At 39.7% G+C, this 274,365-nt stretch overlaps 16 protein-coding genes, 1 long non-coding RNA gene and 1 other non-coding gene across 34 annotated transcripts in view; 8 read left to right on the top strand and 10 right to left on the bottom strand.

Annotated features, from left to right (window-relative positions):
• Positions 1-48,635, bottom strand: part of insc (INSC spindle orientation adaptor protein) — a 62,034-nt gene extending 13,399 nt beyond the window's left edge. Inside the window, exons 1-7 of one of the 4 annotated variants that reach the window (XM_026175087.1) lie at positions 48,353-48,407; positions 27,628-27,719; positions 15,551-15,917; positions 15,256-15,308; positions 15,040-15,163; positions 13,697-13,810; positions 1,407-1,532 (exon numbers count right to left, since the gene is read on the bottom strand). In XM_026175087.1, the coding sequence (XP_026030872.1) occupies positions 1,407-1,532; positions 13,697-13,810; positions 15,040-15,163; positions 15,256-15,308; positions 15,551-15,917; positions 27,628-27,701 (858 nt within the window). In that variant the 5' untranslated portion in view covers positions 27,702-27,719; positions 48,353-48,407. Of the gene's footprint in view, positions 1-1,406; positions 1,533-13,696; positions 13,811-15,039; positions 15,164-15,255; positions 15,309-15,550; positions 15,918-27,627; positions 27,720-38,843; positions 39,336-40,529; positions 40,550-48,352 lie in introns of those variants that run through there. The other 3 variants (XM_026175090.1, XM_026175089.1, XM_026175086.1) reach the window with 3 other exon arrangements.
• Positions 48,636-53,865: 5,230 nt separating this feature from the next.
• Positions 53,866-58,484, bottom strand: LOC113026376 (calcitonin gene-related peptide). Of its 5 annotated transcripts, none has more exons than XM_026175084.1 (5): positions 58,365-58,484; positions 57,233-57,324; positions 56,229-56,363; positions 54,296-54,478; positions 53,866-54,090 (listed from the first exon to the last, which is right to left on the bottom strand). In XM_026175084.1, the coding sequence occupies exons 2-4, from the start codon at positions 57,316-57,318 to the stop codon at positions 54,316-54,318; spliced, it is 384 nt and encodes a 127-aa protein (XP_026030869.1). In that variant the 5' UTR covers positions 57,319-57,324; positions 58,365-58,484; the 3' UTR covers positions 53,866-54,090; positions 54,296-54,315. The 5 variants fall into 5 exon arrangements, with proteins under 5 accessions (XP_026030869.1, XP_026030870.1, XP_026030866.1 ...); XM_026175085.1 differs by having other exon boundaries at positions 54,296-54,475; XM_026175081.1 differs by lacking the exons at positions 53,866-54,090; positions 54,296-54,478 and adding an exon at positions 54,793-55,426.
• Positions 58,485-86,502: 28,018 nt separating this feature from the next.
• On the top strand, positions 86,503-90,165 carry psma1 (proteasome 20S subunit alpha 1). Its single transcript, XM_026175080.1, has 10 exons — positions 86,503-86,594; positions 87,809-87,853; positions 87,938-88,039; positions 88,451-88,554; positions 88,650-88,738; positions 88,897-88,967; positions 89,103-89,232; positions 89,455-89,534; positions 89,671-89,775; positions 89,880-90,165. Exons 1-10 carry the CDS (start codon positions 86,592-86,594, stop codon positions 89,940-89,942), a joined length of 792 nt encoding a protein of 263 aa, XP_026030865.1. The 5' UTR covers positions 86,503-86,591; the 3' UTR covers positions 89,943-90,165.
• Positions 90,166-90,558: 393 nt separating this feature from the next.
• On the bottom strand, positions 90,559-107,195 carry ric3b (RIC3 acetylcholine receptor chaperone b). 2 transcript variants are annotated; one of them, XM_026175077.1, is made up of 6 exons: positions 106,964-107,195; positions 106,228-106,454; positions 105,832-105,910; positions 105,231-105,324; positions 104,432-104,562; positions 90,559-91,639 (listed from the first exon to the last, which is right to left on the bottom strand). In XM_026175077.1, exons 1-6 carry the CDS (start codon positions 107,082-107,084, stop codon positions 91,155-91,157), a joined length of 1,137 nt encoding a protein of 378 aa, XP_026030862.1. In that variant the 5' UTR covers positions 107,085-107,195; the 3' UTR covers positions 90,559-91,154. The 2 variants fall into 2 exon arrangements, with proteins under 2 accessions (XP_026030862.1, XP_026030863.1); XM_026175078.1 differs by lacking the exon at positions 90,559-91,639 and adding an exon at positions 103,300-104,299.
• LOC113026373 (uncharacterized) lies at positions 93,461-103,536 on the bottom strand. 2 transcript variants are annotated; one of them, XM_026175076.1, is made up of 11 exons: positions 103,029-103,536; positions 102,215-102,335; positions 101,969-102,131; positions 101,657-101,849; positions 100,234-100,335; positions 98,692-98,797; positions 96,932-97,002; positions 94,866-96,831; positions 94,409-94,567; positions 94,274-94,327; positions 93,461-93,844 (listed from the first exon to the last, which is right to left on the bottom strand). In XM_026175076.1, exons 1-11 carry the CDS (start codon positions 103,065-103,067, stop codon positions 93,597-93,599), a joined length of 3,222 nt encoding a protein of 1,073 aa, XP_026030861.1. In that variant the 5' UTR covers positions 103,068-103,536; the 3' UTR covers positions 93,461-93,596. The 2 variants fall into 2 exon arrangements, with proteins under 2 accessions (XP_026030861.1, XP_026030860.1); XM_026175075.1 differs by having other exon boundaries at positions 93,462-93,844; positions 94,274-94,330; positions 103,029-103,535.
• Positions 107,196-108,665: 1,470 nt separating the features above from the next.
• LOC113026372 (rhombotin-1-like) lies at positions 108,666-122,285 on the bottom strand. Its single transcript, XM_026175074.1, has 5 exons — positions 121,881-122,285; positions 120,159-120,372; positions 116,375-116,500; positions 115,928-116,036; positions 108,666-109,364 (listed from the first exon to the last, which is right to left on the bottom strand). Exons 1-4 carry the CDS (start codon positions 121,900-121,902, stop codon positions 115,931-115,933), a joined length of 468 nt encoding a protein of 155 aa, XP_026030859.1. The 5' UTR covers positions 121,903-122,285; the 3' UTR covers positions 108,666-109,364; positions 115,928-115,930.
• A 15,547-nt stretch (positions 122,286-137,832) lies between these two features.
• Positions 137,833-147,588, bottom strand: rerglb (RERG/RAS-like b). The gene is made up of 5 exons (XM_026175073.1): positions 147,320-147,588; positions 144,051-144,107; positions 143,233-143,306; positions 141,674-141,822; positions 137,833-140,831 (listed from the first exon to the last, which is right to left on the bottom strand). The coding sequence occupies exons 1-5, from the start codon at positions 147,369-147,371 to the stop codon at positions 140,546-140,548; spliced, it is 618 nt and encodes a 205-aa protein (XP_026030858.1). The 5' UTR covers positions 147,372-147,588; the 3' UTR covers positions 137,833-140,545.
• Positions 147,589-160,308: 12,720 nt separating this feature from the next.
• Positions 160,309-168,361, bottom strand: LOC113026370 (tripartite motif-containing protein 66-like). Its single transcript, XM_026175072.1, has 10 exons — positions 166,891-168,361; positions 165,528-165,607; positions 165,062-165,259; positions 164,794-164,933; positions 163,930-164,110; positions 163,263-163,843; positions 163,050-163,173; positions 162,097-162,171; positions 161,745-161,897; positions 160,309-161,212 (listed from the first exon to the last, which is right to left on the bottom strand). The coding sequence occupies exons 3-10, from the start codon at positions 165,239-165,241 to the stop codon at positions 161,009-161,011; spliced, it is 1,638 nt and encodes a 545-aa protein (XP_026030857.1). The 5' UTR covers positions 165,242-165,259; positions 165,528-165,607; positions 166,891-168,361; the 3' UTR covers positions 160,309-161,008.
• Positions 168,362-170,538: 2,177 nt separating this feature from the next.
• rpl27a (ribosomal protein L27a) lies at positions 170,539-175,173 on the top strand. Its single transcript, XM_026175070.1, has 5 exons — positions 170,539-170,659; positions 171,274-171,337; positions 171,427-171,502; positions 173,935-174,109; positions 174,998-175,173. The coding sequence occupies exons 1-5, from the start codon at positions 170,657-170,659 to the stop codon at positions 175,124-175,126; spliced, it is 447 nt and encodes a 148-aa protein (XP_026030855.1). The 5' UTR covers positions 170,539-170,656; the 3' UTR covers positions 175,127-175,173.
• Positions 173,622-173,752, top strand: LOC113027534 (small nucleolar RNA SNORA3/SNORA45 family). The gene has a single exon (XR_003273094.1). It is a non-coding gene; the product is annotated as a small nucleolar RNA SNORA3/SNORA45 family (small nucleolar RNA).
• A 1,058-nt stretch (positions 175,174-176,231) lies between the features above and the next one.
• On the top strand, positions 176,232-178,389 carry akip1 (A kinase (PRKA) interacting protein 1). 5 transcript variants are annotated; one of them, XM_026175067.1, is made up of 6 exons: positions 176,233-176,344; positions 176,413-176,591; positions 177,033-177,257; positions 177,401-177,475; positions 177,562-177,693; positions 178,050-178,389. In XM_026175067.1, exons 3-6 carry the CDS (start codon positions 177,102-177,104, stop codon positions 178,197-178,199), a joined length of 513 nt encoding a protein of 170 aa, XP_026030852.1. In that variant the 5' UTR covers positions 176,233-176,344; positions 176,413-176,591; positions 177,033-177,101; the 3' UTR covers positions 178,200-178,389. The 5 variants fall into 5 exon arrangements, with proteins under 5 accessions (XP_026030853.1, XP_026030852.1, XP_026030854.1 ...); XM_026175068.1 differs by having other exon boundaries at positions 176,232-176,591; positions 177,073-177,257; XM_026175069.1 differs by lacking the exon at positions 176,413-176,591.
• On the bottom strand, positions 178,291-179,645 carry LOC113026369 (uncharacterized). Its single transcript, XR_003272909.1, has 2 exons — positions 179,434-179,645; positions 178,291-178,660 (listed from the first exon to the last, which is right to left on the bottom strand). It is a non-coding gene; the product is annotated as an uncharacterized LOC113026369 (long non-coding RNA).
• A 62-nt stretch (positions 179,646-179,707) lies between these two features.
• On the bottom strand, positions 179,708-182,387 carry c7h11orf16 (chromosome 7 C11orf16 homolog; the record flags this gene model as incomplete). The annotated part of the gene is made up of 6 exons (XM_026172244.1): positions 182,181-182,387; positions 181,435-181,797; positions 181,220-181,344; positions 180,998-181,151; positions 180,140-180,371; positions 179,708-179,916 (listed from the first exon to the last, which is right to left on the bottom strand). Coding segments are annotated over exons 1-6 (1,290 nt in total), but the record flags the coding sequence as incomplete, so codon positions are not given.
• A 980-nt stretch (positions 182,388-183,367) lies between these two features.
• LOC113027431 (nuclear receptor-interacting protein 3) lies at positions 183,368-186,904 on the bottom strand. The gene is made up of 7 exons (XM_026177045.1): positions 186,584-186,904; positions 185,822-185,986; positions 185,615-185,697; positions 185,347-185,486; positions 185,193-185,245; positions 184,839-184,927; positions 183,368-184,400 (listed from the first exon to the last, which is right to left on the bottom strand). Exons 1-7 carry the CDS (start codon positions 186,797-186,799, stop codon positions 184,370-184,372), a joined length of 777 nt encoding a protein of 258 aa, XP_026032830.1. The 5' UTR covers positions 186,800-186,904; the 3' UTR covers positions 183,368-184,369.
• Positions 186,905-189,538: 2,634 nt separating this feature from the next.
• znf143b (zinc finger protein 143b) lies at positions 189,539-200,551 on the top strand. Of its 3 annotated transcripts, none has more exons than XM_026175063.1 (15): positions 189,539-189,966; positions 191,889-192,001; positions 192,247-192,435; positions 192,629-192,709; positions 193,204-193,400; positions 194,135-194,203; positions 194,292-194,408; positions 194,546-194,621; positions 195,193-195,318; positions 195,916-196,095; positions 196,633-196,860; positions 197,296-197,444; positions 198,268-198,420; positions 198,749-198,877; positions 200,198-200,551. In XM_026175063.1, the coding sequence occupies exons 2-15, from the start codon at positions 191,896-191,898 to the stop codon at positions 200,279-200,281; spliced, it is 1,884 nt and encodes a 627-aa protein (XP_026030848.1). In that variant the 5' UTR covers positions 189,539-189,966; positions 191,889-191,895; the 3' UTR covers positions 200,282-200,551. The 3 variants fall into 3 exon arrangements, with proteins under 3 accessions (XP_026030848.1, XP_026030847.1, XP_026030849.1); XM_026175062.1 differs by having other exon boundaries at positions 189,540-189,966; positions 191,886-192,001; XM_026175064.1 differs by lacking the exon at positions 189,539-189,966 and adding an exon at positions 191,559-191,773 and having other exon boundaries at positions 191,886-192,001.
• A 1,063-nt stretch (positions 200,552-201,614) lies between these two features.
• On the top strand, positions 201,615-209,440 carry wee1 (WEE1 G2 checkpoint kinase). Its single transcript, XM_026175061.1, has 11 exons — positions 201,615-201,940; positions 202,034-202,611; positions 203,062-203,276; positions 203,676-203,742; positions 204,601-204,773; positions 205,069-205,337; positions 206,545-206,634; positions 206,728-206,813; positions 206,907-207,077; positions 207,628-207,773; positions 208,192-209,440. The coding sequence occupies exons 2-11, from the start codon at positions 202,123-202,125 to the stop codon at positions 208,343-208,345; spliced, it is 1,860 nt and encodes a 619-aa protein (XP_026030846.1). The 5' UTR covers positions 201,615-201,940; positions 202,034-202,122; the 3' UTR covers positions 208,346-209,440.
• A 5,395-nt stretch (positions 209,441-214,835) lies between these two features.
• Positions 214,836-250,842, top strand: swap70b (switching B cell complex subunit SWAP70b). Its single transcript, XM_026175058.1, has 12 exons — positions 214,836-215,103; positions 217,703-217,843; positions 225,499-225,672; positions 226,962-227,189; positions 227,713-227,859; positions 228,078-228,186; positions 230,977-231,158; positions 239,113-239,220; positions 242,273-242,439; positions 244,907-245,105; positions 245,753-245,849; positions 247,480-250,842. Exons 1-12 carry the CDS (start codon positions 215,008-215,010, stop codon positions 247,587-247,589), a joined length of 1,758 nt encoding a protein of 585 aa, XP_026030843.1. The 5' UTR covers positions 214,836-215,007; the 3' UTR covers positions 247,590-250,842.
• Positions 250,843-267,032: 16,190 nt separating this feature from the next.
• On the top strand, positions 267,033-270,056 carry admb (adrenomedullin b). Of its 2 annotated transcripts, XM_026175060.1 has the most exons (4): positions 267,033-267,392; positions 267,636-267,751; positions 268,194-268,319; positions 268,646-270,056. In XM_026175060.1, exons 2-4 carry the CDS (start codon positions 267,648-267,650, stop codon positions 268,929-268,931), a joined length of 516 nt encoding a protein of 171 aa, XP_026030845.1. In that variant the 5' UTR covers positions 267,033-267,392; positions 267,636-267,647; the 3' UTR covers positions 268,932-270,056. The 2 variants fall into 2 exon arrangements, with proteins under 2 accessions (XP_026030845.1, XP_026030844.1); XM_026175059.1 differs by lacking the exon at positions 267,033-267,392 and having other exon boundaries at positions 267,524-267,751.
• Positions 270,057-274,365: the final 4,309 nt, after the last annotated feature.

Here is a 274,365-nt window from a genome sequence, read left to right as displayed (position 1 = left end):
CACCGATGCCAATGACATAATTACCCAGCTACATTTCTGAAAGAATGCAAAAGCATTGACATATATTTTTCCTTTCTACAATAGCGCAAATTCAAGGGAAGAGATAGATTTTGGTAGCCCGACTGGAAAAATCGCTAGCCCCGGGACGTCGGGCTAGCGATATTGCAAGCCCTGTATCTGATTGAGGAATCACTCATCTTTGGAAAAAGAGAGTTTATTACAGAGAAATGTCTCTTTCCAAAATAAAAGCTATACTATCCGCTTCTTCTGGGCTATATTCTCAGCAGCATATTAAACATATAAGGAGAATCATGTGCTAACAGCTGTCTAAATGACTCGGCTAAAGTTAGTAGCATGCTTGCTTGTTTTTTTTCTGCTTCCACTTGTCTTTGCACTAGGATGATGTCGGCGTAAATGTGCAGTCATATTCGTTGTGTTCCCACTAGTGCTTTCAGGTTAATCTCGTTGAAATGACCTTAACGCCACAACACGGCAAATCTCCGTTAACGAGCTACCGCCGATCGCTCCGTGCATGGGGCTAGACGGCCAACACGTTAACGAGCTAACTGCGCTAACACACTAGCTCCCACCCATGTAATTGAGCATTGCATGGCACATCCAACATACTGTTTTACTTTAGTGCATGACTCGCTTACCTTCAGGGTCATACGTCACATGAAAACCAAAATAATTCCAAACGCCAGACCTGAATGAGGGTGCGGGAGGTCCATGTTGTAAGGAGAGCTTAACTTCTGTCTCGCTAGCTTGCCCGGCGCTCTCTGCGTTCAACTACTCCGCCTAGGCTGCACTGTCGAGCCTAGGCGGAGTAGTCGAACGCAGATTCACTGAGCGCTCAACACAGACAGCATCGTCAGAAGGAAAGTTGATAAAATAAATTAAAAATTTTGTATTGTTCGATACATATGCGTACCGAACCGAAAGCACTGTATCGAACGGTTCAATATCGATACGAATATCGTTGCACCCCTAATATATATATATATATATATACATACACATATAACCTTGCAGTCATATCTTACTGCTGACTTACAACTTCAGCCAAACATCATCTGGCTGGACTGGAGCTACTCACGGTTTTTACTGGATTTATTTTATTGACTTACTTTTACTCCAGACTGATGTAATCTCTCACTCCCCTTATATCTTAAATACGTGCGTGTACCCATTTTTGTTTATTACTTGAAAGTCTGGAAATAGTGCCTCATGCATGTGAGGTACATGTGCTATTCTTCCCCACTTTATTTGATTTGTTCATTCTAACCACAAACTAATGACAAATTTCCTTTGGGGCCACCTTTACTTATTCACAGTTTATCTGTAAATCGCTGCACACCCTTATACACATACATGTGTACCTGAGTGTGTAAGGCGGAGAATTTTACCTTTTCCAGTTGGTTAATGCCTTCCTCCACACAGCAGATGGAGGCCACTGTTCTTAAAGCGTGTGCGTAGAGATCTCTGAAGCGGTCCTGTCTGCAGATCTTAAACAGGGCTACCACAGCTCCTTCCTGTAGGAAAAGAAAACGTGTTATTTTAATATTTAAGTCTAAGGAGAAAAGTGCACGCTTGTATGTGCACTCATGTTATTCAGTGCCACATTCAGGTCCCACAATAGCATCATCTGTTCGGTGAGTCTTGATCAGGGGAACAAGCTAAAGCTACTAAGTCACTGTAAAAAAGAACTTTAAAAATGTAATACATTTACGAAACCAATGTTTCACAAATGCTTTGTGAAAGTTGCAAAACAAGAATATATAAACAATAAAAACTGTTTATCTAGACTCATGTGAGACTGGATGATCATTATGATTATTAATCATTATCATCCATCCATCCATTCTCTTCCGCTTGGGGGGGCTGAAGCCTATCCCAGCTGTCTCAGGGCGAAAGGCAGGGTAGACCATGGACAGGTTGGCAGTCTGACACAGGGCTTAATCATTATCACTTGGTTTATTTCTGCTAAGTGTAAATGCAGAAGCTGTTCACATGACGGCTGGTATAAACTTTATATTTCAACAAGACAATCCTAATTCAGTTGATTCAAAACAAGGACCTTCTTGCCGTGAGGCAACAGTCCTTTTTTTGCTTAAAGTCTATCCTGAGTTTCTAAATTTGTCAGTGGGACACTTTACTATTTTTCAAAGCATTAGTGAATGTGGGACAAAAATTGGTAAAACATTCAGAGTCCAACTTGCAACTTTCACAGGCCTGACATTAGATTGCTCAACGCCAAATTATTCAGGATGCATCATTGTCAGCTCTTGCCTTGAAGCGCACATTACTGTGCAAAACAATGGATCCAATTACTTCTTGCTAGACTGTGTTATGAGAGCCAACTATCCCTACACATTTAAGCCAATAGCAGCATACTGGTTTTAAAGAGTCCAAGAGACCCGGAATGACCGATAGACTTGGCCAGCTTCATTCAGTGAGCCTGCCAACCACAGAACCTATCAAATAGCTCACACAATCTATCATGTCAGGTTAAAACAGCCAAAATATATATATTTCATGAATAGAAAACACTGAGAAGGGGGAAAAAAGATGATTTGCTAGCCATAATAACTGTGCATTTTCTGTTGCGTATGCTTGGTGTAAACAAACAAAAACAGATCCTCCTGTATTGGCTGCATGTCCACTTTAAAGCACCCCTTTGACAAAAAACACTTGCAGGTATTGAATTCTATTCACTGTGCAGATAGCTAGAATTACCTGGAGGAAGATGAAGCCTGTAACTACCACCATTATCCTAATAAGGCAATTATACTGGGCTGGCATGTCTCATATGCTGCTAAGGCCATGCTGCCAGGGCTTGGAGTGGTTAATCATCCTGCCCTCCAGCCTGACCGCTACTTCCCCGCTTGCTGCCTACGCTGTATCGGACCACCATACCTGGAAGAACTACCAACACTGATGGACAGTTTTCAGTAAACCCTCTAAAACACTGAGAGGCTTACATGCTGATTCCAAATGCCTGGGTGGCGCTGGAGAGCCTGTTGATCCTGTTACTTCACTCTGATGCAAATCTCACTTAAAGTTGATGTTCAAAACGAGTCTGTGGCACCGAGCATTAGTTCTTTGGTTTAAATTATTTAAAGCTAGCTTTATTATTATTTTTTAAAATATTTAGTGTCCAGAAGTATTTAACCAACCGAATTATGTCTTCAGTGACATTTTGTATTTATACACATATTTCACTCAAGGCCATTGCAGTCAAAAAATATGATTTAATCTGCAGTCATTTATATTTGGCAGTATGGTCCAGGAACTTCCTGCATTTCTATTTGCACACAAAGCCTTAGGATGGAAGAGCAATATCAAGACTCGCAGTGCCACAGCCAGCATCAGAAATACATTTTATTAAGTATTAAGGGTTTTTTACACATTATCATGTACAATATAAAGCACCTTGAGGTGACTGTTGTGTGTTGGATTTGCTGCTATATTAATAAAACTGAACTCAGTTGAAGTCAGATGCAGCTTGGAAAGGAGGAGCTGGGGTGCAGGTGGGTTGCAAAACGACTTACAGAGACAGTAGCAACTGTAGTTAAACTAAATCGATATCGTGCCCTTTATGACATTTTCCCATAGGATGTGTGCCATTGGCTGACACCAAGATCAGCTGTTATAAATGCACCGTTTGTTTAAGCTTCAGATACATTTAAACTGTATCTCCTGCATCCATCCATTCGCTTCCGCTTATCCTTTTCAGGGTTGCGGGGGGCACCGGAGCCTATCCCAGCTCTCATGGGGCGAGAGGCGGGGTACACCCTGGACAGGTCGCCAGTCTGTCGCAGGGCTAACACACAGGGACAGACAACCATTCGCACTCACATTCACTTGCACATTCACACCTAGGCTACGTTCACACTGCAGGTCTTAATGCTCAATTCCGATTTTTTGATCAAATCCGATTTTTTTGTCTCCTCGTTCACACTACAAATAAAATGCGACAGCAAACACGCTCTAGTGTGAACGCTCAAAGCGGCCCGCATGCGCAAAAGAAGATGTCACACACAACGCGCTCTGTTTAGACCAAGAACAAACAGTATTGTTTGACTGATGGCCGTTAATATAAAGACTTCGGACTTTACGTTTCCCAATTTTTGCTTTAAGTTATTTTGTTATTTACATAATAATGTAGATGACCTAATAATGATCCTTATTGCTGTTTAAGAGAGGAGCGGTGCTTCAAAGGATAGCTGCAGATTTCTGTCAGAATCTGCAGATTATACAGTACAAATAAAATGTTTACGTTGTCTTCCCAACAGTTTCACTGACATCTACACTGGATGGCTAGGAAGCGTTCGCGATGTCTTCTCGGGCGCTGATAATTGGCTTCAGTCTTGTGTCGGTGACGTAAAAGGCGGATTTAATGCGACTTGACCGTTCAAACAGCAGTCGCTTTCTAAAACATCGGATATGTATCGGATTCAGTACCACATACGAAAGTGACCCAGATCGGATTTGAAAATATCGGATTTGCGCCGTTCACACTGTCATAGCATGATCGGATATGGGTCGCATAGGGTCAAAAAAATCGGATTTGATGCGCTTTCGCCTGCAGTGTGAACGTAGCCCTAGTGGCAATTTGGATTATCCAATTAACCTATCCCCACAAGCTGCATGTCTTTGGACGGTGGGAGGAAGCCGGAGTACCCGGAGAGAACCCACGCAAACACGGGGAGAAGATGCAAACTCCACACAGAAAGGATGGTGGAATTGAACTCAGGACCTTCTTGCTGTGCGGCAACAGTGCTAACCACCTTGCCACCGTGCTGCCACCATCCTGCATAATCTTCCCAAAATATAATCTACCTTAAATTAACTGAATGTAATATGTGTATTGTTGGCAGCAGGTTTAATAAAACTGAAAACTATATTGCTTCAGTTTTTTAATACTAGCACCTACTAACAAAAAGACACAAAACTGTAGGCCTTAGTCTTGTTTCAAGCAAAGTACCATAACTGGATGAAGATTCATAGATCTTCTGTGATCTTTCTTAATATACTGTAAAAAAAAAAAAAAAAAAGTAAATAAATAGAAATGGCTCAGAGGAACAGACTACAGAGATTTGTTCAGACAATCGTCACTCTCTGGTGGAAGCACCTTTCTATTATTTCATCCCCACAGACTTTTCTTTTACAGATTATTAGACTTGTTGGCTTGTTTCTTTTCTCTGACAAACAACTTGCACTTGTTGCTTCCACTGACTTCATCCCCATCTCTTAAATTAAGCCCACAGAACACATTTGTTCTCACACTCACGCATTTTGGTTCTTGTTGCAATAACATCAAGTGAAACTTGACTACTCACTGGAAAATGCTTCTTTATCTGCGTGTTTGCATGTATAACCCTACACGGTGTATAATCTGTTTCCATCTTATAACTTCCTGAGTCGTGCTCTCTGGGCTTGTTTCGCTTGTAAACACCAAACATGCAACTACAGGCAGTTTTCAGCAGGGTTTGTAAAAAAAGAAAGAAAGAAAGAAAGAAAGAAAGAAAGAAAGAAAGACTTTGTGCTTTAAGGGATGAGAAAGATGAAAATGAAGGGAGACTGGCAGGTATCTTTCATCTGATCCTAAAAGGGACGTCAAATTAGAGAGCTTCATGGGATTTACAGTATTTCTAAGCCCCCTTTCTACCCACAGAGCTTTGATGACACACTGGCTCTCACCAGGCCTGAGTTATTGCCATTTCATGCTCTACACGCCTTGCAGTTTACAGCTATCAGAGCAAGGACACACATATGACAAGTCTGCCAACATGGACAAATTTAGATTGAGATCTATCATGACAGTAGGCAAACACTGAGGATGCAAATTCGCGTGCACATCATGACACAGTCACTCTCCAGCGTTCCAGCTGCTATTTGATTTATGGTGTGGCACATGGCTCAGTATTAAAGCTGACATGAAACACCACATTTATAATGGCTAACTTACAAACCTCCAGGTTCATTATGACATTTATAAAGAGAAACTTCACAATTATAATTTACAACTGAGGAATGCAAGGAGGTCCTACTTCTCTGACATCATCACTAAAAACAGCCATAATGCTCGGGTCTTATTTTCTACAGTTGACAGGCTAACAAACCCTCCTGTGTCAGTGGCAGCTGAACTTCATTCGACCATGGCCTGCAATGACTTTGCCAAATTCTTCACTGAAAAAATCCAAAAAATTAGACAAGCAATTGGTACATCAACAGCAGATCCAGGATATGTACTGTGTCCACCAAAAAACTGTTTAAACACCATGAAACAGTTTCAACCTATTAACAGCAAAGACCTGGAGGACATCTTAGGTCAACTGAACTCCTCCTTCTGCTGTTTAGATGTCCTGCCAACAAGTTTTTTCAAAAAGGTCTCAAAGACTTTAGAGTCAGACCTGTTACAGATCGTCAGCTTTTCTTTATTATCAGGTGTGTTTCCAGAATCACTAAAAACTGCTGTAATCAAACCTATACTGAAAAAGGACAATCTTGACAAGACACAAATGAACAACTACAGGCCGATCTCAAATCTCCCGTTTTTAAGTAAGATCATTGAAAAAGCAGTTTCTCAACAGCTCAGTTACTTCTTAAAACAGAATAATTGCTACGATGCCTTCCAGTCAGGTTTTAGACAGAACCACAGCACTGAAACCGCTCTGACCAAAGTGTTTAATGACATATGTCTGAATACAGACAGTGGAAAAATGTCAGTCCTAGTTTTACTGGATCTCAGTGCAGCATTTGATACAGTTGACCACAACATATTACTCAAACGACTGGAGAACTGGACAGGTCTTTCAGGAACTGTACTAAACTGGTTCAAAACATACGTAGAAAACAGGAAATACTTTGTATCAATAGGTAACTTCACATCTGAGCAGACAAGTATCACATGTGGAGTTCCCCAAGGTTCCATCTTGGGACCCCTTCTGTTTAACATCTACATGCTCCCACTGGCACAGATTATAAACAACAACAAAATAAACTATCACAGCTATGCAGATGACACACAAATATATATCACAATGTCACCAGGAGACCGAGGCCCTGTACAGGCTCTTGGTAAATGCATTGAGGAAATCAATGACTGGTTGTGCCACAATTTTCTCCAGCTAAACAAAAACAAAACTGAGGTAATAGTCTTTGGCGCCAAAGAAAAACGATTACAGGTCACCAGAGAACTTCAATCTATACATCTAAAAACCACAAACCAGGCGAGAAATTTGGGTGTAGTGATGGATGCAGACCTAAACTTAGAAAAACACATTAAGACAATAACAAAGTCAGCTTACTATCACCTCAAGAATATATCAAGGATAAAAGATCTGATGTCTCAACAGGACCTGGAAAAACTAGTCCATGCATTCATCTTTAGTAGGCTTGATTACTGTAACAGCATCTTTACAGGTCTACCTAAAAAATCAGTCAGACAACTACAGCTCATTCAGAACTCTGCTGCTCGAGTCCTCACTAAGACCAAAAAAGTGGACCACATCAGTCCAGCTCTGAGGTCCTTACACTGGCTGCCTGTCCGTCAGAGGATAGACTTTAAAGTTCTGATGCTGGCCTATAAAGCTCTGAATGGTTTAGGACCAAAATACATCAATGACCTCCTGACCCAGTATGAACCATCCAGATCCCTCAGGTCATCTGGATCCGGTCTTTTATCAGTTCCCAGAGTCAGAACCAGACACGGAGAAGCTGCATTCAGCTTTTATGCTCCTTATATCTGGAACAAACTCCCAGAAAGCCTCAGATCAGCTGAAACACTCAGTTTATTTAAATCCAGGTTGAAGACTCACCTGTTCTCAGCTGCATTTGAATAAAGCACCAAATCCACACTTTAAGCTTAAATTTCAAAACTTACATTTAACTACTGATTTTATCTACTGTTCTGATTTTATCTGTTTTGATTTTATATACTGTTGTTTGTTTGTTTGTTTGTTTGTTAATTAGTTAGTTAGTTTATTTGCTTGTTTTATTCAATTTTAAATCATGCTTTTTATTTGTTCTTGTTTCTAATGTCTCTGTAAAGCACTTTGAATCACCTTGTTGTTGAATTGTGCTATACAAATAAACTTGCCTTGCCTTGCCTTACACCATGGAGTCTAATACAGCGCACCTGACTCAAACAGGTTCTCCTCCATACAGTCCTCATTTGTAAAGTGCTCTAGAAACCCAAACATTACAGCAAACAGGTGGATTTTCCAGTTTGAGTGCAGCTAGTAAAGAATGAAAAACGTGTTGCTTTAAAGACAGAAAGTAAAAGTGGACGGTATATCCTCTTCTTTTTTTTTTAACATAAAAGCCATTGTTGTAGCCACAAGCAGTACAAAACTGACCTCTTTAGGCTTCTTTTCAGTTTTAATTGCCTTGTTTTCCACTGAGTTATCGGTCCTATCAGTTAGCTAACATAAACTAATGTGAGTCCATCCGGTCTTTAAGTCTGACGTCATTAGCCGTTTCAGGGTCCAACTCTGCTTCGGGTCCCAAAGTCAAACAAATACTGCGGCATCACTGAGAGTTACAAACTGATTCAATTTTTTCATCTTTAATAAAATGACAATTGACAATTGTGATCCATGAAAACAGAATTTATTAAATTTAACAGAGTTAGAAGTTAGCAGGAAGTTAGCTCACTAGTTTCCACCTAAGCATGATATACCATGTTCTGACTGAGAGATTTCTGAAAAAATTAAAACGTACAGCTCTGCTATCACTTCCAACATAAATGAAGACAGAAAACTAAACAGCAGTGACGTTTGTAGGGTTACTGAAGTTGGACTAGCTGGTATATAATGATGTGCTATGTGATGGCTAGCAAGACAGCTATGTTAGCATAACGTAAACACATTGAAGCTGGAGGATGAATGCTAACTTTTTCCACTCAATAAAAGTTAATATCATTGCATGGCAGGATGGTGTAAACGGACCAAGTTAGGAGAACAACTGAGATAATCTATCCACAATATAAGGTTAGTCATTAATATACTGCTGCATGGGCTGGGCTGTACAGGGAGTGCAGAATTATTAGGCAAATGAGTATTTTGTCCACATCATCCTCTTCATGCATGTTGTCTTACTCCAAGCTGTATCGAAAGCCTACTACCAATTAAGCATATTAGGTGATGTGCATCTCTGTAATGAGAAGGGGTGTGGTCTAATGACATCAACACCCTATATCAGGTGTGCATAATTATTAGGCAACTTCCTTTCCTTTGGCAAAATGGGTCAAAAGAAGGACTTGACAGGCTCAGAAAAGTCAAAAATAGTGAGATATCTTGCAGAGGGATGCAGCAGTCTCAAAATTGCAAAGCTTCTGAAGCGTGATCATTGAACAATCAAGAGTTTCATTCAAAATAGTCAACAGGGTCGCAAGAAGCGTGTGGAAAAACCAAGGCGCAAAATAACTGCCCATGAACTGAGAAAAGTCAAGCGTGCAGCTGCCAAGATGCCACTTGCCACCAGTTTGGCCATATTTCAGAGCTGCAACATCACTGGAGTGCCCAAAAGCACAAGGTGTGCAATACTCAGAGACATGGCCAAGGTAAGAAAGGCTGAAAGACGACCGCCACTGAACAAGACACACAAGCTGAAACGTCAAGACTGGGCCAAGAAATATCTCAAGACTGGTTTTTCTAAGGTTTTATGGACTGATGAAATGAGAGTGAGTCTTGATGGGCCAGATGGATGGGCCCGTGGCTGGATTGGTAAAGGGCAGAGAGCTCCAGTCCGACTCAGACGCCAGCAAGGTGGAGGTGGAGTAGTGGTTTGGGCTGGTATCATCAAAGATGAGCTTGTGGGGCCTTTTTGGGTTGAGGATGGAGTCAAGCTCAACTCCCAGTCCTACTGCCAGTTTCTGGAAGACACCTTCTTCAAGCAGTGGTACAGGAAGAAGTCTGCATCCTTCAAGAAAAACATGATTTTCATGCAGGACAATGCTCCATCACACGCGTCCAAGTACTCCACAGCCTGGCTGGCAAGAAAGGGTATAAAAGAAGAAAAACTAATGACATGGCCACCTCGTTCACCTGATCTGAACCCCATTGAGAACCTGTGGTCCATCATCAAATGTGAGATTTACAAGGAGAGAAAACAGTACACCTCTCTGAACAGTGTCTGGGAGGCTGTGGTTGCTGCTGCACGCAATGTTGATGGTGAACAGATCAAAACACTGACAGAATCCATGGATGGCAGGCTTTTGAGTGTCCTTGCAAAGAAAGGTGGCTATATTGGTCGCTGATTTGTTTTTGTTTTGTTTTTGAATGTCAGAAATGTATATTTGTGAATGTGGAGATGTTATATTGGTTTCACTGGTAAAAATAAATAATTGAAATGGGTATATATTTGTTTTTTGTTAAGTTGCCTAATAATTATGCACAGTAATAGTCACCTGCACACACAGATATCCCCCTAAAATAGCTAAAACTAAAAACAAACTAAAAACTACTTCCAAAAACATTCAGCTTTGATATTAATGAGTTTTTTGGGTTCATTGAGAACATGGTTGTTGTTCAATAATAAAATTATTCCTCAAAAATACAACTTGCCTAATAATTCTGCACTCCCTGTAGTTACATCAGAAGGTTTTAAAAACTGAGCTTTAAAATGAATAGTGGTAATAAAAACCGAGCGAGGCCAACAATTATCACTGCCTTTTTTAGGGGCTTGTTCAGATTAAATAGAACAAGATACAAAGCATTAAAACGTGTTAAAAACACAAGAACCTTATTAAACGCAGAGTAGTTTGGACCTGGAAGCAGGGTTCATATGTCATCACTTAAAGACCAGTGGCAAACCAACCAAACAACCTAGTGATGTCACGTTCTATACTTGCACAAGATGGTGCTTTAAATGCTCTAAAAACGTTAACTTTAAACACTTCTTGAATCCAGCTTTGCAGACACTGCTAAATCCGTGACAACTGCTCTTTCTGCCTGGCTGCTGAATTTTGCTACTGTATTGGTTGATGTGTTTTATTCCTAAGACATGCAGAAAATATAAATATAAAAAATGTAAATGACTATAAAAAGGTAGGTATGTATAATTATGGTTCATCTCTAAAACACCAAAGAAAATAAAATAGTTTGAATTTGATGGATTAAAGAATAAATAATGCTTTTAGATGAATATGGTGGGCATTTATTTTGTTTGTTTTGTCATTTTGAGTGGGTCATGAGCTAAAGGCAGGCATGAATAGTGTTCAGCGATAATTTGTATGATTTGTTCTGATCTGTTTGGTATGACAGATGTGTGCAGTCAACCGTCCCAAATCAGCCTTGATGGCGTGAATACTCAGGGTCTGATAAGCTGTCAATTACTGAGAAGTGCTTTGGAAAAACATCACCTACAAGGGTTTGAAATCACAAGAGAGAAAAAAAATACTTAATATGTTTTGAAATAATGGCTTATTAAAATCAGGGCATGAGAGTTGATAGACTTGACAATAATTTGTTGACACATATTTTTTAATATTTTCAATTTAAATCATTTGTGCAGCGCTTTTTAAAAAATCCTCCTCAGGTGTAGGTTCAATAAAATATCTGCAAGTTGAGGAAACGCACAGTTTTAATACATGTGATTTACTTACTGTACTGAACACTGTACATTTTATTTACAGCTTCTATAATCAACTTAAAATATTACAATTGATCAAATGACTTTCTGTGTGTCAAAGGAGTAACTCATAGTGAAAAACCCACAGTGATTTACTGGTTGGCTGTGCTGACCCTGTAGGTTCAGCACTTTACCTACTGGTACTTATAAAGTGGTTTTTTTTTTACTGTAACTGCACTCAAAGCACTTTTGACTACAAATGACATTCGCCCAGTCACACGTTCATGCAGGCGCTTTTTCTGTACCTAAGTGCTTTGTCTAATATTTGCACACACACTCACGCTCCGATGGACACATCAGAGGCAACTCGGGTTCATTGTCTTGCCCAAGGATACTTCAACATGCAGACTGGATCCACCAACCTTCTGATTATTAGATGGCCTGCTCTAAGTCCTGAGCCACAACTGCTCCCACTGTGTAGTCAAGTCATTTGTGTAATCATGGGTTGGGTCACAGGACCTGCATTAAAGGCTAGACTCCACCCCTGCACCACATGGATTACATCAGATTTTACAAACCGATTATTTACTTTATATTATGTGTGATGTGATGATTCCACGACAAATCTTAGAGTACGACACTTGACATAACAACAACAACCATCAACAACCAATAACTAAGCAAAAGCAGCAAATCTTTACTCCTGTTGTCATGCAAATTACAAGTTATCATTATCACACTATTTCCTCTTTTAAGGTACCTCACTGGCTCAAGCTGTATGATAGCTACAATGATTTTTAACATCATGGGAGTCCACCCATCTGATTTTTTAACCTTTTTATCTTTTTATCTAACACTAAAATCAGCCCATCAACAAAGACACTGGCATAGAGATGGAGAGGGTGGAAATGTCAGGTCCCCACCCAGACATTTAAATGGCTAATTGCTGTTCTTCAGTGCACGAGTGAAGTCAGCAGCAGTGGAAAATTTGTAATGAGCAAAATGTTCAAATATGAGCTGATGTTATGCATCAAAGGGGTGTGTGAGAAAGTGTAATAGACATATAGCTGAAAGCAAATTATTTGCTATGGTGGGTTTCAGGATTCCTCTGAGATGGTTCGTCCAGCTCTGCTACACACCAAGTTAAGAACATAGACTGTATTTTAAGGATGGATGTAGGCACTGTGACATTATCCTTTGGTTTGTAAAGCCCAGTTTTGAAGCCTTGAGATTGGTGTTTGGAGGGGAGTGGAGTGCTAAGTTATTATCTAATGATCACAAAGCTTAATTAGCAAATTGCATAAATAGACTACATGCAATCAAATATGTGCCATACTGCAAAAATGACATACTGAAAAAATAATACTGGGTCCTGGAGCACTGAAACAGGAGCAAAGACTTCCTTGACAGGCTGTTGGTATAATTAAGCAGTATGCCACATATTCAGATAATTTATGTGGAGGTGAAGTGAAGATGACCTGTAACCTGTCACTTAAGGCGACCTCATCTTTAAACTAGATATAAATGGTTGAAAATGTACCCTTGTATGATTGCTATGAAGCCTTTGTTAGCTTTTAAGAGTACCACACTGTAAACATTAATTTGTTTCTGCAAAGCTCAACGATATCCATGGGGACTGACTTGCTTTGCAGAAACAGCCTCATTTTTACATGGCTTTACTTTCTTAGCCCTGGAGCTTGGTTAAAAAAGCGAGAGTGGATTAAAAGGTAAAGACACCTGAGCAACCTGAATGTGTAATCAATACTTACGACTAATGAGAGCTGACAGTATTGATCTGACAATTTGGCTGCAAAGAGCGTGTATGTGTGTGTATGAGTGGGCCAGGAAGTGTCTTATCAAAAGCATCCTGAAAGCGGTCAGCTAACTAATGGCCAATACAGACTTGCTGTCCAGTCTGTCGTTTCTTATCTCACAGTGAAATAGCTTTATAGAGGCATGTATAATAAGATAGCTGGCAATCCCAGGTCTGCTGGTTAGAATGACAAACATCGGTATAGGTGGACTTTCCACAGGAGTGAATAAAATGAAGCAAGGTCCCAGTTGCTCTCTAAATGTAGTAAGAAGGATAGCATAGAGTCTATTTTTATGTCCCGAGTACCTTGGCAATGATGCTGCAGAGCTGAGGTCCATCCTGGGTTAGGGACAGCAGGTTGCTAATGGCACTACCAATGGTATGAAGGCTGTCCGATGATTCAATCTGCTTGATCAGAACCTGCAAGGAAATTGACATCTTTATCATTTTATTCACAACTCAACACATTTCAAATCATCACTTTTAACGACATGATGCATAAATCTGTTTCTAGTGGCTCATTAATACTGTTATGGTGTCAGCTGTGTCATCTTATTTCGATACAACCACTGGATAGCACAAACATGACAGGCATTTCTAAGTCTATTTCTATAAGTGTGCAACAATCAAGGGACAATTTCTCTCCTTCTTATCTGACCCAAACATGGAGTGTAACTATATATATACATATATATGTGTGTGTGTGTGTGCTTGGATCCAAAATATTACTATACACAGTATCTGTTTTAACGGCATCACAGTCAGTGTTGCTTAAAGTGGGACAGAGAACAATAGACTGCATTTATAGGATTGACTGATTGGTTGATTGACATAATATTACTGGCAACTTTTCGTGTTGCCCCTAACTCTCTGTCTAGAAAAAAAAAAGAACTAAGAGTAGCCAGCAGTATCTGCAGGACTGTACACCATGATTAAAGGCACTTGTTGCAATTACCCGCCACAAAATTTAAATGATAGCCTTCACCACCAGGTGGAAGCATTTTACCAGTAGGTAGGTATGTGTAGGTACTTTAATTACAATTTCTTTCCATTTATATTTTAAATTGTCTGAAATGAGCCTGTTAGTTCTCATTGATTCTTTTAGTTATACAAAAATTATTTATCTACATGACACTGTAACGATGATCTATTAATCGGGAGGCTATTTAGGGTTTTGTTTTGCTTTGGTTCTTTTCCTCTCAGCCTACTCTTAGGTGGAGATGGGCAGGTTCTGCTGTGGGACTCCACACTTCAGCGAACACACCTTTTAGGATTCACTCATTTCCATCCAGTACTTAAGGACCAGCTGAAGCTCACATTCTTCTCCAGATTGTTGTTGAAAGTAGCCGTGGTGATCAGGCTCCTCGTGCTAACTGTAAGTCACAAACTATGTATGGTCCTTATGGAAATCTTGGTCTTCCCCATCGCCAAAACTCTCTTCTTTCTTTTGATCACTCCATAACAACAAACTTTGCTAAATTCAACCCTGAGATTGTTTGGCTCTTACTTCAGAGTTGAATTATTTACACCACTGATTACAACACTATTATAAATTAGGCAAAGCAACACCTCAACCTATAAGGAAAATTATAAACACATGACACTGCAGAGCACACAACGGAATATGCGCAAATACAGAAACTACATACCCGGATCTCATTGGCTAAAGCCATGTCAATCATGTTGCTGAACGAGTCACTGACATCTGTAAGGATCTCATGGATGGCCTCCCTCATGGATTTCAGGAAGAATTCATCGTCAGTGTGAAGGCACCTGTGGGTGCAAATCAAATGTTTGATTTAGAAAAACAAAGTATTTGTTTGGGAGTTTTTTAAATTACTGCATATTAACGTTGTAGATTTTACCTCTCTGTAATATTAGTCAGCTCCATACACTTTTCCAGCAAAGACTTCTCATACTACAACAAAACATGCACATTTAAGTGGTCAGACCTCCACAGTTCTAAACACAAATGGCCTGTCAGTGGGGTATAACTGCAGGTATTTGTAGATAACAGATGAGCAAATAATGTTCAGTAATGTAAGCTCAGCTTATGTCAAACAGCTCCAGTTAAAAAGAAACATTGTTCAGTTTTTTTCATTACTGTAAAATGGGCACATTTTTATGTATGCAAACCTAATTTTCAAAGTCAACCATCACCTTCTGCATCTCCGGCGGTGTGTTTCGAGCTGCACTGTACTCATGTACCAGTGAGCGAACATGGCAGTTTGCCCGTACAGCCGTGCTGTGGACCCTCTGCCAGCGTCCCTTCTCCAGCCGCTGAAACATCTTTCCTAGCTCTGTGCTGACCACCAAAGCTCGGCGAAGGAGCGTCTGCAAGTTGTTTCTAGCCACGTGGTCCCCTGCACTAACCCCAGAGCCCACAATCAGCTCTCCCTGCTGAGAGTCCTCCTCTACCCCGATGGGTTTGGCCTGGAGGACACACATGCACTCTACTTCCGTCATGTGACGGAGGTCTTCCATCCACCGCTGGACCGAGTCAACCTGAAGAGACTGCGCACGGGTACTGTGGGTGAAACAAACAGAATAATAGATTAAAAAATGTAATCTAATGTAAAAGTCTCAGTGTGAACAGGACTTTTTCTTAAACCAGAGGCAAAAGAACTAAGAGCAGGGATGTAGATTTAACACAATTTCAAGGAATCCCCTGTTTTCCCCATGTTTACATGCTGCATGTTCTCATTTATAACTCCAGCTTCGACCAAAAGTGAGTCAGCAATCCTGAAGACAACGGTGTCCCAATTTTTTGATTTTTGTTAGTGATACAACAGCGTTATTCAGCTTGTTGTGTATATCTGGTCCATTGCAAACAAAATGAAGGAAGATGGCACAGACTATTTTTCTATTGCCATCTATTGATTGCGGTATGCGAAGAAAACTTCTTTCCCTCCTTCTTGTTTGCTCAGACTAAATCGACAGCAACTGGCTCTTTGGTTTCTCATTATTAATTAGAATATCGAATACATATTGCTAAACAAACACTGCTACATACATGAAATGAATGTGCACTGGTTACTATGTACTGAGGGCAGTGTCATGTTAGAGAGAACATCATTAATGCTGACTGTCCTGCCTGCTATTCTGTAGCTTAAGCACATTTACATGAAAAAAGTCTGATCATCTTTGCCTCCTCCACAAGAAATAACATGGGTAATCAGTGGAAAATTAAGGAAATTCAAATTGGTTGTTAGGAAGCTTACTTGTCTGTGCCACCCTTGTCATCTCTATATAATTTTCCTGTTGTTTTTTCCTTTTTTCTTTGGAAAAAGTACATGATATATCATTAATCTCTTATGCCAAAACAAACACTGCTAATCCCTCACACAAACATCAATTGTCTTTATCCCATCATGGCCGGTGTATCTGCTCTGATGCAGGCTACTCATTATTGGATAAAAGAGAGGACAGTGTTTGAGTCAAAGATGGAACCTGCTCACTTCAATATTGAGCACCTGGCTTGTGAGTCAGAAAATGATCTAGCTAACAAACACAAACTGTACACCACCACTGGACATGGGTTGGAGTTCTTGCTCCTGTTGGCAAATCTTGCTGCAATAAATATAAGGTGAGCTGATATAAGGTGACAGCTTAAATTTTAGTTAGCTAAAACTGACCTCCAGCAAAGAGTTTTTCTTTTGTGTTTTTGGTAGTACTTGCATGTGTGTATTTCATTCTTTGTGAAACATGACAGATTGAAAACTTTTGAAGAATTCCTTGCTCATAGGGGGTGATTGTTGAGTTTTTCTCTGTATGTATTAGGGTCTACCTTACAATATAAAGCGCCTTTAGGCGACTGTTGTTGTGATTTGGCACTATATCAAAACAAAACAAAAAAACGGAATTGAAATGAATTAATTGGAAATAAATTTTAAAAAAACATGAAAAATAATGATGCTCAAAATTATGTCAAGTATAATAAAATGGGTTTCAACAGAGCAAATAACTTACATATGTAAGTACGTACGTATGTTTAAAAAGAAAAATCTAACCCAAAATTACAAAATTTCTTAAGGAACCAGCGATTGGGAACCATCCATATACCATATAGGTTATACATGTAAACTCCAGTATCATGATAATCAGTCACTGGAGACTACAGTATTCAGTTCTAAAATACCCAAATCAATAATGTGTTGTCAAGGTCAGTTATTCACAGATGATAGCCATCTTCTGTCCTCATTAGTCTAATCCCTCGTTTCCCCTCAGGATTGTGATGGCTTTAAGAAGCAGCTTTACTGAGCAAACACTCTCCCCACTTCAATCTCTCCCAGCAATGACCCTAATGAAGGGAGGCTTAAGGGGGCAATCCAGAGGCCAGCATCCCGCGAGGCAAAGCTCCCCGAAAGAGGATGGGTCGATGGCTACAACAGCCACCTTTGCTTTGAGGGAACACAGAGGAAAGGGTCTGAAGATGAATATTTTCCTCTTGGCTCTTGACTTGACTGCAGTTTGAAATGGCAACTGGCGACACATGTTGGGATATTGCACTGGTATTGAGTATTGGCTGACATCATCTGAATGAAGCACTGTTGTGTTTACATTTAGAACAAAGATTTGTCATTGAACAGCAGCAGCCATCATTATTAAGTGATGTCTTCGAGCTATGCAATGACCTTTATATTTTAGCAATAGCGGGTTACACAAGAATAAATCCTTAGCAAGCCACAAATCTAATTATAGCTAATCTTATATTAAACATGATTGGAGGGCAGATGTGTGCTAGGGAATGGAACAGCAGATTTATATCACATTCATTTAAATTTTGAGTCGGCTACGAAAGACAAAGCATGTATGTTCTGATAAATATACATTCAGTGAGTCATCTGCCAACTGGGGATGGGGAGCATCGCGGCGAAAGATGTAAAATGTGCAGGCTGTAGAGAGAGGCAGCTCAGTGGTTCGAAACTCTGAAGCAGAGATAAATCTCATTCATTGTAAGAGAATGGAGATGTAATTAGCTATAAATTTAAACTGGAATAAGTAACTGCACAGAATAGTAAGCATTAATATGCCGCTTACTCTGCTAAGTGGGGTAAAAAGCTTCAGAGTGATCATCAGATGAGATGAGTTTTAGTTTAACTCTACCTAGGCGATTAAAGATATTAATATCTTTAAAATACTACTGAATCCTGTTTCCTGTTTTTTTCCTGCTTATCTGAAAGCCTCTTAAAAACCACTCTAGTTCTTGAAAGGTCCTTTGTTGGAGATTTGTCACGCAGCGGTGAATAACACAGTGATTCAACCTAAGTGGCAGATTAGTCACAAAGCTAAAGGTTTGATAATTATTAATTCTTTTTTTGGGGTGGGGGAGGTTTATTGGATGACAAAGAAACATAAAAAAAAAGCCTAATGGTAAAATGTGAACATTTGAAACTGTTTCCAGAATCTCCTGGTTTCTATCAGTCCAAAAATGTCATTTTAAAACCATTTGCTCGGTTATATCATAGCATCACACCAGGATGAACCCATCTGGATTTACACAACCAATAAAGCCCCGAAACACTCCCGTCATCATATGTTTAAAAAAAAAAAAGCAGATAATAATAGGTTTGTTTTCCAAAGGAGGGGAAGCGGTGCACTTCAGCTTGCAGGGCATGACAAATATTTACATGTGGGGCCAAAAGAGGGTCAGGCGACAGCAACTCTATTATCCCAGACAGGATGTCTCTGCAGTGATGAAGCATCAGTACTTCTCATCTGCTGGCAGCTGGCTGGCAGAAAACTGAGCAATGGTGGCAACGAAAGAGACAGGAGCTGGTTAAAAGGAGATAGCTGCGTTTTTGTTGCACGATTCTGCTCTTGTCGGTTTTTCATTTTAGTGTTCATTCTGCGTGATGATGAGGTAGGCGGGAGATGGGCTACTGTCCGATGGTGCTAATTCCATTTTTCAACCTATGCATCTTTAAGGATAGAAAAACACGCAGTAGTAAAAAATGGTAAACTTGGAGAATGCATAATCTGTTTTTAAAAAATATAAAGTGTAGATGGTAAAAAAAAAAAAGAGTGGGACAATCTCTGAATGTTAAGATGAGTAGCTGAGCTTCATCAAAAAAAGGGCAAATCCTCTATGGATTTGTGAAGGAGTTCGGGCTGGTGTGCTGAGCTGGTGCGCCACAGTGAACTCACTCTTCCTGTAACACATCAGGTGAGAATTATAACCGGAGCTTTTAGATTATTCCCTCTTAAACTTTTTATGTACTTGAGGCACATGGAGTTCTGCTGCATGAGTCACTGTCAGGCTGCTGCTGTATGTTGAGCCCCTAAACGATCTATCCCTTAGCTCCACTGCAGATTTATGAAACAGAGAAGCTTGTGACCGCAGAGTCAGTTTGCGAGTGTGTGTTCTTGTGCTTTTCTTATTTGAAGAGTTATGTTGGCTTTAGGTTAAGATAAGGGTAAGAGTTGGGCTATGCTCAGTCACAAACAGTCTGTTTGATGTTTTCTCACAGGGAAATCGTCATGGATGTTCCAAACTGCCATGCTCAAAGGCGAATGAAAAGCCAGCCGCCGTGGTACTCGGTTGTTGAAATAAAAAGCGACAGAAACAGAAAGTTAGAGACAAAAAAAAGTATCAAACCCCACATATCCACTTCACATGAAAGTGAGTGTGAATGTCATAGTGTTGGTTTTGAAAAGTGGGGTTGTGTTGAGGCAAGAAGATGCATTATGTATGTACTGTTTTTTAGGAAGGTTTTTTGCATGTTTTTATTTTAAAGGCACTTTTTTTTTTCTCTCCATGCAAACGCGATGCCAGTGATAGAGGCTGCCATCTTTTTCTGATCATCTGCACGATAACTTTATAAAAATAAAACAAAGTAACTGCATATTAGTTTACAGGCTTGCTTGCTAGACATCAAGGATACTTCTCAACAAGTTGAAAATTATATGAATATTTGACCTATATTAGCAGCCTCATAGCCAATTTTCATTGTACATCGACCTAAACTAGAAAAACTGTTTTACAGCAGTGTCACACACCATTAACTATTGATTACAGGCCAGAGCTAATTATAGGAAAAGCTAGGTCTTTATCGTCATGAATAGAGACCTAGCTTCTTCTAGCTTGTCATTCTATTGACACCATGGCATTTGCAAGGAAACCAAACAGGAAGTTGACTGAGGAAGCTAAGAAGACAAAAGAAAAGTGAATAAGCAAGAAGTCAGGTAAGAGCAAATCTTGCACGAGCAAGATTTTTCAAACCAAAGATGGCAGGACACAAGCTGAGTCAATCTTCCTGCTGACAGCAGTTAACACAATACAGTGGGTGTTCACAGTAGGGGGCACCCAGAAGCAAAAATATCAGTTTCATAGTGTTGCTCAAACTATATTAGCCTTTGAAAGTTGAGTTCTGGTGGCAAACTTTTATGCCAAATTCTCATACAAAGGTCAGTGCCTATACAACTTTAGTCAAAGCAGCTGCCAATCACATATGCCATAACATGTCAAAACATTTAAAATACGCTCACTCTGTGTGCTCTACCATCCCAGCAGAAGGAATGTTCTGCTGACAGCTTCGCTTTGCTGAGGTACATCATTACCCACCACAGTGAAAAATGACAAAAGCATCACTTACACGTATGGACTCTCGCCTCATTAGAGGCTGTGAGTCATTTTGTTTGAGGCTAAAAATAGCCATGTCCACATGAAAGCACTTTGTAAACTTTAAACTCTTTGCACCCAGTCTGTGGGTCTTTCACTTGCATCTTGTAGATGGTTACAATAAAAGATAATATAAATGTGCTCCAAATCACAGAGAGTCACAATTCCCACCCTTAATGCTGTATCAGTTCACAGAGAGCTTGCTAGTTAGTGAGAAGCAGACGGGCAGGTGTGAACTCAAGCACGGGAGCACCTGTTGTCACTCAAGTATAGCAGTTATTGTACAGCAGGAGCTAATTTGTTCTTCAGGGCTGGAAGCCTATTAAAAGGCTTGTTCCACATATCGCTAGAGGCTTCAAGTGATTCAGGTACTATGTACAACACTTCACAGATCATGACCGCAGGTTGAGTAATGTCTGCTTCTCTTTGCTTGATGAATGGTCTTCCTACACGTAGAGTAACCCTGCTGTCAGATGCAAAAGGATCCCACACAGATGGTTTGAATTAAAGGGTAGATGTCCTCTGTGGCTCAGGAACATTTAAAGGCAGTGTATTACATCAACATGTCTTAAAATACAGACAAATAAGTCTCCTCTGCTTTTACGGGTAAAATCACAAGACACTGAATGAAGCTATACGAACACACAAACAGACACTGACAACTGATTAGTCAAATGACAAAACTGGCATCTCCATTTCCTTTGATGTGTCATTCATCTTTCGAATACGTAAAAATGCTATGAAAGCCCTGGTTCCAGGCCGTGACTTCTTGTGGTGTCGGAATAAAAATAAAAACAAAGTTCCAATTGCAAGTTGGCAATATCAACTTAACTTTGAGAGTTTGTTTAATTTGTACTGTTGTATTAGAGGGTAACTAATAGTTGCTGTTCATATAGTGACCTAATTAGAAATGTTAGCACTTACCAACAACCACAGTTATAAACTTACCTATACCAGGCTATATTTGCTAGCAGTAACTAGCAAGTTGTTAGCTAGCAGCTAACACAAAGCTCAGTATAAGTTATGATTGTGTTCTTTGAACTTCTATTTAATGTAATAAATGCTCATACAAAAATCTTTACTCACTTTGTATCATCCTCAGAAGCTGCTTTACTTGCCAAAATCAGCTTTTTGTGTCTTAGACTTCTCCAAAAAATCATCTAAAACAAAATAATTTGTACCTGATAACACACAGACTGCTTTCTCTATAAAAAAAAAAACAAAAAAACATGTTATGAATTTACACTCTCATGGTACAAGGAGGAATTTAGGATTAACCAACATCTGGAACTGTCCATTAACTCCAGGCAGTATTCCTGGCATCCTCAGTGTTTCTTGCTTGGAAAATAAACAGCAACATGTGTTGGTTTGTGTCATTATGTCTGTCTGGGATCTGACTGCATTCAATTCAGATTATTTGCTGCATATTCTTCTGATATGGTAGTCATTTAAGACAGTATAAGCAGGAAGGAGGTCTTCACTGTCGTCCAGTGTTTGGGGTGCATGGATATCACAATCTGATGACTGATGTAATGGAACTAAATGGAAATCTTTCTTAAATACCACAACAGAACCACAGTCCAACTAGGCAGAGGGAATGGAAATGTGGGCAGAGTGAGCTGTTAGATTTTGAGGACCCAGCCATTGTGGCTTTGGCTTCAGCTGAAGGAGGAAACAAGGACACTCTTGTCCCAAACAGAATTAAATATGGAGGCATATAATCAAGTAGGATGTTAATGCATTCCTCTTTAGCTCAGAAACCAGAATATTGCTTAATGGAATCATCTTTTACACAGAAACAGCTTCACTGGGAGGTTTCTATATAATATAGTTTCACTGTGGCAAGAGGTGACAGATGAGCAAAGAAAATGGTTAAGGCATCTGGCTAATGGCATATTTAAATGTACAAGTCACGCCTTGATTTTCTGGGTGAAGGTGGAGCATGTGCTCCTCCTGAAGTAGTACATGGAAAGGGGATATTGTGGCCTCTGACTGGTACAGCTGAATCCTGGCTAGAGAAGCAGACATCTGACTCCCAGATGCTTCAGACAGCCTCTTATGTGTAGCCAAGACTAGATTCTCCTAAGACAAAAAACACAGCCCGTTTTTTCTCTTTTCTTTTCTCTCTCTTTGTCTCAGCCGACTTCTAACCTCAAATTTAATTATCTCAGGCTTCTTAGCACGCCGTGTTAAATGCGCACAACGCATACAAATACAGACATATGTAAAAGGCATTAGAATATGATCCATCTCTCTCTCTGTCTCAAACCATCTCCAGTCCATTCATCTTACACTTTGGTTTGCTTCCTCATTTTTCTTAGTCTCACACACACTTTCCCCCACATTACTAAAGCCACACTTTTTGACAACTTTTCCAATTTTCCTAAGTGAGCGGCCACAACTCACTTTAGAAATATACACACACAAACAAATATAAAGAGACAGACACTTGGCTAACCTGTTTGCAGTGTAATGACTCGCCAACCACTTTCAGACTGCGCCCCGAGGCTTTGAATGTGCAGACAAGCCGATCTGGGAAAAGGTTCTGCTGTGGAGATGTTTGTTAGCTGAGTTCATGTACGTGTCCCATCTGTGTTTGCAATTTATTTTAATGCAGTTCAGCCACTTGGCTCGTTTCATCAGCTGATTTACTGACTGTTAGTGCACCGTGCGCAGCACAAATCCAATTTATATTTGAGTCTGTACATGAGACACAGACAGAGATAAGTATGAGACCGGTTTGTCCTTTATTTATGTGCGTGTGTGTGTGTGCCTATGGCGTGTGAGTTCCCCTGATTCAATATCCAAGTGCATTCACTGTGCATCTTCTGAGACGCTTTGCGAACATTAGTAAACACCGAACTGTCAGAAGATATATATTCAAATTTATTTTCAGTGACTGAAATATTCTAAACCACAGATGCTGACAAAGCAGCTTCTGTAATTGTTAAAAGAAAGAAGGGTCAGCATGTGTGACTGTCAGTCGACTGTGAGACAAAACTGTGTGTGATAAGAGCTGATTTGCATTTGAGACCAAAAAGTGGTGTTTTTTTGGGGGGGGGGGGGGGGGGGGGAATCTAGGACAGCAGTTCACTTAGAGTTTCATAGTCGTAAAGGTTTGAAAACCTTGATGTTTTCTTTGGAGTTCAGTTAATAAAACATGAAAAAAGAGAAGACGCTAAAAAAAAACTGACAGTTGCCAATTTCACATTTAAAAAGACCAGATCTCCAGCTGAATGCTGTGTTGTTGGTGTCTCAACAGTGAGAAGTGATCAGCTGAGAACAGCTAGTGGGTTTGTGCTCCCTGTCAGTTCAGTTTCTCACTGCTTGTTACATGTGGACGTCTCTTTTAGCATCTTGGCCACATGTGTCTTACAGATTTTTCAGGATTTTAGATTTTGAGCTCTGGCTTTTTGCGTTTATCAGTAAAGTTTGTAAAGTTTATTTTTTATGTAGCCTCAGTATTATGGATGGGCAGGAAAGCTGAACCCATCCAAACATGGGATTGCATCGTTGGGAAGGTTTTTGACCTTTGCATTACCTGTAATAATAAGGTGCAATAATAATTAATGTGCAATAATAACAGTGTGCAATACAAATACACTTATTCTTCTTTTTTATACTAAGTTAATATACTGTGTTGTGTTGTTTGTTGCATTGTGATGTGTCATATTGTGTCGTGTTGTGTTATATGTAGTGCCGATGTAGGACAGTTTTCCAATTTCCTTGTACTACTGTACTATGTATGACTGTGCAATGACAATAAAGAGTTATCTTATCTTATCTATCTTATCTTAATTGAGTACCTCAAATATATTGATCTGGGATCTTCACTGAGGTGCAAATATTAGTATGATCAAACATCAAGTTGAAGATATATCCTAAGGCAGATATGAAGGCTTAATTCAGCAACTCAGGGGTCTGATATAACAACAACAACAATAATAATAATAATAATGTCACCAAACATCTCCTCATGCATTCATCTACTGGGAATGACAAATGACACAACTGCACCCTGTCACTACTGCAAACCTTAATCCCTGCTTCCATGAGAGGTGGCACGCATCTCTCACACCACCTCCATTACACTGCATTACCCGCAGAAGATAAGGGGCCAAAGTATGCTGCTTTTTTGGAGGTTCCATTTGCAGATGAAACAGGAGGGTAGTTTCTTGCTATCAGGTTGGTGTTTAGCTGTGTTTTTGTGCATGAAGGTGAACAGTGCTCTCCACATCTTCACCAGTGGCCGCAATATTAACATGAGTAGTCCTGAGAGACAATAAACTACTGCGTATGATTGCTAATAACAAACCATTTGCTTGGGAAATTGTTCTCTCTGATCTCTGGAAATTGTCTAGTGGAACTATCACATTGTCAAAGTTCCTTTAATTTCAGTTCAGTTCATTTTTATTTCAAACATTTCAAACATGTGCCTTCACAATCATTCCAAAATATCATTCCATTATTTGTTTGAAAAGGAGTAGGCTGAAGTATTTACTTATTTGTCCCTACCCCCTCAAGTTTTAACTCTTGATTAATTAATTTTTTTTGGTCTTAAATTAAACAAACAACATATGAAACATATGAAGTAAAGCAAAACAAAACAAAACATACATAAATCAAAAACAAGAAATTAGCAAGCCCCACCACAGTATAGTTTCTTTCATATGAAAAATACAGAATGTGTATATTTGCAGATACACAAGTTATGGAAAAACAAACAAACAAACAAACAAACAAACAATTTGTCTTTTTTTCTGCAATGATCTTTAAACAGCTGGTCCAGATAACATGCAGAATTCAAGGCCTGCATTGAACACTGAGGTCATTTCCGCTTCTCATATAACATCCGCTGTCTTGTATAATCAGTCATTTGAACGATATGTTCACATTGGTGGTGTAGCCTACAAACCGTGTTATTAATATTATTATTCATTGAACATTTGGTCAGTTAAAGAGATGCATTGTATTTTTAAGTAGCAATAACAAAAAGAAAAGAATGTCTTTCTTACAACTTATTTTCCCAATATTCACATTTTTCCACATTTTATTTTTTGCTTTCAGCATGAAATTGGGAGAAAAAGTAAAAACCACTCAAGGAAGCACAGCTAATATTGATGAGTGTATTTTTTATTCTTATTATGACAAAGAAGTGACACATGGAGTGGGTATATTACTGGTGTCATTGTAGCCTTTGTTCAAAGTCCAAACATCAGTGCCTAACCTGCATAAACCAAGTGTATCTGTGCTTTCAACGACCAGACCTGTTGTTAGTACACATGAGAACATTACTTGTTAAAACATGAGGTAGGGGAGACCGGGGATAGTTGTAACGTGGGTCAATTGTAACACTTCCAATTTCTCCAATCAGGGCTAAGTTTCAAATGATGTGACTCATCCTGTGCATGCCCAATTCAGTTCTGCTATCACATGTGAAAAATCAGCACATTTTGTCAAACAGAGACAATTTAACATGAAAAAAAGTAATTTGTATGCCAAAAAGTAAGTTTTTCTACTTTATTTCAATTTCTAATAGCATTATCTGCTTTGCAGTTAAACTCATCAAACTTAAATTATGTTATTTGTATGTCTATGGGGATATATTCTGTGTAGGTCTTTAGTGCTAATGTTTTAGCCGTTGCCTGTAATGTTAGCGAGTTCATGGCTATAGGAGTCTGGGTCAGTTGTAACAGCAACAGTCTGGGTTAGTTGTAACAATGCAAATGTTACAAGTTGCCACACTATTACTTTAACTTATATTAAACAAGTTGGGGCAACGACATCAGCAGAGAGAGGTTCACTGGTCGCATTTGTATATGCGGTAATGCCATTGGCAACACAATTCCTCCACTGTTTGTGTTCCCACACATACATTATGCAGACCACTGTGTCAGAGATGGACCAGTAGGAAGTACTGGTAGTGGAAATAAGTCAGGATGGGTGCAAGAAACAGATTTCCTCATCTTTCTGAAGCACTTTGCAAACCACACCAAGGTAAGCCATGATAAAAAGTAATGGAATTGCGATGCTAGTGAACAACTACATTTTTTCAGCTTCATTGTTATGTTCAAAATTGGTGCAAGAGCTGTAGGTTATAATGCCCACTGAGCCAATGAGGCCAAACTCAAGGAAGACCAACCAAAATTAAGGAAATATTCAGTTGCAGAAAATTCCATAATTTGTCTTTTTTGGGGGGTTGGAATATGTTCAAAAGCTAGATTTCTGCATTCTGTCACACACACACAGAGCTACATAAATGGATGTAAGTGCATTCATGTGTTGAATAAACAAAGATTACATGTTAATGTTTTGTTAGTACCCTTATTTCATTGTGTTACATTTCACCCCAGGATATGTTACAACTAACCCAGACTATGGGGTTAATTGTAACATTTCACTCTTCGTGTTTGAGACCATACCATGCAATGGGTAATTGTGCTGCAGAGAAAATAACTGCACTATTTAATAGCAGAGACATGTAAATACTTTGCATTACATTTTGAATCCACTACCTTAAAAGAGCTTCAATTTACAGACAGAAATGTCAAAAATGTTACAACTATCCCCGGTCTCCCCTACAGACCCAAAGTGTGCACACTGGGTTGTTACTTGCCTCATTGGAGATGAAGAGAGTGAGCTGCTCTGTCTGGAGCTGCTCTGAGGACTTGCCATCCTGCCTGAGGCCATCTTACTTCAGCTCAGCACCTGAAATACAGCATGTGCACTGTAAACACCAAGTGATGAATGAATACGAATTTGGACGTCTGCCTTTATCAATATGTCCCGTGTTGGGGAGTAACGGAATACATGTTCTGCCGTTATGTATTTAAAATACGAAATATGAGTAACTGTATTCTGTTACAGTTACTGTTTAAAAAGGTGGCAATTAGAATAGAGTTTGTTGAAATAAATGGATGCACAGCGGTCTTTTCCTGTTTCATATGTTAGGCTATCCCCTCTCTAATTTAATTACACGCATTGCCGGAACCCCCCAAAAAAAACATGCAATAAGAGGCTCTAATGTAAGTATCCTATTAATGTTGGTGGCATCACTTACACAACGGACCCGAGGCCAGCACAGCAGAGACAGCAGTACACGGGCAGGAATGCATTTTTTACTTGGAAAATCCAACACCACTTCACATTTAAAGAAGAAAGGGAGAAATCTGACCGTGCAATGCAAACTCTGCCAGCAAAACAGACTCCAAAAGACTTGGACCTAAAGAAATATCTGGAAGTAAGTTCTTTTTTAAAAACTAACGTTAGCCTACTGCAACTACCTTGTTTTACTTGTGGTAGCTACCTGGGATATGTGCCACTTCAGTATCTTCGATGTACTATTGCTATGTGATTTATGACTATCAATGAAGGCTACTTGCCACCGAGCTAGCATTGCTAGCTGGCCTTAGCTGAGGTTATTTCATAGACTGCAGACTGTTAGGCTTGATAGCATTAATGACCTGCTAGCTGCAAATGATCATGTGCAGTTCTGAAAGCAGTCTGTGAACTAACCTCAGCTAACGCCAGTTTAGCAATGTTAGCTCGGTGGCGAGTAGCCTTCAGTAATAGTAACAATTCTCACAGCAATAGTACATTCATGCAGTTGTAAAAAGCATTACGATATATTAAGTTATCCAAAGTAATCAGAATATGTTACTCACATTGAGTAACTTAACGGAATACGCTACAAACTACATTTTGGGGCATTTATTCTGTAATCTGTAGTGACATACATTTTAAAAGTAACCTTCCCAATACTGAATATGTCACCATCAAATTGAATATCAAGTTTAATCAAATGTAGCACTGGAAATGGAAACTTTGCACCACTACACAACATCTTTCAACACACACACTGTAAATATGCTATCACATGATGACACACACGTTACATCCCCCTAGCTGTACTGCTGACCACCGCACTGTCATCCACTACAGTAGCTCCTTATTGATCTACCTCTAAGCTTTCTATTCTTGTCCCCCTCTCCAAGTAATTCAATTATCAATAAACCTCACTGTTTTAAATAGCTTCAAGCTGATGGTGTGCCATGGAATAATATTTCTTATCTTCTAATCTGTTGGCTGGCTGCCAGCCAGTGACTGTCTTCCCTTCTTTGAGCCCAAGCAAGAGGGCTTAAGTGCCCGGAACTTTATTCTGCTGTTTTATTGATGTATCCCATTTAGATTAGTCCATTTTCAATCGGGAGAAGCCACAGATGCCCTCCCGCCTGAACCACACTCTAATCCTTTTAGTTAATGATATCCTGCAGTTGTGTGGTTACAAATTTCGTGTTTACTGCGGAGATATAATTAGCAGGTAGTTACAATGTGAGACGAGCTCTCTCACGCACACAAATACACAACTACCCCGTGTTGTGGAGCAGATTTCAACTGTTTTGCTCTGCCTTTTATTAATTGCTTACAGAGAGCGACGGGATCGATAGACATAAGCTTACAATAAAGTAATTGAGGCTAGAGGGATGTACAATGTGTGTGAAGCGTCTCTTATTGAATCCCACGTCAACCTGCTTCATGAGGGCCACACTGCCACAATTACAGAATATCTGCTGCTTTTAGTCAGGTTTGAAGATCGAGCGGCTGCACATTAACGGGGTCACCAACTCTGTTTGACTGTTTGCTTCAGTTGCTTCGAAAACTGAGAAATATTTGATTACCGTTGAGTACTTTTTCTTTTTTGGGTGTCAGTAACCTAGTCAGATAAAGAGACGGATGAATGGGTGGAGGGATAGACTTGTAATACAGACACAAAGCAAAAGTAGAGGAAAAAAACCCGCACAAAGAGTAAGATGCAGGAGAGGGGGGGAAAGTGGTAGGAGGGTTGGGGTGGGGAGTATTTTAACTGCAGTCTTGGCATGGCTTCTCTAGGCCCATTTTCAGAGAAAGCATCACAGTGAATCAGAAATTATACCAATACTGTGCCAGGACCATGGAAATCTACTGACAGTAAGCACCCTGTGCTGGGGAAAAGCCCACATCTATTACACTTGGTGCAGTGAGTCATGGAAGTAGAATATCATAGAATGAGTGCTGATATAATTGAACCGTTGGACTATTACAATAGAGGTGCAGATGAATTTTATTGACCCAATAATTGAGCACAGGGTCATAGCCATTAAGTCACAGTTCCAGCAAATTCCATTACATGTGCTTGCGGCTTGTTACAGTGCTCTTCAGTGGATTACCCTACAAATGGAGATGAGTTGTCCAATCAAGCAATTGTCCTGAGCAATTGGAGTGTGCCGCTAAGTGCTGTGTTAAGGACCATTGCACTGAAAGTGATTGCTGTCTCCTGTGAGTGCCCACTGGCTGTTTTTAGACAATCTCCCTTTCAGCCTTGTGGACTGATGTCATTTTGTTATTAGCATTTCCCTGTTAATTTACATAATCTTGTAATAAACGCTAGAAATTTACAGTGAGGTGAAAAAAAAAACCCATTGGCTCCTTTGTTTTTGCTTATTTGTCAGAGTTCACAGTCATCATCAAACACATTTGAATGATAGACAAAGATAACCTGAATAGATATAATATGCAGTTTTTAAATGATGATTTCATGATTAATTGTTTTTTGTGTTTGTCTGAGCTATTCAGCGGTGAAGTTGCTGTGTGTTTTGGATTACAAAGCAAAGCAGTTCCCGACCATCACACCTCCACCACCATGTTTGACTGTTGGTATGATGTTGTTTTGATGAAATGCTGTGTTAATTTTACAGGACTCAGACATTTCAAAAGGTGGACTGAGAGCGATAAGATATGGACTAATCTAAATGGGATCGATAAAACTTTCCGTGCACTGTCTAGTTTTGGTGATCATCAAGCCTCTGTGTCCTTTGTTGTCAGCAGTGGTTTTTACTTTGGAACTCTCTCATGGATGCCATTTTGGTCCAGTCGCTTTTTCATTTTTCATTTTATGAACACCGACTATAACTGAGGTAAGTTAGACCTGTTCTTTAGATTTTGTCCTGGGTTCTTTTATGAACTCCTGGATGTCTCTCCAGGTTTTCTCCATTTGTGGATAATGGCTCTCACTGTGGTTCGCTAGAGCTATAAGATGGCTTTTCTGGACTGACAGATGTTGGTGACTTTGTTTCTTATTTGTTCTTGAGTGTAAATCAGAGCATGATGTGTTGCTTTTTCAGATCTTTTAACCTACTTCACTTTGTCAAACACGCTCTCTTTAGGCAATTTCTTTATTGAACAGGTCTGGCAGTAATCAGGCCTGGTTGTAGCTAATAAAATTGAACTCGGGTTTCCCACAAATGTGTTTAGTCACAATTAATTCATGATTTTACAAAGGGAATAATTACTTTTTCACATAGCGGCAGGTCAGGTTGCATAGTCGTTTCCTCTTAATAAATAAAAATGATTATTTAAAAACTGCATTTTGTATTTACACCAAATTTATCTTTGTTAAATGTCTTTTTTGAAAATAAAATAAATAAGATTTATATCTCTGTGCTGCATTGTGCACAGATGCTGCAAGTGCTACAGAAACTTGAGTTCTGTGAGCAGATGGTCAGGTTTGACTGTATCCTGGCTAATTTTTTCTTGCTAGGGTGGACATTTCTTTTCATGTCTGAGCTGAAACCTGAGTGGCCCAACAGGTTTCCCCATTCAGCTGCAGTTTTAGGTAAGCCAAACAAAGGACAGCTCTGTCTCAGCCTCATGTCACATGCCGGGTAAAATAACAACCACTTAGTGACTTGTGCGTGTCAGAGAATTCACTAGGGTGTGCCTTTCAGATTTACTGCAGCATTCGTATTTATTCTTTGCATGTGTGGGAATTTAGAGGACTTTTAAATGTGGTTTGTGCTTGTGTGCATGTTTCTGTCACTTGCAGTTTTCCAGTCCTGTATCTGTTTCAAGTTAATGTCATGCCAAACCTGTACTAGCGAGGGCAATCTTGATTCTTTGTTACTGGCACACTGGAGCCGTTATAAATTCTGTTTGTGAATATAAAACCAGTTAAAAAGGACAAAAGTAATTTTCCAAAGTGTAAAGACTTGCAACCTGAGTTTCAAAGTCAGTACTGGTTCCTCCCATTTGTCTAGACCAATGTAATGTAATTGTTTGATAGTTGCTGACCTAGGTAGGAAGAACAAACCCCCCCCCCCCCCCCCCCCCTATCAACCATGCCTTTTTCTTTCGTAGCCCCTGTGCTATTTCAGTTTGTGTGCAGGAAAATGGTGGAGCACGTAAAACCTTTGAGGAGTGGGGATACAGACGTCAGTTTTACTTTTAAAAGGATAAGAGCGTGATGGTAAAGCGCAAACTTGACCCAGGACAGAAAATAAAACTGAAGCTCTTTGCACAAACACACAACGCTAGCAAAGAATCCAAGGTGGTGTTAGAGCTGAGGGTTTGCTGACACCAGACCAGTCAGAGCAGTGTTAATTTCTACAACCAATAATCTCCCAAACTACTTTTTATTTGGATGAAAGCAAAATGATAACTAAATGAAAAAAAGATAAATGATAACTACATGGACAAAGAAATGTACCGACACTAAAAATGGGAAAAAAAAAAAAATTTTATTAGTTCTGATTGATCCAGTCAAAGCTAATCGCCTTGTGGAGCAGTACAACTAGCTCCTACCCTCATTTCTCATGGATACTCGATACAATGCCAACGCTTAGGAGGAAGAGAAGAGTAGCCATACAGATACATTTACCATATGATGTCAGGAAATTAAAGCGCTTTGTAAACCGTTATATGTACTTGTTTCTAAAGCCAAGTCATTGTGGTGATCACGTTCATGTCTCTTTGGGTTGGTTGTCAACTTGACTGTGTGTTGTCAGTTTTGTGTTCATACGTGAACGTTAAAAGAAATATCATCCGTGTGCCGGATTAGGGATATGTGTCCGTGTTCAGATCATGTTACTGACTGACGTGAAAGTAATGTAACGTATTGCATTACTTTTAAGAACAGCAATGCTGCATAGTTTATTTTTTAAAACTACAGCTACGATGAACTCAGCATATGTGCAGAGTAATATATCACTGTATACCAACTTCTCCCTGTGTGCTCTCTATAACTTCTACATCACTGACTAAAAATACGTTTCCAGTCTTTCTAGAATATACTGTGGTAAAGCAGAATGCCTGTTGCCAGATTCTTGGCAAAACCACTAAATGAATACAAAAACTGCTCTGCAGAAAACAAAATACCACAGCACTGCGGTTTAGCTTCGGTGTTGTGCCAACAACAATGAATTTCTGTTCGACGCAAATACAAGAAACTGAACTCTGAGGAGAAACAGAAGAAACGAGCAAAGCCACTCACCATCTTGAGAGGCCAAGATCAGCTTGACTCAATGTGATTGTGTTCAGGACAAACTGAGTCATGCTGCGTAATCCAAATTTAATGTCCATGATGTTTCAGGGATCCATCATTGTGCAGCCCGTTCCTTATGGCTTGGCTTTGTTTTGAAATTGCCAGTGATTAAACACTCTGGCTTCTTCTCCCACTGCTCTCTGAAACTCACAGACTGAAGAAAGCATATAATATGTGAGTTTCTTTTGGACGCTGGTCTTTAAATACAGTGGACATGCTCTGTATCAGCAAGTCAGCCATGCCGTCCTGCTCACGTCCTATCATTGAGCTGAAGACTGGGTTCACAGGAGGAGACAGCGGTTACAGTCTCACCACAGAGCTGTCATGTGGAGAAGAAAACTGAGCAGGATGGGTACTGTATGAGTGGCTGGGTGGGAACAAACTGGAAGCTGGCTGTGCTCAGCCATGGGCCCAGCATTCCTATCCCACACACACTGGGCAGGCTTAAAGTGCACCTTGTTTTTAGACAGAGAGAAATCCATAAAGGGTGACGGAGAAGGTCTGATGCGAACTAAGCATTTGGTGAGTTAGCAAGTGTATTGCAAAGTTTAACTACATTAGACTATTTTGTTATCAATAATTTAATATTTTCTAATGTATATATGTATATTGCTGTATTTTCTTTTTCTTTTTACACATATTTTAAATCTTACAGTAAGATTTAAGGTTCATTAAGAAACCCCCCACCTCATTATCCATGTAGTGATAATGCCATGCTCAAACTCTTGAGCTAATCAGACAGAGATTTATGCCAGAATAATCTGGCTGCAGTTGACTTAAACTGATCCAACAGAGTAGAGTAAAACTTTTTGGAACAATTATGGAGCTAGAGAACAGCAATAGCTTGTTTAACACAACTGGAACTGTATGTTTGTATACCGAAAATGGTGCCGATTGCTTCAGTCATGACTTCCTGTGCTGCTCTGTTCTGTGAAAATGATCTTTACAAACTGGAATCACAACAGTCACAAAACCAGAATTTCCTGCGTGATCTATTAAGTAATTTAAGCTTGTCTAAATAATTTGACAGGATTTCACAGCTCATAAATTGCAAATTATCCTCCAGTTTGTCCTCTTTGGGGTAAAGTATGTAAGAAAACTTGTATATTTGTTTTGCACAGCATTCTATAAATAATGATTATTAGTATTACTATTGTTTCTTTTACATGAAGCAGATTTTGAAACTGCATACTTTACTCTCCAGACACAACCCTCTTGTCCGCTATCTCAGTCTGAGTCTAAATGCAGGGCATTCCACAGATAACATTAGCATGACATAGCCGCCTATTTTTAATGTGGATTCTGTAAAAATCCACGTGTGAAGCATGTTCTTCTGGGACAGCGTGGGAAACCTTACTAATGCTGAAATTTTTCATGTCCAACTTAAAAATAAAAATACACCAAACTGTGCACATTACCAAATTTGCATTCAAGATGTTAATGGCCAAAGTAATATTAGTTGAATTAACTTTTCCAGCTCTCTTGTGATAAAGGAAAGTTTGTTCTCATGGTCTCATGTTTATTAGTCTTTATATACTCCTATATTTTTATTTATGTCACTGTTATTTCTGCTGTTGCTCTGTCTGGTTAGATTTAAGTAGGAATACATTCAAAAATCATCTTTTTGAGCCGTAACTGACAATTAACTAACTGAAAAAAAGGGCACATCTTGCACTTGCCAGTCCAAATGTGGAACAAGGGATAAAAATGCTGTTCATACAGAGGGACACCTGGTCACGCTATTCATAAGTGAGCCATAAAGTCCAGCTTTGGTCTTTACCTTGAAGGATTTATTTTTGTGAAAGCCTGAGTGATTCTAGTGGTATGCTTACACTGAGCTTTGTGTGTGTGTGTTCCATCTCGTAGGGATTTGTTTATTTGGTTTGACTTGTTATGATGTGAGGTGTCATTTGAATTGCACCAAGAGAAGAAAAATTTACTTTATCTCTTTTCTAAAGTTAACTGGATGCCAGATTTTAAGATCTATTCATCGTACAAGCAACTTTAGAGCTTTTCTGTTTATGAGTACTTGATTTACTTATGTGGTTTTACCTTACCAAAATAAACTAGGGTTTCCACTGTCATTAATATCAAGTAGATAAAACTTTAATCCATCCCCTTTGATATCATCCCGCATCATTCACTACAAAGCTTCCACTGACACCTGAGAGTTGTTTAGCACAATGAGCATTAAAGCCATTCCTTGACAGTGCTAACTGCGGGTAAGAGATCTGAATGACCTTCTCAGCAAGCATTCTGGCCTAAAGCCCAACCTTGCTGCGACCATTCCTCCATTCAGCACTGTTCAAAGAAAAGCTCACAGCCAGAACCAAGAGGAATGTCTCTTCTGAAACATACAGAGATGGATGACAAACCAAAGTCCTACATTTACCACCATGGAAACATTTTGTGTTTAGAAGCCATAGCGTTTCGAAACTGCAAACACAGCAAGAGTGGTCACTTGGAGGCAACTTCCTAGCAATAATGTGGGAGTAATGTGTCATGAGATAAATCTGATATTAACAGATTTTTCTAATCATTTTGTTCTCGGCCAGCAATGAGAATATGTGTAGGTCTTACACTGCTAACTGCTGCAGATTAGCTATATGTTTACCAATTAGCTCCAGTCTCTGTTCTAACTTTGATTAGCTGCTAGTGTACAGAGGGATCTTAGAGCTTTTTTTCTGAAAAAGATTTGTATTGCTGTGCATAAAACATATAAACAACAAGCAGAAACTGTATACAGCTCTATGAACTCAAAGAGAGCTGCAGGTTTTTCTGATCTTTGACTTCACTGGAAAAGCAGCTGCACCATCTTTAGGCATTGTCGGCCCCGTACTCTGTCAATATGAAACGGCTTTACTGATTTCACCATCAGTCAAATCTCACGCAGAGGGAGGCACGTTTGAAAACTTCAGCAGCTACCGCATCTAACTCCATGACCCCCAACAACTGTGTTCTTGGCATGTAACAACACATGCAACACACAGCATCGGTGTGAGACGGCTAGCAGAGAAATTTGCCTTTAAAGACGCAAGACCCCATTCTGCAGCAGAGCTATTGTTGCTGTGCTAATGATAGAAAAACAGTGTCAACATCCTGACATGTTTCAGGGGACGGTGACAGGGCTTCATGAGCATCACAAGTTTGAGTGTGACACACCGTGATGTCAGAAATAAATGTGTAGGAGGACAGAGTGGAAGCACCGTTCCACTTTCCATATATTTTTATAACAAAAAATGGCTATTCAGTGTGAAGAGTGAAGAGAGTTGAGAAAGTGGTGGGGATGGTGAAAAATGGGTGATAGGTTGTGGGCAATACAGGTGCTGCCACAGAGCTGTAAAAACACTTCTGCTACAACCCTCCTCACCAAAGAGAGTTTGTCTGCTTCAATACTTCTTTAATCAGACAAACTCAAATTATTCAGACGTGATGTACTGACACTGTTTTGAACTTGTATGTGATTTGCTTCATTAAATTTCACCAAAGTGAACATAACATATTTTGTCATAGTGGTTTCATCTTTGGACAGTGCAACAGCATTTAGCATTAAGGTAATCAAGGTAATCAACTAATCACATGACTGTAGGAATAAACAAGCCGATGTACTAATACAACAAGAAGTCAATAGGAGTTATCTTTAAGGTTTCCAACAGTTAACTGGGTATGTTAAGCAGATTCTTTCTAAATGATATGTAAAGAAAAGATGGGAGAATTAGAAGCAATAGAAAGGTTACATAGCAGACATATAAACTGCAGTTCCACTACTGATAGTTACACACAATACAAGTATTAGAAAGTTGACACCAATTGGAAGGTGTTAGAGTGTCATTCAAGCCTTTGTAACTTAAAAATCCGTTGTGGAGCAGGAACGATTGGGATATCATTTAGCGTCTGTCACCAGCCTCTACAGACAAGATCAGTTTAGATTGTCACGGACCCGGCTCTGGGGACTCGGGGTCCGTGGGCAGTGGGGACGATGACTGTTGTTGTTGTTGTTGTTGTTGTTATTATTATTTGGTGTGTTGTCTGCACTGCCCCTGTGCACATCTGTATGTAGGCAGGTATGTGTGTGTGTGTGTGTATCGCCTTTCTGCTGTGGCCAAGTTACAGGCACCTTCAGCCCCGGGGGGCGTGGCCTAACTTGAGGGCTGGCCACACCCGAAGTCCTGGCCGCACACCTGCTCCTCATCTGGGCTCGTCGGGGGAGCTATTTAGATGAGCGATGGAGCTTCCACCGACGCTGGAGTATTGCGTTTGACTACATGTCAGTCTTCAAGCAAGTCAAGTCAAGTGTGAGTGTATGCCTACCTGCTGGGATAAGTTGTAACGGCTGCCTCTATTGTCTTCCCCTCAGGAGGAGTGTGGGACGAGAAGGAGCAGTAAGCACGGGGAGTGCAGGGACACTGGGGCAGAGAGCACTACACGGGGACTTTTGGGAAGAAGACACTACACTGGGAAACTGGGGATTTATTGTTGTTTACTTCACCACCTTGTAAATAAACACTGTTGCACTGAAGAGTCCGGCGTTTGGGTCCTATTTCCCCATCTCCCCACGGTCTGCCAGCCAGACCGTGACATAGCATGTGATATTCTCCCTCAACGGCGTACCTTGACAGGAGAACCACAGTTTTGCTCCATTGTACTTCCGTCACTCATACTGTACCCAGACCCGGAAAAAAGAGTTTTCCTACTTTTTTAAGAAACTATCAGTTGAGCAAAAAACTTAAAGGATATTCAGAAAAGAAGTGGAAAAATCCTTTTGTATTATTTGCAGAGAACAGTGTGGCTCTTTCCCACTTAAACCTCAGTTACCATTAAAGCTACTGTTAGCAGTTGATATAGTAAAAACATTCGATAAAAAGTTCACTGGAAATTAGGTCAATTTTTTTGTCTAGTAAATCATAATTATCCTCAGGAGTGTCTGCATACATGAGTATGAGATATGAAAACTTCCTTCCCCAAGGACATACTTCTGACTGGAATAATGTGAAGATGCCCTTGTAAGGCCAAAAAAAGGAACAGTATGTTTGGGCCTGAGGTCATTCTTTCCTTTGGCATAATATTATGGAAGTTAAATTTGCTGCCCTCCTGATGTTTCTAGGCAACCGTGTGGCTTATGGAGAATTCAGATGGGGTCAAGTTGCACACGCACATTTGCACAGACCTGTAGCCAGAGTTGTGGTCTAAGATCAGCCACCCCATTAGATATCATGCTAATAAATGTAGACAGATGACAGAGACTGATAGCTCCTACACGTCACAGCAGCAGTAATCACAGCAGCTTCCTCAGGCACCAAAGGAGCTATTTGCCTCCCAAAAAGATTACATTCGGCTGGATAAATAACTACACTGCTTCACCACAAGTCTGCTAAAGTGAACACACCATCTTCTTGGTTGGACACTTTATGGTAAGCTATAAAAGTACCCATAATTCTCATTTTCAGAGGGGAAAAAAGATGACAGCAGCACCATACCTCCCGAGAGATGAAATGGCCTCAAGATCACGCCAAGAGAAATATCCAAATGCATTTTAAGCTTCCCAGTTCCATTGACAGCTAGTCGAAGAAATAACAAGGGGGAATCAGCCAGAGAAAAGCCAACATCCAGAGCTAACAAAAGGCTTTAGAGTAGAGCTCAGCAGCTCTGGGAGCAGCTCCAACAGGCCAGAGACTGGAACTGGATCCCTAGTCAGGCTGGTTCAGTAAAGAGGATCGTGTGGGTACCTGACACCGGAGCAGTGACGGCCAGCAAAACATCAGGAGCTTCTTAATAATGAATGAGCAAAGCCTGTAGAGAGGCACCACACTCACATACACAGCACATGGCTAATAGAGAGTCACACTGAGATAATTGATGACAGACTTACAGCGTGGTCAGGTAAAAGCAGGGTATGTGACTATAATCAGTCGAAGCAACTTGACACATGTTACTAACAAAGTAGCCTGTCATAACTCGGCAGCAGCCACTTTACGCAGAAAGGACCACAAATGTGCCTATAAGATAAGTTTAAGCACAAGAGAAACTTACACACCTCTCTACTTAGTTTTAGTGCATAATAAAAAAAAATTAAATGACAAAAGCGGGAGAAAGGAAAACTGGAAGATCACTCAGTTACAGGCCAGTGTGGTGTTCAAAATAACAAGATTGATGGGTGTTGTCATGTATGACTTAACCCCAACCACACCCACCTCAGAAACAACCTTTGATTGGCTGAGATGCATTTCTTGTGGCAAAGGAGAGGGGAAAACCGAATCAGAGCTGCAGACTGCTTCAAGAAACAAAAGTGGAAAGCTGTTTTTTTTTCAGTGAAACATCAGCTGAGTCACCTCAGAGCCAAGAAGACTGACAAACACTGAGGTTAAAGGCAGGAGACAGAAGTGAATCCATTTGAAAAGTGTGGTCAGACTGGCTGGGTCCTGAAAACCCAGATTAAGTGGGCACAGAACACCTAACCAGAACTAAAACCCAAAAGCAACATCAAATGGAACCACATTGTCATTAGATATGTGCCTTTTGTTTTTATAAAACAAAACTTGGCAGCAGTTAACTCGATTAACTTGCGGAGAACTGCATACCTTAACATCATCAGTGCTATGCTGCTCACTCAGCGAAGCTATAAATCTGATGTACACAGTGCAAGACAGCAAGCCCACCAACTCAGGACATGCTAGTTTTTACATCCTGGTCATAACTTTCTTATTTGTCACTGGCTTGGAAAATCCCTGTAGTAACAAGTACACCTTCTAGGTTTCACCACCTTTTTACAAATCGCTTTTACAGCTCCTAGTGATTATATGATTTTATTCAAATATGCTTTGAATGTACCTCTTTCCTCTTAAGTGTGTCTTTAACTATTGCTATGACTTAACTGTATTCAGCTGTATGTCCAGCTTTTACGGTTATCTCCCATCACGGGTATGCAGTTAACTGAACAAATTTTCATCAGGATTAGGAACCATAGCACTGTAACACAGAGTCTGCTATCATGAGAGTGAATTGTATTTAAATTAGAGATGGACCGATCCGATATTACGTATCGGTATCGGTCCGATACTGACCTAAATTACTGGATCGGATATCGGAGAAAAATAAAAAATGTAATCCGATCCATTAAATATCACGAAAGCAGCTCACAAAACTTGCAACGCGCCGTAACTCACCTCAGAACGTTAGCATGTCGGAGCAGTATGCATCACGTGATAGAGCGGCTGTGGCATGCGGGACCTGTGGTGGTCTGGATAGCATGTGGAGCTTCGCTAGCAACCCGGCATTTCATCTCCGATAAAGTTATCCCCGAGAGAAGTAAAGCAAGTGTGTAAGTCCATCTCTGAATGTTTGTAAAGCATTCCTGCGTTAAGCTTAACAAACGACTGCCTCTCCTGCTGCTACTTCAATCATGAAACTGCTTAATGATCAGCTGATCGGCTTTTCTGTCGCGAGTCCGTGACTCTAGTTTGCTTTTGGCCCACTTTGCACCAGAAAGAGGAAACCAGCGGCTGAACAACAGCAGCACGTTTAAGCTTGATCAGCTATTGTTAGAATGTATTTAATATTACTTTCTACTCCAGGATCTTTTTCTACGTAGCTGACGCTGGTAACTGTGCAGGGGCGGATCTAGCAAAGTTTAGCCAGGGGGGCCGATAGGGCATTAACAGGGAAAAGGGGGCACAAAGACATACTTTTCTTTCTTATTCTCATTTAAAATGTCTAGCTTTTAATAAATAATTATCTGACACCCAAAGTTTTAATTTGATGTAAAATGAATAGAAGTCAATTACTGTATATAGTAACTATTAAGTCTAATATATATACCCTAGTAAGCTATAGTACTTTTTCCTTTGGGAAGGTACCATCTGTGCAGTCTGCAATTTTGTTGAAGAAAGATGTTGAATCTATTTAATATTTCTTGAAAAATAATTGATTTCTGTGCATTTTTTTTTCACACTGCATCAAATTAAGGTTGATTACGTCGATTAAGCATCATGAGGTGGAGCGTGAGGGGTGGTTCCCTATTTTTTATTTATTTATTTTTATTGTTGCTGGGAGTTGGAACTCTATTAGTTAGGTTGCTTAATATATATGCTAAGTACTCTTTAAAATACCAGAATAGGGAGGATGGTGTAGGTTTAAGTTTATTAGATTGATCAGTATTGCTGAACTATGAAATATTTTTTTTTGCATACAGGTATAACAGAATAGCTTTAGTGTAGTTGTTGTTTTAAACTTGAGTATGAACTTATACAAAATGCAGCAAGATATTTAAAAAACAGTTTTGTTGATTAAAAAACACTATATCGGATTCATATCGGTATCGGCAGATATCCAAATTTATGATATCGGTATCGGTATCGGACATAAAAAAGTGGTATCGTGCCATCTCTAATTTAAATTATGGAAAATTCCTACTTTCAGCTCTTTGTTGCCTCAGACAGTGCCAGTAATTCCATTCTCATAGACCTCCTCAAGCATGTTGTCAGCATTCATGGGAGGACGTTTCATTCTTTCCACTACTTCCAGAGACAGATCATCAATGCCAGAGATGCCAACAGAATCATACAAGGCTGGAACCACTTTTACTTCAACTTATTTATTGTAGATTGTACTATTTTTATTCTTTGCCCTGCTGCTGTTTATATTTCCTTGTGGGAAATATAAAGTATCTATCTATCTATCTATCTATCTATCTATCTATCTATCTATCTATCTATCTATCTATCTATCTATCTATCTATCTCCTTGCTTTTTACACAAGCAGATATTTGTGAAAGAAGAAGCGCTTAATGTTAGCGTCTGGCATACAAAAAATGAAATTGAACATAACCTGGTGGTTTTCTGCCAAATAATCCTTAACCATCCATTTCTGATTAACTGTGTGCAGAACATCACATAGCAACTCAAAGAGTGTGCATGTGGAACCGTGAGGGTTCACTGAACTCTCAGCTGCCTCTGTGGAGCCACTCAAACTCAGCACGAGATCTTAGTAAAGCCACAAGCCGAAGGAGAAAACTCTATAAAACAATAAGTGAACAAGTTACCATGGGGGTGTAGCAGTTTAAAGAAAAAAAATATACAGGTGCATCGAGCTACAGATTTTAAGACCAACAAAATCCCTGAAAATCAGCTGCCACGTTTGACTTCTGACATGTGGCCAAAACATTCCTTTGAAGCAGATTCCCAACCACAGCAAGAGCTTTCAAGCCTCAGCATCATTTCCTAGTCTCCTGCTATCAATCACAAACAAAGTGACCTCATGACAGTTATGTCACACAGCTCCTTCAGTTAGATGGAGTGCCGTGGAAATGGCATTGGACCAGTTATGACTTTGCATTACATGTCAGGGAGACCACGCGGCTGCAAGAATGTATGAGTGAAGCACACTGTATGAAGAATTTATCATCACCTGTCAGCTCAGCTATCTCCACCCACAGCCACCTGCAATGTAAATTCATGCCCTATATATCCAGTGCCCAGACCATAAATAAACCGGTGAAAGGAAGGCTGAGTTACACACCTTATTTGGGTATGTGAGTGATGTGATATTAGGGACCACACGCAAAATGGCTGAGAAAAAGAATAGACACATGAATGGGAGTAGGGCTGCAATAGCAGTAATTCCATGCTACTCAAGGCTACAGCTGTTTGACATTAGGAGGTGGGAGTAAATTAGGTGGGCTGGGTCCATGTGTGGGTTTAGGGAGAAAGGAAGAGAAGACTAGGAATCCTGGGTGGAGGATAGGTCTGCTGCCCAGACCTAAGCAAAGGAACACAAGAACCACTTGAGGGTAGGGTGGAACTTTTCAAGACTGTTTTTCCTCTAACTGTTATTCCGCTGCTGCATTAAAAGTGCAGGGTGAACGGCACAAGTGGTCATGTTGATAAGTAAATATCGGCTGCAAAAATCTCAAGGTATGCAGGAAAGGCTCCATGTGTACCCACCGTGCACACATGTGGCACCTCTAAAAGACATTTCAGTGCTGTTTTTTGTACTTTGGGCATGAAAAGTAAACATGCAGCAGTTTTATGCAGTTTTCTGCGTAATTAGAGCTGAAAAACAGTTAGAGCTGCTAACTCTCATTTAAGATATAAAGAATATTCTCATGCTTTAAAAAAGTGTGATTTTAAAATGAGATATGCATCATTTAGAAAGGTGTAACACCACCGCTGGTAGAATTGTTGTGGACATTTAACCTCACCCTCTTTTTTCTTTCTTTCTTTCTTTTTTGGACATAATAATGGCCTTTCTTTCTAAATTCGAATCTGAAAGCTGCTGAGTGTCTGTCTCCGATGTATAAATCAATGCAAGCCACAAGCTGACAAAAGCAGAGTGGGTGCAGAGGTTATCTAAACAGAAAATGACACTGCTAGACCGAAGGAGTAGCAGGCTGTCAAGACTCCCCAAGGTTTTCCCAAACACCACCAAGGCTTGTTCACAAAGAGGAGTGAGCGGTAACCTTTCAGAATCCTACAACAAACACGGACGTACTGAAGCCGCCACTTCCTTTCATGATCTCCCCAGTGGACCAAAACAGTGGGCCAGAGAGCAGATATAGCACATGTCAATTGAACTAAAGACAGAAAAAGCAGCCTAAAGCTCAGCAAGCCATGACCTTCCTCCAATTAGTAGATGGAGATGAGGGGAGAAAAACGGACGGAGCAAAGAAAAAGAGGTTAACTCAAGGGAAGCTTCATACTGATGCTCTAATTCAACCAGTCTCATATTGATTTATCTCTCAGTCTTGGGCCCCCATGTGTCTGCCATATTGGGCCCACCTACACAAAAATTTATACCTGCACTCTTCTAATTGAGTCCATACTTTGAAGAGAGGGCCTCCACTGAGTCATGAACATTGTTGCAGTGATGTGTCAACAGTTAGCATTACCCACAATAAAGTAACGTCAAAGAGGTACATGTGCCACATGTGGATTTTCAACAGCACAAAGTCAGTGACAATGGTGTGGGTTCAAATTTGTTACAAATGTTCATACTTATTGCAGAAGTTGCATAAAATGTGCAAAATATGTATAATCTCAAGAAGTGATTTCTGTGTTTAAATTAAATAATGAGGTTTTGCAGAGAATTTCTTCCTTTCTACTTTTTTTTAACAGTTTTCATTGACGAAGCCGAGATAGACACAAAAGGAGCTCCTTGCTGGGATGCACTAACATGCTATTAGTGCATTTCGTCAGAATAGTCTGTTTTGCTAGTGATGTATGAATGGCTCTACCTAGCTAAGAAGCAAAGCAAATTCTGATTTTCGTGCTTTTCCAACTTTACTACCAGAACTCACTATTGTTGTCCCTCCTGAGTTCCAACATCCAACTTCCGAGGTAACAGGAAGGCGGCATATACCACATTATCGGTGTTGCCAGAAATGTAGTACTGCAATTATCACAATTTACAGATAGCTTTCTTTCTCCATGGTCGAACGCTGACTCTGAACAAAGTAGGCACTCTGTCATGTTCGATTTATACATTACATTTCAGTAATTTAGCTTAGCTTGAGACAATCTACTATGAGAAATATCTTCATATCTTCACTTTCCACCCCATTCCTGGAGCTTATATTCTTCCTCCTGCTCCTACTGCCTGAGCAGCTGTCACCCAGCTGCTCCAGAGACATCAACCTTTTTTCCCCACAAAGTTATAGTCTTCTGCAAAATGCAGTATTGTCATAATTCTTCCTGCTTTCCTCCTTTGTTCCATTTATTTTCATAAATATCAGCAAAAAATTGTAGTAATTCCCGAAAACTCTATTCCTTAATAGTGTGAGCCATAGTTTCTGCAAAGTATACGTTAAAATGTGTTTTATAACAACAAGCATTAACCATCCAGATGCTGTCTAACAGACGGTTCATTATGTTTTCCTATTAACTGAAGAATAGTAGGAATGAATTAAAAATATGAGCCAAAAAATACAAGACTGTTGCAACCAATGAATTGTACTACTTCTGTTTTCTCTGAAGAAAACCCTGAGCTCCTGAGCCATGAGTGAGAAAGCAGTCCTGGCTCTATGAGAAATAGCTTCTGGGGAAGCACCAGACTAGTGGGAGGAGAACAAAAAATGACCGGTTCTTGACTCCAGCAAGGCCACACAGAAGCATGAATGAGGGTCTGGAAAATGGAAATAAATTACAAAGAAAGAAACTAGTTTATCCAGAGGAAAGAGGCTGATCGTAGAGAATGACTGGACCAAGTCCACTTTCAGGCATGTAATATAGTCTTGAAAGAGAATGACTTTGTTGTCAGCAACTTTAAGGAGCCTTTAATTATAGGAGCAAATATACTGAAAGGGTTTGACAGTTTTTGATAGATGAAAGAAGTTCTCATGTTCAGTATAAAACCACTTCAGCATCACAGACACGGTTCTGACTGCATAATGCTTTGGCAATGAGCTCTCAAAAGCCAGACTTCCGTGGAGTCAAGTGCAGCTTCATGCTTCCAGATTTAGTAGCAGCCACACCCTCAGTGACAGTAACTGTTCATCTAGAGTGGCACTCTTTTAATGTGACAGGACAATGTGTGGGGGTGAGACCGTAGAGAGACGAGATTTTTTACAGCGGAAACCCTGATGTTCCACACCCGAAAACCTAATTAAACAGCGTGGCAGCACAGTGAGGGCCACACCTGCATGCGCGGTTCATGCTGACCACAACACGCCCTCCTAAGCTGTTCATCAGACAGCCAAGAGGAGAATGCATGGCAGATTTATCCCTAAGCAACCATGTACTGTATTATTAGAAGAAGTGCTAAACAGATATTTAAGGGAAACAGCAGTCATAACCATCTGAGAATAAACGTTTGATAATGTTCTGCTTAAATATAAAAGGAGGAAGAGGAAGGTCTGAACTCTGTTTAGACTGCTGCCTCTCTGGATAGATACATTTTACATGTAAAAATGGCTGTCAACTTAAATTAATATAATTAAATTCATCTCCAGTAAGAGAATTTATGTGGCCCAAACCACAGGAAAGAATTGTTGCACATTTTGTCTACTTGTATTTAGATACTTTAAGTACACAATGTACACCATGCACTTATTTAATTTAACATGGGGGGAATGATGCTACTAGCTAGCTAGTGAGACCTGGCATTGCCATTTTTCTGAAAACTGATTAGCAATCTCTTCCTTTCTGTTACAATTACAGATTGGCAACCAACTTTTTGACTTTTTTCATTTAGGTACTTGTGCACTGCAGTAGAGTACTTATTAGCATGAGCGCAGTTAAGCTTAGCAATGAAAATGAGGTGGGAGCCAAGCTAGTCATAAACATTAGCTAAAAAAGACACGTGCTTAGTATGTTCATCAGGCTGTAACCTGATGAGAACTTCTTTCATTCTGTTAAATTTAAATATGAGTTTTTCAGTACTTTTTGATCCTTAACATCGTGACAGCCCTAACGAACACATTGGGTTATAGCCTACATTAACGAAGTTGAAATCATTCTTTAAAATGAATAATCATGTAGCTGTCTCAGCCTATAGTCTGTGGATAAGAACTTATTGAAAAATCTGCACCTCAGCTTTAACTTCATATTAATGTTTACTCTCCAATGACAAACAGCTTAGGTTCGATCATCATCCACAAATACTGCTGGCCTATTTTCAGGTGAATAGTCAACTTTCAGATCATGGTTTATAACACTGGGTGTTTATCGTTTGCTGGAAAAAGTTTGGAGCATAAATTAAGAGTGCACCACTACAACACTGCATTATTATAATGTTCTGAATCTACAAGATTCACCGTTAGGTCCTGTGTGCTGTTGTTTTTCACATAATTACACAGTCCATGAAATGCTTCTGATTCAGATTGAATGTTGCTGATCAGTGGTCTTTTTTTCTCCTCGTACATTTCCACTGAGAACACAGGTAACATCTCCTAAAGTGGATATGGTGAATAGACCAGCGTGGTGATAGACCACACTGTTCGCCTATAAAATCTCTGGGTTCATATGAAAAAACATGACACAGCTCTCATGTAGTCACTAATTGCCTTTGTCATGCATACACACATTGCCCAAAACCACATCACAAACAGACAGAAGCCTGTAGTAAAGGCATGTGTCCTCATCATTACCACCGGCCTCACTGTAATCTTTGTTGTTTTGCAGAGTCTGAGCTTCCATCATTCCCACACAAACCAGGTCAGCCTATTCCAAACAGTTATAGCAGAAAGTTGGAGTTGAACACGGTGGAGTTTAACTCCAACGTGACTCAAACACAAATGCAGCTATGATGATGGTTTTAACTGTTATTTGAAAGCGAGGAGTTGTTTTTCTTAGGTTATGTTGATGATTCATTCGGTAGCGCCTGTATGAAGGCTGATTCAGCAAAAAAGTTCTATCCTGTAGATTCTTTTCATGACTTTAAGTAGCACTATTCAATAATCTGATGTTAAAACTGAAGAAAAGTGCAGAATTTAGCAGCTAAAGCTATCAGGTTGGTAGAGACCAAAAAAAGAGCAAAAGGGGAGCAAACACTGGACTTACCAAAATTCCAAGAACATTAATTTTAAGTTCCAAGGTGGTGAAAAACCTGCACAGGAAGCACATATGCTGACGACTTGTGAGTATTATGTATTGATCATTAATATCCCCATTCAAAAGTATTTACAGTTTTGTAGAACTTCTAGAGATCTAAACTTAATTTTGTGTCCTTTTCCTATCTGACACTTTGAGCTTGGTTGCTTTTCACGTCTCCTGTGTTTATGAGATTTAAATAATTCACAACACTAATCAGTTTCCAGCTGCACCTTGCTCAACACAGCAACAGCATCGCCAACTGGAAAAGTCTGTGAACGCTTGGAAAAAACAGATGATCTGCCACGGATGCCCTGCATTCTCTTTTAAGTTTTGTATTTGAATGCTTCACAGCTAAGTCATGCAAGCCAAAGTTTTCCACAGTTTAAAGGCTCAAAGTTCCTTGACAGAAGCCTTTCACTATTCCCAGAATTTGAGATCAGACTGAACTCTTTGCAAAACTTACCCATTCTCTTTGTCAGCAACTGAAAGCTTTAAGCGTGTCCAGTCGGGTTCATAGTTACAGCTCGTAGTACTTCTCAGCACACTCTCCGTGTGTGTCTTCGCTTTCATTCACGCTGACTTAGTCTCTGTCTTCCTTCTCGGTGCCCAGCTGGACCAACCGCCTCTGAAGCCTGCTGCAGTAAGACTGCTCAGAGTGTAAACGTGACTGGCCTTAAAGGTTTTTCTTGAGGAGAACAAACCCACATCCCACTGTCAGTCAAGCAGCTGAGCATAGTTTCAGCTGGGCTGCCATCCAAACAGACATGAAACTAGTCTATTTTGGTCTGCCATATGAGCAGTGGTGCTTTTCAGAGACAGGAGGTGGGGATGCAGGAGGGGGATTCTGTGGTGGAGCATGTAATTGCAGAGTGACCAGTTATGGTGGGATGTAATTGCAGACCTCATCAGATATAGCGAAACTGCCAACAAGACAAGGTAAAGGACTTTAAAATAAGGCTCTTGGAAAAAAAAGAAGAGAGAAACACAACAGACCACATAAATAAATGAGGAGCTGGGTTCCAGATGTGGCAGCACAGGGAGGGAGGGGAGGAGAAGTACAAGGGGGAGAAAGAAAGCACGGCAGTTGAAGGAACTGCCATTGCAGCAGAAAGAAATCTCATTTCTGACAGAGTGAAAGGGTGTTTACCTCCTCAGGAACAGTCGCACAAGACGGAATGGGGGGATTGGGGAAGGTGAAAGGATGTTGGGCCCACCCTTATGTTGTTTCTGGACCTTTACCATGAGTACTCATGGGTGTCTGGTTTCACGTCAGCCTTGGAAATGACTACCTTATGGAAAAACTCGGGGCTTTAAAAATGAGGAAGGAAAATGAAAATATAAACGGCGGTCGGGTGGTTCCCATTACAACCGAGACTCAGCTGGTCTGGGTTGCTGCCGCTAGTGTTGCTACGTACTCTTGAGTGAATAATTATTATGTGACTTTATGAAGCGGGTCCCACTACACACGCACTCCCATGCACACAACACAGGCCTGTTATACTTTAGGGTGTTGATAAATATTAGCTTTAGTTGAAATCTGAACATAAACGCCTTATTTCCTCCGAAATCTTACCTCATTTCCTGGCAAAACCAACAGGAGAGTCAAAAGCAGACCGAGAGTCACATTGCCATATGTGAAGGTAATCCTCAGCCAGACACAGTTTAATAGTTTGTAAATATAGTCAATATCACATCAGAGCCATTATTTTAAACTTCCTTAATTTTCTTCTGCAATATGTAGTGAATACTTTTGATGTTATGATGCTATTGCTACATAAGTGCAGGAAATCACATTAATATAAATAAAAAGACAACAATGATCATACTAAAAAAAGAATTCAATGTGACAAAAATTAAACAGTAAGTTAGGAAATATTTAGCTTGGCATCAAGCATACTGATGCATAGGTTGCTGTATTTTTTGATGATGAAGAAGGATTACTGTAAATGTCATAAACAGGATCTCAAACACACGTCCATTTGGTTTGAGAGTGAATATATGTGAATTTCTAGTCCTGGACAGCTTTTATTGAGTTTGTTGAGTTTAAATGACTGGCCAAAGACGGCTTTGTTTGTTTATTGGATTTTTGAGTAGATAAGTCAATATAATATTTCTGGAACAAGCAGTTTACATGCTTCACCAAATACTACAGGTAAACTGTTGAAAATGTCTCATTATATGTCTTATTTGGTGAACACTGTGGATATAGATTAAAACAATATCAAGAAAATGAGCATGCAAAGAGCGCAAACCTCTATCAAGGCAGCTCACTCTCTTGGCAATACTTTTCACTGAACAGTGTTGTGTTTTCTTTATAGTTAGGGGGGGGGGGTTTTTTGTTCTTTTTAAATATTGCGAAGTTTGTGATGCAGTCAGAAAATGTGTGTCTTTTGTTATTTGCCTTGTTGAAACTCATTTTAAAATACTTCACATAATTTTGAGTACAATCTTTTTGTTTTGTTATTATTTCACTAGCTGGGACCACATCCTTGGTAACGATGGGCGATGACGGATGAGGAAATGTGAACTGGTGCTGCGGTTTGGGTAAGGCCTCAAAGGGGACCGGCGACGGCTCCCGGGCCGGGCAGATCCCCATGTACTAACGAGAAGTGAATGAAGGAAAGGAAGAGAGGAGAAGAGAGGGAAAATGGGGGGGAAGGGTGGGGCATGAAAATGAGAACAGCAGGTATTGGTGAAGGGGGGCCTGAGGCCGGAGGGGGCATGAAGGAGGAGTGGTCCCGCTCCTGAAATTCAGACGGTATCTCCACTTGTATGTGGGAGAGGTCAAAGGTCAAATTTAATATGATTTTTTTTAAAATTCTTATACAGTACTTTCTATATGTTGACAGTACACGGGAATCATAGTTTCTCATTTCTAAGACTTTTTGTCAATTTTTTAACCGATAAATCATCGAAGACCTTGGTTCGATGTAAGGCAAATTATGATGAACTGTTAACATGACCCCACTCTGCACTCTCACTCTGCACCCGTACTTAGTTTTCATTCAAAACTTTTTAAGATATCTTGTTTACAGAGAGAATCCTACCAAAAACCTTGGCGGAGGAAATATAGTTCTGCCAGGCAGCTACATTTTTCTGGTGGCTTGTATGTGCTGACAAAGTTTTATTAAACATTGTTAAGAAATAACAAGGATTAAAAGTTACGTGGAAATACGACTCATTTTCCACAAATTTCAAACTATTCTAGGGAAGCATCGTCCAAAACCCCAGGTTTTGAAATTGGATTGTGGTGTAGATTTCTGGGAACTGGACGAGCAGTGCATCTTCTCTTTGGAGTAGAGGGCCAAATGATTGGTTTTCTTATATGAACTGTCTAATTTCCAATTGCAAGGGCCCCATTAAAAAGCAGCTGCATACCATTATGACTGTTATTCTCATTGGCATAGTGAGATTGTGAGATTATTGCTGAGAAAAAAGCCCCAAAACCAAACCCACAAATCAACCCTCAACCTGTCACCATCCCTCAATTATCAGAATCTAGGGTTTATTCTTTTCCTTATCTGTCATGCAGGAAAAGTGTCCATGTGGATTCCAGCATGGATTTAGCAGCGATTTCCTCAGGCATATAAGCAGACAGATACTGAAAGCAAGAGAGAATAAGTGGAAAGACTGTAAAAACAACTGACAGACGAGGGTTTGAAGGCTCGAGAAGGAATGAAGCACAAATCTCCTTTTCTGTTTATACTCCCATAGCATAAGTTCACATATTAGTCAGACATATCCTGTCATCGGGGAAATAATAAGTCATCCAGTTGAGCGGCTAGAATCAAGACCAAACATTTATTTCTCTAAATGTCTGCAGCGCTGATCTAGCGTGTCTGATGTTGATCGGTTGCCATTTTTCCACGTGGATTCAATGTAATTCATAGAAACTAGATACGATGTTTGACAAAAGTACATTTGCTTCCATGGTACTGACAACTCTTGCGTGCACGATGCACTCAAATATCTTGCATTTGCTCTGGTGCACACTTGGCATTCATCCGTGCAGCCAAATAGGATCAACCATATCCTGTTTTTCACTTTCACCCTTATTGAACGGGCTCATTATCCTCTCAGTTTCCCGACTTGCAATCCCGTATGTGCTATCCACAACTGAGGGGCCTTTATTTATCCCTCCTTCAAGTATTTGTTTTTAGTTCTGTCTGTGATTTTGCTTGGAAAGCCTTCACATCAAATGGTTTGAAACTACTGGCAGTACACTCAAAGCGTGCTATTCCTGGGAAAATACAACATAAAATGGTAATAATGTATTTGTATGATATTTATCTTTTCCAGGTTGTGCAATTAATGTGATTAAATATTTGATTTCCTGTTACATAATTTTCCAAATACAGCTAGAGTCTCTTTTTTGTTGCTTACTAATGATGTGCACTTTTCTTTGAGCCTTTTGTTTATGTATTTTTTGAGTTTGTACTTTTCTCAGTCTTACAAATGACCACTCAAGAATTAAATAATCTTCGATTTACTCTTGGATTATATGTTTCTCTTCATCATAGACCTACGTGAGAGTTCAGCAGGTTTTTTATCTTCGTAACAAAACAAGCAGGAGTTCAAACACAAAACCCATACAATCATTTTATTACTTGTGCCTTTTCATTTTGCTTTTCACTCTTTTTTAGGCTCAGATATTCTTCCTCATTTGTTTAATTGTTTGGGAAAATGAAAGAGAAAATAGCTTATGACTATGACTATTTCAGTGTTTCCATCATTTGAGGCAGATCTGTGAGACTCACTGAAACTTTGGTAATTATGTTGCCATCTATTGGAGTTCTGCTGCAAAAACAAGTGAGCCCCAAAATGTTCAATCACGCAGCCATTAATGTTTCACAATTAAAAACAAACCTTGTGTGCAAAGGTGCAAGTGAATCTCTTACATGCTATTTATGGCCAAGCCTTTCTTGTAGAAAAAAAAAAAAAGACTTGGCTTCTGTGTGCTGAAATAAGTGGTGAACATTTACCTTCACTGGAGCTAAAGAACAACTCTGACTGCAGGTTTGACTGCATTTTATTAAGCAATTCCCCATGCACTGTTTTTTTTTTTCTTGTATCAACATGTATTGTAACATATCCATGCCACTGTGGTGTCATCAGAAATATTTCCAATGAAACTGATGTGTTCACACATTCATCTGTGCAACAGGAGTGTGTATGACTGTGCATTCCATTTTTTCCCCCAATACTTCGCCAAATTATAAACGTGTGCTACATGTTTTCACGACGTGATTGTGCATTCGTCAGTGGGAAATAGTGTTAGATTTCTAATCAGCAACTTACAAAGAGCTCTCTGCCTGTGAGATTCCATCATTCGTAATTTGTGGACAGTATTTATCAGTATTAATAATACAAATATAAACTTCTCCTTATATAATCAACTTCACAGTCACTCAGCGTCCTTCTACACTTGCTTAAAAACCTTTGAAGAACAACACAAGTACCCCATACCCGAGTGTATCTAAAATACATTTTAATCTTGCTGAAACTTGTTTTCACAATATTGTTTACAATATTAATTGGTCTTCATTTTCTGCATCCTCGCTCGGGTCTTCTTTATTGTCTCTAAACAGAAACTGTACAATCATGTTCATGTAAATTGTTCTACATCAAGGCACAAGACAACAGCCGTTGTGGGGGGGGCCTTGGGTATGCTGATCTTTAATGGCGTCCCTCTGGCACACAGGAAAAAAGGATACCCTCGGGAGGGAAGGGAATTATAAGCAATGTAGAAGTATGTATCTTAAATCGGGAGGTGAGGGAGTGGGGAGTGGGTCTGGGGTTGGGTTGGCATGGAAGAAATGTGCTCTGACGAGGTGATAAGCGGAAAAGAATAAAGTGATACCACTGCTGCTTTCATTTTATTTTCCAATGATACGGAAATATAAAAAAGAGGAATGATTAGGACTTTTTTTTCTTTCTTCAGGAGTTCATTTGTTCATGTACATAAAGTAAAGTGCCTTTTTTTTTTCTTTTTTTTTTTCTTATTTGCCAAAAGCAAAAGGCTTCACTAACAGGATGAAAATTAGGAGATGTCCCGTGGGGTCTTTTTTTTCCCCCTGTTCCTGGAGGAATGTGAAAGAGTGGATAAAGGGCCAGTTCAGTGTTAATTTTCTGGTCAATTTTGTTTTTCTTGATTTATCTTCTCAGGTTATTTCTGATGTTTTCTCGTCAGGTTCTCAACCCCTGAAAGACAGAAATGAACGAGACAGAAAAAAGAAAAAGGATGTAAATCTAAGCTGGCTCTTTGCGTCCGCGTGTAAGTTGGACAGTCGGAAATTTTTATCAATTTGTGAAATCAAAAATAAAATAAAATGTTGTTGTAAGTCTGAAATTCTTGAAGCCAAAGGAAATCTATAAAGAAAGTCATGATTGAAAAGGTGTTATTCACCATTTCCCAGATGGGAACGCTCACATCTGGATGCTTCTCCTCCGCCTGCCGAAAGCCTTGGCGCCGACATTGGTGGGGACGAAGTTGCTGTTACCCATTCCCCCCGACCGGCTGAGGAAGTCTGCCAGACGGTGAGTCACACAGGTTGCCGTGTTGCAGCCTCGCTTCTGTGCTGTTACGCTGCTTCAGGAGAACAGAAAGGGGCTTAACGAAAAGATTGGGCCACTGCCATCCATACAATAATGTAAGACACAGCTATACACATTAACGCTAACATCAAAGAACTGAAAGTACATCAAGTTTGGATTTACAGCTTAAAAACAGAATGCATCTGAGTGTTTGTCTTACCTTTGGACTCGGTGACAGCTTCAGACAAAATTTTAAAGGCTCTAAAACTCTTATTTAGGCCCATCATTTAAAATGGCCATTGACTGTCTGCATGGGTGGCTACATGTCTGTTTTAGAGTCCTTAAGAATGAAAATGACCTAAGCCTTCCTGGTAGAAAAATACGTTTATTGAACAACAAACATGGTGTCGCATGAGTGGATCATTTATTAACGTTTAGATTAAGTGATCGCTCTCAACTCTTGAGTTTCAGGGGCTTTGAAATGCCATCAAATTACTCCACATACAGTACACAGAGATGGATGTATGAATTGGCTCCTGAATTACACTTGTGAAAATCGTCTGAGATTACAGGGACAAATCATTCTCTGCCAAAAGAAATATGGGGGGGAGAAAAAGAACTGAAAAACTGCAGTTCAAAGTCATAATCTTCATGTCAATCAAGCAGGTAATATCAGCATGCACGTCCCATTCCAGAAAGAAACTGGGATGAGGAGAGGAAGATGACAGAAGAGAAGGACGGGGGAAAGAATGACAAAGGAAGAGGAGATGCGGGAAAAGTAAAAGCGGGTTTAATGGATGAGGAGGAAGGGGTTTAGATGCTTTCAAACGTCTCGCCGTAGCTTGCATAGCTGTCGCTCTCAGGCGCACTGCGCTTCTTGCCGGGCGTTCCTGCTCCCACGTTCGTGCGAGGGAAAGTCTGCAACTTGTGCAGCTCCTGAGACAGTTTACCCAACACACAGGTGCTGAGGTTGGAGCAGCGCTTGGTTAAGGGCCTGTCCATGCTGTCGAGGAGGGGACACACAAAACACATGCATAGAACAGGCTCATAGATACGGGGAAAACATGCGCTCTGTATCTCTTAAGCTTTTTTTCTCTCTTTCCATTCACGCATCATTTCACTCACATGCATTTCTTTCTCATGCCATTGCAGGTATAAACAAAGTAAAACATCCCAGGTCCTTACAGCATCATGCCACTCCCCCTGCCCTTCCCAACATTCAAAAACTTGTCATCCATCCCCTCATGCATCAGAACCTCCACCCCCACCCCAGTCAGCCTTTTACCCATAGAACAAACAGAAACCAGTTGCTTCCCACTGTCATGCAGCTCCACTTAATTGACATCATGCACACTTATTTGTTTTGTTAAGCATACAATGTTCACATGCCCGGCAGGCTGGTTCAAAATAGTAGTCTATCCACGCAAGTCAAAATCAAATGCATCCATGCGGGGGCAGGCTCATGACAGAGAATCGGGTTTTGTTTTTTGGGCTTTTTTTGGAGTCACATGTTAAAACTAAGATGTTATTCTTTGATCTGCCGAGAAGTACATACCTCCTGGCCTGACTGAACCCAAGTGGGGAACTAAAGAAATGTATTTCCAGCACATTAAAGTAAAAACAGGATTTGTTTCCCAATAACATCCCTAAAAAATAGCTTTTTTTAATTTTACCTTTTTATTTAGTCCAAAACCAGTTTCACTTTCCAGTTTCTCATTAGTCAAATCCTTGGCTGGTGGTTTCTGTGCAGGGTGGAAATGTTAAACTAATTTTCAAAGGTTAAACTAAATAAGATTCATCTGTACCTGTTTCCCTCAGTTGCCTGCTGCTCCAGCTCCTCCGCCGTCATCTGCACAAACTCCTTCACAATGGCGTTGAGTAACCTTCGCGCTTCGTAGTCCGTGAGCGTGACTCGGTCTGACATGGACTCTAAACCCGGTCTGTGGTTAGAAGTGGAGTGGGGGGGAATTTAGGGGTCAGAGTGGTTGAGGGGAGGGAAACGGCAATGAGATCAGCATTAATGGAAATGCTCCGCTAGGGTTACACCTGCAGTGAAAAAGGAGGGGTGGTGGGTTGAGTGGGGATGTTGGGGTGGGGTAAGGGACTGGTGGGGACTGGGGGGGTAACAGAGACGTCACCACCTCCGTGAGGAATGACGTCTGAGTCGGAGGGCCCCTGGCCAAAGCTGGGGGAAACAATCTGCAGAAAGTGCCCCTTGTGAGAAAGAAGCTGATGTATAACCAGCTTTAGAGTTATTACAAAATCAATAGCTTCATTGGAAAGGGGGGGCAGGAGGGGGAACTTGAGTGGGGACTCAAATTAATATATATATCTCTCTCTATATATAGAAAGATATATGCATATATAGAGATAAAAACTGAATTACATTTGTTGTGTTTCCTGTGCTTTTAATTTAAGTACAACTTTATCCACTTATATTGGAAGTATTACAAGCAATACATATATTTAAATAATATATGTATTTCATTTAAAGCTACCATAGATTAAGACTAAACAGAACAACTACAATGTTCTTTTCTGCATACACACATTTATTTAACCTATGTTGTTACTATGGCGTTACTATACAACTTTCACATCTTACTCTATTTCTCCTGTTTAATAAAAAACATTTTATGTTTAAGTAAAAAAAAAAAAATTTAACCTGCAGAGTCTAAGTTCCAACATACTGTTTTTGCATAAACCCTGCCCATCTTTTCTACTGGTTGTTTGCAGTAAGTCTGTTGAGTTGCAGAGAAAAAGCAACTTAACAGTGAGAAGTGTAAAAGGCAATTTCCGTGTGTCTCACCTGGCAGGCGCGGCTTGTGAGCAGTACATCTGGCAAATGACCAGGGCGTACGCAACGAGGAAAGCAGAGATCTTCAACATAACCATGGTCCCCTACACGGCAAGAAAAAAAAACAAAAAACTCCACATCAGCTTCTTGTGCTTCCATTCACACTCACACACCACTGATACAAGAGCTCAAATCTCCTAAAAGTATAGCTACAAACCAGCATGCAACTAGAAACTGCCCTTGTCTAGTCTTCTTGTGTTGTCAGGAAGAAGGTGCAAAAAGTGTCATTCCCTGTGAGGCGAGCTTTAGTTCGCCTTACATCTGAGCTTACTGCTCTCAGCTCTTGTCCCCTGCTGAACAATGCTCCCCTGGCTCACACGCGCCTCCAAAACGGACCGTTCCTCCAAAATATCCAGCTGAGAGCAAAGAACAGGTAGTTCTCTCATGTCGTATGCTGCTGCTCCTGGTGTGTGTCATGCCTGTGTGGAGTGTATGCATGTGTGTGTGTGTGTGTGTGTGTGTGTGTGTGTGTGTGTGTGTGTGTGTGTGTGTGTGTGTGTAATGGTAGGAAGGGGTCCTACATTGTGCGATGCATGTATCACTTGCTAATGCTGGAGGAGGAGAAGTGAAGGGGGGGGGACTCCATGCTTGCCAGCTCCCTTGGGGACCAGTGCATTAGTGTAATGAGCTGCCAGCTCTCTCTCGCTCACTCACACACACACACACACACACACACACACACACACACACACACACACACACACACACACACACACACACACACACACACTACCTTAAAACAACACACACTCACTCAACCCTGATTTCTCCTGCCCATTTTCCTCTGTCACTTGCTCTTCTTTACTTAAGCTTCTTCTCATTTTCGAGTGCCTGCCTTCTCATTCACGCTTTCCTTCTGTTGAAGCAGCGCACTGGACCTTCACAAAATGAGCAGGGGTAACCCGGTGGCCACACTCCATGCCCATAACCACCACTGTCACATCACCGTCTTACATAATGACTCTGGCTGCACATTGCATCTGACACACACACACACACACACACACACATGCCACCACCCTATAAGTAACAATTTCAGTCTAGTTGTAAAACTTCTAACACAACATCAAAAGTTGTCACTTACCTTCAGCGATAATCACCCAGCAAAATAAAAAATAAATATATATCTCTATGAAGCTCTATGCAAACCACAATAAAGTTGACTTTCTCTCAACTTAGTGAACAACTCTTGATTCTGTTGCGTGCAGTGCCAACGCACCAGCCTATATACCCCACCACTTGGATTTGTGCATTGACTGTGTAGGTGTTTAATTATCTGATGCCAGCCAATCGCATTGCTCTGATGCTAAAGCGAGCCAATGGGATTCCTCCTCTCAGTCCTGGCTCACTAATAAGAGATATGGCTTTGCGTTTACGTCATTCCTCAGTCACTAAGTGCTCCATTCACAAAATCCACCAGTCATTTGGACCATTTGCTATCCCCAATTTGCATTGATGTCATTAATTAAATAGGAGGCAAAGCAAACTGGTGTCCGTGGAGAAGCAACACCAGCAATAAATATTTTAAGAACTTTCAAAAAAATGTTACAATTCATGCTATATCCCAAATGCCAAATCAATAAGCCCCCCCACATTCCCCCACAACTCCACCCAACCGTGTAAGCACTTGCAGGCGGGGCCATCTGCTGGGGATGGATGTATACTACAGTGATGCACTCTTAGGTTCTTCATTCATAATGCTGCTCAGATAACAACAGCTTCAGCACTACACCCAGCCCAGTGTAGACTATCTACAGTCAGCTTATGTAATCGAATCATCTTCTTATTGATTTGATTTGAGGCCATATCATCTGCTTCGCTAGAACTTATAGAGTCATGGCACTTTGCATATCAAAGTTTCTGTTTAAGTACTTTCAGTCTACAAAGCAACTGTGCAATTGTTATCTTATCCAATTCAATCTGTTATCAGTATGATTCACTTTAAACATGGTCCCACTCTCACAAAAGCTTCTGCTTGTGCTCTGTTTGCAGTACAACTCGAGCTAAGTATGACAACTTCCCTTCCCACAACAGTGAAACATCAAAGTGTATTGAGTTAATAAAAGTGATACCACAGTCACTTAATGATCGCTGCTGCCCGGGCCTCCTCCCACACACTGAGCAAACGAGTTGTCCTCTGTAAAGACCAAATCGATGACAGACTCCGACAAGAGCCGTTTCTCAAAAGCAATTACACAACTGTTTGCCGTGGACCATCCTCTCTATTCCCTTCCTTTTCATTAGTGCACAGGCTGTGTGTTTTTGTGTGTTGTGTTCACTCCTATTTTACTGCGCATACCAAAACCTTTTTTATTTATGTGTCTGTTTGAAATGAATGCATATCTGTCTGTGTGCACTCACAAGCACTGCATAGTGGACAAAATGAATGGGCGTCCAGTAGGGGTGTGTGTGTGTGTGTGTGTGTAAGATTATCTGTCGGACTAAAAGAAGGGGAGGGTTTGCCTCTCCATGTCTGCGTCATAGAGGAACCCCATTAGGCAGGATGAGCCTTTTAGTGCTATTGAGCCACAAGACTCAGCCATGTCAGACGTTAAATCAGAGCTGAATAGACAGCTGCCTGGTCTCAAGCCACATCCGTGCACCTGCATTGCTACCTGCATAACTCATGCGGTGATGGAAGAATACTGGGAGTCAGCAGGCACTCTCAGATCAGCGTCACTTATTTTACCTTCCTTTGAGTGTTTATTTCTGATGTACACTGGGTCACGGAAAAGTTTAAATGAGTTCCTATTGAGGTGAGTAAAAACAAAATCTTTAACCATCCCTTAGTAAGACTGCTTCTGACCCCACCACCACCCCCACCCCGAGCTATACACATATTTCAACTGCTGCTTTTAAAGGGAGCCATGTAAAATGGAGCATTATAACATTCATGGAGCTAGAATTTGTTGCAAGATAAATGAATTTTCCCACTTCCCCACTCGAGTGCACAGACATTAAAAGAAAGCTCCAAATGGACTCAGGGAGGACGAGAAAAAGGATTGTCTGAGGTGTCCACAGGTGTGGGACAGAACGGGTCTACAAGGGAGTATAATCACAGCCTTACTTTAGTTATTTAATGCTTTTGGATAACTGAGGAGCTTAAATATGTCAATAAACATATGAGTGTGTGAAAGTGTGCATAGAAAACACACACACACACACACACACACACAAACAGAGAGAGAAAACAAATGATTAGGAAAAAATCTGTTTATTAAGATGAGTATTTGTCCACTGTAAGCACTTGTGTGTTTGTACGTCTCTCTGCCCTTTAAAAATGGACTCGACAAAGAGAGCATGGAGCAGCTGTGTCATGGTTAAAAATAAAGGTTTTTATAGGTGCCCTTTTTTAGTTTTCACCTGACATCATATGGTTTTAACACTCAGTGGCCAAGTACATCTGTTTAACTGCTACTGACAACAACTGACTGTCTTTATTCAAGTAGACATGGTCAAGATTGCCTGATGTTCAAATTGTGCTTGGAATGGAAATAAATGTAAAGTACTTTGAATGTGTGATGGTTGCTTGAGGAACCAAATGCAGACTGCAGCAGATGAAGGTGAAGCTGAGTGTTTATTGCTGAGCTTATGAAAGCATTTAAGTCCAAAAACAGAAAGAAATAACTGGAAAACATTAGTGAGAGCACAACTACATGGGGCAACTAGACAAAGGACAGGAGGAGACTTAGACACAAGAGGTAATAAGGGAAGAGGAGATAAAGATACTATCAAAATAAAACAGGAAGTAATTGCACATAGATACAAGGCTTATATACAACTTTGAGGAAAAAAACAAGACATGGGGGGATTCTAGGTTCAAACTTTTAGAGGGGCTCATTTTCACTTTTTCAAACCTCATTTCACTTTACAGTGTTGCCTTCAAAAGAAACTTAATTAGTCGGATGACCTATTGCAGTGTCTAAGAATAATTCAGGATGAATAATCACAGATTTCAATATGATGAACTAGTTTTAAAGTGGACGCTTAAGTTATCAATGATCAAAAGCTCAGTCATGCTGACCACAACTTTCTTAAGTAAGTTAACCAATGATTTGCAGCAAAGCAGATAAGAGGAGAAACATGCACAGTGTTGTTTCAGTGTCTTAACGACCCAGAGGCCATTCACACAGACATCAAGTGCTTAAAGTAGCATTATTCAGTACAGAAACTATAAAATCACCATGCTACTTCATGCACCTTGACAAGAAGCAAACTGGAAATAAAGCTGCTTTCAAATTAAGGTTTTTTGAATTCATACAAAACCCTCTGATTAATGTACAAAGTCAGCACAGAGCATCATGTACCCCAGCTCCAAGAGTAGATAGTGTGATAGTGATAGATACCGTACAATATAAAGCGCCTTGAGGTGACTGTTGTTGTGATTTGGCGCTATATAAATAAAATTTATTTGAAATTAATTGAATTGAATTAGATAGATTTTCTGTCACATGAATGTAGTGGCAAGCATGTTGAAGCCATGCTTAGTGATATGAATCCTGTAAAATACCACTATTCATATGAATGGATATGTTCTAGAATGCCCAAGTTTGCTACTGTAAAGCACACAAAACATGTAAAATTGCTCTTCTACAACCTCTCTGTCCTCCTTCTCTCCCTCCAGGCTTTTCATTTCTTCTTTGCACTGACAGTCACACACAAATATATTGTATTCAACTAGAAAATAACAAAAAGATAATCATATAATAATTATTATGAGAGCAGGTTAAGAGTTTCACATTTCATAACATTATAACACACTGCTTAGTTATGTGAAATCAATGAATGTGGAAATAAAAACAGAAGCTACGTCGACTTTATAATTTTTTATTGACTTTTTGCTCCTTGGTCTCTCCCTTTCTCTCCCTCTCGCTCCTCCTCTCTCAGTGTTTGTGCTGTCACCCAAAAATGAAACGTAACAGTGAAAGAGAATTTACAACTCAATAAAAGGCATAAACGGATCCATATCAATTTACTGCAATATACAGCTGCTGGCCATTGACTTACTTTCGCCTGGAACTGGAGTTGTACTGTAAACATACAATGAATCCTAATTTGCCCAGAATAGGAATAGAAATCGTAACCAAACTAAAATGATAAAATCAGTCGGCTGATTGGCTGATCACAAGCAACATAACACTAGACTAATAGCTCTAACAGCTACAATGAGCTAATTAGGTCTGGTGATCTAGCTTACTTTAACTTTTTTATGCTCTTTAGGGAACAAATAAAAATAAGGAGACACTTTGTAAGTCACAGCAGCTTCCCTGTATGATCAGAACAGTTTACATTTCAGGTAAAGTGTGTTTTAAATCTGCACTACTCATTTGTGTCATGAAATTACCTCTTCATCTTTCTGCCACAGCAATGCAAACCTGATATATTAATGATGAGCCACTCTGTTGATGCAGTGCCTCTATTTGGGTGCACTGTAACATCATGACATCAAGAACAGTGGGGATTAAAACCTTTTTCATTATAACCTGTAACATCTTCAATAGACAAGTTGGGAAAATACAGTGTTTGAAGACAATGTGAAAAAAACAGGGAGGTTATGGGTTACCCTGAAATCTAGGGGCGCTTGAACACCCTTGAACACCCTTGAATACCCTTTAAAATTTCTACAGTAAACTTAGGTGTGAATGAAACTATACCAAATAACCCTGAAGCAGAATACTAATGGAAATAATCATTTAGGAAAAACAAATAAATGAGACTCAAAATTGTAAAAAGCTACTAATCAAACCAAATGGGCATTAAACAATAAGCAAGAATTCAACAGTTCACAGCTGAAAACCCTGGCTCCAAACCCCAGGACCACAACAGGTCTCTGGGCAAAAATGCCTTGTTAATGTCAGAGGTCGGAGGACCAGATTGCTTTAAGCTGTTAAGAGGGGAATGTTAACTCAAACAACTACTCATTACAACCAAGGAATGAAGAAGGACTTGAAGGCACAACACAAACCTCATGGCAGATGGGCTACAAGACTGCACCAGCTGCCACCCGGTCAGCAGGACAGTTTAAACAGACTCACCAAAATGAAACAAATGAGAATTGGAAAAGACACGGGCTGGTCTGCAGCAATATTTGAATGGTAGGGACAGAATTTGGTATAAACAACATGACAGCTTGGATTGATCCAGCTAAATATCAACGGTTCAGGTTGGTGGTCAAAAAATGGCACGTGATAAAGCTCAGATCATGTCAAACTGGTTTCTTGGACATGATACTGAGCTCACCGTACTCAAATAGCCTTCGGGTCCAGCAGTTCTCAATCCCCCGGAGCACCTTTGAGAGGTGGTGGAAGGAGAGTCACATCATGGATGTGCAGCAAACAAATCTGCAGCAATTGTGCGATGCCATTATATTAATACAAACCAAAATCTCAGATAAATGTTTTGTAATCGATGACAGGCAAAGATTCAACTTGTCAACTTGTCCCACAAAGAATTAAAGCACTTCTGAAAACAAAAGGGAATTCAACCCAATACTAACAAGGTGTACCTAATAAAGTGAGCAGTGAGTGAATGTCACGTGAGCAAATACAGACAGACTCACAAACACAAACACACACACGTCTTTGGAGGCCAAACATCCAGTGAATCCTCTGCGTGCACTCGGCATGCTTACGTACACGTGCTCATGTTTTTTAGCATTGGTTTTCCTTCTGGGTCATCTGTATCACACTTCACCCGGGGGAGCTTTCAGCACAGACCACCCTGTCCCTTTAAAGTTTCCCTTCAATTCTTGAAAAACTTTGAAGCACTGAGTCAATACAGTAACCTTTGAAGAACCCTCAGCTTAGATCAACACACTCACCCTAGTGTAAGTTATCACTGGGAACACAACTGCTCCTGAGGTAATGTTAGATGTTGCCAAACGTGCTACATTTACACACAGAGAAATGAATGGTGTCATTGCTGAACATGTGAGGCTCCCCGTAATGTCTCAGTGTAAGTTTGAGTTAGTTAAAAGTGTGATGTAGAGGTGTTCGGTTTGCTGCACACTAATGAATCACAGCATGAATTTAAATACACACAAGAGACACGTGTAGAACTTTCTGCTGGATATATCGTGATTTTGTATCTGACTGGGCAAAGCACCTATTTCCCGTCTACAACTGCCTTCCATGACGGTTGTGTAGAACGTATTTTTTTCAAAAAGGGTGATTTTGTGAATTCACAAATGTCATCTTCCCACTGAAATCTGAAAATGTTGAAATTTCCCAAAATCTGGTGATAAGTGGTTTTGACTGTACTTTACCTGTCAGCAGGTGATGTATAAGTGTCCCTACAGCTGCAGTAGCTAGTCAGTTAAATGAATCATTCTAGTTATAGTTTAAACAGTGCTCTCATCTAACTATATAGTAAGTACTCTTAATGCAGCTCATAGAAAATTGGACAAAAGCCACGAAGCTCATATTTTGGGCTGTGCAAACTAAGCTATTTAACTATGTTTCCTTGGGGTTGATTGTGATTACTTTTTTGCATTTCATAACCTTAATTATAATCACTGAAAATAAACAAGTTTATTGAAACTGAAAACAGAAATTGTTGCCATATTTACAATTTCAAATGGGAAATGCTCTTATTGTGTTGGTCTTTTCTGTTCTTAGATACTCACCTACCAAACAGCCTTAATCATTATAAGTTGAGCTGAGTTGAGTTGAGAAGTACTTTTATTTGTCAGTTGCAGTTCCCCGCAACTGAGATGACAGACCTTGCTGACCGTACATACAATACACAGACATCACATTGGGGAGACGGGTCAGGCTAAGTAGCAAAAAGGAAAAACAATGAAATATGTAACACATAAGGGCAGTTCAGGAGAAAATGATCCCCAAAAGGGAGTCAGCATGATGAGAAAACAAAAACTCCATAGCACATAAGAAGCACAGATATCATCACACAGTAAGACTAAAGCATAAAGTCTATGACATCTTTTTTAGTTTTCTGTTTTCTCCACCCATCGTGTTACGTGGAGATGCCACAAATTTCCTGTAACAGAGCCATATTTACACTGTGATGGCTGCAAATCCCTACTTTTTCCCTCCTTTAGACGCAGATTTTTCTTTCAGTCTGTGTACTGTATATGCCTCTCCCAGGACTGTAACACTGTACCTGTACACTAGAGCCATGCACTGAGTTTTCTCCAGTAACCTGCAGGGCTAAAGATGAAGCAAGGTGCTCAAAAGCCTTCTTGAGGATGACTCTAAAACCAAGTCAGTCTCCATAGATCCCACTTTAGAGTAAATATATTGGGATTCTGAAAACATGTAAAAATCCTTCCCAACAGGTTTTTAATGGGACATTATGATATATTAGTTGCTAGTTTTCTCTGTTGCTCAATATAGAAATTTGCCTACTGCCAACCACTAGTATCAGTATAAACTAACTATTTTCAGGCCTTTTCGGGTTTATTTTTAAGCACATAGCTTCCAGTTGAGTTTATTTCCATTACTGCTTGGTGTCCTTATTTTACAACTCTGGATGCCGGCAGGCTGACCCACATTATGCCTCCAAGCTTTGCTCTGGCTCAGAACATAGCTACTACATAAACCAAATAAACATCATTCCGTGGTTTTAAAATGACCAATCAAATAAAGAATGATGTCATGCTCCCGTAATGGAATATCAAGGTGGCCAGCAGTTGCCTCGATACTCCATTATGAGGCTAAACCACAAGACATTGTGTTTGTTCAAGGGGCACAGCTCTCTGCTGACAGCTGTTGCTCCTGCTGTCTCCACCTACATAAAACAATTAGGGTGAACTTAGCTTGATATTGGATATTGGATCTTCACCGGATATTTGTTTTTTCACTTTCAATAACTTAACGAAAGCAAACAATTAAAACTAGAGTAATGATTGCATCTTGTTTCTTAGAAAAGAGAGAACAATTTACAACCACTGGTTTTAATACTTAAAGTGCCGTCCACGAATAAATGGAAGCACACTGGTTCACACCAGTTCTCTGGAGCTTGATGAAGGACATTCTGAGAAAAGGAGGAAATAACTACATAGCCAATGGATACAGATGACTGACTTTTTAATACTCTTGAGGATGCTTTCTCTTGTCGCCCAGCAATTATTCTGCATCACGCTTGAGCATATTGTCAGTCACTGAAGGCTATTATTACATTTTAACGTTGCTACAACATCTCAAAGTTAAAAATATCCTGAAGTCCTAATGTCACTTTCATTACTTATAAGATGGTAGTATCATTTATGTTGTACACAGGTCAGATTAAAATTCTTTGTATTAATTGCATTTCTGTTGTGATATTTCTGAACAGAATCCATGTCAAAAGTTGTTTCTGAAGGTGCATTATTTTATTGCATAGCCATGAAAAGTTTAAACTTGCTGTGCATACATCTGACTAATATGAGTACAGCATATGAATACAGACAGGTTCATACATAATGCTTTTCTACTCTATTTGAGCACTCAAAGCACTTTATACAACAGGCATCTTTCACTCAAGTACTTCTTTCCAGCTTCCAAGTGCTTTCTATCAAACACTCACACTCCAGCTACTTAGTGCAACTGAAGTTCAGTGTTTTGCCCAAGTACCGTTTCTCAGAGTGGAGCAACCAGGGAATGAACCACCAACACTTGGATTAGTACATGACCTGCGCCCTATCTCCTCCTTAACAGGTTTGCCAATCTCAACTCAAACTTTGCACCAACATCATCACACATACAGAGATTATTAAAATTAACGTTTTCAGAAAAGACTTATTATAAATCCCAATTCATTGGATTCTTTTGGTCATTATCGCCCTGCCAATAAGATTTTACGTTCTCCATTTGTATTTGTTTCATGTTCAATGTGTTGCCTGTACATAACTTTACTGTCACCAACATTTGTTTTCCTGATGGGGTTTTGTTTGAGTCACCACTCAATATGGAATAAAGAAAGTGCAGGAGACTAGTTACTTGAAATGTACATTCAGGTTCTTAGGAGACCGTTAAATCACTCTCCAACAAAAAATAAAAAAATAAAAAAATCTAGAGGTAAGAGACTAAATGTGAATTTTCTCTATTAACTGTGACACCATTAGACACAACAAAAACACAAGGATCATGTCAAGGATACGAGAAAGATCAAAGCAACGATATTTCCCATTTTCAATATTTACCTTTTATTTTTACATCCAACGTTTGCAAATTACCTGACATTAGTGGACAATTACCATTGCACAAAAGCTAGACACTGATGCAGACATCAAGGACATGCCATAATATACTGATAGAGAAGGTCCACATCTACACCTATGGCACTACAGCATATAAATGTGAGGAGTGATCTGCATTCATCTATAACTAAATAACTTCTAATTATAGACAAACTCAATTTGACTAATCATTCATAGTCACATCTGTGATAATGACTTAAGTAATGTGTTCCACCTAAGGAGATGGGACTGATATTATAGGTTGCAGAGTGTGATATAGTGAGCACACTAGGTTACTTTGGTTTATTGCTGTTGTTACTTTCTTGGCTAATGTAAACCTGAAACATGTGGAGTTATGGATTTGACTATACATGGAGAAAATGAAGATAAAGGTGGGACTGTTTGTAGAAATGCCAGAACCAGCAATAACCATCTTTAAGTTGTCTGATGGCTTTTAACTAGAGGGAGGAGAATGCATCAGTTTTGTAGCATGTAAATTAGTGCTTGCTTGGATACTTAAAGCAATCACATTGTTATTATTGATTAATCTTATTAATTTTAAAACCAATCATTATTTCAAAAAATGTCTGAAATTTTTAAAAACACCTGGTCATCACTTTGCCTTTTTTTTATTCACTCAATAAATGTAGAAAAAATAAAGAAGATGCTCTTTGTGTCAAAAACTAACAACTTCAACGTTCCCTCAGGACCTCGAACTAATGATCATAACATTCACTCATTTAGTCATACTGCTTGAAATGACCCTACGATAAGTGTTCCAGAAGTACATATTACAAGTTAGGTGGGGGCATGGGTAGTGGCACAATTCCTCCTACTTTCAACCAGGAAACTGTAATTTAAGTTATGTCTGTAACCACTTCAAAGTGTTACTCATGGTTGTATAAGGATTACTTGAGTATTGCTAGCTTAAAGCAAGATGTAAACATGGGGTACGATAACTGCATAAGGACAAACAGCCTATCTGTACAGTCTCAAATGTTGCAGCACAACGGGCATAATTGGTAACCAAGAAGAAGGTTTAAGAAGACTCCAAAAAGTCTTAGGGGTGTTTCTTTGAGATCAATAGTTTTGCTGACGCACAGAAAAAGACTGATCTTCTACAAGGACCTTTGGTAGCTCCGTAAAAAACAAAAAAAAACAAAACAAATAAATACAAAGTTAACAAGAGCCAACTTAACAAGCTGTGAATATAACCAGTATTCCAATGTCATACTTCTCCAAGTACAGAAACTATAAATAATCATTAAAAGGATGGAGTGTTGATTGGGTCAAAGCTGGGTGATATGATCTATACAGCACTGCTCACCGCTGGGCACATCCCAGTCAGTTAAGGGCAGGTCCATCCAGATAAATCACTTCCTGGGGAGAAAGAAAGACGAAACAGCACTTAAGTCATTATCCAACTGCAGCCTCCTGTAATGGCTCTCAATCTCCAAATCTAATCAGTGGCTTGCCACCACAAAGAAAGCTAGCCACCTGATTAAATGAGAGTTCAAATGAAGGAACTGGTGTCACTTTGTGGTTTTACATCAGGACGAACAGGGATGGTGTTTAAACACCTGGGGCGACGTGTCCATCAGGATTAACAAGAACGGTCTTTAGTAAAGGATGTGTACCTTCTAGCAGGTGTTAACACTCCCAGAGCACGCTGTCTTGTTTGTTCAACCGGAAGAACAAGAGTGACTGAGCAGAAGGTCGTGCTAGTACTCTGGGATAGGTCATCAGTAAAAGAAACATGTTAAATGTCAAGGATGCGAGCAGGGCAGCCGACGTTTCCAGGCGTTTGCTTTTGTTCATCCCCAAGACATTAAGGAGATTACATTCAATTGTTAAAACCTCAAAGCATCAATCAGGGGCCTTTTGCATTGCAGCGTAGGAGGGATGTTGGCACTCTGACTGACTCACTGTCTGAACCCCCTGGGCTTGCTTGTATCTACTCCACATTCATTCAAGAAAAAGAAGCAAACAAGAAAAAGAGACCTCTCAGCAATCAATAGCTAGACACTTACAAATGCTGTGGACGTATAAAGCAACACTGAGGAGACTTTGTGCTTCCGAAAAGTGCCTGTTGTGGCTCCTATTTATCATGATTACACAAGAATGAATGAAGTGACTTGACTTGTAGAAATATGGTAGCAAGAATTTGAGTTGTGTGAAGATTTTGCTTGCCAGCCAGACTATATAAAACATTAGGATTCTGTTTCCCAGACATGGATTAGGCCTAGTGTAGGCTTTTTTCCCCCCAGTGGAGATCTTGATTTAATTATTATTTTAGTCATTTAATAATTTATTTCATGCACAAATATTTTCATATAAAAGAAAGCTAGCAGACTTAGATGCTTACGCACATGCAGCTTAGCTTTGGTTTGGATTCATTCCATTTCTGGGACTTTCTAGATGAAGACTGAAGGCAGCACTGGGCCAATCAATGGTATTGTGGAAAGTCTAATAAGGCAGTTAGATGAGAACACTGTTTAAACCTCACCTATGCTGAAACGATTAAATTATTTGTAGTTTAGCAAATCCTTTTCAGTCTAAAACCACAGAATTTCAACCAGAAAGAGCAAGTGCTGTGAAAACATTGAAGTGATGAAGGACCAGCAGTCATCTTGCAATCCCTTTTGCCAGAAACTATATATAGAATCGAGCTAAATTTAAAACCTAGTTGACACACTTGATATAACTGGTAAACAATCAGGGCGGCTATCAGTCACCTATACTTATTAAAGCAGAGCACAATTGTGCCCTTTTAACTTATCGATACCAATGAGATCTTGTGTAGTGCAACCATTATAGCTGCTTGAATACTCTGTATCTTAGGAAAGAGCAGAGTGACTCAGGCTGGTACCCTGTCAAAAGCTGGGCAGAGGCAAGCAGTTCCTCTGAAGTATCTTAAGGAAACTTGGCTCTCATCTTTGGAGTCATTTCAGATTCAATCACACTTGATCAACTTGGACTGCATCCCGTGGTATTTATAGAAAGTTAAACGTTATGCGGTTATAAAGCCTGGCCGAAACCCAAGAATCTGCCATCGTTTCTGCCTCTGCAGCAAAGCTGAGAGTTGGAAATTTCCGGCTTTTAGTGTGGCTCAGAGATGCTTAAATTACAATGAAACTGAGGAAGAAAATCTTCATGAAGAGGAAACATAATATACATTTAAAATGTGCTATTCTTTTGCAAGTTCAACTTGTATATCATTTCCAGGAAAGGTCTAAGCTATTACCTCTGTCTTGAATGTTTCTTTTGCCTGTTTTGCATTATTTTGTGCATTCTGTAGTCATCATCCCTTTAAAAAACTTGCTCTCATTTCCAGAGAAAAATACTGCAATTGTGGACCATTAAATTCCCGATCCACGAACTTGATCTTTCGCTTGTTATGTCACTCTTGTTGAGTTAAAAGAGTCTACCAGTTAATGGTTCAGTCGGCCTGGCAATGAAATTAATATAGTGTGTTCAGCCCTTGCATTTTTTCCCTCTGCCACCAGAAATGGGACAGTTTTTCCAATCAGTCAAATGCAGTTAAAAGCACCCTTCACTCGTAAAAGCCATTATTGTGACATGATGGATCCTGAAGCACAAGAGGCCATTAAGGGAGTTTAATGAATAGATTAGTAAGAGCAGCCAGGTGTCTCTAGAACAACACTTGATCACACGCCCACCGAAGTTCAAATTGTGGCATTGCCAGCTGGTGTGTGTATAAATACAAAATCTGATTTTATTTTTTTTTAGAAAAACTGTGATTTTTTTTTATTACAGCCTATTAAAATCTGGCACAGAAAGGCTTCACTGAAGATATAAACTACTGCTTAAAGATTTGGGATCATCCAGTAAATGTCATATTTTTGATCAAAGCTACTACTGCTTTCATTCACCAAATGAGTTGCAAAGTGAATAGTGAATATATCCAAGACATTGACAAGGTTGTAAGTAAGGATTTTATTTTTATCTGTCACCCTGTCAATTTGTTGAACTAATCTAAAAAAAAAACTTTCCCTGATGCTCAATCAAGCACTTTTCACAAGTTGGATTAGCTTGATGGGCCTTTCTCATCACAGCCAATAATACAACAATTCTCTGTGGAGTTTAGGTAACTGTGCTGGCCATTTCACTGTAGACAAAAACAAGCTGCTTGCTTCTTTTCTCAGTGGTTATTGTATAGTTTGGAGCTGAGATTTGGGTCATTTTACAAAGGTCAGAGTAAATTAGCTCCATGGGATATGGCATTGTAAAATCAAGTGACTTCCTTGCTCAAGATCCCATTTCTCATGTCAAAGTAACCTCAAACCATCACATGTCTTTAACATGCTTTACAGGTGGAAGTGACTCATCCTCCTCCATGTTTTTATGAGTCATTCATCTCACAAATGACCCCAAACCCTAGAACTTGGGTTCATTTGTCCACAATATAAACCTTTAAAGACTGAACCATGAAATAATTGACAGAAATCTGCATATCAAAGTTTAAATTTGTATCTTATGTTTATTTAGTTTTGTTTTGTTTTTTGGGGGGGGGTTGGCAATTTATTGCTTAAAAATATATTGCGCAATTTATTTCTTTTTGGCTGGGGATCATACTGATGATCACAAAACTCCTGTTTGAACTACGATACACTTGGTTTTATTTATTATAATTTAAATTTTAGGAGCCAAACCAATGCTCAAGACTCGAGCAAAAAAAATTAATTCTTATAAAAGCAGAAGAATTTTTAGCTGTACTAACAGCTTTATGATTGTCTAATGATCAGTTAGCCTTTTAACATGATAAACCTGCATTAAGTAACAGAATACAGCATGAACGCCTGTTGAACAATTCATTTGTAATCAGAAAATTTGATTTCTAGATTTTGAAAAATCTCCTGTCAAATCTTGGCATGTTGGGAAAAAATATTCTAACTATGATATTTCAAACATTACTTTTTTCTTCATTTTCTCTAAAATGGTCCTGCAGTTTTCTCCAAAACATTGAGTATAGGGTAAGGGTAGTTGCTTTCTATCTATCTATCTATCTATCTATCTATCTATCTATCTATCTATCTATCTATCTATCTATCTATCTATCTATCTATCTATCTATCTATCTATCTATCTAGATATGTATGTATAAATTTTACTATTTGTTTACTTATAATATTATAACAAATGTCTCTTTTTCTAAAAACATGAGCTTATTTCTAAGTGACCTTCTGAGTGGTCTTGTATAAATATGTCTAGACTTTAGTGGCTATTTCATTGGATTTCCAAAACAGGCAAGTCTAAAAGTCAAAAAGCATAAATATCAAACTGAGGTAGCCTTTCTCTGTGACCTGGAATTCCTCTGCATCTAGCTTCCTTCATATCTGGGAGTATTGATTGGCACGTCCCGCTGTCCTAATTTAACATCATGCTTTCTTCGCTGTAACCATACAACCATTACGTAATGCCAGGATTAATTCCAGCATCCGAGCTGATGACATGATCAAATACCAATGGTTCTCGAAGCACAGTTGATGCCTTTTTAGAGCAGCCTGTAATAACTTAAACTAGACACACGTGCCCACGCTAAACCAGAAGCTCTGACAGAAATTCCATGATAAGCACACAAATGTCACATCACATGAAATTTAAAGCTGGTGGATATTTCAATTAGTTTGACAGAACGATCTGATGGCTTGCCGTCTTCAGTTGTCAGTTACATTGCACATTATTTCTCTAACTCCACACTCTATTATTGTTGTGTAACAACCCATTCTTATTGACACCACCATCATTACTGATCACCATTACTTTCAATGATAAAGACATATTGCATTCTTTTAGACCAGTGAAAAGGGAAATATATTTAGCAGCATACCTCTATGTTTCTTTTCTTGCCTGTTTTTTAATATTTTTTGTCACATCTGTGCTGCTTTTCATAGTCAACATAGAGCAAACCTGCACCAAGGTAGTCCACCCTCTGCGCAGTATTTACTTTTAAGGGAATAGCTTTGTATTTTCCAAAAAGTTGATTCTTCAGTGTTGTTTTTTGAGTTCTTTTTTAATCTACTTTATCACTTTTTTTTAGTGCAGTAAAAACAACTGCAAAATGCAAGCTTTTTTTAAATTAAATTTTATTTAAAAGCAAGCTCCTCAACAGAGGTAATAATTAATTAAATTTACAAGACTGTGTAAAAATTCAAGTTTTGGATAAGCCTATCTGAGGAAAGTGTGAGCATTATACCAGTTTCTCCTTGCAATGTTTAAAATTAAATAAAATATATTTTAAATGGTAATAAGAACCCCAAAGTTAGGTCACATGCGATAGCTACTAGAAACCCTCCCCACTGGAGTATTATTTTGCTTTAGTGGTAAATATATATTTAATAATCATTAATCATTTATTGCCACATAATTTTCACCTTCTGGGGCCCCTTGGTTTACAATCTGGAAGTACGTTTCTTAATGAGTAGTGGATATAATTTAATCATTCAACAAAGGCTGAGCAAATAACAAGGAACAGGAAGACATGCATGACGCCAGCGTGAAACACTGCACTGAACTTTACATGAGTCAGAAATCAGACTGTTGTATCACACAGCAGAGTGGCTTTCATGTCAAGCCTTCGTCTACAGTGAAGTACATCATTGTCTTGATAAAATCTGGTCACTTGTGACAACAAAATGAAAAGTGTGACTCATGGTAAAGCTGAGTTGAAGGCTCATCCCAACTTCCTCCTGTTCATACTAATATCAAATTATGTGTCATCAGGAAAAAAGACTGACAGCCTGTGCAATTCAGATAAATCAATTAGATTTCAACTGATTGATATCAGCTTTCTTTTTCGTTTTATCCGCTTTCAAAAATAATTTGTGCATATGAAATAAATCAGCGTTGAGTTAATCAACACAAGACAATGTTCTCATCTCCAAAAGTGACTGCTCACATTGCCTTTATTCCAAAGCTGGAGTGCTAGATGAGCAAATGCAATTAATGCTTAAATGTTTTCTGGAGAGCCAAAAGCAATGATTGGATGTCTCAGTTTTGTAGGCTTGGCATCATCAGATGTTTCCGCTTTGACACTGACACGAGGTGACAAAGGAACAAATGGTTCTGCTGTGTTCATTTTCAAGTTAACTCAGATGCTGACATCATCAAAAGTCCAACATCTTTACAGTAAATGACTGCATTTCCTTAGACATGTAACGTGATGACGAGAGACAGCGATGACAGCAAATCTTATAATTCTGCATACATGACAAACAATTTCTGTAATGTTTTATTTTTGGTTCAGTTAAATCAAAAGTTAGACTGAAATCCAAAGAGAAAGCATTAAGTTAGAGGGTGGCAATCAAGAGTTTATAGAGTCTGATCCAAAGCTGACTATTTTGGATCAGTCCGAGTTCTTCAAGTTTAGCTTCATATAACAGAGAAGCCTTTTTAAGTATCCATGGACTATGCTCAATTGAACCATACGGCTGGTAGCCCGGTTACCTTGTGGGTAAAGTTGAGACCATGGCTTTGACAAGTACTACGAAAAGGTAGTAAGATTATTTGGAACTAACTTTTAAACTGCAATCAGCTGTGTGCTACCAGGATTCATGACGTATCCATACTGCAAGATGGGTGGGTTCTGAAGTTTTACAAGCATTGATCGCCATCACTTGTAATCATGAAATCCGGTCATTAAGTGATGACGTGACGAATCCTACTTCCGGGCCTAAAGTAGTCTGCGTTTAATATGGCTTTTGTGTTGTTAACATGTTTAATGTTTTGTATTTTCTTCTATTTAATCTCAAAAAGCTCCTAAAACAGTCAGTGATCACTGTTGACCTCCCTCGGCTTTTATTACCACTAATCATTTATTTAAGCTCAGTTTTTAAAACCTTAGGATGTTACTACAGCCCAGCCCATGCAGCAGTATATGAATGACTAACCTCGTATTGTGGATGGATTATCTCAGTTGTTCTCCTGGCTGAAGTTTGGTCCTTTTACAGCATCCTGCCATGCGATTACATTTGTTCCTGACCACTGAGAACACTCACGTTAACTTTTATCGAGTGGAAAAAAAGTTAGCTTGTTTATATTATGCTAACATAGCTGTGTCGCTAGCGGTCATGTAGCACATCATTATATACCAGCTAGCCAAACTTCAGTAACCCTACAAACGTCACTGCTGTTTAGTTTTCTGTCTTCATTTATGCTGGAAGTGATAACAGAGCTGTATGTTTTAATTTGTTTCCAAAACCCCGCAGTCAGGACATGCTATATTGTATTTAGATAGAAGCTAGCGAGCTAACTTCCTGCTAACTTCTAACTCTGTTAAATGTCATAAATTCCGTTTTCATGGATGCCTGGATGTCAAACTCAATTGTTACACCTGATAGAGCAGAACGCTGATCATTTTATTAAAGATGAAAGACTTTAGACAGTTTTTCAACTCTCAGTAATGCCACAGTGATCGTTTGATATATGGACCTGCAGCGGAGTTTAGACCCAGACACGGCTAGTGACGTCAGACTTAACGACCGGATAGCAGGGTTCCTGTCTCATCTGTAAATGAAAATTAAAAAATCAAAGCTCAACCAGCAGGTACTGTGGAAGTATTACAGTTTTTCTCAGTCGCTTTGGTGCGTTCCTCAGAACACCATTAACATTTGCACAGCAGTTAGTGCATTTCCCAAAACAATTAGTGCAAACTGCAAAACCTAGTGGATAGCCTGCAAAAGCACGTCACATGCACAGAATTGATTATCCATACCTCAAAAGCAAGTATCCATGTCAATGAAACTGTCAGTGCCATCAAAATGAAAAGTCTTGACACCATCTTTATGAACAAGATAGTCAAATGGCATTGTCATGTTTCCACTATGACAGTTTATAATTTCAGTGTTTCCCATTGCAAAAACAATTGGTGACACCTGAAAATGCTGATGACAGCACTATGGCCTACCTGTACAGCCATCTGAAATGTGCAGTAAAGTCACTGTAGATGTTATGGGAGTCTTGGGAGTAACTGAGACACTGAATACGTACGTTTCACATTTCCATTGTGTAGAAATGTTTGTAATCCTACAGAATTGTGCAAAAGAAAAATATGCTACAGTCACTTGTTCACTGTAGAATACATGTAAACATAAAATCACCCATTTGGTAGAGCTGTGCACTAATGTGAACAATAAACAGCACATGTAACAGTACAGTAAATCATTCTGGCACATCCAGACGTTCCTGTCTGTCTGGCCACATATTTTCATCTACATCACAACAGATGTTATCCCTCGCAATGCAGCGAGGAAAGTATCTCCTGGAGTGGCGAATCCATCCTCTGCAGGACCCTGCTGTGATGTCGTCACATGCTGCATCCATGGCTGCTAGCAGGGCCATTTGCTCATGTGGATGCCGGTCATAAACTTTCCACCTCCAGGCAGAGAAAAACTCCTCTATTGGATTAAGGAATGGGGAATATGGAGGGAGATATTCAACCAGAATTCTGTCATGTGCTGCAAACCACTCTGACCTGATGGGATTGGTGAAAACGGACATTATCCCAGACAACAACATACTTGCTGGGTTGGCCTCCACCTCTCTCATTCTCAGGGACTAGGTCCCTGTAAAGAGTGTCTAAAAATGTCAGGAGATGTTGGGTATTGTATGGACCAAGAAGGGGGATATGGGTGAGGACGCCGTTGTCTGAGATGGCTGCACACATGGTAATATTCCCTCCGCGCTGACCAGGGACTTCAGTGGTTGCCCTCTGTCCAATGCGATTTCTTCCACGCCTTCTGCCTTTGGCCAGATTGAAACCTGCCTCATCAACATATATGAATGTGTGCAGTGTTTCCCTGGCTTCCAGCTCCAGTACACGCTTTAGAGAGAGACAGAAATGCAATGTCACAATATGCCTGTGTACAGTAACAAACAGTAATGCATGCATTCGGTGAAACACATTGTAGAGTATGTGCTGTGGAATTGCAAGTGTACTGCATGAAACTACGAAGTACTGTAAAACAGTTTGCAGTGCAGAACATAGAAGACCAGCTTTACTTGCACATACTGGTGACGGATCTCCTTCACCCTGTCACTGTTTCGTTCAAATGGCACTTTATACAATTGCTTCATGTGGATTTCATTTTTCTTGAGTACTCTGTCAATTGTTGAAATTGGAACAGATTCAATATTGCCAAATACCGTGTAATTCTCTATGACAGCGCTTTGTATTTCTCTCAGCTTTATTGCATTGTTTGCAATGACCATTGCACAAATGGCTTCTTCTTGCTGTGGGGTAAAAAGGGGCCCTCTTCCGTCTCCGCGAGGTTGTCTTACAATCCTATGTGGTGCAGAGTGAACTTTTTGTGAAATTGCAAATACAGTACAGTAACATGTGATGTGTCTGAGATGGCACAGTACAGTACAGTGTATTACTGTTTGCATACCTGTTTTCCCTACGGAATGTTTGAATGATTGAACTGACAGTAGTTCTTCCAATATTGGGTTGCACCCTTCGACCAGCCTCCTCAATGGTGAGGCCGTGATTGACAACATGGTCCACAATTGTAGCCCTTATTTCATTAGGAATCCGCCTATATCTGCCTCTTCTCCCTCTTCCCCTTCCCCTTCCTCCCCGCATCCTCACCCCTCTTCCACGGTGCTGACCTTCCATTTTGTGTCACAGAAGTATAGAAATGGTACACACTAGCTCCTGCGCAGTTTATATATGCTTGCCAATTGGGGATTCACAGGATTCATCCATAATTGACAGTGAACAAGTTGTTTGTCATTGGTTACAACTAAACTTTCACACGCCTCCTCATGAGTGACAGCTGTAATTCACCTGAGATCAATTGTTCAATTTCGGAGACATTTCCAGGAAAAATGATACAGAAAGGTATAGGATTTGCTTGATAGATGGCCAATATTTGGCATGTGATAACTTGTTCAACAATTTTGTGTGTGATGACTCAATCAATGGATGTATGACTATTAGTTTTATTGGGAACAACTATTCAGCATCCATAGGTATGATTACTTTTGACTGACATGACATAAGCAAATGGAAATGTCAGAAAGCAGCAGGGAAATGTATGGAAGCAACTGATTCATGTCCAAAATCATTTGCAGTTTGTTCAGAGAGAGGAGAAATTGCTACTATGATGTGAACAAATGACTGAGTGTTGTGGAGGTTGAACTAATAGTTATGAGAATTTCAATTGTGATCTGAGAAACGCACCAAAGCGACTGAGAAAAACTGTAATCCAGGTCTGCATCTATCTACTCTATCATGCTATAATAATGTGATCATTTATCCCACAATCACAAACATTTATACATTTAACAGTTCAAGTGAGCACCACTTTAAACCTCAAAACCAACCTTAAAATTATATTCACCCTGCACACTTTTGTTGGCGTTTAGTGTGGATATGCTACGGTAGTTCAGTTTGTGTGTGTTCTATGCTTGGTATGCTACGAATTTTAACAGTCAGCACAAAAAAAATCTATAAAGTAATTTTCAGATGGTGCAGATGATTATTTAATAGAGTCGTCGAAATAAGCAACTGTAAAAATGATTAAAGTCTAGAAAATAGCAGAGCAGATGCAAAAATCAAGGGATGAAAAGACAAAGTTCTGGTTAATGTACCTTCATTAAAATATTAGTATTATATGTGCTTAGTATAATGTAACTGTAATATATTTAAGGACATAAATTTAAAACATTTAGATTAGTCAGAGTTAACCTAGCCTCACTGTATACGTAATTTATTTTACATAAATATATTTGGAAAGATTAGATGATAACAGTTCGTGTAAGTATCTCATGTCATTGTGTAACAGAAGCTCAGCATCACATTGGCGGCATTTCCTGATAATTATTGTTTGTTGAGCTAACACTAAAACGAAGACCTGTTTATAGTGCAGCGGTTTGCTTGGCCAGTACTTTTTTAATACTGTTTAGTTTAGTATTTTAACATGAGATACTGGCTTATTTCTTTAACCTCCCAAGACCGAAACTCTTTCGTGGAATGTATTTTTATTTTCTCTTTGCTATTTGGCTTTATAGCGTTCGATAGAAACTGAGTAATGATGTGCAAAACTCTTTAATTGCTGTCTGAACAGAGCAGCATTTTTCCTGAATACAAAAACAAAATGAGAAACAACATTTGTGCCCCTTTGAGCAATATGGCTCATTGGAAAGCCATTTGAAAGAGCAAAATTTAGTATTGTGGTCTAGACAACCAAAAATGTGACGTCGCCGTATGTGGACACCAGGTCCTGGGAGGCTAAGGGAGCTTCAATTAGCTGATCTACATTTTTTGGCAGTTTTACTTTAGTGGTTAATTTTTCAGTCCTGGAGTCTTTGAGTCTTGATTGAGAGAGCTTCAGTACACAGCAGCATGTCAAATTGTTTCATTAGTTACAAGATAAATGTATTTTTATTGCAATCAATTTTTTCTCTAAGCCTAAAAAGCATGTTTCCCAGGCGCCTCTTTAAAAAAAAAAAAAACTACTTACACCTCTCATTATCTATTTTTTTTTTATTTTTTACGTTTTTTAACCTGTCATCTTATACCTCCAACATCTATGAACATTAACACATTAGCATCCTAGCTTGGTCTATTCCCATAAAGGAAGTTTATGAATTGCTGCCCATTTGTCTGCATATCTGTCTGTCTCCCATGTACCAAGAGAATTTTAACTTCCAGAAACAAAACCCCGCTCAGTTTTAGAAAAGATCTGGGAAAGCATGTGGATCCTGCACATTTACTTTATAATCCATTTATACAAGTAGTTTGTAGACAGACATGCAAGGCAACAATTATAGGGGCTCCCTATCCCCAAGGAAATCTCTTTAAGGGGGATGTCTTTCTGGTAATCCATCAAATATTCGTAAAGCTATTTCTCTTAAAACAAAAGTTTCTGACCAGCAGACTGATCGCCTTAACAAAAATCAAAAGAAACACAAGTTTGATGGAAATTCAATAGTCATCACAAAAAGCCTGTGTTTCTATGCTGCACTGTAACCAGCATAATCTAAAGCCTAATGTTACAGACATGTCTAGGTTTCTAAGAGGTTGTTGCTAAGTGAACTGTACAATCACTGAACAGGGAGCAAGTACATCAACTCCTAAAATTAAACAACTAGTTAGACCACTCTGTGGCACTGTTTATATTTTATCATGGTGTAGACTACTTTTAAACAATAAACTCTTTATAAGAAGTTTTAAAACGTCTAATTGGTGAGCTGCTCAGACACAATCAGAACATTAAAATGATGGATTCTGGTACTTGAGGACTGGTGTGGCTGCATTTCCTGGCATTAAAACAATAAAAAAGATGAATAGGAAAATCCTAATCACTGTATCCGTAATGGCAGAAATCAGCTTCTTCCAAGACTGCATTTCCTTCTTACAATGAGCAGTATTAATTACTATTTGAATTAAGCCAGTATATGTTTATGTAAGCCATAATGGCATCATGTTGCAATCTTGTCTGTATCCTCATTATATTTTTTTTCTGTGTGTGTTTCATGTTGGTCCCCTGTATGTTCTCACTATTTGGTTGTGTCTGCCTGGGTGAGGCGTACCGCTCCTGCTCTGACTGCAATTCACTCTGTTCACCAGAGGCTTGTCACTAGCAGTGACACTGGCTCCACTTTCAGCCAGATTGTCCCGTCTGTGCCACTAAAAATCTTTTTTTTTTTCATTTGCAGTTGGTTAAGATGAAGACAGACTTAAAAATGACTAGTAATAACTAGCTCCACTGGGTAAAATTCACACCTATATACATTGTGTGGTCAGTTACATGCTGTTAATTTTGCAAACGTAGCAATATCTTTTGTCTGCTATGAAACATGATAGGCTTGTGTAGTAAGTGGACTTAAGAAGGGATATGACTGAGATATGAATGTAAATCAGGCTAGACTTTTTCCAGGTCCAAAGAGTACTGGGATTCAAAACTGCTTACAGTGCTGATCGCAAGGTCCTTTTTTTATAACTGTTGGATTTTGTGCCTTATGTGTTTCTATTTTTACTTGCCTTATATGTTCCTCTCTGACTTTGTGTTTCTCAGTTGTTGTTTATGTGGTTTCTTTCTTTTTTTATTTTGAATTTTTGTGTGTGTGTCTTGTGGATTTTACTTCCTGTTTTTGTTCATTTTCACCCTTTTGTAATTGTCTCTCATCCTCTTTCACCTGTGTCTTGTTGCCAGTCACCACTGTATAAATATAGTTTTGTCTTCGTCAGGGAATGTGTTTTTTTTCTCTATTCCTAAAATGAAAAAGCTTTTACCTTGACAGCAGGTTAATTTTGCCCTGTTGGAGGTTTTAGATGTACGGTAATCCTTGCTGGCACTACTATTGGATCTTCATGATTCTTAGATTCCTGGCTAACCACAAGTGTCTTTGTAGTTTTGTCTGTGTGTGTGTGTGTGTGTGTGTGTGTGTGTGTGTGTGTGTGTGTGTGTGTGTGTGTGTGTGTGTGTGTGTGTGTGTGTGTGCCCACCCTATACACCTAAGAACAGATAGTGCTCCACAGCATGCTGGTCACGACTCTCTCCACCCAGCTTTTCAGCTCCACCTCAGCCACCAGTCTGCTCATCCTCTATTCAACAGTCATGTTCCATCACTCAAACCCTCGCACTATTCTCCTAAATCTACGCTAAACTGAGTTGAACCTTTGCTAATCCGAATCGAGTCCGAAAATAGCTCAGCATGATATCAGGTGGCTTATAGCTAACCTGCCGCTGTCATATTTATTATTATATTAGAGACACACGATGTGTGGCTTTACTTCATCACGTCTATTCTTAGGCACATAGAGTGAGCAAAGAGTCAGTCTGTGTAACTGCTGATATTATTAAGTGCCCATAACGTACAGCTTTTTTTTTTTAGGCAGAAAAAAACGACTTCAGCCGTTTGCCACTGAAATGCTGCATAAGTGCTTTCGTCAACACCAGGAAACTGACAGCACTGAGAAGGATCTCTGCAAGACTCCCTCCTCACCTCTTCTCACACACACGCTCTACTGGAACTCTTAAAGCCTATGACGACATGCAGATGAGAGCCATAAAACTTATCAGCAGGATAGGCTGCTGTGGCTTCTCTCTGCTCTGTGGCTGCAGACCCCTGACCTGTCTTGTCATTGGATAGCTGCCAGCTTAATGCAACATTGGCAGAGCTGCCACCTTTCCTACCAGTTAGTCCATCCATTTTCCGAGCTAAAACACATCGCTGACCTATTTTTAGCAACACAGGTTGGGAATTTGCGGAATTTTGCACCAGTCAGGATACAAATTATTACTATATATTATGTTTATGTGTTTTATTATACGTTATAGAAGTAATGTAAAATCCTCGGTGTGTCCTGCCAACAAAAGAAAAGACACAACATAGTTTAAAAAAATCACTGAGTGCTAAAGTGATGATATAAACTAGAGATAAACAGTGTTCTAGTAATTAACCATCACTAAAAATGTAGATAGATAGATAGATAGATAGATAGATAGATAGATAGATAGATAGATAGATAGATAGATAGATAGATAGATAGATAGATAGATAGATAGATAGATAGATAGATAGATAGATAGATAGATAGATATGAATGAGTAGAAGAATGGGTGTGCTTACACTTACCACCATGTGTGGGTCCACAGTGTGGCTTGGACCCATCACACAGTGACTCAGGCTGCTCTCCATTTGAAAAATTAAATTGGGGGGGGGGGGGGGGGGGGGGCACTTGGCAAAATAAAATGAGGCCCCCAGGAAAAAAAGAAAAAAACATGCTGAGCTAAGCACAGCTCCTACAGTCTCAATCACAAAGGAGGAGGTTGGCGCACTGATGTAATGGCTGCCGCCATGCTGCTGCTGCCTTGGCAGGGGAGGAGAGCTCGTCAGCACAGTCCTACTAATTCAAACCCCCACTCCCCACCCACCCCCATTCTGGATCAAGGGTACATCAGATATCATTAACAGAGAGAAAGAGAAAGAAAGAAATGGGGGAACGGTGGCCAAGAATACAGCGAGACGCAGGGTATTGGACATGAGAGAGGATGAGGCGTTCAGTGGGCATTTCTCTGGCTGCAGAGACACACATCATGGAAAGCGACAGAATCCCTGAGGGAAGAAAAGATGTCCATGAGAGTTTCTGGAGCTGTGTAGAATGCATGTGTATCACTGTGTCTATGCTAAACCCCACAAACCTGTCAGCATCTGTCCACCTGTAGAGCTGCTGCACAACTCTGTGATATACATTTGAAAAAAGGGAAAAAGCTATTGAAAGCACTGCTTTTCTCCCATATCTTCTATAGGATTTGATTTTAATAAGTTAAAAAAAATGCTTGAAAAGCTCATGAAATGAGTTAAGAAAAGTAAAACCATTCCTGCAAAGCTAAGTTGTGGTAGATGTTTTCTTTTATTTAAGATAATCCTGTAAATCCTTGTCCAATGACCTAATGATGCTCCCACATAAAACAGGATAATTTTTTCATTTTCTTTTCTTTGACCTTCATGGGCTGTTAGGTTTTAAGGCACAAGAACTATTTGGTTAACGGTTAACTTTTAGGAAACAAAACTGGCGTTTATGTATTTTCTGGTCAGGATGCTGAGCTCCACTGCAGCTAAAGGTGACAACGCTTGTGAACGCTTTACATACGCTTTATGTACCCTCACCTAAATTTTAAACACAATATTTTCTGTCTCGCTGCTTTTGGGGCGAAAGACAGTCTCGAACCTTTTTTCTCGTGAATTAGCCATAATCTTTTTCTTTATTGGAAAGCAGCTGAAGTGGTGACATATATAACTTTTAAACTAACAATCAGTAATAAAAGTTAACTAACTTAATTAATTAATTAATTAACTAACCTTTAACAGATATTTATACTGTTAAAAAACATGGTCTCTGAATCCTCAGTTTCCTTTGGCTTCAAACTCTGACCCATGTGCCGTACCAGTGAGATGGGTCTCAGTTGTAATTTGGCAATTTGTAATTTAATCTAGACCATTTAACCAAGAGGTCTTGGTGCCTAAACCTTAAAAAACAACTAGAGAAACCGAAATTGAACAGATAAAAAAAAAAAAAAAAAAAAACAGGACACAAAGGTTAAACAGTCCTGTGAATTGTGCCACTTCATCTGCCTGCTTGCACATGGTTAAACATTGTGTGGCTGATTATGCTATGCAGTAAATATTATTAATTGTAACTTTATTCCTTATTAACAGTAATGAACTATTAACTTGAGCCTAATAAATATCAATACCGTTCACTCATGATAGCTGTTACAAAGTATTTCCATTTTGGAAAATGGGCGGTTTGTGTTTTACAGCAAAACAACACAAAGTATGAAATACCCTCAGAGAAAAAGCCCAATACAAACAGTGGATGCGTGAGGATTTCTCTGAACACCACATTTATTGACCAGCAATTTCTGGCTTTCACCCGTCTAATGGAACAAAAGCTGGGACTGTTTCTGTGGTGCTCAACAGAAAGCACACAGGATACAACCTCATTACCTGTTACCACTACACCACAGCAAAGGGACATTTTACTGGGCTCTAATAAGCAGTAGCAAAATGATTATATTATTACAGTTTTTTTAAAGATATGCCATCCTAGGGATATACAATTCAAAAATGGTGTGAGTGCCATTTTTTCAAGTTCTAGCTGCTAAAATAGTGCTGAAAATTATGTTCATTCACATGTTTAAAGGATTAAAGGGGAATCCTGCTAGTTTTAAGAATTTTCCTTAAAGTACTCCAGTCTTTTCTGAACATGGTGGTGCTTCTGTAAAGACAGAAATCAACAAGAAAGGTACTGAGCTGGGGAGTAGCATCAGCAACTTCATCATAGATAATAAATAGGCTGCTGACTTAGTCAAACTGGGACTTGTCACATAAAATGTGTATTCTAGGACAGTGTAGTGGATATATAATCTGCTTTACTTTCTACTTTGGTTTAGTCCTGTTTATTATTGTCTGTAAGGAAAGACAACTCATGCACTGCAGATGAAAAGTCATGGGTTATTATGGTTTCAGGAAACAGACAGGTATTGACTGAAGTGCTCTGTGACACAGAAATAATATATGTGAATAATTGAGATGGATGGCCTTCACTAACACATGGACTTCTTCTGTCTTTGTAAAAAAAATATTTTCAATGTTCACAAATGTTGCATTACTACCTGTACTGTTTTGACCTTATGGTAAATAGTAAATGGAATCACACACATCTGGGAAAACTATAAATGTAGGCAAAAAACAACAACAAAAAAAAAACTTCAAATCTAGCTGGTAAGGGGTTTTCATCATTAAAGTTATTGCGCCATTAGCGAAGAAAAAGAAACGAAAGTAAAGATATCAAACAAGCACCGACTATTATGTCTATAGGACAATTTTATATTTTCTTTTGGATTGTATGGAGAAACAAGTCTACGACAGCAGTAAGACAGCGTCCCCGGTGACGCCTCGGTTTCTTCTTCTAATTTACTGCTGCCGCCTAGTGTTCATGCTCAATCACTGCAACCAAGAGCTCGCTCCGTAGAAAAGAATATAGAAAGACGGATTTCGTTAGTAAACTAATGCACACTCCAAGATGGTTAATTAATTCACAGAGATCAGTTCATTCCAAAAAGAGCTCTTGTGGGTTTTTTTTTTTTTTTTCATAGTTTCAGTTTCTGCTTTCAGTTCACTTTTTCCTATCCAAATGGGTTGATCCTTCTTATTATTTAAGTTAAAAAAAAAAAACAACAACAACATTGCAATTGATTAGTTTTGGATTTATCTTAACAAATTAAAACGGTTGTTTTATTTTGTCTTATTTGATTTTATAATATTTGCATTTGTAGAGGCAAGATTTAAAATACACTTCCATTTTATTAATTTTGTTTTTTAGATATTTTGTGAGTGTTCCGGGGGGGTTGTCGGTTAATTTATATTTTGCACTTATTATTTTTGTTATTGTGATTGCTTGTTTTTTGTTTTTGTTTTTTAATAAGATATTGGACTGGTTTGTCTTGGGGGGGGTTTACATCACCAACCAAAAGTTCACTCAGTGATCACTGATTTGAAATCGGGGTTCTGTTGGTTTCCCTGACGTCCTGTCAGGAAAATAAATCAAGTGAGGATCACTGCGCAGGCGGCGGGGACGAGGCACTTTCTTAAGCAGAGATGGTGCGTATGAATTAAATGTATCATTTTTTGGTCCGTTTCATATTATACATCAGTTCCAAAGACTGAATAAATGATACGGTATATTTTTACGTATAATATTTACTCACGAAATCCTGAAAGCGGGTCCACTTACTCCCACAATGCTAACGTTAGCTGGCTAACTTTTGACTGCACTGTGAGTAAGCAAAACACTGCACTGCTAGCGTTAGCCGCACAGTGTTCAAAGAAACAGCCTTCGTGTAGCTTATACTCGGCGTAGTCTGCCTAACTAAATATTCATTTAGCTCCTATTAAATGTTGTTAAAACATGATGAGTTAAATATTTGTTAGATGAATCAAGAATTGGAAGGCTAACGCTCAGCAGCTAGGCTGAGTTAGCATCATTGAAACTAGCGATGGAAGTAGAATGTCTTACTTTCGTTTTCCCTTAATCCACTTCACCGGCCTTTAGGCTTTAAAAGCTAGAAAAAGAGAAATAATTATTTTGTGCAGAAATGTATCACTGCGAAGGCTGTGATGGTTCCGCAAGTCTCCTATAGTAAATGTTAGTGATGTTCTGTAAAGGTTACTTAGCTAATGACAGTTAGCCGTCATTAAATTCTAACTGGTCAAATTTTGTATGATGGGAGCGTTGCAGTGCGACATGGTGTATGAAAATGACTGCATAGCAATTGTAAATCATTCTTGTCCCCACACGTTAATAATAATAATTTTAAAAAAAAAACGACAGATACAAAAACACAGTGAAATAACACAAAATCCAACGTTTTAATTGTGACGCTGATGAGGCGATAAAAGCAGAAATCCCCATAACCTTTTTTTTAACCTGCTTTTCGTGTCTGTTGTTATTTGGCTTGACGGACAGTTGAAATCCATTTAGTATTTTATGATTGCCATTTACCATGTTCCAGTATTTATGCTGCTGTCTGATCTTAATCCAGTATTAAAGTCAGTTTGGTGTTTTGTGTTTCGAGCCAGTAAAGAGATGCGTGTTTATAAATAATTTAATCACGATGGTAATTTAAAACCTGGCTCTGGAAAAGTCCAACCTGCAGACAGTCTCGTTTGTAGTTGCCGTCTTCAGTCCTTGAGAAACAGTAGCTAACCAAGAGAACTGCTGATAATGCAAGACAACTATGTAAGTTCAGCTCCTGTGTGTGATGTTTTAATACTAGTGTTTTTAAGTGACTGCTTGGTTTTTGTTTTTATTTTAGTTCCGCAACCAGTACGACAACGATGTGACCGTATGGAGCCCACAGGTAAGTCATGTCTTTCACTGACTAAGTGCATCATTGACACTTGGTAGCATGATGAGTGAAATAAGCCTGTCCATCTGTGAACAGGGGCGTATTCATCAAATTGAGTATGCCATGGAGGCTGTGAAACAAGGGTCTGCAACTGTAGGGCTGAAATCCAGAACGCATGCAGTCCTGGTGGCGCTAAAGGTACAGTCATGCAGTGTTTGGTGGTGATCTTATGACATTGCAGTTTTTTTTATGCCTTGGATAAATTCCAGAAAATTGGTCACTATACAGGCGTTGTTCCTGATGCAGAAAAACAAGTCTGTAGGATTGTATTTTTTAACACACTGTCACCAAGTATCTACACAATTATACTTCTTTCCTGAATATTTTGTGGGTCAGTAGTATGTTTTTGAGTGTCTCTAAACATATTAAAAGGATTTCATTTGTGTCATCCTGCCTACTTGTCTTATTTATAGAAAAGGGGGGAAAAGCCTATTTCTTATAATAGGAAGTATATTAAAGTGCAACAGCCAAGAAAATCTGCAGCAGGTTATTGGTGTCAAAGCACAATAACTGAAAATGCACAACTGATGTGTCATGTTTCTCTTGCAGAGAGCCCAGTCTGAACTGGCGGCCCACCAGAAGAAGATCCTCCATGTCGACAACCACATTGGTATCTCCATTGCTGGACTGACTGCTGATGCCAGGCTGCTCTGGTAGGTAACAGTGACACTGATGGTGCAGAGTAAGTCGCTCATGATTATAGTACATAATATTCTTAAATACAATTCCTACACCTTCTCTCCCACAGTAACTTCATGCGTCAGGAGTGCTTGGACTCCAGATTTGTCTTCGACAGGCCCCTCCCAACGTCACGTCTTGTTGCTCTTGTTGGCAGCAGTATCCTCTCTACTGTTATCAATCATACTAATATGTTATAGCATGTGTTTCCTGTGTGAGTGAGAGAAACTAGACTGTTTTCTGGTTGTCTTCATGAAAGGATTTAAAAAAAAGAAAGGAAAAAAAGTGAATCGTACGATTCTTGACTTAAACTGCAGAAACCCAAATCCCAACACAGAGATATGGAAGAAGGCCCTACGGCGTTGGACTCCTTATTGCTGGTTATGATGTGAGTTTGTTTCACGCCTGCTGTTTGTTAAATATCTGCCTGGATTTATGCATGTATAGCTTTATCTGCAGCTGAAAGACTATAAAGGTGTCAGTAGTCAGTGCAGTTGATATTTATTTGTTTTGTGTCAAACAGGACATGGGACCTCACATCTTCCAGACCTGCCCGTCAGCAAACTACTTTGACTGTAAAGCCATGTCCATCGGAGCGCGTTCCCAGTCTGCACGCACCTACCTGGAGAGATGCATGGATAAATTCTCCGACTGTAAGATCCAGTTTTTAATTTTTAACCTTTTCACAAACATTTACATTTAAAGCAGTTTAAACAGCAAATGAATGCTTATCCTGTTGTTTTGTTAAATAACTAATGTAATTTGGCCATGAGCATCTTGAGGCATTTTGGGACATGTTGAAATATTTTAGTCATCAATGAAGTTTTACAATATAAACGTGGATAGTCACACTGATATGTTGGTTTTGTTGTCAGCTATCCTGAATGAACTGGTCCAGCATGGCCTCCGTGCTCTCAGAGAAACCCTCCCTACTGAGCAGGACCTCACTACCAAGGTACCCCAGCTCCCTCCACACCCACCTGATACGTCACCACCTTACACACTCAGCTAGCACAAGTCTTGACTTAAACGAGACACGAGCTTGTGCAGCACAGAGGCAGTTTCTCAGCACTGTGCCCTTTTTCTTTCAGAATGTTTCCATCGGCATTGTCGGGAAAGACATGGAGTTCACCATTTATGACGATGACGATGTTGCCCCATTCCTGGAAGGGCTAGAGGAGAGGCCACAAAGAAAGGTACTGCAAAGGTTTATCCAGTCCAGCTCCGGAGAAACATTTCCATGTCACTACATTATAGTGTACCATCTAAAATAAAACTGAAAAAAATAATTGTGTTTCAGGTTGCCCAGCCCGCAGATGAACCTGCTCCTGCAGAGGCCTCTGATGAGCCAATGGAGCACTGAGGCAGCACGCCAAACAGTGATCTGCTTCCCGTAGATCCCAGACAACCACGTGACACTTAATGCAAGTCAAGAGAAATATTTAGAGGGGCGAAGATGTTGTGATGTGCCACTTGCTAAACTGTTAATCAAAAATATTCTCTGCTAACATCAAACAATGTGATGTTGCTTTTGTATGGTTAAATTGTACCATGATACAAGTAATAAACTCATTTTTGTTTTTGAATGCTGCCTCTGCTGCTCTCCATATTATTAGCTGACTCACGGCGAGTGTCGATACTTCGATTAACATTGCAGGCATCACTGAAGAGTCTGACTCAGTGCCATAAAGGAGATACTATAAAGCTAAATGGCATAATTCGACGACCAGAATATACAGGAAAATGTGTGTGAACATCTTCACAGCATGTTAATCACTGATGTGCATTCTCAGGTGCTTTTACTCAGTAGGTTTGCTTAGAAGGCACTTCTTCATATTAAACACTGAGGAGAAGAGGACTCGGCTAACTCCTGTCTAATTGAAAACTTGACTTTTGTTCCTTAAATTAAGAAGTGTCATTTATTGCATTTGCTCACACAAAGGAATCCAAGAGCACAGTAGGAAAACTGTCAAACAAAATTTAAAATGACTGCAGTTTTAATGGTAGTGTTTCATTGCTGACAAAAGTGAGAGGAGGCACAAACATCCCAATATTGTGCACTAGGTATTAAGACAATTTGCATTCCCATTTGGGGTCTGATTCAGTCTTACTTGCTCTTGTTTTTTGTTTTTCTTTAATTTTAGATATACTTCATCTTCCAGTACCAGATAAAATAACATTAGGTCCCCTTAGAGGAGCAGAAACTGATGCCTTCTGACCTTCGTGACAGATCTAACAAACGGTTTTGTGTGCATACTGTCCACCTTTTCAGCACATCACCAGAAATCCTGGAAGCACATTATGAATTCATGCATGCAGACGGGTAATACTGTATTAGATAATGAGGGTTTTATAAACCTTTCAGCCACTGGATCAAGCTGATATTACTGATATAAAATATGCCCTGTTCACATCTTTTCTCATGTATTCACTTAAAGTTAAGCAAGGCTGGAGAAACTGTCATGCTATCACCAGCTTTCATGTTACTTCCAATCTGATGAGAACAGACTAAAAACCCCATCCGCCCTCCCAAACCAGACCCCGGCTCAAGTTGACTGTATCTGAATCGCGTTGGTCAGTTTGTGTCTTTCTTTGCTCTCCTCCTCTTGTTTCTCCGTCTGACCAAGCTGCAGGCCGTTTCCGAGTCCACTGGTTGCGCCAGGTCCTTAATCTTCTCCTGCTCCAATACGGATGTCATTCTCAGCGTGAGCTCCAGCTCTTTCAGGACTCCAACCAGTTCCTCCTCTGGGACACCCAGATCAATCTGACCCAGTTGCTTTCTGTGTTCGTGCATGTCTTCCTCCTCAGTTTTCCCTAAATCGCTCTCTAACCCTACATCGTCTCTACTTGCTGCTGTCAGATCAGATTCTCTCGCAGCTCTTTCGCTCAGATCTTCTGCTTCCTCGACCACGTCTCCACCTGTGACGTCTGCAGGGAGGTTTTCGAGCAGGTCGGCCCCGTCGCCTTCTGTTCTCTCTGCCTCTGTCTGTGGACTGTGGTGGTGCTCCTTACAACAGCAGTGGGAATGTTCCCAGTATGGATGAGGCTCTTCTGGATAATCTGTGGAAAGTTTTCAGAAATGCATCCCCTCATTACTGATCGCTATTGTTTTGAAATCAAAAATACAGCAGTTAGCAAAGGATAATCTATATCTGTCTATCTTCCATTCAGTATTGCAGCTTTACTTTGTAACTGAAATTTAGGTAAAAACTTAATTTTAAGCAAAGAAAAAAACTATTTAGTAAAATCATATGAAATCCTATGAAACATTTTCCGACATACAGGGAATCGCTGGCTTCACTTCCTCCCTGTGCAGTGTAAAGTTAGTTGCTGAAAGAGAGACTTTACTGACAGAAAGGCAAATAATTATAAGCAGTGCCTTGTTGCTTGGGAGAACTTTGAAAAAAACTTGGAAATCACACAAAAGTCTGGTCTGAATTTGTTCTTTTTGTGCATAAGCCACAACCTTAAGCAACTGTTTTCATTGTTGCAGAGCTCTCCAAGGGTGTGTTAAACGGACAGTTAATTTGATGCTTTGGTCAATAAAGAATCTAAAATCAAAGAAATAAAGGAGCAATTATCAACTTCTTCACATGCAAATGCATCGAAATGATTTACTGAAATTCCACTTTCAGTGTATTAAAGTAAACTAAGGACAGACTATTAGGTGGAAGTCATCGCTCCAGTCCTTCACCCTGACTCACATATTGTTGTGGTCAGATATAAATCAATATGATTTGAATGCTAATCAAGGCAAAAAAAGATCAAAATGTTTTAACCTCCTAGGACCTGCCGTCCACATATGTGGACATCACATTTTGGGTTATTTAGACCAAAATAATGAATTTTGCTCTACAAGGGCCTGATATCCATTTACGAGGACGTTATACTGCTACTGTTCTATCAAAATTTTAAATGAATATCCTCATATGTGGCTTTTATTATTCTTAAAAACAAAAATAAGGTAAAAAAAAAAAATATATATATATATACCTGGTAATTCTTTGTTTCATGCAGTGGAAGAGTTCGGGTCTTAGGAGGTTAATTACTTTACGCCATTGTTTTAAATACTCTCTGCTGTCTGCAGCACATGCAGCCGAAAAGTGAAAAACAACCACTGATTCATTTTGTATGTTTGCATTAATTTATAAAGACAAACTGCTGATATTTAGAGTCTGGAGTTTCTCACTCTAAAAATCGTCAGCCCTAAAACTCCAGTATCAGTCTGGCTTTTGTCCACACACACACACACACACACACACACACACACACACACACACACACACACATACGGGTCTATGTGGTATGGCGGGACTATACTACGTCAATCCGCCCGGTGGTGGTTTAAGTGGACTACCCTTTTGAAAGGACTTAGAGCCAAGGGAGCGAGGTTAAAGTGTTCGAAAAAATCTGAAAAAAATTTGGGTCACTTCAGACCTCATACACTCCCTATAGAAGTCTAGATACACTGATACACACCAACCAGACTCTATTGTGTTTTCTGGAGACATTGTCCACTTGACAACAATGTGTTTTATGAGGTCCAAAAAAAACAATATTGGGTCTTTAAAGGGACAATGATGTAATATGTAAATAGCTCATCATTACCATGAATACACATCTGACAGGACACAGGATTACTGGAACATCATTTTATTAGTGTTCTTGGATCTGAACATTAATTTTAACCATAAATAAAAAAAGAAATCTATGGACAAAAATGCCCACGCTTCCCACAGAAATATAAAAATATAGAAAACAGAAAAATTAAAAACATTTAAAATGAATTTTAATAGTTTAAAGGTAAATATTAAGGGGAGAAAATATGCATTTATAATTTTTTATTTTAAATATAACCCGTCAAAAAAAACCCTAAATAAATTAAATGTAAAAATTATGAAATACAAACTACTTCTGTATTTAACAAGAACTTTTTTTTCTTTAAACAGAACATCAGTGTTAACAACAATTGGCAATCTGACCAAGATGTAAAACCACAGCTCTCTAAACAGTTATTTTAGTTCATTTTTTTCTGCCTTTTTGCAGTTAATCCTCTGTTTCTTACAAAATCTCTTATGTTTTGAACTGTTCTTCCTGCCAACACCGGATCTTCTACCAATTTGCAATGACTGCATTCATTTTTGGTGGCTAGTTTCCCTTTGTTTATGTGGTCTTTAAAATGCCTCATCACTGCAGCAACCTCAGCCTTGGACCACATGTTTTTGGGAGCTCTTCGGGAATTGTGGGATTGAGCAGCATTTTTCTCTGGAAGATATATAAAGTAGTAGTAGTTAAAACAAACAAAAAACCAAACAAAAAAAACAAAAAACATTTGGTGGTTAAAAGAATGGATGCTACCCTGTACTAACTTCTGAAATGTGTTGCTACCATCAATATCAAAACGAGCTAAAATTCTCTTTGAAAATTTATCAAATTTCTAAAATGAGACATTTAGTGTTCCGCTGTGAATAAAAGACTGAATAAAAAGTTGAATAAAAGTCTCTTGATGCATGCTCAATCATCCAGGTAAGTAAATCCCAAAACGTTGATTCTGTTAATCTGGACGTAGCGTTTTCAGTGGGAGAAACATTTTGTCACTCATCCAAGTGACTTTTTGCCACCACTCTGCAGTTTGCCATATGTTGCAAAGTGATGAAACAATAATAAGCTTAGAGAACCAACTGCACCCCTTACCTTCAGAGGGAGCAGCAGTCTCACTTGCTGCAGGCATTGTGAGTGGTCCTTCATCTGCTGATTACACAATTTGATTAAGTTTTAATATTTGTAACAAACATTTTATCCACAGAAACCAAGCTAGTGGTAACTTACCACAATCTACAGTGTCTTGGAGCTGCGCTGTGTTTGTGGAATCAGCTACTGCATGTACAGGCTCACTGGTGCCACACGCCAACATTGTGAGTGCTGTGTCATCATCATCTGATTCACTCTCACTGTCCTTTGTTTCAGCATCACTTAATGCAATTTCATCTGAGAAATTGTGGGAAAACCCCCCCAAAAAACCAAACACAAACCCCCCAAAAACCTCACATTAACAACGAGATATGACAAAATACAGAACAAATACTGGAAATTATAGTACATAGTTTTACTATTTAAGGCCACCACTCTGCAGTTTGCCAAATGTTGCAAAGTGATGAAACAATAGACTTCAAGAACCTTAAATCATGGACATTTAACAGAATGGTCTGTGCTTTTAGGTTTTAATTCGGTTGATAAAGCATAATATTCAACTACTGCCCTAATATTTGCTCCTTTCAATACAAACCTTCTATTTTGATCTCATCCAGTGATTTCCCCTGGATCTGGGAAAGTTGTCCTTTTTCCAGTGTTAAAAGCAGTTTGGAAATCTTGGCCAGCTGTGTTGTGGGAACTGGTAATCTGTAGAATTCGCGGTGAACGCGGATATCATGACCCAGGAAATCTGCAACCTGATCAAGTTCGTTGTTTTTCAAATTAAGGACTTGTGAGAGTGTGGCAACATGTTTTCTGAGCTGTGTCGATCTTAGATACTCAGGCTGCTTTGCTCCACACTGGTGTGCATGAACACGCAAGGAGTCCATTCCTCTGTAATGACTCATTGATCGGGGTCTTGCAAAGAGGTAGATATTAGTGGCACAAATACCACAGTCAGGCCTCCTACTAACCAGTAGTGACAGAGCATCCAGCATGCTTGGTGTTAGCAGAACTGGAACATTTCTGTCCCTTTTTCCCATTATTTCTATTCTACAGAAATAGTTACAGAGTCTCTGTTCCATTTCTGAGAGCCCCATGGCAACATCTGTGTGGAGTGCTGTTTTGTCTCTTTCAAGAAAACTTTTGAGGCGCATCTTTGAAACCTCTCCAGAACGTCTTCGGTTGAACACAATGATTTGTGAGAGTGTAACTTGTGCAAGTTGGGCATAATTCTGAGCTGTGGCTTCGTTCTCCAAGCTGCAAAAGGCACTTTCTGCAGATTTTTGAAGGTAGTGATGGAGAATCCGAACATCTTCTGTAAAGGGCAATGTTGATGGCTTGTTAAACTTTGCCTCACTCAATGTGTTCAAGGCACGGTGAGACACCATCTCAGACCATTTGGAGACATACAACTTCTTGAACGCATCAGTGGACTTGATTAGGGCTTCATCCTCTGTCATGAGGGCACGACAATGGATAATGTCAGACATTTTATGCAGTGTATGTCCCAGTTTCAGCGCAAGGCTTGGAGTTTTGTATGACAGTGTCTCTTCATCAAAACCTGAAACTTTCTTTACTGCTTGCACAACTCTCTGGAAATTAGCAGGCTTAATAGCTTCTTCCATGTTATGCACTGAGAATTCTGTGCGCAGACACAACAACAAACGTCCCGCTTCACGAAGCTTCTGTCGTATATAATCATACTTTGTAGGGTCTTGTCCATGTTTATTGTAGAGGGACTGGGCAAACTGAATAACAGTAAAGTCATTTCGCACAGCTGAGGCAATCTCATCTTGTTTCATAACAGCAAGAACCTTCCAGACTCCACTTGACACCTGCGGATAACACTGAGACTCCAGAGTTAAAGCCAGGCCGAGTACTTTGGTTCTTCCAGGTTCTTTATCCGTGTCATCTTTTGGTTTGTTAGGACATCTGCGGACATGTCTCCAAAGATCCTTGCGAACATACATCCCTTGACAATAAAAGCAATGAGCAAACTTTCCCTCTACTGCTTTAATCTTGGGTCTTCTCTTCACTTTCAGTGGTCCCACTCCACCATGCAAAACTGCAGCATTATGCTTAAAATTTCCCTTATTTCTCAATTTCTCTAACAGACTTTTACGCTCGTTTGAGTCTCTAGGCAGGGAAAATGCATGCACAACATCAGGAGCCGTTTTGTGCGTTTTCAGGTGGCGGGAAATTTTAGCTTGTGGTTTGCCACAAAAATAGCAGTAATTTCTTTTACTTAAAGTCATTTTTTCTGATTCAGTTTCGCAAAGCTCACTTTTATCTTGTGGCTTGTCCTTTGTCAAGTTGTGGATTAAATTCGTTGAATCTGATTGTTCATGCGCTTTGGAGATGTCATCTTGGCATAGCAGACCTTTTGATGTGCTTGGCAATAATGAGATGTCTTCATCTGAATCTTCATCATATGACTCTGAATCTGGCACATATTCTTCTTCTGATATGCTGTGGTTGCCATCATCATCGCTTGATATTTGATCCAGAACTGAATGTGGCAATCCATCCTCCCCTGAATATTCAGAAATTTCTTCTTTCTGGAATGTAAGAACAAAAGTTTTTTTAATTGATCAATACTTTAGACAGGTAAAAAATAAACTGAAAAAAAGTCAAGCCAAATATGAATGGGATACACACCTGTGTTGACTGGTGGCAATTCTGATTTGCCAATTTTGCAAGGCAAGATTTGTGCCAGACCCCTAAACAAACTGAAACACATTTTGATAGACTTAATTTAGCTTTGCAGTTCTATTTAAGTGAAGTAGTTTTTTGTCAAAGCATTGCAGTAATGTCAAATGCTGAAAAAACAAAAAAAAACAAAACTGTTCACATTAAGGATATTTTAATGACTACACATACACTGCTAATCCCCCTCCCCCCCCCAAAAAAGGACATCCCAGATGTGAATGAAGGAATTATTCTTATTAAATACTTTGTTCTTTAGGTAGTTGAGTGGCATGAAAGTGTGTAGTTGAATGTGTGTGGCCTCCAGATGCCTGTACGACTTCCCTACAATGCCTGGGCATGCTCGGGATGAGGTGGCGGATGGTCTCCTGAAGGATCTCCTCCAAGACCTGGACTAAAGCATCTGCCAACCCCTGGACAGTTTGTGGTGGATGGAGTGAGACATGATGTCCCAGATGTGCTCAATTGGATTCAGGTCTGGGGAACAGGCGGGCCAGTCCATAGCATCAATGCCTTTGTCATGGAGGAACTGCTGACATACTCCAGCCACATGAGGCCCAGTGTCGTCTCGCATTAGGTGGACCCCAGGGCCAAATGCACCAGCATGTGGTCTCACAAAGGGTCCGAGGACCTCATCTTGTTACCCAATGACAGTCAGGCTCTCTGGCAGGCACAGAAATGCCACCCCTCACCATTACTGACCCACTGCCAATATGATCATGCTGGAGGATGTTGCAGGCAGCAGAACATTCCCCACGGCATCTCCAGACTGTCACGTGCTCAGTTTGAACCTCCTTTCAGCTGTGAGGAGCATAGGGTGCCCGTGCTGAAGTTGCCAAACTTTGTGTTTTCTGGCAAATGCCAAACATCCTGCATGGTGTTGGACTGCAAGCTCAATCCCCACCTGTGGATGCTGGACCCTCAAGTCACCCTCATGAAGTCAGTTTCTGACCATTTGAGCAGACAGATGCACATTTGTGGCCTGTTTGAGGTCATTTTGCAGGGCTCCTCTTGTTCCTCCTTGCACAAAGGTGGAGGTAGCGGTCCTGCTGCTGGGTTGTTGCCCTCCTATGGCCTACTCCACATCCAGGTAGCACCTCCATGCTCTGGACACTACACTAACAGACACAGCAAACCTTCTTGCCACAGCTCACATTGATGTGCTACGCTAGATGAGCTGCACTACCTGAGCCCCTTGTGTGGGTTGTAGACTGTCTCATGCTACCACTAAAATGAAATCACCGCCAGCATTCAAAAGTGACCATAACATCAGCCAGAAAGCATAGGTGCTGAGAAGTGGTCTGTGGTCACCACCTGCAGAACCAGTCCTTTATTATGGTGAATTGACTATAATTTCCACTTGTTGTCTACTCTATTTGCAAAACAGCATGTGAAACTGGTTGTCAGTGTTACTTCCTAAGTGAACAGTTTGATTTCACAGAAGTGTGACTGACTTGGAGTAACATCGCATTGTTTAAGTGTTCCCTTTATTATTTTGAGCAGTTTATGTTATGGAATGGGGAATTGAGGACAATCCCAAGTATACCATTTTTACAAGGTCCTGCACCAATGAGGTAATACTGCATTTCTTTAATTAGACGTGACCACCCATTAATTAAAAAGGGAGCAGTGTTCATTTCAGCACGTCTTAACTTGTTGAACTCTATTAATGCTTTTTACTATACACTGTACCTATTCACTAAATGTCTCACCTTTGCACTTAAAGCCAAGCCACTTGAGGGAGGAAACCGGTCCCACACACTGAATGCACTTGTCCAAAGATGATATTGTTGTGCACACCAGACGATGATTGTGACACTGTTAGCAAAATATTGCAACATTTATTTGTTTTGGACAGTTGGAAAGGTGTGTTTTCAATTCAGTTGCAGATATCAACTAATAAACTTCGTCCATGTAAATCACATCACACCCAGGTGACTGCCAAACACACACACACACAGCATCCATAAAGAATGATGATAGATTAAATTATTAGTTCATTAAGTGGTACACTGGATTATATTTACCCTTTCAGGCTCTGGATGTTTCAGGTCCAGATCATTGTTTGGAAAGCTGTTTGGTTGCGGCTTTAGGCAGCTCACAGTCTTCTGAATCTGGCTGGTCTCAGTCTTCGTGTGTAACAGATAGAGAATGAAGACAAAAGAACAGTAATCTGACAGTTACTAAAAATGCATCACTCAAGAGGATGAATAGACCATTTCACTATCGGCAAATAGCGTAAGGTACACATCGTGCATGAGAAACATTCATTAAAATCTGTCCTAGGTCAATGTTACCTCTTCAAAATCTTGCACTGAAGAAGAATGCATGGCTTCTGAGCCTTGCTGAGGCATTTCTTCATCAAGATCCTGCAACAAAGAAAAGATGGCACAAAGATTAGACCAAGTGCTCTTCTTGCAACTGTACTGGGCAGTCCTGTGCTTCTGTCTTTAATTTGCATGTGTGTGTGTGTGTGTGTGTGGGGGGGGGGGGGGGGGGGGCTTTCCACTCAAGAAATGTTTTCTTCTGAAAAAAATACTGGCTACAATAATTAACAACTGATTCCTTTGCAATCATCCATCCTCTTCCACTTATCCTTATCAGGATTGTGGGGTAGCAGTTTTGGGGCCTATACCAGCTACCATAGGGCAGTACAACCTGGACAGATCGCCAGTCTAACATGGAAGGACAAGCATTTGCATTCACACCAAAGGGCAGTTTTGAATCACCAGTTAACCTAACCCCATAAGCTACATCTTTGGACTGTGGGAAGAAGCCAGAGTACACAGCCAGAGAGAGCCCATGCATTACAGCAGTAAAAAGTGCCTAAAACAAGTTAAGAAGTTGTATAGTACTATCTATCTTAATGTTCAAGCCTGAGTTTCAAAAAATTTCAACATAGAAACAAAGCACATGCAGTCAGCTCTGCATGCTGTAGGTCAAACTGTCAAGACATACGAGAAGACCCCTCCTAAAACCAGAGTGATGTCACCATGAAGCAAACTTTGACGAAGTCCCCCAATAACAGTGTGGTCCTCCTAAGTCACATTTGGGTGGTTAACACACACACACACACACACTCAGATGTTATCCAGACTTGCACTTTGAAACAATGAAAAGGACCTACAAGCCACGGTCCATGTAAATCACATCACACCCAGGTGACTGCCAAACACACACACACACGGCATCCATAAAGAATGATGATAGATTAAATTATTAGTTCATTAAGTGGTACACTGGATTATATTTACCCTTTCAGGCTCTGGATGTTTCAGGTCCAGATCATTGTTTGGAAAGCTGTTTGGTTGCGGCTTTAGGCAGCTCACAGTCTTCTGAATCTGGCTGGTCTCAGTCTTCGTGTGTAACAGATAGAGAATGAATATACAGTGCATTTTTGAAGAGGCTTTTGAAACATTAAATAAACTGTATGAGAAAGATAAGTTTCAAGCTATTGTCTTTAAAATATTCACTGTCATGTATAGAGAATTTAAGGCCCTATGATTAAGAGACAAATAGTCAGTGTGATTTCTTTATTTTTTAAGCCATTGCTAAAGGAGTAAAACAATCACCTGTAGCAGCAACGAACTGTCACTAGGGCCCATTTATCTTCAAGGGACAAAATTTAAAATGAATCTAACTAAAGAGGCTACACAGCAAAATCTCCAGTGTTAAATTAACACTAGAGAGTGTCTATATGGGTCCACACAACACTGTTGAGTGTTGAATTAACACTTTTGACAGTGTTATATGTTTAAAAGTAACCTAGTCAGTTTTGAAGATTAACAAAGACTAACACTGAGCAGTGCTGATTTTCTAACACTGGAATATTTCTAACATTTTGAGTTATTTTCCAGTGTTAGAAAATCAGCACTGCTCAGTGTTAGCCATTGTTAATCTTCAAAACTGACTAGGTTACTTTTAAACATATAACACTGTCAAAAGTGTTAATTTAACACTCAACAGTGTTGTATTTAACACTCAGAGGTGTGGACCCTTATAGACACTCTCCAGTGTTAATTTAACACTGGAGATTTTGCTGTGTAGAATCACATTAAACATCAATCACTGTTAAAATTTAGAAACCGAAAGCCATTTTTTATTTCTGCATACCTGCTGATATTTTTTTAGTGCTTTTAGAGGGCTTTGATGTGGCAGCCATCACAATTGCCTGTTTTCCATTAGTACCTACCCCTGTTTTTCCAGTAGGTTATAGTACCATGTAGTTTTTCAGTAACTACTGCACCAAGGTTCCAAGTGATCCAAAGTGATCAGAAAATTTGACATAGACTGAATGCCACCAGGTGGCTGGTCAATGGTGTCACTCGATAAGTTATGAGTGCGCCTCCTTCGTGAAAATCCAAGCCATCATTTTTGAAACTCTGAAATGTTTGAAATAGCGACCAAAATTAACAGCGTGATCCCTGAATTGAACACTAAAGTATAGACTGAGCAGCAGGCATTTTGTCACCTTGACGTCCATGCTTGCTGTGGCATTTATATCACTGGATGCTCGGCTGCATTGCTATAGTTACCCCAGGCACAGTAGGTGATACTCAATTTCAGTGAAAAACTAGATGCCCTAAGTCACGTTAAGCCAATTTGAGTAGGTACAAATGTAAAAATGGCTTAGGGTATGCAATTTATCAGTTCCAAAAAGTACAATTGTAGAAATACCTTGCATCTCCAGAGCCAATCCGAGTCACCATAATTATAGTCTATTTCTTCGCCTGGACTTATGTCTCTGCTTGCAAATAAGCATAGATGGGGCTTTCCATTGATATTTAATATTTTCATCTTAGCACTTGGACTGATGTGGTTGTCGTTGACAAGTCTGCCTAATGACCCATCTTCTTGAGATGCATCCACACTGTGGGGTTAGGCAAAAAAGTATTAGCTTAACTAGTTAGTTAAGAAGCTTTTTTTTTTCATAAATCAAAAGCAATGTGTCATTTAATCTTAATCAAACTACACTGATATAATACGCACCACCAGAGTTTTCCATCAAACTTGAATTCAAACATGAACACCTTCAGGCTGTCATGATAAACTCTGTGTCTCCGCTCACATTCTTCTTTTGTTATGAGTTTACCTCTGTATTCCAAAAGAAAGTCTCCTTTTTGGAATGGAACAGTCGTGAAAATGCCCCGACCTGAATTGCAGAGGCATACCAAGTGAGTGACAAAAGACAAAGTGACAAACTCCAAATCTAATCCAAACTAAAGACCAACTTACCTTTGAAGGCATTTATGTAGTGGATATCAAGTCCCAGTTTGTCCCTTCCAGCAGAAACATGACAGACTGCATCCTCCCGTGGAGGAATGCGTCTCCTTCGCATGTTCTCCTGTACGATTGGCTGTATTACCAAAGCATATAAAGTATTACGATTATCGTCATCATTGTCATCATCATCAGTAGTAGCAGAACTAGCAGTAGTGTAGTTTACAGCATAAACACAGCTGACTTATTCATAGTGCTAATTTATGCCTTCTTTTAAAATGTTAAAGGCCTAGTACTCAAAATGGCGACATGTGACATTTCTGTAATGGCGACTGCAGAGAGTGATACAAGTACTGAGAAAGCTTAGGCATCAAAACTGTAAGAAGTTTTTTCTTCAGGCATATAAATAAATACACGACTAAATACACTTATACCCTTGCTTTTATTTTAGGGCTGTCAGCAGAATGACAGACATTGGACAAACTGCCCGAAATTAGCTAACAGCGACATCAGGGATTTTGACTCAGACTGCGCTGGTTTAATTGTTAATCGCGTTAGTCGCGATGTCGGCATTAACACGTTTAAGCCACAATAATGCTTTAACACCGAGTAAATCCTAACACGGGTTAGCCCGCTTTATCGCGTTGACGCGGTTAGTCGTCAGCCCTATTTTATTTACTCAATGACAAACGCTGGGGCCGTTTTACTTCTTCAAAGACTCACTAACAGTCCATAAAGCATAAATTAAACCAGTTTAATATAGGCCTGTGCACCTATAATTTCATATAGTATTAAAGTCATGGTGCATTTTACATTAAAAAAGGCTTACCTTTGTGTTTTTAATCCGTCTTCGTATTGCCGTCGACATACACTTGTTAAAGGGCACGCGCGCGAAAGTTGTGGCGCCGTTTCCTGTAGGTACCGCCTATATATATAACCTACCAATCACAATGACTTCCGGCCGTGTGTATTGAAAATGTGTATTAAATTGCAGTACCTACACACATCCACTCTAACTCGAAACGTCGCTGTGCAATACACTGGAATACACAAAAATCAGGTGAGGGGTATAGGTGGACTTTTAAGAAAATCAGAAAATCTTTTAATTATAGTTTAATAAATGAATTTACACTACAGTTTAAGCAAATACAGGTCAAAAGATAAATAATGACCTCATAAGAAGTAGAAAAAATTATTATTTAGACACTTAAAAATGCATTTACAAGTCATGTTTTAGGGGGACACATGAATACACAGCAAAAAGTCGAAATGTCCCCGGAGCCCAGGTACAGCGCAGGTCAAATGTCAATCCATACCACATAGACGCACTCACACACACACACACACACACACACACACACACACAGCAGTGGGTCTCCTGACTTCACTTCAGTCATTTTTTTTTGGATTCAATGGGACTGCAGCTGGAGTTAAACACTGAACAGAGACCAGAGAACTGAGTATGAAAACAAAAAAGGAATTCAGAACCACAGCACAGGAAATAGATATATCAAAGATATATCAAAGTACAGAAAGTTCTGAAGAAGAAATAAACTATCAAGGACTTAAAACCAAACACAGATCGCTCGTGTTCTGGCTGGATCATTTTATTCTTTACTTTGGTAAAAACTGCCTTTTGCTTGCTGACCAAAAATAATCATCATGACAGGAGGTGCAATCACAGCGTTCTGTGACTCTGCCTAAAACAATATTCATTTTTATAAGTGGATGATTTCCCCTTTATAGGCAGTCTCCTTAGGACAGTGCTGCACTCCACTTAACACAACTTTCAGAAAGAGAGAGAGCCAAAGTGGCTATGCTTAGATGTGGTAAGAATAGCACTTCCAATACTGACCTGAATAATGAAAACATCGCTGTACATGAAATGCAATCAACAGCCTGGCTGATGACAGAAAAATCCCTTAAACTTAAAGCATCTTAAAACAGCACCAGCAACTACAGAGGCCGCCTGTGAATTCGGCAAAAACACAAAGACAAGCCAAAAAGGATGTGGAGGAAGTAATTGACAGCAAATGAACCCGAACCCAAGTGATGAACAGTTACCAGTGTGAAATCAAAGAGGATCACTTTCTTTTACAGCTGGAACAGAAAGAATTCAGTTAATGAAACACATTCAAAGGAAACGAGAGCGAAGATGATGAAGTCGCTTTTTTTCTTTCCTAAAAATCTGATAAGAAAACATTTTCCTGTGGGTAAAATATAATCTTTTACCTTTCCACTCATCCTGGGGCTTCTTCTCTGGAGCCATTCCCTCCACCAGCTGACCCTCCTGCATCATCTGTGTTATCTCCGTCAACTGCTGAAGGAGGCTCTCCTCCTGGTCCGCCATCACGCCCTTCACCCTGCACACAGGAAAACAGAAACGTTTAAGCTTTGAATGAATATATTTAAAAGCCAGCTCTCTGAACAATGAGAGAAGTAAACACACCAGCACAGGCCCGTCTTAAGTTTACCACTGAACATCCAAAGGTTTCAGAGAAGGCTTGGGAGAGAGAGCTGTGGTCAGATGAGCCCAAAATCGAGCTCTTTGGCATCAACTGGACACGCTGGGTTTGGAGGAAGAAAAATGCTGAGTATGACCCTCCGCTGTCAAGCATGGAGCTGGAAATATTATGTTTTGGGGCTGTTTTTCTGCTAAAGGTACAAAACGACTTCCGTGCGCCGAGGGGCCAATAAGTAAACAAGAAACATCTTATTGGGTTGTGTCTTGCTTGGTGATCAACTTCTTATGTCACTCAGTGACACACAAATCAATTTCTAACTTTTATATGATGTTTTTTTTCTGGATTTTTTGTTGCTATTGTCCCTCTCATTAATATGAAAGTATCATAAAAATTAGAGACTGTTCATTTCTTTGTAAGTGAGCAAACCGACAGATTCAGCAGGGAGTCAAATAATTATACCCACACTGTATCTCTGCTGTGGAAGAGATTGTGGATGCATGAAATGAAAACAAACAAGCTCTATAGGTTTTGCAATTTTTTGTCTTCTGTAAAAGGCGTGCGGTCACCTGTTAGGACTGTGGTGGGCTTTGGAAACAATCTTCTCCATCACCAGCTCTGTCTCCCTCAGCTTCTCCTGCAGCTGGGCCAGCTGGAAATCAGCTGGAGGGCCAAGAAAGGACAAAGTCAGGAGAAAGGGTTGCGGTACGTTTAAATTATGCAGACAATATAGGTCAACGCACTGACGCACAGGCAGTCAGAATCATTTGAACAATGTACAGTTGTATTATTTTCTTTTTTACAACCTTGGGGTTTTTCTTATTGGGTTAATAACCAAAACAAACCAAAGATAAACACAAATGCTTTCTGAGAGCGAGTGACTTAATGCATGTAAACAGCTTTAATAATGACTGAAATGCTCCCTCGATGTCGATGCTGGAAACCAAAAAAGGGGAAATTGTGTTTCTTCAACTTTATTACCACTACATAAAATGACAACGATCATTATACGCGCTCTTCAGACAATAATGAGCACAACAGTGATAATATGTGGCTCCTGCAGCGCTTCCATCAGAAAATAACATTCGATTCATTTAGCAGCTTAGTTACAAAAGCAAAAACGATGGGAAAGTGATTAAAAGTTGCTAAATGAGAGTGTGTAAAACTTACTGATCTTTCTCTTGAGGTTCTCTGAGCGTGATGCAGGGAACCTCCCCTCTACTGGCTTGCTGCTCCCTTTAGACGTGATCTAGCAGAGAGAGAATCAGGATTAAAACTCTTAAAGAAACAACACAGCAAATCCCACAACCCCACAGGGAAGTGTGTGTTTGACTTCATGCTTTATAACAAACAACATCAGTCCTTTGCAGAAAAGACTGTGAACACTTTTCACTTCTTTATGGTTTCATTTTTACTTGACATTAAAATACTTTGACTTGCGCAATTTAGTGTAAATGATGAGAGATGTTTAATTACAGCTGCTACATGAAAGCTAGTTTTTACTTCAGTAAAGAGCTTTTAGGTACATCTCATGCTGTTTCTTCTCGCCAGCTGCTAGTACTTCACCTTAAAGAGGATGTAGAGGATGTAGAGCAAGATCCCGAAGCCATACACGGGGATGATCTGTCCTGCCAGGTTGGATTTGCCTCCAGCTCCCGCCCCTGTTCCTGCTCCCTTGCCTCTGCCTATGGCCTCTGTGTTGTGGGCCCTGGAGGCTCCGGACCCCGCGGCTCTCTGACCTCTGCTCTCCGGAGCCATCTGACGGTGCAACATTGGAGGGAACCGTCCTGAGCCTGCAGTGAGGAGCCAAATGGGAGTCAGTGCCACAGAAATAATCTTGCTGTTGAAAGGCATTTTATTGTCTGATTTTTTTAAGTAATGCATTTTTTATTTGACTAGCACAGCGCTCACTGAATAAATAAGTCAGGCTTTGCGTAAAGAGCTAGGCTTCATCTAATGTCTGTGCAGGTGTGCCAACAGAGTCATATTTTGTTTTCCAAATATAACCCCTTTAAATACAAAGCAGTTCGTATATTATACACCTATAACGGTAGATAGTGTCATGTGTGTGTTTGGCGCCCTCTCCAGGGAGGAAAATGCTACTACAACTAAAGTGATGCATAAATGATGCAGAACATATTTTGGATTGAAATACTAACAAAAGAAATAGTATAACACAATTTAAAAATCTAATAAATTAAGATACTCATCCATATATATATGTATATATATATAAAATATAAACCATATGAACCGCAGAGGCAACCTGACCAGTAAAGAAAAGCCGTGAAATGCGACGTACCCTCCGGCCGCTCGGCAGCATCCTTCCTCCCCCGGGATAACAGCATTTTGGGAAGCATCAACGCGACGCACAGCACGAGGCACGTCGCGAGGGTCACCTTCTGAAAGGTTGACATCGCCATACCGACAGGTGAGCGGTCACCTCCCTCACAGAAATAACGACGATATTGTGTCAGATTTGCGGAGAAAGCGCAGACGAAGACTGGAGTGTGGTGAACTTCCTTGTTGGCTGGAGGAGCGGAAGTGCTCGGGAGCTGTAGTTACATAGTTTCGCCGTTGGGTGGCGCCAAATGATCGTATGAGTGTTTTTAATGTCCCTGGCTGGTAATGGAAAGATTTTGTATGTGTGTGTGTGTACCACTTTATAATGAGCTTTATCACGAGCTGGCCATAACAGTTCATTTCAGACACAGGGGGCACTCCTTACACTGCCATTCATGAAAACATCATAGCGCTTCTAATAAAAGCACCATTATATCGAATGAATATCTGTTCATCATCACATCAGGTCATAGATTCCTGGGTCTAAAAATAATAACTATTATTATTATTATTATTTTATTTTTCATTTTTTTAATTGGAAACTGACTGGGCTGATCTAATAGAAAGTGGAAGCTTGTCCCACAGCATTGAAGATAAAAACAGTGATAGGACGGTCCTCATTATTTTAAGAAAAATGTGCCAGTACTTTGATTTCAGGAGGATTTGTCCACACTAAGGGGTTAAAAGTAGTGAGATGAAAAGTGTGCCTATACCATACAGAGATCACAAAGTATATTGGGGTTTGTTTGTTTTTTGATTGGATGGGATTTTGGATCAAATGGGAAGCCAGTGAGTTTATAGGGCCTAGCACTTGCATTTCTTTCCTCCTTCAGTAATAAAATACTTACATACAATTCTAATTTATTATCCTGAAAAACTAAATATGACTCCCACAGTAAAACTTCAGCTTTCATGTAACTGATATTAAACCTAAAAAGAAGATGCCGCAGTTGTAAATATGATGTTTTCCAAAAGGTTGACACTATTTCATGTACTGCGTCGTCCCACTCACACATACCTTTTGTTGTCTCCTTCGTCTCTCCCTGCTTTTCTGCTCCTTAAAGATGCAGTAGGGAGAAATTTAGAAAGTGTATTTGTTAGAGGTATCCCATGGTAAAAACCTAACTAAGTGAATCCTAAAGTTCCCTGCTAAATCAACTGCACCATGCATGCGGACTAACCCTTAACATGGACTTGGTAGAGAGCAGGTGTACAGAAGGCTTTAAATGTTTTTATCTCTGAAAACAGGGACTGTTTCTGGCCTTAAATGTTGCCGTAAGAGCAGTAAGAGTGAAGTTGTGGGGCAGGCCACTGAACAGTAAATGTTTTTTCTAAATCTGAGTTCAACCCTTGGACATAAGAGTGTGATTTTTTTTCCCAATTCCTGTCTGATATGAGCGGGATGCTCAGATTTTACTGAAGCAGGAAAATGCTGTGCACATGTTTTATGCCGTCTTGGAAAATGAACCATTTGCATATTCATCGTCTGAAGGAAGCACATTTGATTTTGTATTCGATTTTTTTTACGAGACAAGTTATTACTTTTGTACATTTGAAGGGAATATTTAGACTGTTAATTCCCTCTGGCGACATGTCTTTTCCCACCCATTACTGGCAATCTCAGTACATACAAAAAAACAAAAAACCATGAGCACACAAAGTGAAATTCAAATCCAGTTTAATTAGTCAAGAAAACAACAGCTTGCGAGCAGAATGAGAACAAAACTAGAGTGGGCTCGAAGTCCCATTCGAGGCTTCAGAGAGGAGAGGCGGGGAGATGGAGCTGGTACTCCTCAGTTGCTGAACAGAGCCAAACAATCTTTGCTAAAATTTCCGTTTGTTTCGGGGCTTCCTTCGAGCCAGCTGGGTGGGGTTCACCACAAAAGACACTTCAGTGACTGCCAGAGCGATCTGACAATCAGAGGGAACTTTGTATTTTTCTTTGATGGATGACTTGGTTGGTGCTATGTGTGGCCTGGCTGACTTCTTTCCATCCATCTAGTGTTTCACATTTGGTGAAGTAGACTATGAATTATTTGCAAACACTAGTTCACTCTTTTTCTGTTCACCGTCCACATTAGGTCCTCTGGAAAATATCTTCTGATAGTTTCACTACCCCGTTTTCACTCCCCAGTCGATCTCAAGTCCATCTGATCAGAACTGTCAGCTTTAAGGGAAATAGTCACGCAGCTCTGGAATAAAGAGTTCAAAGTTGGGCTGCTGGAAATGTGTTCAATCAATGTTTTTTTTCTTTTTTTTTCTTTTTTTCCATACAGTTCAGTCTGAAACAAGAAGCTGATGAGGTGTGTGCTGCTGTGAGTTTCGTAGTCCAGCTGGCTCACAGTGGTCCTTTCTCTGATCTGCAGAGAGAGATGGAAAACATCAAATATGTCAGAGTGGGGTCTGGGGGCTTCACAAGAAACAATATCATCAGCTTCATGTATCCAGTAACTGCAGTGTAATAGCAAAACAATGGTTTTGTATTATGAACAATACACTGTGGGCTACAAGGGTACTTTCAACAGGTAAAAACATGCTAAATACATAATTTATTTCATGCTCAGCTCTCATAATGAACACGAATATGAAAGTTTAACAAAGCTGTTGCTGCCGATGATAGTTTTGGCCTCATAAGCGTTTAATTCTCTTTTATTTATTACAGTGTCGTCCTACCTGTTTGATTTGCCTGTATTAGTTTTCTTGTCTTCTGTCTTTCCACTTCCTGTTTTATTTTGGTAATTGCTTTTCTTGTGGCTTCACTTCATCTTTCTTTTCCATCCTTTGCGTCTGTTTCCCCTGCCCTTGTTATCTTTCACCTGTCTTTGACTGTTCAGCCTGCCCTTTTCCTGTTTTGTTTCCCTGCTGCTTTTTAGACTTCTAAGATCTCGAAGAAATGATTCATCAGTTAAAAGCTTGCACCTCTTTACTTGAACCCATTCACACCAAACTATTCAAATCAGTATATCACTGTTTTACAAATCCTTTAGTAAATATTATCAGCAGCTCTCTGCAGACCTGCACTTTCCATATTTCTCACAAATGTGCTGTAATCACACTGCCGCTCAAGAAAAATGACTTAGTAATTGGTAATTCATAATTACAGACCTATTTCTAATCTTTCTTTCCTCAGCAGAATATTTGAAAACATACTTTGCAAACAACTAAATGGAGAATTCAACTTGAAGTGTTTGTGATAAGTACCAATCAGGATTTAGATCCACAGAAATGGTAACGCTAAAGTCATCAGTGAGCTGAAGCTCAACAATGATTCACAGAGTTTCAGTCCCAACATAGAATTTCCTTTTAAATCCTACTATTAGTTCACACAGGTCTCAATGGTCTGTCCCCCTGGTACAGCTCTCACTTGTTCACTGTTTACAACCCAGTCAGACCTCTCAGGTCATCAGGTGGAGAACTTTTAAATGTTCCTAGAATCACATCAAAGTATTCTGAAGATGCTTCCAGTTGTTCTGTTCTTTGGAACAGGCTGCCTGCTGACCTGAGATTAATTGCCTCTATGCATTCAAATTAAAAAATAGACTCATTTTATTTTGCCATTTTCTCTCCCTTAAGGCTTTTTAAACCTACACAGGTTTTTATGCTTTTATCTTCAATTCAATTCAATTCAATTCAATTCAATTCAATTCAATTCAATTCATATCACAATAGTCAATTTTATATTATACAGTAAAGACCCCACAATAATACAGAGAAAACCTCAACAACCAGATGTCCCCCCTATGAATAAGCACTTGGTGACAGTGGGAAGGAAAAACTCCCTTTTAACAGGAAGACACCTCCTAGAAAATTGGATAAGCGGTCACACGAAGTAGGCTATTAACTCATTAAATTAGCCAAGGGTTCCCCTTGGACGCTCACATGAAAGAGTTTATGTTATAATTATGGATAAGTGCACTGGCAACAAAGTAGCTAATTTTACAAATTGTGAGAAAAATATGAAGAGGTTGTATTGATAATGCTGACTGTCTCATACTACTGTCAACAACATGAGTGGTACGAGAGGAAAAGCAGTGTGCAGCAGTCTAGCTTTAAAAGTGCTGTTTGGATGTGCGTTTGCACTTTAAGCATTTTGGTCACCGAGACTAGGATCATCTATCCATGAAAAAAAAAAAAAAATTGTTTGTTGCCAACTTGAAAAGATAAGAATTTATATTTCTTACTGATCAACAGGGAAACACGAAGACATTAGATGCTAATGAAAACCTTCTATCTGTGCTCAGAGGTCAGAGGGATCCTCCAGGAATAGTGATGCTATGATTGTTTTGTAGGCAGGGATTTCATAGCTGCTGATCTGTAATCTAGAACGCGACCTCAGTCCCAGTACCCACCCAGTACCCTATTAAGAAGTGAACTTTTTAGTGCAGATAACCGAGGGTTACCCAGATAAGATGAAATCCTGCTTTGTATTAAAGGCCTCTGATGGTCAGAGATCAGTGCACTGTTTTTTCCATAGCCATAAACAAAAACATGCTGCAGTTCTATGATGAATGCAATCCTTTATTTGCTCACAGAAGCCACAGAAGTTTGTGTTTTTACATAAAATTTGTATTTCAAATAATGTTCTGAGCAACGTGTGCTGTTCAGTAACTATAACAACAACTGCACTGCACTGAAAGCAACTCACAGAAATGTAACCTAAAAACTTTAACACTTGTTTTAAAAAACTCAGGAGAATAATTAATATTTAATTCTCCCAACTGGAGTGTAGATGAATTTACCTGCTCTCTATACTTTATTTACTTCTGCTTTACTTTCACCAAAGGTTGTTTTCTCACAACAAAGCACAATTTTATTTCCAAGTTTGTGTTCAGTGGAACACAAACATGTTTTTATCTTTATTATTTTTCACAATAAAATGTTCTTTGTAGTGTTTTTTTTTATTATTATTTTTATGCTTTTTTTAATCTACATGTTAATCAGCTGCTTGAAGGTGGAAAAACACACATGTGCAGTCGTCCAGTGGTCACATTCATGAAAACTCAAAAAGGAAAAAGATAAAAAAAAAAACATCCTACATCAACAAAGCTACTTGGATCTCGAGAGAACATTTATAAAGAGTTACAACCTTACGAAGCCAAAAAGCTTTCACTGTATCCATTTTATCAAAATTACAGGGTTGGGGCCACATATCTAAAGTAGACTCCCATTTTAGAGAGCTCCAAGCAAAACATGCAGCATATGACAAACATCTGTCTGCATTTGTAATAAAGTTACCTCATTTTTAACCTGAGTTAACAATATACTTGCCTAAAACCTTGAATACTCTGGTGTTTATGTCCCTGAATACATAAAGATGTTTCTTTTTTGAAAACAAATGATATCTGCAAGATTTTTCAACATTAACTGGAAGATCAGAAATCATTCACAAGTAACTCTCAGCTTCCAGTGTCCAATCGTGCAGGGCGATGGTGTGTATTTTACTGCTGTAGTAGTACAATTAGTATCATAATGATATGTTGGGCCGCTGGTGGCTTTTGGGAATGTTTCTGACCTTGAAAACTTCATATTTGTGGATTGCCTGCTTTCAGCTTTCCTCAAACCCTTTGCACTCATAGCCCAACACCGCTCACATGCCCATCTAGGGGTTTACAAAAGGCAGAGCCCAGGATGTAGTTCCACAGGATTTATGTGACTACAGTTAACAACTTTATAAAGAGTTCTACAGATAAGGACAGAATTATTATGATTATTCTCTGGCAGCACGGTGTTTAGAACTGTTGCCTCACAGCAAGAAGGTCTTGACTTGACCCCACCATCTGGCTGGAGTCTTTCTGTGTGGAGTTCCCCGTGTTTGTATGGGTTCTTTCCGGGTACTCCGGCTTCCTCCCACAGTCCAAAGACATGTTAGGTTAATTGGTGATTCTAAATTGCCCATAGGTGTAGATGTGGGTGCGAAGACTGACAACCTGTACAGTGTGTACCCCGCCTCTCGTCCTATTGTAGTTGGGATAGGCTTCAGTCCCCCCACGACTAGAACCAGAACAGCAGCGATGGGTCATTTTGTCATGTATGTAAAGCTTAAATTCTCTCTAATAACAAGCAAGAATACACGAGTTTAAGTGGAGTTACAGGGTTGCAGTGCAGAGAACATCTCCAACCACAATGAATATGTTGTCCCATTGTAACGCTCCCATTATTACAGCACTGGACAGTATATCTGACAGTGAGGGAGAAATACTTGCAATGTTGGAAGCTTTATCCAGCGTTTTAATGGCTGGAATAAACATTTTCGCTTTGCTTAAGACCCTTGAGCCTTGCTTAGCACATTGCAAAGTACACACTGTACTAATTAATTCTGTGTGAATCACAAAAAGTGATCTGGAAGCTCATATTTCTTTAAGCACAGCGCACTCCCTTAGTTTTACTACTGATAAATTTCATAAAAGCAAACATATTAATCTTCCTAAAGTAGCCAAGAAGATATCCTTTGGGGACCAATATCAAGCAGAGAATTATTAATCAGTTACTTCAAAGAAAAAGCCGTACTCAGAACCACACTAAAGCTTTACATGCCTATACTGATTTATACTTTGATATAGTGGATAGTCAGTGTCCAAAAAGTGGATTCTGTTCATCTGGACGTAGCGTTTTGTGGGAGAAACGTTTCGTCACTCATCCAAGTGACTTCTTCAGTCTCAGCTGACTGCAGGTTTCATCTTATAAACAGTACATTTGCATAATGACTGAAACCAGCCCAGTGAAGGAACAATGGGCTGGGAGGTCAGTTCCTTAATCTTAATTATACAAATTCTCATGACCATTGATCAACAACCACTGACCAAAACCCACTGATCAAAGCCCACTGATCAATGGCCATGAGTACCGTTCACAGACAGTTAGGGAATGGCTGCAATCACAGCATTGTATGATGGCGAAAGATGTACCCTTAGGCCCCCTCCTCGATTCACAGATGGTCTTTCCCTTTTCACGTAAGATTAAGGAACTGACCTCCCAGCCCATTGTTCCTTCACTGGGCTGGTTTCAGTCATTATGCAAATGTACTGTTTATAAGATGAAACCTGCAGTCAGCTGAGACTGAAGAAGTCACTTGGATGAGTGACGAAACGTTTCTCCCACAAAACGCCACGTCCAGATGAACAGAATTAACTTTTTGGAGATTTACTTGGGCCAGAATGTTTGCAAAATAATCTTGAAAGGAAATTCTGAAATTTCACACAATTACAATTTTTCTGAACGGAAATATACAGAAGAAATGTATTACTGCAAAGATACCGGCCTCCCTATGTCAGATGTTACACTGACATATTCACACAGTAGATCAGTATTAAGTATTACTGCAGCCAGAGATGTTGATCATAAGGATTGATTTTTGATTGAGCCATCTATAAAGCCAAGTAACATGCATGCATAGCAAATTTAAATATTGGGGTTGAAAATGATTTTTTGAGGCAAACACACCAAAGGGTTGAAATTTAGGTTTGTTTCAAATCACATTTGACTGTTGCTTCACTACAAGATGGTAACAGCTGAAATAAAAGTTACGGCTCTCCCACCATTCATTTAGATAGGACAGGTGCTACCAAAGCTGGTTTCACAAATGAATTTCAGACCATTTTTTAAGACCTGTTTCAGTCTGCATGCCAGGTTGAATGAGACATATAGTACAAAGCACTCTGAGTGTTCAAGTAGAGTAGAAAAGCCCTATACACCAATCAGGCATAACATTATGACCACAGACAGGTGAAGTGAATAGCACTGAGTATCTCTCCATCATGGCACCAGTTAGTGGGCGGGATATATATTAGAGAGCAAGTGAACATTTTCTCCTCAAAGCTGATGTGTTAGAAGCAGGAAAAATGGGCAAGAGTAACAATTTGAGCAAGTTAGACAAGCTTCAGATTGTGATGGCTATGTGACTGGTTCAGAGCATCTCCAAAACTGCAGCTCTTGTGGGGTGTTCTCAGCCTGTAGTGGTCAGTATCTATCAAAGGTGTTCCAAGGAAGAAACAGTGGTAAACTAGCAACAGGGACACGGGAGGCCAAAGCACACTGATACATAGGAGGATTGAAGGCTGCACGTGTGGGCCGATCAAACAGACAAGCAACTGTGGCTCAAACTGCTGAAAAGGTTAATGCTGCTGGTAGAAAGGTGTCAGAATACACAGTGCATCACAGTTTGTTATGTATGGGATAGCCACAGTCATATCCAAAGAGACCCCTGTCCTCCACTGAAAGCACTAACAATGGGCACCTGAGTATAAAAACTGGATCACAAAGCAACATCACGTGGATGCTGGTGTCCATGTGCATCTGTGGGACGTGCCGGACAAACAAGTCTGCTTGCAACTTACAGGACTTAAAGGCTCTGTGCTAGCGTCATGGTGCCAGATACCACAGCACACCTTTACGGCCTTGACAGGTCCAGCACAATATTAGGCAGGTGGTCATAACGTTATGCCCGATCAGTGCATAAGAAGCAATCCATTTACTATTTACTATTTAAATCAGCGCAATCTAACCACACAAAGACTTAATATGGGGAGGCTTGCATGTTTAAGTGAGGTTAAAGTGAGGTCCAAATTTTCACATGTCTGTTAAGTACTGGAAAAGTTCAGGTCTAAAATGCAGATGCTTAAGATGCCTGTCAAGCGGTAAAACCTTGTGCAAAGTCTGTAAAATATTCAGTCTGATTAATATGTGGCTAAGAGATTCCCACATTTATGCCTGAATGTCACATAATGTGGAAAACACACTAAACTTTTCTCTGCAGGAATTTTAAATTCGCAACGTCTTGTTAGGGACTCTCGTGTCTGCATGTGGACATATTTGGGATGATCCTGGGCGCTCACTTGTATACCTTCCTATTATTTAAGTGCATGGTTTAGTTCAAACTGTCAGACCGTGTGTCTGGAGCTGTAATTCACCGTCATCAGAATATTACCTCTTACTGAGGCTGCCTCTCGGTGCTGCCATTAAGATGGCCCCCCTCATAGTCCAGCTGGCACAGGATCATGTTGTTCTTGAGGAAAAACTTGTCTCCCACGCAAAATCTGCAGAGAGAAATCAAAATATGGAACTGGGTCTTGGTTCTTGCTACAGCCGAAGTGAATGATGAGGTCCCAGAGGAGCATTTCAGGCATATTTTCAGCATACATCTGTAGCAATGATGCTTAGAAATTTAATCTTGCATGACTGCTGCCTGATTAACTGTCTGAGTGATATACAAAGTCTTTAACCCCTTGAAGTTTTTCAAGTGAAGGGGATTTCATTGCATTGTGATTACGGTGCACTGCTAATATGCTCTTAATGACCAGTGAGCTCACCAGTACATCTCCGAGATAAGTCAACTGAATTTGATCTCCCTGGCTAATTGCTACCCTAATCTTACCTCTGGCGGCAGAGCTGACAGGCAAAGCAGTCTAAATGGTAGACGTTGTCTCTGGCTCTCATCACCATCTCAAAGGCAGGGATCAGCTTACTGCAGGCTGCACAGTTCCCCGTCACCCCAAAGAGCCTGCAGAGGGAGAGAGGGCAACAAACAGGCCTGTAATCTGGACAAACACAGATACATTTCAGCCAGGAGCTGCAGAAGGAAAAAAAACACTGAACTAGAGGACAAAAGGTAGCCTGTGTGTCCCAGAGAGCATCACAGATGATGCTCGAGCACCGTTCGCAAATAATCACTTCAATTACTGATTTATAGCGGTGAACCGCACTGCGTTTCCTGATTATTGATGGCTGTTTCCACTCCCCCTAATGCAGAGCCCACATTATATACATATAAGTGCAGCCAAGTGTGAAAAACCATTCAAATCGCGCCTCTAGTAGTAATTATGAGGAGATGATAGTATGAGCTTCTCATAATAAGATCTGGAGCTGTGTCATTAAGCTATGGCTGCAACTAACCATTAAGTTTATTATCAACCAATCTGCAGACTCAACAGTCAAAAAGCTGGAATGTGAGCGAAAGGCAAGAAAAGCTTGAATTTCTGCAGAAAACGTTTCATGTTTTTACTTGTCAAATGGCATGTATGATTAATTGTTTCAGCTTTGTTGCCAAAATTAGTCCAGACACCCCATGTGGACAGATAATGAGAAAACCACAGGGTTTGTAATGCATCACACAAACTCCAGTAAGTCAGTTAAAATCAGTTTTAGCTATATCACAACAAATAATCACCTCAAAGCTCTTTATGTTGCGTAGTAAAAATTGCATGAAAACCCCAACAGTCACACGACCCCCTATTAGCAGCACTTGGTGATAGTGGGAAGGAAAAACTCTTTTATTCGGAAGACACCTCCAGCATCCGGGTTGGACAGATATCTGCTGTGATCAGTGATCAGTATTAGCAATACACTGAATACCTCTTAGCCTATGATATGTTCTTTCTCCATTTCCTCCATTTATTTACAATAGTTCAGCATTAAAGGTTCATTTTTAAAATCTGGTTAGCTCATCAACAGCTGATTATACTATAAAATGTCTCCAACAACGTCTGATATGTTCTGACATTACAGTTTTTCTCTTAAATGTTTTTCATTTGGTAAATGTCCCATAAATTCAGAACCTAAACTATGTCCCTAACCCTACATAGGTCGGCAACAATCTGAGGCATGTTAAGAGGTTAGAGGTATAGCACTACAGTTAGCAAGCCTGGAAAAAAGTCAGTACACTCCATTGTTTTAACAGTGTTGCTCTGCCAACACTGCGTGAAGGTAGGGTTACAACTTTCCATCTATTCTCTTCAAACATCTGTTATTTCTGCACTAATCTTTTTTCTTCACATATGTGAGCGTTCAGAATATCAAATGTGAGAGTTTTCATAAACTGGATATGAGCTCTATCACTAATGCATTACTGCTGATAGAGAGCAGCAAAATAGAGATTAACTGATATGAAAATGTCACGATTTATATGAAATGTCAGTTGCTTTAAGAAGAAAGTCAATTTATTACTCTCTTCTGAAACCCCAAATTTATCTGGCAACTTTTGAACCTTGTCCTCAGACCACCTGAGAACAAACTGTGTTGCTATAAATGCTTTGTGCTGGCCAGCTGCAGATGGCCTCACCGCTTATTCACCTCTAACAGAATGACCAAATAACTCCCCAAGAGCCTGGCACACACGAAGACAAGTGGCTGCTGCTGATTTCCATATTCCATTAGAGGCCAAATAGAAAAAGGGGGCTTTGGAGGAACCCTTATGGAAAAAGGTCATCCATGTAATAAGGGAGAAAAGCACTGAGCAGCCCTGGATTACAAATGGAAAACGTCATCAAATGAGTGACCAACGTGAGAACAAAAGTGAGACCTAATTAACAGAATGTTCTGATCTAACGAGCTCGAGTCAGGCACCTGGTGGGTTTTTTTCCTGCTCCTTAACGAGGCTACGAAGCTCAATGCTAATTCTCTACAAATGGTCCAATTAAAAGAAATCACATGGTTTTAATCCCACTCTTCAAAGGCCTTTGGTCTGCACCCTTGCAATGATGAGGAAAACAGGAGGCAATCTAGCCAATTTAACTGTCAAAAGGGGTTTTGGTCTCCTAAGTGCAGTGCAGCTAATGAGCGACTTAGCTCCAACCAAATCCAGCTGGATTGTACATGAGACTAACACATGAGTTCAGCAATGTGGCTGCGATATCAGGAGTTCTCTTGCTGACCTGACACCAGATATCATTATTTCTAGGCAAGAAAAAGCAGAGGCATATAACTCTGAGTGGAGCCCGTTGATGCAGACAAGGTTTGTTTAGAAAAGGTTGATGGTTTTAAAAAGGCTAAGGTAGAAATCTATTTAAACCCCAAGTACATTGAAACATACTTACCTGTATAGTCATCCTGGACCAAATCATAGTCACAAAAGGTGCAGAATAACTTCAGATATTGTACAGATGGCCGTGCACCGTAATCATGAGGTGGCCAAACCCTGAAGGAGATCCTGCTTTATAGTCAGTTTTACTCTAATTGGGGCAAGAACTTGGTAAATTAATAACATGGGAACATAAAGGGAACTTAAGGCAAGCGTATCAAACCATGAACTCACTAGGAAAATTTTTATTGAGGAAAAAATTAAGCAGTGTCATGTCTTGATGCATGCTTAGTCATCCATGTAAGATAATCCCAAAAAGTTGATTCTGTTCATCTGGATGTAGTGCTTTCAGTCCAGATGAACACCTGCTTTGGCTTCATTTTTCACACCTGCAGTCTGTGGTGCTGCTCCTTGATGAAACTATCCACTTTGTATGAGTTTATAAAATCATTAGTTATTATTATTCTTTGATTCTCTTTTTCTCTTCTCTTTTTTTCTTCTCTCCCTCCCCTCACCCCTGCCCAGTCACAGCAGATGGCCGACCCTCCCTGAGCTGGTTCTGCCAGAGGTTTCTTCCTGTTAAAAGGGAGTTTTCCTTTCCCACTGTCGCCAAGTGCTTACTCATAGGGAGTTGTCTGATTGTTGAGGTTTTCTCTCTATCATTGAAGGGTCTTTAACTTATAACAAAAATTGAGTTGTTTGTGATTTGGCACTATCTAAATAAAAGTGTATTGAAATTGAAAAGCATCAACTGTTCATTCTACTGAAGTACCAACACAAACTTGATAAAACTTCATATCCACAGCATAATCACAGCTAATATCACCCTTTAAAGACTGATGTCTCCAGCTACATGTCTTCTTAGGACGAAATTAACCATTATCAAAGCCCATGTTAAGAACTATAAGAGACAACGGAAACATTTACAAAGTGCAAGCTTCACTGTTCTGCCTTTTCTTTCTTATGCTGCATACAAGATGCTTATGTCTGTGCAAGTTTACTGCAGACAGCTGATGTTCTTATTTGTGCTCTTGAACCCATAAACCTCAAAACTAGTCCATGTTTGGATAATGTAACCGTTAACCCTGTCACCCTGCAGGATAAACCCTTTCACAGGGAAAAACAAACAAGTATTTTTCCACAAGACTGTAACGCAGAGTCAAAATATGGTGACTCAAAACATTCCCTCTCAAGCACACCACATCCAAACACTGTCAAATGATGCTTGGACAGATTTAATTTATTTACTGACGTGTTGGCGATTGTGGACACTTGATTGCCTGTGAGGGCCACTTGCTTCACTTTGATATCGTAGTACCATTCTCTAAGAAAAACGCTCACATTTCACATATGGGAGCCGTACCTCAGGTAGTCTCTGCGGCAAAGGATGAGGTTGGCCCGGGTGTAGAGTGTGGAGCCCAGCCGGCCCAAGCGGCAGTCACAGCAGGCACACTTCAGACAGTCCTCATGCCAGTATCTGTCTAACGCCTGAAGCATGAAGCGGTCCCGTATCTTCCCATTACAGCCGGCGCAGCCCCTCGGCTTTTCTCTGGACTGGAGGGACACAAGAGACACACCTGGCAGGAAAAAGGCCAAGAAACAGACAGACACAGAGACAGACACAGAGACAGACACAGAGACAGACAGAGGAGATTCAGTGTTAGTTTTCTGTCAGGAATGAGACACAAAGAGTGAATGTCAATAAGGGCTTTTTCTGCAATCTATTTTTTTAATTGTTGCACATTAACAATATAATAGAGTATAATAGAGCAAGCATATATATATATATATATATATATATATATATATATATATATATATATATATATATATATATATATATATATATATATAAAACACCCGGCGGTTTATCCTTCAAGCTCGGGTCCTCTACCAGAGGCCTGGGAGCTTGAGGGTCCTGCGCAGTATCTTAGCTGTTCCCAGGACTGCGCTCTTCTGGACAGAGATCTCCGATGTTGTTCCCGGGATCTGCTGGAGCCACTCGCCTAGCTTGGGAGTCACCGCACCTAGTGCTCCGATTACCACGGGGACCACCGTTACCTTCACCCTCCACATCCTCTCGAGCTCTTCTCTGAGCCCTTGGTATTTCTCCAGCTTCTTGTGTTCCTTCTTCCTGATATTGCTGTCATTCGGAACTGCTACATCGATCACTACGGCCGTCTTCTTCTGTTTGTCTACCACCACTATGTCCGGTTGGTTAGCCACCACCATTTTGGCCGTCTGTATCTGGAAGTCCCACAGGATCTTAGCTCGGTCATTCTCCACCACCCTTGGGGGCATCTCCCATTTTGACCTCAGGACTTCCAGGTTATACTTGGCACAGATGTTCCTGTACACTATGCCGGCCACTTGGTTATGGCGTTCCATGTATGCCTTGCCTGCTAGCATCTTGCACCCTGCTGTTATGTGCTGGATTGTCTCTGGGGCATCTTTACACAGCCTGCACCTGGGGTCTTGCCTGGTGTGATAGACCCCAGCAGAGGGTCAGGCAAGTCCTGAGGAGTCAGCTGAATGGTAAGAACAAGATCCGGGCCATCAACACGTACGCCCTGCCCGTGATCAGGTACCCTGCTGGGGTAATAGGCTGGCCAAAGGAGGAGATAGAAGCCACTGACATAAAGACAAGAAAGCTCCTTACCATGCATGGAGGGTTTCACCCCAAATCCAGCACCCTGAGGCTGTACGCTAAGCGGAAGGAAGGGGGCCGGGGACTGGTGAGTGTCAGCACCACAGTCCAGGATGAGACCACAGTCCACAGTCCAGGATGAGACAACGAACATCCAAGAATATATATATATATATATATATATACTTCATTAGGGAAGTCTGTGGGACATTTATCTCTATTTCTAGTTTTATGACATTGTAGGAGATGTGTTGTTTCCGTTTATATATAAGTAACCTGAAGCATGTTATTGGTTTAAAGCCTTTATGATTCTGTCAACATCATCAAAATCGACCTGATGTGGTAAAATAGTTGCTTGGGGTTGCATTGTGTTGCACAGGTGTGCCCATTAAAGTGGAAGTACTGAGTACCAGTTTAAGCAAGGGAACGTGTACTCACTCTCCTCCTTGTCCAGCACCATCCTTTAGGTAAACGGCAATAATCCAACAGTGGGAGAAATACCAGCCTTTACTCTCCTGCGTGGAAGAGCGGTAACAAACACTGAGGCCTGGACGCGCTGTTTGAACCTAGAGTCGCTCAAACTTCAGCTCCGCTCTTCATAGTCCCCGAAGAGAGAGCCGAGAGAAACAGCCGCGGAGTCGCTCTCTTTTCCCTCGCGCGTAAAAATAGCCCGTGGATGGATGAAAACAGCTTCTCGGAGTATCACCTTGCCCTGCAGTAGAGATGTCCCCAAATCAACAGTGGCTTAGCATTATCTTGGCTGATGTCAGTGCGTAAGTATTTCTCTATCTGCACAGGCTGCGGCTGTTCCCCTCAAATGAGCCCTCCTGCACACAACGAGCCTCCCCCCTCCTCTCTCTCTCTCTCTCTCTCTCTCTCTCCCCTCTCTCTGTCTCTCTCTCACACTGCAAAAAACTCCCAGAGTCAAATGTTTTTTTAACGCTGCGTGCTAATTATATAAAGTCATTATGTTCAGATCTGATAGTAACCGCCCCCTCCCTCTCCAAATCAATTATTCAATACACAGTCACACACCAGGACAGCCCGGGCCTGAGGTGTTTTAAAATGAGCTTATTCAACTCCAAGGACACCAATTATCTCCAGGGCGCCCTGTAGTCAAAGCTGTGGCTTTTCAGCACGACAGATGCAGAGCCTTTTTTGTGCGCGAACGTGCACAGGCGCGCGCCTGTTCAACGTGTTCATCCTTTATTAATGTACTTGGGGTGTTTTTTAAAGGTAATAGATTAGCTCGGACTAAGACTATACTGTATTACAGATACCATGAAAGGTATCTGTAATACAGTTTTCAAAACGAAATAGCCACACAGGTGATTAAATCTCCAGATGCCATAATCAGGAAATACTTAAAAAGATACCCTAATGCGTTGACTCCGGGTTTCGAAATGAATACATCATTTTAGATGGCCTTGAACAGGGAAATATGGAATAAAAACATGATTAAACTGCTAAAAGCCCAACATCATTTCTTCTGGAGATTTTTAGTAATGCTTTAGAGATTGTAGGTTAGTGGGGGCGATGCCAATATAGATCACATAAAAAAGCTTGTCTATACCTTCAGTCTTCCATGAATATGACAGGAAATTGGAACCTATAAAAGAGCAATAAAGTAGCTGAAAGCTTCATAATAGAGCAATTACATACAGCAAGACCTTGTGGGAAAATTAAGAAGTTAATAGAACACAAAAAGCATAGACCATGCCAGAAAAGTAATGATCATACTTTGGGTCCCCGTGAGACTATGATCAGCATGTATGACATAAAAACATTAAAACAAAGGTGTGTCTACTAAAGAGTTTAGGGCTTGAGTAGGCTCACCTAAAGCTACATGCCGATTTTTTAAGGAAATCTAAGCTCTAGAAATTAGCTCAAACTGACAATGAAATTGGTAGTGCAGCCCAATGTGGAAATATTAAGCAAAAACCATAAAAATATACATCAGCTAAAGGTCACAATGACCTAATTGGCAAACCTATTACCACAGGTTGTTAATAGGTGATAAGCAGTGGTTCTCAAACTGGTGGGGAATAGAGCCGCTGCATGCAGACAAATGTTCTGTGGCGCATACATATGATACACATGGTAACATTAATGAAATAAAGTGCTCAGATCCTATCCAGGCTATCATACTAATGTATCAATGCATTTGTCAGCAGACTGGCTGCTATAACCTTCTGATTCCTCGAGTATAATAGTGATATCGTAAGCAAGGAGTCATTAAAAATGAAGAGAATATGTTGTGGCCAGATGCTGTTAATTAAATGCACTTGATTAACTTAGCTGATGTTTTGGCAGTTTGCTGGACTGTAGTATTCAGGTGTGTGAACACAATGAGAAGGAAGAAAGACATCAGCAATTGCTTAACCGACAGTGTTGCTGCCAGTCTGCAAAGGGTTATAAAGCCATTTGCAAATAATCTCAAGTCCGTCGTTCTATAGTGAGAAAGATTATTCGGAACTGGAAAACACTTGATATAGGTGTCAATTTTCCCAGGATTGGACATCCCATCAATTTAACGCCAAGATCAGACCATGCAATGTTAAGTGGAACTGCAAAAACCCAAGAGCCACATCTCACTGTACAGACCTCAGTTAGCATGTTAAATGTTAAAATGACACTACAATTAGAAAAAGACTGAATAAATATGGCTTGTTTTGGAAGGGTTGTCAGGGGGAAAGCCTTGTCTAGCTTATGTTTGCAAAGTTCTCAGCAAGACTTCTTGTAAGAGGAGACCAAAATGAAGATATTAATTGATGCACAGCATGAAAACCAACCACAGGATATCAACACAAACACCTCATACTGACTGTTAAGTACATTGGTGGAGAGAAGATGATGTGGGCTTTTTCATAGCCACGGGACCTTGGCACTCAGTCACTGAGTTGGCCATGAACTCCTCTGTATACCAAAGCATTGTGAAGTCAAATGTGAGGCCATCTGTCTGACAGCTAAAGATAGGCCAAAATTGGGGCATGCAAAAGGACAATGATTCCAAGCACAGCAGCAACTCTACAACAGAATAGTGGGAAAAGAAAAACAATCAAGGTGTTGCAATGGCCCAGTCAAAGTCCAGACCTCAACCTAATTGAAAGCTGTTGGGGACCTTAAGAGAGCTGTGCACAAACAAATGCTCACAAACCTGAATGAACTGAAGAAATGTTGTAAAGAAGATTGGGCAAAAATTCTTCCACAACAATGTGAAAGACTGAAAAAGTCATACAGAAAATTATTACTTCAAGTTGCAGCTGCTAAAGATGTCTCTGCAAGCCACTGAATCATGGGGTGGACTCAGTTTTTCACAGGACAGCGTAGAGTCCTGTGAAAAACTGTTTTTAAATGATTTTACAACATGAGAAAGAATCTTAAAACGAAGGCGTTCGATAAAGAACTGATTGATTTATTTGTGATACTATAGTATTGAAAGAGATGTCATATTGTGAATCAGTTATAGGACAATAAACTCAATGTAGTCATGAATCATACTGCAAGCATTTGAAGAAAACACATTTTTAAAGCCATTTAAGAACATCACTAAGAACAACAAATTGGTTTTGGATAGTCCTGCAACTTCCTCTGGCATAATGCACAGTCTTGATTAATACTATAAGATGATGTGATACTTTAATTATGCTGTAGAGCATTTATATGTCTTTGCAACCTCAGTAATAGACTGATAATATTACCTCCTTATAAGAACATGTTATATAAGTTATTTAAGGTGAATAATTTAATCTTTAAGACATTTAGACGCAGTAGTTATAGGAATTCTTGCTATGGAACCATCTAAAATAGATTTATCATAAGCCTACTGCATTCAATTTTCTCCTTATATAAATGCAAAAGATGAATTGTGAATAGCCTTGAAAGGCAATTTTTAAGTCCCAGACCTGCTGTAAGTCACTATATTGAAATTTTATGAATAGAAATACAGTAGGGCATGGGAAGGTCATTATTTAAAGTTAATATTGAACATTTGGACATAGTCCCTGTAGACAGATTATTGGAAAAATGTAGTGATTTTCAAAGGGGTTATCAAGGCTGGTACACATCCAAATCCACAAACAACACTGCAGCCTGCTTCCAAATAGATCATCCGGCCCTAAATCCTCCTCATTAGAAGCTGTGGCATCAACAACTGTTCTAACATGGCCCCTGGATCAGGTCACACTAATTAACCAGCACCATCGACCGACTATTCCTCATTATCCACCCTCTCATCTGATCGCATATAGGCCATCAAGACAGCTAACGATCAGCAGACTAATTAATCAGCTGATGTGGTGCAAGTGAAGCTCCAGGTTCCCTCTTCATTTGCGAGACACATGGGAGCTAATTAGTTCAATTATTAATGCATCTAATTAAATAGTTTCTCTGGGTAATCACGGTTACAGTCTCGCCCTCCATCAGTTCCTGTAATAAATGGTTCTGCGATGTGTTAGACCTCTTTTGTCCTTTATTTTGACATACACTAACTCCAGTGCAATGCCTGGCCCTTACTAAATATTACAGGCTATTCACAGGCCCGGACCCCATTAGGCTAATTGCACTAAAAGCAGTCTGTGGCTGACATTAAAGGTGAGCTGTGGTTAGGGCTCTAATTAGCAGTCTGTGAAAATAGGAAGTCTTTTGGCCATCTGCTACAGCTTGCCATCCTGCCTTCAGTGTGAAAAGGGCAGATACAAATTTAGGTAATGCTTTTTTTTAGGAGGGCTGTTTTCATATATAATGCCATGAGGGGCTACTGCAGGGAGCACAGTTTTTAAAAGTAAAAGCCGAATTTAGAGAAGGGAATACCAGGAAGCTGCTGCATTTTGTGGGATGCTGTATATAGTTCAGTATGTGAAACCACAGGCTGTGTTTTCGTTTCAGATGTAAAGGAGGAAAAACAAGGGTTATTTAGGCTTGGGGCTAATTTTCAAACATCTACTGTGCTGTGAAGGTATTTTTTTTATGTGTAACTTTGTCGGATGTTTAAACAAAATCTAAAAGAACCAACCTGTGTACACAAATCATAGACGTTTCTCTTTATAGAAGCAAAAGCTTTTCCAGTCGCTAAATGAAAAGCTACCCTTTGGTCCAAAATGAACTATAGCAGCAGATATTTGATAGATCTCCATGATCTTTTGTATACATTTATGATGAATCATGGTGTGTCTATTTGGTTATTCCGATAACTTCTCATGAAATCATCTAGGAGAAATTTCTACATTATATTTATTTTGCAGCAGGGTGGCTTAGTGGTCAGCATTTAGCCTCACAGCAAAAGGCTCCCGGGCTACACCTGCAAAGCTAGTACCATTTCCACCAGCAAAATTTGCATTCTAATAAAATGCTAAACTAAAAATGTGACAGTGTTAAATGGCATCATGTAAATTTGGTTGTAGTGCAGATGTTAAGCAGCTAGAATCAGCATTTAAAGAGTAATAGTAACGTAACAAAAAGCTGTGGAAGTGTTGTTCAAAATAAACTTTCATGACAAATAGAATAATTAAAATCAAATATTTATTTAATGCTAGCAGAACTAATTAACAATACACATACCACATTTTTTTTGTTTTGCTTTTCTTTCTTTACAGAGCTTGTAAAGAGAGCTTTGCACTCACATCCACATGCTGTAGCTGTGTGCTGTCACCAGGGGGCGGTGACAGCACACAGAAATCTTGAAAAAAGCAGTCTTTGGTCAGCTTTTACGTTTGTGCTGTTGTTGGTCCTTTAGCTTAGCTCCAACAACAGAAAATAGTCATATTCAAGCCTTCTGCCTAACCAGTCAGCATTCTACTTAGACACAGTGCTTTCATCATTGGGCTAACTGCTCTGCAGTTGGTGGGTTTTTTTCTTTGTTTTGTTTTTAACAACTCTATGCTAGCAGGGTGGCCTGGCAGTGCAGTGGTTAGCACTCTTTAACGCCTTCTTTCATTACACCAAGAAGGTCCTGGGTTTGAGTCAAGCAGCTGGTGAGGCCTTTCATGTTCTCCCCGTTGCCTGTGAGCGTGAATGATTATCTTTCTCTGTGTTCCAGATAGGCTCCAGCCTTCCCATGATACTGAATGCATGCATGCTGTTTAGGTTACCCAAGTCCTTCACTCCCGGTAGCATACACGATTGTGGTACCTTGAATTCCACTTAAGTATGTGAAAATGGCAAGATGAATTTCTTGGAAACTGGACGATAACACTAACATTTTTATATTTCTTACACAAAGCAAAGTGCTTTACCAGACAGGCTTGGCTGATTGTAACAGAGCTGCACCTGGACTCCCAAGAGGTTAGATTTCTGAGAGTAAGCTTGTTTGTTCTGATTCCTTGGCTGAGCTGGATGGGGAAATCTGCCAAAGAAATTCAGATTTTAGGACATAAAGTGCTTTTAAACAAAGCAAGTAAATCTCACAAACTCATCCAGAAAGTTCTGTGACTGCTGCATTCAGGTCATCTCAGGATCAAATGCAGAAATCACAAATATATGTGTGTTTATTGTCATATTGTGAATAAAGGACCGACCAATTCAGAGATGTGTAATCAGGTTTAATTTGTGTTGATTAAGAGAAAACCTATTTTTGGAGACCAAATAAATATTTTTAATATCACACTGTTATAAAATTAAATAAATATCACCGAACTATATGCTGATAACAGGTTTTTGCTGTGCCTGAGCAGAATCCGAGTAACACTGCTCCATCATAGGAAATTTAAGATGTCATCTTGTACCTGACAATTTGGGTCTTTTTAACAGTCAACATTTAAGGCTGCTTGGTATAGAGATTGGTCTAGTAGTGAGAGAAGCATCAAAAGCTTTAAGGTTTTAGATTTCAACAGAACAGTGAAATTCTCTCTGTGAGTTGGGGGAGATGCACTGCCTCAAATGAGGGAGTTCAAGTATTTCTTATTTATGAGTCATAGGAAAACAGAGCATTAGTTGGACTGGTGCAACGTCAGCAGTGTCAGACTGCTGTGGTGAAGAGAATGGAGCAGAAAGACAAAGTTTTTGATTTGCCAGTCCATCAACGTTCCAACCCTCACCTGTGCTCATGAGACATGGGAAATGACTGAAAGAGTGTGGTAGTTCATCCGATTGGCAACCTTTGAGGTTTTCTTGGTCTGTCCCATTGCACACTTACTAGAGTGACTGTGTATCTCTTGTTCCCTAGGAACACTTCAGTATCTCTCAAAAGAAACTGCAAAGTGTTGCTGGAATGAACAACATATAGAATACCCTGCTTAGCCTGCTGCCACTGCAACACAACTTTAGATAACCAAAAGATAATAGATGGATGGATAAATGGATGGATGTTTAGTGAGGTCCCATTGTAATGCTTTTTTGATCTGAGCTCAAGCAGAGTACTTTATCCATCACTACCTTCTTGGTGAGAAACTTAGAAACTTCACATCCTCATGCATACTTCTCAACCACAAGGTAAGGAAAAAAGATACCCTTCGTGATTGTTCTCTTTGACTCTGTTGAGACTGTAACACGATGAGCATTATGCAGTATTTAATAACACTTAAAAGTGGCCACTGAAACGATACATTTACTGAGGTCAGACAACACAGATCCTTGTGGTCTTTTCCCCATAGACTTCTGTGAAACCAAACTTCTTTGTAAAACCAGAGGATTTGCTCTCCATTAGAGGGAATGCAGGTTAAAGGCAACTCACCATTGACTTGGGCAGTGCATATCAAAGTCAGCAAAAAGACAATGCATATAAAAGCATGTGTTTGGATCCATGTGTGGAAATGGAAAAGAATATGGTGTTTATTTTTAATAGTGATATTGTTGAGAAAGGACTATCTATAGTACACAGAGCATAAAAGATTTGCCTCAAAGCAAAAAGTGAATATCAACTTTAAAAAGTGTTTTTTAGATTCTTGTCTCAACAATTCAAGAGCAATGAGGGCATTTGACTCACTTTCTCTACATATTTTTCAGCAGATGGTGTTTCATCCTGCCCAGGGGTAAACAACATTTTTGACACTTTACTGTGCATATTAATCACAAGAAATTAAAAGTAGAACTGACATTCTGTTTTTTAGAAAAGTCGTTAAAGTTAGGATGATATGTTTAAAGGACACTCTCACCTCATTAAAAAGGTCAGGTAGTTTTCCGAATATTTATTTTAGAAGTACTACAGTACTTTTTTTTTTTTTTTACATCCGCTATAACATCAAAAACAGATGCAGAGAATCAGGGGAACCACAAAATGAGAGCACCATCAGTCCATATTTTCAAGTATCATAACCCAAAAGAAATGCCACAATGATATTACAGTGCTGTGAAAAAGTATTTGCCTCCTCTCTGCTTTCACATTTTTTGCATATTTGTCACATTTACATGTTTCAGACCATCAAACAAATTTTAATATTAGACAAAGATAACCCGAGTAAATGCAAAATGAAGTTTTTAAATGATGATTTCATTTCTTAATGGAAAAAGCAATCAAAGCACTGATCAGTCACAGACTCTGCAGACTCAAGTTTTGCTTTGAAGAAGCAGCTGGAACATTTCAAGTACTTGCTCATGGTTCTATACAGTCATTTCCACCCGATGAATCCAAGGTCCACTACTGACGATGTGTCCCAAATCTTAATATGATCATCTAGATCAGATCTCTAATCCCCCCAAAAAGTGGCAGATTAGCTTGGGTAAAAGACCGAAAGATGAGGCACACAACGATGTGTGCTGCTGGTAAAGTTTCTGCTTTGCCTTTCCTCATAACAGCCATCCCTCAGGATTCTCGGCATTTAAAGCAATGCATTATCAGGGACTACAACATCTAGTCCTTTTACTGAACCATGAGTGGTATAAAGAAGGAATGGTGAGAAGAGTGCATCAGCAAGCTCAGAAAAATGCTGGACTGATGAAACTTCACCAGAGAGGTTAAAAGATTTCCTGAATTCTGCCTTCTGACATTCTTCACCTACTCTGATAGTCTTACTTCATACTCCACCTGGGTCTGCCAGCACTGGACCTCTGTCTGCCTCTCAGTCCAATGCCTCCCTAGAGACGATAGTTTTTACTCCTGAGCTTCTCATCTTGAAAGGGTCTTTGTCACAAGCAGACAAGTAGCAAGCACCTCCCTCCTGACAAACTCCCGACAACCAGTTCGCCTTCCAGTATGGATTCACTTTCACTGTTGAGCACCACTGCATCTTCCAGAAGAATCTCTTAGTCCTGCTCCATCTTCTAATCGAACCTCATAACCCTCAAATCTGTTCTTCTCTGTGTTTTGCCCCAGTCTACATCCATGACCTGGTTTTGTTTTCCAACACCTAAGATCAATTTGTAGAGTTTTTCTCTTCTGTTCCCTTTCTGCCACTCCATCAGTCTTGTCTTACCTTTTTGTCTTTCACGTGACAAACAATCAAAATTAGTAGTGGTAGTGTGATGGCTGTTTTACTATTTCAGGAAATGGGAAACTTGCTATATTTGATGGAACCACGAATTCTGCACTACCAGAAAATCCTGAAAGGGAATGTCCGTCCATCAGGGCCCTGTGTCTCAAGCACACTTGGGTTATGCAGCGGGACAATAATCCGAAACACACCAACAAGTCCACCTCTGAATGACTCAAAAAAACAAAAATAAATTGGAAGTTTCTGAGTGGCCAAGTCAAAGTCCAGATTGAAATCCAATTGAAACACTTGATCTTAAACAGGCCGATTATGCTCAAAGTCTTCCAGTATGGTTCAATTAAAGCACTTCTGCAAAGAAGAGTGGGCCAGATTTTCTCCACAGCAACGTGAAAGACTGCCAGGAATCGGCCTGGGTGTGGCTAGTGAAATTAAACTCAGCTCCTAGCAAAGTCATTTAAAAACTCTACCTATTTTTGTTTAATATTAGAATTTGTTTGATGATATGAGACATTTAAGTGTGACAAATATGCAAAGAAGAAGAAGAAGAAAACGAAGGAATCAGGAAGGGGACAAATTCTTTTTCACCACACTGTCCATTTCAAATAACTTCAAAGCCAGCACTGAATAGCTCCTTTTCCATGGCTTATATGTTGGAAAGAATCTTTCCCACTTTCAGAAGTGTTTGGGCAGCGTTCCTCTGCTACAGATGCAGCCTGTCACACTTGAAGGGTATCTCTTTGATCTGCGAGTCTAAAACTTGGCAAGAAAACTTCAACAACAGTTGTACAAGCACAAACCTTTCCAGTTTTGCTTTGGAAAAGCTGTAATACAATGTATTTGCGTATGTCTCTTTACATATGTCTTTTCTCTATTTGAGTAAACCAGGAATCTAAAGCTGCCCTGTCCAGCTGCAAAATGCTTTAATATATTTAAATATAGTAAAAAAAAAAAAAAAAAGTAGCCTAAACACATATAATCTAGTTACATTGCCTTAAAGGCAGAGTAGAATATCTATATTTTGGAAGGATGACAAGATTAAAAGATCTTGGTATAGTATCTTGGTATCAAATCCACTGTTCCAGTATTAATACCATCCATTTATTACAGTAAATATGAGGAATTTTTAAAAAGAGTAGACTCAAGCCCAAACTCTTGGGTCTACTCAGGAGTCTGGGTCTCAGTAGAGCCTTCTGAAATGGAAATGTGCAAATAATTAACTGTACTTTCCAGCAGTGCCAGCACAACAACAAATCTTGTTCCAAAGCATGAGTGAGATACAATCATTAACATTAGCTACATCTGTGTTTGTCAAATCAAATGTCCAATGCGAGAAAAGCTTGTTATCATTGGCACTAAAGTCACTTAGTCTAGCAACACGAGCTCAGCTGCATCTGTGTGTCTGCGTATCATGTGTTGTGCAATTTGAGGCTGTAATACAAAAGATGTCATCTCATTGAGCTGCAGGCTTGTCTCCTGAAGTCTGAATTAAAATAATAAAACACAAACACACACAAAAAAATCCCCTCTCGCCCCTGCGGGCGGTCTATCCTTCAAGCTCAGGTCCTCTACCAGAGGCCTGGGAGCCTGAGGGTCCTGCGCAGTATCTTAGCTGTCCCAAGGACTGCCAAGATCAAGGACCAAGATCTTGGATGTTGTTCCTGGGATCTTCTGGAGCCACTCGCCTAGCTTGGGAGTTACTGCCCTAGTGCTCCTAGCATCTTGCACTCTGCTTTTGTGTGCTGGATTGTCTCAGGGACATCTTTACACAGCCTGCACCTGGGGTCTTGCCTGGTGTGGTAGACCCCAGGATCTATGGATCTTGTGCTCAGAGCTTGTTCCTGTGCTGCCGTGATCAGTGCTTCTGTGCTGTCTTTCAGTCCGGCTTTGTCCAGCCACTGGTAGGATTTCTGGATATCGGCCACCTCCTCTATCTGCCGGTGGTACATACCATGCAAGGGCCTATTCTTCCATGATGGTTCCTCGTCTCCCTCCTCTTTCTTGGGGTTTTGCTGCCTGAGTTATTCACTGAGCATGCGGTCGGTTGGAGCCATCTTCCTGATGTATTCATGGATGTTTGTTGTCTCATCCTGGACTGTGGTGCTGAGATTCAACAGTCCCCAGCCTCCTTCCTTCCGCTTAGCGTACAGCCTCAGGGTGCTGGACTTTAGGTGAAACCCTCCATGCATGGTCAGGCGATTTTTAGTCTTGATGTCAGTGGCTTCTATCTCCTCCTTTGGCCAGCTTATTATCCCAGCAGGGTACCTGATCACGGGCAGGGCGTACGTGTTGATGGCCCAGATCTTGTTCTTACCGTTCAGCTGACTTGCCTGACCCTCTGCAGGTACTTGGTGGTTGCAGCTTTCCTAGCGTCCTCTTCGTGGTTCTCTTTTGTCTGTGGGATCCCCAGGTACTTGTAGCTGTCCACTATGTCTGCATTGTTGCCTTCTGATGGTTCGATCCCCTCAGTTCTGACTACCTTCCCTCTCTTTGTTACCATCCGACTACACTTCTCCAGTCCGAACGACATTCCGATGTCATTGCTGTATAGCCTGGTAGTGTGGAGCAAGTCAATGTCGCGTTCACTCTTGGCATACAGCTTGATGTCATCCATGTACAGGAGGTGGCTGACAACTGCTCCATTCTGTAGTCGGTATCCGTAGCCAGTCTTGTTAATGATCTCACTGAGGGGGTTCAGGCCTATGCAGAACAGCATTGGGGACAGAGCATCTCCTTGGTAGATCCTGCACTTGATGGTGACTTGAGCTATTGGCATGAATTTGGCCTCTAGTGTTGTCCGCCACATTCCCATTGAGTTCCTGATGAAGGCTCTTAGGGTCCTGTTGATCTTGTACAGATCTAGGTATTCTAGGATCCAGGTGTGGGGCATCGAGTCATAGGCCTTCTTGTAATCAATCCAGGCAGTGCACTATACTATATACATATATATGTATTGTATTTGCATATACACCTACGCAGACTTACTCATACATAGCATACATAAAATTGCATGTTTTTCTGTCTATAAAGATCTTTGTTTAAGGCAATACAACTAGTGATTTTTTTTATTATTATTCACTGTAATGCAATTTTACATGGAAGCTCTGATCGAGCTGACACAAAGAGTCAGAGGCTATTTGATACTGAAGTAATATCAAATATCTCATTAGATTAAGCTTATTGCATCATTAGCACAGGCAGATGTGAACATCTTGCATAGCAGTATTTAGTGCACAGACAGCAGGACATCATTTTAGTGTAAGAGGAGACAGCAGGATACCTTAATAAACCATTAACAACTCAGATGATGTGAAAAGGATTTCATTATTCTGTCCTTGATGCATAAAAATGTCACATTCATTCGTATTATCTATCCATACATTAAAGATATGAAAATAGGAGACTCATTTCAACAAAGCTAACCTTAAATTTTTGTATCTCTATTCTCTCAGATAGGAGATGTCTCGTTTTAGAAACAAGCTCTTCACATACATTCATCAAGCAATCACTGTGTGCACTCATTCAGCCTGACACACAGTGCACAGTACATGGCAAAAAAAAGAAAAAGAAGAAAAATGTTGTCCTTGAGTCCTGCTCAATCAACTTAAATTATTGTTTTCATAAACATCTTAAGAGAAAACATGTCTGAATAAAGATAACTAGCTTTACTCCTAAAAAATAATATCAGCCTACCACATCAATATGCATTTTAATTGTTTTTTAAAGAACAGTCTGACAAAACATTTTCACTTCTATTTATTTCTGTAGCCAATTATTCCAGCCAGATAGTTTGGTGGTGAGAGGTGAGTGAAGTACCACCTGTTTCTGTTCTAATGTGGATCTGTTTCCTTAGAGGTTCAAATCTTTGGAAGACAGCCAATCCCCTGTCACTCTGACTAAGCTGTCGGTTTTTAGATTGGAGTGGGGATGTGCTCACCAGCTGTGAGATTAAGGGGAACTGATCGATGGCCTTTCTGATTGGCTCTTGGGGTGTCCCAGCAGCATCCAATCCCCTTGGTTCGGATGGTTGTCCACGGCCGAGCCAAAAGCAATTCTTCCTCCGCACAGGGGCCAAATAAGATCACTGACCTGAAGCTTCGAGGCCACGCTTGGAGGTTCTGTCTCCATTTGTCTGCGCTCCTCATTTCTCTGGAAAAAAGAGAAAAAAATGAGACAGTCAGAAGAGGAGAGGGGAGAGAGATGAAAAGATTGAATAAAATTAGAATTTGTATGAAAGGGATGTTGCACCTTCGCACATTTACACTTTATTTTTGCTCAATCTGCATTTTTCTGACACCTTTGTTGTTATTAAGCTCTAATGTCCACTGTGTTCTGCACTGCTCTCTCCAGAAATTACCTGTCAGTCAAACTCAGGTGGGAGGCACTGTGATGTGTTTTTCCTCAGATTTGCTTCGAGTCTCTGTAGGTGGGGCTGTTTTCGTTTTCTCTTCTGTTCTGCCACATCGAGAGCTGTTTCTGCCTACCACTGCTTTTTTTTATTCAAAACAAACAGCTTTAGCTGCTGCTCGAAATGTAAAATTCATGACTTCCTGTGCGTCAAATGATTTCTTTTTCTTTCTTTTTTTTTAGGAAGGGGGTGGGGGGGAGCAGTCTTTCTTGGGCGTAAAAGAATGCCTGTGGTTATCTAAGAGTATAAACGTGTCCGGGAAATATCCTCACAATGGAGCGAAATGATATTTGATGAGGAAAAATGTTCACTGATCCCAAACAGCTGTATCAAAAAGACTCGTGCAGAGACATGGCTTTCATTTGCCTCCTGTGCTGCAATGACGGACACTGTGAGGAGGCTGCACAGCTTTCTGTTTGCTCTTCACCAAATATCCTCTGCTTGGATGTGGTGAGGCAAAAGGTTACCGAACAATCAGAGGAAACTATTTGTTCAGAAACTTCAAACTTCAACTCTGAAACGCTAACAGATGTAATCTTCATCTATCTGTGCTTTAGCCCTGATTTTACTTGGCTGAGCTGATGATGAGTATTTAAAATATAGCTCTAATAAGTAGTGTGAGTTTTCTTGGCCTGGCACGGATTGTAAAGTAAATAAATACCTTTTTATTTTTATTATTTATTTTTATTTAGATTATTTCTTGAAGTAAGTAAGATTCGTTTATGGGAAAATTCCAGATGGGTGGCTTCAAAGCCACGTGTTACACAGGGGCATTATTACCCAAATTCTCCAGCATTATTCACCTCTCCATCGCTGACACAGATCTACAGGTCAGTGTATTTATCACTCTCTTTGTCATCATTTTCCATCCTTTTGTGAACATTTTGCATCACTCTTTTGTCCCTTTGCATCCCTTGGTATAGGTTATTTTTCTATATCTCTATTTATTTATTTTTTCAGCTTGTCTTGTGTCTCCAGATCCCTTGTTTTGCATCACTCAGCAGATGTTTTGCTTCTCTTTGTGGTCTTTGCATATAATGCTGACTCACATCTCAGCATTTCATTTGAAAGTTGCGACCATCACAAAGGCCTGTTCTTTGTCTCCTCTGGAAGAAATCATTTTTCTATTCTGAGATAACTGGATACTGACCTGCTCTCTGAAATCTGGAGAAATAAGGATTAAAAGACAAAGTAATGGTCAAACTAATTATCCTGTCTAGTTTCAGGATAACAATGTGGTGTTATCTGAAGAAAGGCTCATTTTAGACAAAGTTCTGTACAGCAACGTTCAGCTTATTTTAGTTCTTTTTACGAAGGGCCAAAATGAGAAGAAGGAATGTCAGAAGAACAAAAACAATCCAAACCTCTGAGGTGCATTTAGAAGAAAACAGCTGAAAAAAGCAGAGAGTTTGAAATGTTCCTTTCCTCTGGGTTTGTAATCATTCGACTGACTTCATAACAAGAAATGTTAACAGTGTCCTCTTTGAGAGGCTCTGTCAAGGAAATCAAAGGCAAATTCCTTACATAACATTAATTGGCAAATGAAGCAGTTTCTAATTTATATTTTTCAAGTATTACAGATACCACTGTATCTCATCTCTACCTCTTATTTAGTGGTACACACTTGTACCTGGGTACCATTCATGTATTATCTGGGTAATTGCATTTGTTTTCGTACATCTTTGAATAGCTCAGGGTCATAGCATACACATTCTTACTCATATGTGGTACTTAAAGACACGAGCAATAAAAAATGAGTCAGTCAGAACGAAAAACACCTATAAGTGAATTCAGATTTTCCCTCACATGTTGAAAAGAATTTCAGACACCACAAATTACATCTAACAAAGTCTATTTATATTGGTTTTCCTTAAATTTGCCACTCAGTAGTAAAACATCACAGTGGAATACTAAGGGAATACAGCTATTATTTATGGCATCTACATTACTATGTGTATTTCCTCCCTTAACAATTTTTAAAAAAAAAAAAGGACATTTCTGCTGTAAAAAGTAAATAAATAAATAAATTATCGATCTGGTTTGTGTACAAATTTGTCGCCTCCCCTGGGCAAGAAATTATTGTTTTTATTTATTCTTTTTATTTTTTGCCTGTCCCGTTTGGCTCTTTTGCCATCAGAATTATTGTCTAAAGGCAAAGAAAGATGCCCAACGGATTTACTTTACCAAATAGACCATCACAGCCTTGCTGTAATGGTCTATTTGATTCACTTTTCATTGTTTATTTTATTTTATTTTATTTTCACTTGCTAAATACGGGACAGACTTGACTGGGGAAAAGAAAGGGGAGAAAGAAAGAGGGAAAGAAAAACAGCGGGGAAGAGGGCAAAAAACAAAAATAAACAAAATAAACAGACAAAAAATACATATATCAATCACCCGGATCACCTGTTGAGAAAGAAAAAAGAGAAAACAAGCAGAAGGAAAAAAAAAGAGCAACATAATAAACAACATCACGATGATATATGGGAATATAACAGTAAATACTAAATATTAAACATTATTGTGCAGCATGTAAGATCGACAGCGCACAGTGTGCTTTGAGGTAGGAGCCAAAAAGGGTGTAGTTTGTGTGTGTGAGCACCCGTGTGTACACCTGTGAGCATGGACGCGCTTGTATTTAAAAGGTTCATTCATATAATGATCTGCAGGAAATGATTAAACTCAAGGCCAGATCGTCATCGTGATCTGTGCTGCCATCTAGTGGAAACGTGAGGGAGCGTCGCTTTGTTTAAGAGGCTAAAATTCAGCATAACAATGGAGCTTCTCCTCTCACTGCTCTGCCTCTAGTCTTTCTATTTTTAGCACAGGAAATTCTTTTCTTTTTTTTTCTTTTTTTTTTACTAAAGGCTTTAGAGTAATGCCCTCTCTCATGGACATCTAATTAAAATTAAGCTGAAAGCGAAACAGCAGTCCCCGTGAAGAGCTAAAACAGCCATCAATGTTTAACTTTAATTTCCTCTGGAATAACCAGTGTTTTTACAGCATTTACAAAAAAGAGCATTCATCAACAAAAAACTGCATAGATGAAGATATTTTTCATGATACACAGTGCTTTCCTTCTGTAAAAAATCATGGTGACATAACTGAGAAGAAGTTTTTCTTTAGAAGAAAAACAGCATTTTGTTGAATAAATTTCATGGCCTGATTTGGTATGTGTTAGTTCTACAGTATGGTGTTAAGTTTTTAGGGCATTTTCTTCTTTTCTTTTTTAACTCAAATAAATACAAGATTAAGATACTGAATCTATACAAAATACATACAGTATACAACCGAAGCTGAGTACAATGTGCAACAATAACAATGTTAAATTAAAATTGATATCACCTTGTAATAGATGCATTATTTTCTAGTCCAATTAAATACTATTTTATCTTATCTGTCATTAAAAGCAAACAGGATACAACAACATATGACATACAGGTTCCACCTTTACAATAAAGTAAGACTAAAGGGTGCATAGGAAGAGTCCGAGTGTCAGTTAAAGGCCAGACAGCCACACAGCCATGCACTGATATAGGTATATGCCTCTCACTTGGCACAGACACTGATGGATGTAGCTGCTGGTTTGTGAAGTTGGTGTTGTTTCGTCTTTTTAAACCACACATCGCCAATGAAGCAAACCGAGAAGCCAAGGCACACTACACACTGATTGTATTTGACATATCACTACCCTAAGTATTATAATCTTCTTCATCATCTCCAAAAAAGACCTGAGAATCTGAGAAAGCACACATCTATCCCTGCTATCACAGGGGAAGAGGCAGGGTTAACCTAACCCTGTTCATGTCTTTGGACTTTTCCATTCAACTAAATAAATTGTGTTAAATGTAACATTCAGCATTTTAGTGATAATGACCACAGCTAAACTAAGTGTTCATACAGCAGGAGCTGTTAAATAAACCATATTATGCATTAGACAATCAGAGGATTTACACAGTATGCGTATTACAAATCACAGTTCAGTGATCCAGTAAATAAAACATTATGGTTTCCAAAGAGTGGCATTACTATGAGAATATACATTTAACGTGCATTTAAAATAACCATGTAATATCAATTATACTGTCTCTGAAATATTATACCAGTATAAAAGGACGCTGAGCAAAAGACTACACAACGCTGAACTATAGGGGCAATACTCTGGTAAAGTAAAGCTAACTGAACCAGTCACAAAATGAAGGCATGCAATATGGTGTTGAAAGTTTCATTCAGTGTCATCACTGTTGGCCTACACTGTACTGATGCAGGAGTCGGTGATGCAGTGCAAGCTTTCGACAAATAAAAGACAGCTGATCAGCCTCCCATGTTGTGTTGTTGGAATAAGATAAGAAGTGTTAAGGTAACCTTTTTTCATACGTTTAAACTACACCAATAAATCAGACAGAAATTTTGCTTAGAAAGTAGCCGTAGCTATGTAAAGTATTAAAAACTGTTAAAACAACTAAAATAAAACAAACTAAACAATTTTTGCAAGAGCTGCTGATTGCTGTGGAATATGTTCACGTTCCACGTCTGTTTTCAGTCTCTCAGCCAGATCCGATCTGTTTTTGGAAAGTGTGACCAAGTACAGTCAGTGATTGGAAACCCATGGTCTAATAATTAACAATAAACATGTTTTTTCACCTCTGCATATTTATACAGGGAGCAAGTGCTCCTACACATAGCTCCTCATATTGATGCTTCTATAGCAGCCCATGATGGACAAGTGGAACTGTTTCTATAGAGAGGCTATTTTGGAGGCCAAATTAGGTTTAGTTACGTGCTTAGAAAGTGACAGGTATTCAGTTAGTTGCAATCTTTATCCTCTAGGTGCTGGTACTACACACAGGTCCTTTAAATATAAAAAGTAGGCATTTCACCAAAGGTTCAGTTAATACACATTAAGAGAAAAAGAATAAAAAGTGTATGTAGTAAATATCTTTTTATGCTTCCCTCTCCTGTATAGTGTTGCTCTATTTAACATACCTGCTTTTTTTTGACTGCCTCACTGTATTTGGCCCTTTCATCAGAGAAACATACCCAAGGCAAAGTCAAAATAACCAAAGGAAAAACAAAACTTTGCCAAGATATATATTTGCCTGTAAATTTAGTAACTATGGCCGTCTGAATTTTTCCACCAACCACTCATGTTGCTCATGATATAAAGAGGTTCACTGTTTCTATCATTGTCTATACACTCAACAGTTTTCTGTTGAGTGTATAGACCAACACATCACACATCAAACCCAACACATTAAGGTTGCATCCCCTTAAGGGCCACGTACAGCAGGGACATCTCAGTGTCCGATTAGCTGCTAACTGTACTGGGATCATCATACGGACTTCCTCCTCTTGCCAAAAACATTGTTGATGAGTTTGGCCATAGACTTTGAGCCGCTGTAGCGTCGTCTGTCAGCGCGATACTTCAGATGCTCCATCACCTGCCGGATGAGCTGTGTGAAGAGGTTGGCAATGTCTTGGTAGCTCTCGGCTGCTGAGACCTCCTGGAAATTACAGCGGTTTTCCTGCGCCAGACCGCGGCCTTCATCCTCACGCACCTGACGAGCATGGCAGAGGTCCTGCTTGTTGCCAACCAGGCAAACAGGAACATCCATCTCCCTGAAAAAAAGACAGCAGGGAGGCGTTAACACCATCAGCCTGCAAGATGACTGAGGATAGCAATATGAAGAGGATGCAGAGGCAAATGTGTTTTATTTTACAGCTTTTGAGTGCTTTTGCAACAACATTGCAACAATTTTGGCTATTAAGCAACCTATCCTATCTTTCTGAGCGTAAAGCAGATGTTTCGACTAGCTGGGCTTGATTTACATTCACACAATCCAACAGTTCCACTTGTGATCTACACCTATATTTATTCTCAAATACCTGTCATTAGGCTACACAGCTCTTCCCTCCATGTTATCAGGATGCCTTGGCATGCTGCCAGGCAGCCTGATAGATGTGGATGGCCTGTTTGTTTGTTTTTTTCACGCTTAAATTTATCAGACACCTGCGCTGGCAAGCCCTGTAAATCATGAATCATTTATGAGTTTGAGTTTGTAGGAGGGCAGTCAGGACTCCCAGCATTCCTCAAATTCAAAAGTGCATGTAGATTCATGTCCAGTTACAAAGAACCTAGGGCACAGATACTCTGTTTTGTTGTTTTCCTGGAGCATTTGCAGCATGTTCAGTTCATATGGCCTGTATTTATATAGCACTTTACTATATATGGACAAGTGGGTGTACATCATTTTCCGGACTTGCCACTTTACTTTAAACCTCTGATTACTGATTCTTTGCACGAGGATTTCATCTGACATTTGAAATTGTAGAATTGAATGTAGGATTTTGCCTCCATTTCAAAACAGGCATTGTTGTAGCACCCAGAATTACTGTTAAATAACAACCAATCCAAACATCCATTATATGTCAGCAGCATCTGTTATTAAGTTTCTGCTGACCCTTTGCAGTTCTCCATGCGTGTCTCCCGAATCTGCCGCAGGATGTTTTTGGCATTGATGAAGGAAGTGCGGTCACTGATGTTGTACACCACCACAAAGCCATCTGCCCAGTCCACTGGCTCTTCAAGTATACACCTGGCCTCCGAACCCTGCCAAGAAGAGCATGTGCTTTTATGTTGGTATCATCCAGTTTGTCCCGAATCAACGTGCCAACTGGGTTGCTTTTCCTATGGAGCAAGAAAAAAGAGTTGGAGCCTGTATCCTTTACACTGTGTCACTTTCTATGGATGGTATCATAATAATATAGCTGGATACCATTATTATTTCTATAGATGTGTTCCAATGCTGAAAACACCTTGTATTTGTATTTTTATTTCCCTGTTTTGAGCAAAACTGAGTTGCTTTTATACTTTTTTGACAAATGCACATTGGCATTACTGTCTTCCCATTGATTATACAGATTTGATTTTATTGCTCTTTTTGCTAATCAAGCATCTTACAGTTAGTTTTCATACCTGTAATATTGAAACACTTTCCTTTTATGGATCCATAGCGTATTGGTTTACAAATTTGCTCAGCAAGCAGAGGGTTGCTGGTTCAGTTCCATCCAGAGATACAAATCCCTTTTGGAAAGTGTCAGAAAATGCATCTGGTGTAAAACCCTGCCAAAGGAAACTCACAGAGCTGCTGTGGCAACCCTCTGTGACAAGTGAGCAGCTGAAAGTCACTAATACCAGAAAGCATTTCAAAGTGGTGCCTTAACAATATCAGTGACACCAGTAAATAAATTCAGAGTGACCCTACAAGCGCTTGTGACCTTGACATAAACAGTGTAAGAAGGGCTTGAGGCCTGGGGACACACCTGAGTGCTATAAAACCCAATTTTAAACCTTTTGTCTTTACTGACTTCTTTTAATGCAGTCTGGTTCAGAAGGGCTGGATTGTGACTCTGTGTTCCTTATGGGACAGCAATATTACAGGGGGTCTAAATGACAAAGACAATGACTGGTTTTTGTTCTCCTGAGCCAGGGTACTCCAATAAAACACTAACATTGTAGTAAAGTCCCTCTCAGGTCTTTAGTTTTGTTGAATGAGAAGTAAGAGGTTTATATGGCTCCCCTTTTTTTCAAAGGGACATTCATCTCCTCAGGATACTCTCATAAATCCTTATATTCCCACACTTGCTAACTCTAAGTGAACACATAACCACAGCTAAGCCACAGGCAGCTCTCCAGCAGCCTGAAAACAAACCACTGTTTTGATAGATAGATGATAGATAGATGAAGGCAAACCAAATTTTGGTTATGGCCCGACAGTCAAACAAAATTACTCAAGAATGTAAAAATTGACTTTCTTTATGAGTAGTTTAGGTGAATTTTCTTGAAAAGGCATTATTCTCATCAGTGTCAGATTTTCATTTTTTCGGTTTGTTTCCTGTCAGTGGTTTTTCGGTGGTCCTCCAGATGAAATGTTAGAAGAACAACGGGAAAAGTTGGTGGTCCTGCTGCAGCTCTGCTTTTCTAATATATTTCTGTTAATACTAAAAACAAGAGTCTTACCTGAGAGCAGGGGTCAAAAACCTCCAAATTCAGCTGCCTGCCATCGATCGACAGTCTTTTGTGGTACAAAGAGTCTGTGGAGGAGATACAAAATGCATAAATAACTATTATATTATATTATTGATGGATGTCAAAATTACACATGGAACATGTCAAAAATGTGGTGTTTGGGACTTTCATCAGTTTTTAGTAAGACTTTCAAGACACAAATCTATTACCAGGTATTAACATTACCTACCATGAATTTGTCACGAATCTACTTTTACTACAAAGTTTGTTTTTGTTGTTGTTGTTTTACAGGAACTGGACTGCTAGTGTATCAAGCATAATTAAAAAGTTGTGATGGGTCAGACATACATACACAAGTATATATTTTGACTTTATTGTTATTTATTTTAACTTTCCATGTCTATTCACTTCATGACTTGTAATCACGGCTAACAGAGCTAGAAGCATCAATGCCTAAAGTGGTAATGAAAACAGTGAAAACCACAATTACATCATTACATTAAAGGATATAGGATAACAGCATCTTTATGATAAATACAAATAGAAAATAGTATAAAAATACAAATCCATTAGATATCCAACTATGCTATCAGAAATGTTGAGCTAAAACACTGGAAGCTGTGTCAAAACAGCTACACGAGAGGATTGTCTACATTAACTGCCTGCAAAATTTTTATTACCCAAAAGAACAATATTTTCCTTGTCCATGAATGCACAGGTGAAAATGTTGCATCTCTAAGTGGATGAGAGCAATCTTCTAGACCAAAACCTCATCAAAGTGCCATGATATGAAATCTGGAAACACTTACTGGTATTTGAGGCATATTCACCAATAAAGCGTCTGGTCAGGAAGCGCACGAGGACAGCTGGAGAAAGGAGATGAAATGGAAAACAATAAAATGAATCATGGCATCATTACACACTCATCGCTCTAAGTGAAGAAGGGGGTGGGGGAGCCTTGTTCACCCCAGCAGGCACAACACCGTGTTAAATGTCTCCAGGATTGGAGCGATGAAACTGAAGCCCCACATAAAAGAATGCTGCACGGCTTTCCTGGAAGGTCTGTGTGCATATTTGGCAAGCTGAATAGTTAAATCCCCCCCAGCCTGTGCTTTGCCTCTACACTGCAAGCTACACATAAAACTGACTGACTGGGCCAGTTTTGGTCCCACAAGACAATCAATTTCAATTAAAGGCTGAAGTTTCAAGTGCTGAACTCTGGAAGCTTGCTCCTAATAGTGGGCCTCTTGAGGGGTTGTACAGAGGTTAGGACACGGTGACACACAAACATGGATGTGGACATTCAACACTTAGGACTTAACACAATAGGAATTGTCCTGGTTCCATTGTCACATAAAGATACATTCAACGATAAAAGACGTGTTGAAAGCAACAAATAGAGCAGAAGGGAGCAGAAAAACATGTCGAATGAACTCAAGCACCCACATACAGCTTCCATAAGCTACAGCATCACCAAGGTAACGGCTCTGCTTCACTGCCAAGCACCAAGAATGGCCATGTCCCATTGTTTTAAAAGGTTTGTACAGTACAGTCTGAACCACCCTCTCACAGACAGAAGCAGAATCATAAGTAATGCTTTCTCCTAGACAGCATTTTTAACAAGAGCTTAAAAATCCAATCTGAAGTGTGTCCAAACAGGAGAACTGAAGTATGGTTGCATGAACTGGTTCTCCGAAGAACCCATAAAAAATACTAAATGATCCAATATGGACACATGAAACTTAAAATAGACACAGAAAAAAACAAGCAAAAAAACAAGATAACAAACTATCACTGCGACACATCAAAGTCAGTGAAAGCCAAGATCAAATTACACTCTAAACAACACCACAGGTGGAGCAGCAGGCCGATTGACTTATTGATAAAACATGTTGTGCTTTCCTCTGTCCAGCCTTGAACTAAGCCCTGTGACTGAGGAGTTTTAAAACAAAGGCAGATAATCTCTGGAGGGAGAAATGGTCTTATTAGTTTAGTTAAACCTCAGTGAATGGAGCCAATAATCCACTGTTGTCTTTGGTTATGTAATGCAAAACCAGAGCTCACACAATGCTGGAAGAAAAGAGAAACATGTTTATTCAAACTTGGAAGTGTTCACTGCTAAAAATAATTACTTTTCATTTCTCAAGGCCACTCTTCCTGGACGGCAAATAACAGTTAAAATCGCATGCCAAAAAAAGTGACATGCAATTAATTAATATTAATTTCTGCTATCATTCAACCTAATGTTTATTTTTTGTTTACTGTGTTTCTGAATGAGCTGTACTTGCACCATAATAGTCACGCACCCAGTCATTTCTGCTGTTTTCATTAAGGGTATGACATGAACCCAGCATAAACCTGGTGGTACCCTGGTGATTTGCTTAGCTCTGATTTAAGTTTTAGCTGTAGCCTGTAGAAGTGTCAAGAAACACTAAGAAGAGATTTTTCCACTCTGTGAATTGATTGTGGTTGGGCTCTGTGGGAATATTCATAGTTAATCACACTTTTCAATCACCTTTTCTTGTCAAAGTTTACAAGAACAAAAATCTGTCTTCCTTCTCTCTCCCCAACCGGTTGCGGCAGATGGCTCCGCCCCTCCCTGAGCCTGGTTCTGCCGGAGGTTTCTTCCTGTTAAAAGGGAGTTTTTCCTTCCCGCTGTCACCAAAGTGCTTGCTCATAGGGGATCATATGATTGTTGGGTTTTTCTCTGTATGCATTATTGTAGGGTCTACCAAAGCGCCTTGAGGTTACTTTTGTTGTGATTTGGAGCTGTATAGATAAAACTGAATTGAATCAAAAATCAGCTCTCATGCTCCATGGCTGGCTAGTTAAAAAGTACGCCCTCAAAAATTTTAAACAAAACTTGTTTTGTGGTTAAAGTGACATGTTTTCAAGTGTTACCATATTGCAATCAAGAGATCTATCCAGAAATTACACTTTCCTTTGGTAGAAGAAAAAACAGACAGATCTCAGATAGTTCACAGTCTCAGCAGTATCATCATGTTTGACTGGAAAGTTAGAAACAACAACAAAAAACCACCAAAACTTCTTTTCAGATCGCAGAAGATTGCAGCGCCTCCCTGAGCCTGTTTTTTGCCGAGTTTTCTTCCTGTTAAAAGGGAGCTTTTCCTTTCCACTGTTGCCAAAATCTTGCTCAAAGGAGTTTGCTTGCTTGTTGAGGTTTTCTTCAGAATACTGTCAGCTCTTTACATTATAAAGTACCTCGACACAACAGTTGTTATGGTTTGGTGCAATATAAAGACACCCGAATTGAACTAAATAGCTGTTAAATCATTATATGATGGAGAGCTTTTGTTGTTTTACACATCTGCATTACTGTTTAGAGCACATATGTAATAACCTCTCTAAAGTATTTATGCACATAATTCTGTCCAGCGTCTCTTTTGATGAAGACCATGATAAGTTCGCCCAAACTATGCAGAGCAGGATCGTACTGAGATAGAGCCGTGAGTCACATTCTTTAAAATCTTTAGCTCACCTCAGAAAAGTGTGTTAAGCTACATTGTGTATGTTCTATAATAATTACAAAATCTTTAGCCCTAAATTTAATATAACTGAGACACTGAATGTCTGAGAGGGGAAATTCAAACATGTTAAATCAGCCACAATTTGTCACTTTATCATTTTATTGTTTTTAATTTTAGTTAGCAACAATTTTGATAATATTTAATTATCAGTTTTTCAAGAACAAATACCAACTCTGATTTACCAGTTATCTTATGCACTGTACTGTAAACTGAGTTTTTGACTGATAGCTAAGCAAAAACAACACAATGTAGCATATAACCATAAAATTAAGAACTTGATGACATTTGTTGACCAATTGATTAAAAAATAAAATGATGATAAAACACGCCAAACTACTACATTAGCAGAGACATGTGTTTAAATTCAGGTAATAAGCAAAATAAGCAAGTTAAATGAGGTGGTTTGAAGTTAAGGCATCATAACTTCCTTGTCAACAGTCTTGACAGTTTTTACAGTTTTTATTGAGATACAAGTATAAAGAGACACTTTTTCTCCCTTATAGATCACTAAATCACTCTCAAGTACTTACCTGATTTCCCAGCCCCCTGGCTTCCCAGTAGGGCCAGCTTGATGTCGTTCATGCCTGTGTTGTGTCAGGTCCTCAGCTGTATCTCTAGCTGCAGTTCTGTGTTGCGTTTGGTATTTAGGTTAGCCTCAGCTCACTAAACACTCCTTATCGTTGAAGCAGAGTGGAAGTACATGATTGCCCTCCCCTCTCTTTCTCTTCAAAGAGCTGTTTCACATTTTAAAACCAGAGGCAGAGGAGAGTGGGGAAAACAAGCACCCTCCTCTTTGGTCTCTGTCTCTCTGCCAGGAGCTCTTTTGCGCTCTCTCTCTCTCTCACACGCACCTCTCATTTTTCTGTTTTCTCTCGCTCTCTCTTTTTCCCCCTCAGTCTGTCTGTTTTCCTTCTTTCATTCCTCTCTTGGACCCATTTCTCCTCTCTGTCTCTGCCCCCTCCTATGCAGAGCTTGCTCAAAGGTCATGACTGACTAAACCTATTGTGGCGGTCCTTCTCTTAACATTTTAACTGTGCACTTGCTTTCATCTATGGATTTTAGTGCTATTTTTCATTGGGTAATGGTATAATGGTATGGAAGCCAGTTATGCTTGTTTGCCAAGAAATAGTCAATATAAGAAAATATAGAATTACAAGAAGCAAACTCAACGAGTTACATGGTACTGAAAATATATTTTTAAAGATAAATGACACAAAACCTGTGATAATGTTGAGTGAAAATCTCTTATTAGGATACTTATCATAATAATGATAAGTATCATAATAATGATAAGTGATAATGCTTTGAAAATTGTGAAGAAAACTCAAAACTACAGTTTTGTATTTTAACACATTGTAGCTGATATTTTTAAAGCTTTTGCTGTGAATACCATTTACATAATGTTTATCTACAAGAGAAACTAACTTTGAGGGAACATCAGTGCCATATAAATTAAAATAATAGATGGGGGGGGGGGGGGGGGGGGTTATATCATTAATAAACATATCTGTTTCTGTCCATACAAAACAGGTTTATTTCCTTTCTCTTCATACAGTATACATAGTTCTATATAGTCCCATATTGCTTTGTTCACGAAAGGTTGATTTATTGTTCTGATTGGACACTATAACTGGATCATATGACTAGCGACATGTGAAGAGTGAGTGTATGATAGGTAACAATGGGGTTGCGGTGCACGAGCTGTTGATTTTTCACATTTATTGTTGACTTGTTTTTAGGGCTGAACGATTATGGAAAATAATCTAATTGCGATTTTTTGCCCCAATATTGCGATTGCGATGCGATATGCGATTATTTTTTAAGGTCTTTGTCTTCTGTATTATTAAACAAAGACAAGCAATACATCATATAGTATGGCCAATACTATATTACATTAATTTTAAACTGTTCTTTCCTGGAAGACAGACCTCTGTTATGATGACATGAGGTGATGCATGAATTGATGACTGACATTTTTATTTAACTTCTTCAATCACAACAGTATATTTGAACATACACAATAGTTTATTTTTAGCTTACAAACATCTGAGCATAAAGTGCTGACAAGGAACCCTGGTGTAAACATTAAAATGAAAGTCAGTACAATGTGCAGATTGCAGAAATATACATAAAAAAAATCAGTGGCTTTACCACACTCAGTTTTTCGACATCTGTGAACTACTAGACAGTCATTCAATTAAAAAATAATATTAAATAAATAAAACTAATAAATAAAAAATACACACATCTTACTGATCTCTGCAGTCAGTAACATTACACATAAAGTGCAAACATAATAGCAATTGTATAAACACACACACAAACACGCCTTTAAAATTTAAAGGCGTGAAATTGGACGGTCTAGTTCTGATTAGCGTCACCGCTGTCTCGGTGGAGTTTAATAAACTCGGCCGTCTGCTTCTTGCTATCTAAAATATAACCAGACACTGGTGTAAATTCTCGACTGTCTCATACTTCTGTTTAATAAGTTTTCTGTTTGACGTTTAGTCAGCTGTGTGAAAACCAAGGAGGAACCCACCCGGGGGATTAATAAAGTTTTATTTTATCTAATCTAATAACTTTAATCTCAGCCAAACCGATTTACTCACGAACAAACAAAACACTGAAAAAAGCCCAACAATAACATTTTTAGGTTGTCTAAGTGACTTATATATATTATGTTTAACCCGAGCAGTGAAACTCCGCGGTGATCTGAAAATGATGTGCCGGGAGTTGTGCCGTTCTCGGCCGCATCAGTAACCCTCGAGCTCCCGGCTAGCTGTCGAGCTGGTGGGTAGCAGACGCCTCTGAAAACGTCGAAGCACTTTTGCAAATATGGGATATCTTGATAAACCGAGCAGATATTTGATGTTTACACAACTACTTTCTCGCCTGAAAATATGTTAAAAGTTTATTTTGTGACCCAGAAAGATTAGTATGAGTAATTTTAAAACTTAGTAGCGGCCGCCATTGCTGGAAACTGGAGTTTGGCTGGGCCGCGCTATGAATTCTGGGATATGGTAGTAATTTGGACAGCCTTCGGCGCGTCGCTGTGACGTAATCGGTCTACAAATGCGGCCTCAGGAGGATGCAGCCCATGAATTGTATAATATAATCGCAGTATAATCGCAGCCTTTGCGGTTAGAAAATTGCACTTGATCATGTCGCGATATTATCGCAAATGCGATATATCGTTCAGCCCTACTTGTTTTTGTCCCATTCTGTAACTGTGACTGAAGAATGATTCATATTTATTTATTGCTGTGGTTAGTCAGCTTAAGGAAACTTAGTTAAAGAGCAAAAACCTATTTTTTCTGCCAGGACTGGCCTTCCATATAAACCATGATTTACCTTCTTGCCGTGCTTACTCTGATGTTTTCCTGTTTTGGTTTCAGGGAAAAGGAATGGCAGTGATATGATGTGGAAAACATTTTGCTGATTTTTAGTTACACACTTTATCAGCTGCACAGCTCAAAGTACTGAAGCAATATAGCAACAATAAAAACACTGATTGAAGCATCAGTCATACTCCTCACATCCAATGAAACTGATTCAGACAAACAATCCATCTCCTTCAGTGTCAGCCTTCACACAAAATGTGACACTTACAGCCTGTAAATCACCCTGAAATAGCTTTGATTTCACAGGCACTAACTCCAGCCAACAACAATGAATATTCTTCAGACTACAACAGCATTTTTGTATCCACGGACCCTCTTGCTGGTTCATTCTGGGCATTTTAGGTCTATTTATTTGATCTTGTTCTGTGTAAAAAAAAAAAAAAAAGTCAGATGTTCTTGTGTTTTATTGGTGAAGGTTGTCTAGACTTGGCTGCACTTGTATTGTCAGGCTTTTACAAAAACAATTACGACACTGTTTAAAGCCTTAATTTGGGGTTGTGGCTTTGGGGTATTTACATAAGTTTATTCATTGTTGTGACGATTTGATTAAAGGCAAAAAATCCAGGATTGCCATGTGGTTTCATTTAAACATTACATTCATTACATTACATTTATATTTTGAAATGCATTCAAAACGTCCAAGTTCGTGAGCGCTGTCAGTCAATTCTAAAGTGAATCATGTTTCCAAATCACCTTTTCCAGACTCTAAAGTACTTTCATCTTGTTTACTTTAGGACTGTAGATTTATACCATTTTTTAAAAAGCCATAACAATGAAATGAAAACAACCTGACCAAATTTCTATATGTGGGTTCAAATCTATTCATATTGCATGGCATATGGACTGAATGTGCTTTTGGAATGTTTACTAAATTATCCTCTTTCCATTCAGTGATGTTTGGAGATCACATTTCCAGAAAATCAGCTTGCATGAGGAAAAAATAATTGGAACCAGATAACTTCATGTTTTGGGAATTTAGATGAGGACTGAAATCACCAACACATCGCAAGAAATTCTTTAACTCCCTCATCAGAACAAAAGAGAGATTAATATTTCATACTGGGGAAATGTGCTAGCCCCAATCACTCCTAATCCCAAACTATTAGCTAGAAATCTAATAAGCATTGGTGGCTAAACATTTGATGCATCAGCTATTCATCAGTGCAAAACATAAAATTTAAATAAAAATCCACTTTCTGTCATGCTTCTTATTTACAGTGGACATTCCCATAGCAATGAGAAATTCCTCTATTCTACTTCCAAGGTGAGCACACAGTGAAGGACCCAGCCATCCATGGAAGCTTTTAATCAAAAACCATTTCTCCTGAGCTGATCAACACGTGGCTGTAAAGAAGCTTTCATGTGCCCACAAAACTACACATACCAGGAAACACGTTACTCTCCCCAGCTGGGTACACACATGAAACTTCAAAGGGTACCATAGCACTGTCAGCAACATCATTATATACTGACTGTGCACGAGGAAACCTAGAAGATTTCTGTTGATTCTGTGAAATAAGATTATCTGCTATGTATGACATGGGAAATTTTATGTTGAACTTAAACTGGTGAACTGTTGAACTAATTGTCAGATAAATTAGGTCAGTGCTTGCTGAAAGTCATTGCCGTTAGGTAGCCTACTTTCCAGTAATCTATCTTGTAGGCGTAATATTTATATGACCCTGATTCATCATGCATTTTAGATGTGGTTTGGTTTAGCTTGTGAAATATACTTAGACTTCTCCAGATGCTTTAGTCATCATAGCTTAGCATGATTTAATTTATACAAAGAACTCTTGCAGTATCAAGAACGCACACTCTCTGTACTTTGATTTCATTGGAGTTGCACATAAGAAAGTCCAGAATGAAAGATCCCCTAAAGTGCTGTAGTCCAAAAATGCTGGTTTTGAGGAAGGGAACCATTTTGATTTTACGAATAAAACCACCAAAACCAGTTTTCATTTTAGGTTTTGACGTCTAGTTATTATTGGTAAATGTGTGCCACCAAAGGACTCTTTTTCTGTTTGAAGTCCTTAATTGAAAATTGGGCATGCATTAGCAGAATGCTATATGCAAGAAAGGAAACAAAAAAACTAACAAATATCAAACAAACAAATTTCTTATGATCAGCATAACCAAGCTTTATGGGAGCTATTTAAAAAATCATTTGTGTATCTTAGCTTCACTTTAGATTCTTAAACCTTACTTAAGTGCAACTAAATGATGAATAGATGTATAAATACGCCTATTGAAAAACAATAAAAACATGAACATATTCACTGGAGCTGCTTTGCTATCTTAGTTTAGCTTTCTTTTATTTATTTATTTATTTATTTATTTATTAACCTTTATTATTTATTAACCAGGAAGATCCCATTGAGATTAAAAACCTCTTTTTCAAGGGAGACCTGGCCAAGATAGGCAGCAGCAGATGTCTCACAGTTACAGAAATTACTCAAACACAGGCAGCAACAACACACATGCAACAATAAGTGAAAGAATACAAATAAAATAAAAAATTAAATTCAAATAAAAATAAAAAAGTCAGTTAAAATGACAATCAATCTAATTGAAACAGTTACATGTTATGGACTTGGCCTCAAGGATTTGTAGTTTAGATTTAAAAGCACTTAATGAAATGAATTCAGTCATTTTCCATTCCTTCTGCAGTTTGTTCCAGGCCAAGGGTGCTAAATGGACAAAAGCTCTTTTACCAAGTTCAGTTCGGGCAAATGGAACAGAAAGCAACAAGTAGCCATGCGGACGAAGAGAATACCGATCAGCATGTTTCATTCATTCTTTCTTTAAATGCTTAGAAAATTTCATCTTAACAAAATAAAGTTCAAAGTGTTTACATGTATTTAAAAAAAAATGAAAATACTAGACCAGAACATGAATTTAAAATGTTCGTTGCAGCCGCATTATGGTATTAGCTTCATATCTGTAGCTAGCAGTTTAGCTAGGTTTATTTTCATGTAGCATAGTTTTTTTAAACTCTCTCTGTATATGTAGAGTTATTTAGTGTCTTGGGATAATTTAAGTAGACTAATCTGATATAGATAAGCGGGGGAAAATTGCAAATAGGTAGTTAATTAGCTCAATTTAGCTATGCTGCTAATTATCGCATCATGGCTAACAGCAACTTGGCTACCAGTCAATGACATTCATGGCAGGTGAAACAGCCTTCTCAGTTTCTACGGGAGCAGTTTGACTCCACAGCAATCCATATTTAACTTTGTATCTTTTACATTTGTTTTTCCATTTATATTTCTGTGACTCTTTATGGATCGGCCATTTGTTAAAAGGTGTTACCCATACACCAAACTTTAAAATACAGCTTGCTGTCTTAATTTTAACGAACCTTAACAGTTTCACTCATAGGGTCGTGTATAGGGTTGCCAACTCCCTGAAAAATAAATAAGGGACACCTCGTGGCCAGGGCCGGGCAACCTAGTTGTCTTCACCCTTCCCAGTGTGGTAGCTATTTTTTGTGTGTGTGAAATTATTTTTTAACCATTTGACTTGAATTTGATTTAAGCAGATGCATATTCTTTGTGATATGACCATATGGGAAACAAATGATCATTTAGCCATTTATTTTTAGCTCAAAATGACAACATTAACACAGTAAAACAGGTCTCTTTCTTAAACAGAAGCCTGTCATGCTTAACTTTTGAGAATAAAAGTAAATCTTTCTTTAAAAGAACTCTGTCCTGCTTAACTTAAAATTATATAAATTAATAGAAAGCAATAGAACGAAAAATATTCTTGTAACTGTGCACATTTAGTGCATTTAGTACAATTGGCTTCAGTTGAGGTATTATTTCAGCTTTTCTAATGCTAATCAGCTGCTCCTGTTTGTAAACCCACTTGTTCCCATGATTACGCATCATAACTCATCATCATTATTCATCTATGTATTACTTTTATGTATTAGTCATCTATTTGTTGTAATCATCTATCCTTGCAGTTGTTTATTACACAAAATAAATTATATTATCACACTTCTGGCCACATAGCGCTGATATTCACTGCACATGCCCATATTAACCTTAACCAGAGGGTTTAAAAAACAAACCAGTGTTTACATACCATATCTGCTTCTGCCGTGGCCTGGTGGACAAGAAATTGGTTAAGGGTTCCCTGAGCTTTCATGCCCCTCATGTTCTTCATGTGCCCACCATTAGAAGCATGCCTATGGAAAAAGTGCGCCGGCACACAGTGCAGTGCGCTTTATAGGTGTTATGGTGACCTTTTCCAGCCAGGTGTTTTCCTTTTCCCATTCCTCCCTGTGCTTTTGCAGCCTTTTTTTCTTTCTCTGAGCGAACAAACATTGCTGCTCTAATGCTGGGCTTCTGGCCCATTTTGAGACGATTTTTGAGTCGTGCGACCGATTTGGTGATCGGCCCAATTTTGGCCTTCATCGTGCATCGTGTAGTATACGTGGGGTAACGAGAAGCGATTAACACCTCGAGCAGCTCCCGATCATCAATCGCTCGTGAGCCGCTCACACTGCTCACGCGCAAACACGTAAACGTCGGTGAAAAAGACGGCGCAGCACGGCTGTGCAGCGTGTGATCTGGACACAAGCGATGGAGGCACAACTTGTAGAACTTTGGAAAGCTCATCCGAGCCTTTTCGATGTGGCATCACAAAATTATCACGACCACAACAACCGTGAAAATAGTTGGATTTACATTGCTGCTCAATCACAGCTGCCTGATCAGTGTTTTTCATTAGCAATTTAGCAAAGTTGATGGTGGTGGTTTGTGTGTCTGTGTGAGTGAAAGACAGAGCGACAGATTTTCTGTTATAACCTTCATGTTATGGAGGCACAGTGTGAGCACTCGGGTCGCATCAGAGCATCGGGTGGTATAGTGTGAGACCTGCATCGTGACCTACCAACTTCTAACCCCTGCGAGTCAATCGTGCAGTTTGAGCAGGAGCTGAATAACGCGACTGAAAAAATCACACAGTGTATGTCCAGCTTTAGGTGTACTGTCGTCCGAGACTTGCACCGCAGTGTCGGCGTTTGTTTCCCTGTTGGCCATGCTTCTTGTTGTGGTCATCTGTTGTCTTCCGGTATTTTCTCCGCAAGCGACCTTTCATCGACCAATGAGATGAGCGGTAATCTGAATTGTCATAAGTGTGCTGTCAGCTCATTGGTCACAAAGCAGGAGAGGGGCTGGGAGTTATGCTTTCAAACAAAGCGTTAATTCCATTAACATTTATAGACTACTTTTGATTCTCACTGTATTACGGGACAAAGTGCGTCCCTTATTAGCTCAACACGGGACGTGTGCTTTTGTTTCTAAATACGGGACGATTCCGTTTTTTAAGGGACGGTTGGCAACCCTAGTCGTGTAAAGGGTCGTCTTGGGTCCCCTCGAGCTTTTACGCTTACTATTTGTAAAAACTGGATTGTGTGAAGCTACAAGCCGGTGTGTTTTATTTATTATTAGGCTACATTTAATTCTATATCCAAGGCTCAAAATTTTGTTGTTAGCTTGCTTAGCTTTACTCAGTAACTTAGTAATATGTCCAGAATTAAAATATTAAACTAAAATGTTTAGTTAGTCTGTTTAATTTATTTAATTCGTTTAGTATTAGGTTAACCAAATATGTGTGAAATATTGAAGCATAATAAAGGAAAAATTAGCTAAGAGGCAGAGACATTAATGGACAATTGTGAAACAGTATACTGACCTCCAGCCAGTCCTACCACACATTATAAATAAGCAACATTTAACAATCAACACATACTTTAACTTTAAATCAGATGAATACATGATTGTCCAGATCTACTAAACCATTTCGTCAAAATGTGCAAAAGCTTCACGCAGCTGCAGATGGTGGAAGAACTGATGACACTGGAGAAAAAACTAAATAAAATTACTGCTGATTCATCCCTTTCGGGGGAGAAACAGCGAAATCCTTTGACTTTGCTTGTGGAAAACGTGGTTCTCATTTCAACAGGAACACCATCAATGGGCTGAGATGGCAACTATCAATCTTTCACTTAGAGGTTTCACTTAGTGATTGTTTCAAGAAACCAGAGTGACTTTGGTGTTTAAAACAATACCCATAAATCCAGACATGCCAAATGTCTGTTGGTCTAGTTTTAGTTATCCAGTCAGACAAACTCTCATAAACATCTTGAATATGTTACTGCACTGAACGTCAGGCTCAGACTGGATAGATGAAGTGCACAGGCAGCGGTTAACCAACCCACTGACTTCATATGATGTTTCTGTACTGGCCCGCTTCTTTTTCCTTTTCTTTTACCCCCAAATTTTAGTTCCCAAATTTAGTCATAAGAAAAAATCCTCATAATGTTTCCATCATGAGGATTGAATTATGAAGTGAGATGGGCAATCCTTTAATGGTGTGTTACTGGTCTGTGAGCTTTTTTTTTTTTTTTTTTTTTTTTTTAATTTAAAGCATTAAAATATCTATGCTGAGCCCCAAAAAATGTCAGAGATGATGAGCAGCAGGATCTCCTTTGTTCTGGACAACATAAAAAAATTAGGTAAATTTTGGCTTTACACAGCCAGCTTGATGACCACTACAGCATTATCTTCATAAAAGGTGGTACATCCTTTCCAAGAGGGTGTAATAAACCAAATCAGCTATGCTCTCAGTAGCATCCAAAGTCAACAGCATGCACTTACTCCACTCCCAGACACAATAATTCAGTATTTTCATGCAGTAGCTAACCAGGAATGTGAGTGAGGAAGGGAGTCTAAACCACCCTAAATAACACAAAAAGCAAGAGCAAATCATGCAGCAGCTTTTTGGAGGAACGATACATCTTTAACTGTTCTAAAGTGACAATGCTCTTATGATGAATCAAAACTATCAGAGGTACAATCAGGGCTAATGGCTGCTGTTGAGTTTGATCTAAACATTAGATTTAGGTCTTATCTCAGAGACGATATTCTCCATTGCAGCTGGAGGTATGTCAGCATTTTCCTCCTTTTTATACGTTGGTGATTCACCCAGCTTCAGACAGACAGAGTGAGGGGGGCTTTGATGTTATTAAATGAAACATCTGGACACGGGAAAAAAGAAGGAGAAAGAAGAACTGACGAAAGAAAGAAAACAAGAAGGCGACACGTGACTAAGGTTTAATGAACTGAACAAAGGAGATTTCCAAAGTCATTAAACCTCCTGTTAAGGACATCCCAAGGTCAGTTTATGCTATTTTACCTTAAATTAGCCACAGCGATGGCGACCCTGAAAAGCTCGCTCTCATCCCTTTCTGTATGCTTTCTTTCAGTGGCTGACAAATTTTAGATGTGCACACAGATCAAAGATATTGTTTATAATGGGACCACAGTGGGTTTTATCAGTGGTTGCAACAGATTTTGTCCATTTGAAAGCCTTTCATTGGGTTTATAGAGTGCAGGCACTCATGCAGCATTCACAGAGCTGCTTTCATCACTGATTATACATAAGAGCATTTTGACAATAGACTATAAAAGCATGAGCTTGATGCTCTCTTATGTTTGGCAAATTACAATGAGCTGCAGGAAGGAAGAACAGCAAGAACAAAATGTCCTGAAACATTACACGTTTAAGAGCTGAAAAATTGAAAACCACAATCAGAAAATGACAACAACACAGAGCGAGCCAGCCACCAAGCAGGGCAGCAGAGTCCAGGAGAAACACAGGCTGTCAGGTTTGGCAGACGGATCCACAGCATGATTTTAATGTAAAAATCACCAGGAAGTATCCAAAGACTGTCTGTATCGTTTAAGAAAAAATATATATGGTCAAAAAGAATTAGTGAAGACTGCTGTAAAACAGTGTATTCTGTCAAGGGAGTAAGGGTTTGGGAAAGAATTAGCAAGGAACTGAGAATAAATTGCCGTGACATCATAATTCAGGATGACTAGGGGGAAGTACTGGCATGAATGAATTTTGAAATTAGTCTCATTGTAGCTTCTTTTATTTATGCTGCTTGTCCATCCATCCATTTATCCATCCATCTATTCTCTTCTGCTTATCCTTATCTGGGTTGCCGGCAGGCTGGAACCGATCCCATCTACCAGGGTACACCCTGGACAGGTCGCTAATCTGACCCAGGACTAGTTGCTGATAGGGCTAGTAATCTTAGTCTTAGTATATCTGACATCTGATTGTTTATTGTCAAGCAAACATCTGTTGCAAAATAATTCAACATGTCAATGTTACAATTTTGGTTTTAACAATTATACAGTTATACAAATACTGAATTTCTCTTTGTTGCATATGTTACAACAACTTCATTTTAACTACATGCCTCATGTTATTGTTACTTTTTTATTCCGTTTTTATGGTAAGTCTCCCTTCACACAGAGAAGTACAGCAATGGATAAATTGATGTTTATTAAACAATTTGCTAATTAATATTTATTATCTATCAGTTAATTAGCAAGAATAATTGTTAGATTTCCAGGTTGTGGAAAAAAATGACAGTATATTTGTAATTATGCTTGTGGATAATAACCAGATAAACAGGTTGAAGCACTACAATAATGCAATGCAATAGGTTTTGTAATAAACTGAAGTATTGTTTTGTACTCTGACACAACCACAGCTGTTTCAAAGTAAAATGCACATACTATGCATAACTTATGCTGCAAAAGTAACTCTTGCTGGCAGATAGTACAGCAGATAGCGTGGTTGTTTTTGAAGCACTTTCCTCCAGCCTTCACTGGGTTTTACTGGCTTGGCTCTGCATGATGTCATTTAAGGAGCTCGAGCCACTGTCTCATATTTCTGAAACACTTGGCAGCTTGTTGTGTGCAGACTGTCCAGACAGCATGATTTTTTACCAGTTAGTGTCAAGTAGGTTAAATCAAAATGATTACTGCGAAAAATAAGTTATAGTATTAAAATAAGTTTTGATATCACCTAATCAGTGTTCATTTTGCTAGTGTTGAGGGGAAATTGTAGACTGAAACGTGCCCCGCTTAGATAAACCCTGGCTCCTCCTCTAATTTCTCAATCGGCGCTTGAATAAAGACACCTGAAGCCCATTGCTCAATCCCCCCTTGACTTTCGGGTTGTATTTTTGTGGGGAAGTTGATTTATTGTACACTCACTATCCAAAGTATGTTTAGTAACTCCCTTTTTTGTTTTGGTTACTGGTGTTTGTGGACCAGTGGAGGTTCACCCCGTGGTGACCCTGTGTTATGCTGCCCTCTGCTTGATGGTGGTGAGTACGGTTGCAGCAATTAAGGTGGCAAATCAGACTGTAGGAGAGTGGACCCCAGATACAACACCCCCCTCCTCCTTCACACACACACACAGACTGGTTTATCTCTGCTGCTAGTTTAAGGCAATTAGCGGCCCTGGACACTCGCTTGCCTGGCTAGCTGCTGTTAACCATTTTTGTGCTGTTATTGTAATTTTTTAAGAAACATAATAAAGTAACTTAATTATTGAAACTCTGTTGTTTTTGTTTGGGCTTTTTCTTCATTGCAGCTCCAATCTCATTTCTTGATTTCTTTATTTTTATTCTTTATTTGTTACTTTTACTGTCAGCTGGTAATATAATCAAGCTTTAGATTATAATTTAGATAAATATTTCCAAAGTTGCAATTCTCTGGTTGAACACACTGGTAAAAATCCAGACATTAGTTTTACTTTTTCTCCATTTTATATTAACTGTTTTTAGTTTTGAGGCAGAATTTTATTGATTTAATACATCACTTGCTGCCTTTTCGGGCTTTACATCTTTTTTTTTTCTTTTACTTGTCATAAATTATGAAACTGAATGCTGTCATGGATGAGGATTTATTTTTATGTGAAGTCTAACCACACAATAAGACGAAGGCAGAGCAACTGTAGGTATTAAGAAAGAAAGTGGATAGATAAAGATGAAAGTTGATAGATAAGATGGTATAAATGGGGAGTGGGACACAAAAGCCTCTTGTGCTATAATGGACTCACTGTCAATAGCATAATTTGCACTGAGGGTACATTCAAAACAGATGTCCTTCCAGTGTTAAGTCTTACACGGGCTCCCCCTGCTGGGGAAAGTTTGTGATAACTGCAGAAGCACAATAACCAACAATCAACCAAAACCATTTTAATGATATTTATTTGTCATCAAACCCACATTGCTGGGATGTATGCCACATGTGCCAATGCACCATTATGAAGTAGTTTTTATGAAAAGGTGGAAAGCCTTGTCTACTGTATAAAGTATACTTGCATCACCTAAAATCAGTGTTGAGCAGTGATTTAACAATAACAGAGTTAAAGTAGACCTATTGTGCTCATTTACAACTCAATTTGTATTTTTAGTCTTTACGAGAGTAATGCTGGGCCTATGAGCAGCTCCTCAAATAAGCCATTTAGCTTGGTTCTTCTATCAAGCTAATGTTCTTCTGGTTGGCTACCACTCATAAACAGAGGTCAGCCAATCAGAGATGTCAGAGATGTGTACCTGAGATTATATTAAGGATATTCCCTTTTATCAACATTATACCGAGCCAATAGTAAAACAAACAGCCTGAAACTGAGTATTTAAGGAAGCGATCAGGATAACTTTTACATAAGCTGATATTATTATTTAATATGAGCACTTTAATATGAAAATGATAAATCATGCAACTGATCTGATTTGACTGATTTCATTTAAAAACTGTAAATAGCATCTGTCTCTGTTTCATTCCATGAACATCCCTGAAAAATGTGACAAGTTTTCAGTTCCACGACATGTATTTTTAATATAAAAAACACAAGTTATTAATGTTATTGTCACAGTTTTTAAAGACTTAAATTTCAACATGTTTGAGAGGTGTAAGGAAATTAATAAATTGCAAGTTATAGGCAATATTTTTTCCCGCTAAAAACATTTCTCTTCTTTCTGGAGTTTTCCTTGTTCTTCCTGTGGAGCCACTGAAGGCGAGCTCTGTCTGTTGTGCCCTGGTTGGCTGATGGGAATGTCCGGTCTGGAATAATCTCCTTCAGTTTGCTCAAGAAAAACATCTCCAGGTTTCGACCAGCCTGAGCCACCTCTGAGTCTGGCTGCACAGCACAAGGAGAGAAAAAACAACCCACAGTGACCTATGATGAATTAGCTTACCAGAATAAAGTCATAAATATTTGAGACCAAGCAGGTGCAAGGTGATCCTTCCAGATTCAAAATCAGATTTCTATTTTGGTAAAACTTATTTTAAAATACCTCAGCACTTACTTGATTACCATACAGTTTACACAAATATCCACGTTCCCATGGCATATTGTCTACTATGCCATAACCATGTACTCAGCACTGAGGAGAAAGAAAATCAAAGACTACAGATTTCCTCCAATATACATTATAATAACTGCCTTGGCTGTAAACATCTTCATTCCTGGTAGATATAAGTAGTAAATCCAGAGATTTGATTGATACTTGATTTGCAGATGAACACAACCTTGACTGGCAGGCCCCATGTGAAGAAAGAGGCCCAGCTTGCTGATACACGTGGAACTTATCTCCACAGACTGCAGTGCAGGAATAACTCAATTATACCAGAAATTAGGTCAAAGTGGGAAATCCGCTCATATTCCTTACGTAATTGAAAGTAGCGCAGTTCTTGAACATCAACAAGACGTCATCAACAAACTGCTCAGCAGTGAAGTAGTGGAGAGTGTTGCTCTTGTCCAGTTTCCTGCGGATCACTGACAGGTCGATGGGCCTTTTGATGATCTGGTAGTAGTTTCGAGCCTGGCACACGAGAGCATAGATTTGATGTAAGATCACAGAGGTGGAACATTTTACATCCTCAGTTAGGTTGTAACAATTTCGCTAACAGCGATGTCTTGTAGTTATTGCTGTATATATAAATATGCACTGTATATTTAAACTGTTTGGTGCTCATGTATGTTACATTACTGCTGAGGTGATTTGTTGTTGTTGGACTGACCAGAGGGCTGACAGGTTCATGGAAAGGAGCGCTGAGGATTTGACAGTATAACAGCAGAGTCAACTTCTCACATCTCTGCAGACAAAAGAGCAAAATCAGTTCAAGCTTCTTTACAGTGGAGCACAACACGGATTTATTACACAGGATAGAGGCGAGTGTGAAAACGCAGGCTGATCTGGTTTGTGTAATAAACATTGATAACCCTCACGTGACACGGTATTTTAGTCATTTATGGCCCAAATATATTTCACACAGGAATACTTTATTAATACTATACTGTTTTCTTTAATTATTACAGATATTATAAAGTGTTATTAATTATGGTTTTCAATAAATGGTAAATGGTTCTTATACAGCAAATTTTCTACTCTAATAAAGCACTCAAAGCACTTTGCACAGGAGATTGTTTGCTTCAGAAAAATCTGGATGCAATCCACTTAATTTTGGTGAGGGAGCAGTCTGGGCAGAGGGGGCAATAAACCAAGCTGTTTTCATCATCACTCTGGCCATTAATTGTCTAATAGAAAGCTTCTGCACCAATAAATATTACTGTTGTAAGTCTGTTAATCAATGTTGACCCCAAACTGGACTCAAAAACTGCAATAAAATCAAAGCTTAAACCTTAACAAATGTATATATATAGAGAGAGAGTCATAAATGAGTCTACACAACTTAAAATTGTGTGGATTCTTGCCACACCGGTGGATCAATTTCAGTTGGAGAGTAGCCCTTTAATAGTTAATAGTCCTTTAATTTCACAGTAAGTGTGTGTGACCTGGCGTCTTCACACTCTTCCCCAGACAGCTCTCTCACCAAAACTAAGTGAATTGTTTCCAGATTTGTCTGAACCAAACAATCTCCTGTAAGAAAGGATCAACATTTAAGGCCATCTTCACAGCAACAGAATGAAAATAAGCATTATAGCTTTAATTTAGGAATTAAACCAGCCTTACCCTCTGGTCCAGGTTGGATAGTGTATAAGGTGCCTTGACTCCCTCGCAGGAGTCCATGATCTCACAGTCGTAGGCCTCCACGGGCTCCTGCTCACTTCTACACAGAGTACACACCCAGTCACCTCTGTGGAATACACAGGACCACAGTCCATGAAAAAACACATTAAACCCATATGTCATATATCCAGATTTGTATGTTCACACAGCACTTACAGCGGGAAGCTGCTGAGAGGAGGTATATGACAGCCTATGTGATAAACTTTGGGGCAGCGGTCACAGCAGAGCAGCTCTCCTCCGTTCAGACAAACAGCGCAGAAATCTTCACTCTCCTCAGTCCCAGCCTCAGCTCCAGGCTGCTGGGTGGATGAGTCGGCCTGTTCTCCCAAGCATCTAATTTCACTTCTTTGATCTTCACCATCGTCCACTTGGATTATATCAACCACACATGTACTTTCAACTTCATCCTCCGGGGGCAGGCATTGGTCCTGATCTGCTTCTTCTTCTCCTGGATCCAGTTCAATAACCAGAGTCTGCTCTGGATCTGGATCCAGATAAAATGCTTCAGATTCAGCTTTCCCATCATCAGATCCACAATCAAACAGGATGTAAGGCTGATCTGGATTAGAGTCACAGTCAAAGCCTGAGTCCTGCTCTGGCTCTCCAGAAAGGGAGCTGTCAGGACAATATGGTTCAGTCCAGGATGTTGGACTGAGATCACATGGCTCTACTGGTTTAGGCTGGAATGATCCTTCAGTTAGCTCCAGTATATCTTCCTCAGTTTGACTGAATCCATTCTGTTAGCAGAGATCAAGACACAGAGGTTAAAAAAAAGAACTTATCTTTGTTGTACATGAAAGTGTTTAGACCTTCAGCTCTGTACCTGTTCAGAAATATTTAATGACACATTGTCACAGAGCTCAGCTTGTTTTTGGCAAGGCAGACGTTGCAAAGACACCACAGGCTGCAGTGATGATAAAGACACAGACTGGAAGTTCAGACGCTCCAGGCTCACTACAGGTATGCAGGAATTACCCAGAATCCTCTGGGCCTCTGGGTGAATCCTGTGAAATTGAAGGTGTCTTATGGCAGTGTCTTCAATTCCATTACCAAGATTATTTTCAGCATAAAGTCTCAGTGAGGCTAAATTTCTTAACCGGATTCACCCAAAAATGGAAAAAACAACACTGATAAAGAAATAGTTCAGCATTTTCCAAGACTTTGGAGAAGTTCATTGATAGGGCAAGCTTTTAAAAGTGATTATCAAAGGTTAGCATTAAGAGTGTAAAATTCATAAGAACATTTTCCATTTTAAACCCATGGAAAGAACAAACAAAAACAATCCTGCCTAAACATTGCTGCAGATCAAGAAAACCACTTTGAGGCAACAACATTCCCCAGTGCCTCCCCAAAAAAGGGCAATACACAACAGAAACAATTTAGGAACAGGCATGACAACGACCCCAAACCTATGTCACCCTGACTTTTGCTGGGCTTTATGATCATGCAGCTACAGAAACTATAAATAGCACTCAAGTCCAAATGAATGTATTCTACTACACTGTGGACCGTGGATATCTGTCACCATCTGATCTGGCAATAAAAGTGTCTATAAACTGGCTGCCCAGTCTGTAACGTACCAAAGCATAGATTGGTTTGGATAAAGAGGACTTTAGGTTCATCCATTGCTCTGTTGTCATCCTTTAAAATCAACATGGCTTTACCGCAGCATACTCCCCTTTTTTACCTTAATCTTCTCAATAAAGCTTTAACACTTTTGTCTGGAGGCCTTTCCCATTTTTCAGATGACGGAGATGTTGCTTTTGTTTTTCTCTCATAAGACTGGTTTGGCTCCTTTTCCACCTCACAGAATCCAGTCATGCTGACCTATTTTGTTTAAAAATTCAAAAAAAGAGACTTTGCATTATTTTCATCTTTCTAAAATCCCATTTACTCATCTCTCATTTACTACTAGTTGTAGTGATGAATCCCTCCTTCTTTAAAACATTGTTTACATCTATATTCACATGTTCTGCCCGGGGGGTTGGTTCCTCTGCTGTGGTTGCCAGATTTGGACCAGTCTCAGATGGCATGGCCTCCAGTGCCAGCCTTACCCTACACTTGGCTACCCATGGTAACATGGTGGCTCGCCTTTGTGGGAAGTTGCCATAGCGTCTGCGAGGCAAGTCTGCCATCTCCAGGAGACTGGGCCTCTTGGGGTGAAAAAACAGAAGAGAAAACAGAGAAGAAGCCGATGGTTTAAAATCTTCTGTGTGCTCAGTGTTTGACCGGGGGGGGAAAAGTACAAAACCATAAAAGAGGTAGATTAAGAATCAGCAATGTAACACTAATATAACTGCTCATTTGCACAAAGAGTAACTTTTACAACACAAAAAGAGACGTTATGAGCATAACAAAAAGTTACATCACATTAACGTACAGAAGGAATCAGGTATTAGGTGAATTATGATCAAACATTACCTCAGTTTGAAGCCAAGTGATGAAAAAACAAGATGTCTGCTTCAGAAAGTCAGGTGAATGTGTCCTCAGGTGGATGTGAGCTGAGCAGAAGAGGAATAGAAATGTTCCATGTGTCCAGTGTCAAGGGGAACTCAAATGATTTGATTGGTGGAGTGAAGATTCAGCCTCAGCCCCCTGATATTTCAGCACAGCTCACAAATAGAAACAGCAAACAGGTATTTAATATTTAATGCGTTTCCCAGTAATCATGTGATGCCTTTTTGTCCAGTAGGTAAAAGATATATTGAGGGTGTAAAAATAAAAGCTCTGCATGTAAATCAGCTATGAAAATATTTGTATATTGTAAAGCCAAAAACAATGTGACAGTGTGTGTGGTTGCTAATAAATCTGTAGCTCTATCAGTGGTTGGCCACAAAACAACCCCTATGCTTTATTTTCAAACTTTATTAATGACATAAAAAGATTTTGTTTACAAAACAGCTTTGTTTTGTAAAAATGATGGAATTCCTCTTTAACGTACAAACCAAAGTCTAAAAACGTTTGGACACTGTTCCATTCTGCTTTTATTTACAGTTTTGCACAATTCGCAAATCTCATATTTCATTTACACAGAAAAGCTATCAAATGATTAAATTGAGAAAAACTATCATTTATAATAAGATGATTTTGAATTTGAAGGCAGAAACACATCTCAACAAAGTTACATTAATGAAATGAAAAGTTAATATTTGTCTAAAATTGGTGCACTTTCTCATTTTAAAGATTTAACGCGTTGTCTACAATCTGATTGTTGTGAACAAAATATGGGTTTTCAAGGTATTACAACTATTGCATTCTGTTTTATTTGCATTTTACAAAACAACCAAATGTTTCTGGAACTGGGATTATAAAAAATAACCTTTTAAATTTTGAAACACCAACATTGGAGTTTGTGTCTTTTATCAATTCATATATCAGACTGCAAATAACTGATTCACTGTCTTGTTTTACTGTTCCTGTTGGTGGAAGTTAAGATAATTTTAATAAAACATTTTTAATTTAGTAAAGATTTTCCTCAATCTGATGGCCAGGCTCTTTACAAAGGCCAGAAAAATACATTTGAGATGGACTCTTTGACATGATACATATTTCCCCTTTTAAGCCAAATGAAATCTTTATCATGGTTTCGTGTGAGTAAAGTGGCATCAAATTGAAATACTTCAAAGCAGAACAAAACTTTGGGACACGCTTCTACAGAATTATTTATCTCTTATATTAACCTTTATTTCCTTGTTTCTGAAATAGAGACAAAAAGTATAACTTCAAACACATTAAATATATATACACAAGATAGATTAGGGATTAATGACAAAAATGTCCTTACTTGTTCAGTGGTGCTGATCTCTAGGGCTGCAAAAAGCTGGTGGCATGGCAGAGGTGTGTCTTACCTTCCTTCAGAGGCTGATTTTGCAACCTGTTATTCTGGCCAATGATAAGTTACACGCTGGACATTTCACTCAAACTTTGAATAACAGACTGACTTTATGTAAATCACCTTTAACTGTGTCTGTTTGCGGTTGCGTCGCCACAGAAACCCAATAAAGCTACGTGGACATGTGTGACTACACGTCATCTTTAACTGTGTGCACGTGATCCAAGCCTGTGTGTGTTTTTACTCAGGGTTTATATTCTCTGCATAATGTGTCAGGGTACTGTTATATATGATGATTATATGTTGAAATAGTTATTATAATATCATAGTCTTGTAAGACCTGGCATTTCACTTTTGTCCTCTGTGGAGGACATGTGTCTGAGACCACTACATCAAGCCCCATGTGTGGAATCTATGCGGCTCCTAATGAACTGTCGAGATGTTTATGGCATGAGTCAGATAACCTAGCATCCAAATTTGCTAGTTCCTAGTTATAGTCACTTCAAGAAGTCGAGACAGATTCTTCAAGATTAGGCAGTCCATCAAAGTTATCTCTTATAAGAGGAAAAGAATAAAGCCCTCTTGAAGGTGAGACCCCTCTTAAGCACTTTTTATCCATAATTGACGTTGGATCTCATTATTTTAGCCCTGCTCAGGTTCCTCAAAAACTGGTACGTCCCGAGCATTTTCCTTCCTAATGTCTGATTGCCATCTCAGCAACTATCTCACTCAGCCCTCTGTCAACCATGTATGGTCATTTTAGTGAGCGACATGACCTGAAAACCCAGAATTATTTCTGTCAAGGTTCGGCTGTATAGCAGGCAGAGGTAGGAGCCAAACACAGGGCTCAGAAACAAAGAGATCAACTAAAAGAGGCAGCTTTATTTCCTGAAAGACGAAACTCCACCCAAAAATTAAAAACTGTGAAACTAGAACCTGGGAGCTATAAGCTAGAAACAGACAACTAGCAATTAGCAGCCAGGAAGTTACAAGGGAAACACAGAACACAAGGACCCACGCGAAGCCACAATGAGCAGAGGGAGACTGAGGACTAAAACACATACACAGGATAACGAGAGGTTGGACCACAGGTGGGAGCACAGCTAGAACTAATTACAAACTAACAGGACATCGAAAGCAAAACAGAACACAGTGCACACAGGGCAAAGACTACCAAAATAAAACAGGAAACAGATGGACCAAACACAAAAGGCCAGGAGAAACGAATACTGAGACGAAACAGACTAGATACACTGAACACAGGGAGGGAACAGAGACAAGGCTACGAAGACAAGTGCAAAAACACTGAAGATGGAGAGAAAGGGCGAGAGCGAGGAGCAGAGAGTGAGAGTTAGGGAACAGAGAGACACAGAGAGGGGAGATGTAAAAGGAACTACACCTAACAAATCTAAATCACAAGCAATATACAATAAAATCAGAAAACTCATAAGTTTCCTTATGAAAAAGTCCTCTTAGATTAAAGACTGGTCCTACTCACCGACTGGCCTCCCCTATAGTCCAGTCATCCACATGGGCAGTTACAAACACTCTAATACACCTTGCTGATGCACCCATCACATTAGAATTGGGGCAGTAGTTTATACTATTCCACTAAATTTGAATGTCAAAAGTGAACTTCAATTAAACGTTAATATTTAAAATATTAGTGTTTGTTTCTCTAGTTTGAAAACATTCGATTTCATTTTCTTTCCTCGTGTTTGTCCTCAGCCATCCAGGATACTTTGGTAAGGTGGGCATGAGACATTACCACCTGAAGAGGAATACCTCCCACTGCCCTACCATCAACCTGGACAAGCTGTGGACACTGGTGAGCAAGCAGACCAGGATCAACTACAGCAAGAAGCCCGATGGACCCGCCCCCATCAATGTTGTGCGTGCTGTAAGTATTGCCAAATGTTGCCATTATCAAAAATGTTCTCTCATTAAAACGTCTCTAATTAGCAGTTTTTGTCATAATAATTGGACCTTTCATTCAGTTAAAAGGACTAGATCACATCTTTATGGGAGTTCTTGTTGCTCTACTTTACTGTAGCTTGGAGTAGGTGGTGGCATGTCGACTTGCCATTTATATTTATTTAGAGTTTGTTTCTCCAATAGATCCTTCTGTGTCAATTTCAGTAATTACTTCCTCCAAACCACCAACGTGTCTTTTAGACCTCATTCCTACAAAACTGCTCAAAGAAGTTCTGCCATTTATTAATGCTTTAATCTTAAATATAATCAACCTATATGCCTATGTAGCACAGGCCTTCAAGCTAGCAGCAGTTAAACCATTACTTAAAAAGTCATCTCTTGACTCAGCAGTCTTAGCTAATTATAGGCCAATGTCCAACCTTACTTTCATATCAAAAATCCTTGAAAGAGTAGTTGTCAAACAGCTAACAGATCAAATGCAGATGAATGGCTTATTTGAAGAGTTTCAGTCAGGTTTCAGAGCTCATCACAGCACAGAAACAGCTTTAGTGAAGGTTACAAATAATCTTTTTATGGCATCTGACAGTGGACTCATCTCTGTGGTTATCCGGCTAGACCTCAGTGCAGCGTTCGATACTGTTGACCAAAATATTCTATTAGAGCAATCAGAGCATACTGTAGGCATTACAGGTACTGTGCTGCAGTGGTTTGAATCATATCTAACTAATAGACTCCAATTTGTTCATGTAAATGGAGAGTCCTCTTCACACAGTTGTCATGGAGTTCCACAGGATTCCTTAATTCTGTTTACATTATACATGCTGCCTGCAGAATCATTAGAAGGCATAGCAGCCATTTTCACTTCTACGCAGTTTACTCCCAACTTTATCTGTCCATGAAGCCAGCAGGCTTAGATTTCCCAAGTGTGATGAACAGACAGGGACCCAGTGAAGTGCTTGCTCATAGGGGTCATATGATTGTTGGGTTTTTCTCTGTACCTATGAAGTGCCTTGAGGTGACTTTTGTTGTGATTTGGTGCTATATAAATAACATTGACTTGAATTGAATTGAATTGAATTGAATTGAATTGAATTGAATTGAATTGAATTGACTTGGGTTCAGGTTCATGCAGAGGTCGTGACAGGTGGCGGCGTGATGGCGGCGTGAGGTCCGTGGCACGTGGCAGCATCCATGGCTGCACAAAATTGTAGAAATGGATGATTTCTGTAAATGTTAGATTTCCATTCATCTAATTGTAATTTTCATGAAATAAAAAGGCATTGTACCAGAAACAGAAACAATGTTGTTATATTACATCACATCATTCTGTAAACAAACAAAACATTAGTCAACTTTTGTTTATCAGTCACTGTACTTAAATTATCTAAAGAAAATATCTAAATAGTTTTTTCTTCTGGATCTCAGAAGGATATTCATGTATTATTTTTGCATAGTGATTAGTTATTATCATTAGCTTGGGTTTTCAAATATATATTTGTTTGATGTAACATGAGAATTTAATTGCTAAAATACAAGTAGAACCCGTTTAATTCTATCAATGTCAGACTTTAATCGTATCACTTTTTTTGTTAAATTCACAAAGTTCATAAAGTCTTCTTGGACTTAAAAAAAGAAAGCGAATTTTCAGTTGACTCTTGTGTCGTTTCGATCCTCAATCACCAGATGTCGCTATGGAGTTATTGCACTTTGTATTGTTGGGGGCAAATCTCGCACAAAATCGCGTTCGTTCCGAATCCCGTTCCTCTTTCAACTAGCCTCCAAGATGGTAGGTTCTACGTTTTATCCCTGTGCATCCAAACTGGGTTAAATCTACTTCCATCCTTACTAACCTGTATAAAATAATCCACTTTAGATGGTGTCTTATAATACACTCATGTTGTAGGAATAAATGCTGGGTGTTATTACCGTTATTTACTCATTTTTGTGAGGACTTTGATGGGTTCACTGTGTGATATGTCGCTTCTCCTGGGCCTCGGCTCTAGCAGGGAACCTAGTTTTACCCACACGCAGAAAACAAACATTTGTAATTTTTTTGACAACGGTAGTGAGAGTTAAATGTGCAAGGTGGTGGTGGTGGTGTAACCCTGAAACAACCATTGGCATAAAGCGTTAAACCTTCCGATAAAGATGGTTGAGCTAGCATTAGCCTCCTACCTGCTAAGCAGCATGCAAGTACTCGGGGACAAACTCAGCGGTTTACTTTAGCTTTTCTGTGGGGAAAACATGCTATGTATGCTCATTTTATTACAGATTCTTAGCAGACTAACATCACAGTCGACCTGCCGGACTGCTAAGTCTGTTGCTTTGCTAGACGGGAGCTAATGTTTCAAATAAACCTCATCCTTTTTTTAACAATAACTGCAAAATCTTTGCTCACAGCCTACCAAGAAGTCGAAGACCAGGAAACTCCGAGGACATGTCAGCCACGGACATGGTCGCGTTGGTGAGTATACTCTTTTTGACACAAGTTTTAATTGATTGTTTTTCATCCCCGGACGAGATGGAGTAAACGTTTACCGACTCTCTCCACAGGCAAGCACAGGAAGCATCCTGGAGGTCGTGGTAATGCTGGTGGCATGCATCATCACAGAATCAATTTCGACAAATAGTAAGTCACTCATAATGATATTAGTGAAATTTGAGTACAGTATGACTACTGTAAAGTAGAACTCAAGTAAACCTGGCTTCCCTGTATTTGGCCATAAAAGTCTTTGTAAGGTAATATGTCTAAAAATACACAGAAGTATGCTTTTACCTCAGATATTTAAGTTAGATTATCATGTCCCTAAGTGTTGCCTGATATGATTTCGGTTGTTGTGTTGGATTCCTTTAGAGATAAAGCCAGATTTTGTGGCTAAAGCAGTAGGGCTGAGTAATATGAGGAAAATCTAATGTCACATTTTTGGCTGTATCACAAAAAAAAACTATTTTCAGCCATATAGAGCTTAAAATTGCACTGCTATACTCTTTCAAATTAACTGTTTTATATTTTTGACAATAATATATGAATGAATTGAAATGTTTGGGGGGGTTCCATTTGTTGCACACAGAGGTTTTTGACAAATGGCAATACTGTCACAGTAAGTCTTTCTGTGGTCAACACTAGATGTTTAACAAACAAAAGATCATAGCAACAAAAAAGGACATCGGCAAGAATTCACGAGACAAATTAAAACAATTGAGATTAGAAAGATGCTCTTTTGTTCTTATAACATAAAAATTGTGAACCAAAAAATGTGATGGCCTTAAATTACAGGAATGAACGTTTAGATAGTGGCTATAAAAACAACTAACCTACAACCGTCGCAGGTATCACAGCTGGTTTATTTAACGTTTCCTTTGCTGTGTGGGAGACGCTGACATGCAGGGTTTAAAACAGGCTTCATTTTGCAGTGGATGACTTTTCAGCTGATGGAATAAATTCGTGATACTTTTTGTGCCAGTAGGTTTATGGCATGTCTTGCAAATTACCGTATTTTGTCTCCTCCTTGTGAAATCCAAACAACAGTCTCACTCGCTCGCTCCTCTGTAACGCCGGCTGTCGCCATATTTTTCCTTATCAGGTAGTAAACACGCATGCTCAGCACAGGTAAAAAAAATTTCCGGTTGGGAGGGGGGATTAATGATGCATTTGCAGCGTGTAGGAGAAAAAAAAACTGACAGTGAATTGCATGCAGACAATAATAATGATAATGGATACTTTATTGATCCCCATGGGGAAATTACTTGTTTTTCTCTGCATTTGACCCATTCACTCAGTGAAGCAGTGGGCAGCCCACTAAGCAGGCGCCCGGGGAGCAGTGTGTAGGGACGGTACCTTGCTCAGGGGTACCTCAGGGTAGCTGTTAAGTGGATTCGAACCGCCGACCTTCCGATCATGGGGCGACCACTTTACCTACTGAGCTATACCTGCCCCCCTGCCCCCAGACAGCTTTATATTGTGGCAATTTCCACTTGATGTTTATGTTAAAACCATTTTAACCATCGTTCGTGGAAAACACGTGATACATCAAGTATATTCGATGTATCACCCTATTCTATATAGCTGTAGTGTTTCCTAGATGAGGCTTTACAGTAATAGTTTATTTTAACAATATATTATTGTGTACTATAGAGCTTGCTGTAATATATAACAAAATTAATCGGCGGCAAATTCAGCAAGTCCCTCAACCTGTAGTCAGACTCGAGTTATATCAGCTGAGTTGTGGCTGCTGACAATAGTCCCTGTTCTGCTCCGCAGCCTTGGTGAGCTACAGCAGAACAAGGACTACTGTCACTGTAGGGCAGTGGAATTGGAGTGTACCTCACACAGGCAGAAGAGAGTTGAGGTAGCTGATTGAGATGCCACCACAGCAGCTTGGTCAGTCTTTCTGTAGGTTAATACCTAAACAGCTGCATTTTCAAAGAAAGAGTAAAAATTTCATCCAGTAAATCAGAAACATGGTAGACCATCCCCACTACGGAGCTTATTTACTCAACCCAAGTCTACTTGGTGAAAACTGCCATGCAATATATTATTGAAAGATCTGGAGAGCAGTGCACTGATACTGTGTATTATGGACACAAAGAATTTATTGAACCTTCTCCCAATTTGGGGACTGTGCTCATCTATGGAACACATTTATGCTGGGTTAGTTCTGCTGTCCAGTTAAGAGATGTGCTGATTAGTTTTTACCTGCTTGTAAAAAAAGGCTGTAGGAAGAGAAATGCATTTATCTAATGTTTCTATAGAGACTAGAGTCTCATCTTGACAGACTTCATTGTCTTGGTGTGCTTGAGTCCTCTTAGATTAAAGACTGGTCCTACTCACCGACTGGCCTCCCCTATAGTCCAGTCATCCACATGGGCAGTTACAAACACTCTAATACACCTTGCTGATGCACCCATCACATTAGAATTGGGGCAGTAGTTTATACTATTCCACTAAATTTGAATGTCAAAAGTGAACTTCAATTAAACGTTAATATTTAAAATATTAGTGTTTGTTGCTCTAGTTTGAAAACATTCGATTTCATTTTCTTTCCTCGTGTTTGTCCTCAGCCATCCAGGATACTTTGGTAAGGTGGGCATGAGACATTACCACCTGAAGAGGAATACCTCCCACTGCCCTACCATCAACCTGGACAAGCTGTGGACACTGGTGAGCGAGCAGACCAGGATCAACTACAGCAAGAAGCCCGATGGACCCGCCCCCATCATCGATGCTGTGCGCGCTGTAAGTATTGCTAAATCTTGCTATTATTAAAAATGTTCTCTTGTCATAATAATTGGACCTTTCAAATCTTTACGGGAGTTCTTGTTCCTCTACTGTAGCTTGGAGTAGGTGGTGGCATGTCGACTTGTCGGCATTGAGTATCACCTTAGGAAATTGGATTGTTGTTGAGCAGCTGGAATCAGACATCAGAAACCGTTTTCTTTTTTTTAAAGAACAGGTGTCCTTTAAACAGTTGAAACACTCATAGTGGAAAGTTAAATGTTTTGGATGGGTTTCTGATGAATTTGGTGCAAAAGTGTACGTGGTGCTAATAAAACAGATTTAAGACTTCTTGGTTTTCCTTAATTTTTCTGCTTTCAGGACTTTTTTTCCCTCCATTTTACACAACATTATACTCAGACATTTACATTTTTAAAGAGCTATAAATTCTGGATTTGTACCAGATAATTTTCCTGTTTTCAGTCATTGAAAATTATTTCTTTTTGTAAACATAATTTCATTTTAATAGAAAAGTTACTCTTGTCTATTAAAACTTGACTTTTGTTTGTTTGTTTGGCTGCATTTTGCTTATTGTGCTCACGTTAGCACACTCCCTTCTTACAGAAAGTTATACTGGGCATAGCTCTACCTGATGCAACCCCAAAGGGGATTTGTGTCTCTGGCTAGAGTTGAACCAGCATCCTTTTTCCTCGCCAAGCCAATGTCTAACGTTTGTTTTGTTGGGTCGACAGACTTTTTTTACTTAACTAGTGTGGTTTTGTTTGTGGTGGTTATCAGTTCATCTTAGGTTGGCTTACATGTCGTAGTTTTAGCTGTTAGTCTTATTAGATAATATTACAGTGTATTGTCAGATAAAATAATGATCTCCACCTGTGCTTTACTTTGCAGGGTTATTACAAAGTCCTGGGCAAAGGCAAGCTGCCCAAGCAGCCTGTGATCGTCAAGGCCAAGTTCTTCAGCCGACAGGCCGAGGAGAAGATCAAGGCAGCGGGAGGAGCCTGCGTGCTGATGGCATAACGATCCTGTCTGTGTGTTTTTGCAGAAATAAACTGTATAAATGGAAACTGGTGTGTGTGTAATTTTTTTCGCCCCACTCCGAAGTTGCAATTTGATTAGCATGGAAACTGAAGAGATGCTGTTAATTTTGATTGAAAGGTGTGAGGAGCAGAGGAAACTTTTTCATGTGAGGAAATCACCTGGATCCTCAGCACTGTTGGTCTTGTCCTTGTAAAATCTTTTTGACAAGTGTCCAAGTTACAGACTGAACAATATTCAAAAATGCACAGACTTCCTGTTTGGTTCTTTTAATACAGCAAAAGTCAGTCGTTTCTAATGACTTACAATGAAACGGTATTGCTATGCTTTTGGTAATAATATAAACTCACCAAAAAAATACAAATGTTGCCGTATGTGCTTCAGAAAGTCAGCACTACATTGAACAATTAAAGAAATGGTCAGAAAGTTAATTCTGATGTTTTTTGTCACGTCATTCTAATTAGAGGCAAAATATATGTATATTCAAATTTCTGAGGAACTTGTTTATATAGTGCTTAATCAGCTGCTTTTAAACTGCTACCTTTAAAAGAATTTTGTTTATTGGGACGTGGTGATACCCAACACAAACTACCAGATATAACTTAACAGCTTGTTTTGTAGACTGGAGGCCCGAAATGGTGTATCTAACAAGTCATGTATAGAATAAAACAGTCAAAAATAAAACTTTAATATCAGTAAATATTAAAGTTTTCTCAATTGTATCTGTGTGCAAGCAAAGCTGAAACAATTCAGTAATTGTTTGTCATGAAAGTTGTCCATTTTAAGAGCTTTCCTTGGAAACACTGGCAGTGTGCTAGACATGGCAACATGAACTTAAGAAGTTCAATTATGACTTTCACTGCAGATTAAGGATAGTTAGGGACAGTCCTGCACTTTTATTTGCGTCTCCTTTTTATTATTTTTATTTGAGGTTATATGAATTAACTAGCTGATTGATAGAAACAGAAATGCAGACTAATCCACAATCAAAATATTCATTATTTGTTTTCCACAAAACCGCACAGAAAAGATAACAAGGTAAGGTAAACGCATAAATTTCACCCTGGTTCATGATTTGAATACTTCCTCCACCACTAAGGGGCGGGCTTTAATATGTAGGATTTCCTGCCGTGTCATTTGAAAGCAGCTAAAAGCGTGACGTGAATGCGACTGAAACGAGGGAAACGTCAAAGCCAGAGTGTAAGTGTGCGGAGCACAGTTTTCTCTAACTTTGCATCCAGTAACCTGCGTACATGTAAAACGTGCAGAGCAGGTAGACGAAGTCTCCTGACACGAGGTTTGTTGACGGTTCCTGGAATAAGCAGAATGTGCTCTACATGTGACAACGTCATGCTCTAGAATGTGAGGCGTGCACTTCGAAGTGTTTCACGTCTCAGTGTTCCTGAGCTTCCATCGAGGGAAACGGGTCTGTGTTTAACAGTTCAAAGTAAGTAGCTTCAGAAAGAAGTGACAGCCCAGCTGATTTAATTTGCACGCATGCGCTGTTTCTAGGATATCCGTCCCATATGTTCTTGTTTCCCACACTGCATTTAAGGTGATTATAGTTGGTTCAAACCTTGTCGGAGGGGAAAAAAAAACATTGATCTTTGTTAACTGGCCAAGATTTGTTAACACAGTCTTATTTTTGTACTGATGTAGCTTTGTTAACTTGTTTTCTGACATATTGTGTTTCTTACGAAGCAGCTGAAAAAGGGTTTTCTCAATATCAGATTAGAAAAATCAGATGCCTATTAGATATGCTGGATCCACAGAGCAGTTTGATATCTTAGTTTTAAAAAATCCCAGTAAGTGATAAATTCTTTTGTTGTATTATATTGGTATATTTACAATTAAATTCTTGTCTTTTCAATATTTGTGTCCTGTAAAGCGATCTTAAAGCGTTCTTTGTGCCCGTTCCTTGGGTGAAGGGCACCTGAGTTTTTCCCTCCACCTGTCCATGGACAGCCAAGCCTGGCTGGAGTCCTCCCTGCAGCGCTCTGCCAGTCTGGGCTTGGAGGTGCTGCAGCGAGCCTCCAGGCGGAGTGTGGACTGGGCGAGCACTGCATCCCAAAACCCCACTATGGCAGATGAAGACACAGATATAGCTGACGAGGTGCTTTTATCTTTCGCCTTTAATATTTATAATAATATAACCTTATAATGTAATCTAAATATAAATACTTTTAATTCTTTGTTCAAAGTTTGTTTGTTTTTTTTTTTTATCAGCTTGTCTCTTTTCATCTCTTGCTTTTCCAGAGAAATCCCACAGAGCTTGATGATGCCTTTGCAAAAATCGCTGAGTTCATGGCACAAACCACTAGTCATTGCAAAGTTAGTGACTATGTCCCAAAGCACCTCTATGTGGACTTCAGCTACAGACCTGGGAGAATAAAATATGGATTTTGTCTTTGTTGCAGAGATTTTACAAGTCTGGTTGTTGCACGCAGCCCAGTGACATTGAAAAGAACCACATGTCCAGGTTTCACACACAGCCAGCATCTGCAAAGACATCAGCTGCGCTACCAACCAGGAAATGCGACAAATACCAAGTAATTCTGCGTTGTGTTTTTGATTATTTGGAATAGGAAAAGCTCAGAGGCTGACAAACCCAGAGCATTTAAGGCTTTATATTTAAGCAATTTACAGTAGGTAATTTGTTGGCCAAAAAAGTGGAAAAGGGAAACAAAAAATTGAGTTGGAGGCTTCAGAAAGTTAGCATTTTACAGTGGCATAGACAGTACCAGCAGAATTCAGGAAACTCCTTTGAAGTTGTATAGATGAAGTTTGCATTTCAGTTTGGGGGCCTGAGTTTTACTATTTACATGTTGTCAAAAGTTTGACTTTAATTCATCTAAAATGTAAAAAATAATCATTGCATTAAAATCTTTTTATTTGCTGCTTTCAGAACCGCGTGTCTGGATCCAGTGAGGATTTTTATATCGAGCTTTCACCTGGAACATATGCCATCACTGCCAGTGTGGCAGAGTCACAGCAGCAGACTCAGCTGGTCAGTGTTAAAGCTGGGGAGAGTGTCAACCTCACCTTTGACCTCTGACCCCTCAGCTGACCAAACCTGTCACCCTTTAATAACAACTGACCATTGCACATGCTCTTTGTTTCTTGCTTCTTGTATATAGATTTTTGCATTAAGAGTTTACATTTTATTTTACTGTAATGCACTTAAACACATTCTTACCTGCACTAAGACCACATCATTGTATTGAAATAAAATATTTTTGTAATCAGTTTTTTGTTTGGCTCTTCAACATGCACTGTACATGAGTTTACACTGAGACAATATGTAAATATATTGGCATTGTTCTCAGAGAGACTGCAGTCCCACTGGTGGTCGAGGTTTGAAGCTGGTTGTGGACAAAATGTCTCTAATGTTTGCTCTTCTTCCTCTGGTGCCAGGAAGTGACTGAAACAGGGAGCTGTGATTTGGTGAGGCACTAATTTGTGGTTCAGGGATGCTGAAACTCACAGGTTGGGTTGTCCTCCGGGGACCAGCACTCCCTGCACAAAAAAAAAATTCCATCTGAGCTCATGCATATTGCACACATATCAGAACGCATACTGTATACTGCTATCATCAAAAACAGCATGTTGCATCTTTATTGGCATTTTGTGAGTCAAGTTTGCACTTATTTGTGACCATTAAACGTGAGGGTAAAAGGACTGGAAATGCATTTGTTTACAATACATCAAAAATAACATGCATGTGTTCATGTGTGCCCACACTGTGTAGCAAGCAGCATCTGCTATAAAGGTAACAGAGAATAACATTTAGTCAAAATATGAAAAACATCATCGAAAGGATTTCAGGACCACTCTACACAGCACTTACTGGGGTCTCCAGTAAAACACCCAAAAAAGGCGAAGAGGATCGGATGTTTTTAAGATTGGATAAGAACAGACTAGCAGATGGAAATACACTGATTTATGAGTTTACTAACAAAAATTCAACCAGGTAACATAAGGTCAGGTACAGTGTCTTTTGAAATGTTTAATTTCATTCACTTAAGTAGATGATGTCAAAACAAGGGATTTTAAACATGATGTCTTGTCATGATGTCTTCAATTTCAATATCTCCTGTCTTCTAACAGTAACACTCCAGTGTTCTCAGTAAATGTGTCATTAACCTTAAACACTGTAGGACCCATTTGTTTATGTGATATCTCCAGTGGAATCTACCTGTGATCTATTTTTTCACAAGGTTTCTTTTTGTTTCCAGTTTTCTTTTGAACTTCTTCAGAACTTATTAACTCAGTGTGTGTCTGATTCTCACCTGGCTGCCTGTGCTGTGGTTCTGGTCCAGTTCTTCTCCAGTATCTCCAGGGAGGACGCTGTTGTTTACTTCTTATCTTCAGTGAAGGAGAAGTTGATGCTCTAGTCTCATCATGGGAAAGAGATGAGGAGGAGGAGGAAGATGGCAACTCGGGATCACTCGTCCTCACATCTGCATCTCTGCGGTCCACCTGCTTGACTTGCTCTGTTTTATCAAGTTCATCTGATTTTCCAAAGCTAGCTCCAAGGCTGGGTGGAACTAAACAGGATGAACAGTAGCAAGAGGCACATGCTGAATGGCAGCAGTCGGTGCAGTACAGCTGGGGGGCACAAAGCCAGCTGCAGCACTGATTGTGAGTGACTGCTTGGAGCTCCCGTACTATTCTGGCATGACGAGAAGCAGAAATGGGCAAAAGCAGACTTTCAGGAAGCACATACACACAACTATTCCACATCAGCACCCGGAGGCGTCTAACACCGTTACCTACAGGAAGGAAAGGTGAGCCCTTTGAGTGGATTACAGATGGTGATCATGAACAGACATTGATGATTTATCATATGAATATTTATCTTAGGAAACAAGTCTCCCGTTTGAAAACGGTCTCATTAGAATTATTGACTATAAAGAAAAATATCCTTGATTGTATCCACACCACTGGATGTCATATGATGATGTTATAATATAAAATATACGACTTCTGCCGTACCTCCATAACCATCTCTATGTTCTGTGGCTGCCACCACTTGACCTGGACCGTATCTTCTCAGATCTTGTTCCCATGGTGACAGGACAGCGTCGCCAGGAGCCAACCTGCATGTGCAACCTCTGCTGTCATTGACCATGTCAAGTGAACAAACGAGCTGGCGCTGGGAGGAGGCAATCTCAAACGTTGCGCTTTCTGCATGGTCAAAGTCAACCACCCAAATTCCACTGCAGCCCTAAAATTGGAAGACAGTCTTCAAATATTTACTCGTCCCTTTTTTAAAATTTGGTTTTTAGTCCGTTAGCGTCTGACTTTTGGATAAGAGCAGTGACTCTGACACTAAAACTTTTTTTTTTTTACTTCGGCTCATCAGGTTATATTTTTATGATCAGTTTTTGTTGGATTGTACTGAAGCTGCGTCACAATAGATTAAATGCTCTATATTTATTCTGCTTTTCCTCTGAAGACCAGGAGCTTTCCCACCACTTTTTAAATGGGATGGCACAAGGAGAGCCTTGTGAGAGATTGGCGACCTTACCTAGATCTACTCCACCACTGACGCTGTGACAGCTGGGACAGATGGGAAAATTGGGAAAACACTGGGCACAATTTTTGGGCAAAGTGCTTATTAAAGCAGTCAGTCAATGAGAGCCCTGCTCAGTGCAGCTGATGTGCCCCTGTGCACTCATCCAGATGCTAATACATTAAAAGTGGTGTGGCTGAATACCCTTAAACTTAAAGTCAGCAAATACTGTAAATGTATAGTTTCATTTTTAAAACGATTGTGCTTTTGCAGGAGTAAATAACTGAATTAGCCCATATTAGCTGTAGTAGAAACAATATTCAATGGTCATGTGTCACCTGTATTTGTTTTATGACAGTGCCCATGTAATAAAGGCCATCCCGCTCTCTCCTGGCCAGGACTCTGCATCCTGGGAAGAATTCTGGGCTGCTTAGGGTTTGACCAGACAGGATACAGGAGGTAACCGGAAGATTGGGATTACTCCGACTGCTCCTATAGTGTTAAATTGTTGTTAAAACAATGTTCAAAGTTTAAAAAGATTAAAAATTGTGCAACTAGACCTGAGCAGGGGTGAAGATATGTGGTGCAGCTGTGGTATTGTGACAGAGGTGGAGGGACAGCACCACTTGGCTGGATTGAAGCTTGGCAGTGATGGTTGGCTCTCAGCAACGTACAGAGGAATCACCTGACAGCAGTAATAGAACCACACATACTCAGACTCACAGTCACTGTGGGGCCTATTTTTTAGAACTACCGAGCAATTCTCAGTCTATACCTTCTCCAGCGTGCCATTCAAATCGAATGGAATCAGATAACAGCTCCCCCTTGTGGTCTGTGTGAAAGACTGCAGATAGTCCCTTGTGTTTCTGTCCAGTTTATTTCCTATATCTTGCAGGTAGAAAACGTTCACAGGCCTCCCAACTGCCAGTGCAGGAAGAGCTCTCAGCACGGCCTCTGGTTGATCAGGAAAGCCTGTGAAAAGAAGGTGGACGGCATGACAGGCAGGGTCGGTGAGAGCAATACTCAGAGCAGACAAGAGATCTCCGCCTGAGCTGCAGCTGATGGAGTGAATCCAGGACAGAGCCGTGTACACTGTGTCAGGAGCACAGGAGCACATGTGGCAGGACCAGCAGGTCACCTTCAAGGGAAAGAAAGACTCAGTAAATCTGAGGTTCTGCTCAAGCTTAAAAAAATGTCCTCAAAGTACTAAAAGCTCAGGGTGAGATTAAAAAAATGAAGAAAATGAAAGAATAAGAGTGATTAGTTATTTAAAAATCAAATCATATAAAGGTGAGGTAGTATACTATATGAGTTTACTCAATTTTGCACTTGACTGACTTCATGCACAGCTGTGATCAAAAGCCCTGTGTGTGAATTCACTGGATCAAAAATCCAAAAGAAATTCAAACTAGTGCACCTGATTCTTGTTTTAAGTTAATAGTATGCTGTACAACCATTCTACCCTGGAAATGAGCATACAAAGAAATTATTAAAAGCCCCAAATTACCAGATCCCCCTCACCTTGCTTGAAAAGCTCATGATGTTAAAGAGAGAGTCCCTGTGAGACGCTTTATTCAGCAACGTCTGGATCAGCAGGTGTTTCACTGACCCCAGAACAGCTCTCATGTTCTCAGAGCTTTCCAGGACAAACGTGATGTTGCATCCCTGCTTTCCCAGGAGCAGTGGTATCAGTGCAGCCTCACATGTCACCATCTGTCCAGATGTCATAGTAACACTGTGGTAATGGGAAGGAATCACACAGTTTTCTTTTATTTTTTGCCTTTTTTGTAAACTGTAATAGTGAAAAGACAGTGAGAAAGGGCGAGGAATCACCTGAAAATCTTTGAACTATATTTAGGCCAAATGTAACATATTATCAAAAAGCACAAAACACATAACAATGAAAATATCTACATATCTTGTGAACATTTTTTAATCTTTATTTAGATTTTTTTTTGTTTTAGAACACACTTTACCAAATTTTAAACTGAGCACCTGCATCAATTTTTATGAAAAATAATCAGCACTTTTCTAAATGTATAGATAAATTAGACAGATTTATAGATAAATTACAGTTTGTTTTTTTTATGTTATGTTTTTAATAATTATTCCAATTAGTCATAATGCAAAGAGGCCAACTTTAGAACTGTCTATATTACTGGATCATATTGGAATAACTGATATACTAATGTGTACGTCTCTTTAATGTTGCAATAGGTGAAGATGGGACTCATTTAATTACTTTCATGTGTGACTATATATACTGAACATATACTGTATATATTGTATATATTGTATGTACTAACTTTATATTTTGCTGGGTAGTAGTTTTTCACATTTTAATATATATATTTTTAATATTATATATATCGTTTCTTATTTTATTGTACTTTGTAATATCACCCCAAATCTACAAATTCACCATACTATCAGATAAATGTAGTGGAATAAAAGCATGTAGTCTAATCAAATGTAAAGTTAGAGGACTTAAGTAAATCTACTTCCATCAAGTTGACTCAAATACGGAGAGAAACTTGAAACATTTCTTTCTATGTCCGCAAAAATAGCAAACACAGTTATTAACCTCTTTCAGTAAAGAAAGCAGCTACAAACATGAGTCACTACAATTGAAATATAACACATTTAAAACACAGATTACATTACCTACATTTTTTGTGTCGATCACAGTCAGCTGCAGACAACAACTTCAACCCATTGTTTATGTCGGTTTCCATGGTGTTCGAGCCTGAGCTGGCCCTCTTCATAACCACTGGAGGGCCTGTTTACCTCCCAGTCGGCAGGCCGGGTCACGCTACAGTTGCTATGGTACAGCTACACAAAAACAGCAGCTGTGAAAAATGACACTAATCTCTGCAGATGTGTCAGGACTTTTCTTCTCCTAACTCTATTTGATTTTTCCTCTAATTAACAACTCGAATTAGGTCACCTTCAGCTGGTCACACATTCATAAATGGCTCTCAGATAAAATGGCACTGATAAGATTTTCATGGTGCTACAGCTCATGTGAAAAAATGAGCAAAGGCACTAAAATGTCACCGTTCATTTGTTTATTCAGTGGTACACTTTTGCCTCCGTTGGGTGATAAAACCTATCACAAGTGTCACTACAATCCTGTAAACATTAAAAGGCAGTGACCTCAATGCAAATACATGATTCAACTAGAAAATACATTTACAACATTATCAAATATAGTAGAGAAACGTCTAATCTGTATTCAGTAGATTGTGCTGAGCTCCTAATCTACACAAACTAACAGTTGTTCTCCACGGCTGCAGAATACCATGTCTGGCAGCATAATACTAATTTGCTGGATATTACAAAGAGCTAAAAATCACAGTTATATCACAATCTTAGAGATTACAGCTTCTGTTAACTACCTGCACAGCACGTACTACTGTAGCGACTGCTAATACGAGACTCACACACTCTGGGCTAAAAGAACGCTACATGTTAACCTGCAGGTGCGAGCAGCTGCAGAGTGAGAACGGCTGCCTTAAAGGCTGCCAACGTTAAGATCAGTGAAGTCATTGTGGAGCATCAGGACTTCTAAACGCAGCAAGCAAACCGGCAAACAGAAACTGAAAGTGTGTGAAGGTAGAAATCTGAAGTTCTCCAATGAGGCATCTGGTTGTAGGAGTAAATGTTCCTATTGCTTTTGGTCAGTGTGGGTTTATTTGTGGGTAGGAAGATTAGTAACCCAGGTCTCTGAAGTCTGTGGAGCTGCAGAGACGAAAGTGGGGGGAGAAGAGGCAGATTTGGTTAGACTTAGGCTTTGCCAACTTAATTAATAATTAAAGGTAAGCAAGGGTTAACATTAATGAAAGTCACCATTATTATGTTTTCCATATACTGCTACAATAATGAAAATGCAAAACTACTCCAGAAAGCAAAATGTGGTGCTTGAAATAAGCAGTGTATGGATATTTTTTTGCACTGGTTCTTTATGCGTGAAAAACTCCCAGCAATGCACAACTTTCTATAAGTAGTGGATTACACCCTAATTTAAAAATGAGAGTTTTGTGAAGGTTTTGAATGTTTGATTGCACCTCATGATATTAATTTGATAAACTGCATGATACCTTATTTTGAAAGGTATAAATATAATTTGCACAAGAAAAAAAATGTTTTTAAAGCTAAAAGATGAGAAAAATATCTTACCCTTCACTGAATTGCTTTTTGGCAAAATGAATCTGCTCCCTCACAGTTGTCCCAATCACCATGATCTGCTGTTCTGTATCGATTACACACTGCAAAAACAGAAATGTCAAAACATTACAGAACCGCGTTGGTTATAGTAGAGCCATTTTAGTTAGTGTAGTTAATCATCTAGCTTTTATCTTGTATCTGTTTACATCACTGTGTTGTTTCCCCTCCAGGATGGATGGTGGTGATGTATGGTGGTGATGTATGGTGGTGATGGATGGTGGTGATGGATGGTGGTGATGGATGGTGATGATGGATGGTGATGATGGATGGTGATGATGGATGGTGGTTGCAAAGCAGAAGATTTACCTTGAGTGTCTTTAAAGTCTTGCTGCCCAAGGACATGAGATGCTTGTTACTTTCTGAAAATAGATGTAATAGATGAACAGTAATATGATGACACCGCTTCATATAAAAGTGTTCTTATAATTTTCATTCAGGCAACGATTGTTGTGTTCCTTACCCACTATGGCAAATGAGCAAGTTATCCTGATTTGTCCGACGGTCAGGCCGAGCTCCTTGATGTGACCATCGATGCAGAGCCTGCGCTGAAATGGGAAGCCATCGGTCTCCATTTTGATCTCTTCGACCAGTTCTTTTAAACTGAAAGGGAAACAAAATAATTCAACAGTTCTCACCTCGCATGCTGCAGATGTTTGCAGTACATACTTAGGAGACACTGAAAAATGAACTGGTGTCAGGAAAATGAAAAATTAGTGAAGACATCTCACCCAAATCTCTCCGCAGTCACAGAAGACATCAGATTCAACTTGCAACCTGTATCAATCAGCAAATTCACTTCCTGTCCTAAACACTGTATACACAGGGGAGGTGCATGTAAGATAGGAGAAATAAGAAAGAAAAAAATCCTTTTGACAAACAAGTCACGGATATTTTGTGCTTGAAAAGAATTTTTAAGTAGCCCAACTTCCACCCACCTTGCAGGGCACGAGGATGAAGTCATCCTCCTCATCCTCCTGTGAATTTACATGGCTGTGGCTCAGACGAACCTCTCCATTGCTTGGTGTTACTCCACACATGTTTATCCTGCCTCTGCACAGCTTTGCCTCCAGTAGGCGCTTCTGGAGAATATTGTGTGGTTGCTACAACAGAGATTACAAACAACACAAACACGCCTACTGAATATATATCCTCAGTATTGTCGAAGCCTAAAATCAGATCTACAGTCTGAGCTAAAAAATGCTATAATATAAAGACCATCTTTAAGCTCATGTATACAATTTAGAAAGTATTCTGTCGCCTAACTTTGACATATTTTTGTGTTATGGTTTCTTCACAGAATCCAGAGTCATCCATGTTTGGCTCATTGGTGATTCTAAATTGGCCCTTGGTGTGAATGTGGAAGCAAATTAAATAGCTGTCTGTCTCTTTAGCCCTGTGATGGACTGGCAGTCTCTCCAGAGTATACCTTGCCTCTCACCAGGTGGCAGCTGAGATGTGCTCCAGCCACCCTGCTAGAAGTGGTTAGGAAAATGGATAGACTGATGACAATATAGATTCAGGTTTTCACTTTAGAGTATAAATCATTGATAAATTTCTCTCTCACACACACACACACACACACACACACACACACACACACACACACACACACACACACAGAAAGAGAGAGGCAATGGTCCTCCTCCCCATCACCTATATAATGTCTATATAATAATGGCCTTAGATATGAGGCTCACCCCCTGCTTAGAAGTCCCGAGTTTCTTCAGTCCATCCAAAGGAAGCAGATCAGCGGAGTCCTTATGGAGGAACTGGATCGCCTGTTTCAGCCTCCTCTGTTGCCTCAGAGTCGCTGCATCCAGGACCCCCTTTTCTCCGCGGTTCTCTGTCCGCATCCCTGTAAACATGATGGCGGGCGTGTGCTTGTGTTGCCCCGGCTCTCTGACTGCCTGCATACAACCGAGCCTAATGAGGAATCCCCGATGCGTCAAGTCCACATTAGAAGAGGAGACTCCCCCGTAACACGACAGGTAGTTAAGACAGCCCAAGTTGTAAAAATGAATCCTGCTGTGAACTTTCAAAATAAAACCCATTTTCCAAACGCTGCATAGCCCATTGCGCAATGAACGGATGGATGTTTTAATGCTGCATTACAGATTCATGAACTGCTCAACTCTGAGACCCCTGAAAAGTGGATTTACTTCGTTCTTCCACTAACACAACCCTGAATTTATATTTTTATTGTACAACCTTTAAAAACACTCAAAATATTTTTCTTTCTGTGTACAAAATGCTGAATTAAGAATATTTCAGTTAAAAGTAAGATTTCTTTTCCTTTGGCCGCTTAAGTGTGCCATGTCAGAAAAAGATTGAGAACTGCTACAATGCGAATCTGGTAAGCTATGTTCATTTGCTTCAGATAACTCAGACTACAGTCTATTAAAGTGCCTACAGCTCACTGTTTACAAAGACCAGCTGTACTGCATATGTCCGTGCCACAAGTTTATTTATTTATTTATTGTGTTTCATATAAATGTTCAAGGAACATAAATGATTAGAAAACGGAAAAGACGATGGGCCAATAATTCACTGGAACAAAACAGATGCAAACATCAAAAAGTAAAAGAAACACTGTGGTGCACTGAATGTTTAATAATGACTGATAACGCTTGCACATAATCCACAATATGTTATATTCATGTATGCATTTCTTGGGTGTTTGCCAGCGCTTTAGTGGGATGACAAATTCTAGAACTTTCTGAATTCTCACCGGTTTTATTTTGACAGCAGCTTCCGGTCTCATTCAGTATGTTTGCGTGACTTTGCTTTTACTTGAGGCAGGTAGAACGAAAACAGGGAAACATACGTCACTTTGCTGCAGCGTGACTCCAATAACACGCTCTCACGTGGAGAAACCACTTGCACAAAATGTGAAGCTCTATGAGCAGCAGGCCTGTAAGAGTTAACTCACGTTTTGCAAAACAAAGGCTTTTTGGTGAGGGTTGTAACAGGAAATAAAACTTTTTATAAAATCCCTTTTTTTCTAAATTCTATTTTTAATAACATTTTATTGTTTGTTAGAAAATATGAATCACTAAAAAGAAAGCATGAGCACTGGGCTACAGCAAATAATTCAAAAATATTCTCTCTATTCAAATGGGGGGGGAAATGTATATATATGACAGCGCTGTCCAAATGTTCTTTCAGTGAGCAGCTCACCCTTGCTTTCACCAAAAAGGAGGGATATCCACAAAGCCATCTCCTCTCTTATTTTGCCATCACTGTCATTTGCATCTGAGCAGGAGACAGTGGTTTATGCTCCCTAACAGGACAGACTGGTATTCCTGACATTTAATTCATTTCAATTCAATAGACGATGAAGCGTTCCCTTCGTGTTTGTTCTGTTTCGTGTCTCTGAGGTTATAAGTGTTGGTTTCAGATAAGAAGGCTCAAAACTGTCCCAAGCTGGTTGTGTTTGAAACCTAAATATTGACATCAGTTGGAGCTGCTACATTTACATCATGCAGGTAGTTGTTTACTTAATTAAAAGCAATAATACAAGACTAACAAAATCATTTCTCATTACAAATCCATATTTTTGCTCTGAGGTCAAAGTTTATAATGTGAAAAAATGTACTGAAAGTGTAAAAAAAAGTCTTACAGATAATTAAATAATTATTTTCTGTGCATGTGTGTAATTAACATTTAGTTTTTCTCCATTCCATAGCAATCACTTTAAACAGTTTGTTTACTTTATTATTTTATCTTTTTAAGTCATTTTACTAGTTTATTTTCTTTTTTCAGTATGACATATAGATCAGTATTATCATTGTCATATTTGGATTTTTTTAAAACTTTAATTGCATCTTTGTCAGGGTCAAACTCAAGGTTGTCAAACATTCCAACATCCCAAACCTGTCCCACCAAAGTGTCCAACGCGGCCCGCTGTATGACTTTGCAAAGTGTGAAAACTGTAGCCAAGTCACTTTAAAAGTATTTCTAGATTTTTACAAAGTTATGATTCATGTGAACATTTGGTGCCTTTCCTCCTGTGATCTTTAAATGAAATGAAAGTCTTCTTCTTTTAACGAATGAAAATGTAATGATAGTAGACTCAATGAATGTCAAAGAACTGAGATGTATTTTTGAAAATTGATTTTTCTTTAGATATCCAATGCCAATTATCTATTTTGGTAAACAGTCCTGTCATCTAGAAGACTTGGGAAGGCAAAGGATATCTGTCAGTGTGGCTTATGGTTAAACATTTTTAAAATCTTAGTTACCTATACCAGGTGAACTTTCATTCAGATGTACTTCTTTACATTTAATGAAATGATAACATTTGATGGGATTTTCTTATGCAATGACGTTATTAATCTGCTCAACTTCAGATCTGATCGGGCAGTATCTGATCCATGGAATACAAATAGACAACCCTGAGGTGAATCCTGCATTTCTACAGTCATTCTCGCCTCATTGAGGACTACATCTCTACGTCTTTTCAGCTTCTTTTGTAGGTGTTCATGAGGTGAAATTGTATCTGCAACTTTTAAAAGATGATTATCTGATGTCCTGGGTGTAGTTTGTAGTGTCATTTTATCCCAGCGAGCCTCTTTTCACTGCATTGCCCACATTCCCCCTTTTTTTACCCACACGACCTTGTTTTCAACATGGATGCCGAAAATTCTTCCACCACAGCGCAGTTTATGTCGCTGGCGAACCCATTTAACCACATTTTGTGTCGCACGGTGGCTCGGAATCTACAATGTCGGCTGACTATCGTCTACCTTTCATGCTTAAATAATTATTTTGTAACGACGTAGCAGCGCATTTACAGTCAAACTGCCGAGACAATGCGAAAAAGGACGCGGAATGGCGTCTGCCAGGGGCCCGGGAGGCTGAATACCAGCAGTATAGACTCGAATGAACGTAACAGGCACACGCCTAACCCAATAAGAGCGGGCTTTGCGAGTCGGTGACCAATCCCTCAATAGAGAATGGGCGGGACAACACGGTAAGGATAGTTCTGTCATACATGTTCCCGGGTTGTGAACATCGCCGACCGTTTCCTGCACTGTTGCATGGTGGTCGAACAGGAGGAATTGTTGGAAATTTTTCGGAGGTTAGTATATAAATTGGTTTTTACCCAGTGTGCATTATTCCCTCAGCCATCTCTGTGAGAGGGAGTGACAGGTTGCGGTGGGGATTCAGTCCAAGAATGGGAGACGGCTGTTTAATCATAAAATAAAATTGACACCCACCGAGCCAAAATGCTTATGTTATCATTAATTAGCTCGCGGATTCCTCGCTCTTGTTTTCCAACTGCGTCGCTCGTTAGTCAAACGGGAAGCTGTGTGGCGTGAGATAGCTAGCCCTCCATTTGTCATTCCAGAGCCCTTTTAGACTTCACAAAATCATTTAGAAGTCTCTGTGATCTCGATAACCGCAGTCATCGAGAAACAGTTCGCCAACAACCGCTGTGAAAGTCGTGACAGCGCTGCTTGTCATAGTTAGCAATGTTGTTAGCCTACGAAGCGGCTATCAAGCTTACTCCATTACGGCATGTTTCTGTGGCTGTAGTCATCAACTCAGCGTTTAGACACGCTGTCAGTGTGATAACTGAATCCTGGGATACCAAAGCCGGTTAAATACACTTGTTTGATATACAACAGACTTGACTAATGTGGCAAGTCATAGTTGTGCTACATCGTAAGTAGCTAGCTCCAAGTATTGAGTCCAAATCAACAAGCGCGTTGACTTGGACCAAAAGCAAGTAATGTTGACGTTAAGTTATTGATAAGACACTAGTAAAAGATTGAATTACCAAATGTGAGCTGAGCAGAGCTGTTAGACTGGTTTATTATAATTTAATAATAAACTATTATAATAAGTGATGTTATGTTTATGACTTGAACTTGAAAACAGAGCAAGTCAGAAGAACGCTATAACGAATCTTAATATGCTTCTTCTTTCTGCGTTTAATATCCACAATATGTCTGATTAGGTCACCAGAGTTGTAGGGATTTCTTGACATTTTTATTTTGTATTTGTGTTAGATTTTCTGTTCATTTAACTTCCAGAGTTAGTTTGTTCGTTTCGGTTCACTTTTTGTTAGAGATGTTGTAATATATCAGCTGAACAATGTTATCAACCAGTATCGGCCTTATTGACTGATATCACCTATTGGCAAACACATGACATTTACAGATGTTTATCTTTTATGCAACATAAATTTTCCACTTAATAAATGTTAAAAGGTGTGATGAAGATTTGAAATTTTGCTTATTTTTTATGACGATAAAAGAAACAAAATATATGAGATTACTTTGTTTCCTTGGTACAAAAAAGAAAATGAATAAAACAATGCAAACACCTAACACTAGTATCAATTCCATTGAGTCAATAGAAATAGATTAACTATGAAGCCTGATATGAAGCAGGTTGTTACATTGGCTCCAATTTCACAAGTGTTGTATCTTTAGTTTGAATGAGGGGTATTTGTCTGGGGCTGAGCTTAGAATAAGAAATATATGTAGCAGACATTTCATAAACAAACTTGACTCACTTTGCAGGTAAATATGTGCTAATGTTGTTTGTGTTCACACATGTTACCATGCTGAAACTGGCAAAACAAAAAATTTCATGTAATGCAGAAAATCTCAAGTTAATTTTTGTTTATAAAAAAATCTATTTTTGTTTTACTCTTTCACTTAACTTATTTTGTTCCACACTTAGGTTAGGTTATTCTAGTAAATCAAAACTAAGTTATAACACATTATTTCTATGCAGTTGTATGGTTGTTTGCCAGTTTGTTGGTTGTATTTACTGAGTATGTTTAGACACTGAAAAAAACATTTATATATGTATGTATTGCACATATTGGAGGAATAGCGATGATTTGAGGGGCACTGCAACAGCAACAACATTAAGTAAGATTCTTAATGGTTACATCCAGTTATCAAATAACCGCACAGTATCTGCATTTCCAGTGCCCGTGTCAGTATGCATTTCATTTGAGTGTCTTGCCTGTTTCCCCTGCAGCAGCTAAAGCATGCTCTTGGCCCAGATAAACCGGGACTCCCAGGGAATGGCAGAGTTTCATGATGCAGATGGGCAGCCGGTCACACTCTGTCTAGCAGAGGCTGTGACAGTGGGAGGTGAGCCTTTAAACTTTCTATTGTTACAAAAAATTTACTGACATCACTGCAGAACTGTACATCTAATCACATTTGAATTTCAGTCCCAGTTTTGGTTGAGGATGGCAAAACTGTGTCCAGAAGTAATCTGGTATTAGCTGGGACAAAGGGCATCACATCGCAGTCCTGTTGTTTCATTTTGTGACGATCTACTCCATTACTCCTTAAACTAAAAGTCTATGTTTTACTACTCTCTTATTTCCCAGATGCAGATCAGATGGAGAGTATGGACACAGTGAGTCTGCAGGCTGTTACACTTGCGGATGGATCCACTGCATATATCCAGCATGACACCAAAGGTTCCTTTTCAGATGGACAGATTATGGACGGCCAAGTTATCCAGCTGGAGGATGGCTCTGCTGCCTATGTTCAGCATGTGCCCATGCCTAAAGCGGGTAAATAAAATGGAAATATTGTAATACCAATAGCAGAGTAGAGCTTATTCTTTGTGTACTGTGTTTGTGGCACAGTGCAAGGCTGTAATTTAAATGCATGTCATCTATGTAACAAAAGCTCACTAGTAGCTAACCAAGAACACACTAATGAAGAAGTGAATGTGAGTAATGTTTATTTTTAATGCACTTTTAGGGGGGGGCAGTTTACAGCTTGAAGATGGACAGGCTGTTCAGTTAGAAGACGGAACCACTGCCTATATTCACACACCCAAAGGTAAATAGCACCTAATCAAACTGAATTGAATTTTAAGCATCTTTCATCTATTTAGTTGATTATTTTAATGTTTCATTGCATCAGTAAAAGAAAATAGTCAAAAGACATCTGCTTATCCTTTATTATATTCCCTTCCTATAAACTCTTTTTTTATAAATTTATTTGCAGAGTTTGGCTAAGCTGCAAGTTCACAGACATTAAAAATGTTCATGTGCATGTGTATCTTCTTTTTTAAAAACCAGTCTTTTCATGGGACAACACGGTTACATAAAAATGGTTACATAAATGTTGGTGTTGGACTAGAAAATGTACAAAACATTTATAAATAAAAACTCTTAAGGTGAAGGATTTCACCACAAAGAAGCATTAAGTTTGGGTCCAGACATGCAGGAAACTATTATTTCCCTCCCCAAACTTTTTGATTTTTACTGGAACAAAGCTCAGTTTCATCAGTGAGTTTCAGTTTCTGCGTCCTTCTCCTAATTTCTGTGCAGAAACATATGATCAGGGTGGCCTGCAGGAGGTACAGCTGGAGGATGGGAGCACCGCCTACATTCAGCACACTGTGCACATGCCCCAGTCCAACACCATCCTGGCAATCCAGGCTGATGGCACCATCGCAGACCTGCAGGCAGAGGCGGCAGCTATTGACCCAGAGACCATCAGCGTGCTAGAACAGTATACCACTAAGGTACGTGTGCTTTGTCTTTGTACTGGTGTGGTACCAACTCTACTGTGTGTGTGTGTGTGTGTGTGTGTGTGTGTGTGTGTGTGTTGACACAGAATTATGACAGCGAGAAAGTGGTGGGGTATGCAGTATAAGTGACAGGTGGATTCAAGGATGGGGGTGGGGTGGTACCATCTGAGGCCCTTCCTGTTTGGAAAGGTGATGGTCACGCAGAAGGCTCTGTGGTCTGTGATGTTTACAGATGACACTATGATCTGTAATGAGAGTAGGGAGCAGGTGGAAGAGCTCAGAGAGGTGGAGTGCACTGGAGAGAAGAGGAATGAATGTCAGTAGAAGCGAGACAGAACACGTGTGTGAGTAAGAGGCAGACAGGTGTAACAGTGAGGATGCAAAGAGGAATATTGATATGAGCTTGCAACGTAGTGGCATTTTATCATGTCACACAAAATTTTTAGGTAAAAGAAAATCACTAACACCATTGTGTTCTGCGCACATGTAATTGGCTTGTGTAAAAAGTTATTATGTTGTTATCTTGGCAAGATGGTCACTTGTGAATATGAGATTAAATATTATCTTATTCATAGGCTTTATAAATTTGCCTGTTTTGAATGTTCCATTTTTGCTGTAATAATGGTTTATCAATTTTAAATATTATAGTTTCATATTTAATATCCCTTGGTTTAATATATTTATGATCATCCAATAGATATTAAAATACCCTTTCTTTTCCCTCAAAGGTGGAGAATATAGAGAACCCCCTGGGGACCTTTGGCAGAGTTGAAGCAGACAATGGTGTCCACATGCGGGTAATGTTTCTTTTTATTTATTTCTCCTTTTTTTTTTCTCTTTACGTTAAGTCTAACATTGGATACATAATTGTGCCTTGTCTTTCAGATTGTGTTACAGGGACAAGACAACAGGCCAGGAAGGGTCTCAAATGTTGGGGAAAAGTCCTTTCGCTGTGAATATGAAGGCTGTGGAAAGCTGTACACCACTGCCCACCATCTTAAGGTAAGTGTGGGTGCTTTGTTTTTCTAAAAAGTTTTTTTTTTTGCCTCCTCAAGTGTAGATTATTTAAAGATAACATTTTGTAAGATTTTGCCATTTACTGAAATGCAATGCTTTACAGTTTTGTTTGTGTCCTGCAGGTACATGAGCGTTCCCACACTGGAGACAAACCGTACATCTGTGACTATCCCAACTGTGGAAAGAAGTTTGCAACAGGTAGCAACAGATAATATAATTTTACAAGTTGACTCATGGCTAATTTCTTTTATTTTTGTTGCCAAATTAAAACATTTTTAAACCCTTGATTAAAATCTCATTATCACCATAGTGATGTTGACAATTGAACTAGTCAGGTTATTACTGTGTAAGTTTTTTTTTCCTTTTAATGAAGGCTGTAATTGAGTGGGATTTAATTTATTTGCAAAAAATAAATTTTTTGTTTATCAAATGACTTGAAATGTGTGGAAAATGCAGACTCTTCAGTAAAGCACCCCAGACAAACTGCCTTAATTACCACTTGTAAACACAAGTTTAGTCAACCCCATTCAATTAAATTCTATTATTTTTATAGAGCACCAAATCACAACAACAGTTGCCTGTTATGTTATGTTATATTGTAATATAAAACAGTATATTGAAAGAGATCCCCAAAGGTCTGTTTTGAGCTGGAAAAAACTCTTGCTGTTAAATGTAAGACCATATCTGAGATCAGTATAAATATGGAATAGGCTGCTTGTAGTTATGGAATAATAATTTAGCTGAATGTCAAATTGTGTGATTCTTTAAGGCTATGGACTGAAGAGTCACTCGCGCACACACACAGGGGAGAAGCCATACAGATGTCAGGAGTTAAACTGCTGCAAGTCCTTCAAAACTTCTGGAGACCTTCAAAAGCACACAAGGACACATACAGGTAAACAACCACACCCAGAAACTCACTGACAAGTCACAATGTTGTTGCAACACTCAATAAGCCTGATAAGGTTTGTAAACAAACCCAGGAGATTAACTGTTGTTTGCTACTGCTGGTAAAAGCTATATTACTTCAGGGCTGTTAATACAGAAGGGGCTGTTTAACGAGTGTTTGGAATCAAAATGGATTGAACTAACTAGCCACACAGCACTGTCTTTTTTTTAAACAAACAACACATGGTGGTGAAGAGCTAGGATTGGCTGAACAACTTGAGGGGGTTGTGTCAAGTTGTTCAGCCAATGCTGAACAACAGATGAGGGGCGCTGAAATTTTTCAAAGCCACCATAGTGCTTCAGGAGCACAGGCACATGGTCATCACGAGAAGCATGACGCCAAGTTTCTCCTGCTTGTTTTTTTAAAACAGAGCAGACATTTTGCAGTTGGAATCACACTGGTTATTTATAAAGGCCTGAAGGCTACTTTCATACCAGCATTAGTCATGTTAAACAGCTGCTTACAGTGTTGTGTCCTATTTCTGTCAGGTTTACAATTCTATAGATTTCAAGCTGCAGCGTTGACATACTTCATGTTTTGCAGGAGAGAAGCCTTTTAAATGCCCAGTTGAAGGCTGCGGCAGGTCATTTACCACCTCCAATATCCGTAAAGTTCACATCCGAACACACACCGGAGAACGGCCATACTACTGCTCTGAACCAAGCTGTGGACGGTCATTTGCCAGTGCCACTAACTACAAGAATCATATGCGAATTCACACTGGTGAGTCTTTGGTATTTTATAATGACTCAGCTTGCTGAGTCGTTATGAGTCACTAAGTGCTCTCCAGTTGAACCCCTGGATCTCAGAACAGTTTTGTTTTTTTTGTTTTTTTTCCACAGAAGCTGTGCAAAAAGCTTTTAAGCTGTTAATTGATAAAGTTTCAAGATAGCTTAAATCATCATGTCTAACACTGAAGTTTGAAAAACTCTGTTTTACTAGGAAGAACAAACAAACATTATTTCTATATATTTTTAAAACTATCTAGAATATCTATAGAATATCTAGCTTTTTAGTCTTTTTGTGGAGATTTAATCCTTTTACTGGTCTTCTATATAGGATATGTATTTGGATTTCACTGTTCACTGTTCTTCACTACATTGTGATCTTACATATAAAGAAAACGTGATGTAAAAGTAAAGCATATATTAATTCTTGAGTGCTGAAACAACACACCAATAAAGATGGGGGTCTTCACTTCTCTTGCAGTTTAATAAATGAAGTCAAATGCTCATTGTCTTACTATTTTTTCCACTCCAGGTGAGAAGCCGTATGTGTGCACAGTGCCTGGGTGTGAAAAACGCTTCACAGAATACTCCAGCCTTTACAAACACCATGTTGTTCATACGCCCTGTAAACCTTACAACTGCAATCATTGTGGGAAAACCTACAAGCAGATTTCCACACTTGCCATGCACAAAAGAACAGCGCACAACGACACCGAGCCCATCGAAGAGGAGCAGGAAGCCTACTTTGAACCCCCAACAGGTCAGTAAAATGTAACGAAACAGAACGAATATTTTAAATGTTTTTTCATCATCATCATCTTTATTTCTAAAGCACTTTAACAACAACTACAGCTGACACAAAGTGCTGTACATTAGAACGAAATAATACAATCACATAAGATATAAATAAAAGCCAAAAAAACCCCAATAATAATAATTAATTTGTTAGTTAATAAATTATTTAATTAAAAGAGAAACGAAGTCTCACTACGGTCAAAAGCCAAAGAATAAAAATGGGTTTTAACGTGTGTTTTAAAAGTGGACAGTGAAGGGGCCTCTCTAACGGCCTCTCTTTTTTGATAAGTCTGTGAGGGATGTAGGAATTTAGAATGGAAACAGATGTTAACAATAGTTCAGATAAAACTGTCTATTTATTAACTTACAAAATTCTAATGAATCCTTAATGTCAATTCAGATGCCATCGATGACCCCAATGTGAGCTACACGACAGCTGTAGTGGAGGCAGATGACTCCGGATCAGAGCCGGTTCCAGTGGAAAGCTCCGACATGGTTGGTCCGCAGCATGTTGCCCTGGTAACACAGGAAGATGGAACACAACAACAGGTAAGAGAATACAACGTCATCATGACTATAAACATATTGCAAATAACTTTTTTTTTTTTTAAGAAGCGAGGATGCTCATCATATACCATATGTGAAGCAAACGCCTCAGAAATCCCTTAAAACTACATTCATTATAATGGTCACCAGTGGCAATAGCCGTGACTGCAAAATGACATCTGATCCCTGAAAACTATATAGGGAAAGCGACCTTCTGCCCTGACTTTTGTAAACATTTTCCTAATGAGTTTGTGGGATCAGTCACCAATGTCAGGTCATGTTAAAAAAATATACATATATATATATTTTTTTTTCTACAAGTCAGGAAGGAGGGAAGCCCAGGATGGTAATTGGCTAACAACCAGTAATTGACAAATGGTTAGACGATGAGCAGACTGACCTCTCACTCTTTACGTTCTGTGTCAAATGACCAAAACAGCTCAAAACAGTTCAAAAGAAACATGTATAGCATTTCAAATGGTAGAAGAAATATAATTTACATATTAATGGTGCGAAGGTTGGATGATAACTGCAGCAGAGATTTTGTGAATATTAAAATGAACATATAGCACATATAGGAAGCTGAGATTTCTGTAAGAGTAGCATTTAAATTCATTTCAGGTTGTTCCTGTTTTAACTTTGTACTTTTCTTGCATATGCTTTTTCAAGTGACATCAAGTATCAAGTGGCAGCTGCAAAGTCTCCTGACTGTTTGTCTACTATTGAAAAGACGATTTCTAATCTCAGTGGGACTTTGACCTGGCTAAAGGATGCAATCTGAAGTTGTCAGAGTGTAGTTCAGACTCAATGTTCTTTTCTCTTTCAGGTCAGTATCTCCGAGGCAGACCTTCAAGCTATGGGTGGCACAATTACCATGGTAACCCAAGAAGGCACAACCATAACTATCCCAGCCCATGAGCTGGCAACTCAGGGTGCTCACTCAGTCACCATGGTAACAACAGATGGCTCAGATGAACAGGTAAACAACTCTCATAGCTCAGTAGACTGCACTCAGAATAATGTGAAGGGCTTTTTTTCTATTTAGAAGGCTTCAGTGTGGCATTGTATTCAGCTTAAATAACTGAGCTGAAAATCAAGTCTATATATTATAAAAGTAACTTAAGAAAGATCAGTTGCTTTTATTTTTAGTATTTTTATATTTTTTAAAATCAGGTTTTCAATTTTAATTTATTATTTATTCCGTTTTCTGGTAAACTTCCATGATGGAATCAGATGTGTTTTTAAAAATATATTTGTGGCTCAAAAATTAAGCTGTAATTTAAGTACAGCGTTTTTGTCGCCCCCAGGTGGCCATCATGACACCTGACATGGCTTCATTCCAAACTGTGGAGGAGGCAGGTTATAGCCAAGAGCAAGATGATATTCATCCTGTCACATTACTGGCCACATCCAACGGCACACACATCGCTGTACAGGTTGGTAAAGATCATCAGAGGGACTGAGTTCCAGTCATTAAATGTATTTAGTTCACTTTAGGAAGAAGATAAAGGAAAAATTTGGAAAATGTTACATCTTTAAGTCTGGTTGGAACAGGCTCTGCAGTACAGAGGCCCCACCCTGAAAATATATTTGCCTAAAGGCTTTTGTAGGCTTTAGGAGTGGTAGGTGTGCTGTTGACCTCTTACTGCAGGGGTGTCAAATTCAAATACACAGTGGGCCAAAATTCAAAACTAGAACAAAGTCGCGGGCTAACATTAATATTTATTGGAAAAAAAAAATTCCTCCATATATATGAATGAATCTTTTCTTATTGACTCAAATAAGTTTTGCTGGAAAACTGAATATGGAACAAGCAAAGCTTAATACTAAACAATATATATATTAGCTGTATAATACCAGTAGGCCAGCTCTAATAGTAATTTGGTATGGCTTCGCGGGCCAAATGTAATTAGGCTGCGGGCCAAATTTGGCCCGCGGGCCAGAGTTTGACACCTATGTCTTACTGGTTCAGTCAATTCGGGATCAAAACAAACCTTAGTATGGATGTTATTCAAATTCATGGTGACTGCTAACTTGTTATGCAAAAAAGAAAACCAGCGCTGTAAATAATTGTTTGTTTTTCATTGACACACAATCTTATTATGGAAAGTAAAGGGTTTGGGGTTTTTTTTTCTCTAAATGCCTCTACATATAGGAGAATGATTTATTTGTTAAAGTGCAGATGTTATCTTTATGTTTATCTAATAAATTCACTAACATTTATCCACTTAAAATACCTTTTTTTTTTTTAGCTATGTATTAGAGTATCATGCTTAATTTACTATCAAGGCCAAACCCTTAAGGGTATTATAATTACATCAAAGGGCTAACAACCTTTTTATTTCCCTCCGCTGTCTTTATTTAACAAATTGCACTGTTTCTGTTATGTTAATGATTTAGCAAAGGCTTATTTTGCATCTTTTCCGTCATGTGACAGTCATCCTCCAGCAGCCTGTTGGGCAATGGTGGTGGTATTGTTTTTGAGAGGGTTGGGAGTATGAATGCATTCACTTCCATATGTGTTTAGACATTGACACAACTTTTATTTTAGCTCCTTTATTTAAGTTGAAATTAAAGTGCTATCTCTCTGAAGTACTTTGAAGGATATTCATGCTCAAGGGATTACAGCACTTTAATATGTGCGCCTTTATTTTGAAGGGACCAAAACCATTGTATGTGCTAATTCTAGTACTGCTCACCTGTGGTCGTCAAAATTTCAATATTGTTTGCATTGTTTTCCTCTCTCTTTTTTATAGCTTAGTGATCAGCCTTCGCTGGAGGAAGCCATCAGAATAGCATCAAGAATACAGCAAGGAGAGTCACCAGGCCTGGATGATTGATCGATAAGGACAGTGATTATGAATTAAGACTAATTTCAAATGGACTATGTCAGTGGGAGAAATCATGAGTCTTCCTCAATGTTTTTCCACAAAAGAATTTAGCTTTTATGTGTACATAGAATTTTGATAACTGGAGTTCTGGTGTGCTATTTTGTCCCTCTACATAAAATGTGAGAGGATGGGGGGGGGAGGGGGGGCTTTCTAATGTTTATGGTGCACAGTACTGCAGTGTACAGCTAATGCTATTTCTAATAAAAAAAAACAAACAAAAAAGTGTGATTGTGTGACTGCAGTTGATTTTCAACACCCACGTGCTTATTAACTTTGTCTCCTTTCAACCTTGCTCCATTTAGAAGGTAAAAATACCTAGAGGACAAAGGGAAACTGTATAACACAAAATTTTTATAAAAGATTACAGAAAGATATGAATGACAAGCACAATAAAAAAAGATCCAGAATAGTTAAAAAGAGCATTGTGCAAACACATTACAGTACATGGAAAACTTTTTCAACTACCCTGAGGAATGGAGAAGAAGTGTACTGGTACTGATTTTCAAAGAGCAGAACTGTAGTAACTACACGGGAATAAAGTTGAACCATACCATGAAGATGTGTGAAAAAAATGTTAGGCTTCATTCTGAGAAAGCACAATATAGATGTGTTGTTTGCTTCCAGACTGTTGATGGACCCTAGGTCAGAAAGAGTTTCACTGTGTCTTTGTGGATGTAGATAAAGCAGACAATAGGGTGCCAAGAGAGAAACTGGTACTGCATGAATAAGTTGGGAATGAGATTTTTGCACGAAATCTTCTTTTTAGCCACATTTTTTTTAAATCTAGTGTGTTTTAGGCGTCTCCCATACTCCGTTGATGCATTTTGCACCATTTCAACACCTTCGTGCACAAAATCTGCCATAGAATCCTCATACAGCAGTATATTTTTCTGCTTTTTTTCATAAATCACTTAATCAACTTGAGCCCTTTTCAAAATGATTAAACATTAATTTATTTTCAAAAATGTAAACTTAATGACAGTTTCAGATATTTGAATTATTAAGCATTTATTAAAAAAACTTTGTCAATAAACTTACTAACTACTATAAACATACTAACTCGCATAACTTGTATATAACGGGTGGGTGTTTATGTTAATGTTTACTTGATCTTTATCTATCGCGGCGTCTTTGATCTTTCCGCCTGAATAAATTGTCCTTAATGGTCGCGTCTCGGTCAGCGTGTAAAGGCACGCGTTCGCGCCAGATTGTTGCTTTGCTATTCATGACGTAACGTCTCCCGAAACCGCACTGGAACGCCCATCTTTCAAAATTTAGGGACGAGATGTGATTGGCTGCGCATGGCATGTGACCAACGGTCGCGGGAAGTCCTTTCCCACGCGCGTGATAGGAAGGAGTTGGTAGTTGACTCATTCAAACTTTTTGTAAACATTGGAATGGTTTAATTGTGGAAAGACGTGTTTCTCTGTCAGTCAGCCGTCAAGAAGGTAGTGACGGACACTCACACCCGTCGGGTGGGGGCTTTATTTTTCGGAATTAATTCAATATCAGCTCAACTTCGGACGTTGTTCTCGGGGCCATTTTTAGCGTTGGATGGGCGTGTGAGATTCAGCAAACACGTTAACTTTGTAGGCGAAGCTTCTGAAGGTAAAAGTCGTTCTTTTCAGGCTTTTGGATCAGTACCTTTAATTTGAGGCAATTAGAAGTGTTGTATCTCATTAAAAAAAAACGTCATTTCAGCAGTGCTGTGGATCCGCCGCGTGCTTTTCAGTTTTTGGGTTTTTTGTTTTTTTTACGGCGTCAACGAAGCCGGGTTTTAAATCCTGAAAATGTCGAGCTACAGCCGCCATCGGCACGGATCTCCTTCTCCCAAAAGTCTGCCAATCCGTCAGAAATTACAGTTCACATGCAGCGACGGAGAGGACGACATCATCGAGGACATCAATAACAGCACAGGGGGAGAGTCTGGCTTCACGGAGATGGATTCCCCGATGCCAGTGCGACGGATCATCGCCGATAAATGCCTGGACGGGAGCAGCAGCCCCCTGAATCAGTCCGGTGGGGACGAAGACGTGGAGCTATGGGACGAGGAGGAGAGTTTTGGATCCCCAACTCACCTGCAGTCACCCAGCAGTGTTATATTTGCCAACTGTTCGCCATCCCCTCGGAAAAACTCTCGGCTGTTTAGAGGGTCTCCCTGTCGTCCCGGATCTCCGGACGACGGGGGATCCAGCTCCCCGATCCCGGACTGTCCAGACACCCCCCCGCACAAAACCTTCAAGAAACTGCGGCTTTTTGACACACCGCACACACCAAAGGTAAATGTAATTTAATTTTTGAGACATTATTCATAATCAGACTCTTGCAAAACCGAACATTTGAGTGCACTTTCTTGTCTTGTCTCTGTAGTTTAGCTTACTGCTTCGATCGTTTCTCTGTCTTTTCGGGCCTAAAAGTGGAAAGAGATCAGGCCTTTTAGCAAACACACTGATTCAAATTTTTGAACTTCTGGAGAGTCCGTTAATCACCCACTGACCCACTTAATGTATAACTGTACTTATTGCATAACGTTATAGTCATCCACACAGTTGTATGTCTGGGCATGTCTATCAACGAGTGAGCATTTAATTTAAAGTACCTTTACATTATAAATACCAGTTATTGTTCTTAGCTTATTTTATGCGCATATTGGTTGAAACAGATGGTTTTTTGGTGTTTTTAGTCCTTCTGCTCTGTTATTCTCTCATCTCTAATACTGACTTTTGCAGAGTTTATTGTCCAGAGCTAGAAGCTCAGGCCCGGGGTCCTCCAGCAGGAGAGTTTCCTTATTCAAGAAAGTGGACGTTTCAGGAAAGTCGCTTATTGACAGTGGCAAGAGACAGCAGACCCCCCTGGTCAACTTTAACCCCTTCACCCCTGACTCCCTCCTCATTCAGTCTGCCACACAGCAGAGAATCAACAGAAAGCGAGCACACTGGAATGAGTAAGCTCATAACTTTATATTTTGCATCTTTAGATCAGTCCTCAAAAAGCGCGTGTTACACGTCATTGTACTTGAAATGTGGCTGTTGGAGTCCATGAACTGCTGTCAATGATTTTGTTCCAGATTTCCCAGCCATAACAGTTAGTCTTTAATTACCTTAATGTTAATACAGCTATGCAACAATCGTTAAACACACAATGTAGTAGCCGATTTTGTAGACCTGTATTAAACTTTACCTGTTTCCTTCAGCACTTTCAGAATATCTAAACATTTGGCAGTATAAGACCCGAGGTTTACCACGACCTCACTGAACTCTGCCATGTGCTCTTGAAGTCCTCAGTGCTGCCCCCTGCTGTACAGAATGCTAACCCACATTATTCTTTATCTTTACACTTGTAGCTCCTGTGGAGAAGACATGGAGGCGAGTGACGGTGAAGGAGAGGAGGAAGTGGTGCCACCATCTAAGGTATTTAGATGTTCTTGTCATTTCTAGTCAGATTCAGTGCCTCTATTTTATTGTTGGGGTGTGTTGCTGGCACTGCAAACCAGAAAAGTTTTCTTTATTCTGTCTGGGTGTGAATAGTGTTTTCTAGGAGTCTGAGAGATTTGAGGTTTTATAAATGACTAAATTGTCATATATTGAAGCCTTCAGTCACCAGATGTCAAACTCTATAAATATGTGCGGTGTATTTTGGGCTTGTTAAATACATCTTTCCATCACGATCAGTAAGAGCACCAAATGAGAGAATATTTTTCGAGAAATGGTTTTCCATCTGTAGGTAAAGGTCTAGAATTCTGTTTTGGTTATGTTGTTTTTTTTAATGGAAGCCACATATAAACATAAGTAAAATGAATTTCTCTTATAGGGGAAATTATGTGAAGAAAAGTTTGCTGCTATTTAAATTTTATTTGGTTCCTTTTAAATTTGTAGCTACAGATGTAAAATTTGTGAAACATACCACGAAAGTTAAAAACAAAACACGAACCACACAGGTTAACTTTTTTTTTTTTTTTTTAAATTAACAAATCTACAACAAAGGAAAATTTGGTAATTGTTGAAGTTATAAATGTTGTGGAACGAGATTTAAATGGAAATTCCAAAACGAGTATGTTGCACAATGCTCGTTGTTATTCTAAACACAACATAGAAACAGCTCATTCACATGTGTATTTCATATGTAAATTGCCTCAAAACTATTAGCTGGGTAAACCTGTTGGTTTCGGTGGTAACTGGACTGGAAAAGCGAGCTTCGTGCTGGTTGATGGTTGGATTTCAGTGATTGTATCAGATTTTCTTTTGTTAAAACTCCTCTCCCGCCCTCAGAGGATCACAATGATGGAAAGCAACATGACGTCCCGGTATGCTTCAGAGTTCCTCGAGTTGGAGAAAATCGGCTGCGGGGAGTTCGGTGCTGTGTTCAAGTGCGTGAAAAGGCTTGACGGCTGCATGTATGCCATCAAGAGGTCAAAGAAACCTCTGGCGGGATCAGTAGACGAGTAAGTAGATTGGTTTGTTTAAACTACGCAAACGAAGATCATATTTATTTGTGGTGAATATTGGATACAAATTGGATGAGTGGAAAGATGGCTGGATTATTCAAACTTACCTGTACTACTGTGTTTGTAATAAGACACATGTGTATATACCCAAAGAGACCCATGTTTCCTCTTTCATGTTTTTAAAGGAGCTCACTAAAAGTTCTTTTACTGGAAAGTTTTGACCTCCACTCATGTGAACTACAAAAGCAGCTCCAGTCACGTCCTAATTAAAACGGTCTGTTCTCCTTCACAGGCAAAATGCCTTACGGGAGGTGTATGCTCATGCCGTGCTGGGCCAACATCCCCATGTGGTACGCTACTACTCAGCCTGGGCTGAAGATGACCACATGCTCATCCAGAATGAGTACTGCAATGGCGGCACGCTGTCTGACGTCATCGCAGAGAACTACAGACGGCTCTGCTACCTGTCGGTGCTTGAGCTGAAAAATCTGCTTGTGCAGGTCACACAGGGACTAAAGTACATCCACTCAACCTCTCTGGTGCACATGGATATCAAACCAAGTGAGTAATTGATCTTGATGTTAAAATATTGGGAGTTGCAATATTTGATGTATTTTTTTTTTTTAAAGCATAAAAGAATGGCCGTCGAACTTATTGAGAAGTTGGATTATTGGGCTTTCCTGCTTGAAAAAATGTTTCGGGGATCTCGGCAAGTTCAAGACAGCCAGAAAAATCATGCACATTGGTTAAAACGAACAGTCATTACAGACTTGATGACTTGTTTGTTACTCAAAAGTAATATACATTTTGTTCTTATTAAATAACAGGAAATAACTGTTATCTGTCATCACTTTCTTTAGGTTTTTTGTCTTTGCTATATGCCATGAATGGGCAAAATTAAGACAGGCTCTCTTCTGACAGGGCTGTGTTTCCTGGTTCAGTTCAGTTGTTCAAAGTCTGTCCCTTAGCTTTACCCTAGACCAGGGGTGTCAAACATGAGGCCTGGGGGCCAGAATCAGCCCAGGAAAAACAATCTGGCTCACTGCATGGCTTTGAAAAATGTGAAGGAGGACATAATTTTTAGACTTTTAACTGTATTTTCTTAAGTTTTACAGCTTTTCCTATATTCTTGATACATCTAAGTAATTAGGACTAGAAATCTACCTTAGAAATTAGATTTTTTTTTCTTTCTTTAAAGGAACTCACAACAACAGTAATAAATATTTGTGTAAAAACTGTAGAAAAGGTTTTGACATCTCATTGCTCAGACTATTTAAGCTATTTGTATAGTAATGGCTACTATTTAATTGACTAGTGCAGCTTTTCTTTATCATGTTGAAAAACCTTTATGATGTATAGTTGAAATTGCACTACTTTTCTTATATTACAATGTCACATAGGTTTACACTGACAGCAGGGGAGTTTCAGAGGCCACGCCTTGAGGCGACCATTGTTGTGATTTAGCGCTATGTAAATTGGATTGAACTGAAGTGGCCCAGCCCACTTGAAGTGAAAGTGGGTTGTATGTAGCCCACAGCGTTAAATCTGTTTGCCCCTTTTAAGAAATGTGTACCCCTGCTTTATGTGGCCCATTCATGCTGATCTGCATAGCTGCCCCCCAATATGCCCATTTTAAAACAGGAAAAATCCACACTAAGGTGTTTGAGGTTGCGATTGGCCTTCATTCTTATATTTTATAGAAAAGGAGATGAGACATTTAACATTAAAGTTTCCTAGTCCGAAACTAATGGAAGCTTTCTTTGTTTAGGCAACATCTTTATTTCACGGAAATCCATAGTGAGCTGTGATGAATGTGACGAGGATGAAGGACTGACTCCTACTGCCATCTACAAAATCGGTACGCTCACTCCAAAGTTCTATAATATCTAGTTTGTCATTTTATTAAATGTCAGATAGCTCATTCTCACATTCACCTGCGTTCCCTCTCCAGGTGATCTTGGTCATGTGACAAGAGTGAACAATCCACAGGTTGAAGAGGGCGACAGCAGATACCTGGCTAATGAAGTTTTACAAGAGGTTTGTTTTCCTGCTTAAAAAAACAAACCAAAAAGAAAAAATGCTTGTACTTATTCTGCTGCACGTCCAACATAATTTTTGTTTTCTTTTTAGGATTACAGTAACCTGACAAAAGCAGACATCTTTGCTTTGGCCCTGACTGTTGTCAGCGCGTCAGGGGCCGAACCTCTACCCACCAATGGAGAGAAATGGCACGAGATCAGACGGGGAAAACTCCCTGCCATTCCTCAAGTGCTTTCTCCAGAGTTTCTCAGTCTTCTTAAGGTAACTGCACAACACTTGTCTTTCCTTTTAGATCCTTTTAGAGTTTATAAGAATGGGTGTTATTATGTCGTAGCTTTTGTGCTTATCTGAGCCAAGCTGCATGTTCCCAATTACTTTAATGTATAAAGATAAACTTTTATTTTTCTATGAGACAGTGCAGGCCAGTTCAAGTTTTTCAAGCGGCCCTTCTCAAGCACTTTCATTGGGTGCTTGAAAAGTTTAAAATTTCAGCTTTCATTCTGATAGGACAGGAGAGAGCAGACAGGTCAGTAGGGAGTGAGTGAGAGGGAATTTCACATGAGATGGGCCGAGGTGGATTCAAACCCTGGCCTCTGGCATGAGTCATGCCAGATAAGCTATATTAGCCTTCCTGTGGAAAAGTGTCTTGAATGTTGTTATTTATTTTATTAACCAAACAATTGATCTAATAATTGAATTGTAGTTAATGTATTTCTTTTTTTTTTTTTGTAAATCTGAGCACTGTCAACCTCAGCTTAGTTTTCTGGTGAATTTATTTATAGGTTTTTGTTTTGTTTTGTTTTTTCCCCAGCTTATGATCCACCCTGATCCAACAAGGCGCCCATCAACCTCTGACCTCATCAAACACCCGGTACTTCTTACCACTGCCAGAATGAGTGCTGATCAGCTCCGAGTAGAGCTCAACGCAGAGAAGTTTAAGAACGCCCTGCTTCAAAAGTACGTACTGCACAGAAGCTTACCAAGTGTTTATTGTCTTCACTCATCAGTGGTTTGACAGTCTGAAAATTCCTAGTTTGTTTGGACAAGTTGTGTGATGGCAGCAAATAAGCCAGTTATGGAGTACCTATCCTGCACCAGTGTTAAAGGAGGGGGCTGGGAATCATTGCTCTGTCACTTTGAAAAATAAAAGTAGCAAACACATTATAAGAAATATGTATTCAGCAATTTGTTTGTATTCCTTAGTTAAAATAATAAACAGTGAGCATAGTGAGCTTGAGGGAGAAACCCAAGGATTGTGCTCAGTTATCTTAGCTCATTTGGTTACAGTTTTCAGCTAAGTCTAGGACTGTTCTTAGTGTGGTCTACCATCTCCTACGTGTCTCATTTATTCCCTTTTTCTTTTAATGTTCTTCAGAGAGCTGAAGAAAGCCCAGCAGGCTAGAGCGGCAGCCGAGGAGAAAGTTTTATCCACGGACAGGATCTTAACCCGCTCCACAGTCCAGAACTCCAGAACCACCAGGCTTATTGGGAAAAAAATGAGCCGATCGGTCAGCCTCACAATATACTGAGACTTTATTCCATCCCGATAAGAAGTGAAACACGAAGGCTTATGGACCTTTTAACCAGAACTGATCACTTAAAAAAGAAAAAAAAACAACTTTTTGTTTTGGAGGACAACCCTGTCAGTCGAGGAGTTGGGCTCCTCTGTCCAATCAAAGCTGTAGAGTGTTGATGCACCAGACTTGAACTCATCTCACTAGACTCTTTGCCAATATAGTTCAGTCCTTTCACCAGTGGACTTCTTTTTTTCTTTTTGAAAGGAAGGTAGCTGCTTTACCTTTTACACTTTGTCATTCTTTAGGTTTGCATAGATGTCAGACAATTCTCTCCATTCCTGTCCTTGCACTTCTCTCGACTAAGTCGAAGTGCATTTCAGCAGATCAAAACTGCAGTGAAGCTTCCCCCCCCCAATGTGTGAATGTACTCAATGTAGCCGTGCGCACCTTACTGCCTGTCGCATGCCTGATGCTGGCTACTAGAGGATCTGAGAACTTACAGTTTCTGTGTTTGTAATGGAGCACTTTGGAGGTAACATGTGGCGCTTACCACATTGTTTCAAAAGAGAAAAAAAAAGAAAGAAAGAAAAGAAAATGAAAACCTGCTGCTATCCATGTTTTTGTGTGTCAGGGTTTGGTCTGTTTCAGGTTGGATCGTTAACTGTCACTGGCTCTTATTTTCAAGTAGCAGGAGCTCCTGTTTCCATCCTGTTTTGTATCTGGTCGGATGGAAATAGATCATGCTAAAAAATAAATAAATAAAAAAATTATCCAATGTCTGTGAAGTACCGCAACCAGTGAACCAACTTGTTATCTATGAGGTTAGAATTGATCCATGCTTTTAATCTTGCCTATTGATCAGTGCTGCCAACCCTGCCTGTAGCATTACTACAATCATCGTCCCGTTCTTACGATTCTCATGTGTTCTGTTGGTTCGTTCTTTCTTCTGTCTGTTTTTCATAACGCTTGTCTTCGATTACTGTTTAGGCGAGCATTCCTCAACCTTTTGTTCTTGTAACCCCATAACAGTAACTTTTCTGTTGTCTGTTCTGTTGTTGTACCGTGTACATATGTTCTTTTTAATAAATTCTCACCATCTACACTTCACCTTCTGTTCAGTGGCATTTTTATGAGAGAAAAACTCTCAGAAAGATTGAAAATGAATCTTTAAGTACAAATGATTATTTGTGTTTAACAAAAAATAGAAACAACATCCAGCATAATGATATACAACAAAGTATATCAGCATTAGTATTTCTCACACCAAAGAATAGTCCTAAACAGAAGCCCCAGGTACACCACCAACCCGTTCATGTGTCTAACCGTTTTTCCCCACTCGGTGACACACCCGCTGGGGGTCAAACTCTGGTAATTGGTGATTCTGTTCTCAGACATGTGAAGCTAGAGACACCGGCAACCATAGTCAATTGTCTTCCAGGGGCCAGAGCAGGCGACATTGAAGGAAATTTAAAACTGCTAGCTAAGGGTAAACGTAAATTCAGTAAGATCATAATTCACGTCGGCAGTAATGACACCCGGTTACGCCAATCGGAGGTCACTAAAATCAATATTGAATCGGTGTGCAACTTTGCCAAAACAATGTCAGACTCTGTAGTTTTCTCTGGTCCCCTCCCCAATCAGACCAGGAGTGACATGTTTAGCCACATGTTCTCCTTAAATTGCTGGCTGTCTGAGTGGTGTCCCAGAAACGATGTGGGCTTCATAGATAATTGGCAAACCTTCTGGAGGAAACCTGGTCTTGTTAGGAGAGACGGCATCCATCCCACTTTGGATGGAGCAGCTCTCATTTCTAGAAATATGGACAAACTTATTAAACCCCCCAAAATATGACTATCCAGAGTTGGGACCAGGAAGCAGAGTTGCAGTCTTACACGCCTCTCTGCAGCTTCTCTCCTTCTGCTACCCCCCCAAAAACCCATCTCCATAGAGACTGTGTCAGCTTCCAAAAAGACAAAAAACAAACTAAAAACCAGCAACAAACAACTTAAACATAAACAATTACAAAGAAAGAACAATAAAGTATCCACATCTGAACCAAAGAGTAAAACAGTGAAATGTGGATTATTAAATATTAGGTCTCTCTCCTCCAAGTCTCTGTTAGTACACGACTTAATAATTGATCAACAAATTAATTTACTCTGCCTTACAGAAACCTGGTTGCAGCAGGATGATTATGTTAGTTTAAATGAATCAACACCCCCGAGTCATTCTAACTACCAGAAATCTCGAAGCACAGGCCGAGGGGGCGGTGTGGCAGCAATTTTTCACACCAGCCTATTAATTAACGAAAGACCAAGACAGACTTTTAATTCATTTGAAAGCCTGATGCTTAGCCTCGTCCACCCCAGCTGTGAAACTCAGAAACCAGTCTTACTTGTTATCATCTATCGTCCACCTGGGCCTTACACAGAGTTTCTTGTCTGATTTCTCAGACTTTATATCTAATTTAGTTCTGAGCTCAGATAAAATAATTATTGTGGGTGATTTTAACATCCATGTAGATGCTAAAAATGACAGCCTCAACATGGCATTTAATCTGTTATTAGACTCAATTGGTTTCTCTCAGAATATAAAAGAACCCACCCACCACTTTAATCACACTCTAGATCTTGTTTTAACATATGGCATAGAAACTGAACATTTAACAGTGTTTCCTGAAAACCCTCTCCTGTCTGATCATTTCCTGATAACATTTACATTTACAATAATTGATTACACAGCGGTGGAGAGTAGACTTTATCAAAGTAGATGTCTTTCTGAAAACGCTGTAACTAAGTTTAAGAATATAATCCACCCACTGTTATCATCTTCAATGCCCTGTACCAACAAAGAGCAGAGCAGCTATCTGAATGCTACCCCAACAGAGGTCGATTATCTTGTTAATAATTTCACCTCCTCACTACATACGACTCTGGATACTGTAGCTCCTGTGAAAACTAAGGTCTCTAATCAGAAGTACCTGACTCCGTGGTATAATTCTCAAACACGTACCCTAAAGCAGATGACTCGTAATCTGGAGAGGAAATGGCGTGTCACAAACTTAGAGGATCATCATTTAGCCTGGAGAAATAGTTTGCTGCTTTATAAGAAAGCCCTCCGCAAAGCCAGAACATCTTACTATTCATCACTGATTGAAGAAAATAAGAACAACCCCAGGTTTCTCTTCAGCACTGTAGCCAGGCTGACAAAAAGTCAGAGCTCTTTTGAGCCAACAATCCCTTTAACGTTAACTAGTAATGACTTCATGAACTTCTTCACAAATAAAATCTTTATCATTAGAGAAAAAATTACCAATAATCATCCCACAGATGTAATATTATCTACAGCTACTCTTAGTACCATTGATGTTAAGTTAGACTCTTTTTCTCTAATTGACCTTTCTGAGTTAACTTCAATAATTACTTCCTCCAAACCATCAACGTGTCTTTTAGACCCAATTCCTACAAAACTGCTCAAAGAAGTCCTGCCATTAATTAATTCTTCGATCTTAAATATGACCAACCTATCTCTAATAATCGGCTATGTACCACAGGCCTTCAAGCTAGCTGTAGTTAAACCTTTACTCAAAAAGCCATCTCTAGACCCAGCAGTCTTAGCTAATTATAGGCCAATCTCCAACCTTCCTTTCATATCAAAAATCCTTGAAAGAGTAGTTGTCAAACAGCTAACAGATCATCTGCAGAGGAATGGCTTATATGAAGAGTTTCAGTCAGGTTTCAGAGCTCATCACAGCACAGAAACAGCTTTAGTGAAGGTTACAAATGGCTTCTTATGGCCTCTGACAGTGGACTCATCTCTGTGCTTGTCCTGCTAGACCTTAGTGCAGCATTCGATACTGTCGACCATAATATCCTATTAGAACGATTAGAACATGCTTTAGGTATTACAGGTACTGCACTGCAGTGGTTTGTATCATATCTATCTAATAGACTCCAGTTTGTGCATGTAAATGGAGAGTCCTTTTCACACACTAAGGTCAATTATGGAGTTCCACAGGGTTCAGTGCTAGGACCAATTCTGTTTACATTATACATGCTTCCCTTAGGCAGTATCATTAGAAGACATAGCATACATTTTCACTGCTATGCAGATGACACCCAGCTCTATCTGTCCATGAAGCCAGGTAACACACACCAATTAGTTAAACTGCAGGAATGTCTTAAAGACATAAAGACCTGGATGGCCGCTAACTTTCTGCTTCTTAATTCAGATAAAACTGAGGTTATTGTACTCGGCCCTGAAAAGCCTAGATATATGGTATCTAACCAGATTCTTACTGTGGATGGCATTACCTTGGCCTTCAGTAACGCTGTGAGGAACCTTGGAGTCATTTTTGACCATGATATGTCCTTAAATGCACATATTAAACACATATGTGGGACTGCTTTCTTCCATTTGCACAGTATCTCTAAAATTAGAAATATCCTGTCTCAGAGTGATGCTGAAAAACTAGTTCATGCATTTATTACTTCCAGGCTGGACTACTGTAATTCATTATTATCAGGATGTCCAAAATACTCACTGAAAAGCCTTCAGTTTATCCAAAATGCTGCAGCAAGAGTGCTGACAGGGACTAGAAAGAGAGAGCAGATTTCTCCTGTTTTGGCTTCCCTTCATTGGCTTCCTGTTAAATCCAGAATTGAATTCAAAATCCTGCTCCTCACATACAAGGTCTTAAATAATCAGGCCCCATCTTATCTTAATGACCTTGTAGTACCATATCACCCTATTAGAGCACTTCGCTCTCGCTCTGCAGGCCTACTTGTTGTTCCTAGAGTATTTAAAAGTAGAATGGGAGGGAGAGCCTTCAGTTTTCAGGCCCCTCTTCTGTGGAACCAGCTTCCAGTTTGGATTCGGGAGACAGACACTATCTCTACTTTCAAGATTAGGCTTAAAACTTTCCTTTTTGCTGAAGCATATAGTTAGGGCTGGACCAGGTGACCCTGAATCCTCCCTTAGTTATGCTGCAATAGACATAGGCTGCCGGGGGATTCCCATGATTCATTGAGTTTTTCCTTTCCAGTCACCTTTCTCACTCACTATGTATTAGTGCAGACCTCTCTGCATTGAATCATATCTGTTATTAACCTCTGTCTCTCTTCCACAGCATGTCTTTTATCCTGTCTCATGTCTTTTATCCTGTCTTCCTTCTCTCACCCCAACCGGTCGCAGCAGATGGCCCCGCCCCTCCCTGAGCCTGGTTCTGCCGGAGGTTTCTTCCTGTTAAAAGGGAGTTTTTCCTTCCCACTGTTGCCAAAGTGCTTGCTCATAGGGGGTCATATGATTGTTGGGTTTTTCTCTGTATTTATGAAGCGCCTTGAGGCGACTTATGTTGTGATTTGGCGCTATATAAATAAAATTGAATTGAATTGAATTGAATTCAAAGATGTTAGGGCAATAGAATGTGGCACTTCTAAATCACACGATAAGTATTACAGGTCAGGCCATCTAGAATTAGTCACAAATTTGGTACTAATTTATTTTCCAGGAGTTTTAATCATAACTGCTTCATTTTTAAACCCAAGTAGAAATTCACTGTGTAAAAACAAAATTCATTATATAAATTTTTTTTTGCATAAAATAACATAAACTGACTTGGTTCTATCTGAGATTTCCACAGACGTTCAGATGAGGATATTAAATCTTTAGTGAAAACTTCACTACAGTTTAATCCAAAAATTGAGACCGTCACTTCACTTTGTAAAATATTTTCAGAATATTCAAATACTTTTAGCCATCTAGATTTTAACACAAACATATTCTCAGTTACATTTTAGCGCCTTAATCAAGCAACATTTTTAAATCCAGAAATTTTATATTTTAATCTTTAATTTCCCACTTTTAAGTTGTCAGAAAACCGCTGAAAAATAAAGAGATAAAAGGCTTACATGACACCACAGATAAATGAATGTCATTAAATATTAGAGAAAGGCATGTGTACACGATCTCTGCACTGATGTCAATCAATCAACAGGTGAACTTAACAACACACCTTTGTATGCATCTACAAAACATGCAAGTTTTTATCAAAATGAATGCCTAAAATATTATTATTTATTATTTATTTACATATAATTGGCATACTAGTAACAATAATAATATTTTGTGATTTTTAAAAGTTTAGTAATTTTGAGCTGGCAGTTTAGGTTTTCCATATATTTATATGTTAACGACTTTCTCTGTTTTTTAGCAAGGTAGAATAGAATAGAATAATCCTTTAATTGTCCCACAAGGGGAAATTTGGTTGTAACAGCAGCCAAAAAGACACGTATACAAACAAACAGTACACAGGACACAGAACAGAAACATAGGTAGTTTCAAACACCTATTATGTGTCATTTTTTACGTTAAAAATAAATAATGTTTTTTTTACCCACAAAGTCCTCACATACCCTCCGCACAGAGCGTCAGTGACACACACTCGTGCCTGATGTGTGTGCGCTCCTCTCGCTGAGCGGTGCTGCAGTTCTTCATCACGATGCCAAGCACGCAGCAGTTGACGGCGGGTCACGTGACCTTTCCCCGTCGTGTCCAACAGCAGAAGAGAGACAGTTCACACAGCAAGAGAGTAAGAGTGACACACACGCAGCCGGAGAGGAGAGAAGTAAGAGGGGAAAAGTACAGGAGAAGAAGACGAGGTATATTCCACCGATATGGCCTTGCGGGATGAACTTTTAAAGTCCATTTGGCATGCCTTCACAGCTCTGGATGTGGACAAAAGCGGGAAAGTCTCTAAATCTCAGCTGAAGGTAAGCTGCTTTCCTTGATGGTTTTGAGTTTCGTTTGGCCGCTGGAGGTTTTAACCTTTAGGATCTTTGGCTTTTTTCAAAATAGTGAACCCGTTCCTTCCTATTCTGATTTGCGTGGAAAAAAAACAAACGCACACACTTCTGTTAGGCAGCATCAGCTGAGACGCACCTGTTGACAGTTTGCACATCGATTAAAGGAGAATCCCACACTAAAAACCACCACAGAACAAGTAGAGCCAACAGATGTTTGAAAAGGAGGCTTTAACGCAGATGAAAGTAAAGTTATTCAAAAGATCTGCATACACCTCTCATCACTGGAAGAATCCACTTGAAAACACAGCCAAGTAGAAGATATTTTTATATGAGTACAAATTTCCTGGAGATACCTCCATGTATGTAAACAACACGCACTCACACTCCTGTGCCAGCCAAACATTGTTCAGGAACGGATGGAAAAAACAAAAACACTTTTCACTTCAGGAGCATCAAACCAAAGTGAAAATGGTCGCTGCTACTCTGGGGTAAGTGCAAAGAGAAAGGGCATGGGACGGCATAGGCCCCTCCTGGGTTTCCCACCCTCTATTGCCAATGTACCGGCCATCCATCTTGTTCTCCTTATCAGGGTCGGGTTCTAACACAGTTCTCATAGGGTGAGGGGCAGGGTACACCCTGGACAGTGCCAGTCTGTCACAGGGCTGACACAGACAGACACCTATTCAATCCTGCAGTCAATGTGGAATCGCCAGTGAACCCAACATGCATGTCTTTGGACTGTGGAAGGGTGAGGAACCCGGGGTACATGGAGAGAACCCAGGCAAATGCAGGGAGAACATGCAGACTCCACACAGAAAGCCTCCAGCCGGTGGATTCAAACCCAGAATCATCTTGCTGTGAGGTGCCAACCACTACACTACTTTAGGTTCAAGGTTCAAGGTTCTTTATTTGTCACATGCATAGTTATACAAGTATAACACACAGTGAAATGTAGCCTGACACGCTCCTCGACATGTGCAAAAATTTGATTCAGTGATTCAGAGATTATAGTCTTTGGTTATCTAACAATGCCAAACACCATTGGATGAGAGCATGAATAGGAACAATGGCTGAATGTAGCTCAAGTACTTGTTGTCATTTAAGTATTTCTATTTAATAAGTGGAGCTGAAGGTTATACAGTGGGTTTTAACATGGCAAAACCAAGGGGGTAAACTTTTCATTAGTCATCACCATTCACTACAACTGGTAATTTATCTTTGCTGGAATAGAAAATATTGTTTGACAGAGCTCAGTTGACTGACTAATACTCCGAACAATAAAATTGCGCAGTGAAGATCTAAGAAGGAGAACAGTAGATTTACACAAGATGGGAAGGTCTTTTTGGAGCCATTTCTAAACAACTGCAGATTCCAAGATCATCCCTTCAAACAACTCCACGCAAGTACAAGTTATTCTGCCTACAGTGAAGTGACTTTTACATCTTCATTGACTAAGAGGGTGCTGACCAAGACTACTTCAAATTTGACACATTCAAGTGCCACTGAAATTTGCAGCTGTCCACACGGACAAGCCAAATGCCTCCTGGAGAAAGGTTTTATATGAGACATGACGAATACTGAGGTGTCTGGTCACAATCACGAGAAGTATGTTTGGAGGAGTAAAGGTGACTCTGTCAAAACTAAGAACACGGACATGAATGTCAAGCAAGGGCTGTTGTGCTGCCAGTGATACTGGTACATTGCACAAAGTGGATGAAATGATGACGGAGGGCTACCTTCATATTCTTCAACTTCACCTCAAATCAACAGTAGATGGTTGAAACTTGGAGACAGTTGGATGTTCCAACAGGACAGTGATCCCAAACGCACATCAGAACTACCTACATATGCTTGGCGACTGTCTGAAATAGTTACTCAAAACAAAACCGTCTTTAAATTCTTGTACAGCTATTGCATCGATGATAATGCATAATAACTGCATTGTCATTGGTACCAGGGCACAGGGCTGCATACGTGCACACCGTGTCTTCAACATTAGTTGTCTATAGTATACTTACTTTAAATATTCTGATCTGGTCCCCCTCTTTTTTATTATTATCCTGGGAATGTCCCTGTTGCTACTTGCACAATAGTTAGACTAGTTTCTACACAACTGTGGCCTAAAAAAGGAGAAAAAAAATGCAATGCAGCTTTAAGACGCTCCACGTCTGTTGAAAATGGTGAAACCGCTTCCTTTGTGGTTCTCTTGGTTGTGCCACACTTGTTCTCCAATTACTGCTGTCATGTCCACATGTGCAACCCCACACGGCTGCGAGTCGTCAAAAGGAATTCTGGGCAGGGGCCTTTGTATGACAGGGAACAGTATTTACATTTTGTTTTATTTTGTAAATGTCGACTGTAACCTACGACTTTAACCCTACGCTGTGACCTTTCATGTAACCTCAAGTGCATTTCTCAAGAAATGTAACTGCAGGGAGCAAAGGTAGAAACGGCCAAGACCTGGCTTAAATGGAATGTAACTCATAACTATTAGCTGAAATTGACTTAAACATATCAATCGATCGTTATAATAACTAGTAAGTATTGTTTTCACCTCTGATTTCAGGTGCTGTCCCACAACTTATGTACAGTCATGAACATTCCCCATGACCCGGTGGCTCTGGAGGAGCACTTCAAAGATGATGACGAGGGTCCTGTCTCCAACCAGGGATACATGCCTTACCTGAACAAGTTCATTCTGGATAAGGTCAGTCAGCTGTGTAAGCACATTCAGTCACACTTTGTCAGCCTAGGATAGTAAAGTGGTGTTTATTATATCTAGGGCGCTGTCTTTTTCAGTGTCAACACACTGACAAACAATAAGTGCCATTGTTGTAGAGGAAATAATAATGGCAAATTATCAGTCTGCGCTACAACTCTTCATGACTTTGCTTTGAAAATGATACATTAGCTGAAGGCTGTTCAGAGGCTTGACCAGCCATAACAAGTACTTTGTGGGCGTTTTATCTATTTTCTACTAAGGCAGGAGATTGGAGTCATGTTATAGTTGCTGATTGTTTGTCCCTGAGAGCAACAGTCCCGAGTCTTCGTCAGGGCTGCAAAAGCTGCCTGTATGGGCCACTCATAAATAGTGGTGTGATGCTCCTCTCAATCACAATTCTAGACAAATAAAATCAGAATTATCTTCAAAGTAGCCAATTCTTTTTGAAATGCATGTTCTTTTCTCTCAAGCAGTTATTTCAATTTCTTGTTTTCTTGCATCATCCTAACTTATTTTAACAGCTGACCTGATATTGTTCTGTAAATTTTCTCCAATCCATAATTTCTTGGGTAAAATATTAAACGCCACCAACTGTGAAACATCATCGGGTGTCTGAGAGAGTGCTGTATGTGTAGAGTTAAAGCACTGAATGACTGGTTGAGAAGACCAGAAAAACTATATAAATCGGGTCCATTTTTAGCATCCGGGCCTTCACATAGCAAACTAGTGTCAAACCTCAGTGCTTCTTCCTTCATGCTTAACAGTTGACATGTGCAGTGTTTGCAGAACCATTCTCAATCAGTATTTGCCTCGTACTCAACAGAATGGGCACAGATTCAGATTTCTGCAAGTCTTTGCTGTAGTTTAATGTCTTTGTGTAATCTTTATAAGATATCCTCTGCTATGGGATGTAGCAGCTTTTGATTTCGTAGACATTTTGTCTTACGGTAGATGTTTGAACATGGGGCATTTAGACATGAAACTGAGAAAGTTGTGATCAAGATATGATTCATACCGACTGGTCTTTCTTGATATGAGGAGACTTTTTCATTAAGTAGACTTTGTGCATCTCTGAATACTTTTAAAACCTGATCACAGGTAGCTTTTGGAGTCTTGATCTTAATGCTACTGAGGTGCTGTGGCATGGGCTGACATTTTGTACAAACATGCCAATATAATTGCATTAAAAACCACGTTTTGGGAGTAATGTTCCCAAATTCTCATCATTGTGGTGTATGTGTCATAAGCAGCTACTTATCTTATAGAGGGTGTTGAAGCTAAATGTGGTTTTTTTAGTTACTAAACCAAGAGCTGGCATACTTTTCCCAGCCTGCATTGTGACTGATTACACTGTGTTAGATAAAGACTTAAAGCTATTTATCTGTCACTTGATCTAAGATTGGAACCCACTGTGACCAAAGGGTTCACAAACTTTCTCTTGCAGAACCCTTGTTTTTTTTGTTTTTGTTTTTTTGATCATGTTTAAAGGTTATTTATTAGTCATATTTAATCGTGCACTACAAAGGTCCATTGATGGACACAGTGTATTAGTAGCTACATTGTGCTGGTGTCACCCTCTGTGTCCATCCATCATTGTATTGCTCCGAGACGGCGGCACAAAACCATTTATTGAACATCAGACCTTTGTGATGATGTAATAACGGGGTCACGGGATGAATGGAGCGTTTGTGATTGCATAGCTGGACATCATGACAAGAGAAAATGCTTATTTAGTCATGTCATGAGCAGCAGTGAGCTCTAGTGGAATTCCTTCTGAATGTTTGGAATTCTTGTATAACATCCGTGCTAAGTGGCTATTGCCATGATTTAAAAAGGTTCTTAAACTCTGTCTTAATGAAGGGTTTAAGACTTCTTATTCTTGAATTTTGCTGATTTTATTTTATTTTTTTATATTTTCCAGTAGTTTAGTATGGCATTTGATTATTGTTGGTTTGTTTGCTTGTTTGCTTTACAACTTCCATTTCAGTCATTTTAAAGATGTAAGAAAAAAATAGATACTTGTAAAAATACGAGTTCTGATTGGCTACCTGATAGACTGTGCTCACTGCTAACTTCATGTCTCAATAATCTGTGACACTTTATTAAATTGATCTGTTAATTAACTGATCAATGAATATAAAATACTTTTTCTACCCGTATACATTTCTCCACTGGCGTATAGAAAAATCTTTTGTTTTGCCCTTAAAATGACTTGACTATTTCCAGCAGACCAGTTGGTTCAGCTGGAGCTTCAATATATAGAAAGCTTGGATTAACACTAGTTTAGAGAGGCTGTTTGTATTTGTTTATCCTCTTCGTTGTCTCTGTGGCAGTGCACATTTCTGACTGTTTTATGTCTGAAGTGATTTGTGATAAAGCTGCTTAAATAATTTCTTTCTGGACAAGCAGACATACTTGACATACGTGTTGTGTAGTTAAGACGTGCTCGTGATTGGTGCTGAAAATTTCTAACCACATTTTCTTTAAAGAAACTAAATGCTGGATTTAGTTTGAGGAAGACACACACACACACACACACACACACACACACACACACACACACACACACACACACACACACACACACACACACACACACACACACACACTTGTATTTTTCACACACAACCATCCCACCCATGCATTGGCTTGGGGTGGTGTTCAAAGCATTCAACTTCACTCACTCCTGAGGAAACTCCACCCTGTCACACAAGGAAAGTGTGTGTGTGTGTGTGTGTATCAGAAACCCGAAACCCAGGAGAGCAAGTATCTTATTTTACAAGTGAACACAGTTGCTAGTCAGGAAAAACTTTAAACTGCGTGTGTGTTTGTGCCTTTGTACAGCAGACAGGAAGTGCAGATGGAGGCAGTCTGTACATTATCCTCACCAACTCACCCGTATAGTGCAGCAGAAAATAAAAGGCAGACCTCTAACATTTTCTTTTATAAGAGCACAGAGACGTGGTGTTGGTGTGATGAGATTGTTGAACTCTGTACCATGACCCTGAAACACTTACCACTGCTGATGTAGCAGAAAAGTGATGATGATGTTGAAGCTCAGGGCCGCACACTTTGTTGTGTGATAGCATGTTGCACTACATAGAAACGTGTGTGTGTGTGTGCTTGTGTTACAAACAGAGATTATTTAAGTTCATTGTTCCAAGTCAAGAATTTTGACACACACAGTCACTGAAAGTGTTGACCGCTGTGGTGACTCCTCTTGTTGCAATAGTTCTCTGCTGTTAGGAAAGATGGAGGACAAAATCCTGAGTCCTCACTTCATGTAAAAATGTGTTGAAGCTAATTGAGGTTTCACCAGTCTGAGACTGATTGGGTGGGTTTGTAAGGCACAGTGTTTCCTCGCTGAGCTGCAGCAGATTGGCAGTAAGACTTTTGTGCTAACATGCCTTAAAGCGATTATCTTAATTTGAAATCCATTCTTCTGAAACATCACATTTAATAGGGAAAACAGAAATTTAAAATGCATTCATGCACAGAACATGGACTGTTCTGTTAAGGGTTAAGAGCTTAATGATCTGGTTTTTCTGTTTAGGAACTTTACAAATAAAATAAGAATTCCTTGAATTTTGCCCAAGTTGAGGGGCCTATATCTATTTTTTTTTCTTTTCATCAGAAATGCTCAAATGTTTATTTATTTAACAGAGTTGTGTATGTAAATAATGTCAGATCTGGAGTAATCTGTGTTCTTGCTGCAGAGCGTGTCTTATAGTTCAGTTTTGGTGAACTTTGTCATTCGAATTCACACTAACCACAAAAGACATGGAGAGGAAGATTTGGCTACAGTAACTGGAGGATGCTTTCATAGTTGTATCGCAATATTCACCTTTAGTTATCTGCTAATGAGAGCCTCAGCAGTCTGTGTTTAGATTTATGTATATTTATTACGCTTTTTTTAAAGAAATGAGGATGTTGATGCCAGATGTTGGTGATGAACCATCCTAACAGCACCTGTTTTGTGCTGTGGACCATTAAAAAAGCACTTTGTTACTACTTCCCCCTTTTCAAATGCTTTCATATCACATCATACCGTGTTGAACATTCAGCTGCTCCTGTCACTGGTGTGATTCTCATTCCACTGAAGTCTGTGATTTTTAAAAAGCAGACAGTCCGGTTGAACTGGTAACAAGATTTTCTTTTTGTCTTCCAGTTTATTCTAGTCTGACTCCACTTGTTACATTTCTGTGTTGTGTTGTTTCGGTGTGAGATAAGGTTGAAGTTTAGATCCTGAATCCTAATGAACATGTGGCAGTGGAGAGGAGGGGGCGATTTGCTGACAAGGATCTCACTGTTGAAGGGAAAAGACCGAGAGGGATCTTGAAGGGGAGGAGGAGAAAAGACAGCGAGAACCAGCGAGCTAAGAACAAAACGAAAACAAGACGAGCGTGACGCAAAGAGAAGCTCTTTCGTAACAAATCCTGCTTTCACGACTTCCCCTTTACCCTATCCTCGCATGTTGTGTTGCTGCAGAGTGATTAAGCATTCAGAACCACAAACATGATGCGAACACATTCAGCTACCTGAACACATCATCATGAGAGACACGTCCTTATTTATAACAACAGCAGAATATGTTGTTTTTGAGTCAGACTTACTGCCAGAACCAGTGACGAATGGCAAAATATTCATGATGGGAGGAGCCTCTTTACACCGGCATGTAACTTTTTTTTTTTTTTAATTTTACTCCACCCAAAATCTATTTTTAGCCTCACAAACAATCTTTACCTGTTACAGTCTTTAATAGTTGCCAGTAATTTCACCTTCACAAAAGACTTGCAGCTGTTTTCAGCTTCAGTAATCTCCAGAAAGCTCCCAACAGCAACAAATATTCAATACACATTTGTACCATCTGAGAATCAGCATGACTGATAAGTTACTGGTAGGCAAACCCACATTTAATCTGCATAGCTAAAGTAAATGAGGATATCTATTTTGCTTATTTATTATTGAATACACACTTAATTTATCGCTGCTAAGGTACATGAAATACATTTTTATTATCTCTCATTTTTTTTTATTTTTGCATTTTCTTCTGTCTTGGCTTGAAAAGGCTCTGAATGATGTCATAGAGATTGACTATCTCTGATGGGAGAGGTGACGATGCCGAGGCCAATTAAAGAGAAGTTTGGCTGTCGTGTTTCTGTAAACACAGTAGCTGGAGAAGTTTGAACAAATTCTGATAAATCTTTGTAGGTGTGTGGAGTCATGTTTGCGATGACTTTATAAAGATTTAAAATATGTCACATTTGACCTCTGATCTTTCCATCAAGGTCAATAGATTGAGCTGAAGGCCAAAGTGATAAATACAGAGACTAGGGGGTGAGTTGAATTTGCTGAAGTTTGTGCTGTCTGAGTGCTTCTTGTTTTAAAATAATAATTTAGTACAGCGGTCCCCAACCTTTTTTGTGCCACGGACCGGTTTATGCCCGACAATATTTTCACGGACCGGCCTTTAAGGTGTCGTGGATAAATACAACAAAATAAAACTAGTACCGGTACTGAAAAAAAAGATGATTTATTCATAACACACGTGAAAAGACCCAGGAAAACCGAGTTAACGATAAAAACTATAACAAAAATAACGCTGAAAACCGATTTAAAAACCCTGAAAACCATACATTTCACACCCGAGCCTCAACTCTCGCGGCCCGGTACCAAACGACTCACGGACCGGTACCAGTCCGAGGCCCGGGGGTTGGGGACTGCTGATTTAGAACAAAGATGCACAGAGAAAAGAGTAATACACTACAGGAATGTTTGTTTTTGTTTTTTGTGAATTAAAAAAAAAGTGTTTTACTTCATTTAGACGTCAAAATTAATTGACGTTTAGTCCTAGTTTGCAGTGTTGAGTAAAGCAATGCTTCAGGGTGACTTTCAAAAGTTGAGGAAGTACTATCGCTTTAACATCTAAGACAGGTTTCTACACAGGCACTCAACCTAAATGAGCACAATAGCAGGTTACATCAGATCTTGAAACCGTTCAGGCTTTCAAGCTGGATGTTTGTCTCTCTCTGTCACAGCATGGAAACTGGATTCAGGTTCGGGACTAGCTGAAGCAGCACACAAGTCAAAGGTTTATTATCATGTGAACATACTTCACAAACTCACTGTTCTGTATGTTGCCTGTGAAAAAAGGACATTTTAATGAAGCATTTGATAAAACGCACAAGCTCAGAAGCTATTTGCTTTGTAAGTAACTACTTGCTTATTTTAGCGTTGTGCATGTTAGTGTGGCTGAGCCCCTCCCTCTGAAAGCGTTAGTCTTGCCCACATTTACACAGAGGAAAAAGGAGTGACTTCCCACGCAGCTCTGTAAAGGGGACTGCAAAGCACATTCTGGAGAGTTCAGCTGGAGGTGATACTTTTAGGTGTTCCTTCCCTGAAGAGCTCAGTTCTCCTAACCCTAACAAACACAGGCTATGAGTAAACACCAGGCCGCCTCTCTGAGATGATAAGCTGAGGGGGGAAAAATTTTCAAGTAATGAGGTCAGCAAATGACAAATAATGCCTTTGTAAGCTCAGTCTCCAGATTTGTACACACTTGGTTTCACACATCCCTCCCCCCGACACTCTTGCCTCTGTATGATGTCATAGAGGATATCCTTACTATGGTCAGCTAAGTTGTGCCCACAGAAGCTACAAACCTATTTGAACAGTCGTCTTTAAAATAAAGACGACTTATAGGGGAAGGAGCTAAATGATTTGTTAGCCAGTTAACTGGGGGTCTCCACTAAGGCTTAGTGTAAGAAAATCGAGGATTATTTTAAATGGAGAATAATGCAAAGCTACTCAGAATTAAAATAAAAAATCTGGAGATGAAAATGGGTGGTAGTTCCACTAAAGTTTGTACTGTGTTAAAGGCTGAGTGTTCAACAGCAATATGAAGTGCTACCGAATGTCCTGACTGCCACCTTAGATCAGTGTTTCTAAAAACTGTGTGATGGCCACTGCAGGTGCCGTAACCATGGTTTTGAGCAGGATTCATGGACTGTAGATATAATAGTTGATGAATCCAGTTACAGGGTTGACTGGTTTCTAATTACGGCAAACGTTGGAAGATGTTTTGGGATCATTTGCTGGTGGTTGGATTTGTGGGGCGACTGCCAGCAGGACAAGATGTGCTTCTCATCCAAATGACCGCGCACTCAGCCAGCCGGTAGTCTCCATGGAGATGCTACTGTTCACTGGCTCAAAGAAAACATCCCCTCCACACCACTGACTAGACCTTTTTAAGAACTTTCCTCCCATTTGGCTCTGGAATTTAAAGCCTAGAGGCACTTTTTCTTTTTGTCCCTTCTCAGTTTCTGTGTGCATCGTACTGTAATACACAATCTGTCTTTCCGAACACTCCTGCACACATGTACATCTTAGATACCCTAATGACATCATTTTGCCTAGCCACCCTGGACTAACTAGCATGGGCATGTGCTAGTAGATGAAACGCATGTTGTACATTATTAAAGTTGTGTATTATGGATTTGATAAATGGATATATTCCATATGTATAATATCTATGCTCTGTGGTTTGAAACGTCAGCTTTAAAAAATGTGAGCGTCTGGAAAAGCAGACTGTTCTCCTTTGGTGTGGAACATAACCTGATGATGTTTCTGTTGTGCCACAGGTGAAGGATAACTTTAACCGTCAGGACTTCAACAAAATGTGCTGGACGTTGTCGTATAGGAAGAACATGGAGCAGAATGAGCTGAAGATCTGTAACGATGACGCCTTCAAGATCTGGTGCATCTTCAACTTCCTGTCTGAAGACAGATACCCCCTGATCATCGTCACTGAGGAGGTCAGAAAACATGGGATGCTGTTGCGTTGTTGTACGCCCTGTTTTTTTTTTCTTTCTTTTTTTTTTGTGGCTCTTCCCTCAGTTGGTGTCATAGAGGGTTGGTTAGTCTTAGATTTACTGATTAAATCATTAAATTGAAAAACGTGACATTACTGGGTTTTGTACTTTTGCAGATCCACTTTGAAGTGCTCTTTAGTGCACATATAAGTACCCAAGGCTGTTGATGTGTTGCGTAAATAGATGTTAAATTAAATGTGAATACTTTTAGAAAGCCTTGTGTACATTAAAACAAAAGCACTTTGCAGTTGTTTTACCGCTCCGTCCTACTTGAGATCTCATTCACTGGTATGTGGCTCATGAAGTAAAATGACTTTGGTCTGGATGTAAGAAAAGTGACATTAAAAGAAAACAATTCATGTAAACACCAGATGGCTCTAGAAAGGAACAGACAAATTCTGGGTGAGTTCTAGGTGTCGTTTTTTTGTTCACATCTCCAACTTAACATGGAGTAAAGCAACATCGAAAGAAACTGAAGAAGCAAAATTAGGTTTTGAAAAAATTGAGACCACACCAATTGTGTGTAAAGACGCAGCTTTGGGATGCCATCTATGCCACATAATTAGCTTAACCCCTTTTCTGGCAAAAGCCCTGCCTTGGACCCTGCAGTCATAAAACCACAGCACTGACCACAAACGTCTGTGTGAGCTGTCTTTGCATCAAAAGTGCTTCAGAAGCTACACAGTAAGACGCTAACCTGTAAGGATGCCATTGACTAGTTCAGGAATCACATTAAGGTTTTGTTTGTTGTTGTTTTTTCAAGAGAGACAGTAAACATCTTACATTTTAGACTGGAGCATTTCTTTTCAAAGTGCTTACTAAAAGGGGAAGCACTGGCGTGAACAGCCTTTTATTCATCTGTAGTCTGTTTTATTTGCAGCATATGATATTGTACGTGTCCCTTCACTGTGTCACTTAGTAGCCAGTGGAAAAAGTCCGTTGCTCAAGAGCAGAAAAGGAAGTTTCGAGCTTCCTGTTCTTTTACAAAGGCTGGAAGATTTATTGTTGTGTAGGAAAAACATCAGAACTCAAACACAGGAAGATTGTTTGCAAAAGAAATGCACATTTTGCTGCTGGAGTCATGTAAGGATGAATTGTGGGAAAAATGCAGAAATGGTGAAAGTTATCTTTTATTGTAAATGAACAGCTGTGCTTTTGATGAAAAATGACTCTGTGCATGTGGTGTGTGTGTGTGTGTCTTTGTGTGTCTGTGTGCATGTCTGCATGTACAGATTGAGTACTTCTTGCGTAAGTTGACAGAGGCGATGGGGGGAAGCTGGGTGGAGGAGCGCTTCGAGGACTATAAGCTGCAGCTGAACTCGAAGCAGCAGTGTCTGAATGCATGGGAGCTCATCAGCCTAGTTGGGTCGGGTCACTTCAGTAAGGGCATGGACCATCAGACGCTCTCAATGGGAATCGGTGAAGTCTACCAGGAACTCATTCTCGACGTGCTCAAACAGGTGGGCAGCACATCAGCACAGACTGATGGTACAGTCTTCATCGCAAAGCTCTGTCATCTTACTCTGATTTCAAAGAGTGCCGATGCAGCCTACTGTAATAACTGTGAAGCATATACCACTTTAAATGATAGGAGTCATAGATTTCACACTAAATTAAACAGCACATTTAGCACCTGGCAATGAAAATGTCAAAATCCCTCTAAATGTCTTAGTTCACAGTAGAAAAAAGGCCCCAAAAATGCGGAAGTTTTTCGATATTTCGATTAATTCTGCTAAAAACTAAAACTGTTTTTTTTTTTTTTTTAAAAACAAAACAAAACAAAAGAAAAACGCTGTTTGGGACCAAGCATTTTGAAAACAATTACAGATTAAATTCTAACCACAAATGCAAATCATTGATTAAAAATGGTGTCAAATAATGAAATTTCAGTTCATAAAGTGTTAATTATTGATTTATAATGAAGCTTGCTGTTAGGAGGATGTGAATGTTATTTAAGCCGCTAAGTATTCTGTCTTACTGCAGGGCTATATGATGAAGAAAGGGCACAAGAGAAAGAACTGGACGGAGCGCTGGTTTGTGCTGAAGCCAAACACAATCTCATACTTTGTTGGTGAAGACTTGGCTGAAAAGAAAGGAGACGTCCTGTTGGATGGAAACTGCAGTGTGGAGGCAAGAGCCTGCTGTCTGTAGTAAAACTCTGTTTCAGCTTCCCGGCCTTGATTTCTATGAGAACAGCAGCGGAAGAGAATCTAAACATGTGAAACACAGAGATTAATTCCCTATGCACATAAGAAATAAAAGACCGGAGAACTGTTTAGAAAAAAAGAAGTATGTTATTGTTTTTTGTCTGTGTATTGTCAGCTTGTAAATTCTGTTTTTCTTTGCAGCATTTACAAGATAAAGAGGGAAAGAAGTGCCTCTTTCTCATCAAGTCATCACAAAAAAGCTTTGAAATCAGTGCATCAGACAAGAAGAAGAAGCAGGAGTGGATCCAAGGTGAGTTCTATCGAAGCTGCTCGATAGTAGTTCGATAATAGTTTTCTGCTGTCTGCCTCATTGTTAATAAACAGTAAATTAGTTGTTCACTACTTCTACTGCAAATAAACCTGTTAGTTCGACACAGTTAAAGAAAAACTTTGTTCTGCTCAAAACACCTGACCTACAAGGTATCCAGGAGCCTGCTGTAGTTGTTCGGATGACTGAACAACTACAGTCCCTAAGGGAGTCTCCAGCCACCCTTTGGAGGAAGCTCATGTCCACTGCTTGTTTCAGCTATCTCTTTTTTTCTCTCTCACTATTCAGTGTAACCTCAGTAACAGCTGAATTTCTCTCTTTATGAGAATACCCAGGACATGTACAGTGGGGCAAAAAAGTATTTAGTCAGCCACCGATTGTACAAGTTCCCCCACTTAAAATGATGACAGAGGTCAGTAATTTGTACCAGAGGTACACTTCAACTGTGAGAGACAGAATGTGAAAAAAAAAATCCATGAATTCACATGGTAGGATTTGTAAAGAATTTATTCGTAAATCAGGGTGGAAAATAAGTATTTGGTCACCTCAAACAAGGAAAATCTCTGGCTCTCACAGACCTGTAACGTCTTCTGTAAGAAGCTTTTCTGTCCCCCACTCGTTACCTGTATGAATGGCACCTGTTTGAACCCATCATCTGTATAAAAGACACCTGTCCACAGCCTCAAACAGTCAGACTCCAAACTCCGCCATGGCCAAGACCAAAGAGCTTTCGAAGGACACCAGGAAAAGTATTGTAGACCTGCACCAGACTGGGAAGAGTGAATCTACAATAGGCAAGCAGCTTGGTGTGAAAAAATCAACTGTGGGAGCAATCATCAGAAAATGGAAGACATACAAGACCACTGATAATCTCCCTCGATCTGGGGCTCCACGCAAGATCTCATCCCGTGGGGTCAAAATGATCATGAGAACGGTGAGCAAAGATCCCAGAACCACACGGGGGGACCTGGTGAATGACCTGCAGAGAGCTGGGACCAAAGTAACAAAGGTCACCATCAGTAACACACTACAACGGCAGGGAATCAAATCCCGCAGTGCCAGACGTGTTCCGCTGCTGAAGCCAGTGCATGTCCAGGCCCGTCTGAAGTTTGCCAGAGAGCACATGGATGATACAGCAGAGGATTGGGAGAATGTCATGTGGTCAAATGAAACCAAAGTAGAACTTTTTGGTATAAACTCAACTCGTCGTGTTTGGAGGAAGAAGAATACTGAGTTGCATCCCAAGAACACCATACCTACTGTGAAGCATGGGGGTGGAAACATCATGCTATGGGGCTGTTTTTCTGCCAAGGGGACAGGACGACTGATCCGTGTTAAGGACAGAATGAATGGGGCCATGTATCGTGAGATTTTGAGCCAAAACCTCCTTCCATCAGTGAGAACTTTGAAGATGAAACGAGGCTGGGTCTTCCAACATGACAATGATCCAAAACACACCGCCCGGGCAACAAAGGAGTGGCTCCGTAAGAAGCATTTGAAAGTCCTGGAGTGGCCTAGCCAGTCTCCAGACCTCAACCCCATAGAAAATCTGTGGCGGGAGTTGAAAGTCCGTGTTGCTCGGCGACAGCCCCAAAACATCACTGCTCTCGAGAAGATCTGCATGGAGGAATGGGCCAAAATACCAGCTACTGTGTGTGCAAACCTGGTAAAGACCTATAGTAAACGTTTGACCTCTGTTATTGCCAACAAAGGTTATGTTACAAAGTATTGAGTTGTATTTTTGTTATTGACCAAATACTTATTTTCCACCCTGATTTACGAATAAATTCTTTACAAATCCTACCATGTGGATTCATGGATTTTTTTTTCACATTCTGTCTCTCACAGTTGAAGTGTACCTCTGGTGCAAATTACTGACCTCTGTCATCATTTTAGGTGGGGGAACTTGCACAATCGGTGGCTGACTAAATACTTTTTTGCCCCACTGTAGCTGCAGGTCTGATGAAATGATTACAGAATCAATCATCGACCTGTGACTTAGGGTGTCCTGGGGCCAAGTGCAAATATGAACATCGTGAATTGTATGTTCAAACACGATGGTCATTATGGACAAGCAAACCATGGCTCAGGTGGTCCCTCCCATTCGCATATCCCCAGATTGTGTCGTCACTAATCTTCTTGACAATTCAAGTTGCCTGAAGGAGACAATGGAGTCCCCGGAAGGGGCACCTTCAGTCATCCCATGCATATACCTAAACCTGACTGCCTGACGATTGCCTTTGAGCAATGGCAACTCCAGAGTGGTAAAGAGCCCAGGCTGTGTATTGAGACAAGCCCAACTATCTCTAGCAGTACTTCCCAACCCCTCACACTGGCTCAGGTGCCTTCCTGCCCAAAGAGGTGATATTCCATGTTCCTAAAGCTAGATTTGTCATCTGTGGTTTGGACAGAGAGGGCATCCAACCATGACTGCGGCCTGATCCACAAAACACCAAACTCTCATATCCCCTACTGTTAGTGGTGGTCCCACAAGAGAGCAAGCCCATGTAGTGCTTTTAGACTGTGCCCAGCCAGACCCCATAGGTTAAAGCTCGGCCTCCTTACTGTGACATTTCTCCCAGGACCAGTTTGCCTTGAGTGATCCTTCCAGGGTTGAATTGCCCCTGACAACATAGCTGCTGGGATCACGCTGGCATGCAAAACTGTCCTCCAGGAAGAAAGTGGCAATTCATAGAGGGGCTTGGAAAAACCAAAACATGAAACGGGAAGCTCTAAAACTAAAGATTTTTTTGTGTGATATCCATGTCTCAGCTGTTCAGAACTGCGTGACTCTGCTGCGTCAGGGCAGACCAGCGCCGCACCGCGAGGCTCGACAGAAGCGCAGAGAGCTGCGGCTGAAACAGCAGGCTGAACAGGAAGAACTGGAGCTGAGGATGAGGGAGCTACAGATAGCCAATGAGGCCAAGCAGCATGAACTGGAAAATATGAGGAAGGTAGGAGATGAAACTCACACAGTCAATAGTCCCCCGTGGATCCAGTCTGGTCAGAAAAAGTCTGCCTCACTATCACTTCTGTTTCGTAGCATCTCAAAGATGAAAATGAACAGAAGTGACAGATGCAGAGATTGTCAAAAATATAACAGATAAAATCACAAAAGCAAAGCGGGGGAGGAAAAAACGAGAGACTTAAAGCAGCTCTTGGCCATCTTCACTATGCTGTTTGTATTGAAACAGGGAAGTCGATCTTTGTGGTCATGTGAGACAGAGGTGCATATCTTCATGGGAAAAACTGAGTGAGTGAGCATCATTTAGAGACAAAAAGCTATAATAAGTGCAAACTGTACATATAGTACAAGATCAACATGTGATCCTCAGACATTAGAAACACCATGTAAAGTGAAGCCACCGACTTTCATCCTCTGAGCTAAAAATAAAAGTTTATTTTCCTTTGTTAAAATGGAAAAAAAGAAGAGAGAGCTTATCAGATAACAGCCTGACGGTTGGGCAGGCAGTAATAACAGTAATTAAAACAGCCTTTCTCTTGAGAACTTCTTGAAAATAGGAAGTGCACGTAAGGGAGATGTGGTTACTGAGGTTATAACGAGAGAAACGTCTGCATATAAGGCTGGAGGTGCATCTGTTGGATCACAGACGAACACCAGGATGTTTAAATAAGATTATGAATGGAGCAGAAAAAACGTCTGTGCATTCTTTAGTGAGCGAGACAAACCTGAGGGATTTCCCTCACTGAAGTTCTGAACTTGTATGTTTGAAAACGGCACTCCTCAAAGCACAGCTCAGTACTCAGTCTCAGATTAAAGAATGAGGAAGGATGGGAGGCATTCCTCTTCCAGCATAAAGTGCACTGGAGCAACTGCACCTCACTGTCGAACTATTCACACAATGTTACAGCACACTGGTGGTTAAAGACCAGCTAATTTGTGTTCTCACATTCATGTCAGAGAAGTCTTAGAAATGTTCAGGGCTCAACTGTATGTGTGAAGAATTTGCAGTGTTAAAGCTGCAAGCCTGTCCTCCATTTTTCAGACGGTCTCCACAGGAAGGTGCAAACTATGTGGCACTAATTTTGGGAAAGTGCCTAAAGTATCTGAAAACAATGTTCTGCCTGCCTTGCCTTTTATGGAATTATATTTCTGTCAAAAAACAGCAAATAATTTGTTGCCATTTATGCAAATAGAACTCGACAGCCAAGTGCACAAAGGAGCCATCATCCAGGCGAGCGCGTCTCTGCTTAGCTGTAGCTAATTTATGCTCTTGCAGACAGCTCTGCTGTCGGAGCTGACTTCTGCTTGCTTGCGTCAAACTGACTTTTGAGAGCTTGTGGAGGGGGGAAGCCCAAAGAAAGAAGGCCTCTGATGGGCCTAGCTACTTTCAAAGCAATCACACCTTTAAGCCTCAGTGGATGGTTTTTTTGAGGTTCTTTGGATGTATGGTTTATTTGTTTTGTTTTTATGAGCGATTCGGTCCCTGTACGACCACAGTGAGAAGTTGGTTTGCGTTGCAGGATGTGAGCCCTAGTGGGTGTTGAACTCTGCCAGGGCTGCCCTCTGTAATTGATTACAGTCATCATTTTTTATGAACAGGCATAGCCAAGTGTTGATATACTCCTAGCTTCATCTGTGGTTACAAACTGTGGGGTAGTGATCAAAAGAACAAGCTTGTGGATACTAGCTGTGAAAACGAGCTTCCTGCAGAGGCTGGCTTCTTGCTCAGAGCTGAGGTGAGGAGTTAAGTCATTCGAGAGGGACCTTAACAGCCGCCACTTTTGCACACTGAAAAAAGTCAGTTGAAGTGGTTCAGGTGTAAGTGTAGGATGTTTCCTTGATGAGGTGTTCCAGGCATGTCCGGTCAAGAGGAAGCCCTTGTGTAGACCAAGGACACGCTGGGGAGATTATTTCTCAGCTGACCTGGGATTGCCTGAGTTTTCCCACAGATGCGTTGGAGGTGGCTGGGGAGAAGGGGGTTTGGGCTTCTCTTCTTAGACTGCTGCTTCTGTATGACCTGGCCTTAGATACTAGCAAAAACTGGATGGATGGTAATGGACATATACTGGCTATGGTCAGCAGCCTGCCACCTCTCTCTGTGGCCACCCACTGCACTGTGAAGTGATAAAACTAAACTGATAGAGCCGACTGGCACAGATACAGCAACTTAGAAGTACCAAGATGTCTCTAACTATTATGGTATAATGTTGGGATTGCATCTTGCTTAACCAGTGTTGCGAAGGCGGTTTGTGGCCGAGAAGGAACCACTGTTTTCAGTCAGGTATGTCATCACGGCTGTCATTGTCTAAATTAAGTGTCAAAACCAATCCAGCAACATTCCTCTAAGATCGCATCACAACTTAAAATAATCATTCAATAATCATTATCTTGCGCACTTTTAGAAGTGACAGTGTATTTTTGTGTCGCACACTGCAGGGTTACACACGCGTCTCATGCAACTATTTGAAGTAGGTCAACTAAAAACCCTCGTTACCACTGAAACTTGCTGCCAGCTCATGAATGCCAACAATAGATCAGCTCCACCCTGCAGTCTCTGACTAATAAATAGTCCATCACTTCCTGCAAATGAAGGAATGTGGATTGAAAGAGCAATGTGGGGGCAGGGGGTGCAGCAGCCATTAAACATGTTGCTCCAGAAAATCCTCCTGCTAAACCTCACTCTCTCTGCTGCTACCAACACTGCTGATTTCTGCAATTTCATTTGTCTTTTTCAAATGCTGATAATTAGTGGCTGCTCTCAGCTAATTCTGAGAAATAACAGGAAGTGCCATCTTCAATATTGTCGTGGTTAAGTATTTTTCTCATTGCTGTTAGTCATCCGTGAGAAATCTGTTTGTTTGTACTGTCCTTCTGCAATGTGGGCAAATGTTACAAATGTTATGAAATAGTCTCTCAACTGTTTGATTTTGTGATTTTTGTTATAGGAAAAAAACATCATTGCAGAGCAGATGGGCTACAAATAATTAAAAAAGGCCTCTTATCTGACTCAAGGGGTCAGATAAATCTTCTGAGAATGGTATTGTTTAGTTAAACTTAAATCACCGCATTGACCACGTATCAGTGGTTAGGTTTTCAGTTCAGTGTAGGACCGGGGGGGTTGCAGCCAGCATTGTGAGTAAAGCTAAGTTGCAGTCAGCCTGGTTCACGCTGCGCTCGTCTAACAGACTGAAGAACAGGACAAGAGTTCTTTGTCTGGAACGGCGACCTCTAAACTCACAACAATCTACCATTGAGGTGTAAGTGTACAACTCGCATAGTTAGCTTCATGAATTAACAATGAACACAAACATGTGTAGCAACACACAGGCATACAGTAGACATTCTCACACACTGCTGCTATAAGAGGAGCATTGTGACAGTCTGCAGACAGTTCACATCAGGGGTGAAGCAAAAAGAGGTTATTGATCAACCACCAGCACAGTTTAATTTACCCAAATGTTTTTCCCTGTTACGTTCGGTTTTGTTTCGAAACAAACCCACGCTCTACACCAACAGCTGGCAAACTTAAAAATGCGTTTTCATAAATTGTTTGTATATTCTAGTATTGTTGGTGTCACATTCCTCATAGGTCAGTGAGATGCCAAGAGGCCAAAAACAGCTACACACAGTTCGCACAAGACTGTGTTGCCATTTATACGCTTCACAATGTATTTAAATGATTGTAGAACAAAAACAATGGCAGCAATTATAAAAGTTTAACCTTGGAGTATATAGGCTATGTTGGACCTTTAAATGTATTTTATTTTAGTTAGTATTATTCTAGTATTTTTGAACCTTTGCTTCTTTTATAAATACAAAAGCTGACCATATAAAGTTTTTAGAGCTGACTTGACTTGAAGAAAGAGTTTCGTTACTCATCCAAGTGACTTCTTCACTCTCAGCTGACTGCAGGTTTCCCCAACCTTATAAACAGGTTTGACTCTCATCATCCACTGGAGCACAAACTGTGACTGTAGCATCCTGATGACATACAGAGGCCAGGGAAGCAGAAGAACATCATATCAAGAAGGTCCTGAGTAAATGTGGTTATCCCAGCTGGACATTTGTCAAAGCTGAGAAGGCGCCAAAAGAACGCTCCAGGAGAGAAGGACAACCGCTGCCTAAGTGAAAACTCCCACATCTCTGTGGTTTTTAAACCCCAAAACACACTGCACCAAAAATTGGTCCACTCCAAGGATTGGGTCCTGCGACACAAACAGACTGACATAGTGTACGCTGTAAAGTGCCAGGAGGATTGCCAGGATTAAACATCAGGGAAACCAAACAACCTCTGGCTAAGCGGATGGCACAGCACAGAAAAGCTAACTCGTCAGGCCAGGACTCTGTAGTCTATTTACACCTACAGGCCAGTGGACAGTGATGAGGATGTACACATCCTGAACAGGGAGGAACGCTGGTTTGAGTCAAGGAGGCCATTTACGTGAAAAGGGAAAGACCATCTCTGAATCGAGGAGGGGGGGCCTAAGGGTACATCTTTCACCAACTTAACAAATTTCCCACGTGTGGGACTAATAAAGGTTATCTTATCTTATCTTAACTTACAATGCTGTGATTGCAGACATTCCCCAACTCTCTGTGAATGGTACTCATGGTACCATTCGCACTGATCAGTGGTCTTTGATCAGTGGTCATGACAATTTGCATATTAATGATCAAGAAACCAACCTCCCAGGCCATTGTTCCTTCAGTGGTGCTAGTTTCAGTCATTGTGCAAAGGTACTTTTTATAAGTTTGGGGAAACCTGCAGTCAGCTGAGACTGAAGAAGTCACTTGGATGAGTGATGAAACATTTCTCCCACTGAAAATGCTACGTCCAGATGAACAGAATCAACTTTTTGGGATGTTGTCTTTATATATCAGGTAAATTGCAATTATGGTCAATTTCTTCTTGGAACTAAATTTTGATTGCGTTTCGATTACAGCAAACGAGGAAGATTTGTCTTTATTTAAAAAAACAAAAACAAAAATCCCCCCCCAGAAATATCAAGTGTTGTTACATCCTGGCAAGATAATGAAATTAGGCAATTTAATTAAATGGATGGAAATGAAAATGGAGTTAATGAAACTGCTGCTGCTACATTTTGTAATAAATTCAGGGACCTCTAGAAACATCTAGAAGCACCAAACCTACTTATGCTCCTGATAACATTTTATCAAATGTCCTGTTTCAACAGTCGCCTGCAATTCCACATTGACAGCAACTTGTGTTGTATTTTATAACTTTGTCATTCAGAAAGTTAAATGAGGGAAAAGTCTTGAAACAAGCAACAAAACCTGTAGCGTGCACTCAACATTCTCTCTTCTAAATCTAAAAGGAGACTCATGGTGAGAAAGTGCAAATCAAGCCTTGTCACACTTGTTTGCTGGGTGTGTTTCACAAATGGCTAAACTGAATTTCCCTTCATTCACAACCGGCTGTGGCAGATAGCTGCCCCTCCCCAAGGTTGGTGGTGCTGAAAGGTTTCCTCCTATTTTTAAAGGGAGTTTTTCCTTCCCACTGTTGCCCATTACTTGCTGATAGGGGGCCTGGTGATGGTTCTTTCTAATATTGTTGGTATTGTATCCTAGAAAGTGCCATGAGGCAGCTTTTTTTTTAATTGGTGCTATATAAAATTTTTTTGATCTTCATGTTATCATAGCGGGCGATTGTGGCTCAAGAGTTGGGAGTTCGCCTTGTAATCGGAAGGTTGCCGGTTTGAGCCCCAGCTTGGACAGTTTCAATTTTGATGTAATTTTTCAAGACACTTCACCCGTTGCCTACTGGTGGTGGTCAGAGGGCCCGGTGGCGCCAGTGTCCGGCAGCCTCGCCTCTGTCAGTGCGCCCCAGGGTGGCTGTGACTACAATGTAGCCTGCCATCACCAGTGTGTGAATGTGTGCATGAATGGGTGGATGACTGGATGCGTAAAGCACTTTGGGGTCCTTAGGGACTAGTAAAAGCGCTATACAAATACAGGCCATTTACCATAGTTTAAAAATGGTCAAATATGATACCAGTATGTGAAGTAACTGGCTAGCATGCTTACCACTGTCTGAAATCCTGATTATTTATCAGCCATAAAATCCTGATGGGTATTGTCATTAACTGGCCTCGCAGGTAGTGTGGACCCCCATCTCTGTGAACGCGATAACGATCGAGCAGTGTAAGATTTTCATGTTGATACCATGTTTGAATCTAATAGGATGCTGAGCGGCAGCACTGGCAGGCAACAGTTTTCACATTTTGTGTTTATATTACTTGTGTTTTAAATTAGCACTGTAGCACAGTGCCATCTCCATTGTGTTGGTCTATTTCAATTGGTTTTTGTTTCTTTGCTAAAATCTCAATTTAATAACAATCAGCAATAACATGGATCCATAGCAGAGTCGGGGTGCATTGATTAACCATGTAGAGTGTGCAATGACTAGGCTGAGAGAGAGAGAGAGAGAGAGAGTGTGTGTGTGTGTGTGACAAAAACAATACAGTTGCTGTAACTGTAATGGTTACATCGACCCAGATAAACGTGGAAGGTCATGAGAGAATGACTAGTAGTCTTCTTCTTCTTTTACTTTTTTTTTTTTTTTTTAATTAAAAAAAAAAAACAAACCCAAAAATAAAATGCAACCGCAATGGTAAAACATTTGTTATTCCAAGAAGTCTGAACTCTGCAGGACAAATGATTTCAGTGTGTATTACTTCATGCTCAATTTGCCTTCATAGAGCGCTGCTGGTGTTACATTTGCATACCTATTCAGAGGCAGCGCATTCATTTCTGTTAGTCTGTTAGAAACCACACAAATAAAATTAAACATGCAGCAATCCCCCCCCTGACAGGTCTTTGCTGAAACTTCCCCCTCACACCAGTTTCGTTGTTTGTTTTCCTTTTTTTCATTCTGTGGTTTTTAAAATGGAGAAACTGCTTTTTAATTTCAAGTTTATTTAAAAGTTATGATGTAGTTCGCCAGTTTCAAAATGGAGCATGAAACTGATGTGCTGCATACTATATATGTGTTACTACTTTTCAGTTCTCATCCTTGGCTAACCTTTTGTCTGCACAGCAGTTTCATAAAACTACTAGATGCTTAAAACAAAATAAAACATAATAGATATAATTACCAGGCTTTAGAAGGGAAAATTAAATTAGAAGAGCTACAGTTCTGGTTGGTTTTTAGCCAATCCCTAACCTTTACTGCAAAATCATTTATCTCCTCAACTAGACTTCACTTGGCAATATGTCTCAAAATGATGGCACTTGATGATGAAACTGTATAAATTAAGTATTACAATTACGGCCATTGCTATGAGGACGCCAAAACACAAACAACACGTGCTTTTGATGGCTTTTTCTTTGAAAACACTGGACATGTTGCCAGATTGGTATCATTCCCCCCAGTGTGTCGAGTTGGACTGTAGCATGACTCCTTAAGAATGATGACTGATGATTGGTTAAGGTACGAGGAGCGAATCGAAGGTAAAGCCAGTTAATCGTAGGTAACTTTTGCCTTGTGTTATTTTAATTCCAATAAAGGATTAAGTCCACGCTTTATCTTGTTTTATGTCTTTATTATATACCCACAGCACATATTTCAAATTTTCATATATGTAGTTGCTTCTGCAAAAGCAGGAAGAGTGAAGCCCTTTACAGTTTTCAAAATTCCAGGCTTTGTTTGTTGTTTTTGTTTTGTTTTTATTTTGTTTTTTTGGCTGTTTTACGACTCTAGGACTTTAATTTATTGAGAAGTGTAGCTTTTCTAAGCCCTGGTTATATCCCTGACTAGAGTGTGATATTTTAGTGTATGTAAAAGTAACACCACCAAACAGTCTCTTTAACCTGACACTACAAGGGTGTGAAATGTGTGATTTCACATACTGCTTTAGTCCACTCTGCAAAAAAAGGAAAATTAAAAAATTTCATTTTTGGCTTGTCTGTTGCTCTTTTGGCAGGCTCTGGAGGAGGCAGCAGCTGACGCAGCAGAAGAAGAAAAAAGACGCCTTCAGACCCAAACTGAGCTCCAGGACCGTTACAGGAGGGACCTGGAGAGAGAGAAACTGGTCTGTCAATCCTTTTCATCTGCATGTAATGTCTATAACGTACAGTCGAGCATAGTGGTGCCAGTTGGACTTAATATCATACATGGATGTTTCCTCTGCACCATTACCACAAACTTCTGATTACTCTGCCTGACAACATCTTAATATTGTTGCGCTACACTTCATTAAGTACACTCTAGTACTGGATCTTCTGATTAAAATGCCAATTTAGAGTTATTTACTTTAATTCCTGAACAGAAAAACAATTTTAGTGGTTTAGTGGTTCCTACTTCCTACTGTTTAAGTTAATTCTGCATCTCCTCGTTGTATCTCTGCATAATTTCCGTGATGGCTGTTCATCAGTGCAATTCCACTCAGTCTTTGGTCAGTTATCTGAGATATGTATTGAAACATCAGTAGTAGATATGTGCAAATGTCATCAATGGGGGGGCCTCCATAGATGAAGTGCCACATTAAAATGACAGCAATATTAGCACTGCACACTCCTTGTGTAGTCTTAAGTACTATTACAGATAAAACAAAAAATAAGCGAAGTCAAACACTACCAGGTCCTGAGTTAGACCCCACCATCTGGCCGGGGCCTTTCTGGGTGGAGTTTGCATGTTCCCCCTGTGCTTGTGCGGGTTCTCTCCGGGTGCTCTGGCTTCCTCCCACAGTCCAAAGACATGCAGATAGCAAGGTTCGGTTAACTGATGATTCTAAATGTGAATGTGAGTGCGAATGGTTGTCTGTCTCTCTGTGTTAGCCGTGAGACAGACTGTGACTAGACCTGTCCAGGGTGTACCTCAACTCTCACCCCATAGTAGCTGGAATAGACTCTAGCCTCTAGACTCTACTCGTGACATGGATGGATGGATGGGTGGGTGTGGGGGGCACCAGACTGGTCAATTACTGCACTTGCTTTATATTCAGGGACATTAATCCTCAATTATCAGGCTGCAAATATATTCATAATAATGCATTTTATTTGAGGGCACCTTTCAGAAACCCAAGGTCACCTTACAAGGAACAAAATTAATAAAAGGAACAATATATCACTGTATTATTGAGAGCATGCAATAATGGGTAAGTCGGAACAATTTTCATAAACTTGTTAAATACATAAACTGAGAAGAGCTACTAAAATAAACACAAAACAGAAAAGTACTGCAGAGTCTTGAGCAGCAATTTGGAGAGACTTGAATGGATGTTGTTTGTTGCCTCACATTTAAGAACATAGTGTGTGGTTAAGAAGTGTCTATGAGGCTCAGCTAACACTGATGGCGTTTTCTTTCTTACTCACAAACACTTGTTTGTAAAAGAGCCCCGTTTCATTGTGCTCGAATGCCACTGATAACATCTTGACATGCTTGCTACACAGCATGGATGTGGTGAAATGGCAGAGAGATGTTTAACTGTGGTTCTTTAGTCACAGTTCTGCTCTCAGATGTCCCACTTAGTAGATCCTAAGAGACGGCATAATTTTGATTTGTATTTCTTACTTAATCTTATACATCATTAATATGTTACTCGGTTTAAGTTGGTTGTAACAGCACTTCGCTTAACTCCACTTTCTCTCACACTCGTCCACACCAGCTGAGCTACCCACTGAGAATAGCATGAGGTTTTTAGTGTTTGCTCAAGATCATCTCCACTAATGAGTTAAAACTCATTCTGCTGATCAATCCTGATGGCCCATTGATCAGTTGATTATAAAAACTGCTGATTCATAAACTTCTGATCCCAGAGGTGTTATATGAAGCAGTGTTAATGCTAATAAGTATGTTATACTTCTTCCTACTCCATTTCAGACTTAATAATTGTAATTTCATGTCATTTAGACTCTATTTTATTTATTTTACTTTTTTGTTTTGTCTGCGCACATGCATGTGTGTATTTACATATATATTCATATTTGTACATGTAAATGCAAGTATGTGTACTTGTATATATCATTTTTTCTGTATATGTCTGAAATAAAGATACAATAACAATGAGTTAGTGAGGTACGCTGAGCTCTAAGGTGACTCTCAAATGCTTTCATTGAGGCTTTTCCCGTCAATAAGCTCCAAGTGGGATTTGGATAATACAGCAGCCTTTTGAAGGCTATTGAACAGCAATAATATTCAGTCAACAGAAAATATTTAAATTTGATCTGAGCATAAACTAAAGTGATTTACAGCCCTCCATCAGAAGGCTTTGGGACAGTGTCACAATGCACTTTAAATGCACCCACAATATCAGATATAAACAGCAGCACTCATGGATGTAAAGACTGCTAGAATAAATATTAACTTATGAACTCACAAGGCTGATTTTTTTTTTTTGGTCATATTTTGCTGTTATATTTCTTTGCTGTCACCTGTTCCTCTGTCTCTGGATGTAGGCGGCCCTTTTTTATGTGAAAGCAGTGAGAGCCTGAAATAACTGATAACTATCAGCTTTCTGTTATATATATATATATATATATATATATATATATATATATAATTTTTTTTTTTTTTTTTTCCTCTGATAATGTGTCTGATGGGAGTCATCAGCCCTCTTTTATGTGAACGCACTTGGAGCAGAAAGCCTGAGTTTACAGAGAGCTGATAGCAGTTGTGATAGCAGTTATCTCTGAGGTTTTAGGTTGCACCTGTCTGTCTGTTTATTTTACACATCTAATATCAAACTCTGGTTTCCTGTGAGATGTCGATTAATCATGACAAGAGTACTTTAGATATGCGCACCTGCTGTGGCACTTTAGAGTTGGCACCAATATGCAAACTCCAACGCTTAATACAAGTCAAGTCAGTTTTAAAAAAAAATAAAAATAAAATAAAGTATGTATGTATGAGAAAGAACACCCTGAAAATTAGATGATCCCCTATGAGCAAGCAGTTTGGCAACAGTGGGAAGGAAAACCTTGCTTTCAACAGGAAATAACATCCAGCAAGAGATGGGACAAAAAAAAAAAAAAAAAAAAAATCTAATGATTTCAGAGTGGTGTATAAACACACACGAATGGATCTTATGAGTATTAATTTTGAATTCCAGGTTAAGTATACTTCTGTGTTTCCTGGTTTTAAAGGTGCGGCAGCAGATTGAGAAAAACCTGGCTGAGAAGTCCACTGAGCTGGAGCAGTACCTGCAGAGGGTCCATGAGCTGGAAGACATGTATCGCCAACTGGAGCACGCTTTGGAAGACGAGAGACGTGCCAGACAGGATGAGGAAATCATCCGTAAGCTGCAGACACGGTGAGTCAAAGGGTGTGCGGAGGGAGAAATGTTTGGGTTTGTATAAAGAATATTCCCCACAGAGCCTCACTCAGATCCTCTGATGAGGAAACTTGGGTCACTCGGATCTTTGCATACGTCTCCTATCTGGAAAGCATAACACTGGGATAAATATATTCATAGAAATTCTTTTTGTTACCTTAACAATCCAGCACGGGTGCTACCAAATTTCAGTGAAGCATGAAACTTATTATTCCTAATGAAGTGCATCACATGAACCTCTGTCCAAAGAGCTGAGTCTAAGTCTTTGTTTTCCTAATATAGGAGGCTATACACAGCCAGACTTTCAACTTCTCCTTCATACACTCGACATTTCCTCCCTCATCTTTCCTTCCTATCTGCTGATGAATACATTCCAGGTCATGTTTGAGAAGTCACCAGCGAGTATTTCCTTTAAATGTAGTCGTTGTGTTAAAAATGTCAATCAGTTCTTTAGAAGAGGACAATTTTCAGTGGCTGTTTTTTCTCTACAACCACAGTTAAATGAGTAAAACATGCCTGAGACCTAAATGGCAGTGTTTTATAATGAAACGTATAGGTGCTTAATGAGATACAAGAAATATTAAAGACTTGCCACTGAAATTTTGAGAGAGGAGATTTGCCAGGGGCACAGTTGTGCAGCACTATATACATATGAACAGTCTCAGTGTCAAAAAATATCAACTATACAAATCATGACATCACAAACTCAGATCACCTTTATGGAAAATATATTTCATAAAAAATTTTGAACTAAATTATGTTTGTATATATTTATGTTTATTATATTTACTTGTCTAACTACACTATTGCACCACCTGCTGACACATCCGTTTACAACTGATTTATACATTAGCTTCTTTATTATTCTTTTTTTTCTTTTTAAAACAATTCTACTTTTACAGCCTGGAAATATATTTCTCTTTTATTTGTGAAAAGGTGTTTGCCTCCTGCCTGATTTTCTCTTTTTTGTGTGTTTTTGTCACACTTAAATATTTCAGATAATCCAAACAAATTTAAATGTTAGACAAACATAATGCAAGTAAATACAAAATTAAGTTTCTAAATGAAGGTGAGCTGATTGCCCCCTAAACCGAATAACTGGTTGGAGCACCCTTAAAACTGCAACCAAGCTATAAGTGGTAATGAGTCCTTTACAGCACTGTGGAGAATTTTGGTCCACTCATCTTTGCAGAATTGTTGTAATTCGGTCACACTGGAGGGTTTTCGAGCATGAACTGCCTTTTTAAGGTCATGCCATAGCATCTCAATCGGATTTAAGTCAGGACAAGGCAACTCAAAAGTCTGCATTTTGTTTTTCTTAAGACATTCAGAGGTGGACTTGCTAATGTGTTTTGGATCATTGTCCTGCTGCCAAATCTAAGTTTGCTTCAGCTTGAGGTCCCAAACAGACGGCCGGACGTTCTCCTTCAGGGTGTTTTGGTAGACAGCAGGATTCATGGTTCATTTACCACAGCAAGTCTTCCAGGTCCTAAGGCAGCAAACAGACCCAGACCATCACACTACAGTGTTCTACTGTTGGCATGATGATCCTTTTCTGAAATGACACACACCTTTTTGTCTCGTCAGTCCACAGAGTATTTTCCCAAAAGTCTTGGGGATGATTAAGATGTTTTCGGGCAAAAAAAAAAAAAAGACAAAGGATGAACTGAAGCTCTGCCATCACGTAATGTCGCATACTGCTGTTTCTGATGTCATTTAGAAAAGAAAAAAAAAAAAAAAAAGATGTTTTCGGGCAAAACGAGACGAGCCTTTATGTTCGTTTTGCTCAGCAGTGGTTTTTTGTCTTGAAACTCCCATGCAGGCCACTTTTGCCCAGTCTTTTAAGGTGGAGTCATGAACACTGACCTTAACTGAGGCAAGTGAGGCCTGCAGTTCTTTGGATGTTGTTTTGGGGTTGTTTGTGACCTCTTGGATGAGTCGTCGCTGTGCTCTTGAGGTAATTTTAGTCAGCTGGGCACTCCTGGGAAGGTTCACCACTGTTCCATGTTTTCACCATTTGTGGATAATGGAATCACTTTTTCCACACAGGGCCATGTAGGTTTGGATTCTTTTTCCTCTTAAGAGTAAGCACCTTCATTTAGAAACTGCCTTTTGTGTTTACTTGTGTTATTCTTTGACATATATTTACATTTTTTGATGATCTGAAACATTAATGTCTGACAAACATACAAAAACTAGAAACTTAGGAAGGGGGCAAACACTTTTTTTTTTTTTTTTTTTGTGTGTGTGTGTGTACAGTATACAGTGCACACACTGTTGATAATAGTAACTGCACAGGGTCTAATATTTTTCTCAAGAAGTGTCAAATCTGTGGAAAACGCATGTACGGTCCACATGCTTTGTTTATGCAGTGATCTGACCCTCCTGGGGGTAGGGCCCATGCTGAAGCCTGCCTGTAGTAAATGATATATGTACTGTGGACCAGATTACTGGAGGAGGAGGCCAAGAAGAGAGCAGAGTTGGAGCAGATCCATTTGCAGCAGAAGCAGGCCATCTCCGTCACGGTGGCTGAGAAAGAGGAACTGGAGAAGGAGCGTCTAGCCAAGGAGAGCGCCCTGCAAGCTGCAATGAAGCAGCTGGAGCAGCTGGAGCTGGAGAGGCAGGGGGCGCTGGAGCAGTATGAGGTCAGTGATGGGGGGTATAAATATGGATGCAATAGGACTAGTGTGAAAACTCCTCTGTGGAATGGAGCCGTTACCCACAAATAAATCATTAAAACAATAAAAAGGGAAAAACTCAACTTATCATCATTTCTATGAATGTTGACATTTTATGACTAAATTGTGCCTCTTGCTGTAGTTCAAAGCAGTTACTGAGCAGTCTTTGAGGTTTGCACCTAACATATGTCCTCAAAGCTGCTTTCAGTTGTCCTTCCTCATATGTAGCACACAGCAGGAGACGGTCTGCTCCACTCAAACTACAGAAGCTGCTACATGTGGTTTAGAGGTGGGGGCCACCTGCATGCAGGAGGCAGAACATGCAGCATCCACCTTGCTAGCAGTGACTGGACTATTTGCACAGCAGCTTTCCATGCAAATATGCAGACTCATCATGTGATTAGTCTGTCATTCCCAAAAGAATTCACTTTTAATCAAATACTTTGTGGAAGCCTCAGGGACACCTGTTCAGGCTTAGCCATTTAGACAAGATTTCTTTAGACAAGAGATTTAATACTAACCACTTGTGAATCAGTATGCTGATAGGTGCCATGTTTACATCTATTAAACCTCACACATGTGTTGCGTTTTCTGTTTCTCCATGTGTGAGCCAGACGGTAAAGAAGAAGCTGGAAACTGCGACCAACAACACCAAGACCTGGAAGCACAAAGTGGCTGAACATGAGGGCTTGTTACGGCTCATTCAACCAGGTAAACAGAAACCCAATGAGCATCCGCCTGCACCATGTGGTGCTTTTCTTAAGAGCTGTTTGACAGTTAAAATTCAAGTTTAAGGTTAGGGTTGGGATTATTTTTAGGTGATAGTGATATATTCAGAATATCATACATCTGTTTATTCATATAGAAAATATAAAATGAGTTGTTTTTTTTCACTATAACATAAATTCAGATTTAAAAAAAAAAAAAAGTAAATACACGTTAAAAACCTAATCACAATGATAGTTAGGATTTTTAAAAATGTTGTATTATAATAAATGCCATTCTATTTCATGTAAAAACTAACCTATGATATGTTATAAACTGTGCAGTCAATTGCAGCTGGTTATAATCAGGGGTGCACATAAGTGGTCCGCAGGTGCGCATTCGCTGTCAAAATAAAAGACGTGCACCAGATAAGAAGTTGCAACGCGCGTTTGCGTACATAAGATTTTCTGGAGGAGGACAGACATTTGTTTAGAACTCTTAAAGATGTCGAAGAAGCTCCTTTAAGCAATTACTGTGATGTTCCTCCACCTCCAAAGAAAGATCAGAAGGAGTCCGAACCGCAAAAGAAGCACGTATTCTCGGAAAGTGGTTGCAGGAGGTGAGCTGGCTTCAAACAAATGATGAACGCACAGAGATGTGGTGCGGAATGTGCTGTGAAAATCCCACTCTAGCGGACAAAAACAGTGCTTTTTATATGGACGCAAACGCGCGTCGCAACTTCTTATCTGGTGCGCGTCTTTTAATTTGACAGTGAATGCGCACCTGCGGACCATTTATGTGCACCCCTGGTTATAATCATAGAAGTTGTCAGTACACTCTCGGTGTCTCTCTCCGTGTCTGCAATGGTGCAGACACGGAGACAACGGGACGCACAGCAGTCCTGTCATTAGTCAAGACTGAGATAAACTGTACCTGGAACCATGCATGTGGTTTGGTTGTTGCAATAGTTGGCAGCACAGCTGGTCGTAGTTGTGTGTGTCGAGTAATGGTTTTGCTCGCTGATTTACAGCAATGACTCCAGTGAGCGTGATGTTGTACAGCGCCACCTCCTCGAAGGGCATTAAATCACATGCCAGTAGAGGAAGGCATGAAAGTAGAAGGCTACACTCTGCAGGGACAGAGTGTAGATAAGAGAGAAAGGGAGAACTCTGTGGGTTTGGTAAACATTTCCTCTGTGGTCTACTCTGTAGCTGCTAATCAGACAGAGGCTATCATCTAGAGTCCTGCAACTTTTTTGCAATGCTAGCTTAATTTGAAGAAAAATGGCAGTTACACATACAATAAATCCTCAGATTTTTAGCTGAGGATCAGCTGTTGTGGTCTCTTTTTTTAAGACTTTTTTTTGGGGGGGGGTCAAACCTAAGATGTTTATTAGATGGCCTCAAAAATTTACTCCAGAATACTTTGGTGCACAGAGGAGACTCAGTGACTGCATGGAGCCTGGGTCCTGTGGGTGCAAATTAAGCTCAAATCATCACTGCTCCATTGCTGCGCTTTACTGTTGGCGAATTTGTGATGATATGCTGTGTGGTTTACGCTATAAACAGTTTTGCTGTGTGTGTGTGTGTGTATTTGCCATGCAACAATGTTTTTTCTGTTTCTGTTTCTTGCTCAGGTGCCAAGGGGCAGCAGAATATCACAAACTGGGGCCCTGCAGCCTTTTCTGAAGCAGAGCTCAGTCTGAGGGAGAAACAATGGCAGGAGACGAAGAACCAGGCAACTTAAGCTCAGTAAAGCTGTTGTAAACCATTATCATAACCTTAAACATGTTTAACTAACAAGGGAAAGATGAGACAGGCCTGCTGGGATGTACTGGAACGTCTCTGATGAAGCGTATCTTTGCCGGGATGAAAAGGCATTTTATAATAAGGTGGCATTAACTAATCAATAAATCTCACGTTACCCTGTAGGAAGCACAGTTAGAACTGATAAACTTGGCTCTATGTTAGTGTTGGCCACCATTGATTATCTCTAAAACCACCAACAAGAAAAAGTCACCTCATAATTTAGGGAACGGGATTTAAAATGATAATTATTGCAAAATAACTTTTCCTCAGTAGAAATATGAGAGATAATCAGCACAAAATCAATAGAAGGCATTCGGTTTATATTTTTACACACAGCGTGACAGTGACAATGGGAGTAGTGCCAAACCGAACCAGTGACTATGACAACAAACGCGGACCACGGCTCAAAAGACGAAGACGTTGTTGAACAGAGGGATCCAAAGAATTCGGTATTGTGGAGATTTGTAGCTGTCCAACATAGGAGTGGAATATCATACACTGCACATACGTGCCTTTATGTGAAAGCATGTTTCAACAAAGCCACGTAACACCACAAAATTGTTTTTGCCGTCCTTGCAAAGTGCAAAACTGACAGTTTCTCTGCAAGATTTTACAGTGTACATTTTATTGTAAAAGAAATGATGGCAGTAAGGACAGTGGCTGATTAAAGTAACTGACCCTCCTTAGCAACTCCCTCGCCGGAAGCGTTTCTCTCAGATAAGTGCAGGCACGTGTCGGACATGCGATCCACACGAGTGCAGTTTTACCAAAATGTCAGCAAAACCCACATCAAACCACAGACATCCACAGATTATGTGTAATGGTGAGAAATGTCACAGGGAAAAAGTATTGAACACATGAAGAAAGCGAGGCGCAAAAAGGAATGGAAAGTCATGACACCAGCTGAAATCTATCAGTAATTAGAAAATAATCCTGGCGCTTAGTGCAAATTAATGTCAGCTGGTTCAGTCCAAACCAGCAGCTTATAAAAAGGTGACTCATTACCAATGTGTCACAGAAGAGACTTCTCATGATGGGTAAGACTAATGAGCTCTCTCAAGACCTTCACAACCTTATTGTTGGAAAGCATGCTGATGGCACCAGTTACAGAATTTCTAAAATACTGAAGATTCCATTGAGCACTGTTGGGGCCATAATCCAGAGGTGAAAAGAACATTTTTCACCATAAGCCGACCACAACCAGGTGCTCCCCGCAAGATTTCAGACAGAGGAGTGGAAAGAATTGTCAGAGTTGTCCCAGAGCCAAGGAGCACTTGTGGAGAGCTACAGAAAGATCTGGAATCAGCAGAAGGCACTGCACATCACCCCCAAAACACCATACCAACAGTGAAGGTTGGAGGTGGGATCATCATGTGTGGGGCTGTTTTTCAGCATACAACACCGGCACACTTCATATTATTGAAAGAAGGATGAATTGAAAAATGTACTGAGACATTCCTGATATAAATTAGCTGCCATCTACCAGGATGATGACGATGAAACGCTTCAGCAAGATGATGTTCCCAAACACGCAGCCAAGGAAACTCTCGATTGGTTTCAGCGAAAGAAAATACAGCTGTAAGAATGGCTCAGCCAATCATCTGACCTGAATCCAACTGGAAATGTATGGAAAGAACCAAATTTCAGAGTTTATGGAAGAGAGGTGTGGAATCAGGATTTGATGTTTGTGTGGAAGACTGGGCCAAAATCACACATGAGCAATTTTGAAGCTGTTGTCACCAACACAGGCTTTTGTACCAAGTATTAAACGACTCAATATCAAATGTATAAATTATTAAATTATATAAATTAATTATTAATTATATAAATTAATTTAAAAAAAATGTTCAATACTTTTCCACTGTGTCATTTGGCTTGGATGGGTTGTTACAGGCATCTGGAGATTTCATGTCAATGGGACCTTTAGAGATAATTGGTGATGTGTTCAATACTTTACCTGCTGTATACAGAATGTTTGTTGGGTTTTTGCCTATAAATCTTTCTTGCAGTTATTTGCAAACCATTTAAAACTGTAAGAATCGGCAGGATCCTTGTGATTTCATTTTTTATCAATATCTACATTATTGTTTCTCGAACTGACCATAACCATAACTTAGTTTTCCATTTTGTGTTCATGTGTAACACATCCGGCATCTGTACGATGATTGTGGAAGGTGACTTTGAGCTGTAGGACCAATGGGAACCTTACCAGTTACCTTTATACAAAGTTAATAAAGAGTGGAGTACTTAGAAGTTAACAGTGGTCAGTGCCTGCTGTCTGTAAAGGCAGGCCATAGTCAAAATAGACCTGAGCCAACAATATACATGATTTGAAATTGGTTTTAAGACATTCAGCTTTATTAAAAACACAAAAAAGAAAACTGTTCTGTTTTAACAGGTTTCATGGATGGAGAACTGTAAAGTAATATGGCCATTTCAGGCAGCTAATCTGTGTTTTTGGTTTGACTCTAGGAAGAACAAACTATTCATGTAAAACTTGTTTTTGGTCAAATATGGTCCCCCGGTATAATTATTATTTTTTTTTTTCTTTCCTGAATCTCTGCAATGGAGGTGGAGAGTATAAATTTAGCATGACCCACAAAAACACAATAACCTCAGTGACAGGAAATACACAAGGATGAAACACAATGAAACTAGCCTTTAAGCCACGAGTATAAACAATGTGCACACCAGTGCGTTGCACTGTTTTTCTTCTTCCAGTTTGTCTCGACTGTGTCCATGATATGCACTACTTTTGATCAGAGTCTGACCCGTCTAACAAGAATTAGCCAAAGTGTATTTTAGGTTCTTTGTTTTAATCCTTTTAAAGAAGCAGAAACTACTAAAACTGCTAAAAACTACTCTACAAACTAGCCTCCTTAAGATCATTTTTACATTGAAATGTAAGTGTTTGTACATATTTAGTCGACTTTATGTTTTAACAATGTTACCTTCAAAAGAATGTAAACTATCATGTACAATTCACTAAATGTTTTATTGTCAAAGAGCTGTTTTCAATACTTTGTTTCATCAAGATTTCTAAGTGACTCTGGAACATTTCTTGTTCTGTCTTGTCCTGAATATTGTTAGCAGGATTATTTTACTGAAGTCTAACTCCCAGCACAGATGCTAACGGCAGAAAGTTTGTTACTTTAGAACAACCAGTGACTTTGATACTGTAAAAATTCAAAATTGTGATTTTTTTTTTTTTTTTTTTTTTTTAATATATATATGTAAAAAGCTCGAAACTGAACCATATAATAAATCACATCTTGAATAACTGACTTTTTTTTTCTAACACCATAGAAGAGTTACAACGATCCATTTAACAAGCTTCTTCCACTTATCGAATTCGGGGATGGGGCTCTTGCTCTCAGCAAGGCAGACGAGGTGTATCTGCTAATCTACAGGTAACATTAGACGGACAGATATTTGACCTAAAGGCATTTAAATAAGGTAATGTGCTATTTATCCTAAGGTGAGAAGTGGGAGCATCTAAACATGAAAGACTATAACAAAATGACTTAAACAGGTAAAATAAATAAATATATAGCTCAATTTAAAAAAAAAAAAAAAAAAAAAGTCTCAATCCTCCTACTCTTACTTTTATCTCTCAAACTCCAGATTCACATTTTTTCCATTAAACTTTGGTTTACTTTGACACATCTCTCTCTGGCCAGTCAGAAAGGAATCTGTGTATGAAAGAGGTCAGCTGACTTCCAGTTTGTTTGTGCATTAAGAAATGTTGTGGGAAAAAAGACATTTGAGCGATTCAAATTAAATATTAAAACAAATTCAAATATGAAATATCCAAATTCAGGTTATATTTGCACATATTTCCTCAGCCTGTACATACTTATAGAATATTCATAACATACTTCATACCGTGTACATTATAACATACCATAATAGACCCATTTCTGTAACATACTTGCATATCTATATTGTTGCTAATATATATTGTAATATATCTATATCACTAAAGCACTTCTGGATGGATGCAAACTGCATTTCGTTGCCCTGTACCTGTGCATGTGCAATGACAATAAAGTTGAATTCTATTCTATTCTACCCCATTAGCCAGTTTATAAAGTAATAACGGTTTTAACCTTGAGTGATCACTAGAGGGCGCTACAGTGTCATAAAATGTGTGCTGTGAGTTTATAAAGCAGCAAAACGGTAAAATGTTACCTGGAGCTCATCTGGGGACAGGATAGTGACAAATGTTGACTTCATTTCTGTGACTTCACTGTCTAAACCTTTAGTTTTATAAAAAAATAAAGCTCATCACTGTCTCATGTCTCCTGTCTGGTTGTTATAATACAGACAAGATCAGAGATACTGCATTTTTCTACAGTTATGTAACAGAAATGACATTAATTAAATTGCCATCCTCGCATTGTATTATTGAGTAATGAGCAACTTACTTAATATGAGGTCCAGCGCATACAGGGAGATAACATTAGTCAAATATGAGCCAAAAATAAAGACGATGATAATATTTGGAAAAACCAGATGCAAGACAAGAACAGCAAGAATTATGGAAATTTATTTGTATTATTTTAAATGTATCTTTTCGGATTAATCGTTTCAGTGTACCAGAAAGGAATCTGAAAGTACATCTGACATTCTTCGAGTTTCTCTGGGTTTGTTCCAGGAAGTTTAAAAAAACCAAACAAAAAGCAAAACTTTCAAATGTTCCAGTTCCAAAACAACTGATTAGAGTTGATTTAATCCCAGATTTGTTCAGAGTTAAACGAATGCTTTGTGAATGGAAAATAAGGCATCATTATTTAAGACTCTTAACGATTCAACGATTCAACATAGCAGTGGGTAAATAAAGAACATCTTAGTCCAGCAGAAGCAGAATGTGACCGTGCACATTTATCTTCATCTCACGCAGCAACGGGAGCAATGAATGGCTTGAAATGGAGCACGGGAAAGAGTCAATAAACAAGCATCGCACAGTGTTTATGCGGCAGTTCACTCATTCACAGCGGCACAGGTAAAGCTGAGTTCAAATTTCGGCCGTCTGCCCTATTTAAACGTTTTCTTCAAGATCGCTGAAATTTTAAAGCAGCAAAGTTAAACCACCATGAATTATGGTCTGTTAAGAATACACGCAGCCTATATTTAAAAGCTTACTTTAAATCTTTAAAGCTGCACTACAAACATCCTCAATCAGAATTACACATAATTCCATGTATGCTGTATTATGCTGTGCTGAAGTTAAATTTTGAATATCTTGAAATTACAGATTTATTTAAACCAAACATGACAGAACAGATTAGACCGACATGGTAATTGTATCATATAATAATGGATAGGATTTATATAGCGCTTTTCAAGGCACCCAAAGCGCTTAACAATACCACTATTCATTCACTCTCGCATTCACACACTGGTGGAGGCAGCTACGGTTGTACCCACAGCTGCCCTGGGGCAGACTGACAGAAGCGAGGCTGCCATATCGCGCCATTGGCCCCTCTGGCCAACACCAGTAGGCGGTAGGGTAAAGTGTCTTGCCCAAGGACACAACGACCAGGACAGAGAGCCCAGGGATCAAACCGGCAACCTTCCGGTTACAGATACGCTTCCCAACCCCCTGAGCCACGGTTGCCCCGCATATAAATAAGGTAGACATGAATGCATAATGACTGTTGGCCAATTAAAAGTATGACATTGTATTTTTTTGATGACACAGTATTGACATAATGGCTAATTAAAAAATGAATGGTTAGTAAAACTAATGATAAACTTTACCCAAGCAACATTGGTGCATGCTCAACCATCCAGGTAAGGAAATCCCAAAAAGTTAACTCTGTTCATCAGGACGTAGCATAAAATATGGAAATCCCAATGAAAGCAATGACTTCATTATCAAGACTGAAGCTCTCCTCACCTTAATGTCCAACTCGTATTTGTTTAATTCAGTTAAATTGTATTTATATAGAGCCAAATTACCACAGTGGTTGCATCAAGGCGCTTTATATTGTGAGGTAAAGACCCTACAATAATACAAAGAAGACCCCAGGAGTCACCGGACCCACTGTGTGCAAGGACTTGGCGACAGTGGGGAGGAAAAACTCCCTTTTAAAAGGAGAAACCAGGCTCAGGGAGGAGCAGCTGCCATTACTGGTTGGGGGGTGAAGGGAAAAGAATTCACTTCTGTCTGTCACAATATTTAATTAATCCTAAAACGTCTCAAATGAGGACATAACCAATGGAAACTATGACTTTAAACTGTAATCTTCCCTTTATTTTGATCAGTTTAATATATAAACAGCCATCTTTCTGTACAGTGTTTTTATAAGCTTACATTACAAAGTGTTTTAGTCAGGGTGGCAGCTTTATAATGGGAAACTTTTTGCTACCTTAACATAATTTTCATTATTTCCAAAAAATAGAATATTTTTCATGATGATCTGCATCACTTTGCAGCACCATTTTCAACCTTTCCTTTCCTTTATTAAAGGATGGTCCAGCGTATCCTGTTTTAAAGGAAGTATTGGAGGACACTCTGAAGTATCTTTCCTTAGTATTACTGTGCTTTCTAGGTTCCTAACTGAGTGACGTGACCTGGAAGTGTCTGCTTGGCGGCAATAATAAGCAAAATTTTCTACTTGACCGCAACCTTGATCTGTAGTTAGTCTGCAGCTCACTAATTTTTTCCTCTGTTGCAATCAACCTAGAGTGTCTAATATGATTCAGAGGAATGTGACTGTTCAAAACAGACTAGATTGTAAAGTCTCCACTTTTAGATCACCCCCGCCCCCACACACTCCCCCAGCTTCTCCCCGTATGATCCCCTGCTAAGTTAATTCGCTCCATCCTCTCTCCGTATCGTGCAATAGTCGTTAATTTGAGTGAGACGGGGCAGACCAAACAAACACACACAAAATGCGTTCCCAAATCTGTGGTCCAGATGTGCTCGGCACGTACCACAGCTGCACTAACATTGCTTTTCTGCAACAACATGGCCTGTCAATAACGTCAAATACTGCACCGGATGCACCCCCACCCCCAGAAACGTCTGTATCCCATCATCATCCTTTCCTCTTAAACATCCTCACATTCATCAGCTTGGGGTTATGAGGCTTGTGGCACGTGTGCCGCATTCCTGGGAGGTGATGCGAAACAGAAATGCATTAAATTCCAGATCTGGAATCCATCGCAGGGGGTGTACATGAGCGTGTGTGTGTGTGTAAATATGTCTGTGTATGAAGGGGTGTAGGGTAAAGTGGTTAACAGGTCTCATTGCTCTCTTGAGTATGAGAACATCCGAGTGTCTGAAATGTCTGAGGAATTCAAAATATACAGCATTTGAAGGTTTTAAGAATTCTGGGCATTTACAGCAAATGGGGCTCTCGCAAACCCCCTGGAGCCTGCGGAGGTTTGCGGAGCAGAAGCGTGCTGTTGGGACTGTAAAATAAAATGTCTGCAGAACATTCACTTTCTATCACAGTATCGCATGTGACTTTTCATGGACCCCAGGGGTGTGATGTGAGAGTATTAAGAGTTCAGGAAAGCATCTGGTGAGAGAGTAGACAAAAATAGCATATCGCAGCATCTTCACATTGTAGATCTCGAACGGATGATTAAAAGGTCCCCAGAGAATTCCTGTAAGGGTTGACTATGCAAGCAGATGTCTTCCCCTGCCTCATAAAAATGAAAAACACCAAAAGTGGGTCCAGAAGAGTGAGGAATTAACAGCAGCATTCCACTTCACAACAACTACAATAACTATTACTATTAAAAGGCTGTCTTTGCCTCCCTTTGAGACTTCACCTTCGACCTCATTTCACCTGCATGTCAACTTTCTTTTCCAACAGCGTGTTTTTTATCCCGCCGCATCGCCCTCCTGATATTTCACAATAGATTTCAGTTGGATTTGTGTAATGTGGGACTTTTAGGTTTCGTGAGGTTCAAGGATGCGAGGATTCGGAATCTGGGACAAAGGATCTGGCTCCAATCAGAGCATCAGACTGAGGTTGACTCTGCACCCACAGGAAGGCCAAACCCGAGGCCGCAGAGGACAACTCAAACCCATCTTTCTCAATTGTTCATACTAGATAAAAATATCTCCTGGCAATGCAAAGAGCCAAGCTAAAGGTGAGCCTTGTGCCACTCTGACCTTAAATTTGTGTTTTTACCAACATAGGTCAAAAGTTACTCGTAATACATGCAAGAGTTCATGAACCAGTCATCTTGCCTCCTGTAAATATTATGCAAATGGACATACAGATGAATACAGGTGTTTAAGCTGCACACCTGACACGAATACCAGCACTCAAATGCATGTACTTCCTGCCTGCAAACACGGAGGACACAAATGCAGCAAGCATGCAATTGTACCTAAATGTGCTACAGATAAGAAGAAGAAAAAACACCAATGCACGCACGCACAGGCAAAGTTTTAATTCAACTCAGTCAGAGGAAAACTATAACAGGGAAGCAGTGAGAAGTGACTGCTCGGCTGAGTGGTCCAACTCCATCGATGAGGAATGCTTTACGTGACAAGACCGCAAGACTTCAAAAGTCAGCATCTCATCTTCTTCCTCCCCCATGAACACAAAAGAATGTGTGGCAAGGCGCAAATATAAAACACAAGTGTTCCTGTTAAGAAAAAACCTACAACCCCCATGGACTGCACTGCACTCGTTCCAGCACATGAAGTTATTTCTTTTTTCCGTTGAAACCGTCTGACTTTTTATGACTAAGCCAAGTTTGGAGTTGGCCTCCAACCAAAGCATTGTTTACCAGCATCCGACTTAATTACAGCTTTATGAAATCATGCTAAAAATATCCAAGAGCAGCAGGCTCGAAGAAAAGAAGTCAACGAGTCAGCAGAGCTCTCCTTTACCAGGTGAAAGTCGTGCATGTGTGCGCGTCGGGGGTGGGGTTACCTGCACAGTACTGTCAGCATTTCTTTATTGATGACACACCCTTCCTCCAGGGTCATGAAGGTAAACATAGGGCTGCTATTTCAGACTGGAGAGGAACAGAAGCTGCTTTGTCCTCACACCCAAAAAGAAAAAAGAAACCACAACAGGAGAGCATGGCACTTAATCTTAACTTCTCAGGCTTTGAATGTGGAGCTCTGCCTCCAGCATCCTCACTGGCAGTTTATGTTGAACAAACGTTTGAGTAAATGTGACCTCCTCTCAAAAAAGATGCCATGTTTGTGTACATTTTTAATGAGCAATGATGAGGAAGCTGCTTTGAATGTGTAACAGTTACTTGACATTGAATGCTGTTCAACTACATCGAAGCTAGTTGAGGAAAAAGTAGGTTTTACATTTTTGAAATTGACAGTGTACGGTGATGTGAAGGTACAAAATCTTAACATACAAACGTTTTTTTTAAAAGCCACTGAGTTGTGTTTATTTCAACGATGGCTCATTTATTCAGAGGTCATCCAGAAAAATATAATGAACTACTTTGTTCTGGATAAAATGTAGAAAAGTCAGCTCAGCTACTGAATATAATGGCCACCAGTTTCAGCTTGCATAGCTCACAGGTAAAAGCTCGAGTCATGCAGAACAAGTCAGTGTTGTGTATTTGCATAAGGCTGTGGCGATGCTCATCCACGATGACAATGCTGCTGATTGAGCACCACCCTGCACTACACAAGGGTCCAGTGTGTTGCTTGTGCTGGCCTGATGAGTGCTTTGCCCAGTCGTTCACAGCCACCAGGATGAAAGAATAAAGAGAAGAAGGGTTCAGCTTAGAAGGAGAAGGGTACTTTTTGGGTTCAGGTATAATCCAAAAATAATTTAATTTAGTGTGCAGATAGTTAACTACATAGAAAAGGATTAAACTTATGTAAGCAAAATGTATGAATATTATTACCTCCACCGAGGAGGTTGTGTTTTTTGTAGTATTTGCATGAATGTGTGTCACTTTGTCAATCTGTAAACACCATAGCTCAAAAGGTTTTGAATGAATTTTAAAAAAACGTTGTAGGGGTGTAGAGTGGGGTCATGTTAACAGTCCATTATAATTTGCTTTACATCCACCAAGGTCTTTAAAGTCAACCGAATCATTTATTGGCTGAAAAATGACAAACAGCCTTTTAACTATGATTCTTACAACTGTGGTTTGTATAGTCGACATATATAAAGTACTGCATAAAGATTTAAAACATCAAATATGGGTATAAAATATCAAATTTCACATTTGACCTCTGACCTCTCCTTCAAAGTCTTTTTTTTAATGTACTTTTTGAGTATAGTTGATGAATTTGATTATAGCTTTGTTATGCACATTGCAATAACAGGTTATAACCTTCTAAGATTTTCAGTACATGCACTATGTTCCCGAATAAGTTCTTTTTTGGGAAGAAAATAAAAATGTGTCATATTATTATTAATTATCAGAAACTATGCGTTAAAAAAACACCTACTCACAATCGTTCCTCCACTAAATATCCTATGTTATATAAATATCCTATTTATGTTGTAACCTGTGAGAAATTAGCAATCAAAAGACAGTTTTATGTGATTCTGTGCAAAAATACAATCACATTATTATAATTAGGAATAATTCAAATAAAAGGTAAATGAACAGCATTTTCTCATCCTTCCAAAGTGCTTACCACTGCAAGCCACTTTCAGCCACTTACACTTTTCATCTAGTCACAGCCTTTCTTCACCTCACACACACTCACGCTGATGATACACTGGGGGTGTTTAAGGGGTTCAGTTTCTTGCCCAGATGCCAAAATATTTTATAGTTTTTTCAGTGAAAAGCACAAACATTCCACAAACTCATGAATTTCACATCATAACGTTATAAATTATGGACAGAACTTCCTGGTTGTGCGCCTGGCATTTAATGAACATAAGAATGATCTGGCCATGCCTGAATGAACCCATTAGGAACATTTATGTAACTGATAATAAAGCCTGAATGACAAAAAGAGAAATGAAGCCATAAATGTTATGTATTCCATGCGTGTAACAACCGTCACAGGCAATGAAACAACAGAGGTGAGGTAGTGCTCGAAAGAACACGTCTAGAAAAAATAAAAGTCCAAATGAAATCCACACGTTACACAATCCTTCTCTCCACTTCATTTGAAAGTCATGAAACATGTCTTAAACTATAAAGTTGTAATGAGGACAATATGACAGTAATCCTTTGGTTCCAAAACTACAGATTAACTCCCCAGTTCTAATGAGGTGTTATACAATCGCTTAGCTCGCTGGAGTGCCAGGTTCACATTTCAAATAGGCTGCATCACGCAGCGTGAGTGATGGTCAGCGATGCTGGCAAGATTTGCTGTTTTGATCCCTTATGGATTCAGCGTCGGGTGATGCTCGCTTCCTGCATGCAACGCTGGCGTGACAGCGATGACTCACGATGGCAGAATGCGATAAAGCAGGAAAGATCATTTCCAATTACACGATTAGCTTCGGAAGAATTACTATAGTAAACATGCTATTTTCAGAACACATTTTTGGGCCACTTGTGGGATATCCATCTCTCAGAATTGGAGAAGACAACGTGGAATAAAGCCCCGAAACATCTTGGAAATGCGATCTACATTTTCTCCACTTGTTGCCTTAGTGCAAAAATAAACAGGATAAACAAGGCAGCAAGGAGTACACACCAGTGAACCACAGCAGCATGACCACTCACAGATGCACGGATGTTCTGAGTAACTGATGATCTTATGATGACAGAACGTGAAGTTAATCTGGACCCAATATTTAGTGTGTTGGATATGAGAGGAATGGGCTCGCCTGAGAGTCAAGCTGTTAAGGCCAGGTGACTGGGTTTGAGCCAGTGCAGGGAAGCAAGACCATAAATCAGTATCACAGAATATTTTAAGATTCTGGCAGGATACCCCTGTGTTATTTATACTACTATTATTTTGGTATAAGTGGCCCTGTACGGAAGAATAGGTCATTCTTCTGTCAGGCCAATGTGGAAAATAAAACATGTTGTATCATAATAAAAAAAAAAGAAATTAAACATAAACCAAACCAATAAATATCATCCTCTTAAGCTTGTTCACAAAGGTTAAATACAGGATGTGTGATATAGTGTTTGGTTATGGTTGGTTACTGGGTTTTTTTTTTTGGTGCTACCAGTTAGAGCAGAGATCTGAAGCTTTAAAAATGTGGACATACCCTTTCACAAACTGAAGGCACAAATTCATTTGTCCTCAGGAGAAACAGCTGTGATTAGGTTTGCCTCACCTGTTTTCCTGTCACTGTTTGCGGAAATGAAGCAAAACAAGTCCAATAAATTTTTATAAGTGAAATTGCAAACAGCAGACATGACTCTTTAGATAAATCTGTGGTCTCTTTTCTTCATTTCTATTCTGTTGTTGAGATATGTGAAACACTGATTTCATTTATGAAATAATAACCAGCACACTGGTACATGTGGTATACTCAGTGTTAGTTTGAGTATTTCTGAAATGGTAAAGCTTGTGAGGTAGTCCTGGTTTTGACCAGCAGTACTTAACAGTGGATGGGACACACACACACACACACACACACACACACACACACACACACACACACACACACACACACACACACACACACACACACACACACACACTCTAAGGAAAAGTTGGTTAAGGAGTTGAAACATGTTCAAGGAATTCTAACTCAAGACTGACACAACTTAAAATTACAGTTGCTAAAATCTCACCACTAGATGTCAGTAAGTTGCAGATGCAGTCAACTGAATTTTGTTTTCTTAACCCTCCCATGTCAAGTACATAGCTACGGTGGACGCTGCAGGACTAACAACTCTATAAAACTTTGTGAAAGAATTCGGATTAAGTGTATGAGTCATGATGACTGATGATGTTAGACTGAGGTGAGCCACAGACAAAAAAATTCAGTTAGATGGAACTGGGATGTCCATCAATTTGTTGGAAAACACAATTACAAAATTCGTTTTTTTCTGTTCAATAAGCCCCAAAATGACTGACTGTACCTTTAAAGGCACAGCTTATGCTGCGGTGACACCTTCAACTCTGCTGTGTCTACTCAGAGTTAAACTGTGTCTGAGTGAAAATATATCTGAGTTTAATAACAACAGACAAGAAATGTTCAAGGTAAAAGAACTTTTCTCTTTTTTTTTTTTAACCTAGCAGGGATGAGGGGATGCCTATTGTTGAACAAAACAAGCGTCTCTGGCATTAAACTGAGACGTTTACAGAAAAACAGGACAAGTTCATGAATATTGTTTGAGTTCATAAAGCTGAAAGTAGCAGTAGCAAAAGAAAGAAAGAAAAAGAAACAATAACAATATGGCTCCACAATAGACTCCACCAGTGCACATGTTAGCAAAGCTGGTAAATAAACAACAACCCCCACCCACCCCCTTTAAATATTGCCAGAAATGTTTTTTTCTTTTCTTTTACCAAGAATGGCCTTAATACTCTGTCCTAGAAATATAGCTATGTTAAAAAAAAAGCTGCAAATTTCACAACATTATTCAAGGAGGGAAGAAAAGCAGCTGAGAGTTGGAAAGGTTCAGTCTTCAACTCTTCACAAGAAAACAGCACCTGCAGAGTCAGAGACGATATTAAAACGCTCAAATGTTGCTCGGTGGTGGTTGTTTTGATACCGCGTGTGTCAGGCAACTAACAGGTGTGAATCTGTGAAATATTTTATCTGAATATTTGATCATAATTTGGTTCATTAATGCCAGCTTGTTACAAAAGCATGCATGTCAGAGGTTGTTAGCACGAGCAACAGCTGTTTTGAAATCAAGCAGAAGCACGACGCCCGCGCTGACAACACAATGTTGTGTGAGATTTCTATAAATGTTTACAAGACTAAGAAGTAAGATATTTATTGGCCAATGGTGCAAATGTAAAATTTATCTGCGCGGTTGACAGCGTTGTTAATAAATATCAGTCAAGACTCTGCCAGCTGCTGAAGTTTCTGGCTCTCAAAGCCCACTTTCCATCCTACATCCCACCGATTGGAATTTTAGGAGTCTCCAAATGGATCCCTGACGAGGGAAAAAAGCTAATTTAGGTGTAGGGTGTTGTGGGATACATCTAAATACAACTAAATGACCACTGATGCAGGAGGTAAAATGAGCGACCCGTAAACACGATCGCTCAAGCTTTAAATTTTGTAGCGGTGTATGTTGATTCGTGTTAACATTGGAATAAAATTTAGCTTAGATCCACCAAGGTCTTCAAGACACAAAACCTTATAACTTAGAAACTACGATTCTTACTTCTTACATGCGGTGTGCATTATCAACAGAAAGTCCCATTTAAAGGTTTAAAATGTCACAAGTGACCTCTGACCTCTCCTTTACTGTCAGTAGATTGATCGGGGATAATAATGCTACACAGAACTATTTAAAATGATGTTTCTTCCTGTCATTGTTTGTATTGAGAGCGTGTAGGCATATGGGAAATAATATTTGGGGATCCTAAACATCATGTCATGTTGGACTGCTGACCTCTTCTTCAAGGTAAAACCTTCAACTTTTAAAATGTGTTTTATCTGTAAAAGTATGCTTACATTTTGCTGCTTTTCTGCTTTTGTTTTTATTTGCAACATTTAGGAAATGAAATCTAACATGATGAAAATGGATTAAACTGGTGACTCCATCAAATGGACCAATCTGTATGCAAGAAGGCTGTGTCGGGGAAAAAGGAATATAAACCAGAATTTTCTTTTATTTTTCTGAATTAAAGCAAAAAGTCTAGATTGTGAGTTTAATGTGATCCCTGTTTCCTTTTGGTGTAACTGAGTTTGACATCAAGCAACATGCTGAACAAAAGTTCCCAATCTGGAATGAATATTATGTAACATTTAAATGACCAGCTGTTTTATTTGGTACGTCATACTGGGAATGAGTTCTTTGGCCTTCAGAACCTGACTTCATTTTTTAACCATCCTAACAGATTTTGCTCCACATTCAGAATCAGAATCAGAATCAGACAGGGTTTTTTTTTTTTTTTTGCCAAATGTTGAGCAGGTTTACAACATTAGGAAATTGCTGCAGTACTTAGTGCAAAACATACTGTAAGACAACACTTAAATAAACATAAAAATAAGTGCTAAGCAGATAGATAAATACATGAATTTCCTGTAAAAGGTGCTCTGTTGGATTGAGATCTGGTAACTGTGGAGGCCATTTGAGTGCAGTGAACTCATTGTCATGTTTAAGAAACCAGTTTGTGATGATTTGATCTTTGTGACATGGTCCATTATCCTGCTGGAAGCACGCTGTCATAAAGATGAACACAGTCAGTACAAACACTCAATAAGCTGTGGTATTTAAATGGTGCTCAGTTGGTGCCCAAAGTGTGTCAATACAATATATCCCACACCACCAGGCAGGATGGATTCATGCATTCAAGTTGTTTATGTCATAGCATGACTCTGCCATCTCAATGTTGCAGCAGAAACTGAAACATATCCAACCAGCCATTGTTGTTCCAAATATTTGTTGTCCAATTTCATTGTGTTTGTGTGAAAGATGGCCTCAGTTTCCTGTTCTTAGCTGAAAGGGTTGGTCTTCTGCTGCTGTAGCCCATCGTCTAATTTAAGAGAAGAGGTGCTCTTCTGCATATTTTGTTTGTAATGATTGATTGTTTGGGTTAATTTCACCCGGTCGTGGCCCTCTGAACACTCTCATCTCATCTCTGGCATCATATTTTCTCTTCTTCCAGGCCGTTTTCTATAAACCTTATAGATGCTTATGTGGGGAAAATCCCAGTAGATTCAGTAACACTCAGACCAACCCGTCACTTTAGGAGCGACCTAAATCAATACTCATGTTAACTAAAAGTTGAACAGGGATACATAACAAAGTGCCAGGTGAGGTGATTTGAAATGAACCAAGCTACATTATCCATTAATGTAGCTTGGTTTTTTTTTCTTGCTTTATTGGCTAGGCAGACAAAAAACTGGAAAAATAAGTCATTAAATGCTACTGAAAAAACAAAACAAAAAATGAAATGGAAGATATGGATTTGTGGACAGGTGTGTTTTAGACACATAACAAGTTGAAAGTATCTATAACTGATTGATTGATTGTAATCTGTGTAATCTGTGTGTCTGTTTTCCAAACAGAAAAAAACCCTCATATAATAACTTTCTGTTTGTTGGAAAGGAACAAGAAGGAATGTAAGGGCCCCACATTTAGGAAAGCACAATTCCAGGAAGAAGGCTATTGCATACCAGAGCAAATAAAGAGTTAATAAAATTCCTACAGTGCCTGCCCTTTTATCTCAGTAGTAATAAAAAAAGAGTGAAATAAGTAACTATGAATAGACCATGAATATCACATAATGGATGTCTGCCAAAAGTGAGCTCACACTGTGTTCTACTGACCCTTGGCTGTGGAAGTATATCAGATTCACCCGTCTCCAAACCAAACACTACACTGTCTTTGAACTTGTCAAAATGTATTAATGAACAACAACAACAACAACAAACTGATTTGGATTAGTACACTTTGTTTTGGAAATTCTGCAGCAGGAAATGCGCCAACAGCTTGCAAAGCAAATAAAGTACAACTAATTTAAGAACGGGAAGGGATCACGTTGAAACAGATCACTGACTCATCTTTTGGCCCATGAAAGCTGCAGTGGCGTTGCCATGACACCACAGTGTACATGTATTCTTGGCATCTAAACTCCGATAGACCACAAAGCTGACACCTGACAGCGGTACTAAGCTTCTAAAAAGTTACATCAGCTGCTTGCAGGTCAATACATGTTGAAGGCAAGATATTATGAACAAACTGGGAAGAACTTTTAATCTACTACTACTAATACAGTTCATCAAAAGACGCAGAGAAAATAGAAAATGTCTTCACTGCTTTTAAAAGAAGCTTGTTTGTCATAGTTTATTAAACAGAGTCACTGTTGAATATTTGTTTAGTACTGTGCTATAGCTTTTAGTAGGGTAGTATTGCAGTATTATATTATACTAGGGAATTTAGAAATTATATCTCCTAACTTTCTCTATAAAAAGGTACTTTTTGCAATTACCCAATGCAAATTTCAACTAAATAAAATTCACCACTAAAGGGCAGCGTTTCACCAAAAACATATATTATAAACTGCTGTGGGAAAAATTTAAACGCAGCATTTATTTTGAGATCCGGTGCAAACTGTTTGGTAGATAGCTATGAAGCACAAACTGTCTACTCCAGTGGAAAGCTCCCCTGACACTTTCATTTTTAGAATTGTACCTTTTTTTTTTGTAAATCCCCAAAAGTTGATTCTGGACGAGGCATTTTCAGTGGAAGAAATGTTTTGTCACTCATCCAACTGACTTCTTCAGTCTCCACTAAGTCACTTGGATGAGCGACGAAACGTTTCTCCCACTGAAAACGTTACATCCAGAAGAACAAAATCAACTTTGGCCCCACAGGAGTTAGTGTAAGAGCTGGAGTTGGAATAACATTCTCTTACCATTATTTGCTGTCCCATTTATTAGAACATCTGTCCTTCCACACTAATGTCAGTTTATTTGTAAAATCCTCACATACTGTATATGGGTTTTAAAAATAAGTAGAAAAGAAAAATAAGATACTGTACGCCTACCCTAGATATAATAATCTTAGGCTTGATCTTTACATGTTGTATTTAGAAACAAGAAAACTTCTACACCCATTGCTCTTAACCCGCCACAGCAAGTTTCAGGTTAGCACAATATATGCAGCTGTTGAAACACAAGCAACAGCAAAGACGATAAACTTCTATGGGGGATACAGGAACAAGGCCTCTAGAACACAGCACAGATGATTCATTTTACCACACCTTCTTTTTAAGCCTGTTGTTGCCACGACCACAGGAGGTGCAGTTTCAGTTTCTGCGGGTAATAAGCCTGTGTACATACAACACATAGTCGGAACCACAATTGGACCCAGAAGAAAGACAGATGCATGCGTTCATGCATTGGCTTTACAATTTTCAATACTACTTGTATTGTGATCATTTATTTAAGTATTTGCACCATCAGGGTGTGCCAACAAAAAGGCAGCTCAGCTTAGAGAGAAAATAAACAGTAATCTACACACAGTCCGTGTTTATTGGCTTCAAATCTTGACATTTCCACAGTTTTTAACATCGCGTTTCTCCAGCCTGGGAGCACACCACCAAAACCTACAGTGCCATTAGCCACGCACTGTACTTTTAAAAAAAAAATTACTGTGGGGACATAAAGGCCCATCAAACAACTGAACATCTGGCCTACTTTGCTTGTGGCGAAGGCATTTATAGTTGAGTTAACAGAATCGGTTCTTTCAAGGATGTAAAATTGGCGCACTGTGAGGCAGTTACTCATTCTTTTTTTTAAGGATGCTCCAAACTAGCCACTAAAGAGATCATTACTCAAATGTTTTACATGGAAGAAAAGGACAGGCTGCCAAAAAGACGTGTAAGGCAGTTTACGGGCAGTATTTTCTGTGGAAGGGAGTGAACTCCCTTTTCCTGGACTTTGGCTTGTGTTAAAAATAGTGCGTGTTGTAGAAATGCACTGCAATCAGAAATAGATCAAATCCATAGAAGCATGGTGTGGGTTGTGATATGTAACATCGAGTCAAGTCGAGCTGATTTTAAGTTTAATATTGTAGTAAATTAAATAATAAATTTAATAGCTAACCTTAGCCGTTAGCTCGTATCATTTTTTCACATTGCACCGCTAATTAATGAAGCATTTTATGGTTTCTGATCATTCAACATAGAGTACATGCCTGGCAGCTACATCCCCAATCTGGAGGCCTAACCAAGTTTTTTTTTTCTTTATTTTGGTAATTTGCAGTTTTGATGCAAAGATCGGCCTCTTAAATATCTGAAAACGTTAGCTGTAGCGGACAGAGATCGAAAAACATGTTTAACCTTTATACACTTCGTTAATTAGGATGCCTGCAAGCAGCTACCAGTGATTGAGAGCAGCACTTTGAACGATTTAAGAGATCACTTGGAAGTGCACAAAAGCACACTCTTCTTTCCTAAATTGCCACACTGCATGCGGTTGCCATAACAGCACAGCGCTAATTTACACATGGTTAGCTTTTTTCAGCTATTTAAAACTAACAGATGGCTCGCTAACACTCAAACGGAGTCATCCAACACACACATTTCAATTTATTTCAGTTATTAACACATTTAAACCCAAAATAACTGCCTTAAAGCATGCAAGACCACAGAGTGTCCTCTGTTAACCCCTCTAAACAACCGATTCCTTCACAGTTGCTGAAAGAAAAGACCAAAAATATGTAAATGGACTTGCAAACAAGTCTTCCATTTACACAATCAAATACAAACCTTTGACAGAGAGAAGCAATGTAGTTAGGTCAATTTGCAAAACCCCTGAAATGCAAAAAATTCTTTCAACACTTTCTCAAAGAGAGAGGTGGGGGGTGGAGTAATAAATCAGAATTATGTAAGTATCTATTAGTCACGCTATTTGCGGACTGCTGTGTCGATTATAGTCTCTATCTACGTGTTTTTGGTCTGACTGACTGTACATGTGGGGTGGATGGGGTTGACATGAACTGTCCCACAGTCCCTCCCACTGGGTATGGCATTCAGGTGCAACTCCCTCCCTTCTACTATAAAGCCTCTCATGTTAGCAGCATAAACTTCAGACTTCAACTCATGGTAAAGTCTTTACAGCTTTCACCAAAAACAACAACAACAAAAAAAACCACACAGCTAAAGTAGTAAAGAACAAACTTGGATGTGCACCATTAATTTTGTACATCACAACACAAACTAGAGCCAGAGGTAAGTGAATTTGTCGCTGATTTCTATTTGAGTAAGTTTTGTAAAGAATTTAAATTCTGCAAAATTGGTGAAAAAATTCTGAATCACTGGAAGAAAATATTTTATTTATTTATGCTGTTCTGTGCAGAAAACTCCACATGTTACTGCAATAATGTGTCTAAAAGAGCTTCATCGTTCAGATGTTGTGGTAATAGATAAGGCATGACCGCTTCAGTGCCATTTCTGTCTGTTTACCATTGGCAGCTCCCAGCCAACATGAGATTATCTCTGCACACCATCATCTGCTGCTGTGTTTTCACCACAGTCCTGCCATTGGTAAAAGGGGCCACAGGAGAGACCAACGCCAGCCTGAGAAAAAGGTAAGCTCTCAGAACATTGTGTTCATTCTACATTCATCTAGTAGAATAAGAAGCCCACTGTTGGTAACACAAGGAACTTTTATGCCAAGTAGATTCTGAATTTTAGTTTTTTCTTGACATAAGGGATTATTAAGCCAATAATGATAGATATATGTTTTTTTTTTTACTTGAATATAGTATAGCTACATCAGCACTACATTTCATAATGGGCAAAGTTGTAGTGTCTTCAGTGGACACTGTCTCTGAATGTCTTTGACATTTATTCATTGCAATTTCCTTTTACTCACTACATGTACGTGTGTATGAACATATTTAGATTGTATAAAGTGCTTTGAGTGGTTGAGTAGAGTAGAAAAGTGCTATATATATATCACTTAACATCAGTGATAATGTGACAGAGTTGAAGTTTTGTGGTTAACTACCTGTTTGATCTTTGTGGCAGGTCTAGAGTATGGCTGCAGAGCCATATGAAGAGAGACTTGCGCAGTCGCTTAGTGACAGGCGATGACCAACATTTTGGTGGACCGCAGCAGGACAGGCTTGCCAAAACTCTCCCAACCCCATCAAGGTAACAAGAAACATTGGATTGGTGACCTAGAGTCACATAGTCATTCAGTGTGCTCCTAGTTATTTTCCTACTTAGAATACCCCCATGGCTGTCATTTGTGAGAGGTGTTCAAATTTTAAAAGTGTTAAAATTCAGAATTTTGAAGCATCTATTTTTGTTCAAGACGCTACAAATGAAGTCTGAAAATGATCCATTCTCTACTGGATAAAACATGCAAAAATCTAGATATGAAACATTTTGGATTTTACACACTGTGAATATATTATGTGTTGCCAAGCTAGACTTAACAGCACCTCTAAAGCAGTAAATCTTCCCCTTTTTTCCAGCTTTGGCCCAAATATAAGGTCCAGGAGGTCAACGTCAAGTCAGTCTGGTTGCCTCCTAATCACATGTATATACCACGACTTGTTCTACCGATTGAGCCTGACAAAGAAGAACGCTCAAACAGACACCACTGCTCCTAAATCAAAGATGGGACCGGGTGGCTTTGGACGTCGCCGCCGCTCACTTCTGGATGCCACTCAGCTCATCCTCGAGACAGGAATGCATAGATGGAGCACGGAAACTGGTCAGCGAGTCAGCAACCCCAAAAACACCCACACGGTGGCCTAGGGCAGGCATGAGAAAGCAAAGGAGAGTCCCTGTTGGGGTTATGTGAGCACTGCAGATGAAGATTAGTCCACGCAGAACTTTTATTCCACAGATTCGGCGCTAGATATAGCGAAAGACTGGCTGCTACATCTGCATAGCCCATCGGAGGAAGCTCAAACCACTCTGGATGAAAGGAAGATTGAAATAAATCAAACTGAGACGTTTGTGTGCACATGCTTAGGTTCAGGTTTCAGTGTCTCTGAACAAGTGTTTGATTTATTGATGAATTCAAGCCAGACCTATGGGACTTGACAAGAATGTCTGTCTCTTCTTCAGCATCCAAAGCGAGCTTGGCAGCTGAGACAGAAGACAATTCATGTGGATCTTCTCCGAAACACAAAGCTTGGAGGAACACATTCTGCAACAAGGGAGCCTTTTTATTTTACTTTTTCTTCAAGGAATCAGCATTACTGGGCCCCAAACTATCAAATGCAGAATCCTCACAAAACTGAACTGAATGTATCGAATTGCTTGTTAGCTACAATTTTTATATATAGATAAACATATAAAATATGTACCTTATATGTTAAAATATGAAAGACTACCTTATAATGTATGCAACTATAATTTCCAACAACAAAACTACATATTAAACATCTTTAGTTTAACTTCAGTGAAGTATCTGATGTATCTGAAATGTGTCAATTTTTTTGTTTTGCTTTTTTATTTCTATGTATGTATCTAAACAATGAGTTGTACCATTTGCCTTCACTTGATTACACCTTTTTGGAACTTACTCATATTTAACATGTCTTATGCATATTTATCTGCACCTGAAGCAAAGCAGGCCTTTTAGTTTGGGGCTGAGCTTTCACTTAAAGGGAAGGAGAAGGATTGATGAGCTGATGAAAGTGCTGTGCTGCCATCTAGCTTTGCAGCAGGCTTATGTGTAACAAATGCAGGCCAAGCCATTTCAAAGCATCTACTTTGGTGTGTTAAATGTTAGGTTTATCGCCTCCTATATTTGAATGTTATAAATCATAATCATTTGCTCACAATTCAGCTGAAATTACTTGAAAAGGTATTACTGAACCAGATTAATGTCTTGCTTCGAATACCAGGAACTGTAATAATTTTCAGTAATAAATGAACAAATAAAACAATAAAATAAACTTGAAGAAACCTTTCTTCTGTGATCCACATCAATTATTTACCTTGTGTGTGTCTGTGTGTGCGTGTGTGTGCGTTCGTGTTAGGGGGAAACACATGGCGTGTCCCTTGTCATTTAAGGATTGCGTGTGCTGTTTAATAAAATTAAACTCTGAGTCATATTGAGAGCAAAATATGTGACCCAGTGGTTTACATTCCATTCTAAAAATAGCACTACTCATCACCTGCACTGTCTCAAGAAACACATGTACTAAAATTACATTTGTATTGGGTAAACATGTTGCTCGGATTGAGTAAGTTCGACCTCTCGGGACAATAAATTACGTTTTGGCACAAATGTGACAGTCCAAGTTCTGCTTAATGGAGAGGAGAGTGGTGTGCTCTTTTATATATTAGAAACACTTACATGAGGGCTAGAAAGATATAATCACTGTGGAATGTGACCCCCAACCCACACACACACACACACACACGCACCTCCCTGTATGCTGAGTGGTCACAGTGCCCTAAAATGATAAACAGATTTGACATAAATGACATAAATTTGACATAAAAACATCAACTTCCCCTCTAGGAGGATTAAATGCTACGATGGTCTCTGGCTTTGCTATGGGTTTGTTTGCAAAGAATCCTACAAACATTTGAAATATTCAATTATAAAAAGCTCATATTTCACCCATTGCTGTTGCCTGTGTTATTTAATGTGCAAGTAATGAACAAATGGCACACAGACATGTGAAGTTTTCTTTCTCTTGTCAAGTCCAGTAAAGAACTATCAGTCCACAAAATAAAGATGTTGGAGTGGTTCATCAACACATTGCATGTGCAGTATCTTGAAAATGGTCAAAGTACACCCTTTCATTTCTAAGGATTTACATATCAGGACATACAGTAAAAGCCAAATTGCAGAAGCTGTGTATGCAAAACTAAGCTGCTGCCATAGGAATTCAAAGCTTAGGTAACAACCAGGTGCTGTTAATCAAGTGCACCAAATTAACTGATCAACAGCAAGTTTGAGTGCCTCAATAAAAACACAGACATGCCGTCAGTTTGCTGTGGAGCATTGAGGTACATGTTAATACGTTAAAACGTTACTCATCCAAGTGACTTCCTCAGTCTCAGCTGACTGCAGGTTTTGCCCAATCTTATAAACACTACCTTTGCACGATGACTGAAACCAGCCCACTGAAGGAACATTGGGCTGTGAGGTCAGTTCTTTGATCATTGATATGCACATTTTCACGAGTACTACTTACAGAGTTGGGGAATGGCTGCAGTCAGAGCATTGTAAGGGTGTCATGGTCTGGTTGGGCACCTGCAGGTCTCAGACAGCGGCTCCTCCTCCTTTAGGCGGAGTCCGGTTGCCCCTCCCTGGCTGACCACCTGTGAGCAATCGTGCCAGCGGTATATCAGACCTGCGCTCTCAACCACTCATCGCCTGAGTATCTCCTATTCCCATGTTAGTTCAGTGGAGCATCCTAAAACCTTGTCTTAACGCCGTGTGATGACTGACCTGTCTTTTCTTGTCCCCAGCGATAGCACCCGGAGTGGAGATCTTGTTCCCCTCGCTCCCGTCCTCCTGGACCTGGGCCGCCAGCTGCTCACACAACGTGGCCGGCCGACCCACTGCTCACCTGCCTGCCTCCCCACGCCTCGACCGCTTCCGGGTTTTCCGCTCCACCTGTCCCCTCCATCTGAAACCAAGTAAGGCAATTCAATTCAACTGCGGAGGATTATTGGTTGTCTGCTGGATCCCTCTGATCGTGATCTCCTCTTGTTCCAGTGCCCCGGCCCCTACCTAGTCCTGTTTCTACCTCCCCGCTGTCCCCGCTGTTCAGCCGTCTCCTAGAGGTGTCTAGGTCGCCCTCATTTTCACAGACTAATCCTACGCGCCACTAGTGTGGTGGCGTCGCTTTGTGTTTCACATTTGTTTTCCTGTGGGCGGAAATAAATCATTTGTTTTCTGTCACCTCGCTTCCGGGTTGGTTTCTGCGCCTGTGTCCATCCCTGTTCCCTCGTGCCGTTGAGCCGTGACAAAGATGGTGAAAGATGTCTTTCCCTTTTCACATAAATGGCCTCCTTGACTCTCTGCTCAAACCAGCATTCCTCCCTGTCCAGGGTATATACATCCTCATCACTGAATGAGTGGCCCTGGCCTGTAGGTGTAGACAGACTGCGGAGTCCTGGCCTGATGAGTTAGCTCTTCTGTGTTATGACATCTCGTCAGGCCAGGACTCTGCATTTATGCTAGTTTGAGTCATTATGCACATGTACTGTTTTTCCCACTGAAAATGCTACATCCAGATGAACAGAATACATTTTGGGGGATTTCCTTATCTGGAAGATAGAGCATGCATCAGGACACTCGACTTTTCTAGTGCATACAATACCATCAGGCGAACCCTCCTGGGTCATAAGCTGACAGGAATGCAAGTGGATACCTCTCTTGTGACCTGGATTATTGATTACCTGACACGAAGACCACAATATGTGTCTTCAACATTGTGTGTGTCTGACAAGATGATCAGCAACACGAGGCCACCACAAGGTACCGTCCTCTCCTTTCCTCTTCAGCCTCTACACCAGCGGTCCCCAACCTTTTTTGCGCCACGGACCGGTTTATGCCCGACAGTATTTTCACGGACCGGCCTTTAAGGTGTCGCGGATAAATACAACAAAATAAAACTAGTACCGGTACCGAAAAAAAGAAGGTTTATTCATAACACACGTGAAAAGACCCAGGAAAACCGAGTAAACGATAAAAACGATAACAAAATAACACTGAAAACCGATAAAACCCCTGAAAACCATACATTTCACACCTGAGCCTCAACTCTCGCGGCCCGGTACCAAACGACTCACGGACCGGTACCGGTCCGAGGCCCGGGGGTTGGGGACCGCTGCTCTACACCACAGACTGCAGCCACTACACAGAGACCTGCCATCTTCAGAAGTTTTCTTATTACTCTGCAGTGGTTGGATGCATCAGTGAGGGTGATGAGTCAGAGTACCGGGCTGTGGTTGACCCATTTGTCACATGGTGTGAGCAGAATCATCTGCAGCTCAACGTGACAAAGACCGAAAAATTGATCATAAATACCTTGGAGAACACATAGATAATAAACTGGACTGGGACCTTAAGTGCATGAACGCATGTCTGCAAATGTGAATGAAGTGAAGCAACGCTGAAAAGATGAGTGAGCCAAGTTTTCTCCACAACAATCTGAGAGACTGATATGTCATACAGAAAATGATTACTTCAGCTTATTTGTGCTAAAGGTGGGTCTACAAGCTATTAACAGATGGGCAACATGATGCTATGTCAACACAAGACAACCCCGAGTCTCCACTTTTGTGTTAAAAGTTCGGACTTCAAACTTTATACCAGTTTTTAAATTGTGTTGATAAGCTACGTAAAACCAGTTATGCTAAAAATGTACATAATGTTTTTCCTGAATACTATCTTTATGTTTACTGCAGGACGAAACTGTAAAAACAGCGTTTTCTAAAGAGAGCGCTCGAAAGTGATACACCTCCTGCTTTCAGGTCTGCAGGTATCAGGCTTATAATGTTTCATTTATCTTATAGTGGACAGAAATTATTGTTTGAAGTGGCAAAATCCTCAATCCTGATTGAGGTTGTCATGAATAAATTATGACAACCTCAATCAGGATTTTTTTCTTAAGTATTTTTATTCATCTTTAGGCATGAAAAGATGAATAAAAATACTTAAGAAAAAAATCCTGATTGAGGTTGTCATAATTTATTCATGACAGGGTTAAATAACAATAATTGCAATGGAACACGTCATACATCTATAGGCACATTAAACCACCAGTGGGCGGCAGGGTATGGAGTGACACATCGGTGTCCATTGTAGTTGTTTATGTGCAAGTATACCATCAGCACTGACACCAATACAAGAAAACAGCACAGCTGTCCACTGTAGTGACCACTATGCGTGAAAGGGCTAATTACTTTATCAAAGTAAGTTGCTCAACACTGCTAATAAAAAATAACAAACTGCAGTGCACCAATGTTAAAGTAATATCAACATTTTATAAATTTAGAGTCACCCTAAATTTGAAGTTTGACCAGTTTGACCTGTCCACCTGCTGAATGCGCAGCTGCTGTGGCACTGTATGCTACAGCAGCATTGGACCATAAAGAAGAAGTATCATGAATACACAAAGGAGTATAGGGCTTTAAAAAAAAGTATCTAGCCAACCGAGGAGAATGAACTTTCCGTCGCTGTCCAGATGGTGGTGTTGCAAGCATTACAGTA

This window comes from Astatotilapia calliptera, chromosome 7, assembly GCF_900246225.1.
Source record: "Astatotilapia calliptera chromosome 7, fAstCal1.2, whole genome shotgun sequence".
Classification (NCBI taxonomy): Eukaryota; Metazoa; Chordata; class Actinopteri; order Cichliformes; family Cichlidae; genus Astatotilapia; species Astatotilapia calliptera.
This window is presented reverse-complemented; position numbering and strand designations above follow the sequence as displayed.

What these genes read in the sequence shown, in the direction of transcription:
- LOC113026376 (XM_026175081.1), bottom strand. Translation starts at nt 57,318, where the DNA reads ATGGTTATGTTGAAGATCTCTGCTTTCCTCGTTGCGTACGCCCTGGTC. An exon ending in TCACAAGCCGCGCCTGCCAG is followed by an intron (nt 56,364 to 57,232) that starts GTGAGACACACG and finishes TTCTAACCACAG; the next exon opens with ACCGGGTTTAGAGTCCATGT. An exon ending in CAGGCAACTGAGGGAAACAG is followed by an intron (nt 55,427 to 56,228) that starts GTACAGATGAAT and finishes CCTCCTCGACAG; the next exon opens with CATGGACAGGCCCTTAACCA.
- psma1 (XM_026175080.1), top strand. An exon ending in CAGTCCTGGTGGCGCTAAAG is followed by an intron (nt 88,040 to 88,450) that starts GTACAGTCATGC and finishes TTTCTCTTGCAG; the next exon opens with AGAGCCCAGTCTGAACTGGC. An exon ending in AGGAGAGGCCACAAAGAAAG is followed by an intron (nt 89,776 to 89,879) that starts GTACTGCAAAGG and finishes ATTGTGTTTCAG; the next exon opens with GTTGCCCAGCCCGCAGATGA.
- LOC113026373 (XM_026175075.1), bottom strand. Translation starts at nt 103,067, where the DNA reads ATGTCGACGGCAATACGAAGACGGATTAAAAACACAAAG. An exon ending in CTACATAAATGCCTTCAAAG is followed by an intron (nt 102,132 to 102,214) that starts GTAAGTTGGTCT and finishes TCTGCAATTCAG; the next exon opens with GTCGGGGCATTTTCACGACT. An exon ending in GGATGAGATCAAAATAGAAG is followed by an intron (nt 94,568 to 94,865) that starts GTTTGTATTGAA and finishes ACAATTTCTCAG; the next exon opens with ATGAAATTGCATTAAGTGAT.
- ric3b (XM_026175077.1), bottom strand. Translation starts at nt 107,084, where the DNA reads ATGGCGATGTCAACCTTTCAGAAGGTGACCCTCGCGACGTGCCTCGTG. An exon ending in GAACCTCAAGAGAAAGATCA is followed by an intron (nt 105,325 to 105,831) that starts GTAAGTTTTACA and finishes TTGGCCCTCCAG; the next exon opens with CTGATTTCCAGCTGGCCCAG. An exon ending in GCCCACCACAGTCCTAACAG is followed by an intron (nt 104,563 to 105,230) that starts GTGACCGCACGC and finishes TCCTGTGTGCAG; the next exon opens with GGTGAAGGGCGTGATGGCGG.
- LOC113026372 (XM_026175074.1), bottom strand. Translation starts at nt 121,902, where the DNA reads ATGGTGCTGGACAAGGAGGAGA. An exon ending in GGTGCTGGACAAGGAGGAGA is followed by an intron (nt 120,373 to 121,880) that starts GTGAGTACACGT and finishes TTTTCCTGCCAG; the next exon opens with GTGTGTCTCTTGTGTCCCTC. An exon ending in TGCCGCAGAGACTACCTGAG is followed by an intron (nt 116,501 to 120,158) that starts GTACGGCTCCCA and finishes CTCCCTCTGCAG; the next exon opens with GCTCTTTGGGGTGACGGGGA.
- rerglb (XM_026175073.1), bottom strand. Translation starts at nt 147,371, where the DNA reads ATGAACGACATCAAGCTGGCCCTACTGGGAAGCCAGGGGGCTGGGAAA. An exon ending in CCAGGGGGCTGGGAAATCAG is followed by an intron (nt 144,108 to 147,319) that starts GTAAGTACTTGA and finishes TCCTTTCTCCAG; the next exon opens with CTGTCCTCGTGCGCTTCCTG. An exon ending in TGAATATGCCTCAAATACCA is followed by an intron (nt 143,307 to 144,050) that starts GTAAGTGTTTCC and finishes TCTCCTCCACAG; the next exon opens with ACTCTTTGTACCACAAAAGA.
- LOC113026370 (XM_026175072.1), bottom strand. Translation starts at nt 165,241, where the DNA reads ATGGCAGACTTGCCTCGCAGACGCTATGGCAACTTCCCACAAAGGCGA. An exon ending in GCTTTATTGAGAAGATTAAG is followed by an intron (nt 164,111 to 164,793) that starts GTAAAAAAGGGG and finishes TCAATTTCACAG; the next exon opens with GATTCACCCAGAGGCCCAGA. An exon ending in TATCCAACCTGGACCAGAGG is followed by an intron (nt 162,172 to 163,049) that starts GTAAGGCTGGTT and finishes TTTTGTCTGCAG; the next exon opens with AGATGTGAGAAGTTGACTCT.
- rpl27a (XM_026175070.1), top strand. An exon ending in AGAATCAATTTCGACAAATA is followed by an intron (nt 171,503 to 173,934) that starts GTAAGTCACTCA and finishes GTTTGTCCTCAG; the next exon opens with CCATCCAGGATACTTTGGTA. An exon ending in TCATCGATGCTGTGCGCGCT is followed by an intron (nt 174,110 to 174,997) that starts GTAAGTATTGCT and finishes TTTACTTTGCAG; the next exon opens with GGTTATTACAAAGTCCTGGG.
- akip1 (XM_026175065.1), top strand. Translation starts at nt 176,889, where the DNA reads ATGCCTATTAGATATGCTGGATCCACAGAGCAGTTTGATATCTTAGTT. An exon ending in ACACAGATATAGCTGACGAG is followed by an intron (nt 177,258 to 177,400) that starts GTGCTTTTATCT and finishes TTGCTTTTCCAG; the next exon opens with AGAAATCCCACAGAGCTTGA. An exon ending in AAACCACTAGTCATTGCAAA is followed by an intron (nt 177,476 to 177,561) that starts GTTAGTGACTAT and finishes TCTTTGTTGCAG; the next exon opens with AGATTTTACAAGTCTGGTTG.
- LOC113027431 (XM_026177045.1), bottom strand. Translation starts at nt 186,799, where the DNA reads ATGCAGGCAGTCAGAGAGCCGGGGCAACACAAGCACACGCCCGCCATC. An exon ending in GTGACTGCGGAGAGATTTGG is followed by an intron (nt 185,487 to 185,614) that starts GTGAGATGTCTT and finishes TTTCCCTTTCAG; the next exon opens with TTTAAAAGAACTGGTCGAAG. An exon ending in AGACTTTAAAGACACTCAAG is followed by an intron (nt 184,928 to 185,192) that starts GTAAATCTTCTG and finishes CTGTTTTTGCAG; the next exon opens with TGTGTAATCGATACAGAACA.
- znf143b (XM_026175063.1), top strand. Translation starts at nt 191,896, where the DNA reads ATGCTCTTGGCCCAGATAAACCGGGACTCCCAGGGAATGGCAGAGTTT. An exon ending in GCACACAAGGACACATACAG is followed by an intron (nt 195,319 to 195,915) that starts GTAAACAACCAC and finishes CATGTTTTGCAG; the next exon opens with GAGAGAAGCCTTTTAAATGC. An exon ending in CAGATGGCTCAGATGAACAG is followed by an intron (nt 198,421 to 198,748) that starts GTAAACAACTCT and finishes TGTCGCCCCCAG; the next exon opens with GTGGCCATCATGACACCTGA.
- wee1 (XM_026175061.1), top strand. Translation starts at nt 202,123, where the DNA reads ATGTCGAGCTACAGCCGCCATCGGCACGGATCTCCTTCTCCCAAAAGT. An exon ending in AAGCGAGCACACTGGAATGA is followed by an intron (nt 203,277 to 203,675) that starts GTAAGCTCATAA and finishes TTACACTTGTAG; the next exon opens with CTCCTGTGGAGAAGACATGG. An exon ending in AGTTTCTCAGTCTTCTTAAG is followed by an intron (nt 207,078 to 207,627) that starts GTAACTGCACAA and finishes TTTTTTCCCCAG; the next exon opens with CTTATGATCCACCCTGATCC.
- swap70b (XM_026175058.1), top strand. Translation starts at nt 215,008, where the DNA reads ATGGCCTTGCGGGATGAACTTTTAAAGTCCATTTGGCATGCCTTCACA. An exon ending in TTCTCGACGTGCTCAAACAG is followed by an intron (nt 227,190 to 227,712) that starts GTGGGCAGCACA and finishes GTCTTACTGCAG; the next exon opens with GGCTATATGATGAAGAAAGG. An exon ending in ATCCGTAAGCTGCAGACACG is followed by an intron (nt 242,440 to 244,906) that starts GTGAGTCAAAGG and finishes ACTGTGGACCAG; the next exon opens with ATTACTGGAGGAGGAGGCCA.
- admb (XM_026175059.1), top strand. Translation starts at nt 267,594, where the DNA reads ATGACCGCTTCAGTGCCATTTCTGTCTGTTTACCATTGGCAGCTCCCA. An exon ending in AACGCCAGCCTGAGAAAAAG is followed by an intron (nt 267,752 to 268,193) that starts GTAAGCTCTCAG and finishes TCTTTGTGGCAG; the next exon opens with GTCTAGAGTATGGCTGCAGA. An exon ending in ACTCTCCCAACCCCATCAAG is followed by an intron (nt 268,320 to 268,645) that starts GTAACAAGAAAC and finishes CCTTTTTTCCAG; the next exon opens with CTTTGGCCCAAATATAAGGT.